The 207,284-nt window shown below is 44.6% G+C and overlaps 3 protein-coding genes across 6 annotated transcripts; all 3 read left to right on the top strand.

Moving 5' to 3' along the window:
• The first annotated feature begins 4,788 nt into the window (after positions 1-4,788).
• SNRPA1 (small nuclear ribonucleoprotein polypeptide A') lies at positions 4,789-13,665 on the top strand. Its single transcript, XM_073304304.1, has 9 exons — positions 4,789-4,975; positions 6,566-6,713; positions 7,328-7,406; positions 10,043-10,089; positions 10,806-10,908; positions 11,490-11,569; positions 12,127-12,202; positions 12,603-12,696; positions 13,389-13,665. Exons 1-9 carry the CDS (start codon positions 4,894-4,896, stop codon positions 13,445-13,447), a joined length of 768 nt encoding a protein of 255 aa, XP_073160405.1. The 5' UTR covers positions 4,789-4,893; the 3' UTR covers positions 13,448-13,665.
• Positions 13,666-15,228: 1,563 nt separating this feature from the next.
• Positions 15,229-23,838, top strand: SELENOS (selenoprotein S). Of its 2 annotated transcripts, none has more exons than XM_073304306.1 (6): positions 15,229-15,419; positions 15,737-15,871; positions 17,523-17,629; positions 19,273-19,362; positions 19,474-19,549; positions 22,926-23,838. In XM_073304306.1, exons 1-6 carry the CDS (start codon positions 15,341-15,343, stop codon positions 23,006-23,008), a joined length of 570 nt encoding a protein of 189 aa, XP_073160407.1. In that variant the 5' UTR covers positions 15,229-15,340; the 3' UTR covers positions 23,009-23,838. The 2 variants fall into 2 exon arrangements, with proteins under 2 accessions (XP_073160407.1, XP_073160406.1); XM_073304305.1 differs by having other exon boundaries at positions 15,230-15,419; positions 19,474-19,552.
• A 651-nt stretch (positions 23,839-24,489) lies between these two features.
• Positions 24,490-138,916, top strand: CHSY1 (chondroitin sulfate synthase 1). 3 transcript variants are annotated; one of them, XM_073304301.1, is made up of 5 exons: positions 24,490-24,759; positions 30,181-30,357; positions 30,819-30,912; positions 53,119-53,614; positions 135,571-138,916. In XM_073304301.1, exons 4-5 carry the CDS (start codon positions 53,249-53,251, stop codon positions 137,161-137,163), a joined length of 1,959 nt encoding a protein of 652 aa, XP_073160402.1. In that variant the 5' UTR covers positions 24,490-24,759; positions 30,181-30,357; positions 30,819-30,912; positions 53,119-53,248; the 3' UTR covers positions 137,164-138,916. The 3 variants fall into 3 exon arrangements, with proteins under 3 accessions (XP_073160402.1, XP_073160404.1, XP_073160401.1); XM_073304303.1 differs by lacking the exons at positions 24,490-24,759; positions 30,181-30,357 and having other exon boundaries at positions 30,507-30,912; XM_073304300.1 differs by lacking the exons at positions 24,490-24,759; positions 30,181-30,357; positions 30,819-30,912 and adding an exon at positions 40,590-41,027.
• The last annotated feature ends 68,368 nt before the right edge of the window (positions 138,917-207,284 follow it).

Genomic DNA, 207,284 nt, shown 5'->3' with positions numbered 1-207,284 from the left:
AAGTTATATGGGATGTAAATGAGGAAAAACTTTGGCATGGGGGGCAGGGTGTATGGCTCTTTTTCCCTCCCACAGGAATCATGCTTGTAAAGTCATAAATTTCAGCTTATTTATCCAAGTGATTGCAATAGTTTACTCAGAGCTATTAAGGCCTCTCAGCCACTGGTATGCTCAAAGAATCAGAGTGGCTCTGTCCTCAAGAGAAATGAGTATTTAGGAAATTTCTTAAAGCACATTTCTTTCTGGTCTCTTGCCACTAGTGACACATCTATAACAGCTCATTTCTGGACATCTTTAAAGCAGCCCTAACCCATCCTTTGCCTGTTGGTGGTAAGGTTGTATTCACAGCCACCTGTACATTAAAACATTCTTCCGTACAAATGTTTTGACTGTACAAAGCAGCAGTTGTGAAAGTTTAAAACCACAGCTACAACTCAAAAGCACTCACTGTGCCACCTTTCCATGGGTCTATGGTCAATAGCAGTTCTTAAAATAGCAATGTATGGTTCTAGCTAATGCATACAACTATCCCATGAAAGGAAAATATGGATAAGTTGTATTCACCTTCTTCAAAGGAAGGACCTGACCCCTAAGGTACTTGAACACAATCTCTTTAGCAAGGAGTGCTTAGTTATTGCCCCAACTTGACTTCAGGACAGCACTGTCTATATCATTACATGATTGCATTGAGCAGTTATTCTTGTGGTATTAATTCTCTTCCTGCTTGTGAGTATCCCTCTCACTCCTAACTTATCTGACTCGAAACAAGTCAGATAACTTATGTGCCTCTCCTTACTGAATTACTGTATGTTGTGATATGTTGTGCTGATTAAGGTCTTTTATAATGCAACCCAGGTACCACCTGACTGCCGCCTGCTTCCCAACAGTGGTCCACACCCCACAGTGTGAGAATGACTCTTACAAATCAGTAACAATGTATTGCAGAGAAATTCTGTCCACAGCCTAAATTTCACTCCTGGTGTGATGTTGCCCAAATATCTCAAAGGAACCGGGGCAGCAATAACACACAATACAGTGTGCCATTAAACTACTTGCCTTGGGTGCCTGAAGAGTTATAAGATCTTTTGGGTTACACAAATCCAGCCATTGGCTAAGAAGTCCTTACCTCTTACAGTTACTGCACTAGAGTTCGGTGCATCTAGAAATCAATTTCTTTCTACCCATTTTTACTCAGGAAGTCCACGTGGTGGTTGTGGTTGTATTACTTTTACGAGGCCATAGGAACTGTGGATTCCAGATATTTGGCCATCTCACCATTTTATGTACATACAAGTGAACTAGGGTGACCAGACATCCCAATAGTAGGGGCTTTGTCTCCTATAGGCATCTATTTCTTCCCCCGCTCCCCTGATTTTTCATGTTTGCTATCTGGTCAAAAGTGAACTGACTCTCGATCAGATCTGACAGTTGTGCTGTCAGTTTGACTCCCGTTGAAATCTGTGAGAACTGAGTCTGTGGAACTGAGCTCCTCTGCCACAAACACCTTCCAGTCTAAGCGGAGGCACAGCGGTACCCTCTAATCAGGGTGAACTGACTGATGGCATTACCTCATGTGGCACTCTCAATGAAAAGTGCCTACTTGTATGATGGCACAGTAACTGAAACTGGCCTGTTCCACCTGATCACTTCTGCACCCTCAGATGTGTGTTGATGTTTATTAGCTATAAGAATAAAGGGGCAAATTTTCTGTACCTGTCCACTCTCTTTGTGCTCCCCAAGCGGCAGAAAGGAAGTAGAGAATGATCACAAACACTCAGCAGGCACAGAGCTGGCAGAGCCCCCTCTGCTGGCTCCCCCCTTGCATCCCCTAGCGCATGGGGTATAACAAGGAGGGGCTAGAGAAGGACAGTGGCTAGAGTGTGATGCTCTGTGCAATTCCCATTTGGCAGATTGTTCCTTGGGAGCCACCAGTTTGTTAGAGTAGCCCCCAGACTCTACGCTGAGCACAGGGCCAGGGCCAGGCAGCAAATGAGGGGGCTGATCCAGCTCCCAGACTGGACCCACGTCCCTGCTGTGCCCAGTAGAGAACCTGCCCCATCAAGTCTTGCTGCACCAAAGCTGTGTGGCCCCATTTACAACTTAGTTAAATGTTTCCAGAACCTTGAAACTAGGCGAACAGCCAACGAGCTAATCACGGGTCAATTTTCATTTTAAAAAGCAAATGCTGGTTAGTTCCCTGCATGAAAGTGGAAGAAAAGGGGTGACCGTTAAGAAGTGCATTGCAGCATGGACACAAAGGGAGAATGTCCCAGTGCTGCCGGCAGCATGTTTCCAGCTTAGCTCTCAAGGCCTGCAAAAGCAGCTGGTGGTAGAAAGGCCAAGGTAACCTTAGCAAATACCAGAGCAGGAAGGTGTTTATGGGGACTGATGTTCAACAGCAACTTCTGGTGCTGCGTTTGAACTAAAAAAGAGCAAGCATTAGCACTTGTAATTGGAGGTGGCGGGAGCAGTTGCTGAACTGATGGTTCATGTATGTTCACGCTGTGAGGACAGGTGTGGAATCTGTTCAGATCCAGCTGTGTCCAAAGGAAAGCAACCTTTCTAGCTAGGATGCCACCAGGCATTTGTACATAGAAAGTTCTCTCACCCTTCTTTACTTTACTTTCAAAAGTGGGGTAGAACAAGGTGTTATGCAGCCCAGCACTCTATAGTCTCATACACACAGCTTTGCCAATGCACCCTAATCCTCATCTGCAGACATCTCAACTATCCTAGTCCTGGGTCACCACCCTAGTCTGGTTTCAGAGTAACAGCCGTGTTAGTCTGTATTCGCAAAAAGAAAAGGAGTACTTGTGGCACCTTAGAGACTAACCAATTTATTTGAGCATGAGCTTTCGTGAGCTACAGCTCACTTCAGCAACACGCTTCGCTCTTCACCTGATGTCTAATGCTAGTGCACCACCATGTGGGGCTCCGTGGAAAGTCAGTTTGACAAGATAAAAATATTTTTGCAACGGAAAACTCCAGGCTTCCAACTGTCATCTCCTGCTTTCACTGTTACAGTGCCAGTCAGAGACCTCTTGACTTCATTTGATCCCAGGAAAGACCATGTGTCAAAGGGGAGGGGGAGGGGAGACGACTTCCCACATACTTTTTTTTTGCATTTTGAAAGCACTTTGCATACAAGAAACTCAACACAGTTTGAAAATTGATGCATTACCTAGTCTCATAAATTCACACATTTTTAAGGCTAAAAGGCACCATTGTGAACTGAGCTGCCAAACATGGCCAGAGATTTTCACCTAATGATTCCTGCAGCAAGCCTATAAGTTAAAATCATTTTAGGCAGATTTCCAATCTTGATTTAAAGACTGCATGTGATAGAGAACTGACTATATCCCTAGGTAAATTGTTCCAGTGGTTAATTACCCAAAAATGTGTGCCTTATTTCTAACCTGAATTAGCTGAGATTCAGCTTCCAACATTCAATCTCATTGAGCCTTTGTCTGCTAGACTGAAGAGCTGTGTACTATCAGAAAGCTTTCCCCTATGTAGGTACTTATAACTCATAATCAAGTAACCTCCTAAGTTTTAAGAACAGGAGTACTTGTGGCACCTTAGAGACTAACACGGCTCCCACTCTAAAACCTCCTAAGTTTTAGTTTGCTAAACTAAATAGATTGAACTCGTTTGGGTTCTCACTATAAGGCACATTTTCCAGAATTTGGCTCATTCTTGTAGCTGTTTTCAGAACCCTTTCCAATTTGTTTTCTTCCATTTTAAAATGTAGACATCAGAACTGGACGCTATTCCCAGGGTGAACAGGTATGCCACAAGCAGTGGTAATAACACCTCCCTATTTGTATGGTATGTTTTCTTGCTTATACATCCGGGGATCACATTTGCTTGTTTAACCACCACATCTCAATGCTAGTTCAGGGTCAGTTGGTTCTCGACCATGATGCTCAAGTACTTTTCTACATCACTGTTTTCCAAAATACATTAACCCTGTGTAAAGGAATGTTCCTCCCATTCCTTTCTTGCAGCTTAGAAACTAAATCATGGGAAGGATAAGGCCAAACTTTTCAAAAGTAGTCATTGAATTTCTGTCTCAATTTTTGTATTTCACTCAACCCCTCTGCTAATTGGGCCCACGCTTTCTCGGGTTGGACACCTAAAACTAAGGCACGCAGTCCCAGGGGCCACCGTTGAAAATTCGTCTGCCCATAACTTAGCCAAGTGCACACAGCAAAGCCTTGCAACAGAGTCAGGAGTAGAACCCAGACCTTCTTGGCCCCGCTTCTGCAATTTAACCATAAGCAATGCTTTCACCCTTCCCCAGCGATGGGACACACCCCAACATGGTTTCAGTGGGTTTCCAGCATTGTGTGACTTGAAATTATAGTCAAGAGCTTACCCCTCCTTACCCCTATTGTTAATAATTACAGCACCTCGCACCTGCCCACCACATGGCCCCCATTGCCCCGGTCCCTATGGGGTCTATGGAGGAAGGAGGTGCTGCCCCAGTCCCTATGGCTGGAGGGGGAGGAGCAGCCCCTATCCCTATAGGGTCTACATGGGGAGGAGGGGTCTGGCCCCAAAAGAGAATGGGGGGGAGCTGCTCCTGTCCTATGGGAGGATGGGGAGTTGGCCCTAGAGGGTCTATAGGAGGAGCTGCCCCTATGGGGGAGAAGGGCAGCTGGGCCTAGTCAGGGCTTGTGACTCCTTGGTGAAGGGCGGGGGAAGCTGCCCCCGTTGCTAGGGCGTTGGGAGGCGGGGTGCAGCAGCGGGCGCTCGAAGGCTCGGCGCTCGACCCGGGCCTGCCGGCTCGGGGGCTCGGCGCTCGGCCCGCCGGGGTAGTGTCCTGCGCGGCGCGGCGCGGCGCTCTAGGCCCCGCGGGAGTCGGGAGCGGCGTGGGTAGCGCGCGGCAGGATGGTGAAGCTGACGGCGGAGCTGATCGAGCAGGCGGCTCAGTACACGAACGCCGTGCGGGACCGGGAGCTGGATCTGCGCGGTGAGGCCCGGCCGGGGGCCGGCAGGCCCCGACCTCGGAGCCGCGCGCCTGGGGCGAAGCGAGGCCTTGCTCGGCGACCGGGGGCTCTGTGTTCGTTCGTTCGTGTGTGTGTGTGTAGGGGCTCGGGCCGGGGGAGGGGTTGAGGTGGGGAGGGTTCGGGCCGGGGGGGGGGAAGAGGTGGGGAAGGTTGTGTGGGGGGGGGGGAAGAGGTGGGGGAGGGTTCGGGCCGGGGGGGGGGGAGAGGTGGGGAAGGTTGTGGGGGGGGGAGGGTTCGGGCCGGGGGGGGGGAAGGGGAAGAGGTGGGGAAGGTTGTGGGAGGGGAAGGGGAAGAGGTGGGGAGGGGTCGGGCCGGGGGGGGGGAAGAGGTGAGGAAGGTTGGGGGGGGGAGGGGTCGGGCCGGGGGGGGGGGAAGAGGTGAGGAAGGTTGTGGGGGGGGAGGGGTCGGGCCGGGGGGGGGGGGAAAGAGGTGGGGAAGGTTGTGGGGGGGGGAGGGGTCGGGCCGGGGGGGGGGAAGAGGTGGGGAAGGTTGTGGGAGGGGGAGGGGTCGGGCCGGGGGGGGGGAAGAGGTGGGGAAGGTTGTGGGGGGGGGAGGGGTCGGGCCGGGGGGGGGGGGAAGAGGTGGGGAAGGTTGTGGGGGGGAGGGGTCGGGCCGGGGGGGGGGGGAAGAGGTGGGGAAGGTTGTGGGGGGGGAGGGGTCGGGCGGGGGGGGGGGAAGAGGTGAGGAAGGTTGTGGGGGGGAGGGGTCGGGCCGGGGGGGGGGGAGGGGTCGGGCCGGGGGGGGGGGAAGAGGTGGGGAAGGTTGTGGGGGGGAGGGGTCGGGCCGGGGGGGGGGGGGGAAGAGGTGGGGAAGGTTGTGGGGGGGGGAGGGGTCGGGCCGGGGGGGGGGGGGGAAGAGGTGAGGAAGGTTGTGGGGGGGAGGGGTCGGGCCGGGGGGGGGGGGAAGAGGTGAGGAAGGTTGTGGGGGGGAGGGGTCGGGCCGGGGGGGGGGGGGAAGAGGTGAGGAAGGTTGTGGGGGGGAGGGGTCGGGCCGGGGGGGGGGGGGAAGAGGTGAGGAAGGTTGTGGGGGGGAGGGTTCGGGCCGGGGGGGGAGAGAGGTGAGGAAGGTTGTGGGGGGGGAGGGTTCGGGCCGGGGGGGGGGGAAGAGGTGAGGAAGGTTGTGGGGGGGGAGAGGTGAGGAAGGTTGTGGGGGGGAGGGTTCGGGCCGGGGGGGGGAAGAGGTGAGGAAGGTTGTGGGGGGGGAGGGTTCGGGCCGGGGGGGGGAAGAGGTGAGGAAGGTTGTGGGGGGGAGAGGGTTCGGGGGGGGGGAAGGTTGTGGGGGGGGAGGATTCGGGGGGGGGAAGAGGTGAGGAAGGTTGTGGGGGGGGAGGGTTCGGGCGGGGGGGGGAAGAGGTGAGGAAGGTTGTGGGGGAGGGGTTCGGGCCGGGGGACGGAATAGGGGAGCCTCACTCCAGTTGTGTGCACTTTGGGGGGGGTGATGTTGTTCGCGGTTTCTTGCCTGGGTACCCTGCATTCCTTGTTGAACCTGCTGCTTTCACCCCCCCACCCCCCATACTAACTCCATCTAACCCGGGTCTGATGCTTTCCCCCCAGGGTACAAAATCCCCGTCATTGAGAACCTGGGCGCCACCTTGGACCAGTTTGATGCCATCGATTTCTCTGACAATGAGATCCGCAAGTTGGACGGGTTCCCTCTGCTGAAGAGGCTGAAAACGTTACTCATGAATAACAACAGGATATGGTATGGGGCTGTGGTGCTGCAGCATGGGATAGATTGGGGGTGTGCATGGAAGGAGTCCTGGGGTGCAGCCAGTTTTCAGTATTGGCTTTTCCTTGTATCATTGGAGTGGTGCAATTTACAAATGGCCAATGATTATTTTAATGGAGGAACGCAGCATGTTGCAATATGGAGCAGCATCGTAGCCTGCTTCATTTTCAGTGGGCTTTACATGTGCTGATGCTCATAACTCCTGGGTCAGATCAATAAGTATTCTCCTCCTTTTATGGTCAGGAAAACTAAGGCATGGAGTTTGTGGTTTGCTCAAAGCCACAGATACTCAGTAGCTTTTGTTTACCATTCCTGTGCTCAGACCAGTGAAAAATGTAAATCATGTTCACAAAGTTTGGGGCATTGGTAAGTGGGGCACAAAATGGATGTGATCAGAGGTAATTTACAGTAGCAAATAAAGAACCAAGCTGTTTTACTTGAAACAGGGTGAATGATTCCAAAACCAGGTGATCCCTTGTACATGTATTGCATTGAAGGGTTAAAATGTGTGTGCATGTTTTTATTATTAAAATTTATTACCAACCTAAATCAGATTTTGATAATTTTTTTAAAAATATTAATTTTAGTCGGATAGGTGAGGGACTCGAACAGGCCTTACCCAACCTCCAGGAGATCATTCTTACCAATAATAGCATTGTGGAGCTGGTAAGTTACTAATAAAAAAATAGATCAAACCAGTTTGAATTATGCACATATTTGTATATGTTGTTGTTGTTACATGGCTTTGTTTAAAGCAGTTTTATTTGCCTTTCATGTATTAATCCCAGATTATCTTTTCTCAAGAGGATAATTTTTGACATGCAGTGAAGCATAAGATGTTACTGATAGAGGGCTTTTCTAGGAAAGGTATAACACAGTAACATGTGAATAGAACTATTCAAATGCATAAAAGTTGAGTGTGTGCGGGATTGTTTATGGGACTGTAGCCTTCATTAGAATGTACCTTTTGAAGTTGGATATTGTGCTATTTTTATTACAAAAAGGTCAGACTTTTCTTTAATTTTCCAGTTTGATTAGGCTTATGCCTCTTTTACACTCTTCCGATGTAAAATGGGCATGGAATATTAAAGGAGAATAGAAAAGGAGTACTTGTGGCACCTTAGAGACTAACCAATTTATTTGAGCATGAGCTTTCGTGAGCTACAGCTCACTTCATCCGATGAAGTGAGCTGTAGCTCACGAAAGCTCATGCTCAAATAAATTGGTTAGTCTCTAAGGTGCCACAAGTACTCCTTTTCTTTTTGCGAATACAGACTAACACGGCTGTTACTCTGAAAGGAGAATAGGAAACTTTCACAAGGATCACTTAATTGCTTTGAAATTAAACAACTCCAGATCTAAACAGACTCAAAGAAACAAAGTCTTGTGAATTAAAAAAACCTGAAACACTCAATGTAAAAACTTTTTTGTTTCATAGTTGTATTATAGCCGTTTAGGAATCATATGCAATATTTTTTCCTAGTTTCTATGTTTGCATTACATGCTTGTGAATGCTAACAGTATTATTATATACCCTCTTAAGGCTAAATTTTGTCTGAGACTATTGCACAGGCATAAATAAGGGCAGATTTTAGTCCTTGGTATGGGGCTTGAGATTTTAAGTCCTTGATGGCATGGTTAGGCCTTGCCTACACTACAAAGTTTTGTTGCCGAAAGTTATGCCACTTTAATTAAAACTGCTGTTGCATGTCCACACTATGCTCCTTGTGTCGGCGGAGTGCATCAACACTAGCAGCTCTTGCATCCATACAGAGAGCAAGTGCACTGTGGTAGCTGGCCGCAGGGTGCTATGGGAAGGGTTTGCAAAGCTGCCATGGGGCAGGTACAGCGTCACATGATGCAGGTTTCTCAATCCCATTGTTCCATGGGCATCCCAGTAGATTGTCAGCTGCGTTTCAACTGAAGGGGGCTGGAGAGTGGTGTGCCTTGGGCCGGGGAGACAGCAGGCTGACCAGCCAATCCTGGGGGAGGGGGAACCCCCCTCCCACATCAGCCCTCGACTCTGCTCCTCACAGCAATCTCTCTGAAGCAGCCTATGGTTTTGTGATTCCCTCCAAGTTCTCCCGCAGCCTCCTTAGCTGCAGGGAGCAGCATCCTGAGCAGCTCTGTGACCTGAGGAATGTCAAAGCAGCACGGCAGTCAGTCCTTCCACTCCCCACAGCAGCAGTCTGCCTGCCACTGTGTTACTAGTGTAGAACAGAAGCATTCCAAGTTAATGACACAGAGCAGCACAGCTCAGATGGCAGATACTTCCTGGAGCTTTGAAAGGGGAGGAGAGCATGCCTGCAGGGTAGCAAAGATCAAAACAGTCATGGCAGGCATTGTGGGATATTGGTGGAAGCCAGTTGTGTGGACAAAACAAACAGCAGTGTCTGCACTGACGCTTTATTGCTTTAACTTTGTCGTAAAAAGCTTTATGCCTCTCGGCGAGGTGGTTTTATTTTGTCAGCAAAACAGACTTTTGCCGCCAAAAGTAGCTTTGTAGTGTGTAACCTCCCTTGCTTTGTTGGCAAAAGGCAGATTTTTGCCAACAACACTTCATAGTGTAGACAAGGCCTTATCTGCTTAAGCCTTATCTCAATGTGCTAATGGCCTAAGACTAAAATTTGTTTTACCTCTTCTTCCTTTTTTTCTTTTTCCCCTGTTATTTTGAAGGTATTTTATCCTAATGATATTCAGAATATTTAAGAGCAATTCTTTCTTGAATGAAGGTTTATATACTGAGTAATTCAGATATTGTTAAGTACTTTGTTTACATTTCTAGAAAAAATATTTTCAGATCATTGTAATAAATTACTTTCATTTCATTTTCACTTTTTAAAAAAAAGTTTGAAATGAACATGATCTTTATCCTTTGTTATAGTCTGATATCCTTTACAGTAGTCGCATACTACCAACCATTTTTACTTACCTGCTATTTATATGAGTGCTTGGATACGCTAGGGGCTAATGATAGTCCATTACAAGTTTTGGACTCCTGTTAAGTTAGAACATAAGAATGGCCATACTGAGTCAGACCAAAGGTCTGTCCAGCCCAGTATCCTGTCTTCCGACAGTGGCTAATACCAAGGGCTTCAGAGGGAATGAACAGAACAGATAATCAAGTGATCCATCCCCTGTGGCCCATTCCCAGCTTCTGGCAAACAGAGGCATGGGACACCATCCCTGCCCATCCTGGCTAATAGCCATTGATGGACCTATCCTCCATGAACTTATCTAGTTCTTTTTTGAACCATGTTATAGTCTGTTTTAAGATTACTTATTGTAGTCCCATTATTCAGGGTGAACTGGATCCTTTGGCAACAATTAAATCACTGACTTACCTGAGGTACGTAATCTTAATGTGTATAAACAGATCTTTTTAATGTACAGTTATACTTGCTTTTAAAAAAAATCTTTCATATTATTTTACGCTTACTATTAGCCACTGGCTTAGTTCTTTGTTTTGAAATGGCTGGTTTTTCCATTGGACCCAGACGTGTGTTAAATAATGAATCAATAAACAAAAGGCTACAAAAAATACATAATTTTTAATGGGTGAAATTCTTCAGTTACCAACAAGTCTGCCAAAGTAAATAGGAATTAGCCACTGTTTACATTAAGTGCTGTGTAAGCATACAACTGTCTCTATTGTATATTTTACCTTCTCAGAATTACGTTGAGATCTATTGTTACAAAATACTTCAGTTTAAATCTAAATCACATGCTGTTCAGCAGAGGGAATTGCATCAAGCCAGGAGATCAATAAGAGATCATGAGCCAGAATCGGGGGTGGGGGGAGGAAATGTTCAGATTTTTGTTTGTTGTAGAAATATGATGAACAATTAGAGTTGTTTGTGTTTTCGTTTTCATTTCCATAGTAAAATTCACTAAGATGGTAAACTAGACTCTAAGAACAAACTTTCACTCTTTTTCATAGAGATGAAGAGCAGCGTTGTTACTGCATTTATTTAGTGTGCAGCCTTAAAGTTTAGCGTGCAACTTCTTTAAAAGAAGCAGTCTCTTGTATTCAGAATTTCTTTAAAATCTTTCTTTACTTCATAGTATTTTAAGGAACCCTGTAACAAATAAGAAGCATTACAGATTGTATGTAATCCACAAAGTCCCACAAATCAGAGTGTTGGATTTCCAGAAAGTGAAATTAAAAGTAAGTGGCATTTTTCCTAGCCTCTCTGTAATTAGGATCTTTTAGTTAGACATTTGTTCTTGTTTTGTTTTATTTGAAAATTTAATGGTGGTGCAATTTGTGCCCTCCCCCCCTTACCCACCAGTGTTTGTAAGCTACATTTACATCAATACTGGTGTCTAATGAAATACATACTTTGGGGCAGCTTTTACTTCACCAGTTCGCTGTTTCAATAGCTTAATTCAGTAGCTTAAACCACCAGTGTTTAAGTACAGTTTGGATCTTCTTTGTCCTTTTTAGTGTTCTGAGTACAGCAGCAGATCTTTAGTGAAAGAAATAGGAAATCTTAACATAAACCTCCACTCCATCTGAGGACAAAAAGGTGGGGAAGAATTTCCTCTGGGAAGTGTCTGAGACTGCCATACTCAGAGTTTAAGCCTTTTAACTTATTGTCAAAATGCCTCTAAATCTAGTGTTGAGACACCGGTCTTCACTGATCCAAGAAGTCTTCAGCCTATTGGTTTTTCAAGGAAAGAAGCTATGCAAAATGCACATGATGTCCCTATTGAAATTAACTTTGTGTGTGTGTGGTATCGCTGTAGGAGCGTCAGGAGGCAGAGAAAATGTTCAAGGGCAAACGGGGTGCACAGCTTGCAAAGGATATTGCCAAGAGAACAAAAACGTAAGATAAAGAGAACCAATTTAAACTGGCATTTGCCTTCAGAAACACCACCTGGGTTTCCCTGTGTGGCAGTGGAGAGTAAATTGAAATGCCACTTGTTAACAGGATGTCTTAATATCTCTGGTGGTGTCTCACCAGATATGCTGGCTCCAAACATCCTACTCTTGGATGGTGGTGAATACCATTGCTCAAAACCACTTTTTTTTAAAAAAGGTGACTTCTCATTACAGTCTACGTGGCAGAACTCAACTGTTCAGCAACATCCAAGTTAATGGCTTAAATCCAATGCATAATCTTCTTAATGTAGAAGGCCTGCTTCTCTTCATGAGCAGATAAAAGGGTGGGAGGTGGGGAAGCAAGTAAAAGGGTGGGAGGTGGGGAAGCTGACCTGCTGGTGTTTCTGAAGGAGGCAGTTCTTCATTGTATCAGTTTGTTAACAAAGATAAGATACTACACTTGATTGAATGCAATACTTCCGAAGTTTTAACTTTGGAAGTAAGAGAAGCAGATGTCATTCATAGGGATGTTAATGATATGCCTTTTATTTTTCTTTCAAGTTTCAATCCAGGTGCTGGTTTGCCGACTGACAAAAAGAAAGCTGGGCCCTCCACAGGAGATGTTGAAGCAATTAAGGTAACATTTTTAGGACATGATGTACAGGGAAAAACGAAGTAGGGAAACTACCCCGGATCAGAAATTTAGTGATGTTAGGTGCCCCCCTTACTGGTAACGGCATTCTTACTTTCCAAAGTAACAGAGGAAAAATGCGTTCTGATCACTTACATACTATACCTTTTGGGTTTCTTGTTGCAGAAATCTGAGGTTTTATTGGACTTCCTTTGCGTCGCTTTCTTGATCTTAGCGACATCTTGTTCTGAGTTTAGACTTGACCACAGAGTAGGCCAACATACTGTAACTCTCTCTACAGTAAAATTTTAGTTGTCTTGAAGCAGATGTTCTTTAAATATTAATCGCAGCAGCTTGTTAACATGTTGAATGAGTATTGATCAGCTTGTTGGTCTTCCCCTTCTAGAATGCCATAGCAAATGCTACAACTCTGGCTGAAGTGGAGAGACTCAAGGGTTTGCTGCAGTCTGGTCAGATACCTGGCAGAGAACGAAAAACAGGTAATTGTATACTTTTGTTACTCTTCTGGTTTGTTACAGAGTGATTGAGTAATATAAACAGCATGAATCAAAAACATAACTTTTTAAAACTTTGCCTGGAACTTGATATGATCTCAATCAGTGGGTTGAGGTGGATGGGTTATGTTGTTGGAGATGGTTAAAGAATTGGTGTCATCAATCGGTCTGATTCTATTTCCAAAAAGTTAAAAGGATGGAACAAGGGAGTGGATATTTCATGCTGCATAAATCAGGAAAGATGAACTTTTAGACACTGTGAAAGGATGCAGGAATCTTAATCAAAGTGAAAATGTAACACTTGTGCAGTATAGTTGAATTTGACTAAAATCATTTGGGCGAAATTTGACAACCTCAAAGACAAAAGCTTAATTTTCTGGGTCAGTTTGCTGACCCTAAAGATACCAGGTATTCTGACCTTTTTAGACAGTAGAAGACCTAGACTATGGGGAGTTTCTCAGTGGGAATAAAGCAAGCTGCATATCAGACTAGGCAGTGACAAGGTCAGATGTTACCATGGGTATAACTCAAAACTGTGCAGTAAAATAATTGAACCAATAACTGTAGGTGAATGTGAGAATCTTCAAATCATTACCCCCCTTTTCAGATAGGGTATAAGAGATTAGTCTGTAAAGTCTTAACAGGTATTAAATAATTCTGATGTATCCATTTTGTAGGACCAACAGAGGAAGTTGAAGAGGAGATGGAAGAAGACACAGTTCCCAATGGATCTTAAATGGTATCGTCAGGTGATCTGAAGAATATGTACTATTGTATCCTTGTTTATGAATACATTTCCAGTGTTGTCATAGAGTTAAGTTAATAACATTACCACTTTTACAAAATGGATTTTTGTTAGCTTGGGGCTTTTTTTGAAGTCCGATTAGTGTGTGTGAAATTTCCATTGTAAATTTTATACTGTACATGAAGTCCAATAAAACAGCATTTCCTCTCTGCAGGCGTTATTGTGACAATTTTATTCTCTGTGGGCCTAAAATCGATTTAGTATCCTCTTCTTCCTTAGGTTTCTCCTAGATGCATTCTCTTTCCCCAGTGGCCTTTTCTTTAACTCACCCTTGATATTTAGTTACTGGTGAAGTCTTCATAGGATTTAAACTGTCGGTTATTAAAATATGAATATAAATATTGACACAACAGTGGGGAAAGCAAAAAATAAATTACCCATGGTCTATATTCAGTCACCATATGCCTGAAGCATGCCTTTACAAGGTCTGAGTCAGCTGGACTTCTAAAGACTAGGATGCTGAGTGATGTGACATGCTTATGCAGCAATGCTCATGGTTGCAGGCTCTTCCCATTGCAAGCCAAACCAATGAAGCAGTACACTGTCTGTCTCCCTGGGTGTAATGAACTAATGAAAAAGAAAAATGACAGATGTGCCTTGGAGCAGCCTGATTCAGGGCAGGGGGGTGGGGGCCTACGTATGAGTGAGCATGTTCCAGTGATGCATAAAGTTTTTAAAAACACTGATCTGCTATTTGGAGCTCTGTTGAAGGACAAGCAGTAGTGAGTCCTAAAATGACATGCAGCTGTACAAAGAGCATCTGGGGAGCGGAAGCAGGAAGCTAGGATAAATGTAAGCAGAGAATCTAGAAGCCGCTGCAACTGGGGACCCTATCCAGGAAATGAACAGCAGTCAGCTGGGGACCCTATCCAGGAAATGAACAGCAGTCAGCTGTCTGAGAAGATCTGCAGCCAGCAAAGGAGGTAAGAGATGAAGAGTAGGGAGACTTGTTCTTAAAAGCTGATGCTAGTGTGAAGGAGGCTTGATGTGAGGGCTAGGTGTAACCAGTGCCAAGTCATGGCGGTAGAAGGGGTGTAAAAGCGTAGGTAACAAGGGCTGGCAGCTCATACAGCGAGGGAGGCACTGGCAAATGCAGAGGGAGTTGGAGAGAGGAATAAATGCTCAGTTCTTCCAGGCCAGTAACAGCTCTGGGCAGGCCCTGTTCCTGCAAGTCACAGGCTGTAGGCAGGGAGCTATTCACAGCCATTAGACACAGGGAGGCAGGATCTTCCGAAGTCCAGGACTTGGGCATGCCTTAGAGACGGGGTCTTGGGACCCGTGGGGGCCTCCACCCCCTGCAACCCCTGTGGCAGCTACACCCATCACTCCTGGCAGGGGCAGGGGCAGCTGGAATCCAGGGGAGGATCCTAGGGCAGTCCAGGGAACCTCAGGATTGGTAGATCTGGGCTTCTCAGACTCAGAGCACCTCTAACCTTTGATTGGTCTAGGGCTACCCTCGCTGCGCTTCCTGATTTCTCATCATTGGTCTGAACATCTAACACCCCCCTTCTGATTGGTTTAAGTTTTGGCCTCTTCCTCTATCGCTTGATTGGCCGCAGCTTCGATACCTCTTCTTTTGATTGGTCTCCGCCTCCTTTTTTTTTTTTTTTTAATACTAACCACCGTCCCCTGATCTTTCCTATATCGCGATTGGCCGTCAGCAGCCGCGCTGCTTTCTGATTGGCGGAGCCTCCCCAGGCCCTGGCTACGTGTCGCCTGGCCCGGGGAAGAGCGCCGGGGGCGGTACCTGCTCCCGGACGTGGCGGTCAGGCGGGCTGGCCCCGTGAATCCGGCTCGCTGTGAGGGGAGGCCGCGGCCGGCGGGATGGAGCTGGGCGGGGGGGCGCCGGGTCCCGGCAGGCCCGTGCTGGAGCAGGAGGGGATCCAGGTCCTGCAGCAGTCGGGTGAGCGGCCGGGGCCCTGGGCTGGGCCGGGGGCGGGCTCGGGGGGTAACGCCCGCCCCGAGGCGGTTGGGGGGGGGGGTCTGGGGGGGCAGGGTCGCTCGTGAGGGGGCCTGGGCTCTGGGGCTAAGCGCCGACCTGGGGGCTGCCCCCCCCCAGCGTGTAGCCTGCCATGGCCCGTGGGGGGGGGGAGGGGGTGACAGGCCCCACAGGAGTGCGGGGGGATGAGCCCCCGCGGATCCTCTTCCCCGGCAGCAAGTGGGAATCCAGGCCCAGCCTTGACACCTCTGGCTTGACGCGTCCCTCTCCTCTTTCCCCAGTGGGCTGGCTGCTGGCCAGCTACGGCTGGTACATCCTCTTCGGCTGCGTCGCTGTCTACCTCGTTGTCCAGAAGTTGGCTGAAAAGATGAGAGCCCAGAGGAGGAACCGACCCAATGCAGCCGGGGCACCACTTGGTTTGTAAATCTCCGTTGGCTCTGGGGTGGCACGTTCGCTTGCCCTGGTTTAGATCCGTGGTTTAGATCCTTTACGGTGGGTCCTTGGGCGTAATACCTTGGAAGGCTTCCCAAAGTCACGGTTATTGGTAGAAGGTCAGATGTGGAGAGCTTTGTTAAACGCCAGTATGTGACAACATTCCTGCTGTAAGGATCTTATGAACTAACACAGACGTGATACCCAGGGCAACTTTTCAGGCAGCAAAGGTGCAGAGCCCTCACTGGCGAGGAGGTCAGTGGGGGAAGGCTTAGTGAAAGATGTGGCGTTGAAGACTGGGAAGGCTTTGCCAAAGATGGAGGGTGGCCTGAAAGGAGAAGGGAGAAATAAAGGAAGCAGTGAAAAGAGGTGCTGCAGGATAGCATAGGGTTTGGGGATAATGCGTCTTGACTATGATATTGAAAGCAACGCGTTCTGTATAGTGACTTATATGATACCGTGGTGCCAAAATACTTCAGGGTTCATCACCACGGAAGTTGAGCACCCTATAGAATTGCCAGAGAAACTGCAAGATGTTTTTGTTATGCTTTGCAAACCCTCCTGATTAGTATTTGCCTGTCACTTCCTCCTTCTTATTATCCCTTAGCGCCACCCACTTCATAGGTCATGTTTGTGCAAGCTGCCTACGGTGTATGGTATCTTATCTCTTGAACTGTGCCACTAGGTTGTAAATTGTACACAGTCCAGGCTTTGTTTCAGTTTGAAACCACCTATTGCCTTCCCTTTACATGCTGGCTTTCTTTCATCGGGATAACTGGATGTCACTGTGCAATGAAACTCCACAGGAATCTTTTTTTCTAAAAATCGTGTTCCATTGTTGCAGGCTGCAATGGAAATACTAAGTCATGGGAAAAAATGACATGCCAAAAGCCCAGTATTTTACACAACTACTGCTGAAACTTCTCTATCCAAACAATTATTTATTCATGAATTAATACATATCAACATACAACTCATGCATAGAAAATATGAAACTTCCTTGTATTAATAAGTAGAAAACGCTGAGTAAAATATCTGAGGTTTTTTGGGGTTTTCTGGGGGGAAGTCAACCTTTTCCCCTGTGACACTTACAAAAGGCAGCAGGGAGAGAGGTGGATACAATAGGTGGCCTGTATCAGGCTGTCTGCTTTCTCCTTGGAGAGGAAGGTGTATAATATCTTCATAAATCATGTCTCTGATAGAGCATGTTGGATCTTCCACTTTATTGTTATGATGAGACAAGTAGGAGCAATTGGAGAAGGAATGGGAGGGAGTCTGGGCTGGTTTGTTAATGATTCCTAATAGAAAAAGTTCTGTAGGTAGATGAAAGTGGATTCCCTGCAGGAGTATGGGTAGGTAGTTCTGAAATAATTCTTACCAACCAGTTTCAAACACTAGAATGGCAACTTTAAATTGTTGATGGGTGGGTTAACTGTAATGGGTTAATGATAATTCCAAAAATTCTAAATGTGATCAGCAGTTGGATCAGTATATAAGTTATTGGAAAAGATTAGTTAGAAAGTAAGCTTCAGCTACAGTTTCTTCCAGAGCAACTATAGAGCTGTATGGTTACACTTCTGTATCAAGATTCTTTGAAGATGATCGTTTTGCCAACTTTTTTTCATGATCTCATAGAACCTGATGTGGTGGTGAGACAGCAGGAAGCTCTGGCAGCAGCTCGCTTCAGGATGCAAGAGGAGTTGAATGAACAAGCTGAAAAATACAAAGAAAAGCAAAGACAGGTAATGTGAGGGCCAGGAGGACATTTATTTAACTTCTTAATTCGCAGTCCAGTTTTTGTGTGTGTGGTGGGTGGTTTTTGGGTTGTGTGTTTTTTTTTTTTTTTTTTTTTTTTTTTGGTACAGAATAGGTTTATACCTGACCAAATTGTAGAAGATCTGTGAACTCCTGGATTTCTTCCATATTCTGTTTGGAACAGAAGGCTTGGAAGATTACCCAAGGCTTAAGGGTCAAATGATGAAGACTGATGTATTCCATTTCTATTACTTCAAAGACTTTTGGCATAAGGAGAATAATTGTCTTAAGCCCAAATGCCGAAGTGCTTGCTTGAGTTGAAGCTTTGATGATCAGTCAAAATGATTAGATCCTGCTAACATGCAGGAAATTCATTCATGCTGGACTGTTTCCACTATTTGTTCTACTCCTTCCTGAAGTAACTGACCTAGTTAATACTTTTTTCTCCTAAAACATACAATAAGAGAAAACTCTATAGGCCTGATTCTTGAAAAAGTCAGACTTGGACTGTGATTGTGCATGCAAACCTGGGTTATGTGTATGCAAAAGGATTCTTCACTGGCTATATTAGCATGCCAGTTAACCACACAATTACACATGGAATTTGTATGCTCAATAGCAGACTTAATTTTTCAGGAAATTGAGTGCCAGTACAACTCCACGAGGCCTTAAAAAGCTGTAGAGTGCAACTTGCACTAATGAGGAATACCACATAATTCAGTGATACTGTCTCCTCTAGGTAACAGCATGGGAAAGCTAATAATCAGAATAGCAGTAATGAACCTCACTAATCCTAGTTCACTTTATTTTCTCCCCGCAGTCAATAGAGATGGTAATATCTCTTCATAAGTAATCTTCAAGTGTCGGAGTCCCTATCAGTGTAGTTAGACTTTAGCTACCAGGATTTCTTCAAATATCAAATGGAAAACTGTGTTCAGGAGGAGAATAGCCATCTTTGAGGAAATCTAACCCAGTGCATTTAGACTGAGAAAGCCTTGCTTTCTTTGACTCTGGGCAAACTAATATACCTCTTTTTCTTTCCCATCCTTAAGAATAAAGGAGTCTGATGTGTTAACCATTAGCCTGTACTGCCTATTCGATAAATTACTTTAAGAAAGATTCTGGTAGCATTTTCATATGCTGATAATTATGTTTATTCCATGTGAAAATATGCTTTATTCTGCTTTTCAGCGTTTCATTTGAACAATGTTTTCTTCCACCAAAAGCCTCTGATATTTTAAATGCCTTCATATCCATGATTTGTAAAGATTTGCTTTCAAGAAGACTTTTTTTTATATATATACTAAAATCTAGTTAGCTCTTTACTTAACATTTAATTTTATTATTTCAATTTGTCTCAGCACATGGAAAAGAGGTGCAGCTATGATTTAAAGTCATATTCTTTCCCATCCCTGTGCAGTGTGGTTGGAAAGACTTAGATATTACTTCTTTAGCTAAGGCAAGGAAAAGTAGGAATTGTATCAGTTTTGTTTGTGTGTTTGGTTTATGATTTTTTTTCTATGCTAAAATGGCAGCACTTTAGCTGTTGGCTTTTTGGGAGTTGTTACAATTAATTATACCGTCAAACAGTGTTACAAATTCTTCTATTTCCGCCCCCACCCCTGCCCAGCTTGAAGAAGAGAAGAGAAGGCAAAAGATAGCAATATGGGAAAGCATGCAAGAAGGAAAAAGCTATAAAGGAAATCTGAAACTGAACCAGGTAACTTTACTCTTCTTAAACTTCACATGTTGCAGCAAATATCTTTAGTTAGATAACTAGCTGAAAACTACAAGTTGACAAGCTCTAAATAATTTTCATTTGTCTGAACAGCAAGAAATAGAATCCACTGCTTCTGCGTCATCAACAGTCCCGAAGCCTAAACCTAACAAAAAGCCTTTGCGAGGAGGTAGTAAGTATGAAACCTGGGTGTCTGTCAGTTATGGAAAATGAAATACTTATTCGGCTAGCTAGATGGTTATTTTATATGTGGGTGATTTTGTGTCTCTTTGTTGAGACAGAGGGTACCCTTGATTCTCGATACAGCTCATGTCTTGTTGGAGGAGTCTTATATTTGAGTACTGTAGTCAGTACAAAGTCAGTTCAACTTTTGTAGCCACGTTCTGCTAAATGTTACAGAGAAAAATCTCTGGGCCTGTTTGTTTCTGCTGTGGGGAAACCTGACAGTATTACAGCCCCTTGAGAAAACGTTTTAGCATGACTCAGAGATCCAGTAACTCCTCACTTAACCTTGTCCCAGTTAACATTGTTCCGCTGTTGCTGATCTATTAGGGAACAAGCTTGTTTAAAATTGTGCAATGCTCCCTAATAACATTGTTTGTTTGGCAGCTGCTTGCTTTGTCCATTGCTTGCAGGATTCTCTGGACGAACAGCCCCTCCTTGTGGGGATTAGAACCTGAGGGGACTAGCAGCTTCCCCTCCGCCCCCCGCCCCCCATCAGCTTCCCTAAATTCCCTGTAAGGTATGTGGCTTGGCAGCTGCCCAGCAGCAGTTCAGGTGCCGCCCTCCCCCAGCTGCAGCTTCCCTAAATTCCCTGTAAGGTATGTGGCTTGGCAGCTGCCCAGCAGCAGTTCAGGTGCCGCCCTCCCCCAGCTGCTCCTGACCTGCCCTCTGCCTTGGAGCTGCTCCCGGGAGCTTCCTGCTTGCGGTGGGAGGAGAGACTGATATCAGGATGTCCCGCTGCTCCTTCCCCCTGCTCCGTACCCCCTCTCCACAAAGCGGAGGAGGAGACAGAGCTTGGCCAGGGGAGGCTTGCTGGAAGCTGTTGCTTCCTGTCTGACCTGGCTGATCTGCTTAAAAGGGCAACGTACTTGAAGTGGGGTCAGCGTACTTAAAGGGGCAGTGCACGTCTCTCTCTCTCTCTCTTTCATGCACCCGTCCGCACTTTGGAAAGTCAGCACTTGTGCAGCCGTGCCTGTGCCTTCAGGAGGAGGGAGTGAAGTGGTGCCCTCCAGCTGGATAGCGTGGGCTTATCAGCATGTTCAGTTTTTGCAGGGAAGTGTTCGCAGCTATTGCCCTGACTGCATCTGTTGTGTTTCCTCCCTCCTGCCTCAGTCCATGCTGCCTTGTAGAGTGTGAGGCTACATTAACAACAGCGTATTAACCCTTGAGGGCTCAGCCGAGTGCTAGTTCATCATTTAGCAGCAAGGCATTCCCTGGGAAATATCCCACTATCTGACTTCACCACCTCAACCAAGCTTTACAATCATTCATTGCTGCGTACAATATTAAACTGTTTGTTTAAAATTGTTTAAAACTTCTACTGTATGTGTACATAATGTCTTCTGTCTGGTGAAAAAAATTTCCCTGGAACCTAACACCACCACATTAATTCTTATGGGGAAATTGGATTTGCTTAACATCATTTCACATAAAGTCGCATTTTTCAGGAACATAACTACAGCGTTAAGTGAGGAGTTACTGTACTGTCTCCTGATCTTAGAAAATGTAGATTTTGATTAACTTTTTTTTTTTTGGTAACTTCTTTTGGTCTGGGTAAATAAAAGGAGCCCCACAGCATGCTGTCTGGTCTCTGTGTGTATCTCCGAGCCCTGTTTTTTTAGATACGTCTTTTCTGCATTTTGTTTTATTTTACACAAATGTAAGTGTAATTTTAGTTTCATGCAGCATTTCATTTGCCTCACTGCTCAGATGCCACAGTGATTGAACCATGATATCAGTACTATAGATAAAAGCCACACAGCCAGTCTCCCCCCCCCCCCGCCCCATGTACAATGCACCTACTTTCCCTAATAATAAAGCCCAATTTGGGACCAATATTCTAATTGGTATTGCCATTAGTGATTGTCCAGATGATCCTACCAATGAATGTACCAAAGTAGAAGGAATACACCTTGAGGGTACAGCAGTGAATAGGTTACAATAGCTGCACAAAGAACCTTGTCGCATCTTTAATATGTTTAGTCAATAGTTCATTTTACTATTGAGTTGAAAATCCTACTTGAATGTGAGATTGACTGCCATCAATGCCAAACACGTTGTATGTATCACCTTAACTGATCACTCTTGTTATAGTGTGTATGGTAACACCCATTGTTTCATGTTCTCTGTGTATAAAAAATCGTTCTACTGTGTTTTCCACTGCATGCATCCGATGAAGTGAGCTGTAGCTCACGAAAGCTTATGCTCAAATAAATTGGTTAGTCTCTAAGGTGCCACAAGTACTCCTGTTCTTTTTGCAGATACAGACTAACATGGCTGCTACTCTGGACCGTTGTATGTTGTTTATCATCAGCATACTCTAGTAGTCTGTTACCACGGAATGCCGAGCATTAAAACTGTTATGAACAGGAAATGAGAGAATAACAAAGAATGGGCTGCAGCTAAGCTAAGAAATGTCATAACATCAGTTGGTTCCTTCAGTCATTTCCCTCTCCTGCCACCTATCCTAGCTTCATCCCAGGCAGAATCCATGTTTAAATGACAGATTATGGAATTAGATGGCTGTATTCTGCTCATGAGGTAAACAAGGGTCAGTTGAAGAATCCTGCAGGCTGAATAAAATTCTGAAAACAGAACTTTTAGTTGTTCAGTGAACAAGATAACTTCTGTAATGATGGGGAAAGTCGTGGAGGTTTGAATGGAATAGGTTAATATTGAAAACTGCTCAGTCAGTATAGCAGAGAGTAGTAATCTGTCTGCTGATCGTGTATGGACAAAATAATTAGACAAGAGACATTTGCAAGTTTATATCTTTCCCAAGTGTACCCTTGTAAAAGGTGACTGAATCTGGTGTTTATCACATTGGGAAATCCAACTAAAAATCAGTGTCTGTCTGGTTTATCTTATGAAACGAGAAAAGTAAAATTGCCAAAGCCATGGGGATGAGAGGCCTGCACTTCTCTAACACCAGTAGCATGTCAGAAGTTTACTTCAATGAGGTTACAGAGTTTAACCTCATGGCAAAAAAATGGAGCTTAATGATCTGCAATAATGAATGAGCAGTGCTATGTCTGTGATGCAGACTTTGTTATGTACAGTGTTATCACTGCAAACTGCACATCTCCCTTGTGCATTTTGGAAGTCCTGTGGGTCTTCTGCCACTTAATTTCTCTGTTGGAGTGGGCCAAACTTGTGAAATATGAGTGCTGTACTGTGATATGTAACCTCTTAAAATTGCCAGACTTCAGTTATTGATGACATGGACTGTTGGATTGTGTTACGAAATAAATCCCCTCCTGACTGGGGTTTACCTCTAACTCTCAATTGTCCATGTTTTTACTATCCTTCCTCTGTCGTTGCAGGTTATAATCCTTTGTCTGGAGAAGGCGGTGGAACCTGTGCTTGGAGACCAGGTCGCAGAGGAGGTCCATCTTCAAGTGGATGAGGCTAACCTTACTGGTGTCTAATGACACTAGCAGGCCTAATCTGACCCACTAGTCAACTGCCTGTAGCTTGCATGTCACAGTGACTCTTTTGGGGCTTGGTTTAGTACAGGTGTAGACTTAGAAACAAATGTACATGACACACAGATTTTAATGTGACAGCTAAAAGCCCTGACACATTATCTCACACAGGAAAATGGTTTATCCTTTTTTAACAGACTGAAGACTATACAGGGAACAGAATGTCAATCAACAGTTGTCTTTTGGTTATCTAAAGAAGAAGCATGGTCTATGGCTAAAGCATGTGACTTAGTCACGAAGTCTGGCTTCTATGCCTGGCTGGTCAGGAGACTGCCTGTGTGACCTGAGGCAAGTTCCTTAATGATCTGTGCCTCAGTTTACCCATCTGTAAAATGGGGATGTTACCTTCCTCATGGGGCGGGGGTGGTGCACAAAGGCATATGGGTGACAAAGACCTGTGAGAATAGGGCTTGCCTGTATGATATTTCCATTCTTGGGGGCACTTCAACAAGTCTGACTTAATATTTCTGCTGGTTACTAAGTGCTAAATCTTTCACTGGGTGATTTAGAGCATGGCTCCAAGGGCTCAGATGTCATGGGTTTAGTACAAAAGGCCAATTATTATAGATGAGTCTCTGTGACAAGCTGCATTGAATGATGTTGTCCTTATAAATGGTAAACAAACCAGTGAGGATCACGGATACTAGACAGTAGATGCGGGTTTCTTGCTATCTTTTTTTTTATTTCAACAGTTTTGTAAAACAAAACACTGTAAATATTGAATACCATTGGAAATAAATTGTAAACTTAGTATTTGCAATACTGTGGTTTTTACAGCATCTTTTTACATAGGAGGTACCTGTTCTAGTTCAATAAATGTGACTAAAGCAAGATACTTCCTGGATTGTGTGGTTACGTTTTTTGACTACTAATTCAGCATTAATGCTTGGCCTGACATTTTGATGGCGTCCCTCAGTGATTTTTTTTTAACCCTTCTAATTTTCATTGGTGGCTATTTCAATGCCGAATGTCCGTTTTCTAATAAATAAATAAATCTCCTTCAGGCTGAGACCAAAATGCGGAAAATATCAGGCTAGAAACTAAAAGCTTTGGACAGTTACAAATGTTGGAAAATGGGGTAAAACAGATCCTCAGCAATTGAATCTTGTCCAGCCTTTACAATTGGAGAGCTTATGCTGAAAAACATATGGCAAGGGACTTGTGCTTTCAAATGGTTGGAGACGGTCAGTAGCTCTTTCCAGGCTGTAGTCAATGATCTCTGGCTTTTTGGGGTGGTGGAAATATCTTGGGCTGGTTAACTTGAAAACTAACAGACCTTCAAACAGAAGAACAATAATTTATAACTTCTGTGGCTGTGATCCTACAGTGTGATCCATTCATGGTGACCCCTGTGCTGATGACATCAGTGGGAACCTGCATGAGTCTAGTAGGTCCCCAGGCAGGATCAGGTCCTTCATCTGGAGGCCACTAGAGTAATTTCCTGTGTACCATCTTGCTTCTCTTCACCAGAGGCACTGCAGAAATCTTCCAACATGGGCTGGTGGCCTGGCGGTCTTTCATGCTGAATAGCTCAGCTGGATACAGAAGCCTGTCCTGTACCCTGCTGTCGGTCTATGCTGTGTGAAGGGTCCGGAACATTTGTGCTGAAAAGAGTCGACAGTTTGCAAATGAGTTTAACTCCAGCCTGTGTAAATTCTACATGCTCTAAACAGTAAGTGAATAAAGAGTATAGGCTCTTCATCCTTCTTTTTTGGCATATATTCAGCTGTGTGGGTGGACACAGTGTTGATCTAAAGGCAGCTGATTTATAAGTGTCACCCCCTCTTCAGTACTTTTATCAGAAACCTGGGTGGCTTTGGCTAGTCCTTCTTTGTGGATCTTGCAAGATAAAGCATGAAAAGTTCCCATCAAAGGCATATGGCAAGTATCCACACGGCTCTGGTCTCTTTATTTTGAGTTCGTATGTACAGTGTCCTATTTCACTAAACTAGCTTAAAGCCCCTTGCAAAATTGTGCTTCTAAACACACACTTGGAGACTCTTCACTGCTATTTCTGCACGGATATTCCATTTTATGAGTTCACAAATCTTTATAGCGACTACCCCCTACATCTTATGTTCCCAACTTTCAACCGCTGACCATAAATGGACTATTTCAGCCAAGTGTCATTTAATCTTATGAGCTCTAAAGTCCCTAGTCAGAATCTCCCAATGTAGTCTTCTCCTGTTACTTATGTCATTTTGATTTTAACTTGTAAGGGATATATCTAAATGCATTCAGAATGTGCAATGAGAAGGCTGTTAATATACTATCAAAACCATCTTTTCATTTCCTGGCCTCTGTGTGCTTAGATTCATACTCTCAAACGTCCCTGAGTACGTGTGTGCTATGTACTGTAGTGTGAGGCATTTCACTTCTTGGGGCTTTCATTGTTGAATAAAGCAAAGGAAAACGGGAGGCCAGGAAAAGCTCCATTAGTAGATTTTGAAGATCACCTATCATGGGAGTGAATGGGGTGGCAGGGCTGTCTTCAGGCCCCTGTGGTTGAGCATGAGTGTTCCCTAAGGCTGGGTTAACTGGGCAGCAGCATGGGCTTCACGCTGGGATGCTATCTTCACCATAGAAAGCGATGTTTAATTTTGAATGAAAGGTGCAAAATGCCCCAAATGACAAAGATTCTAAAGAGGCAGAATCAAAGGTGAGTGGGGGAGTAGTTCCTTTGCACTCACCTTGTTCCCAGACTCCCAATTTGTTTGTTTGTTTTAAAGGTAGCTTTTTTCCTTAAAAGATCTTTACTGAGTTATATGGATCTTTATTAGGTGCGCCCTGCTCCCTCTGTCAGGACTTCCTTGTTCAGGCCAGGCAGTGGGAATGTGTGTTTCACTGAGCTCCCTGATCATTAGAGCTGGGCAAATGATTATCTTTTGGATGGGGCAGAGAAGATTTGCTTCCATGTCTCCTCCCTTCCAGCCAAGTGCCTTAATCACCAAGCTGAAGGGGAGCTCACTCTGGCACAGTGAATATTTATACAAAATGGAACAGCTTCAACAGGCATGCCTGAGAGTAGCTCACCCTAGAATACCCTTAGCCCAGTGGTCAGGATGCTCACAGGAAAGCTGAATTCAAGTCCCTGCTCCAGAGTGGGGATTCAACCCTGGCTTTCCTGCATCCCAACAAATGCCCTCATCATTGGTTAGAAGGGGAAATGTACCCTCTCACTCTCTCTTTTCTGAAGCTGGCCCAGTCAAAACTAATTGGGTCAAATTCACAAGCAGTTTTCAGGGGTGATCGGAGATGTTCTTTTCTGACAAACTATAAATGTTTTGCCCAGTTCTACTAGTCATGTCAATTTTTGTTCCTTCTTTAGCAACTTAAGAGATGCCCACTGAGGATGGAGTGAGTTTATTTAGTGACTGGTAACTTTCAAAACAAACCAAAACCAAAAAAACCCACCTTAATCCTCAGGTCTGTGAAACATGCCAAAATTGAGTCTTCTTGAATCAGTCATTTTAGAGTTAATAATGAGCGAGTTAAAAATCCTACTCCCTGTTCTCCCCTGCCCCCCCCCCCCCCGGCTTTATATTTGTTTTTGGCTTGCAATTACTCAAACAGCTGGAAGCTTTTTCCCTCAGACATCTAAAAAGCAGATCAATTCTGGACTGAAAACAAATATGGAAAGTTTTAGCCCAGAGGGAGAGTTATCCAGAACTACAAGTGAGTGAAAATGGGGTTATAACGGAACTGTGGAGTGCCACGCTCCTATTTAAGACAATGTCAAAATTCCAACAAACGGCAATGATACAGGATTGTACCCTACACTCGTTGCCTTCAGCAAACACACCAGTGTTCTCTGGCTTAAAAGCTTATTGCTTAATAACTGCTGTAATTGCACTGTTGTGCATTTACTGGAGATATTTCTCTGGCAGAGATTATACTGTAAAACATTAAGACTGATACTTACTTTGCTAGAACAATACAGAGTTTCTAGTTAACACAAATACTGTTTAAACCTCCAAGCATAAGACACCTTTGGGGTAGAATTTCAAAGACGTAAAGGAGTTAAGTTTGTGCCTTTGAAAATCTCTTTCCAAGGTGTTAGGTGCCTTCGCCCTGATCTACACGTTGGGGGGGGGGGGGGGAGGAAGGGTCAACCTAAGATACGCAACTTCAGCTACGTGAATAGCGTAGCTGAAGTCGGCGTATCTTAGGTCGACTTACCTGGCCGTGAGGACAGCGGCGAGTCAACCGCTGCCGCTCCCCCGTCAACTCCACTTCCGCCTCTCACGAGCTGGAGTTCTGGAGTCAACGGGGAGCATGTTTGGGGATCGATTTATCGCGTCTAGATGAGATGCGATAAATCGATTCCCCGATAGATCGATCATTACCCGCCAATCCGGGTAGATAGATTGATCACTACCCACCGATACCTGCCCTTAGAAATACAGCTAGACTTGAAAGATATCAGTTTCAACTAAACTTTCATTGGGAAGGTTTCTCAGGCCAAGGATGGAATTGCTGGTTAAAACAGGACAAAGAAACCCATTCCAGAGCGGTCAAGCCATTAGGGCATGTTGGGAAGACCCAGGTTCAAGTCTCTGATAGGCCACGGACTTGAGCCTGGTTTGCCCACTTCCTATCTGAGTGCCCTAACCCCCAGGATATTGGCTGCTCTCTCACATGGGGATGCTTTGTTTTGGGATTCTTTGCAGAACTATTTGAAAGATCTTGGTTTCATTCCACATTATAATAGAATGAAATGCAGAAACCTCAAACAAATTTTGCATACCTGACTTCTTGTTTTCCAGCCAGCCCTCCACATAAGTAGCTTACCTCTTGCGGTAAAACAAGTTCTGCTGCATTTTCTAGAGTTTTGTCTGGTGTAATTTTGAAGTTCTCGGTGATCTGAGGCTTTCAGTGCTTCCCTTGGTAGATTAGTGTACGGTCTAGTTGATTTTAACCTTAGCCAGTTTTCTGTGATACTCATACGACGTATTCTGTTTCCTGGGAAGAGAACTCCTAGCACTAGTTGGAGCTCATAGTGAAGGGGCTAGCCAGGGGTCAGAAGGAGGGGGAAAGTACTCTATTGAGTTCCACTGAAAGCTAAGCTTTATGCTCTCACGATCTCAAAATACTACTCCTGGAGGATTGTGCAGAGCTCTACAATGGACGAAATCTTCCTCTGTGTAGGAGATCTGCACAAGGCCTCAGCATGGTTTAAGTGGGACCTAATTAGTAGTACATACCCATAGGAGCCCAGCCCCAGGTTTATGTCTACACTGCAGCAGGAAGTGAGCCTCCCAGCGTGGGTAGAACGACTCATGCTCGCTGGGCTCAAGCAAAGCACTTAAAACAGCAGCGCAGACGGTGTGGCTTGAGCTGCAGCTCGGGCTCTCAAGCCCACGTGACCCCTGGATCTGAGCTCAGGTGCCCTGCTAATGTGAGTCTTTCTACCCAGTCTGGGAAGCTCGCTCTCAGCTGTGGTGTAGACGTGTCCTATGCAGAAGGATTTCACCGAATACAATAGTCTCTCTACTTCCCTGCATGTTTTATTAGCAATGAAATGCTTAAGAGGGTTGACTTTTAAATCATTGCTTGGCTTTTTAGTCAACTTCTCCTGGAGATCAATGAGGCATTTCCCACCTGGGTTGTTTCAGGCTGGCTGCACATGACAGCATCATAGAATCATAGAATATCAGGGTTGGAAGGGACCTCAGGAGGTCATCTAGTCCAATCCCCTGCTCGAAGCAGGACCAACACCAACTAAATCATCCCAGCCAAGGCTTTGTCAAGCCTGACCTTAAAAACTTCTAAGGAAGGAGATTCCACCACCTCCCTAGGGAACCCATTCCAGTGCTTCACCATCCTCCTAGTGAAATAGTGTTTCCTGATATCCAACCTTGATCTCCCCCGCTGCAACTTGAGACCATTGCTCCTTGCTCTGTCATCTGCCACCACTGAAAACAGCCCAGCTCCATCCTCTTTGGAACCCCCCTTCAGGTAGATGAAGGCTGCTATCAAATCCCCCCTCACTCTTCTCTTTTGCACACTAAATAAGCCCAGTTCCCTCAGCCTCTCCTCGTAAGTCATGTGCCCCAGCCCCCTAATCATTTTCACTGCCCTCTGCTGGACCCTCTCCAATTTGTCCCCATCCCTTCTGTAGTGGGGGGCCCAAAACTGGATGCAGTACTTCAGATGTGGCCTCACCAGTGCCGAATAGAGAGGAATCAATCTGCTGGCAATGCTCCCACTAATGCAGCCCAATATGCCTTCTTGGCAACAAGGGCACACTGTTGACTCATATCCAGCTTCTCATCCACTGTAACTCCCAGGGTCCTTTTCTGCAGAACTGCCGCTTAGCCAGTCGGTCCCCTCATCAGTCGTCATCCCATTGAATGGTGAAGATGTTGGCTTTGTCTGTGTTAGGAAGTAGCTCCATTTTTGCAGTCGGTTTAGCTGAGGCAGTGCTGTGCAGTTTGTCCTTATCTGCACTTACCACAGTCAGCACCGCTACTGGTGAACAGATCACTGTTAAGCCCTTTCGGAAATGGGGCTGTTTTCAAGTGTAAAAATAGCCTGTTTGCAACCAGATGAGCTGGGGACTTGACTTTCTTTAGAAGAAAAGCTTAGATTTGGGAGTGTGACATGCAATGGAAAAGTACCCTATCGCTGGCTTGGTGTGACCTGACCCACATCCACTTCTGTGGGTGGTGCAGTGCAAGCTTCCAACTAGAGAACTCAGCTGTCCCACACTTGACCACCCCACCACACCTACCGCTTGAGAGTCCCACTCATGAACAGAATGCTTTTGTAACCTGATCAAGGCCCAGATCCTCCAAGGGTAGGAGGTGCCTAACTCCTACTGATTTCAGTACCTTTGAAGATCAGGGCTCAGTGGTCTAGATTAAGGCCCTGCTCAATTCACTCCCCGTGGGGACCTACAGGTGGGTTTAAACCTCTGGTTCCTAGCCTCTTCCTGCAAGCACCTGCCATGATGGATTGACAGGTAGGCAGCCCCTATTCGGACTCCTTTTACCATGCCCCCCTCCATCCATGCTCTCTTTTCCTGTGCATTTTTAACATCTGCCTCTGTTTTCCCTCCCTGTTTGTGTCTTGTGGTGACTGCTAACTGCAGGGCACACTGCATGGATTGAGGCCTCCTTTGGTAGCTTTGAGAGGCTGAGTTGCTGAGCTTTACGAGAGCAAAAAGAAGCCTGGGCACTTGGCAGCTGCCTATGCATGTTGCCCAGCGTGTGGGAGTTCCTTGTGTGGCTGGATGCATTAGGGGCTGCTGCTGGAACATGGATTGATGGTGAGTGGTTTTCAGGAGGCCACCAACTGCTTCCTGTAGCTGTAGGAGCTACACTTGGCCTGGGAAGGTGAATCAAGCCTAGGGTCAAAGCTGCTTGCTCCTATTCTCTATCCCACAGCAAAGCCTAAGTAGTCTGGGATTCCCCTACGGGAGAGCCTGCTCCCTGTGTTGGGAAATACCGTTGTAAACCCAGATCCCCAACAGTAAAATGTTAATGGTTTTTATAAGTTGTATTGTGGCAGCAGCCAAAAGGGCTCTCTGAGGTTATGTTGACAGTGGAAATGTTTTACTGCCTTGTGACGTTCTGAAGCTTTGTTTCTGAGACCGCAAATCCTTCTGAAACAGACTGATGCCTGCCCCAGGGGTAAGTTTGAAGGAAAGGTTTAAAAGGAACAGGTTGCTATCAGTTGACTCAAGCTAAGTCCGCTTCACCTCCATTGCTTCCCCTTCTTTCACTACAGACCCCTCTCTTTAGTGATCTCACTCATCGCCATTCCACGAGGACACGGTGCAGATTCCGATTGGCTGCTGACATTTTATGGCGAAAATGAAATGGTTAGTTTTGTGGGGTGTGAAATGTTTTGAGGGCAAATTCTGAGAATTTTCTGTTTCCCTTTTTAAAAGGGAGTGGAGGGGAAATCAGGAACTTGATCTTTGAGAGGTCACTTTGTAAATGTGCTTCCTGTTTTTAGGGCTCTCCTACTGTACGTATGAAAACTAGAGGATGCTGTCAGTGGGAAACATTATTATTTTTTTTATTAGTAGTAGTAACAAAACCTGCATTAAAAGCTGTGACCTGACCATCTTGCTGCTCTAAGTATCTTCTCCTGTAAATCCAGTAATGGCTTTTGTGTTTAACCAGACGTACAAACGCTGTTTGCCTTACTGCTTAGGTATAAAACACCCCAGACACTGTGTCCCCAGCTGTCACTTCTAAAATATATATTTTCCAGACACTTCCAAAAGTTAAATGAGGCTGTTCTGAGAGAAGGATAGCAAAATGTATGAAACAAAGTTTCCTTCTGTGACTGCAAGGTCTGAATCGTTGTAGTGATTAAATGCAGCAGCAGTCTCGTCTTTTCCTGCAGGAAGCCCATGGAGCCCCTGCTGCATTACTACGTTAGACCATAAGAGAGCAGCATTGTTCCAGGTTTATGCCTCAGGCCTAACGTATATCACCCCTGTGATTCAAATGAAAGGAGAAGCTGGGTTTGATCAGTGTCAGGACCAGGGAAGGCTGAGGAGAAGAGCAGTGAGTGTTGGAAGTCTGGAGGGAGCAGCAGGGTTTCTGCATCACCCAGGAAAACACAGCGGTGCTGGAAATACTGTGACACAGACAAGTATTACGAGTTGCCCCGCTAGATTTTTCTAACTTGACTCTGTTACCCTGAATATGTGAAGTGTGCTCATTTTCCAGGGCCGGAAGAGTTTTAAAGACTTGGGTTTGAACACTGGTTACCAAAGAACTGTAACAATTAGGTTCCTAGAGCAGTTAAAAACTACTCTCTTTCTTTAACTCCATCATTTTAAAAAATAGTAACAAATTTATAAGGCACCATTACATTATTTAAGTATATATAATATGCTTATCACAGGGTTTTCCACAGGATAAGCGAAAAGAGCAAAATTACCAGCCAATAATGTGTACCAAACAAGTTAGCCTTTCTCTGTCAATCATATAGCAGATGCGCTTTCCCTGTGGCTGTCCCACAAACTCCACTCATCCCAAAAGAATGAAATCTCTCTGCTTTATCCATGTACATAAAATATATACAAAGCCTCATTATCGTTCAGGATAATGTTGACCTGCAGCTTGACAACTAGACGTGGATTTAAATTGTGCGTTTGGTCCTAACAAGTGCTCAGTTTTCTACTTGTATCTTTGCTGCTGATGTTTGGGAGAGTGAATGTCCTATTCTGAATGTTCTATACTAGTAGCAATAAGTTGAAGGAGCAAGGACATGTACTTCTCGCAAATCTTGGAAAGTTATCTAAGTTTTCTTTGCAACGATTTCACAAAATCCACATACAGAGTGGAAGGAAAAAGAGTGTGTATCTGTAGTTGTGGGTTTACATAACTATAGTAAAAATGTAATGTGCTTTTTTTTTTTTTCAGTGTCAACTAATATAAGATGCAAATGTTAACTAATGTTTATTTGGGTGGCTGCTGTATGAAGTGCGATCATGCAGCATGACCCATTCCCTTCCAATGCCAAGTAATTGTCAGTGTAAACCAAACTATTGTGGTCTGGGTGCAGTATAGTGTGGTGGCAGGAAGGACTAAATTGGAGTTAGTCTGACATCTTGCCTTATGCAGTGCTGTTGTAGTCGTGTTGCCTTCCTTTATCTTTGTTATGGGCAAGAAATCCTATGGGCGTCAATGATTTTAGGCAAGAATCAAGGGTTATAATGAGGTTAAATTATGCATGCAGGGCTTTTCTTAAACTACCAAGGATCAAGTCTGGGATCGTTCCACAGATGATGGTTGGTAATGTGTAATACACTTTATGGCAGTGGATGGGCAACCTGCGGCCCACATATGGCCCATGAGGGTAATCTGATTGCGGGCCATGAGACATTTTTGCACGGCCCCCCGCAGCTTCCAGTGGCTGCGGTTCGCCCACCACTGCTTTATGGTGTCTCCAATATCCTAGTGCTATTTCCAAGAGCATTAGTGTGTCCAGTATCCCATAACCTCCCTGTATATAGAAGTGGCTATTTTTACATTTAAACAGAACCTTTCATCCTCAGAGATACCAAAGTTCTCCATGAACTACAAACATACTTCACTACTGAAATGCAGCTACCTCTGCAGTAGCGTAGTGCATTGCACAATGACGAAAGGGAGCCAAAACTTTGGTGAGGGTAGTGTCAGGGCAAATGTATTGTACCCAAGTGTGCTTTGGAGCCCATACTGTTCACAAAGAACAGCGAGGACATTTGTTTTACCTGATAGGCCTCTGCACAGTGAACGTCATGCTATCTGTCGAAGGATGGAAGGCCCCGGTCAGCCCAGTTGCGATTTGAAGCTTAGTTTAATTGACAGCTAAAAGATTTAGCATTTTGTCTAGTAGTGTGTGACTAATATTCTCACACATCAGCCTCTGCTCCTAGTTATGTGAGTGACATGGAATAAATAATGTGAATTTTGAATCTGAATCCTTCCTGTGCGGTTAGATGCCATTCCTGTCTATGCTGGGCCGTGCGGCATGTCCTCTCTCTTGTGAATTACAGGGCTTCAGTTCCATTGGGGGCTTTGGTAATGTCATAAACTGTGAGAGTAAAGCTTACCTCTGCAGAGTCAGGCAATGGAATTGCCGCCTTCTAATTCAGAAAAGGTGCTTGCTTTATTTTCTTGTGTATACAGCGATCCCGCCACAATAAAATCTAGCCAAGAATGCCCTATCTCAGTGATTCTGACCCTTTCCAGACTACTGTATCCCTTTCAGGAGTCTGATTTGTCTCATGTACCCCAAGTTTCACCTCACTTAAAAACTACTTGGTTACAAAACCAGACATAAAAATACAAAAGTCACAGCTCACCATTACTGAAACATTCCTGACGTTCTAATTTTGTCTGTATGGAATTTTAGTTTGTACTGATTTCGCTAGTGCTTTTTATGTAGCCTGTTGTAAAACTAGGCAAATATCTAGATGAGTTGATGTACCCCTGGATGACCTTTGTGTACCTTCAGGGGTACACATCTCTGGTTGAGAACCACTGCCCTATCTGACATAAGAAAGGGTGGAATAAACGTAAATCAAACTCTACTTGTTTTAATCCCTGTATTCCTGTTCTCCTGCCGTCTTATAAACTTCATCCTCTCTACATCTGTTGTAAAGTCAAATAGATTTGACGTTTTTATGAGGAGTTTTTTTCCTCTCTGAGAAGAAGCCAGTTGACAACATGTCAGCCCCAGCCCTGTCTTTCATTGCCTTTTATCCGTGCTAACTGCCTTTTCCTTTCAGAAGATTCTTGTGACTCAAAAGCCTGCTGGCTTTCCCTTGAATCAGGAGATTTTTTAATGCCGATTTGGAGCCTGGTTAGAGTGCTCCTATTCCTGCCATTATATATAGACGACCTGCCACACCTCACTTATTTTGAAGGGCGTTGTCCCTCCCTTTGAGTTAATTTTAAGTCAGTGTTCTAAAGTTTCTCTCAAAGGATTTTGCCATGTGTTTTAGGGTCTGATGACACAGTTTTTACACAGGCAAAAAGAAATACCCACCCCACCCCACCCCACCCACCACCTGGCTTCAATGGAGTTATTTGAAGAACCATTGAATAAACGCTCAGAAATTTCACTTATTTTGACCAGCACAGTCTGGAGCGAGGCCTTTCTAACTCTCTGCTAGACTTTTTATAATGTCAAAGAAATCGAGGTTTCTGTTCCCCCTTTCAGGCCAAAATGGATAAGAATGTATCCTAACCCCTTGTAAGTGATTAATCCTCTACTAGAAATAATGTCAAATACTGCAAAATGTAATAAAAAGGAATTAACTTATTTTTTTAACCATTTGGAAAGAAGTGATACCACAGCAGATTAAAGGATTTTATTGTCCTAAACAGTGGGTTCAGATTATTTCACTAGAGATAGCTGTCAGTACATGCTGGGTCCCATGCCATGTATCAAGAGAAGAGACTCCAGACAAAAGCTCTTCTTAGGAACTGATATTGTAATAGTAAGCAATGCTTTCACCCTATCCAGAAGGGAGTCATTCTTTCACTTGAACAAACAGATTTCTTTTGATCTGTCTAGGATGGAAAGGTTTCTCTTTTGCAAGCAAAGGGGTCTTGCACAGCATTTTGGGGGAAAAAAATAAAAAAAGGAAAAGTTCAACCTCTTTCTGAGAGGAAACCGCCAATCCGCCTCTTGCTTCAAACTTGTAAAGCTGCTGGGGAATTGTCTGCTTGCTTTATATGGTCTGATCCAGTGCCCATTTAAGTTAATGGAGGGATTCTTACTGACTTCAGTGGGTGCTGGATCAGGCCCTACATAAACTCTTTCCTCTGGTTCCTGTGCCAGACTTGTATCCTATTGTCTTTCATGGGCCTGCATGCTAATGTAGGAGGCATAATCTCACATACTTTTTTCCTGCCCCCTGGCTGACTTTGCTGTCCGGATGCTTCTCACTTTCTCTCTTTTCCTCAGGTTTCAGAGTGGTAGCCATGTTAGTTTCTATCAGCAAAAACAACAAGGAGTCCTTGTGGCACCTTAGAGACTAACAAATTTATGCTTATGCCCAAATAAATTTGTTAGTCTCCAAGGTGCCACAACGACTCCTTGTTGTTTTTTCTCTTTTCCTCAACTGCTTTCCTTTTCTTTCGATGCCAGCCTGGAGTTCTCTCATTCCTGTAATGTTTTTTTTCTTTCTTCTCTCTCTTTCTCCTGTCTTTTGCCCCTGGACTTGTAAACTCAGTTGGAATGAATTAATTGCATCGCTTCCATGTGTAGGGGTAGCCCAAGAGAGAATAATGTCTTCTCTCCTTCCTTTTGCTCACTCGCTTCCTTATGTTTCCACGTTGGATTTACATTTACCCGTGAATTCAAGTTTGCTTCAAAATCTCTTGTCATGAGTGTAAATCCTGGTAACCCCTAGTATTTTGTTTGCTTGTGTATTATGTACAGCCAGTTGTTACAGGGTAGTTTTCTGCAATAACCGTGTCAAACCTTATTGAATTAAGTTTCACTTTATATATCATTGTGGGCCAGGGATTGTATGTCATTCCATGGGGGAGGAGGACCTCAGCTGTCTAGGAACTAAAAACAGTAGGGGGTGTTTAGGTAGGTAGATTCATTCAGGTTGTTGTAACACCTCCAGAGAGAAACCACCACCTGGAGAGGCTCGCATATACTGGTTCAGACAGGATTCTCTAGAGAACCAACAGACAAAGAAAGGACTTTTGGATAAACAGCCTTCTTTCTGACCCAGAAAATGGATAGTACCTTTTGTCCAAAGGGAGGACCGCAGTCCTTAGGGAAGGGTTGGAAAGAGTGAGCCTCTCCAGGATCCTTGTGAAGATTGGGGGGAGGGAATATGTTTTCTCTGTAATGCTTTCACCTTACAAGTAAATGTGCTTGCTTATAAATGGCTGTGTGGTAACGTATACCTATGAGCAATTATTCTGTTTATAGCCTCTGAGAAGGTGAAGCTGGACTGCTTAGGCTGTCTGACTTGGTAGCGAATTCACAGTATAGGCCATCAGATGCCATCCGATGAAGTGAGCTGTAGCTCACGAAAGCTTATGCTCAAATAAATTGGTTAGTCTCTAAGGTGCCACAAGTACTCCTTTTCTTTTTGCGAATACAGACTAACACGGCTGCTACTCTGAAACCTTTCTCCTTATGTTATGCACGTTTTTTTCTATGTTGTTTAGGAGGAAATCTTACTAGTGTCCCCTCAGATTAACAATTTTTGATCTTAATAAGGACTAGGAAAATGGCCAGTTGTGGGTAATTTTTTTTAATGAATAAATAAATACAATTTTCTTTATGTTTTATTCCTGCTCCTGATTGGCTTCCCTTTCACATGTTTCTTGTGCCTTTGGATTGTGAACTCCTTGGCACAGGCACTAATCTCACTACGTGTTTGGAAAGCAACTAGCTCCTAGCACATTGTGGTTGGCACCATAACATACATTTAAAAAACAGTCATGGGAAAGCCTGGCATTTAAAGATGCAAACTTGTTCTGGAAATGGCAGAAACCACACAGCAATAAGGGCAGGATCAATGGGCTGCAGCAGATATGTTGCAGTAAAAGGAAATGCTGTATTAATGCCATGCCATGTCTTTGCAACTGCAGGGTATCTTGGGGCCATAGCAATCTAATCCAGGCTAAAAAACTTTTATGAGTTAAATGGAGACAGAGTGTAGGAAAGCGGTGCAGGCACAGAAAAGCCTGGCTAAGGCTACGTCTAGACTAGGGAATTTTACCAAACAATTTACATGGGCTCATCTGTACCAGTGTTGACACCCATTGTAGATCTAATAAAGAAATGGGCCCAATGGGTCCAGTAGGTTTAAAAAGTATGGTGGAAAATATTGAAGGACACTTGTCTACATTAGGTGTGTTTTTCCCAAACAGTAGGTCCTGCCCCACCAGTGGGCTGTAGGAAGTTTCTAGAGGGGTTGCCACATCCAGGGGCAGGTTAACCCATCACTGGACTCTAACCTAGGCTAACATATACTTCTACCATGTTTGGGCCAAACCTGAGTAGAGCTGCGACCCAATGCCTGGAATAGGAAGCTGGACCCAGCCCCTCGGGCAGAAGCTGCCACGGCAGGAGGTGTCTGGGGCAGGCTTGCTCCCCAACCCTACCCGCACTGGGGCTTCCCCTCTGAATTGAGCTGGGATTAGGGTTGCAGCACCTCCATGGAGGGTGCATGCATGTAATGGTGAGTTTCAAAAAAAGACAAAATGTAGTTGATGGGTCACCTTAGTAAAATGTTTAGGAACCACTGCACTAATTATCCCCACTGGTGCTCAAGCCAGTGGCGCTAAACCAATGATAGTACACCAGTGTATTATATTAAGGAAAAAGAAAAGGAGTACTTGTGGCACCTTAGCCGAACAAATTTATTTGAGCATAAGCTTTCGTGAGCTACAGCTCACTTCATCGGACGCATTCAGTGGAAAATACAGTGGGGAGATTTATATACATAGAGAACATGAAACAATGGGTGTTACCATACACACTATAAGAGAGTGATCACTTAAGGTGAGCTATTACATTCAGGGGACACCATCATAGGGCCTAATCACATCAGCCACACTATCAGATGCTCGTTCACCTGCACATCCACCAATGTGATATATGCCATCATGTGCCAGCAATGCCCCTCTGCCATGTACATTGGTCAAACTGGACAGTCTCTACGTAAAAGAATAAATGGACACAAATCAGATGTCAAGAATCATAACATTCAAAAACCAGTCGGAGAACACTTCAGTCTCTTTGGTCACTTGATTACATACCTAAAAGTGGCAATTCTTCAACAAAAAAACTTCAAAAACAGACTCCAAGGAGAGACTGCTGACTTGGAATTAATTTGAAAACTGGATACAATTAACTTAGTCTTGAATAGAGACTGGGAGTGGATGGGTCATTACACAAAGTAAAACTATTTCCCCTTGTTTATTCCCGTCCCCCCCCCCCCCCCCCCCCCCCCCCCCCCCCCCCTCCCCCCCCCCCCCCCCCCCACCCCCCCCCCCCCCCCCCCCCCCCCCTTCCTCAGAGGTCCTTGTCAACTGCTGGAAATGGCCCACCTTGGTTATCACTACAAAAGGTTTCACCTCCCCCTGCTCTCCTGCTGGTAATAGCACACCTTAAGTGATCACTCTCTTACAGTGTGTATGGTAACACCCATTGTTTCATGTTCTCTATGTATATAAATCTCCCCACTGTATTTTCCATTGAATGCATCCGATGAAGTGAGCTGTAGCTCACGAAAGCTTATGCTCAAATAAATTTGTTAGTCTAAGGTGCCACAAGTACTCCTTTTCTTTTTGCAAATACAGACTAACACGGCTGCTACTCTGAAACCTGTATTAAGGAAAACTCCAGTTCAGCTCTAGCCTTGTGAATGCTAGTGCATTTTTTTACTATTGATCTCTTTGGGCCTTTGCAAATCTACAGAGTGTGATAATCAATGTCTGTCACTACCTATGGACTAGTTTATCCAATTAAAATCAAAAGGCATCGGAGGCTCTAGGGAACCAGTTTGGAGCTAGATTTGAAGTCCCTAAACACAAAGCAAGGGATGCTGAGTTTTTCTGATTTGTAAGGTCCTAGGAATCCACAAAACTTGCATTACCCCAGGACACAGACAATCTGATGAGCTAGAGGAATGGTTTAACCTGTCTCCCTTGGCAGAACACCACCAAGGGGCCTGGGACCAATACACCCACCCTATTTTTATGACCCCTTCTCTCTCATTCCAGCTCCCCCCTCATGCCCAGACTGGAATTTTTATTTCTTCCTTTCTCATTCACAGACCAGATTCACTCTTTTTCCATCCCTCTCCTGTCTTTCCTTCTGCCACATCACCTTTTCCCTGTCTGCCCCATGCCCTTCCCCCTTCCTCTATCCCCTGCTGTCTCATCCCCCTCCCCCTCCACTCCGCAGTCCCTCTTTTCCTGACACCCCTTCAGTACCCCTTCCCTCCTCGCCTCTCCCCCATCACCCCTTTTGGTTTCCCCTTCCCCTCCGTCACCCCCTCTGCCCCCTCCCCCACAGGCCATTCCCCCATTGCCCCATCTCCCCTTTCCCCTCCCTGCCACCCCCTATGCCCCCTCCCCATAGGCCTTCTCCTTCTCCCCCCTTCCCCTCCCCCATCACCCCCTCCTTGGTCTCCCCTTCCCCTCCCTGCCACCCGCTCCCCCACTGACCCATCCCCCATCTCCCCCTTCCCCTCCCTGCCACCCCCTCTGTCCTCTCCCCATCAGCCTTCCCCTCCCCCATCACCCACTTTCCGGTCTCCCTCTCCCCCCCCCCCCCCCCGGTCGCCCCTCTCTAGCAGCCGCGCGCACAGCGCTGCCCTGAGAGCGAGCCAATGGGGACGGGGGGACGGCAGGCGAGCGGGGCCAAAGGCTGCGGGCCGGGCCGGGGCGCGCTGTGCGTGGGGCGGGCTGGGCAGGGGCCGCGCGCGCCTCCTCCCCGCGCCCCTCCCCCCCCTCCTCCCCCCCGCGCCATGGCGAGCTGAGCCGGGGGACGCGCCGCGGCGGCTGCACCAGCACCACGGGCAGGGCCGGGCCGGGCCGGGCCAGCGGGCGGGCAGCGCTAGCGGCGGCCGGGCCGGGCCGAGCCGAGCCGAGCGCGTCTCCGCCGGGGAAGGGGAGGAGGGTCCCATGGCTGCCGCCCTCAGGCGGGGGCTGCGCTTCCCCGCCCCGGGGGGGCCCGGGCTGGCCGGCTAGGGCAGGCAGCCGCGGGGCCGGGCCGCGAGCAGGGCAGAGCGGAGTCCGGGCTCCCCGGGAGCAGGGGGCGCCGGGACGGGGGGCGGCCCTGGTGCTGGGGGGCGCGGGGCTGGGGCAGCGGAGGCGGGCCGGGCTTGGCTGGCAGTTGGGGTGCAGGGAGGTGGGGGTTTTTTTGGGGGGGGGATAGGCTGTAGGGAGAGCTCCCTTCGGGGGGCTGCGGCTGGAGGCGGGGGGGGGGGCGGGGCGGTGGGAGTGCAGGGGGGCGGGGCGGCCTGGGCGGGGGGAGCTGCCGCCGGGGTGCGGGGCTGAGGGGGCGGTCTCGGGGCAGGAGCAGGGCAGGGGCACCCCCTGGCAGAAGCCGGGGCGTCGGCGCTCCGTGGAGCGGGCCAGGGGCGCGGTGTATTTTGGGGGGCCAGCGTGTGTCGGGCAGCGAGTGGGGAATGGCTGGCAGAAGCCGCCGCTCCTGGCTCAGCGTGTTGCTAGGACTCATCCTGGGCTTCATCCTGGCCTCAAGACTCATCCTGCCCCGCGCCGCGGAGCTGAAGAAAGCGGGACACCGGCGGAAGGCGAGCCCGGAGGGCTGCCGGCTGCAGCAGGGCGGGGGGCTGCTGCGCAGGGACTCCCGGGGGACGCTGCTCTGGCCCCAGGACCCCGCAGAGCGCCAGGACGACATCCCGCCGGCCAGCAACTTCCTCTTCGTGGGGGTCATGACAGCCCAGAAATACCTGCAGAGCCGGGCGGTGGCTGCCTACAGGTGAGGGCTGCAGCCCTGCCTTGTGCTCCTCCAGCATTGTATGGGGCAGTGTCTCTCCCCCCCCCCTTGCACCCCTTCTCTGTCCTCCCCCTCCACCAGTGGATGGGGTAGGGTCCTCGCTTGTGCATCCCCACTGTGTCCTCCATCACAGGGTCTTCCCCCGGGCACCCCTTCTCTGTCCTCCCCCTCCATCACAGAGTCTCCCTCTTGCGCACCCCTTGTCTGTCCTTTCCCTCAGGCAGTGCATGTGGTAGGGTCTACCTCTCGCACACCTCTTCTCTGTCCTTCCTGTCTCGCAATGCGTGCGGCAGGATCCCCCCTGTGAACCCCTTTTCTATCCTTCCCTTCCAGTAGTGCATGGGGTAGGGTCCTCCCTTGTGCACCCTCTCTTTGTCTTTCCCTCCCCCAGCAGTGTGTGGGGTAGGGTCTTTCCTTCCGCCTCCCGGGGCCCTTCTGTTCTGTGTTCTCATATCCTCCCCCACATGCTTGGGGCATGCTGTCCTTGTTCTGGCTGACCCTATTCTTATGCTGCTCTAGGCATAGGGCAGCCCTCCCGTTCACCATGACTTCTTTGGCATATCTAGCTCCTCATCAGTGAAGAAGGTAGTCACTGGAGTAGGGGTGGGTACAGGGGGAGGGAAATATGTATGGGGATTTGCTTTATGCCCCCTTTTCCTTTGCATGTTAGCCTACATCTATTAAGTGGATAAAGTCCCTATAGGGGGTGTGCAGAGAGGAGAGTGTCTGTGAGGGGGAATGTGCTTTATAGTCCTCTCCCTTATCTGGGTTCCTTTGTATGTGCAGCTTCCCATCTGTTAAATGGATAAAGTCACTAGCCTTGCAGGGGAAGGGGGAGATCTTGCTTTATTATTCCCCTCTAGACATCTCTAACCTACTGCACAGATTCAGGGGGTTTTGCTGTTAACCAGCTGCTTTGTATTCTGACAGATGGGATCTATAAGTATCTAGAGTCTCTTCAGCAATCTTGACTTGCTGTGTATTTGAAGGCGTTTTTTGTAACGGCATTACATGCCTGTGGGTGACTCTGTCCATATTATCAACATCAATGGGGCTTATAAAAAGAGCCTCCATATAGATCAACCTGGAGGAAATCTTGAAATATGCATTCTGAGCTGCTGCTGGGTTTCTCACTAAGTAGGAAGACATCTGCACTGTACAGACACCAGTGTCTGACTTACACATTGCTCTGCCTTGATACCTGTTAAGCCTCAAAATGCCAGTTAAAAGTTGCTTCAGGTGCTACACCTCCACGCTAATCTTCTGTGGTTCTTACAATCACATTTTCCTATTATTAAAATAGCTTTCCTCTCCCCTGGTGCTGTCTGGCAGGCCCACACAAACAGCAGGAGAAATCGACAAAGGCACTATGTGTTTTTGGGCAGTTTCACTTGTTCCTAAAGTAGTGTCAAATGGATCAGAGGAAATTGAAAAAATACAAATTTTTCAGTTGTAGCCATTTTTGTTGCTACTTGCAACAGTAGCAGGCAAATTCAGACAATGAGACCTTTTCCTCACAGGTTCTGACCCTTTAAGATTTAGGAGTTAACTAACTCTTGTTTGAGAGAACCCCTGAACAAAATTGAGGGCTACTTTGGAAATGTAAGTTTGAGTTTGTTATAGAGCTTTCACCTTAAGGTTTTTCTTGGTTCTGGTTTGTTTGACTAGTTGCAATAAGTTCACACTTTAAAAGAAGGAAATGCTCTTGCATCAGAATTAAACCGTCTACTCTGAGAATGATCAGTCTGATAACTGATTAGACCTCCACAAATATGTCAATACTCAGGTCTATTCAGTTGCACTTTTCACGGGCATCCCTTATCCTTCATTAGGATATGCTCAGCTAACACTTTTGCACTGAACTCTGTTTGTTGTTAAGATCTCTGGCACAGAAGTTTTTAGCAAAAACTAGTTTGAGATTGGAAGCTCTTCTTAAACCATATCTCATTTGAAAATAGGAGGGGGAAGTGAGTAACATGAAGAACAATGCTGTGGTGAGATCTGAACATTCGTGTGTGTGTGTGTGTGTGTGAATGAACTTAAACCTCTGTGTTCATTTCAAAATTGCCAGGGTCAGTCTGACAGTACTGTAATTTCCTTCTGTTGAAACTTGATGAATACTCCCACTAGACCACTCCTTTGTGTCTTGTTTTAAGGGACATTATCTGGTAACTGTAACCCCAATTTACTGTTTAAATGAGGCTTAGCATACTGTAGCTTCTAACATTTTAATATTGGTGGAAATGTTTTTTATTGAACTTTTGTTTAAAAAACAAAACAAAAAAACATTCGCCACGGGCATGTTTAAACCAAATTTGTAGCATTGTGTGGGTGAAGTGTTCTGAATCTTTTCCATAAAAAGACCCCATATTACAATAGAAAAATAGTTTTGGGACCACCTCTGTTCCCATGTAGCCATGAACAAAGTGATCTCCAGGTTGAGAACATGGACAAAGTAAGTAGAAGGCATAAATGGTAAAACACGGATTGTTTAATGTTCTTCAATTTTGATACTAACACAGGGAAGGAGATCTCTTAAACATATTTTAATTTGCAGTGTTCTCTGATTAGATTACGTTCTTCAGGGCAGGGGTCCTCTTTTATCTAGGCATAACAATGTAGCCTGATCCATAAAGGGGACTCTGATATGCTACTGTAATACAGACAATAGTTGGAACATAATAACAGATTTCATCACCAATCGCTGTCTATTAGAGCAGTCATCCCTTTGGCAAGAGTAGTCCCTGTGGTTCTAGAGAGTCTCTACTCTGCTGATGTGTCCTAGACAAAATGTGCTTGGTGCTTCAAACTTAAGCTAAAGGCAGATCTTGGAACGTCATGCCCCAAGGTCTGCTTCTGTAAGAGATCTGTAGTTAAGACCTAGCAACCTAACTTGGATGTTATAGTTTTTAATCTTTTATGCAGATGTATCTTAAACAAATTTCTGTATTTTGTATGTTAAAAATATTTGGCCTGTTTGATCAATAGGCTAATGAAACTGAGTAAATAAGTGCTTTTCAGTGTTAGCAGAAATGGGAGCATCTGATTATAATGCCATAAAATGCCTTAAAGTGGAAGGGGATATTTAACACAAGGAATTGGTTAACTGGGCTCTTCAACATAGTAGCTCTGCTAGCTCAAACCTAGTTGGGTTGGGAATTTTGGAGAGGGAGGCGGTCATGAGAGATCTGTGGAAGATGTTCAAAGAGATGTTGGCATATGCAGCATTTACACGTTTGTAGTTACTAATATAGGACCTGAATCTGCATCCATTACACTGGGTAGTAGCCATGCAGGTAATCCTATTGACTTCAGTTGTCCTGCTACTTATGTGGGTCAGGCTTGCAGAACTTGATCCATAGGGTAAATGTGCGGGAGAGATGCACACTAACAGATGTTGGGTAAAGGTGGAGAGAAGAGAAAAGCCTTCAGCGAGCAAGATAATGCGCAGCCTGGAAGAGGAACTGGGTAGTCCCCCCAAAATTGGTAGCTTTTTTGAGAGATTCAGTAGTCACCAAATGGGCAAGATCTGAGAGCTGTTACCATTGTGAGGAGCCTAAAAGCATTTTTCACCCTGCTGTGCATTTTAAAAAAAAAAAAAAGTCCCAGAGATAAGAACACACTTTCCTTTGGCTAAAAGAAACCTTAGATGGCTTATGATTGCCATGGTACGCTCCACTAGACCATTAAGATTATTAAATTGACACAGCATCACAGTAAGATAAATTGATGGTTGCCGCAAGGAAAGTGGGGAAGCCCTTGTCAAGGAATTCTGGTATTACCATCTTAAGAGTTGCAGAGACTGGCTAATATGATTTCAATAGTTGTGAAGGAGCCAAAGGTGCAGGGAGCTGAAAATCTCCAAACTATTTTAGCTCTAAGGCTTCAGTTGAAAAAAGTGGTTGCAAATATTTACCAGGGACCAAAGAACAAAATGTACACTGTCCCTTGCTGCTGTTAATCCACTTATGGTTAGGAAGAACTTGAGCAGTGCACTTCCTGAAAAGCTTTGTCAGTTATTTCAGTGAGTTGCTAGTAGGAGAAGTGGGCCTATTGAATTTTCAGAAGCTCTAAATAGTGCTCTGGTAGCATAAGAGGCAGAGTGTAGTAGGCATTTGCTTTAAACTGTTATTCCATCTGACAAACAGATTAGCAGAAACTGTGTCTTAGAAGGCCACTAAAATACAACATAGGAAACAGATTTGATCACCCTAGCTGTGACCATGTAAATCAGGGAAGAGGTTGGAAAGTCAGAAAGAGTATAGGTATAGGGACTGACTAACAAAGGCATGAGGCCAAGAAAAAGGATGCCAATAAATGTTAACTTCCCGCCACTCAACCATTATCCTGAAGGGTTCACAGAAGAGAGAAAATCCACCAGTAGACTAAGTACCAGAGGATTCCAAAGTCTGTTGTTAGTAGAAGGTCTGGACAAAGATGTCTTGTAAATGGAATAGCAGCAATAGTCAATTTTGCCAAACACCAGACCCACTCATTTATTTTGCACATCAATTCTATTGACTAGGAAATTTGGAGAGTAGTTAACTTTTAACACAATTAATGTGTAGGAGGCATCAAACTTTGAGAACCAAGCTGAATGTTACTTTTCTCTACACTGAACTATGTAATTGAGGAACAAAAAACAGAGATATGGTCATTAAAGGACCATGAAAGAGAGATGCCATTCTGCTTATGGATAATGTAGTGCAGTACCTCATGCCCAAACTTGCCTCTTTCAAACGTTGCGTGGAAGATTCTAAGGTAAGGCACTTATTCAAGAGACTGCATTTTGAACACATTGTCATTCTGTTGTTATATCTTATAGGAAATAGATTGCTGAGAAAGCTAAATACTGCTTAGAAAAGCTGCAACAAAGGCAGCCAAAAGGATTTGGGGTCTAAGAGTGTAGTGTGTCTTCTGTGCCTGAGCCCAGGGCTGTCCATTGCAAGAGTAAAATACAGGCTCTTTATCTGCAGGCCCCGGAATCTAGTCTACTGGTTGGTATTCCTCTTATTGGGTCCTTTTAGGGCAACTAGTTAGATACTGTGGTGGGCGGTGGAGTATACACTTTTTATATTTGGAAAAATGTCATTTGCTTCCAATTCAGATTATGTTAAGTGAATCCGGATACGTGTTTTAATCAAAATAATTGGAATGAGAAAGAAAATATCAATGCAGACAATAAAAGTTCTTTTTATGGTCTGATCATATGCCATAGTGCGGGTATAAGACTTCTGGGAGGACATTAATATTTATTACAGTGACCCAAAATCTGCAATATACTCTACAGAACAAATAATATATTTTGGGAGCAACCACCTGTTATACTTCTGAGGTAAAGAGGAGACCTAGGCACTGGCTTTCCCACCTAAAATTGATTGAAGGAGCACTTTTATGTAAATTATAGGCACACTTGTACATTTACCCAGATGCTATAAATTGCACCTGCATATACTTGTAGGTGCAGAATTGGAGGCTGAACTCCAACCCTTCTGGAAATGAGGGCCCTAGATTAGCTTTTCTTAGCTTTGGAAGGGGAGAATTTAAGGAGTACAGCAGACCATTCAGGCTCTCTGGCAGCTTTCTGCAGGATAGCATGGCTGGTAGCTTTAAAAAGAAATTTCCTATCAAGATATAAACTCCTAGAGATCTTCTCTGGTAAGGGGGGAGACAGAATTGTATGTGGTGGTCAAGATCAATAGTTTGCACTTTGTTGATGTAAATAACCCTATCAATACCAGTGTAAAATTCTTCAGTGCTGAAGTGGATCAGCATATAAATATCTTTAAATTTTAAAAACCCTTACACTAGTGGCACCACAGATACTTAGTACCAGAGCCACATCTGCTACCAATGCTGCTTTTTCAGCATGACATTCATAGGTGAGTTAAGCTGATTTCTTACTTAGAAGTAAGGCACTCAGTGGAGAGAACTAGTCCATCATTTAGAAACAGTTGCTCAGAACTAGTCTTAATTCAAGGCTCCATGGTGTATTCAAGAAATCATTTTCCCAGCTTCATTAACTTGCTGAGGCATTGACAAATTGTTTTCTTTGGCATAATTATACAATGCAAGTGTTTCTCAAAACTCTAAATGGCTTCCTTGGTCTCTTGCAAGTGAAGTTCCCAGCAGAATCAGGCAAAAATGGGATACTTTTTTTCTTTAATCCTCTTTGATTTGGGACAACTCTCTGTGAAATAAATATTCTAGGTTATTGTGCTTTTTTATGAGTTCACTAGAGATAATGAAGCAAGAATTTGTTTTGGAAACTGAAGATGAGGAAAAATTCCAGATCTAGGACATGCCAAGTCCCTACTGCTAAGTGCATACATTATTACTAACACCACCATAACTGTATTAATGGTTTCTTTTTAGGAAGTATTTAATTCCTGGTTATAGTAGTTGTTGACTTTGTAGCCCTAACGTGTTTTTGTATACACCTTAGTTTGTGTCTTCAAAAGATTATATGCACTTGGTTTACACTGATTTAATTTTTAACAGCTTTCTGTGGAGAACCCTTGTACCTGACCAGCTGTACTAATCATGTGACTTTCACACAATTGGCTATATATGCGTGCAAAGGAAAGTTTCATCTGACTCAAAGAAGTAATGACTTTAAGACAGCTAGCCTTAATGCACTATATTAAGTGTCTTCATTCTAAAGGAAGATTGCTCAACTCTTTTGTTTAAATTATGACGTTGGTATTTCATGCTTCTGGATTGTCAGAATTGTGTGTGTCTTGCATGCTGTGTGAACTAGTATTTCTCAGTGTCATGCACATCTTCAACACTTCTCCCCAAAAAACCCAACAACCGTATGGACCTAATCCTTCAAATCTTGACTCATGTAGTATTCCTGTTCACATATGTAAAGATTCTACCTATGAGAGAGGGTTGGGCTCTAACAGAGCAGTTCTGTTTTATGGTTTTTGAATACTGATGTTCAGTAGCCACTAACGTTTTCTTGATCTGTCTTTGTACGGTGTCTAGTGTGTACCTGGCTGAGGCCTTTAGGGACTACTGCAGTACAGATGATTGATAATCCTGGTAACACCAACTTCGGCTACCTGGCTGTAGAAGCGTTGTGACCACATTTCCTTAACCAAAGGAGTCTGACTGGGGAACTGGAGGGTGGGGGCAGAGTATGGGCCTTCTCTGAAAGTATTCATTTTTTGGTTTTTATTACCAAGCTTCAGGCCTAGTTCTGCAAACCTTTTAATAAATAGTTCTCACTTATGTGAACAGTACAAGCGAAGCAAATGGGACTGCTCATGTGAGTAAATACTGTTCAGGCCATGGGAGGGGAAAGAGAACAAAGGCCCGTGACTGTGAAATCTTATGAGTTAGGACACTGCCTATAACTGAAGATCAGGCAAAAGAAATAAACCTAAGGATTCTAGACTGAATTGGAATAGTAGCTCTGAAATTGTTAAACTTGGTTTTACACTTATGACTTTACAAGTTGGCTCTTCAATGACTTAAAGTTAAGAGGCTTGAAGTAGCTTTGAACAAAATTCCATGTTTATAATAATTATTTTTGTCTTTTGATAGACAAATCTTTCAAATGTCAAATGATCAAATAAATTCAGGTTTGATTCTATTAGATGTAATAAACATGTATCCTGAACTCAAATTTTTCTGTTCCTGTACTTTCTGAATAAGTGGATGCATGAGAAAATAAGTTATGCATATCAAATGTCATCTGCCACTAATTCAGACAGTAAGAAGCAGCAGGTGTTGATGTTCTCCAGATGTTTTGGCCTCTGATGACTGACTTTTATTCAAAAGGCCTTAAGTGAGCTTCTATAAGTCACCTGTACCACAGTTCAAATGTGTGCTGAAAGCCACTGTTCTGAGTTAAGATGACTTACTCCTTATCTTAGAAATCACATTAATTTAGGAAATGATTAAGGTATACTCCAACTGTAGTTCTACCAAAAATATTATCTAGGGCAACTGGCTTTGGGCCAAGGGATGTTCTGCAGTTTGAACACTTAAAAACTCTATCTTAGAGTTTTACTGATGCATGCCGCTGTTCCACCTCAAGCGACGAGGAGCTATTCCCTACCAGTACACACATAAGTGTTGATATGAAAGAACTTGAACTGGGAGGGCTGAGAGCACCTCCAAACATGGGAAATAACAGACACAGCATTGCTTTACATAGCTGAGTACTCTTCTAAAACATCTGGACTGTGGAGGATCATTAGCTAGGAGCTATAAAGTGCAGAGAACATCCTGCGCTGTCCATAGTTCATCAATTAGAGATTGCTGACTTTTCATGGTGCAGGGAGTGAGCTGGAAAATTATTGGCTTCCTTAAAGGAAAAAGACAATAAACTGAAGAAGTTATAAGGACCTCATCTTGCCACTTTATTAAATGAATCTGTCTGGGAAGTGGCTTGGTTCAGTATAAAAGCAGCATTGGGAACAGATAACAACGGATGCTTTTGATAATTGTGATTCCCAACAGCTTTTGTTCTACAATTCTACATTTAAATTTGTCACAGTGCACTTTTTGACTAATGTTGGTCAAAAGGCTTCTTCACTTGGTTTTTAAATTTAAATTTATGCTGGGATATTTCACTCATAAACCACCAGATATTAGCATACAAAAAACTATGTATGGTCTGCTTTCATTTTACTTAAAAGGGAGTAGAGGATCAATCTAAATGTGGTTACCAAAAATTTAACAAAGAAACTCACTAGTTCCTGAAAACTTAAGATGTGGGTGTTTGCTTAAAACTATCTGATTTTCCCCACTTCAATCGAATGGTTTCATAAACTGTAGCTTATGCATCAACGACTATGGGTATGTCTACAGGGGCAAAGAAAAATTCACGGCTGGCCCGTGCCAGCTGACTTGGGCTCGTGGGGCTTGGACTGCGGGGCTATTTCATTGCTATGTAGACTTCATAGACTTCTGGGCTTAGGCTGGAGCCTCTGCTCTAGGATCCTGCGAGGTGAGAGGCTCCCAGAGCCCAGGCTCCAGCCCAAGCCTGGAAACCAACACAGCAATGAAACAACCCGCAACCTGAGCCCTGTGAGCCTGTGTCAGATGGCATGGACCAGCTGCAGATTTTTCTTTGCTGTGTAGACATACCCTAAAGATCTGATTCAGCTCTGACTGAAGTCATTGGGATTCTTTCCATTGATTTCAACTGGATGTTAATTTCCTAAAATACACTGGACACTTGACTAATAAATCCAGATTTAAATAAGTGTATCCTTTTAAAGGATTGTGGCTTTTTAAAATTAAAATTTTTGTGATGAGCAGACATCAAATACCATTTTATTTCTAAATGGAACTTTTTGTTTAATTTACCTGAATATTTTTAAATGAGGTCTCAAAGCCCTGGTCTACGCTTGGTGGGGGGATGGATCTAATTAGGCAACGTACTTAGACCTACTCACCATGGCGTCTTCACTTCGGTGAGTCAACTGCTGCCGCTCCCCCGTCGATTCTGCCTCCACCTCTCATGTCAGTGGAGTATGGGAGTCGATGGGAGAGTGCTCGGGGGTTGATTTATCATGTCTAAACTAGACCCGATAAATCGATTCCCCACTGGATCAATTGCTGCCTGCCGATCTGGTGGGTAGTGTAGACATAACCCTCGTGGCTAATGCTGTAGATTTCGGATCGTTTAAATGATCCAAACACATCCTACTCTTTGTAATCTAAAAAATAGTGGTTGGAAGCACCTGGTATAAGTAGAACTGATACGTTTAAGGAACACTATTCTTTTTCACACCTCAAGAATGTTTTCATGGCTGATTCTGAATGCAGATTATGGTCTGAACAAAGCTGACAAACATAACTAGAAAGTAACTCCTATAGAAGGAACGATTGTCCAGTTACTGATTAAAACTGCATTCCATGTCTTTCTACACAGAATACTCTTTCCTCTTTGTGAGCAGCAATTGCATTAAACAAATCCCAGTGATCTAAAAGTCATAAGTTTCTAAGAGCAAGGATGTAAAACGTTTAATAGCTGTATAACTTAAAATGTGTCTAGAGAGTCTTTGCTTGACTGTGACTCTAAAGAGGAGTCCTCCTAAGCGTAAAGAGGCCAGCTGCCTATGTACATAAGCGCTAGGCAGGCTTTGCTAGAGGTTGCTGGTGAAGGCTGAAGACCGATGCTATGTCTTTACACAGCTCTACACAAATGAGGGCTCCTGGCTGGAAGAGTGGCTGATATTCCATAGGCCCTGCCTATATTGCTGATCCCATTTCCTCTCCCAGCTCCATGTCTCCTAAGACATCACCTTTATGCTTGGAACAGCCTGCCATTTCTTGTCCACAAATACCCATTCCTATTTAAGCCCCACTTCTTTCCTAAACTCTTTAGGGGAGCATGGGTCTGTCATCTTCTGGGAGCTGATCCACATCAGAAGTAGGAGATCCATAAATGTCTTAAGTGACTTAGGAGTGCTAGTTCTATTGAAAGCCATTTTAAGTGTCTTTGTCCTGTTTGAAAATCCCATCCTTTAATTCTTTAGCTGAAGTGGTAGAGTATCATGGTTTTAGCTCTGCGGGGTCCTAGGTTCAAACCCTGCTGTCAACCCAAGTAGTGGCTGTTAACTTTTTAACTTCCATTTCAATTGTCCTTTCTCTTCCTTTTGGTTTCTTTTGCTGTGTTTCTGAACTAGATGCTGAGCTTGTGGGGTCATGGAACACTTAATATCAGAACTTTGAGTAGGGCTTAAAAAAAATCTGCATTCCCATTCTCCAGAGACTGATACAAAATGTGGCTGTGAGGGGTAATACCATGGTAAGAAGAGAAGTCCATCTGTTAGGATTCTACTGTGCTGCTATTCGTGCCCCATTCTTTGGGGCTGCTTTTCCATAAGCCTCCAGCTGGTAGGGGGCAGATGAGTTTGAGGTGACCTTTCCTGTTTCTTTCCCTGCATATTGGGTTGCTGCATGGAAGAAAGATCTCTTCCTCCATCAGAGCCTACCTATTCAATCTGCCAGCTCCTGGGTGGAAAACACCACTACTCTACCCATCTGTCCTAGAGTCTTTCCTTCTGTGGGGTACAGACTTTTCATAAGTTGTTGCAAAAAAATGGTCATCTGTTCATTCTGCACCTCTGAAACTATAGATTAACCTAGGCACCAGTGGACAGAAGTAGGGACTGAAAAATGTGCAGGGAAACTTTTCATCTACACAAAATTAGCTTCAAACTGTTGTCATCTGCACAAACTTGAAAATACATTCTTAGTAATTAAAAGAAACTTATTTTCCTAAATTTTGCAAAAACTTTCGGGAGGGGGGGGGAGGAAAGTAGTAGCTTAAACAAAGTCAGTATCTAGGAGGTCCCAAATATTGTTCTTCCCTCTGCATCTGACTGGTATTCATACTTTACAGTTATATAGTCCTTTGTAAGGACTCTAGATGGTACTTTCAAGGGCACTCAGCATTAGCCTAACACAGTTCCCTTTGACTTCAATGGGAGTCTTATGCCCAATGTCAGTGGGGACAGAGTTAGGCTAACACTGAGCACTTTCTGAAAATTCCACATTTAGTTTTGGAGGAGCTTGATTGTTAGCCCATCTTGAAACTAGAAACTTAGGCTCAGAAGCATGTCATGTTGGAATAGCTTGGATGTCGTATATCAAACTTCATTGCACCCCTCTGACAACAAAAATAACTACATGACACACCCATACCCTGTGTGCCTGAGGGCTTCAGTCCTAGGCAGCAGGGCCTTAGCCTGAGCCCTGCTGCCCAGGGTGGAAGCCCATGGGCTTCGGCATCAGCCTCTGGTGGTGGGGCTTGAGCTTTAGCCCTGGGCCCCACTGAGTCTTAATGCCAGCCCTGGTGACCCCATTAAAGCAGGATAGCAACCCACATTGGAGTTGCAACTCACAGTTTGAGAACTGCTGTCTTTTATATGGTTCTTACCACTGTACGTGATTATTGCTTTTATGGAAGGAAGACTGCATTTCAAGAGAATTTAAAAGGGAGGAAATTCTTAAAACAAATGGTCCTCCTGAGTCACTTTTTCCTGTATGTTTGACTTGTACTGTGATGTGCTCTGTCTATAAACTTAACTTTGTATTTTCATTCTAGAACCTGGTCCAAAACCATTCCTGGCAAGGTTGAATTCTTCTCCAGTGAGGGTTCGGACACCTCTGTTCCAATCCCAATAGTGCCGCTACAAGGCGTGGATGACTCCTACCCACCCCAGAAGAAATCCTTTATGATGCTCAAGTACATGCATGACAACTACTTGGACAATTACGAATGGTTTATGAGAGCAGATGATGATGTTTACATTAAGGGGGACAGACTGGAGAGCTTCCTTAGGAGTTTGAACAGCAGTGAACCCCTCTTCCTTGGACAGACTGGGCTTGGCACCACCGAAGAGATGGGGAAACTGGCCTTGGAACCTGGTGAGAACTTCTGCATGGGAGGACCTGGTGTGATCATGAGCCGGGAGGTGCTGCGCAGAATGGTGCCTCACATTGGAGAGTGCTTGCAAGAGATGTACACCACTCATGAGGATGTGGAAGTGGGAAGATGTGTGCGGAGATTTGCAGGAGTGCAGTGTGTCTGGTCTTATGAGGTAAGAACATGAACACAAGAAATGAGGCATGTGGGGGCGAAAGGTGTGATGTTTTGTACAGGATAATAGCATGTCCCAAATACAAGCAAATGGGATATGGCCTACCTGACATCTAATTTTGTATAATATAAATTTAAAATCGGTTAAAGTAGTTCTGGATATTGCACCTGTCCCAGAGTTCCCCTGCTTTTCTTTCTAGCTTTACAATAAAATTGTCCTATCGCTCTTGAAAATAGTTTTTCTCCTTCCTGTCATCCTGTGAAACCCCCACACGAATGGATATGTGACTGCACGGAGAAAAATGTCTCCTAAATGAACCAAACTGGGGGAAATCTGGTAACTAGTCTACCCTTTCAGTTACACTACTCTTGGATGTTAATTTGTTACTATATATATATATATATATATATATATATATATATAGTAACAAATTATTTTTTAAAAAGTCTTCAGGTAGAGGTGTGACATGTAAGCTGAGTGTCTCATAGTTTTACCATCCCTGTGCTATGAGGTAAGAATATTCATCACCCCCGTTTTACAAATAGAAACTTGAGGGGAAAGCTAAATCAAAGTGGTGTCTTTCTTTCTGTCTTGTTTTAGTTTATCAAATGGGGCTCAGCATTCACAAGCCCATATGAATTTAATAGGGAGCTGCAGGTGCTCACCACCTCTGAAATTAGGTCCCTGAGTGATTTGCTGACTGTCAGAGCCATGAGTGGGAGTTCTTGGTTTCTAGTTTGTGCTTAACCAACTTGTCTGTGAGATCAGTATTGAAAACTAATGGAAAACCAGACTGCTTACCAGTGTTGGAGCACACAAGGCCTATAGACCTGTGAAATAATTACATGTATCTGTCTTAGTCTTTCACCCAACATATACCTATTGCCAGACAAATATTTAATCTCTCCAGCATTTAACATTGTCACACTGCATACAGTTCTGAGTCTGCAGATAATTAAACATGAAACTGCCTACAGGGAAGTGTCTACAGCTCAGGTATGGTTCTGTTACTTGTTGGATATTTGCTGATTCCTGCTGTTGGACTTGTGGGTGAAGACTGGCCTTCAGAGGGGCTTATCCTCCTCCTCCCTTCCCCCCACCTGTACTGACAGCCACTGATATCTGCCCAAAGAGATCTGATTGCAGCTTCAGGATCTCAAAAACCCCACAACCTGCTGTTTACAATGCTGTTTATTATTTACACTTTGTTATCCTCATGGACAATTCAGATCCATACAGTTCTCTAGGCTTTGAAGTTTGGTTGTAAATGTTGCAGAAGAATAATTCTGTTCAGCTGCTTACATTGGAGTTTTTAAAAAAAAAATACAGTGGAATCACTTCCATCAATCTGTAGTTCTGTAAAAGCCTGTCCCTACAGAATCTAAATATGTGGCCAAACATGAGTTCAGTTCTCTTTAAAGGGACACCAAGTTAATCACACTTGGAAAGAACACTGAAGATTACTTCCGATAAAAGGTCAAAGGAAGATTGCTTTACACTCATGTTTTTGTTCCAAGGGCTTACTCTTTGTTTCTGGCAGCTCTGTGTATAGTTTCCCCTAACTGTGAGCTCTCACGTAGGAAAAGGGGGAGGTTTTTTTAAAAAAAGAAAATTGTAAAACCACAGAAATTGACAGAGGGACTTGAGTCAGAGATAGTACCTGAAGCTGTTACTAACTAATTGACTTGGAAGCTATTATTAACTAAGTGACTTGGTTTCATTTTGACAGCAAGTCAGTTTAAATTTTTGAAATAGTTACTGATTTGCTTCTCCTGAGAAGTTACCATTTAGTGCCTTGTGGGCCCAATTGGAGCTCAGTGGAGTCAATGGGCATTGGATCAGGTCCTTGAGATGGAGAGAGCTTTTCAACTGCATTCATCTTGGCACGTGTAGATGTTTTATATATAAAAAATGAAATCTGGACACCGGCGAAGATGAGCTCTGGAATGGCAGTGGTGCTGTCACTTCTTCTATATTTCTAGACCTGAAATGATTTACTAGTGTGGTAGGTGCTTTACAGAGAAAGGATCAAACCACTTTTTTCTTAGTTCTCCTGTTTAAAATAGTTATTGGGCCTAGAGCAGACGATTGTAACAACTTCCATGTAAATAGCTACATCAGGTATCACTTGAAACTATTAAACGCTCAAATCCTGGTCCCATTGAAACAAATAGCAAAACAGCCATTGATTTCAGTAGGACCAAAATTTGGCCTGAAATCTTGAATCATTTTTAGAGCTGTCACACTTTGAGGAGGTAAGAGAAACAAAAAAAAGTGAGTGACATGTAGCAGAACTAGATTGCTAATAATGCTGAGGAAAAGCAAAATGCTTGAGCATTTTTAAGCTATTCAGAATGTTGTCTTCTCTCAGATGTGGTGGATTGTCTAAAATTAGTATGTGTGGAGGGGGAAAATAGCAAAAACTCTTAAAAATTACCCCTGCAGTGTGAGTGAGAATGTAAGGTTTAGTGTTCCCTGGGAGAGAGGGAGAAGGAGGAATAGCTGGGTAGCAGTTTCAATTATGAAACCACATTACTGCTTTAGGGAGTAGCTGCACTTTCATTTCACTGAGGGCTTTTTAATTTAAAAACTGTCATAATTTGGTCTTTGATCTGATTACCTCAGTGCCCAGACAACTGAATTAAATGTGCCTAGGGAATGTTATGTAAAATAAAACAATGGCTCTGTTAAGCAATGCAACTGTCTTAACCAGCTGTGTTAGGAAAGGTTAGTGTTTAAACAACATTTTCCATGTCTTAACTGTATTAATGAGTGTCAAGCAAGAGATCACTACGGCTAAAATGCAATGCATTGTATTGCAACAGACTTTGGGTGGAAGGAAGTTTTATTCCATCCCCTGTCTTCTTGGAGTATTAGTATTGCATTCTTTAGGATACCTCAGATTAGTTCCCTCTTTACAGTTCTTGCAGGGCTTAGCAAATTAGACTCTAATTGCTTTAAAAAAAAAAAAAAAGTTCCTTGCTTATAACTTCCATTTAGAAGAGTTCCAAAGAGCTTTAATGGCCCAAATCTTGAAGCCCCTATTCATGTGAGTAATTTCACTGATGTCAGTAGGGGCTGCTTGCATGAGCAAGTGTTTACCAGTACTTTGCCATACATTTGTGGAACATCGTTGGGGAAAACTCTGCTAGGCCCTGTATCTTCCCCCCTCTACTCTCCATTGCTGTTACCCTTATTGACACCCTGGGGGTCACATGTATTTTGATAACTGCAACCACCTCTTCTCGCTCTCCCTTTTAACTCCAGCCACCACCAAAACAGTCATCTTCTGACCTGACCATTAGACACCCCTCTACTGCTGCATCAAAGCTCTGTCCCAGCCTACATGTCTGGTCCTTGATCCTCGTGTTCCTCCTGTACCTTCTGCTTGATCAAAGATATCAGCCTCAAAACCCATCTTGTTTCATTCTTGTATTTGGTGCTGACTTCTGTGCTGCCTCTTACTCATGAAGTGTACTCCACTAAGCTATCAACCTTATTCATTACAAATCTCATGTAAACTCACTACTTCCATGATGCCCACAAGACAAGTTGTGAATAAACTTTGTTGGCCTGAATGCTTGGGTGTGTGTGAGGGGGAGATAGCACTGTCCGTTGTTCCCCTCTCTGGGTTTTATCCTTTCTCTGGTGTGTCTGAGGTTGTAAAATCTCTTTTTATCAGTGATTGTTCCTTTTTTGTGTGTGTGGTGGAGTGCTGAACTTGTCATTTGTGCTTAACAAGTAACTATGAAATGCAGCCACCTCCTAGGGTCAATGGGAGTAACCACTCAACAATTAGAGCACAACACATTGCATGACAGCAGGGGGACAGGACAAATTATGCCAAGGATGAACAGGGCCATGGAATATCATATGTCCACAGAGAAACAGACAGGACCTAGGTTATAAGGTCTTTCTTTCAAAACCTGACACCCCTTCCCATCCCCAGCATAAAGTATGTGGAGCTTAATTTACCTACGTTGGGGAGGATAAAGGGCTGAGTTGATCCCATGAGGACTGGACCCCACAGTCCTAGAGAATCTAGGTATTTCAATCTTAAAGGGATGTTGCCAGGGCTGAGGAGAGAATGTTTGATATACCTGTGTTAAAATCTTCTCTTTCGCTATTAGTTTACTACTTTGCATTTGTCTCTGCTTGGAGAGTGAAGACTGGCTAGTTCAGTTTCTGCCTTAGTGCGACATTGTGCCAGTGTACCAATTTCAGTTGCTCATACTGAAGAAAGCTGGCTTCCGTTCTGATGCAAAGCTATTGCAGTGCCTTCCTTTTTTAAAGAAAATTCACTTTTCTATTTTGAGTTTCATTTATTTTGAGTTTCATTTTGAATCTTGTATTTTCTTTAGCAACATCTCACCCATGGGGTCATCTTTCAGTAGCAGGTGATGCATTTTTTTTTAGTTGCTCTTGCCATAAAAATACTATGTAAAGAGTTCCATTCCTGTTCACAGGAATCCTGATCACTTTTATCCAAGTTATTCATAAACTGCTGGTACAGGTGAGTCGCATCATATGCATATTTAACTTATGCGAATTCAACTATATGCGCTCGGCAAAAAAAAAAAAAGAAAAATAACAAGATACCTGTAAATGGCGTGGGCGATTCCACCCACCATTCCACTCAATGAGCGTATGCCCCAGTGTGAGCATGAGATGGGAGACGTGAATCTGCTGTTCCCTCAGTCGGTCTGGGTTCCCGCATGACTCTCATAGTGTGAGCATCTTGCTCTGCTGAGTGTGATTCTAGTGTTTAAAGATACTGTAAGTATTTTTCGTACAACATGGCCCCTAAACGCAAGCCAACTACTTCGTCTGGCGCTCAACTGAAGAAACAGCGATCTGTTCCAACGCTGGAGGAAAAACTGGCTGTGTTGGATTTATTGAGAGACGGTATGTCGGTCTCCAATGCAGCACGTAAATATGGTCGCAACGAATCTAGCATCCGTGCCATCAAGATTCGAAAGAGAAATTCATCAAGCCGTGGCATCAAGTGCTCCAATAATTGCTAAGGTGACAAGCCAGGTGCGTGATAAGACTTTAGTGAAGACTGAAAAGACATTAAATTTATGGCTGGAAGACATGAACCATAAACGTGTGCCTATCGATGGCAACACGTTGCAAGAAAAGGCTCTTCACGCTGTTCAAACCTCCCGCTGAAGAGGGACAGCCTTCTCATGAGAAGGAATTCAAAGCCAGCCAAGGTTGGCTTAACAGTTTTAGGAACCGCTTCAACCTCAAAAATGTGCAGACTACCTGTGAAGCTGCATCTGCCAATGAAGAGGCAGCAAAAGCCTACCGTGAACAATTAACCTTTTTCTTCTATGATTTTCTTTATCTTCCGGAACAAGTTTTTAATGCTGACGAGACTGGGCTCTTCTGGAAAAAAATGCCCAACCGCACTTAGACTTCAAAATCAGAAAGACAAGCCCCTGGCTTCAAAGCATCTAAAGACCGTGTGACTGTGGTGTTTTGTGGCAATGCGGTTGGGCATTTAATAAAGCCGGGCTTACTCTACAGGGCTGCAAATCCCCATGCCCTATAAGGCAAGAACAAAAATCTCCTGCCTGTGTTCTGGCAATCAAATAACAAGGCTTGGGTGATGGCAACATTATTTTTGGATTGGTTCCACAAGTGTTCCATTCCGGAGGTCAAGTGGTACTTCAGAGAGAAAGGACTTGACTTGACTTTAAAGTGTTGCTGATCTTAGACAATGTTCCTGGCCACCCTGCGGCACTTCGGTTTGCTCATAATGATGTTGAAGTTGTCTTTCTCCCCCCCAATACCACCTCCAACCTCTTAAAACTGCTAATCACGCCTTGGTCAAGGCCACATACACGAGGCTTACGTTTTCTCTCAGATATGCAACACTATGGATGCTGATTCCAATCTTAATGTGATGGAGTGTATACTGTACTTTATGGGCGATTTAAGGGATTTTCAAGGGTAATTTTGACTATACGCGATTTTCGCCTTATGCACTGACTTTAGAACCTAACCCCACGTAAGATGCGACTCCACTGTAATTGGCAAAGCTGCAAGATATGCATCCAACTTTCTTCAGTTGTGTTATAAACCATTTGTGCCATTTTGCCCTCTCATAGTGTCAAACGCTTTTCTTTCCTCCTATTACAGTGATTGGTGCAGAATAAGAACCTAGACAGTGTTGTGCCCTGGTGAAAGTTTCTTACATGATTATTCTTTTGAAAACATTATTCTTTTGAAAACTGAAGTTTCCAGTAAAACTTTTCTATTTTAACTAGACCTGAAAAGTCATTTTAAAAAATGTATTGGTCCATGTGTCTTAATAGAAACTCCATTTCCAGGTTTACCTAGCAGTATCGGGTGGGGAGTGCTTTCCACACCAAAGCATCAAAATAGAAAACATATTTTCAAAACGTCTTTACGTGTGAGAGGTAATGTAAAGGAAGCCAGGGAGAGTCGAGTGCTTTATATTATTGTATTCTATTGTGGGTTGAGAAGAAGTTTGTCAGATTCACATAAGTCCAATTATGAATCCTTAGTGGAAAGGAAATGTTTGGAAGAAGGGGGAGTCTTACATTAGTATTTTTGTCTGGCCTTTTTCACTCAGATTTAAATGAGGATAATAGCTTCTCTGAAGTGCAGCTAACTGGAACAGGGTTTCCTTCTAAAACATTTGCATTGCATCAGATAGAGACGTAGGCATCCCCCCAAATGTTCCATTCCTGTATATAAGGCTCTCAAATGCGGGGGCAGGAGGAAAGTGTTTAGGGGCTCTAAAGTGGCCAGAAGTCAGAGAAATCCTGTGATGGTCAGGGAGGGAAGCAAGTACTGGCACAAATATACAACTGTTAGTGTGTGACTAGTCTCCAGTTCTGTGGGTTTCTCTCCTGAGAAGGAAACTTCTCCTTCACTGTGTCAAAAAGGTATTGGAGACTAACTGGCTGACTGACTGGCAGTGCTGACGGGCTTCATGTGGCCCACTTAGAGCTTGATCCTATGCTACATTAACTTCAAGGGCAGAGCTTCTATTGACTCTCTGATGCTGCACCATTAGCCACGATGAGATGATTTTATTGGAATATTCTGTACTTGCCTGTTTAGTCTAATAAATATTAAAATAGAGTTGTGAAGGCCTTTGAGAAGCAGGGTACAGCATGTGTCTTTGTTAACCTTGAGGACCAATGTAGCATCATGTCAGTTCTTGAATTTGTCATCTCCAACATTTTTCCACAATGCTGAGTATCCACGACTGCAGCTGAGGTCAGTATTTCTGGAAATCAGGCCTTCAGTATTGCTTTACATCAGTGTCTCTCTGACATGCAGTCCGTTCTGACATCAGGCCATGTACTACTTTAAAATAAACCTGTCCTTCAAAAAACGTGGGTAGCCGGGTTATAAATTGATGCCATCGGTGTACGTGTTGCCATGTGTACCCATGCACAAGGTGCCTAGATGAATCTGATGCAGACCATCCGTATGTATGCCATGATTAGTTTGGAGAGAACCTTGAATTACTGAAGACTTTTAAACTGTAACTTTGATGGCACTGTCATTGAAAGACTTCATGGAAGTCTGCTTTGTCTTTTTAAGAGCAATTCCATTTAGCATACAGGAGCTGAAGAATGGATTTCAAACACTGTGTGCGTGGCTGAGGAGAAACGAGTACCTTGCAGGAGAGACAATGGACAAGAATAGGTGGTGACCATATGTAGGCAGGGGCAGAATTGCGCAAGGCCTTGGAAATGAGTGCAAAAAAACTTGACCTTGATGCGGCAGGCAATAGGGAACCAGTGAAGAGCTTGTGGGGAGGTAGAGGGAGGTGAGCAGAGCATCATAACTCTAAAAACAGCACTTTCGGCAGATTGGTGAGGGGAGAAGCAGGGAGGTCAAAGCTGAGGAAGCTTCTCCGTAGATGCAGGAAGGCCACAGGGTGGACAAGGGTTTCAGCATTTGGAATGGGAGGTAACCTAGGATTCACATCTAAACTCTGTAACTTCTACATCATCTAAGTTACTTAAAAGAAAGCAAAATCTGACTGAAAACTCATAAGCCTTTTCTTAGTAACTTCTGCAGTCGCAGATCAGCAAAGCCTTAAAGCAGAAGTTTGAGGTTTGTAAAGTATTTTGATTGCTTTGCTGTTTGAACCCAGAGACCCTGGAGACAGCTCCATTTTGTGTATGTGCAGTTTTAGCACAAATTCTTCTTGACTCCTGGCCATGTTGTTGGGGGTGGGAGGAGGGAATTGTACGGTGTGCACTTGTATCTTACTTGTACGTTTGTTTTTGTTAGGGTTTGACCCAGTTTTCATGAGAATACAGAGGAGTCTGCTCTTAGATGACCTATAGTAATGTCTAAACTGACGGTTATAAAAATTTGAAAGTTGAACAATGAAATGTAGTCTCTGCTGATGCCAAGCATAAAAATAAAAGTACCTTAGGTCTTCCTTCAGTCTTCTGAAGTTCAGCCATTCTTTCATGAATTAGTATCAATGTAGTGTGAATGTGGGGAGCTATCAAGATTAGTCATTATCTTGAGTACAGTCAGCAAAGGCTTTATTGCTTCGCTGGATAAAAAACTTCAGTAGAATTTCCCCTCATCCCAGATTCCTAATTCAGACATGTACTTGTGGAGAGAAGTTGTGTGAAGACTTGAGAAACCATTGGAGAAGGGGGAAATTCTTCGAAAAGTGTCTTGATAGACTTGATAGAGTATCCACAATCAACTTGAAATCTAGTCCTTTTTTTGGATATTACACCTGCCCAAAGGATCCCTTGGGTCTTGCCAATCTTTATGGGTTGGCAGTACCACATTTCTTTTTTAAATGGCTGTCTCATTGTTTTGTGTTGGCTTTTCTCCCAAAGGGGAAACCCTATATAGTCAATTTCACTGCTTCACTGTCTAGGCAAACTTGTCAAATGCACAAAGCAGTTAAACTATAAAGAGAGATTACTACAACAAAGACTAGAATCTTAGGTGGTACTTATAGTAATAGGCACAGTGCTTTCAGGGTTGCTTTTTTAGTTGACTGTGTCCCTTTTAATGTCAAGTGAAAATGACCTTTTTAAAAAAAAAAAGTGAAGAGGGGGATCTGCTTTCAATCCCTCAATCTTTAAAAATAAGTCTTAAATTACTATTTATGTAGCACCAACAGTGTGCTGGGTTTGTCTGGACCTGTGCTACTGCTAGACTGTACCTGTAGTCCTGGGTGCTCCAAAACAATCAACTTTGTAAAAGCCGGTAGCACTAATCTGTTTCCAGGGCCTTTATTAATGCTGTTGGGAAGTCAGCATGGCAAAATTATATACAATAGATCTCTCCATCCTGATGTATCACTAAAACAGCTGCTTTCTAAGCAGCTCTCTTTGCTGGTCATGGTATGCTAGTGTATACAAAGGCTTTAGTAAACTGTCAGTTATATTTTGTTGATACAGCAGGATCGGTTCCTGGCATGTTGTATTCGTATCTTCCCAATTCGTATTCCTGATCTTTTTTTCATTCTTACCCGTACAGTATGCCTCCAACTGAGAGAAGAAAAGGGGAAAAAATACTGAGAAGAATTAAGTCTCTTAAAAAAATAAATCTCCTTCTGCTTCAACAGCTTCCTTTTATAAGGTCACTGTCTGTGGGATACAGACATCCATTAGTGCTGCAGTTTTTCCTTTTTGCTGACTTGGCTGGGATGAAACTTCATGTGCTGTGATGTGTTTAGATGTACAGCTGCAATTAATAATGGGAGCTGAATATCTTAACCCTCCCATATACACTGCACTAAAATGTTTCTGTATGGTAAGCTAGAACTTGGCTTTGGACTGCAGTGGAGGTTCCAGCCCTCTGGTAGATAAGTGGCTGTGAAACAGCAATCTGCAGCACCAGCTCCCTGTCACAAAAAGGAACACTTCTAACACTCTGCTGTGTACTACACTGTATAAGATCTCTACTCTTTTCTCTACATAATCTGCTGTCTACAGTTTGTACCGTCCATCGTATGGAGAACTAGTTGTTCAGGATGTGTCTAGCCTCATTTAGCAAGTTTCCTGCTGAAGAGTTGCTGTGAGTTGTGCCCTGAAGCCCTCTGATTTTGAAAATGGAACTTGGTTCTCTAGTGTACTGGGCTGCCACATATCCTTAATTGAGTCTTAAAAGGCTTTAAACACTTAGCACTAATTTCCTGTGTTTAAAAGCTTAGCTGGACTCCTGATGGTGTAAACTTTCATGGTTATCAGCTAGAGACATCTTAAATTTTTGCCAGAAATCCTCATTATCTAAAAGGTAGGCATTTTGTTCTTGCATACCTGGGACACCATGACCTTTAAGTGTCCTCAACTTCTCTGCAAGTGCTATTGGGAACTCTCAGAAACCTTGCTGTTAAATTTCATCTGGAAGAGGATTCACTGGTCCTGTTGCACTTAAAACTTAGTTCTACTTTATTTCTTGCTTTAAATTGGATTTCTGCTGGTATTACCACTTGAAGCAAACTGTCAAGAATTGCCTTCAGCTATGTTTGAGCAACTTCACATACAATAATAATGACACAAACTTGACTCTAGTTTTCATTTTCACCAACCGGAAATTTGAGAATCTGGTTAACTGGCAAGTTATGTTACAGATGGTGGTTGTGTTTTGTGGTGGTTTTTTTTTTAAATTTCATTAAACAAAAAATAGCCAAAGTTAGCTTAAATTCAGATATATTGATGATGCAAATGCCTTTTGCGTGTGTGTGTGCGCATGTGCATCAGAGGAGATCTACTCACTTAGGGTTTGTACACTACATTTAAGGTAGTGTTGGTGTTCTGGTTTTTGAATTAGAGTTGGAGAGGACATTCCACTATCATATTTAGACCCCAAGCCTCCATTTGGATCTGCTAGCAAAGGTTTCTCCAGCCGTGCCAGATCCTATTTGACTGTAGAATTGGGGCCTGAATGCTTTGCTACATGGGGAACTAGTTAGAAATGGCTAATCTAGAATAATTCCATGATAGATACTCATATTCCACACCAAGTGTCTTATTCAGACTTGGAATAAGTGGATTGAACTAATTTTGGAATAAGGCACTGTTGTTGTGGAATAACAGCATCCACACATGGCATTAATCAGGAATCACTACCTTATTCCAGATTTATTTCTGTGTGTAGACAAGCCTTTAGTCTGTGAAGTTGTCAGGGAAAGGGATAGTCTTCACGTATCTGCGAGAACACAGTTGGTGCTTAACAAATAGGTTGCAGATCTTAGTTAACTATTTTGAAGCTTAGCAGGCAGCATTTTCCTATTAAATAATATAGGAAGATGATAAATGTCCTAGTAAGAATCTTCTGAAATTTCAGAGGTGAGTTGTCTTCCTCCTGTGCAGTAAGAAGGGTGGGGAGACACACAACTGTGCAAATTCTGACTATTTGGAGTAGCTTTTCCCTTTATACCTTCAGAAATACTGAGAATATACGGCAAATGGATACTTCTCTCCATCCCAGTATGCCTGCATTGGCACTTGAAGTTGGTCTCAACATCTGTTCCAAAAGGCTGAATAAGTTGCTTCATGAATAATAGTGGGCAAGTTTTCATATACATAACTGTAAATCAGTGTGACTGGTTAGAACACTGTTCCAAGAATAAGTTAGTGCTAATGAAGGTACCAGCCCTTATAGGCCTTCAATTGGTTTAATTACTTGGCAGTAACTCCTTTATTTGAATTAAAACTAAATGTTTTGGCGGGTTATGTCACCACTGTATTATTGTGGAATGAAGGAGAGAGTGTTAGTTTGCCTCCACTGAACTGCCTCTGGATTCATAGTGCACTTCAGACAGCCCAGACTCTGCAGCAACATTGTCTGTCTTGGTGGTATAATGCAGAGTTCTCAGCCTTTCCAGGCTACTGTACCCCTTCCAGGAGTCTGATTTCTCTTGTGTACCCTCAAGTTTCACCTCACTTAAAAACTACTTGCTTACAAAATCAGACATAAAATACAAAAGTGTCATAGCAAACCATGTCTGAAACATTGCTTATTTTCTCATTTTTACCATAGAATTATGAAATAAATCAATTTGAATATAAATATTGTACTTCCATTTCAGTGTATAATATATAGAGCAGTATAAACAAGTCATTGTATGAAATTTTCGGTTGTAGTGGCTTTTTATGTAGCCTGCTATAAAACTAGGCAGATGTCTAGATGAGTTGATGTACCTTCTCTGTGTACCCCTAGGGGTACATGTATCCCTGGTTGAGAACCACTGGTATAATGTAAGTTCATTACTTATACAGTGACATTTGCTGGCTTGGGCACTTTAAGGATATGTAGGAAAACAAATTCCTGCCCCAAAGAGCTTACAACCCAAGATCCCTATCCTACCGTGGGGCCCAGAATTTAACAAGGCAGGGTGCTCTGGAAGTGAATCCTTTTTTCTGCACAAAAACTCCAGCTCTATTCCCTGTTTAATGTTACTACTTTAAAAAAAAAAAAAACTATATAGAACGTGAATTCCAGTATTAAATACGTGTTTACCACACTACGCACTCAAGGCCCCAGAAAATGCCTTGTTCCTCTTCAGTTGGCCCAAGGGTTTGGGTTTTTTTTTTGTTTTTTGTATCTGCTCAGTCATAAGTCTGCTTTGGTACCCCAAACCATTAGTACTGGCTGCCTTTTGAGATATGCAAACTCTGAGGCAGTGATATCCTGTAATACATTGGCACAGTTGGGATGGGACATGTGGGAGGGAGAGTACTCTGCTCCCCATTAGCATCCCCCCCTTTCTTGCTAAATCCAGCTTTTAAAAGTTGATATCTATATTTAGATCCATTAGAATGGATACATATCTATGTACAAAAGCTGAGGGCAATAAAGGGGAAAGTGATAAGAAGTGGGGCTGTTGGGGACAAGTAGTGGGGTAGGGAGGCAGAGGGAAGCATGGGGGGACAGTTAGATTGGGATGGAATGGGGCATTACAGGGGAGCATGGAAGGAGAGCAGCATTTGGGGTTAGGGCCAACAGGAGTTTTCTAAAAGACACCTACCTATCCACACTAGTAGAAAAACTACATTAGCTGACACAATTCTTTATCAGGTTTCCAAAATGGTGTCTTTTCTTTTGAAGTATGTATGTGGTGGGTGGGTTCTTGAGACCAGGGTTTCCTTTGCTTCTGTTAGCAGTGTACCATGCAGATTTTCATATGGTGCAAGAGATTGTGTTCAGTGGTTCATCAAGTGAATGTTAGAGGCAGAAGAGACCCTGTTTACTTGAGACCTACTGCTGCATGTTATTTTGTGATAGATGCTTGGTACGTTCCTTTACGATTGCTGTATTTGTATCCCTGAAGGGTGATCCTGTGCACACTACGGTTCTGCACTATGCACAGGGACTGTACGGGGTTCTGTCTTGAGCTACTTGGGTGACCCTTGCTCTATTCTCTGGTAGAAATGTTCTTCCAGTGTAGGGAGACAGAACAGCTTACCAGTTTTTACTAAGCTTCTTTAACTCACTTAAAATCCTTCAGTTGTCTCTACTGATCAGACTTCAGGCATATAGTGGACTTCTTTCACAACAGGGTGAGGAAATACTTTTCAGCTTACTTTTAGATGGGCTAATGCTGTGTGTTCAAGTAAGCTTGAAGGAGTCTAGTTTTAACCCTGACCGCCAAGAAAATTGGGGAAAATGATTCATTTGTACTTTGAGAGGAGTTGTAATCCTGTGTCTGGAATTTTATGAAGTGTTTCAGCAGCAAAGCGTTTTGCAACACCTTTTCCTCACTGCACCTCTGTGATAATTACAATGATCGTCCTCTTGCAAAGGGGTTTAAGTAACTAGCCCAAGGGCACAAAGGGAGGCTCTGTCAGGGCAAGAATTAGAGCACAGGAGGTCCTGACTCCTCCTCATATACTCAAATGACAGCGTCTTTTCTAGTTATTTCAATTAAAATTCCATAGTCAGGGCTGACACTAAGAGAAGCTTGAGCAGACATGTTCTTCCTCTTGCTCTAGGAAACCATGTGTTCTATGAGATCTCTCGGCATCCCTATGATTTAGGGTCCAGACTGCTAGTTGCAAGTTGGTTCCTCAACACAGTTAATGGTAGGATATCATGGCAAACTTGGTCTTCAGTCTAAACATTGTTATCTATCAAATCAAAAAAGCAACTCAGCGGCTCCAGTGAGCAAACTTGTGACATGAGGGGGCGAGGAACCAGCATCTTGTCAGTAGGAGAAGGGTATGAAGCGGGGGGGCAAGGATGAAATTTAAGGAACTGTTAACTAACACAAGTGGTGGAATGGAGTCCAAATAAAAAACATTGAGTTAAATCAGAGGTGGGCAAACTATGGCCATATCCGGCCTGAGGGACCGTCCTGCCTGGCCCTTGAGCTCCCAGCCGGGGAGGCTAGCCCCCGGCCCCTCCCCCGCAGTTCCCCCTTCCCCTGCAATCACGTCGCTGCGCGGGCAGCGCAGCAGCGTGTCTAGCTCCAGCCGGGCGGCGCGGCTCCCAGACATGCCGCTCTGAGCGGCATGGTAAGGGGGCAAGGGCCGGAGCTGGGGGGTTGAATAAGGGGCGGGGAGTCTCGGAGGGGGCAGTCAGGGGACAGGGAGCAGGGGGCGGTTGGATGGGGTGGTCAGGGGACGGGGAAGGTTGGGGGGTTGGATAAGTGTGGGAATCCCGGGGGGCCGGTCAGGGCAGTCAGGGAGCAGGGTGGGTTGGATGGGGGTGGGGTCTAGGGGGAGGGGGGTGGCGGCTAGGGGGAGGGGGCAGTTAGGAGACAAGGAGCAGGATAGAGATGGGAATAGAGTTGCTATAGAACCAAACCTCCTGGGAACTTTCTAAGGGTGAAACCTTCAGTCCTGCTTGTAGTAGCAAATTTACTAGAGCAGCTGCTCTGATGCTGTAGTCTGCTGAATGCTTGCTGGTTGGCTATTGCAGGATCTGCCTCCTTCCTGCATAACTGCTGCTTCAGGTGACCAGGCTTTTTGCTAAAAGGAAGAATCCGGTTGCTACGATGGCTCTTTTACAGCCATTTCACATATTAGCCTTTGCTAGAGGCCACAATTACTATAAGAAGGTGGAGAGCAGATATTTGCCAGCAGGAAAGGAGTTGCCCTCATCAAGGAACTTGGGCTGAGAGGGGGGGCTGCGAAAGGTGTGAACCTTTGATCCACAATGGCTCAGTTGCAGGCAGTCTCTTAGTATTGGGAGCTGAAGGTCAGGCAGAAGGGAGCTTGGGAAAGCAATATACGGTAAGATCAGGGGTATGCGTTGGGAAATCAGTCTGATTTTTAGAGTTAACTAAACTTGTACAAATGAGTTAGTGTACTCTGGAAAGGAGTACTTGTGGCACAAGTACTCCTTTTCTTTTTGAGAATACAGACTAACACGGCTGTTACTCTGAAACCTGTACTCTGGAAGTTATTACATGGTGCCAGCTTCCCTGGCATGTCGCAGATATAATCTGCAAAGCACCTACAGGAATCCACTAACCTTTCTACACCTGGATCATAGAATATCAGGGTTGGAAGGGACCTCAGGAGGTCATCTAGTCCAACCCCCTGCTCAAAGCAGGACCAATCCCCAATTTTTGCCCCAGATCCCTAAATGGCCCACTCAAGGATTGAACTCTCAACCCTGGTTTTAGCAGGCCAGTGCTCAAACCACTGAGCTATGCCTTCCCTCTAGGCCAGGACGAATACCTACCAATAAAGCATGTACTTTTAAAGTCCGCAATCTTGGTGCTGTCACAAAGCTCTGTCATGCACAAAAGTGACAAGACTCGAAATCAAATCGGAGGGAGTTGAATGATGCTGTGGATAACAGGATGACTGTCCTATTGAGGGGCCCCTGCCTTCATGGACAACTATGGTACACTGGGTCATAACCTATTGGTAGGTTTCACTGTTGCTAATTCAGGTTTTCACAGCGCATTGAAGCACTGAATGCAGGGCACTGCCATGAGAGGGTTAACAGGCTGGAAGATTTAAGTAAACATAGACGTAGTAATGGGGATTTACAGTTTATTAAGGCATAAGTATTTAGGAAAGTAGAAAGGAGGAAAGGAGCTGTAATTATAAGGTTTAATTTAAAACAAATTATAGCTATGCAGGTGGCTTGTTAATGAGTCATTGAAATCTTGCTTGCCCACCTTTTTATATGTAAGAAAAAAAAATGTATGCTGCCTGTATATTATGAATTTACCAATATTTAAAGCCTTATGTCCTTGTCACTGCTAATCTTACATTTCCTCCGCCTTCCCCCTCCCCCACACCCTTCTCTGTGTACAACACCATTCCTCTCCTGTCTCATCCTTATTTTCATTGTAAGCTGTTTGGAGCAGGAGACTATCTTTTAGTTGTGTGGGTTGTATAGTACTCAGCAAAAGAGAACCCCATTCGTGCCTTGGGCCTCTGGGGACTATTTTAATACAAATAATGAATAACTGTATTTCAACAAGTAAGTGCAAAAAAAAAATCCTCAACTGCCTCAGTTTCCCACAGTACTGGAAGTGCATGTTAACTGCATAACCAAAGGATGCTTGCTAGTGGCTTTAAGAACAAAAAAGTTGTCTACCATTTGTAATATCCAAGTTTACAAAAAGCTTTGTCCCTCAGAAGAAAAGGCTTTGAAAATGTGCATCACCTTAGTTTAAATAAATACCACTTACTTTCCCTCTTTTTAAAACAAACAAACAAACAAACAAAACCCCTTGTAATAACTGAAATGGGCAAGCAAGGTACAATTGTCCTTAAATCAAATGTGCACAAGAAACTCTCTTGAGCTACTGTAAACCTCGTATTGTAAGGAAACAAATGTATTTGTATTGAAGGAGTAACTCAGCCCAACTCCTCTTCATTTTGAGCATGGGGCATTAGTCCACCGTTCTGTACAGAGCAGCTTTAAATCCCCTTGCAATGAGAAGTTAATAGGTCCTTTTTCTTGAAAAGCAGTTCAGGAAACGTGGAGGAAAGAGTCAAACGACTGAGCACTATTTTAGTTGTTGGAGTAAGGAACTGCTTGGTTGGCACATGAAGAAAATGACTCTAAATGCTAGTCTTGGCATTGAGGTTTGCAGTCATCTGTTGATGGATGGGGTCTTCCTTGGTGTTGGAACAAAGGGTGGAGAAGTTGAAAGGGATGTATATATGCAAAGAAAATTGTATTACAGCAACTGTACAACTGGGCCTGTGGTAAGATGCTAGTATAGACCAGATCTGAGTGTTTTTACGGCCATGTCCTGAGTATCTGCTTGCGTCGGGGTCTTCTGATATAGAGGTAAGCCATCCCCACTGCCTCCCAAGACCTGTGTTCACTAGTGCTCACTGTCATTGCAACCATCCAAGCAGCTACAAGTGGTACATTTTCCCAGCATAGGCTAGGTCACGAAGAGAAGAGCGCCATCTCCTTCAGCAGAGCAGCTGACATTGCTGTGATGTAATGCAGGGGTTCTCAACCTTTTCCTTTCTGAGGTCCCCCGCAACGTGCTATAGAAACTCCACAGCCCACCTGTGCCACAACTGCTTTTCTGCATATAAAAGCCAGGCCCAGCTATAGGGGGTAGCAAGCAAGGCAATTGCCTGTGGCCCCAGAGCCCCACACCACAGGGGGCCCTGCAAAGCCAAGTTGGTCGGGCTTCGGCTTCAGCCCTGGGTGGCGGGGCTCAGAGTCCTGGGCTTTAGCCCATGCAGTGGGGCTTCAGCTTTCTGATCTGGGCCCCAGCAAGTCCAAGGCTGGCCCTGCTTGGCGGACCCCCTGAAACCTGCTTGTGGTCCCCTCAGGGGGTCCCGGACTCCTGCTTGAGAACCACTTAATAGGAGGGCCACTGCTGTCTGCGCTGGTTGTGAAAAATGATGTAACTGAGCAGTATGGGTTTTTTTAGATACATGCTGGTCATGTGTCAGATCCCACCTTGTAAGCAAAACACTGGGCGGGAGGTTGTGGTTCTTCGAAGGGTGGTCCCTAATTATATATATATATATATATATACGCGCACACACACCCCCACCAATGGACACTGCTACAAAAAATCAGACTCCGGCACAGGTGCACCAACATTTGAAATATATATGTATTCCAAACGTTGGTGCACATGTGCTGGAGTCTGGTTTTACATCGTGGTGTCCATTGACCTGCATGTGCATCATGCATTACTTCATGTCTCAGGTGAGGTTATATTAGGCAGTGTGGGTCGAAGCCTCTTCTGTTCCCTCTTACTGCCACATGGTTGGTATCAGAAGTGGAAGGATTGGGTCTCTGTACTGACTCTCTGGAACCAGGGACCGTCAGTGCATTTGCGCGGTGGCAAGTTCAAAACTGATAAAAGAAATACTCTTTTCATACAACACAGCCTATGGAACTTACTGCCATGGGATGTCACTGAGGCCAAGAACTCGGCAAGGTTCAATGGGGGATTGGTAACCTACATGGATAACAAGAATATCAAGAGTTGTTGTAACTAATGCCTAAGTGTTAGTTTTGTTTTTTGTTTTTGTTTTTGTTTAACAGTATATAGAACCTTGTGCCTCATAGCATAAGACCTGTAAGGGTTAATATTAGACCTTTGTGGGGGGCAAATTATCCCACATCTGCCTAATATGAGGTTTCTTGTACCTTCTCCTGAAGCATCACAGACTGGATACTGGACTAGATGGACCTATGTGACTTAAAACATTTTTGATCTCCCTTGAGTTCCTACCTGGTCGGCTGGTCTACATAAGCGGTTAGATAGTTCTATCCACCCTGTTATCCTAGCCTGCTGTGCATCATAATAGATGCTAAGAAGGGCTTGTAGGGCTTGATCCAACTCTGGTTGTAGTCCGTGAAGCCTCAGCTCATTTCTGTGAGACTCGGTTTGTCATACCTGTTCCTGGTAGTTGACACCTCAAACGGCTGTTGGCTTGTATGGGAAGTCCAACTGAAGGCGCTTTAGCAACAGTTCCTGTACTGTACTTTGCTTTCAGTCTGCTTTTACAATTCAGTTTCACTCAGATTTTAAAGTTAGAAGGAAGTAGTATGCTCCTCCAGCATGACCCGCTACTGAACATGACACCAGCCATAGAACATTTCACGGTAACTCCTGATTCAAGCCCATAACTTCTAGAAAGAGATCCCATTCTTGTTTTTTGGTGCTTTTTCTTTTCCTTGTAGAAAACACTGATAGAATTGCTTGTCTGGCACTTAAGAAACCTGAGCTGCTCTAGCCCGGTCAACAGTTTTGCAGGTGGAGAAACTCAAATGAGACGGAGAATAACTGAGCTTTACAGTGTGCCCTGAAGCTCAACAAACTTTGCCTTCTGCAGACCAATGAAGGAAGAGTTCCAGAATAGAGGTTGCTTTGTAGAAAATGCCTTGCTAGTGGTCATTTGACCTTTTCAGCTGGGGAGCTGTTACCAACTACAGCAGTGTTGCATGAAGAGTGAGGAAAGGGGAAAAATAACTTGTGACACTGACCCCTGGAGTAGGACATGTTAAACAGTTGGAGCTTATCTAAACTTTATTTCTGTCTATGCAATAATGGTGACTTCACAGATCTACAAGAGGCTCATATTAATAAAATAACTACCCTGCACAGACCCACGTCTAGGCCCTTTGGAGGAAGCAGTTTGGCAATACGTCAAGCTAACAGTAAAAAATAAGAGATTATAACACAGACCTACTCAAATTGAATGCATAACTGATGGCCACATGTATTCTGCTGTATCAAAGGTCAGGCAGACAGCTGAGTGCCATAGGGGCAAATTGTTAATGTAATCCAGCTAAAACAGTGGACAGTTCAGACTGTGCTGTAAACAGATACGGGTTGGGATGTGATTTTTAGCTAGCCGATTTTTGAGGAAACGTGAGACAAAGCAATCTTTGTTGGAGTCTGCTGCAGAATTCCTCACTACCAAACACTTTATCGTGTCAGTTAGTCTATGGTGGGTGATACATTACAGTAACAGATTTGTTACTGTGCAGAACTGCTGCTGTCTTTAGCTGGAGAAAACTGACCTTTGAGCGTTGCTTGAAAGGGTTTAATGCTAACCTTGCTAAGAAAGCCCTTTTATGGGAGAACCCTGAACTTTCAGCTGAGTGATACAGCCCTAGGATATGAGAGTTTATTGTTATACCTTGTAACCTACTGCAGAAACAACATGCTTAGGTGAATCTTCTGCGTCCCTGAACTTGCTCATGAACAGCAGCAGAGAGAAAAGCATCGAGTTTCTACCATGGAAAGTATTTCTTAAAGTTACAACCACCGAATAGCCTTTGAAATACTATTGTATGTATTATATAAAATGCTAGAACACGTGTATTAGTGTGTTTTCTACACTCTGTACAGGTTCTGGTGTTATCCAGCTGATAAACTTATCACAGTTGCAGTTTATCACTCCCTTTGGCCCACCCAACCTGCACTTTGTCTTTTAACATTCCAATACTACCAGACAGCTCTTGGAGGTAGGCTGGTTTTTTTGTTTGTTTGTTTTGTTTTGGGGGCGACAGGAGGAGGAAGGGGCAAGGGAGGATGTAAAATCAACCTATCAGAAAAGCTTCCTGCATCTGTCCTAAATGTGGAGTTTTTCCCCTCACAGTCCCCCCTGTCCAAGGCACAGGCTACACAAGATCCATTTGCTACCAGTAACAGATTTTACATACATAAAACCCACCACAACTTTAGAGTCTGGTCTTAAGTGCTGAAGAGCTAGAAAAGGGCTTTATCCCACTGCAAAAGGGAGAATTCCCAGCTGGCCAGCTAGCTATACATTGCTTGATTCTAGCCCTGCAAGGGCCCAAGAAATTGGGCTTTAAAGTCATGCCAGTTTTATGTACATAATAGCTATTTTAGGTCTCTCTTTGAAGTTTTTATGACTCCTTCCAAGCCCTACACAGTTGGAATCATGATGACTAAGGCTTTGCTGGCAGATGGATACAAGAAATAATTCCAATTTTAAAAAAAAAATTAAACATTCCATGAAGTTTTTCTGTAGCATAAGCTTATCCACACAAGGATCATGTGCTACGAAGATTTTGGGCAGAGGATCAGCTGGTGCAAGGCAGCATACCTCTGTCTGTTTGGCGCTATGCCCGTGTAGAGCAGCTGAGGCTCTGAGCCTTTATCAGGCCTCATTTGGGATGACCTGAATAGCTCATTTGTAGCTCTGCCATTACTGTGCAATGTGACCATCCTAAATTCATGCTGATAAAACATTTATACACCAATTTTGGGGGGGAGGGGCAGTAGGGTGACCAGGTGTCTGGTTTTTGAATGGAACACCCGGTCAAAAAGGGACCGCCGACCGGGCCATTAAAAGTCCGGTCAGCGGTGCTGCGGCGCTAAGGCAGGCTAGTGCCTCGGGGAAGGGGTGGGGCTAGAGTGTTCAGTTTTGTGCAACTAGAAAGTTGGCAACCCTAAGAGGCAGGGACTGTATTCCCTTTTATACCAATCTATTTCCCATTACGTATATGGTAGAGAAAGCTTAATTCAAATCTGCTGAGGCATAAGATGCTGTAGAAAGAGCAACAGAAGAATTTAGGGGTAAAACTTTTTAATATAAGGAAACCGTGAAAAATGATACTTTTTATGAGGTGAATGAATGAATGATAGACCCACCACTGATCAGCCTGGCCAGTGAGTGTTGGTATAGCTGGATGCAGAGTGTGAGAAATGGCACAGTGGGAGTCTTGAGTGATTGATCCAGCTGCAGTACACCTTACTCTGCTGCACCTAAAGCAGGGGTGGGCAAACTACGGCTGCGGGCCACATCCAGCCCGCGGGACCATCCTGCCCAGCCCCTGAGCTCCCGGCCAGGGAGGCTAGCCCCTGGCCCCTCCCCCGCTCTCCTGTCGTGGCACCGCTGCACGGGAAGCGCGGCTTGCGCCTGCCCACCTCCCAGGCTTTCGAATAAGCCAGTCCTGCCGCTCTGAGCGGCCTGGTAAGGGGGGAGGGCAGGACGTCCTGGGGGGCAGTCAGGGGACAGGGGGCGGTTGGATGGGGCAGAGGTTTGGGGGGGAGGGGGGCGGTCAGGAGCCGGAGCCGGGGGGGTTGAATGGGGGTGGGGTCCCAGTGGAGACAGGGAGCAGGGGGGGTTGGACTGGGGGGGGCAGTTAGAAGGCAGGGGGGATTGGATAGGCATGGGAGTCCTGGGGGGCCTGGAAAGGGGTCGGGGTAGTCAGGGGACAGGGAGTGGGGAGTGGATGGATAGGGTGTGGGGTCCCAGGAGGGGGCGGTCAGGGGACAAGGAACGGGGGGGTTGGATGTGTCGGGGGTTTTGAGGGGGAAAGTGGGAGGGGGCGGATAGAGGGCGGGGGCCAGGCTGTTTGTGGAGGCACAGCCTTCCCTACCCGGCCCTCCATACCGTTTCACAACCCCGATGTGGCCCTTGGGCCAAAACGTTTGCCCACTCCTGGCCTAAAGAGAAGAGAGTTCTGGACCATGGACCTACAGCCTAGAACTTGAGATATCTGTTGCAAAGATTCAGTTCTCTTTCCATCATAAGTTGTCCATAAGCATCATTAAGGCCAGATAGCGGGCCTGGGATCCACCCGTGAGCATGCAACCAAGTATGTATGCACACCTAGGGATCATCTGAACTCTAAAAAGTGGAGGCTAGAGTCTGAAGAAGAAACTCTGCAGTCTTAGAGTACTTATTCTGTTCATGTCCTGGGAGCAGAAAGGGCATTTGCTCTTTAACCAATTGTAAAACAATAAAAACCAGCAACTGAAAAATGGGACTCAAGTACTATTTGAAAAATACTAATAGCAGGATTGTTAGCATATATGTACCTTCGTTTTCAATAACAGGGCATTATTCTGAGATCTTTAGCATGACGTGCACAGTTGCAAGCCCCCTCTGTTAAACAGGAGTGATTAATTAACTTTGTTTTGCTTAGAAGTCAAATTAGCAATTAAATTAATCACTGAATGTTTCCTGCCAGAGAGAATAAAAGGGAAACTTCACCTTCTCTGGGCAAAATGTAGTTCCCAAGGAATTTGAGAAGCTAGTGAGCAAAACCGTTCCAAAAATGTGGCCGATCAGACATTCAGCCACCCGAAAAGGAAAGAGACAGGAAGTGAGACAGATTTAAAAAAAATACAGCTGAGTGGAGGAAATGACTCGTCCTTTGAGAAGAAATCTATATAAGGCACATAAGGCAGACTATTCTTTGTGGCTTTGAGTAATGGAAAAGAAAACATTAAAGAACAAGCAAAGAGCACCCTGTATATCTTACAGGGCAGCACCAAGTTAATGTTTTAGCCCTATCCATCTGAGATGGAAACCTGAACAGAATTTGGTTACTGCTGTTAGGACTTCTAATTTTTAAAAAGATATTAATCTCACAGTTGACTGAAAAACATTGTTTTTTAAAAAGCCAAATGTGTTTACAGAAAGTATGCAGTGTTGTAGCCATGTTGGTCCTAGGGTATTGAGAGACAAGGTGGGTGAGGTAATATCTTTTATTGGACCGACTTGCGTTGGTAAGAAAGACAAGCTCTTCTTCAGCTCTGTAAGCTTGTCTCTTTCACCGACACAAACTGATCCAGTGAAAGATATTGCCTCGCTCACCGTGTCTCTCTCCTAATGAAAAGTATCATTTACTGTGTGACTCGGATAATGGGATGCAGCTGCCTGTCTGAACCCAGGTCACACTGATAGCAAGTGAAAGTGGATGGTAACCAACAGTTATTTGGTGTCCTAAGTCAATAAGATGCTCTGCCCAGTTCAGAGGGAACAGTTCTTTACACCAACACTGGCACCTTCAGAGAAAGGGGTTGCATTGGCAAGGAGAATGACCCCAGGACTGAGCAGGGGTGATCTGAGGAGAGTTGTTCTGCACCTAGTCAGTGCATTCATGAAGAGATTCAGGTTCTGGTGCAGTCATTTGTCATGTTTTGGGGACAGAGTGCTCATTTAAAAGGAAGAATACGAACAGATGTTCCTCGCTTACAGCAGCTACCTCGTTTAAGGTACCCCAGTGTTAATCCCAAACTGGGGCACACCATCATGCTTTAAACAGGCACCAAGTGATAACCAGAGGTATCTTTCAGATGGTCTTGAACACAACACTTCAGGTGAAATTCATTTTCTGGGCACAGGCAGGTGCAAGGCGTATGTGCCTCTATTTGGATATATCAGGTGTGATTGCCCTTTTGCTGGACTTCTGCTCAGGGGGTGAATTTGAACAATGATGAGTTCTAAAGGGTTCTTGTCTAATTCTGGACTAGAGGCCAGATACCCAGCTGGGGCAGAGAACTGTTTTGTACAGTTAGGGGAGTCCAGCCATTCCCCAATGCCAAAGAAGCTGAGCACCAGGGATCATTACAATTCTGTGACCATGGCCCCTTTACCTCAGGTGTGCCCTGCACTTCCTGCAGGGAGGGGTGGCAAGGTGGCATAGAAACACTATGCCACCCAGGGTGGGCCTACACAGAAGGGCTGACTAAGCCAACTTTCTGCCAGTGGCATGGAGCGCAGCTGCCCTCATGCAGGAAGGATCTGAGGCATCTGTGCAAAGAACTAATAATTGCATGGAATCAAATCACCCTTGAATATGATTCTCAAAGACTGTTGCTACAATACAGTGAATTTGTTATAGACAAACTTTACCTAATTACTGCCTAAAAATGCCTTACATAGTAAATTGATTCACAGTGGTCGAGCATTTACCCACACAGAACATTTTACTGTCCATGCATTTTGCCCAGAGGTGGGGCGGAGCACTCCCCATTTTAAGGTTGCAAATGGCATTCACTGAGATATTTCAGCAGTAGAAAAAGACAGTATTTTAATTAAGCAATGTGGTTCATTAAACATAACTTATTGATCTGATTCTTTTAGAACTATGTACAACCTATTTCACCCAGGTAGAAAAATTAGACCTACTGGTAAACCTAAAATCCTGCAGTTTTTATATATATGTAAAATCTGTTACTGGTAGCAAATTGTTCTTTCTTACTGTGTGCCTTGGACAGCAGGAACTTTGAGGGGAAAACTCTTCCATCTGTCCCAAATGTGGAAACACTTATGGCTTGGTTTTACACCCTCCCCACCAGGGGTAGGGGTTTCCAATAGCTGTCTGGTATATTAGTATGTTTAAATTTAATAGCCAGAGTGCAGGGGAGGTGGACAAAGGGGAATGATAAATTGCAGATGTGATAAGTTTAGCACTGGGGTAACACCACCACACGGGGAGGGTGTAGAAAAATACAATAACATTTCAAAAGTCTGCTAGATAGTTGTAACTTGAAGAAATACTTTCCACTGTAGAAACTGGATGCTTTTAGGTCTACTGATGTTCATGAGTGAGTTCAGGGATGCGGAAGTCACCCAAGAATGTTGTTTTCCCCAGTAGGTTATGAGGTACGGCAAACACTATCTCATGCCAGCACTGGGTCTCTTACCTGAACATGGACCTGTGATTTTGAAAAGACTTGTTTGGTGGTTAAATTGGATACAGTTTGCAAATCTGTTAATTCCTTTGTCTGTGTTGGCTGCTTTGGCTTTAGTGGTTGGGTAGCTTCTGCTGTTTGACTACTGCACTCCACTGATAGCTTGCATTATTTATGCACTTCCAATTCAGAAGTGCTAATACAAGTATTAACAAAAGGTATTTTGAGCATGATAGTTAAGTTTAAAATGCCTCCTTTATAATAAGAAAGAAGTATCTCTAAAGGGAAACCTGAATGACTTTCATATAGCTACTCTGTACCAGTTAACCGGTGTTGGTATCTATATAATCTTTAATAAAAACCCGGTACAATATTTTATGCACTGTAGGTGCATAAATATCTCGTGTTAAATCCAGATCCATGTAAAGTATGCTGATGACATGCATAAATCACAAAATGCTGTCCTATTGAATGAAGTGGTTATGTCAAGATTAGTGGTCTCAGACTTGACCTGTAAAAGGAAAAAGCTGTAGAGTAACTACAATAAATGAACAAACTCCAAGAAAATGGGTAGCTCCAAAAGCATCCCCAGAAAAAGGACAGGTAGCCTAATGTGATTCTTTTTTGTATGACAGAAAAGTGTAAAATTGCTTCAGCCAAAATGCATGATCTTCAGCTTGCACCTCACTCGAAATCCGAAATGAGAGTACAAGATTCTCCTCTTCACTGTTCCCTTAAGTGTTTTATCTAACCTATTTTTATACACTTCAGAGGCCTCTTCTAGTAACTCGTTCCATTACCCACATAAGAAATATTTTTTCCTAACGTCCTAACCAAAATTTTTCCTTGTTTAGATTCAGGCTGTTTCTCCTTGGTACATCTGTCGACCATTCCTCTCTTCTAGATTGCTGTTTAAAATAGTTGTAAACAGTTACAGTATGTCATCTTCTGTCTCTTTTCTAAACTGTACATAGCAGATTACCTTAATCTTTCCTCCATCCCTCTTTTTTCTAAACACTTCGATAATTTTTGTTGCCTTCATAAAAAAATTTCCCCTAGTTTTCTTGGTTGTAACGGATGTGAAGATCAAAATTCTTTGCAGGGCTGAAGGAGTGGCTGTGTATATATGTAGTATTACTTCCCTGTAGCTATAAGTGATGCTACTATAAGCATATCTAGAATAGCAGACCTTTTTTTTTTTATTGCAGTACTATATGATGAACTGACATTTAAATTGCTTCAGTTTCCTGGATCACACTTTCTACCTTTTGTACATCACTTCTCCTTCTGTCCTTTGGTACATTCTCTGTGTTCAACAAATTGTCCAAAATATTTGAGTCTTTTTGTGAACTCTGGGACCAGACGATATACATCCATTGAGTTACATGGATGAACTCAGTTGAAATCTGTTTTAACTCTTCTCGTGAACCTTTTTGTTTTGACTCTACTAATTTTTCCTTTTTATAGGAAATGTAGGTGAATACTTTTACCACCTTGTCATTATCTTCAGTTTCCTTCTTTTCACTTATCAGCCTTTCTATAGAGCTTTCCGTCTCCAGAGGGATTTATAAAAACCTGCTTCCTTTGAACTCGCTGAGGTTTCATGTTGCAATTGTTTTTGTCTCCCTAGCCTTGTTCTTGCAAACTTTCACTCATATCCTGTATCCTTGCCTTGCTAACTTTCTTCCCCCACTATCCCTTCCCACTCAGGCTTTTATGTCTGGGATTTTTAATCATCCCTCTGAAACTTCTAAACTGCAATGTATGTCCAGGGTTAGTAGAACTCGAGTGAGCAGACCCTGGGTTTGTTAACCTGGAGCATCTACACGCATTACTCCAGGTTAGCAATTGTTGAACCCTGGGACCCAACCTGGGATTCCAGCATCTACACTGCATTATTCAGGCCCAAGTCCAGCTGCCCATATCCCAGACTTCCTAGCACCCTCCTAAAATGTGGTTACTCTAGCCCTTTGTTCATGATGCAGTGTGGGAAAACTTGGCTGTCCAGAGGACAAAGAAATTTGGCCTGTGGGATTGTGGGCTACTTCTGGTGGCCTCTATGCTGCACTCATGCTCTGAGACCGTTCCACTGGAAAGCAGTAGGACTTGAACCCCGAGTCCCAGCTTAACTCGGGCTCAGACCCTGGGTCCGAGACCTGGGTTAACGTGTGTGTGAATATATAGACAGAAGGGAGGTTAGGCTTGAGCCTGGCCTTACATTGCAGTCTGGACATACTCTAAATGTCTTGTGTCTTTTTCTGGTCTAGTCAAATTGCTTTGCTTCTCTTCTTGTGCTTCATATTCTGCTCTGATTTCACTTTTATATGCATCCCTTTTACCACTTCTTTCTTTCACCCATGGGATTCTGTCTGTTAATTTAATTTCCCACTGCCTGTCTACCCTCTTCTTTAATATATTAACATTAGATCTCTAGGTCATTACTTCCTGCAGGTCAGTATTTAATCATAAGTAGAATTAACATGACGATCAAACTTTTTTCAGTGAGAGCCCATATTGTTTCTAGTGAGGGTTATTTCTGAAGGGTTTGCTATATTAAAAGCATTTCCCTCTACTTAGGGAGGCTTCTTGAAAAGGGTAATTTATTGCCTTTTCTATTGGCATAAGGAGATGGTGCACAAAAGCTTAGCTCTTTCAAACTGAAGCTGAACGAATATTTGAGCACTTCGCAGCTTAGAATTATTGTTACATAAATCTTAAGTATCGGTACTTCAAAAATGTCAAAGATATAGGTTTTGTTTGTTTGGGGGTGGGAGGAAGATTGCCTAGAGGGATCAGACAGCATGACCCTCCTTTCTTAAGTAATGCTGAGGTCACTGCCAAATCACTGGATCCTGAGATTTTTGCCATTTACTTGCTGGGCTCTGGCAAACATTATCAGCAATGTTCTACTTGACTACACAAGCCCACAACAGCCCTTTGTGTGTGTGTTGTCCAATAGCCTTCATTAATATTGTGTTTCACACTTTTCTCCTTTTAGGTTGTGTCCTGGGAACCTTAATTCTCTTCAAGGAGACTTCCCTATTCAGGCTGAGATGTTAAATCTTGTGTGAAGTTCAACTTTCAGTTGGTGGCAGAGCAGAGCTGCTTTTAATTAAAACTCCTTGTTTCAATGTTTTTGGCATTTTTCCCCTCTCCTTAAATTTCCCCTGCTTTATACTAGTCTCCAAAGGGCAGTGCCGCAGTAAGGTAGTGTCTGAATATCATGCTGAGCCAAGAGTTTTGTGTAGTCTAATGGCTTAATATCCTTTCTTAAAGAGGTTTGCTTGGGGCTAGGCAAAGTGAAAGTGGATGGGGGGGCGAGGTAGAGACATGTCTGCTTTTTCTGGTGTTGCTAAAGATGTTTAGGAAAATATGTAAGGGGTTGTCATGGATCTAGAGGGGCATGCTTTGCCTCTGGCTTTTAGACAGCCTCTCTAGGAGGGTACCCCTTTTAGTGCTAGGCCCTGTGCCTCTGTTAGCCCAAGATTAGGACACCGACTTCAGTACCCCTGTCTCTTGCCATGGCTGTTCGAATGAGTTCAAAAGAGCTTCAGTTCCTGTTAGAGACTTCACCTTTCTGGGAAGCAACCCAACAGCCATTGTTTTGTAGCAAAACAGGACAGCCTTTTCAAAACAAGTCAGTGCTTTAGTTACCTGGAATATAGTGTTTAAAGATTCTTGGGTTAGAATGGAAAAGCAAAGCTTATGAGAGTCCATGTTGGCAGTATTATCTGCTCCCCTGGTCCAGAGCCTCCAGGATTTCATCCATATCTCTCTCTCGCCTTTGCTTAGTCGGCAGAGTTCTTATGCTCATGTTTTCACACCTCAGTCCTTTGTTTCCAGTTGCAGTCAGACTACTTTTGCATGTTCTTCTTCCCTTGGCTTTTCCCATTTATATGTTGACAGTTCTTGATTATTGTTCATTCCAGCCAAGACCTGCCTACTGGAGTCTTCTCCAGTTTCCTTTCCCAAGAAAGAAATTAACTCCTTTACACCCAGTAGGTAACAGTAAAATGTGAGTGGGAAAACTCTGTCAAATTTTTTTCATAAATTTCAGAAATTTTCGAACAGTCTTCACAGAACTGATAATGTTGGACTTCTCATTATTAAGGCTTTACTCCTCTATCATGCCCTCTCCCTATTGGTAGCGTCTGTTTTATTATGAGTTGATTTTTATATGCCAAACTGTGCTGTGTATATGAGATGTTTGGCTTTTATGAAAGCTGTGGTCCGTCAAGAGATCTGTATCAAGAGATTTGAGATGAGTGGACAAACAGATAGTGTTAAGAAATAAGAAATGATGAAGGGAAGTATTGAAAAAGTTGAAAAAAGCTGATGGCTTATGCATAAGTGATGGGCAAACAGGCTCCTTACTGAAGGATCTCTTGAATGTACAGACCAGCTTTTGTTTGATCAAGATGCGTGGAAAGATAAGGTAACTCTAGATACAGCCATTTGAGAAGAGTTTCTCAAGTGGTAGGGAACCTGAGAGCTGGAAAAATGACTACTGTCCTAGGAAGAATTCTTAATAAATAAGATACATGGATGGCAAGGGTCCCTGAGAAAAGGAAAGACCCCTCTGCTTCCTAGGATAGTGCGCTTACACAGACTTTGCCATGGTGGAAATATGACGGCTGCTTTCCTGACTAATATAGTGCTAAGCAAGCTGACACCTGTCCATCTCAACAGTAGTTGGGCATGTAACAGAGGGTCTCCAGAGCAACTTGACCTCAGAGATTGACCTGAGATGCAGCATGCTAGGAAGAGAGATGAGACTTGAACAGCCTGGAAAAAGTTAGAAACATTGACATTTTATTTCCTGATTTCAAATATTTGGGCCCACTGAGGCTGGAGGGCATGTGTGCATGGTTGGAAGGGGCATTCTGGTTCTATTTAAGACACTGTTAGGCTGTTGAATGGTTTCTGGGACAATTCACTGCAGTCCATCCCAAGCAGAAACAAGTAGTTGGATGACCTCCAGGGAGTAGTAACAAAGGTGGTTCTGCAATTAAGCCAGGCTTGGGCTTTCTGTCCAAGGTCCTAGACTGAATCATGCTTTTCCCACTAGTGCAGTCATCCTGAAGTCTGCGGGTGACAGACTGGTCTTCAAGTTCCGATACTATTACCAAATGGTTACGCTTTCTAAATGTCAGTGTAGCTGGAGAGAGAGACTCCATAGGGTATGTCTGCCCAGGGCTCATGGGGCTTGAGTCAGCTGATCTGTGTTAGTGAACACTTGAGTGTCTAAATTGTACTTTCACACTGTGTTAAGATTTTTGTAAGCTGTGCTTGAAACCAGGGCTCTGGCATCCACACTGCATTGTGCAGACCTGAGTCAAAGTAACCATATCCCAGAGTACCTAGGTCTCCCCTGCCGAAATGTGGTTTCTCTAGCCCTAGGACTGTGGTGCACCGAAGGGAAAACATTATTGCACACCCTCCATGTTACAGGAAGTTTGAAGCACCCTGCTTTGCAAAAAGTTTGATCTGTTCACTCTCCACCGCGAACCCAGGAGGCTCTCTGATAATGTGCTTGGAGATGGGTGATCAGAAGAGAATGGGTTAACGATGATCTGAGCTGCTGCCGTTCACAAAGGAGGGGAGCGGCTTCCATTTTCAATAGAGTGGATTATGGATTGTTTTGATAGAGAGGACTAAAGAAGTTGTCCCATGGAATTGTGGGATACTTCCAGCTCACCCCCAGGACCCAGCTCAAGCGGGGCTGCATCTGCGCTGCAAAGCAATAGGGCTCAGACCCTGGGTCCCGGCTTAACTCGAGCTCGGATCCTCTAGCCCTACAAGTCTGGGACCATGGGTCTGAGCCATTGGTTAGCAAATTGCAGTGTAAATGCAAGGGGGGTTGGCTTGAGCCAGGGCTCAAGCAGGGGCTTATGTTGCAGTGTACAGATACTCTTGAGCCCTTTCCCTCTGCCTCCCTATATTTTAGGTTGTGCTGTAGAAAGTGACTTTTTTGGTACAAATCCATTTTTGTTAATTGGCTACCCTTTTCTTTTGGTATGACTCTTCAGCTTGTTGAAGACCATCCTCCATCAGTGGCTCTCATTTACTGAGCCTTCAACATAAGTAAGAGTGAATTTCTTTCCTATTGTTTGGGGTCTAACATTTCTGTAGTAATGGTGTGTTATCCCGCACCACCTCAGTAAAGAATTACATGTCACTTAATGTCATATTGCAGAAGGTGTGGTGCTTTTCTGAGCTCTGATCTTGCTCAAACATCTTATCTCTACCTAGACCTGTAAATAGCTCTGAATAAAGTTGATAGCCATCCATCTCAGAGTAGCAGAATGTACTGTTTTGGTTTGTTTGAGCATTTTTGTATAAGAATATTTCTCTGCTTGCACTGTGTCTAAAGGATGTCTTAAAATACCATCTTCGCTTTGGGGATTTTTTTTTTTTTTTTGGTGAGGGGATTTAAGGGTAAGTTCCTCTTTGTTACCTACTTTCCATCTAGAATTGTAGCTCCTCAGCAGTATTTACGGTAACTGGAAGCGTTCAGCGAGTGGTGCTTTCCTTTTCTGCATCTCCAGAGCACAGAGATAAACATGTTTGTACTTGAATGTGACGACACCATGGAAAATAATTGTTGATCTGATTATCTCAACTGAGATGGAGTTTGACTTCTGTGCTTTATGGGTGATCATCTGCCCCGGGCTGCTAGGACTTCGGTGAAAGACTAAGTTCTTTGCAAAAACTTTCCATTCTGCAACCAGTCAGAGGATTAAAACAAGCCTGGACAGCAGACAAAAGGGCATATATCATTTTACATGTCAGACTTTTGACATGTGTGGACTTCCAAATAATTCTAAGATTACCTGTTCTCTGTGTCTAGATTTTATTTATTTATTTTTGTTGGTTGCTTGTTTAAACAGTATTTGCTTACAAAGTGCTTTTTTTCCCATGCAAAAATCTGCTTTTATCCTGAGAATTAGTACTATTGAATACTTTCTCAATTTTAAAAACCTGAAAGGAAAATTGGCTTTTACTAATGACTAGTTAGAACTGTGCAGTGGACAACTCGTTTTTCCCTCTTAAAAAGCAAGCATTCAGTAAAATCAGTAAATACCTATATGAAAGGTTAGGAAGAAATTGGAGTATGAGATATCATACCATGAAACAAACGTCAGTAGCATTAAGGAGCACTTTGTAAGACCTAGTATAATTGTTCACAATGAAGATGTGCTAACATGCTGCTCATTCCATAAATATTTCTTGTTCAGGAAAATGCATTGTTTACAACTATGGCTGAAAGTGGTAGGGTTGCTAAAGTTGGACTGGTATTTAACCTGTTGTGTACAAAATAACTTAAGAAGAAAGTGCAACTTTGGAATGTTGTGTTTTTCTGTTCCTGGAGATGACAGGGAACCATGGAAATAGTTCCAAGTAACCAGTGCAGAAACATTTTATTCCAGCGCTTCACACCAAAACTCTGAAAATTACTAAGCAGGTACCAAGCATAGTTGCTGCAAAAAGCAAGGGAAAAAATTAAAATGGACTAAGTGCAAGGTGGGGACGGTAGGAGGTAATACACTAGTTTATATAGTCAAAATCAATAGCATGGTTTTGAGTGTATCCTTTCCTTCAACCCACCCTTGGGGCCTGATCCTACAACCACTTGTTCATATGAGTAGTTCCATCAGTGTCAATGGGACTACATATGCAGGGTTGGGCATTGATGTGGCATCTGACCCCCATTTTAAGCCTAGACTCTGCAAAGAAAACTGGATCTGTCTACACTGCAATTAAAAACCCACGGCTGGCCCATGTCAGCTGACTCATGGGGCTTGGGCTATGGGTTTGTTTCACTGCAGTGTAGACTTCTGAGCTTGGGTTGCAGTCTGGGCTCTGGGACGCTTCCACTTCACAGGATCCTAGATCCGGGGTTCCAGCCTGAGCCTGGAAATCTGCACTGCAATGAAACAGCCCACCTCACGAGCCCAAATCAGCTGGCACAGGCCAGCCATGAGTATCTAATTACAGTGTAGATGTAGTGTAATGTCGTTTTCAGGTGTATACTTCACCTATTCTTTTCCATATATATCATCTTCAAAATACAGGGATTTTGGAAGCGAAGTAAATAAACATTGCCTTTAACTGCAGATTCTTCAGCAAATTTGCTGAATATAACCAGTGTTGAGATGCCTGACAAGATGTGAAGTTCTCACAGCTGTTGGGCAAACTTAACCTGCCTTATACAAACCTTTTAATTACACAGTTGGCTAAGAAGCCACGATAAAAAAGTGTCTTCTGGCAACTTCTGTTTTCCTCCTTTCTGGTTCTAGGAGTGTAATCTCGGGTCCTATCTACGCTAGAATAACTGGCAGTTTTTGACCGCTCCCCACGTGCACCCCTTGCTCCGCAAGTAGCATTGGAAGTTGTACCACTTCCATAGGCAGGGCATGCTTGTTACAATGGCTGTTGAACTCTGGCTGACCCTGTTTACATCAGCAGGACAACAGATTTGAGTCCTGCTTTGATGCAGAGGAGAGCAGTTTCCCTGACACCTGTCAAAATGTCTGTGCGGTACTGTAGACTGTTAATTATACCTCATGGTAAAAAGCTGTCACAAATTGTAAAGAAGGCCATGTCTACACTAAAGACCTTGCAGCAGCACGGCTGTACCAATGCAGCTATGCCGCTGTAAGATCTCCCGTGTAGCTGCTCTATGCCGATGGGGGAGAGCTCTCCTGTCGACATAACTAAACCATCCCCAACGAGAGGCAGTAGCTGTGTCCGTGGGAGTGCATCTCCCACCAACTTAGTGCTGTCCACACAGGGGCTTCTGTTGGTGTAACTTATGTCACTCAGCAGGGTGTTTTTTTCACACCCATGAGCAACATAAGTTTTAATGACAAAAGTGCTAGTGTAGACATACTTCAGGAAATAACCTAAAAGGTATCTTTCTGGCTACCTCAAGTATTCGTAAGAGCATGATATCTGTGTACCTTTTGTATAGGTACAACTAAATTGGAGTGAAGCCTGTTTTTAAAGGAGCTGGTGTTACCTTGACAGAGGGCTTCACACGTAACCTTGGCTTGCAGAGTGCGCCTACATTAAGTTCGTGTTCATGTAATTCTCCACTGGTGTCGCAGTAGGGGCTGTAGTGTAAGTGGGATTACAGATGCTCTTAACATCATGTTCTCTAATTGTAGTTAAACAACATGGTGGTTGTAGCTTAAAAAAAAGCCCAAGCTTGCTCTGCAGTAAAGCTTCCCTCTGTGGAACTTTGCTTTTGGTGAATTACAGACCTTTAATTTTTGTAGCGTAGGCATGTCAAAAAGTATTTGGGCTTCAATAGGAAAGAAGTAGCTTTGTACTTGAAACCTCAGTGGGTAGGGTTGTAGGAGTGTGTCATTATTCACTCTGACTAGTGTTTCCATCTAATGCCATAGTCTGGGAAACCTGTGCATGCATTTCTTGTGGCTTTCATCCAAAGAACTCCAAGCTCTTTACAAACCTCAGTGAACTGTGCCTCTCTTTCTCCCTCGGCGGTAGTGAAGTATTCTATTATCCTCATTTTAAGCGGTAGACTGAGGCACAGGGGTTAGGGAATGATACAGAAAGTCTCTGACTCTGGCAGAGTCTGAACTAAAACCTGAATTGGCTTTCCAGCCTTGTGTTTTAACTTTCCTCTCCACGTAACACTGCTAACAAATATGCTATAGATGTTAACTTAAATTCACACTTGGGATTATTTTTAGTATAAATTCTTTTTAAAAAAAAAAATTATTCAGTTCACTTAGAAGGCACATGACTGGGTGGTAGAACAGACTTCTCTTCAGGGTGTGTGTTCCTAAGTTAGAGCCCAAAGGTAGCTGAGACATCTGTTTTAAACACATTTGAGTTAACCACTTATTATGGAGCATAGGTTAAGATTTCAGTTGAATTCTAAACTCCGGAGTCCTTTTCAGTATTCTCCTAACAAATTCAAGGCTCCAGATCAAATAGTAACAAATTGTCCCTTCCCAGACTTTGGATTCATGTATTTCTTTTAAAAAAAAAAAATGCCATTTCAAAAATAGTTCTGTTTTCAGTTTTGGGGAGCTTTCTCTCAGGATTACGTCACTTTTCTGGGTCTCTCCAAGTGCCTGACAATAATGAGTCCCAGTAAAGATAGTCTTTGGTATCCATTTTCAGCATCCTTAGCTGTAACATGAATGATATTATACCTTTCAGAGGGGGTATGAATGGCATCCATGTACAACATGCCAGCAGGAGTCCAGTGAGGTTAAAACTATCCAAATTGTGTTTACCTTTGGTCAGATAGCATTCACCTTCAGAGAGGTTAATTCCTAGAGCTGGTTATTAGACTTGCTTTATGGATGGAATAATAATCTCATAAGACACCTTGCCTGTGATGGGACACACAACAAGCAGCGCATAATGCATATGGAGGATGTATGTTGTCAAACAAGTCTTTAGAGAACTCCAACTGCAGCCTGAGGGAGTGAATTTTCTTGGCTGTAGAGTTGGAAGCTGATATAGCTGTCTGACCAGATCAGTCCCTCTTCTGGAAACAGCATGGGAGTGTGGCCAGAAGGGTGGGTGGAATCTTGTGGTGTTTTCCATAGCGTTGGGCTCTGGTTTGTAACAGGTGTTCCTCTATCAGCTGATAAGCAGAACTAATCACTAGTCAGTTGATGTCCTTTCCCATTATCCTGCTGCTTGATCTACCCATCCCCAGTCTCTCCTCTGAGACAGGTTCCAGTAGAGTAGTGCCTCTGACTCCAGGAGGGCCTGTGATGTTTAGCCCGTAAAGGGATTTGGTCCAAGCTCTTTTGGGCCCCAGTAGCTCATCTGTCAAATTTGCCCGAAAGAGGGGAAGGAACGCTTGTACTCTTCCAGAGCTACCCCACCAACACACAACAGAAGAGAGGCCCTCAGACAGGGCATGTGCAGAAAGAGCTTCCTAAGCTGCTCTCTTTCCTCTGACCCCCACCACTGCTTTTCCTGGCCCAAACTTGGGAGGACAGAAGGGGTGCATGGGAAGGCCAAATATCCTCTCCTCGTGCCCTGCCAAATTGAATGTCAGGAAAAGATGATCACAGCTATGTAAACATGGTTGAGAATCTTTTGCATGAGTTGACTGTGTATTGGCATTTGTTAGGATTGCCTCACCAATCGTATGCCATACATGTAACTGTATAAATGTATGCTTGCTGGCTCTGATCATGAGCCAGTCTGCTAGTAGTTGGTGAAATACCTGTGCCTGGTAATATGCTTGCCACAGCACAGTGGCAACGAGCTGTTCTTGGTAGTGCATGGATCACAATAGCACATACACTTCCATGATCTTTCATTCCTGTCCTTTTAAAGTACAGTAAATGTACCCAAAGTGGCTTATTCAGAAAAAATCAATAAAAAGCCAGCTGAGGCTTCCACGTTGCATTGAACACACCCTGTGGTTCTAAGGTATTTCATTACATGCAGTCAGTCTATGCAACGTAGCAAACTGATCTCATACCCTGCAATCCCTGAATGCAGAATGGAAGGGGAAGTATAGAAGCAAGGAAATTCCAAGTTGAAACATAAACTGTATTGAAGTCAGATGCTTAACATTTAATTTCAAAGTAACTTTTTGTGCATTCATTTTTCCATTTTCGTAAGTTTTTTTTTTAAATATATTTGCATGCTCCTACATGTCACATATGGCTTGGCAAGCTTCCAGCCTCTCTCACTTTCCCTCTAAAATAACTACAAGTCAGAGAAGTGAAGTTTTCTCTTTTTGAAGGCTTCAAAGAATAAAACTGAAGCAGTCTGCATTTATTCTTACTCTTCCGTTGTTGGCATGAATGCTGTCTCACTGAGTGGCGGATGGCATTCCAACACATTAATAACCTCAGACTTGGGCACACATGAACTCAAACACATGCTCAATAATGATTGGGATTACACAATTTTGGGGTGGGGGAGTTGATGAAAGAGGTGAGATTGAATATTTTTTTATATCTGCCTTTGTTTTATATCTGTATTTTATGTGGGATTGTATTTACTCATGTATATTAAAATGACTGACTTGCAGAGCTTTTTACTGCACTTTTGTGTAATTGTTCAAAGGTATATTAACATTTTTTCAGAGCCCTCTAGATTAGACTTAAAAATCTTCTGTTAACAGAAAGTCTTTGGAGAGATTTCAGTTGTCCATATGACTTAGAAAATCTCGTCCACCAACATTTAAAAACTGGGGATACAGTAGTACAGAACATTGCATCAGCCTTTTAAAGTTTGGGTTATAGAAAACATATTTCATTTTGAATGGAACTGTTTCAGTTACTTATGCTTTATCATAATCAATAACCCCAGCTCTTATTCATGCAAAACCTTTTTTTATAAGCCTTTTCACTCTATATACAGCTAGCCATTGAAGACACCAAGTAGTTTATTTACTGTTAGAAACATGTTCCTGTTTTTGGAAACAGTGAACCTTGGGCTTTGCTAGCAACTCCTAATGTAAAGCTACAATAGTTTAACTTTCATACTTCGTAAAGCATCCTGCTCTAATAAATATCTGCTGCCAACAGACCTAATAATACATCTAGAGCAGATATTTTAATAAAACCTCTCTGTAAATACTGGGGAGGGGGCGGGAAGAGATGGCCCTTGCAGCATGTCTAAAGGCTTACAGATAAGGGCTACAGTTGAATTCTAGAGCTGAGAGAGCTTTCACAGAGAACTCCTTGCTGGCAACCTTCTCCTCTTGTCCAGCTCTAGTGCCTATGCTGATCCCATAGGTAGCCTAGAAACCTGTGTTCAGAAGAGTACTAATAGCCCCTGCTCAGAGTTGGCGTAATAAGGTTCTTTCTGCTATTCCTAACCGTGGTGCATTTGTGGCTGCGTGGGGAGCTTTGAACAGCCCCAGCCTGCATTACATTGTCTTGGCCTGTCAGTCATGAGAAATGCTGTGCTGATGTGTCACTGTGTATGTGGCTTCCCCTTCCCCTCCCCACCCCCAAAACAAGTAGATAATGTGAAACCTCTACGCTCCTATTCACTGGCTTCTTACTATTACCTGACAAATCACATTCTTAATCACAACTTCTGAAAAAAAAAACTGTACAGAATAAACCAAGCCTTTACTTTTTGGGTGGTGAGGCCATTAGTATTTTGTTAAGTTACGATTTTTAGTGGGGAACCCCTCCACATGCCTTGAGCCCAGTTGAGGCATAACCGCGTGTGTTTAAACATAAAGAGCCAGGTTTTCAGAAATGCTCAACCACTCCAGGTTTGGAGCTGGATTTTTCAAAAGAACTCCGCTCCCCCTTAGGCATCTAAGCAAAGTAGATTTTCCAAGAGTGCTATGCCACAGCAGTCTCCTAGAGCTCATTTTCAGTGCTGTTCTGGATGTTTTTGTAGTGTAAACAGGACTGATACTAATATGGTTCAGAAACCGTAGACTGGCCCTGAGAGTCTTGGCCTCACCCATGGCTGGTTGTCCTCAGCCTCGATGATGTCAGTGACTTTCAGGACTCATTAAAAATCTGGTGCTGCTGTCATGTGAATGCAGCGTTGCTTAGGTGCCCCTCTCTATTCTGTTTGTTATTCCTCTAGTGCAGTAACTACTTTTCACTTTAAAAGGGTTTGGGGTTTTTTGTTTTTGAGATGCTGGGTTTCAAAATTGTAAACTTTTTTGTCATGGAGAAATGAATATAGGTGTTCTGAGGAAGTGGCAAAGTTAATGGTTGCTAAAATGGGCAGATGTCTTACTCCTTCATATCAGACCTTGGATAGGGAGATTCCTATTGGTGCTATTAGTGACTCTTATCTCTGTTGCTGAGAAGGAAACATGCTATGAAGAGGTCTAGTTTTTCTGTTGCTAACTATAGCCTTCTGTCTCTAGCATACTTAGTGGGACAAAGGGTTTTAAATACTAGCAGCAGGTTTCTACCCCTTGCCCACTGCCTCCCCCAGTGCCAAAGACATTCCATGGCATTCTTTTATACATATTCACCATGGACAGTAATTTAAATGCCTTTATATCCAGATGAGTTTAAAACTTTTTCTGTCCCTGTACAAATATCTTCCAGTTATAAACATGGAAACAGGAAGACAAGGGCTAGGGATTTTAAGGGTTTTGTCTACCCAGGGAAGTTAGTGTACAGTAAGCTAGGCTGTGAATTTAAAGTGCACTTGTTACTCCTCACTAACTCCCCATGTGGACACTCTTACTACACACTAAGAACATCTTCAGGTGCTTCCAAAGTGTATTAAGGTAATGCGTACAAAGGCATTCTCAATGCGCAGTAAAGACTGTCCACGTGGGAAGTTAGTATAGAATAACTAGTGGGTTTCCCCCCATGTAGACAAGCCCAAAGGTGTCTAAGTGGTTTAGGCACCCAATGTCCATTGAAAGTCAAAGAAATTAGATGCCTTTGAATATCATAGCCAGGTTGCTACTTAAAGTTTCCCGGCTTTCAGGCCCTTTTGTAAGGGGAGCAGGAGAGCTGCATGATTTCCCCATATGGGGGCATGTGTCTCATAACACTTTCAATGATCTTTGTGATGTCAGATGCAGAAGAGGCATTGTGACAAGCTGTGTAGCTGGGAATTGGTTTGGAAATAATGCACTAGACAAAGATACTTTTTAAATGCAGGATGGCCTCTAGAACAAGGGTTGAAGCTGTTGGGTCCTTGTACAGTGTGGTGCTGAAGGCTTAAAATTCTTTTTGGAGAACAGATTTTAGAGGGAGCTATAATCTTGCAAAAAAAAATCAACTCTGATGCCAGTATATTTTGTATGGGTTTTTTAAATAAATTGGTGGATTACCACTGCCCATTTTTTTAGAATTTCATATAGCAGGAAAATAGTTCAGGTTAACCGAGAAATGGTCTGAGCAAAATCATTTGCATATTGGTTTAAAAATGGGACTAACATAGGGGAATAACTAATTTACTAAATATATAGGCTCAGATCTGACTCACCTCAAAATAGTCCTATAGATCTCATTCTACACGAACGTTCAGCTATGTTTCATCATCCTTGCTACAGAAAGAACAGTCTCTCTTCAAACTTCAGCTTCTGTGGTTGTTTGAGGTTTAACCAACTTCTGTTTAGAAGGTGGCATTTAGGCTCGCCATGAAGCAATGGCTTCTGAGGATGTCTCATATTTCTAATCTTTTTTTTTTTTTAATAAACACCATTTTAAATTATGGCTTAGCGCTTTCCCAGTTTAGGGATGCAAAAACAATGTGAAACTTTTCTCATTCAGAAGAGCCCTTTAGAGTCTGGAAACAAGCTGTCTTTCATTACCATCTCGTTATCACCTGGTCACTTGTGTGGATTGCTTTGGTGTTCTCTGTTGGCCCTGCTTGTGTCTTTGCAAAGTGAAGTGTAGGATGCATTAACATGTTGGAAATGTGTAAACAATCAAATAGACTTTTCCCAGACACTTTTTTTTTTAAAATGGGTTGTAAAGAAAGTGAGTCAAATTTGCGACCCACTGTACCAACCTGACAAGATCTCTTCAACAGGGCTCACAAATGATACCCTGGGAAATGTGTTGAGTGAAATTGGGGTCCTCAGTCCTTTACACTGTTCATCTTCATTATAAACAGCTCTTGACTAGTCATAGTGGCAAAGTTGTTTTTCAGAATTCTCTCCAAGCATGCTTTTAAATATTAATATAAGGATTAATTCCTATGGAAACGGCATGAAGGTCTTTCTTGGTAGTTATTAAACTTAACACCTTGTTTTTTTTTCTCCTCATGACCTTTGAACCTCTCTTTAATCCGTTTGACTAGAGCTGAAGGTTCATGCCAAGAAGACCCCACTGAGATGAGGAGGGGAAAGCAGTCTAGCCTGCGAGGCCCCTTCTAAAATCAGTGCTTGCCAATGTTGCATCAGGGATTTCAGCTGAAGACAAAGGAAGAATGATCTCTTGTGCTGTATGGGTATAACAGAATAAAATTCTGTGGTGGAGTAGCTACGTGGAGTTGCTAGCATAAGCTTACAAAACGCTACAAAAGAGATGTTTAGGCTTTGACAGAGGGAGCTTTTATTGGAAGGGGAGCGAGGATTGTGGTCGTTTGGTTTTCCCTTTCCTGTTACATTTCTGGTACAAGTTGCCTGATTTTTGTTTTTCTAATTTTGGTAAATTTAGAGCTATAAATTAAATAAATGCAAATTCAAATTTTCTGAATGTTCTGGAACAGCCATCTCTAAACATCCTCTACTGTTAATCTTGATGTTACGCACTCTTATAAAAAGTTTACATTAGTCCCAGCAGCTCATGGCTTTAACCCCTTTGTGACCAGGAGCTGGGGTCTCCCGACACAAAGCACTAATCTAAAATTGTTTAGAACTCTGATATGCTTGTACTCTAGGGAGCTGCATGGAGTGATACATGGCTCATATCCAACAGGCTTATGGAGTACAGTCTTAAGTTTCATGCAGTATATTTTATTTTGTTAGTTTGAAGAGGTTTGCTGGTATGAAAAGGGTGTATTACTCTCAATGAAAGAGAACAACGTATTCAAAGTATATAAACACCCCTTAAATATCCTTAAGACTGTTATGCTGTCTTTAAGTATTGATTTGAGAAAATCCTGATCGGAAGATACACTGTCCGTTGCCTACCTCTGTCCCTTAGTCTGAAAACTCTAATTGTTGCAGTGGCATTACTGTTATGAATTGCCTTCATGCTGCTATCTTCTTGTACTTTCTTTGTTCAAAGTATATTTAATTACAGTTGCTAGTCTACCGTGCCTGTCTTCTGATTTGCATTTGAACTTCAGACTTGTACTTTAGTTACTAGCTGTGAGACCAGACCTCCAAAGGCATCTATGCAGGTGGTCCATATGCCCATGTACAGCCTCAGTGAGATCAGTGGGATTTATGTACAAACATTAGGTCATGAATTCCTTAGTGGGACTGTCACTAAAATTTTGATTTACTATCTCCATGTATATAAATAAGGGCTGCTTTTACACAGGGAACAGTTAGTGAAGCTTACCTTAAACTGTGGCCTGTGTTCATGTTACCTGGTGAATGCGCTAAACATTTTAAAATGGTTATTCCAAAAGTAAGTCAATATAGTGCTTTTATGAAATTAGAGTTCAGTGTTGCCTACCGTTTATGCATATGCACATGCATTTTCTGTTGACTGAAAAGAAAACTGCACATGTGTCCAAAGGCAGAAATTGACGGCTTGTTGAAATATTTGAGATTCGGGGCTCTAGGCTGCAGATTGGACAGCATATTAAAAATTCTTAAGATTATATATGCTATCCATGTGCACTTAAAATCTATCATATTAAGTAAATAGTTTTCAAACTTGGCTTCCTGATACAGTATTCAGCCTAAATTTTCTTTTCTTAACATCACCTCATTACTGAGTTATTTGTGCCAAACAAAATTCCTCTCGTTCTTGGTGCTTTTACTTTTTAGATATATTTGTAGCCTCATGCGCCCACCTCAGTCATTAGATACTTAGCGAAGATATGAACACTTAAGTCTAGTCTCATCAATAGAAAAGTTGTATGCATGTTCTGTATGTAAAAACCATCATGTGATTAAATTTAACTGATTGTCAGGAAGTGGGTATTGTACAGAATAAACTAAAAAAATCCATCTGGTTTAGTTTTTTTAATTATTCGTATGCTAATAGAGCACTACTCTTGAAGTTTTACTAACATGAAGGCAATATTAAAAGTCTGACATAAATATGATTAATTGTGGGGACTTCCTTTTCTTTAAATACGATCAGGGTAACAAACCTTTTCAAAGTAACTTGAAGGGTTAGTTCTGTGACTTCCTTCTTCTTGATCTCATGTCCTGCTTTGAAGGTCTGGGTGGGCATCTTTCTCTTACAAACCTCTTAAACAGCTGTTCCTACAAGAGGCCATAAATTACTAGAAGGCATTCAGGCAATGAAAGGAGACATTTCAGCATCTAAATCCTAGTGTTGGACATGGGTATGATGAGAGATAATATTGTTTTTTTTATCTTCTTATAGTAGCATATAGCTACATGGTTATAGGGCTAGCTGTGCCTCTGATCCCTTTCTAGTCTCTGAGTGCACTCTCTCTGGTGTCAGGCCTCATGCCTTTACCTTTTATGGGGTAGCAAGTGTGATCCTCGCAACCTTGGACTGGTTTCTAGGCTGTGGTACACTGTATATCAACTGTGCTTCCTCAGCAGGTCTAACTGTGTTCAGTATCAACAGGTGTTTCCTTCAGGACCTTGTGACCCGTGATTAATACAGTGACCAGACAGCAGCCTTCTCAAACCAAAGTATTGTTCAATCTTAACAGTAGGAACAAACCATAACATTAAAAAAAAAAAAAATTGAAACAAGAAACTGTGTGCCCACACATGAGTCTTACCCAAGTTCCCCTTACAGTGGTGGCTGGTGGGGGTAGGCCTTGTTTCTTCAGATCCCCGTGAGTGTCCATCTGTTCCCTGTGAACAGCTCCCAAACAACTACTTCACTGCTTCCCAGAGACACTTGAACTGTTTATAGTCCTCTGGTTCCCAGCACTGGCAAAACAAGCTGTGTACCTTGTCTGGAGCTAAGGAGGTAGGATCTTCATTTAATAGCTCAGGCAAGGTCTCTTATGCTTCTCCTGAAATGTTTATATGGAACCATTGTCTCACCTTCCTGCTTGTTTCTCCAACAGCCCACAATTTAACCTAAACAAGCATTCATACAATAAACATTCTAATAACTGGGTCACATATAACAGTAGTAGTTTACTAGAGCTTCTCCATGCCCTCTGCAACAGAAACGTAACGAGTATAAACCTCTTCTTCAATACATTAATTCTCTATCTTCTGGACACTATGGAACTGCATCGATAGCAGTGCCATATATATTTTTAACCTGATCCATCTGGAATCTTGCTCTCTTCCTGTACTGGATGCTATCTCAGCAGAAGCTTAGACTGACACTGGTGAACAAGTGACCATGAGTAGCCAAGGATGTGTGTGGATTGAGCCTGGATTTTGTCAGAAAACTCTAGGGCTATGATCTACCAGGCCACAGCCTTCTCCCCCTCCATGAGGTTCAAAACCTCTCCTTTTTGAAAGATTAACTTCTTGTGATTTTTGTCAAGATCTGCTGAATTGGAATTCATTTGCAAATTGGATACAATTAATTTAGGCTTGAATAGAGACTGGGAGTGGCTAAGTCATTAAGCAAGGTAACCTATTTCCCCTTGTTTTTTCCTACCCCCCCCTCCACCCCCTTCCTCAGACGTTCTTGTTAAACCCTGGATTTGTGCTGGAAATGGCCCACCTTGATTATCATACACATTGTAAGGAGAGTGATCACTTTACATAAGCTATTACCAGCAGGAGAGTGGGGTGGGGGGAGAGAAAACCTTTTGTAGTGATAATCACCCATTTTTTCATGGTTTGTATGTATAAAAACATCTTCTGTATTTTCCACAGTATGCATCCGATGAAGTGAGCTGTAGCTCACAAAAGCTTATGCTCAAATAAATTGGTTAGTCTCTAAGGTGCCACAAGTACTCCTTTTCTTTTTGCGAATACAGACTAACACGGCTGTTACTCTGAAACTTGTCAAGATCTAGTTGGATAGAAATTTGAATTCAATTAAAAATGCACCAAAACAGCATTTTAAAATTTAGGGGTTTTAATTAATTAAAACCTCATCTTGGCTGTACTGGATATTCAAGAAAAACATTTTTGAAAACATATTTTGCATATAAAACTAACTAGTGTACTAAACAAATGAAGTATGACCTGTAGTTAGTGATTTGAACTGTTTCTGGTCACCATGTCCTTCAAGATTTTAGAACTAGTAGATCTCATCCTTTTACACTAGTTTTTATTTTTAGATTGAAAGAGGAAAACAATTTTTCCTGCTTTTTCAACTCCCAATTAATTTCTTAAGTTTGAATGTACTATTCAGAATGTACCGAACTATTTGAATAAACTGATATGAAGCAAATATTATCTCTGCGCCTGCAGAACAAGCTACTGATGTCAAAAAATGGCTGAGCACTTCAACAAACTCTGTTCCCAAGTGCCAGTGACTTCCACCAGTCCAGTGGTTTGACTTTCTTTAAAACATTTTCGAGTGTTTGCTCATGTCCATTCCATATTAGGCGTGTGTGCTTTCCACGTGCACCCGTGCCAAAAGTTTTTTCCCTCAGTGGTATCAGTAGGGGCCCGGCTATGGTGCCCCCTGGAGCAGCGTGCACATGCCATGGTATAAGTGGTGCTGCTGGCTCCCCCCACCCTCAGTTCCTTCTTGCTGCCAGTGACGGTGCTGGAAAGTCTGCTGCTTCGGCTAGCATTGCGTTTCATTCAGTGTTCCTTCTGAACGTTTCCTGTAAATTAGTTCTAAAATAGTTTCTAGTTAATAGTTTCCTTAGTGTTAGTTCTAGTTTAGTCGGTTCTGGATAGGACTCAGGGTAAGGACGGGGCATACCCCGGTCCCCAGGCTTTAAGCCCCGCAATCATTGTAAGCGGCCTATGCCCATCAGTGACCCGCACGCTAGTTGTTTGAGGTGTCGAGGCGAAGGACAGACAGGTGTCGCATCTGTAAATCCTTCAAACCCCAAACAAAAAGGGACATCCGTCTCAGGGCACTCCTGACCCCAGCACTGGAGATCCGACTTGGCCCCGAGCACCGCAGCATCAATGCAGAGCACCCCGCTGGCACCGTCTTCGAGCCACGGCACCGGCTTTGTCCTCATCATTGCTGGACAAAGCCATCACGGGTGCCCCTCACCCAGTTCCACGAGATGATGCTAAGGTTCATCAGGAACTATTGAAGAGGGTCACCTCCAACCTAGGACTCCAGGTGGAGGAGCTAGAGGAGCCATTGTACTCCCTATTTGACATCCTCTGCTCCATGGCACCTGCTAGGGTGGCTTTGTCCCTATACAAAGGGATTCAAAAACTAGTAATGCCCTGTGGGAAACCCCTCTTCCCTGCCTCCTCATTTCGAAAAGGGCTGAGTGAAAATACTTTGTACCAGCTCAAAGCCACGAGTATCTCTACACCCACCCGGCCCCAAACTCTCTTGCAGTTGAGGCAGTTAATCAAAGGGAAAGGCAATGGCATCCCGGGCCCATGCCCAAAAATAAAGACTCTAAGAGGCTGGATCTGTTTGGGCGAAAAATGTATTAATCTTCCAGCCTTCAACTGAGAGTGGCCAGCCACCAAGCCTTCCTGGGCCACTACAATTACAGCATGTGGCAGGCCATGGCCAAGTTTGAGGTTTTGCTTCCCGATGGGTCCAGGAAGGAATTCTGGGCCATCCTCGAGGAGGGCACTGCTGCGGCCAGGGCGGCTTCAGACGCGGCGGACTGCACAGGTGGCCCCATGGCCTCAGCCATCTCCATGCGGTGGGCCTCCTGGCTGCTCCTCTCTGGCCTGTCGACAGAGGCTCAGCAGTCAATGCAGGACCTCCCCTTCGATGGCCAGGCCATGTTTTCACAGCAGACGGACAGCAAGCTGCATGAACTAAAAGATTCCTGCACTACCCTGTAGGTACCCTGTAGGACTGTACATCCCTGGTCCAGTCTGTAAGCAGTTTAAACCACAGCCATCTCAGGGCCAAAGGAGACAACCCCAACAGGAGCCACCCCACAGGAAGAGATGGGGCTACAAGCACTGCCAGAGCTACCTGCCTCCACCAAACCAGGCTCAACCCGTACTAAGCAGGGGAACAAGCGTGCATTTTGAGGTTTAATTCAGTACTACAGGTATTTGCAAGACCTGACTTTATTGGTTAGGTCTGTCAGCCAATTCTGTTATGAAATTAATGGAGGGGCAAAGTGTATTTGGTTTAACTTTCTTAGTGTCATGGCCTTTAAGGTTCATTTTTAGAGTTTATGAGCATTGAGAGATGTCTGTCTTGCTTAGTTCTACAGATTGTCCAAAATACTGTAGTTTAGAAATGACCGCTGTACTACTCCCTTATGTCTAAAGGATGGCAGCCAGACTGAAAAAAGCATGCATCATACCACTGACTCTCACTGAGGGAAATCCAGGAGCTGTTGGCTGGAACAGCTGCTTGCCTTCCTTTTGAAGGAGACAAGAAGGGGGAAAAATGACTAATTTTGAGCAATAACGTGAGGTATTTGAAACACTGCATAGAACTGTTGTCGTCATTGTTTTTTTAATCAAACACTTGATTAGCAAATTTAGAATAACAGCACTTAAGAACTTCAGTTATATGAGTCATCCTAATTTCTAAGGGTTTTCATAACCTATATAAAGTATTATATACAGTAGAATTTAGCATAGAAATTTCAGTATCCTGAAAGGAGCAGAGGAAACTTACTCAAAGCTGAATGTCTACTCTTTTTTTAAGAAAAAATCTGATCTGTATTCTTTAATTGTACATGATGCATTTACATTATTTTCTTCAGACAGTGTCTGCCAAAGAAATTGTACAAAATGTGTAGAATCCTGTTTACTCACGGTACAAATTAATTATGCTAGAGATGTTGTCCAGTCCGGAAAGACTAAAATTAGACTTACCAGCCATGGCTTGGTTTGAGGCTATGCATTTGACAGTAGAAGCAGGGATGCTGAGCTGTCTTTGCTCGCTGCTGTACTCTGGCAAATATCTAAGAAACTGGACCCGTGGGGCAGAGTAGGCGGGATGGCACCCAGAGTCTCAAAGTGTGTGTATATGTGTAATATCTTGATGCTAGCATACAGGGCTTGACACTAGCATACAGGGCACTGGCAAAGATCACTCCACAGAAGCTGGGGTCCCATATATATTGCTGTCTTTGTTTTGGGGTTGCTTACTCTTTTCAAGATCAGGAGGCCAGATTTTAAACTCTGGTGTACTTGGATGTCTCCTTTCCTGGTTTCTTTAATCAATTTTGATCCCTTTGAAATACGGATAATGTAATAAAGAAGGGTGGTTGGTTGATCAGGTTCATATTTAAAATCCTTCCTCCCCCCTTTCCCAGGAGGGCAGGGCATTAAGAACGAAAAAGCAGGCTGCTGAGAGAAGTTCCTTTACTATAGAGAAGTGAGAAATGAATTGCTGATGAGGGAAAGCAAATGTTAAATGGGTAATCTATTGTCTGTTAGCCTCTGTGCCAATGTATCAGCACAGCATGGTAATTGTCAAGCTGTCCAGAGTGGCTCATGACCATGAGTGCCAATCTCAGGGCAGACTGTTAAGGAACAGGGCACAAATCCCAAACTGGTTGTGTATTCTATACTTAGATTCCACCAACCAAGTATCAGGCGTCAACTCCTCAGGCACTACAACAGCCTTAACACGGAGTTAGACAGTCCCCTTGGGTTCTCCGGTCTATCTTGACCCTTAGGCCAGCTTTCCTTTCTGATAGATGGTCCCTTACACACAAAATTGCAACAATATTCAGGTGACTGGTCCTTTGGGACTGGAAGTAACTTTCTGCAGGTCAGTTGTACCTTAGCTCTCTAACCAAAGACAATGCTTTTGTACCCAATCCTATAATAAACTAACTACAGATTTATTAACTAAGAAAAATAAGTAAGAGTTATTTACAAGATTAAGCGGGTAAACATACACACACCAATAAGTTAGTCTTAGGTTCCAAAAGGTGGTGATAGCAGCTGTATGCAAGTGCTATGTCTTTTAGGCCGAACCCTAACTAAGCAGCTTGGAGATCCCTTGCTTATGTTAGAAATACAGCCCTGTCTGAATTCCAAGCAGCATAGTGATACAGTTCCTTCTGGTCAGGCATTTTTATTCCCTTCCATCAGAGTTCAAATTGATGGAACAAGTATGGGCTCTGTCTCCTCTTCATAGGCGTGTGTGGATGGGAGGCAATCAACAAAGTCTTTGGCCTTTGATGTTTCACAATGGCTCGTTTGGTTTCATTAGACCTTCTTGTGTGCCGGACCAGCGCTTTACACTAATTAATGCTGCTTTCCTGTTCAAGTTACACAACTACAGAAATTTACAGTGCAAACGCTCAATATAACTTTATACTGTGGGCTACGGATGTTAAGTGAGGTCAATACATGCAGCATCCTGCAAGTATTTCATCAAGTCTAAATTCATTCTTAACAATTTAACATCTATTTTAACAATGCTAACACACAGATGAGCCACACTGCTCTCCAGCTATGCATTTGTCAGCCTTCAGTGAGACCTAGGGGCCTTGGAAGGAGCAGACACCTGGTCTGCCAGCATCACAGTAATATTGGCCATTTATAAGAAAAGGTGCAATGTGGACATCTCTTTGACTTGGCACAAGTGATCTTGGTACAGCAGGGCCTCCATACATAGGACTATAATATCATGAGCTAACCTAATCAAATGGGAATTGTTAACAGAGAGGCCAGGCCTGCACTATAGACTTTACATTGGTAGAACTACATCTTGCAGGGGTGTGGGGGAGCCCCCCTCTCCCCCGAGCAATGCAGTTATACTGACCTACCCCCCAGTGTAGACAGTACTGTGTGGACGGGAGTGCTTCTCCTGTCCACACAGCTACCATCTCTTGCAGAGGTGGACTAACTGCACTGACTGGGGAAGCTCTCCCATTGGCATAGTAGTGTCTTTCTTGGCTGAAGTTCTGTAGTGGTCCAGTTGCGCCATTGCAGCATTTTAAGTGTGGCTCTTCCCTCAGCATCATCTTTCTGGATTAGACCCTATGTGGGCCACAAAGCCCTGTTTATAAAGGGTTTTTCCCTCCCCACTACATACTTCGACTGGGAGACCATGGAAATGATGCCCTTTGGTGTGAGGATGTGCATTGTACTGCCCTTAAAATTATTTCACTCACGTTTTGGGGGCACAGTTCAGCCCCTGAGCAGTACCTAACTTTGTCATCTGTATCGTAGTTCATCAATGACTGCTAATTGTCCTCAAGACACTAAAAAAGGAGCAGTGTTCACAATGCTGGTAATAAAATCTGTGATTGTTGGTCCATTGCCCACAGTCTTGAGTCATCCAGGCTAGGAATTCTGGTGTTGTGGCATAAACTTGTGCAGTGCAAAATAATCATATGCAAAATTAAATATTCTTCTGGACTGATCTTTAGCCCGAAGCCAGTTAGGTCCAGGATGTCTCGGATGAAACTAGAATATTTTTTTTCACTATCTTCTGAGCACCAATCAGTCACAACAGGTATTACGTAAATAATAATTCCCATTCCTCACTATCTAAAAGGAGCATGTGGAAGTGCATTGCTGAATACATAATGTAAATTGGTAGACAGCTGAAGTAGGATAGCAGGGTATTTTTGCAGCCTTGATGATATGGAGACTTAGAACAAAACATAAAACCTGCATGTCAAATTCATTGTGTTTCAGCACATGTTGCTTCTGTAGGCTTGTGCTCCAGAAGGTTAAATCCTGGCTTTTTAACAGAGTAAATACATCTTCCACACCCACCAAAAAAAAAAAAAAGGCAGGTGACCAGTCTAGACAAAGTTGATGAAAGATTTCCCTCTTGACAGACACCCAACAAAAGCTAGAGACGAGGATGATTTCAGTGGGAGAGGTCAGTATTTATTTTTTCATTTTATTTTTATGTTTAGTACTGTAGCTAGTTGGCAACCCATTCAGAGCAGTCAGTAATATTTATTCTTCCTAAGCGAAAGCTTTACATGGGTGTAACTGTTTTTTGTTCCATTTATGGACTCTAAAATGTTCAATTTACTCAACTTTTTAACATTTAAATTGAACAATAGTTTTTGTTTTGTTTTTTAAATATACAATCATTCTAAAAGGGTGGCAACGTTTCTGGGGAGAACTTACACAAGTTTTGTCCCCAATAAACTAAAAGAGAACCAACTGAGGTGTCTTAACTTCTCTCAGCGCTGTTAATGCAATGATCTCATCTTCAGGGCATATTCCCTATGTAATCACCACCATCTTGCAGATATATCCTACCATTAGTCCTCCCTCCTTTTTACTGTGGTTAAACTGCTTGTAAAGAGGACACCCTCCCGCCGCCCCCCCACACACACACACAAAACCAAAAACATTTTATGAACAGGTGAAGAGGCATTATGTTTCTGTGTGGGGTTTTTTTTTTGTTTGTTTTTGTTTTTTAGAATAGCAAAAGCCATTAAAAAACAGATTGTCATGGGTCAAAAGTAGAAAGCCTTTAAGAGAGTTAATGGGTTTGATAGTCTACCAGGAATTAATGGGATTCCAAGATTCTCACAGTAGAGGAGATTAAAAAAATGAGGATTATTTAGTTTAGGGAGGTGATGAATTATGGATGACCCCGGTAGAAGGATATGAAATGATACACGGAATGGAAAGTTTCCTGTTTAGCCTTTCTAATCATACAAGAACAAAGGGACATTTTATAAATTTTAAAAAGGAACAAATTCAAAACTGCTAAGGGGAAATGCTCTTTTACTCAACATTTATTAACTTGGTGGGCCTTGCTTCTGCAAGATGCTATTGAGCCAAGGTGCTTAATTGTAAAAAAAAAAAAAAAAAAAAAAAAAAAAAAAAAAAGATTAAACATTATGTTAATAAGAACATTGATGGTTACACTCTCTAGGAAAAATATACACGGTGTAGGAAATAAGCCAACACCAAAAGGTTTTAGGACGACATTTTCTCCCTGTGCATGATACTGTATAATTGTCCTTTATGGGCAGTTTTTCACTTGCATTTGAATCCCTCTCGCACTGGCCACTGACAGAGACAAGATACAAGATTAGTGATCTGGTATGGTAACACCTTCCTTCAGTGTCATATCACAGAGCTGCTAATCTTCTGGGATACCAAGAGCCATAAAACAAGAGCAGTTCTTTGACATATGTGGAGGAATATAGAGGAGCACCAGAGATTGCCCAATTACAGGCATCCACTCTGGGTGAGAGTATGTGTACAGCAGATATGCTTGATCCTACTGTTTTACCTTCAAATATTTCAGTTAACTCTTTACTATCCCTAACCAAAATCAGGCTCTCCATGATCTGCGCCATGTGTACCTTTTGAGGGCCGAGTGCATGCTTATAAAACATTAGGCATGTCTGTTTGCTAATGTGTGTGCTCTTTCTTCACCTAAACAGAGGTAAGCATTTCAGTGATGCAGTCCATACAGACTGCACCTGACTATTTTACATTCAACCTGCTTCTTTCTTACAGCTGTTCCCAAGGTAGGAGAGGCTTTGTTTATTCATTGATTTTGTCAGTTAGCGTTCTACCGATAACTACTTGTGTCCCTTCAGTCAGTCATGCTCTCAAGACTGTTTAGAAAAACAGTGCATTTTCTTAATATGTTGTACTAGGTGGTGGTCTTCAAGATTTATGAAGCCATAATGCAGTGTACAAAAAATCTTCCCCCTTTCAAGAAGTAATGGACAGACAAGCTGTCAAGGTTTCTTCCCCACTCTGAACTCTGGGGTACAGATGTGGGGACCTGCATGAAAACCCCCTAAGCTTATTTTTACCAGCTTAGGTTAAAACTTCCCCAAGTTACAAGCTATTTTACCTTTTGCCCTTGTACTTTATTACTGCCACCACCAAGCGTCTAACCGATATATAACCGGGAAGGAGCCTGCTTGGAAACGTCTTTCCCGCAAAATCCTCCCAAAACCCTACACCCCCTTTCCTGGGGAAGGCTTGATAAAAATCCTCACCAATTTGCATAGGTGAACACAGACCCAAACCCTTGGATCTTAAGAACAATGAAAAAAACAATCAGGTTCTTAAAAGAAGAATTTTAATTGAAGAAAAAAAGTAAAAGAATCACCTCTGTAAAATCAGGATGGTAAATACCTTACAGGGTAATCAGATTCAAAACATAGAGAATCCCTCTAGGCAAAACCTTAAGTTACAAAAAGACACAAAAACAGGAATATACATTCCATTCAGCACAGCTATTTTATCAGCCATTTAAACAAAACAGAATCTAACGTACATCTAGCTAGATTACTTACTAAGTTCTAAGACTCCATTCCTTTTCTGTTCCTGGCAAAAGCATCACACAGACAGAGAGAACCTTTGTTTCCAACCCCTCCCCCCCAGCTTTGAATATATCTTGTCGTCTCATTGGTCATTTTGATCAGATGGCAGCGAGGTTATCCTAGCTTCTTAACCCTTTACAGGTGAAAGGGTTTTTCCTCTGGCCAGGAGGGATTTTAAAGGCATTTACCTTTCCCTTTATATTTATGACACAAGATCTGCTCAGTTTTGGAAGGTACCTTAACTTCCAGTTGTATCTTTCCTTTATGGTCTGACTTCCAGATGCTGGACTCCCTTTTGGTTCAATGGCCCAGCATTGGCATTATTATTACTACAGCAGAACCTCAGAGTTACAAACACCTTGGGAATGGAGGTTGTTCCTAATTCTGAAATGTTCGTAACTCTGAACAAAACATTATGGTTGTGCTTTCAAAAGTTTACAACTGAACATTGACTTAATAAAAATTTGAAACTTTACTATGCAGAAAGAAAATGCTGCTTTTAATCATCTTATTTTAAATGAAACAAGCACAGAAACGGTTTCCTTACTTTGTCAAATCTTTTTTTAAACTTTCCTTTCATTTTTTTAAGAGTTTGCATTTAATACAGTTCTGTTCTGTCACTTGTGTATGCAAGCTGTGGTGTTGCAGAATCAGTAAGATATATTAGATGTCAGCCCAAAAAGGGACACAGTTCTCCCAGTGCTTTCTCCAAGTGCACAGTCCCATTAGAATCAAGGGGGAAACTCCTGGGAGTCTAGGACTGATTGCTTAAGTAAGGTTTTTGCAGGATGTGGGGAAGGGGAGGAGGAGGAGAAGGCTAACTATTTCAGGTACTCTAGTTGAAATCCTAAAAATACTTGCAGATCATTTTTTAAATTCCTTTTTCTCTCTTACCCCTTGGATATCTCTGGGATATGCTATGTACTATTTGTGTAGTAGGATCTGTCATATTTCTTTGGAGCTCTTGCTTGGGTATTTCACTGCTCTTTATGTATAGAATACTGTGTGTGATCACATCTCCAGAACTGATTGCTGCAGCAAGCTAGGCCCATTTTTAAGAGAGGAAGTATTTGAGGAGAGAAAGTCCACCAATCCATCAGCAGATCTAACTACGTACAGTACAGATTGTCACAACATTAACAGAAACTAACACTTGAACGGAAGGAAATCTGAGCTGATGGATGTTTTAAATTATTCCCTTTTGTTGCAAGTACTAGAGAGCCAACTTGGAATAGCTGTGCAAATTACAAATCCTTCTTAATTTGTTTGACCTTTCCATTGATAAAGGAAAGGCACAAAAGCCATATAAATTGAAGCCATCTCCATTAATTTCAGTTTTCTTCCCGGGACATAGATTAGCTTGTTCTCTTGCATGTGTTGGCTGGAGGAGTTCTGGGCATGGTTTAATATTAGAAATTACTTACTTCTCAAATTCACTGTCAGGAATAAAGTTGAGCCTTTCCTTATGAAGGATTAACCTTCCAGACAGAGTGCTGGATTTCACCATCCTGCACTGAAAGATAAACCAGCTATGTGGTGGCTTTCAAACTCATCTCACCCTAAACTAAGCTTAAAGTCAAGCAGGCTTGGGCATTCTGTTAGCATTATTAATAAATGTGCATTTTTCCAGAGTCATTAGGAAAAATGATATAAACCTAAATCTGTCAGTTCCTAGGACATGCAGCTATTTAGGTGAATGATATAAACACCTGCCTGAGAGGGAGAGTGGGACTCATGTACAAGATTATACATATAACCCTGAGTGATTTCAAAAGCCTTTTTATGAACAAAGTGAATTGGCTTTTTCAATTTGTATTTTAAAAAAAAACAACCTAGATTAACTGACACATTTATACCTGTCTCATGAAATGTATTTTTCTTGCACATGGAAGCACCTCTTCTATCAAGTACAGTACAGTTCAGCTAGCATATTATATAACCAAGAAGTTTCTTGATACTCCAATGTTTCTTTTTTGGTTTTAAAGCGTTCTTCCAACTAATCAGTCTAGAAACCTGTGTTTTCCAGCAGTTTATCAGCCAGTCTTTACAGAATCCAGACAGCTCACTTTCATGTTGTAATAAAGGAAAAATATAATTGCCAGACGTCTACTTGAATAGATGGTTATTCTGGTACAAGTATGTATGTCACTTGCTTGGTCTGTGACTCACCAGTGGATAGAACAGGAATTTTTGGTGACTAGGAAGTGGAGTAAATTACTGGTTGTGATCTGATGATGTCTTATCCACAGCATAGTAAGCAAAAGGGATGAATTAGAGATGGGAATAGCAGCAATGTATTTTTGGGAGGGGGTGCAGGAAACCTCAAAGGATATGTTATACTATTGCCATTCTGATTACTTTTAAAAAGAACATAAAGATAAAATAAGAAAACCTCAATCCTAATGGCTTTGCCAGTAATAGAAATACATCATAGAACAAAAGGCTGCAGAGCTTTTTATATCTTGTGTTCAGTAAATTGAGTTGAAAAGGAATAGACAAGTGTGTTTTTAAAGTCCACACCTAAAGTCTGGGCCCTTATTTTTTGTATGGGTGGAGTACCTTTGTGGCATAATAGCCATGCTCATGTAAGCAAGTATGATGGCTTATGTCGGAAAGGGTATAATTAATGTAGAATTAATTAATCTTATCAAGAGGGTAATTTTTAAAAAAGCCTTTTAATTTATACTGCACTACCATGCTTAGATGTGCCTTCTGGTCACACCCATCCTAGTCCTGGAAGCCCTGAGGATCCTGGATATGGATTCACTTAACTTACACAACTGCTTTTCATCTTCACTAAATATAGAGCCATTAAATCATATAAATGGAAAGCTTATTCAAACTGTTCTAAGCCAGTGATGCTTTTTTAAATCCTGTAAATATGTTTGTCTGATTCTGGCACTTTAATTGTGATGCAAGGCTTTATATGTGTGTCATGTATATATTTTTTTAAAAAGTTGGCCAAGCCCATAGCAAGCCTTCCCCCATTCAGAACCAGCTGCTTTTCATTTATTTAGGCTCCTTTCACTCTGGGATGAGCCTTCCACAGATCTCTTTACAACTGATGCATTGTGTACATAAACCACTGGCAAATCTTCTTGCAGGAAGAAACAGTGTTGTCCAGAGTTGTCTCTCTCTGGGTGCTAACCAGGATGAATGTCAGTAACAGTTAAAATCAGATCTATTACATGATGAGAACTTGTATTTGTGCATTTCGCACTCTTAGTTGGAGAAGCCTGAAACTTTCTGTTGTTTTTCCACTTTGCACTTGGTGTTACTTGCTGTATTTCCAACAAAAACAAACACTGGAAAAAATTAAAAATCTAAATTGGCTGGTGTCATGTAACTACATACCTGGTGAAATAATCCGGTTGCATTTGTTTCCAGCAGGGACTAGGCACAAATTCTCCTTTGCACTCAGAAGTTCCTAACCTGTTGCCACTTCCTCCAGGCTTTCAACCATGCCTGTTACAGTCCAGGCCGTAGTGTATAAGCTCAGTCTCTGCTACTAGAGAGAAAGTAGAACTTCAGGTCTCTTGTTAGCCTGTTGTATCAAAAAGCCAGCAATATTCGAGGGTTATGGTTCCTATTTCTTGCCTTCATCTGGCACCTTGTCTGAATGCTGTTTCCAATAGGGGCCAACTCACCATGGCAAATCCCTGAGCAGAATTCCTGGATCCCACTTTGGGGGTGGTCAGCCTCTCACTAATCTCCATTTCAGTGCCCCAAACTCCTTATCCCAACAGATTAAAAGAAAGCTGTGTCACAGTTCTACTCCTCCAGCCCCTCATTCCTTCTGGAGATAAATCCTAACATTCTTCTCCATGCTTTTTCAAACCATGCCACCTCCATTAAGGAAACTGAGTAGGCTATACCAGTGCAACAATAAATTTTAAAATTAAACTAAATAAGTGGACACCTTCGAATCTGAGAAATGTAGGGTTAGAAGGGACCTGGAGAAGTTATCTATTCTAGCACCCTGCACTGAGGCTATTTCTACACTACAGCCTATGTTGACATAACTTGTATCGCTCAGGAGTGTGAATAAACCCCCCCCCCAGGGAAATAAGTTACATCGAAGTAAGCACTTGTGCACAGCGCTATGTCAGTGGGAGAACTGCTCCCGCCAACATAGCTTCTTCACGGAGGTGGGTTTTTATGCCGACAGAAGGGCTGTCTCCCATCAGCATAGAGCGTCTTCACCAGATGCGCTGCAGCGATGCAGCTGTAGCACTGTACCTATAGACGTGGCCTGAGGCAGGACCAAGTAAACTTAAATCATACCAACATGTATTTGTCTAGCCTGTTCTTAAAAACATCCAAGGATAGGGATTCCTCAACCTCCCTTGCTGACCTGTTCCGGTAGTTAACTACCATAAGGGGCCCCAAGCTATTTCCTGGCTCTGGAAGTAGCACTGTTAAGGCTGTGGCTATGCTAGAGAGCTTACAGAGGAGCACCTGCACCAATGCAGCTGTGTTGCTATAAGCTGTCTAGTGCAACCACTCTAAGCTGACGGGAGAAAACTCTCCCATCGACTTACTTAATCCACCCCCAATGAGGTGCAGCAGCTATGTTGGCGGGAGAAGCTTTCCCACTGACATCGTACTGTCTACACTGGCGCTTAGGTCGGTGTAACTTATTTTGCTCCGGGGGTGGCTTATTCACACCCCTGAGTGATATAAGTTATATCGACATAAGTGCAAGTCAAGCTAAATCATTCTTTATGCCCACTACTTGGGTGTTCTCTCAAGTGCTAGTCCTTTGTGGCTCAGGGTTGGAATGTTGCATCTAAATGGACTTTGAATACTTCCCCGTGCTTTGGGGGTATTTATAGCAAGTTCCTGCACGTAGATAGGAGTTGCATGTCTACATTGTTTGGGGTTTCAGCCCCAATCTTAGTTAAGCTGTCTTCAGCAAATGCTTGAAGCAAAAGTTTTTCCTTGAGGGGGAAAGAGGCAACATCAGGAGGAGGCTTCTGGTGTGTGATCTGACCTTGTTAGATTGCAAATGTCTTTGTAGCAAGGAGTGTCACTTTTTTGTTCTTACCGTGCCTGGTGCAGTAGGGCCTTATCCATGATTTGGACCCCTGGGCACTACCACAGTACAAATTGTAAGCAATTACATAACTGATGGATTGTGGAGCTATAGGCCTGTGATAACCATGTGGAATCAGTTTTGCACATACAAAGTGTGAGCTATTGTAAATGCAAACTAGATTAAAATATACACACTCCTGTTGCCAGGAAAAACTTCTTTTGAATAGTGCCTGTTTGCAAAACTAACTCTGTGAACGTGACAACTTTACTACAGAACTCGTGGTGATCTGTGTTGCAGCCTTCCTTCTGTTTCCCTCTCCCTGACGTTCTTTAAGAAAACATTACCATCCGTTGCTCCTTGCTACAGCATAAAACATGGCCACATAGGCAATATACACAGTGACAATTCTTTTGCACCCTGGGCACTAAAGTAATGTTGGTCTGTCTAAATATACCTTGTGAATTTACCATGATCAGTGGAAGTCAGTGTCAGAAGATCCTGTTCAGTTTCAAGTTGCTACAGTTCTTGTGTCAATTCGTTTGTCATCCGTAATCACAACCACTTGGGTAGCAAAGGCTAAATTCACCCTCAAAGCCTGTTATAAGGTGGAAGAGTAGCATGCTTCTAATGCTGATCCAAGTAAACAGCTCCGTACAGCAGTACTGCTCTAACTTGAGGTCCTATCAGTCTTTAAAATAGAATAAAACTTGGGTTTTGTGTTAGAGCTCTGCCGGCACACTCTTCAAATAAGGTAAATGCTAATCGTTTTGACTGCCTAAGCGGGCAGAGCAGCCAGTGTGCTGTCATCAGTAGCTTGAACAGCTTAGGCGCAAGAACCTGCTCTAATATTTTAAGAGGGGGAATATTTTCTTGGAGAAGAAAGGTGCTGGTAATCGGTTCTCAAATGGCAACAAGACTCCAGAAGTTATTAGCCTGGTCCCTATCTGAACCACTGATTTGGAGGTGAAAGGTTCTTTGCTCTCAGTCTTTCCAAAAGACATTCACATTTTTCATCAAGAGGTGTCTATGTCTTTATTGTTTGCATGTTAATTATTGTGCTGTAACTCTCTGTATATTTAGCGAAGAGAGCATCTTGTGCGATCTACTTCCTTCCTGCTGTTACGTATCATAGAGTTGATGTACTAAAGCATGCATTTTTGGCATTCTAGCTCTTTCGTTTTTAAACGGTTCAATCTCTGAAAACCGAAAGAGAAACTGTCTGCAGTCAAAGGAAGCACAGTATGTTGGGAGTGCTGTCAAACCCAGAATTTGTGCAGCTGCCAAAATGAGGTTCTATACTTTTATTGGGTGATATAAATGTTTAATTCATAGTGTATGTCTCAGAATAAATGTTACTCTGCCAAGTAATGAGGCTCCATCTTGCAATCAACACCTCGTATTCTGAGGTAGTTTCCTTGACTAGTTTTTATAGCTCTGTACGTTCAGAGTTTCTTAAGAAAAATAAGACTTTAGAGATAATGCACACAAAAACCATCTCATCCAACGTAGATCATTGAGTGTAAAACTTGCATTTAAACTGCTTCTTGAAGGCAACCTCCAGAATTAGAAGTATGGTTTATAGAGTTTTATAGAGCAGTAAAGTGCAATTTCTCTTTAGAGAGCAACAATCAGTATGCCAGGTATAGGCTCTTAACTTAAAACCTTGACATTTGTCCTTTATTTTCCCCTCTCTTGAGAGACTGCTGCTTATTTTCTGTATCCTGCACTGTGCCTTTTTTTTTTTTTTTTTTTTTTTTTTTTTGAGGAAAGTGTTAATTACTAAGCAAACAGCAACTACTGGATGTTGCTCTGACAGGCATAAACACTCCTAAGGTTTGTATTCCTGAGCCATTTCCATTTCTTGGTTTACCTGCGGGCGGGGGGGAAGGGGCAAGAGTTCTGAGCAACAAAATTACCACAAAAAAGTAGAGACTGCATCTTGTTATACTAGTTATCTAGGCAAAGCATAGTAAAACCGCAGCCATTGTAAATCAGGGTCTTCCCATATAACCTGTATAGCTTCAGTGTAAATCTCTTCCACTGGCCCAGGTTATTACAGATGTAAGACATCCCTTTTGTTATAATAATTTTTTTTGCAAACCATGCTTTAATTCATCAATGAATTTAATATTTCTAGCTTCCGTCAAAGTGGTTTTCCATCAGCATCTCCTATATCTCTGCCCTGCGATTATTTTTTCCAGATAATTAGTTGTATTAACAAATTAGTGCATTAATTTTCATGCACAACCACTCTGGAATGAGTTAGTTGTCTTTTCTTCTCCCTGCCTCCCAATACTGAAATTGCTGAAAATCCTGACTCAGTACACCATCAACTCCAACTTTTATACTTGGGTTCACCAGCATATCAAGGCCCTGTGCACAGTAGGATCAGAACAGTGCCGATTACCATCTTGTCCAAAACCAGTTGTTGTTAGGAAAGACAGGCAAAAGCCTTCTAAACAGTATAACTAGGGATCACTTCCCCCAAGAATTGTGCTGTAAACTATCCCCACAAATCGTCTATAGTATGGTTCCGTCACACTGTTTTTACATTGTTCGTGGACAAGAATCCTTGCTCCTCCTGGTGAGGGAAACCATGACAGAACCTTACTAGCACCACTCCTATTGAAACAGTTGTGTCTCTAGCAGTGTGCCTTAACTCTGGGAAACCAGAATGTTTGCACTGTGAGCTAATCTACTCCTTAAAGACATTAGATAATGTAATAAAATAGCTCAAAGGCACATTCTAATTAATTGCCGCATTTCATCATGCTTCTAAAATTTTTATCTCTTGCAAAGTAGAACTGTATTTTTAGTACAGTGCAATCTAAAATGTCTGGCCAAAAACCTGATATAGTACCTAAGAAAATGGAAATATTTCTTTAAATGTATTCCAGAGCTGTGGTTTTTCCTCAGGGTATTTAAACTCTTACGTTCTGACTACTTACTTTGGTGCAGTTTATGTATGACTTGGATTAAAAATTCATTTTACGGACAGTTGACTCTGATCTTTCCATGCTTCTTTTTAATAATGAAAAACAGAACTTAAATTTTCAATTTAGCATGATGTAAACGCCAATATATAGTGTCCAAGGAAAGAAAAATTATATTCTTTCATTTGCCACTGAGGTTTACAGATGTATTCTCCCTTCATGGTTATGACCAAAGATTCATGCTGTTGTAACCCTGACCACTTCCTCATTCAAATTTTTTGTTTCTCTTACTTCACATCTCCCTTCCCCACTTGTAATACAGACCTGGCTATCTTCCCCAATGCAGTGGATTTCACATTTTTTGGTCCTTAGTGTAAGAACTTTGGCCCAAGTTCTTTGCTGGTGTAACTGGTGCAGCTCCTCTGAAGCCAGTGGACCTAGTTCAGTTGACACAAGAGAAGAGCTTTGCCCTTCATATGCTACTTGTCTGAATGTAAACTCCTTGGGACAGGAGTCCTGTCTTCTTTAAAATAGCAAGCGCTCTGTGGACCGTTCATATTTCAGTATTGCTGCTGTTGGTAAGTCACCAATATACCCTTTTTTTTCCCCTTGCAAAGAAACACATGGTCCAGAATCTTCAAATTGCAACCTTCTAGAATTACACTATTGTCCCCTGCTGTTAGTTAAGTGTTTTTTTTTACTGCTTTTTAAATAATAATTTACCAATTTATCAATCACCTTTCACTGCACAATTTCCACATCCATATACCAACTTGTAACAGGGGCCTCTGCTAGTCTAGTTAATTTGCTTACAACAAAAATGAAACCAGCAGAATGGACTCTCTCTTGTTCAATTGCTGGCACCTCAAGATAGGGCTATTACCAAGCTCTGTCAGTGGGTCTCAAGTGGAAGTTATGTGGTGGGTAAAGATCACTTTGTTTACCTTCTAGGCATTTTTTTCTAAACAGGGTTTGAAGGTAGAGTCTGTGTGGAGTGAGTAGGGTAGTCTTGTTCCGGTTCCTGGTGGACATGGGGCTATACCACAATGGCACCTTTTCTTAAGTCTCTCAACAGAGAACTCCACAAATGGATGATTCAGGAAGGCTGGGCTACCATCGCATACCTAGGGCTTCATGGGCAGAAAGCTGGTGCTGGCACTATTTTGTGGCTCACTGCTCTGTGGAGAAGTGGTAAATTTCACAGGCTCTCATTAATCAGACACTCAACGTGCACTAAGTTGAAATTAAACAGTAAGATGAAATTCAATAAAGACCGATGCAAAGTACTACACTTGAGAAAGGAAAATCAAATGCACAACTACAAAATGGGGAATTATTGGCTAAATGATTTTACTGGTGAAAAGGATCTGAGAGTTATAGAGGGTCACAAATTGAATATGAAACAGCAATGTGGAGCAGTTGTGAAAAAGGGTAATATCATTGTGTGGTGTATCAACAAGATTGTTGTTTGTAAGACTCAGGAGGTAATTGTTCTGCTCTGCTCAGCACTGGTGAAGGCCCACCTGGAGTACTATATCCTGTTCTGGACTTTAGTCCAGAGGAGATCAACAAACATGATAAACCGTTTAGAAAAACCTGACCTATGGGGAAAGGTTATAAATACTGGGCATGTTTAGGCTTGATAAAAGAAGATTATGGGGGGACCTGATAAGTCTTCAAATACGTTAAGGCAGTGTTGGGCAACCTGCGGCCCATCAGGGTAATCCTCTGGCGGGCCACGAGGCAGTGTTTACATTGACCGTCCACAGGCATGGCCACCCGCAGCTCCCAGTGGCCGCGGTTTGCCGTTCCCAGCCAATGGGAGCTGCGGAAAACGGCGGCCAGCATGTCCCTGTGGCCTGTGCTGCTTCCTGCAGCTCCCATTGGCTGGGAATGGCAAACCGCGGCCACTGGGAGCTGCGGGTGGCCGTGCCTGTCGACAGTTCATGTAAACGCTGCCTTGTGGCCTGCCAGCGGATTACCCTGACAGGCCACAGGTTGCCTACCAGTGTGTTAAGGACTGTTATAAAGGGGAGAGTAATTACTTCTTGTCCTATCTTCAGTGGACATGGAGAACAATGGGCTTAATCTGCCGTAAGGGACAATTAGGTTAGATATTAAGAAGAACTTTTTTAACTCTAAGGGTAGTTAAGGTCTGGAATAGGCTTCCAGGGGAGGTTGTGGAATCCCAGTCATTCAAGGTTTGTAAGAACAAGCTGAACACGCACCAGTCGGGGATGGTCTAGGTGTTTACTTGGTCTGGCCTCAGTGCAGGGAGCTGGTCTAGATGACCTCTCAAGATCCCTACATTTCTATGATTTTATTTTTTTTTAATCCACTTTATGTAGTAACCCAATGGTGCACTGTAGGTTAGCAGTTCTGCCACTATAAATCTCATAGGAAATTGTCTCGTGAGGGAGATACCATGAAGGGAATGCTCTTGCTTTATACATAAACTTCACAGTACAAATACAGTAGTCGCATAATGTAAATCACATTCAGATATTCTGAATCTTGCTTCCATTTTCTAGTGCTGTAGGGAAGAGAGGCAGTACAGTGAGAGAAACATACCTCATCTGCTGAGATGTTAAACAGACAGCATTGGCGTTTCTTGTTTGAGTGGGTCGCCCAGCTGATCACTATGCCTTTGTATTAACTGACTAAGTTTATAGGGTTTATAAATGGGTGGGGAGGAAGACGATCAGGGTTGGTCAACTTCTCAGCCTCTTGGCTTTGACAATGTCACTTTAATTCCTGTTGCAAAATCCTGCTATGCCATATTTAGGAATTCCTAGGATTTTAGAATCCCACCTCCCAAATAGAAACCATACTTGAAAACTACCAAAGGTGATTAATTGCATGCTACCATATGTGAATGATGTATGTGCATTTGATTCCTCACCCATTGTAAGCAAGGCAAAGAAGTATCCTTTTTGAGTTCATGGATTTAGTGGAGTTTGTTTGTGATTCATTTAATGTGCTTCAGATTATTTTTGATGCTTATTTCCTAGGCTTCATTAAGCTTTGTGGTCTGACCATATTGTGGTGGTGCCTGCTAACAGTTTAGTAAAGACTAGTTTTAATATCCTGATATATTTCTTTAATATCCTGTAATACACTTTTCCAGTTCTTTTTGGATAATGCTAATACTAAACAGGCTGTTATGCACAAGAGCCCCCAAGCTACGTTTTAAGATTCACATAATGGACCCCATCTTTCTTCTTTACACAACACTGAATGCAGTTTGTCTGGAGTTTTTTTTTAGTACACACAGCACCATATGTGAGTGTGTGCTTTGCAAAAGCAGTGTAGAAAGAGACTGTTCCTGCCCTAGTCATTCTTTGGCATGTGTGTTGTGGGAAGAAGCAGTTAGCACATTTTTATCCCTTTTTTCTTCCTTCATACTTACGACTTCTGTGGGCTAAGGCCAGGTCTTCACGAGGAGCACCTGCCAGTGTAGGAGTACTTGGCCATTTATACTTTGCCATTTATACAACTACTCCACAGGTGTGCTTGCACAGCCTATTCTCCCCACAGACCCAGGTGATCCAATACCTCCTGTCTACTCCGGGCAGAAGTGTGTCTGTAGCATGTAGCCAGCATGGTAGGTTGGGCAGTTGCCCACAACAAGGGATTGCTGCTATGTGTGCTCGCCACACTGGGCAGTCTGGAAATGGCATTTCAAAAATACGTGGAGTTTTTAAAGAGGGTGTTGGCTTCTGGTGTCCATGACCCGTGGGAAGTGCAGGTCACAATTGTGACCAGTGTGGGACACTGTGGAAGGCTGCTGGAGGACAGTTAGAGTCAACGTAGGTCACCGGGTGTTGACACTCTCAGTGCATCAACCACAGTAGGCTGACTATGGCTCCATGCCATTCTGGGAGGTGGTATTACAGCATTGCCACGGCAGGGCACGTGCAGAGCGGGACCAGCAGACTTGTGTGTAGGTGTAAGCACAACTAGGTCCAAACAAGGTGGTTTACATAACCTAACGTTGTAGTGTAAATCAGGCCTAAGCCAATTGCTTTTGTTTTGGTATTAGACTATCTTCTATCATTAGACTCTTTACCAAGTAAAAGGTGGCACTCTGGATGGATTGCTGTGTGACATTGTGATGACTGCGCACTATGATGCTAAAGAATATTTATGACAAAGTGCATGGGAGTGAGAAGTCTGTGTTCCGTAAATCAAAAGAGAGGCATTCAGAGAGGCACAGTAATTTATTCACCCGCATGGATCAAAACGGTTCTGGGGCATGCACAGATGTCTTCCCAAAACAAATATCCCTTGGATATGTTGTTTTCTAAAGGCAATGGCAAATTCCTCTGGCCTTTAGCAACACACCAGACTGAAGAGGTCATCTGAAGAGACTGGTTCCTAGCATGTGTTTTGGGTGGCTGCTGGATTAGATTTTATTTTGTTCCGGTTTAAAAGGACTCAAAGCGAATTTTCTGCCGCTATTTCCAACAATGCTATGATAACAAAAAATTATAGATGCTCAGCAAGACCCAGGGTATGACGAGAAGGGCAGTATAAAACTTATGAAAATGTCATCTTCCTAGATGCTTTTGTGTATGCTTTAAAAGATTTAATTGACCAAAATAATGGTGTAATGAGAGGACTGAATACTGCAGTAAACTGACAGCAGAGGATTTGGCATTCCAAGTTAGGTGGTTCCTGACACTGCATTATCACCAGTTTTTTCTCATCCAGAGCTGCTTAATTGCTGAATAAACGCCTCTGAAGAACAGTAAGGAAGGGGTAGTGAAAAAAAGTAGTCATGCTCCATTTGTTCCACTGATACCCATGGTCTAAAGCCATTCCAAGCAACAGGTCAAACACTAAACATTCATAGATGGCTCACAGGAAGGCAAGGCATTGCGGTCATGTATGTGACACTATGAACACTATTCCATATCCTGATCCTTCTACTAATCAAACTGGCCACAATCCCTCCACCCTAAAAGCCAAGACTTTAACAGGGTTCAAAAAAAAAAGAACTAGATAAGTTCATGGAGGATAGGTCCATCAATGGCTATTAGCCAGGATGGGCAGCAATGGAGTCCCTAGCCTCTGTTTGCCAGAAGCTGGGAATTGGCCACAGGGGATGGATCACTTGATGATAACCTGTTCTGTTCATTCCCTCTGGCATTGGCCACTGTCAGAAGACAGGATACTGGGCTAGATGGACCTTTGGTCTGACCCAGTATGGCCGCTCTTACGTTCCTATGTAAAACACTCACACTGACATGAACCTGCCTCTTCGCTGACAAGAGCCTCATCCCATCTTCCAGTTGCTGACCCCTCCCCTCTTCTTCCTTCCTACCTTGGACTCAGCAGCAACCCTCCTAAAGGGTGACTCATGCCGAGCTGCCAGACCTGTGTGTGATGCACAAGAAGTAACTTGTCGTGCCCACCACCTCCCAAACTGGTAGAAAAGGGGGCAGGGAAAGCCAGGGTTTTTCACATTTCACTCTGCAAGTACACGTTTTTCTTTCTGCAGTTCTAGAGAGGCCTTATCCCTACAAAAGAAGGGAAACGCACTGTATTGGATGTGCATTCAGAGCCCCAGTATAAAGGCTATATGTGCTTCAAAATCTGCTATTGGGTACTGGAGCTACAAATGAATCCATTAAAAGCAGCCGATGTAGCAGCAACAGGCAGCTGAAATATCAGAATTCTGAAATGGTGACTGAGTTCTGAAGTCCCATCAGCAGAAGTGGGTTGCAAGAACCTGAACTATCTTCCAGTATAGAAGCGGAGTGAAAGAAACCATGGGGAGAAATCAGAAAGCTATTCACATGCAAGCAGCAGAAACATTCAAGAGAATTAAATCCATGCCTTGCTTGATTGACAAATTTTGTGAAGGATTTGATTGCCAAGGTTGAGGCAGTGTATTTCACTCTTTTAATAGTGGCTAATGAGTTTTCATTCAGTGTAATGAGAGCTATTGGTAACCACACTTCCTGCTTTTACTTAAAGCATTATAAAGTTTTAAAAGCAGCGCTGAAAATTTTAGTGCCAAAGCTAAATTATAGGCGGCATATATCTGTATAGCTTAAAAACACAAACGAGGAGGTGAGCCCCCCTCAGTCTGACACACTGCATGTATTACAACATGCTCTGTTACGTAGTGCCCCAGACTCATGCTGTTTGTTACTTGTCCAAACTATGCCAGAGAGCAAGCCTCCAGAAAAACCTCAGACCATATACAGTTAGTCAGCAACTCCATGTGAAATCTCTAACCATATTTGAACTAATGGGCTCACTTGGATACTGTGGGAGAGGGTGGGAATGCCAGTCTGTCTGACAGTTTATTTCAGTAATTAGAAAGTTGTTCCACCAATGGGATGACAATAAAAATCATAGCTGTGTAGGAAGACGCAGGCTCTCTTAAAGCTATAAACATATGCAAAATTTGGGAGGAATGGCGTGGGTTCTGACTTGTTTTCTCTGTGTGTACATATATACACACAAACAAATATACACAGCTTCTCAATTCCCATCATTTGGCTGGTGCGCACCTCCTGGATTTGTATCTCCTGTAAATCTATTAAAAGGAGTCTCTTTATTTTGCTTAGTAATCTACATGCACTTCTACCTCTCCTGAAAAGTGACCTAAATATACCATCTTAAAATTATTATTTTTTACACTTCAGAGACACCATTTACAAATATAGGTGAATTTTATAGCTAGAGCTCTTCATACTGGTCTTATGTAGCCTTTTTATAATAAATGCAAGAAAGTCAAATTACTTAAAGAATGATGACCCTACTATATAGGCAGCATTCCTCTACTAATCTCATTGACAAAGTATCCATATCCTTTTGTGACCTACCTACTACGTGCATCATCTGTGAGAGTCCAAGTTCTCTGGGGCACAGGCTGTGCCATCTTAGGGTTTTGTACAGCCACATATAACTTTGACACTATATAAATTTAATCCAGATGTTTCCCAATGATAAGAGAGAGGGTAGTTTATTGCATTCAGATTCAGCTACTATTGGACAGTCTTAAGGTATAGTCGAGGTTATTGGACAATGGAGAATCTGTCCTCCCTTCAGTCCTGTGTAGTAATGACATGACTGCACCCCGCCCCCACCCCCGAAATGCTTTCACAATCGTACCATTTAACTGTGGAAATGTACATCTGCAGTAACTGCATACCACGCAGTGCTCCTTACCATATAGGCTTTCAAAACTGTAGGTGCTCGAGCCAATGCTATCCAGTAAGAGTCTAATGAAGTAAGTAAGCATGTGGTTTCTCTGCATAGCACAAGAATTTGTGGCTGCTTTTTTGCTATTCTGAGCAATTATAAAACAGTGCTTCTGGCCAGAATCACATGTACCTTTGAAACGCACACTTTGAAACAATGCTGTGTTGCTTCAGTAAATACAGAAGGCTGTCATCTCACACTGTTCTCCTTGTGAAATTAGTTGGGGGTTAGTTCATGTCCTTGTGGACACATCACACAAGCCAGCGCTCGAATAGGCTTTATCACCATTCTTAGCAGTACTCAGTAAAAAACAAGATTGACTGTGCAGTGAGGGCTAATTTATGGTCATAGGCTGCTGAAGAAATATGCGACAGACAAAAATTACCCTTGTTCCATAAATGCTAAGTTTAATGTTGGACAATGGTACTGCAGTATATCACAGGGAGCTGGCTAATATGTCTTTCTTTATTTCACAGAGACTCTGATGTTCCTCTTTATTATTTGTTTTGTACCCAGAATGTTGCTGTACCTGATACACCATATTTCCCATTGGGCTATTTGTAATGTATCACATTAAGCAGATTCGCTGCTATAGTGTGATCTTTTTAAACGATTCTTTATCTTACCCCAATGGCTATGCTATGGTAAAAAGTAACAAGAGCATGTGAATGGAGGATTATTTTTTTCTTTGAGTATTATGGGGAGACACAGTAACTTGTAAATTGGCCTTTATGCGCCGTTAGGTGTCATTCAGTTGCTTTATTGCTAGGTGTGCATTGCAAAGTTTGTAGCTTCTTAGTGAACTAATAATAATCTTCCTTTCCTGTACCTGAGCATAAGTATTTCTAGTGGTCATTTTCCAGAGCTAAGAACACTTCTGTCCTGAATAGCTAAGGAAATCAGGCTGACACAGGAAGGCACTAGGCAAAACTAGGCCATTATTCTAATGGCCCAGGCTAATGAAGATTATAAACTTTACTTGACAAAATGTCACTAGCAGATTAGATTATGTACAGTGCAATTAAATGGGGTTTACAACAAAAACTGTAAAGGTTCATTGTGAGTGGCAAGCAAAATGAAGTGTGCCACTTTGAACTTATGCTTTATAGAATGAACTAGCATTTCAGTATGTGCTTGGTACTTTCAAATTTATGAAGGCACAGTCTTCAATCCCAAGAGTTTACCATTTTAGGAAGGAAAGCAACGCAAGGGTGACTAGAATGGAAAATATGCCATCAAAATACATATTCTTTTAAAAATGTGTCCTTTTACTATGCATTTTTATTAGCTGGCTTATTTCTTATAGGCACTGCGACAGAAGTGGATCTTGTGAAGGGGTTCGGAGGAGAGGGCAATGGCCACACACATCAGCTTGTGCAGGTTGGCATGAAAGAGGAGCACAGCTAGCTGTAGGAGAAGTAGACAGCCAAGTGTTGAATTTCCCAGGCCACCTGTCCAAAGTGTAAATGGCCAGCCCTCTGTAACCAGAGCCTTGACTGGCTAGAGAGCAGGCAGGAAATCCTATCCCTACTGCCAATTCTCTTCCCTTTGGAGGATGGGGATGCCATTCAAGAAGGGACTGGGTGGACTGCAGGACTGGCTAGGTGCTGCTGCTGCAGGACAGCAGGCTGAGAATCTGAGATTGGAGGTTGGGGAACAGGTTCAGGGAGCAGCCTTTCTGCGTCGCATGCAGGAATCTGCTAGAAGCCACTGGGAAGAAAGTGCCTTGCTCAGTGTCTAAGGAGCTGATGTTATGGCAGCACTTGTAACTGTGTGCTTCCTGATTTCTGGGTGAATTCCTGTCTCCCAAAAGGCTGTAGGAGGGTTCTCAGTCCAAAAACAATGGATGGGAGTCTGGAACTAACTACCAGCTAGGGTTGTCAACCCTGACTGAAGCCATTCCGGGAGATTTTCTTTTCCAACACAACATAATGTCATTTTCTTAAAATAGCCTATTAAAATCTCCTGGGATTGCTTTCAATAGTCACCTGGAGATTGATGCTGATTCCGGGAGACTCCAGGCCAATCCTGGAGGATTGGCAACCATTCGAGACCAGCATCACTGGCATAGTAGACAGTGTGAAAGAAGCACATGTGATTAAAGACAGGGAAGAGCTTTGATGTTGAGGACAGAAAGTTTGAATATGATGAAGTGAAAGTGTCAGACAGTAGAGGGAATCCAAGGGTGAGTGATGTGGCCGGCAAGGAATATTGTTTTAGCAGTTGTGTTTTGGGCTGGCATATCTGATCTATTTCAGGGCTGATACGTAATGATGGAGCTGGGAAATGCAGTTGCACCGGGAGTGGAAAACACCAACTTTTAATCAGTGCCCAGAATTGCTAAATAGTCCAGGACTGAAAGTGAAGAATAATAATGCACTAACCATTTGAACCTTTAAGGAGAAATCGGGTAAGTCAGCAGACTGTAACTACCCACAGGGACAGTTCGGTCAGACATCAAAGCCAACACGTGTTCCGGTAAAAAAAACGCTACCAGTATTGGATTGCTTTAACTGGTGATGAGTTTTTAGTATCCGTCCAAAAATGGCATCTCCCAGAGTTCATAAGCACTGCGTTGGGACACTAGTTCAATACTGACTTGATGCTACTCTCTGAAAGATGTCACAGAGCGATGCTGATGAGATTCCATAGGCAAATGTCTCATTTTTATTGGCTAGCCTTCACATTTCACCAGTGTTAAACTAGTTTACAATGGAAGACTCTAGCAAGCCATAGATACTGTGTCCCAGTCACTCCTTGTATTATTTCAGATGATGGTGAAGTTGATAGAACAAGCCCATTTTTGAAGTTACAAAAATGGATTAAATAAACTGTCATGCCAGGACACAATGTGTAGCTGCCTTAGCATCAGAGCAGATGCCTATTCATATGAAAGCATTTCATGTTGCTAGAGTAGATGATGCAAAAATATATACTATGTTACATCACTTGCTATGTCAGCTCCGGTGGTATAGAGGCAATGTCAGTTAAGGCAACCGTGAGGAGAACTGCTGCATCAGTATCATACAGACACTTTGCTGGTCCCATAATTGCAGAAATCTAATGTGCTCCAGATTCCTGGTGATTTTGACTAGGTGTTCTGGAATCAGCAGTGCATGTACACTGATACAGATACACCAGTAATAATCTCTAGTATAGACATCGTGCACCAGAGGTAAGTTGCAATGGTGCAGTCTCCATTTTGCACTGGTGTAGAACACCTACACTGGGGGTTTGCTTGAAAGATGCTGCACCAACGTAGCTACATTGGTGCAAAAATCCCTAATGTTAGGCAAGCTGCAAAGGCCACATCCTGCAGCTAGATCCATAAGGGCACACACACTACAGTCATAGTACAACTAATAATAATCCCCGGGTGGAGCCCTGTTGCAGGATCTAGCGCTTAAGAAAGACCTCAGGGTTTGACCCGTTTATTGCTACAGCTCTGTCAGTATCACTGGCCTCGATATACATACATATATGAGGTAGTGCGGGAACTATTAAGAAAAGGTTGTTTTATACTTCTGGTTTCAGAGTAACAGCCGTGTTAGTCTGTATTCGCAAAAAGAAAAGGAGTACTTGTGGCACCTTAGAGACTAACCAATTTATTTGAGCATAAGCTTTCGTGAGCTACAGCATCCGATGAAGTGAGCTGTAGCTCACGAAAGCTTATGCTCAGATAAATTGGTTAGTCTCTAAGGTGCCACAAGTACTCCTTTTCTTTTTTTTTTTTTTACTTCTGTGCTTTTTTCTTTGTAACTTTTTATTGATTTGATTTTAAGTACTTTAACGGCCTCAATTTATCATCTTTATATTTGTGAGCAATGATCCTTTCTGTTTGCTACCAAGTAGCCATAGTGTTCCCCTCTACCCCATCCCAAGTGGTGCAGAGTGCCTCTGTGGGGAGAGGATATTGCCATCCACAGGAGGTGGAAAATAACAGAAGAACTACTAGATGAGAAAACACCCTGTTTAAAATCCATATATAAGGTCAGTTTGGCAAACAAGGTCCATTCTATGGAGAATCCTATTTCTAAACCTTGGTGTGCTATTGCATCATTAAAATAAAAGATGGAAATTGATGCTACACCCCTTAAGATGTCTTCAGCTCACTGCTGCCAGCTATAATACAATGTATAGAGCTTTGTGTTTCCAAGAACTGCCCTACACTTCATCTGCGACCTAGAACAATAGATAACTCCTCTCTGGATTGCTTATCTGAGGCTTCTCCTGCAAAATCTTGGGGCTTTCTATGAAATAGAACAGATACAAACTTCCAGGCTGTTTGTGACTGTTCTTTTCATGGGGCTGCTGTCAGTGATGACAAAACCCAAGTTTGTTTGCATCTCAGCACCGTGGAAGCTAAGGGTGCGTCTACACTAGAAAGGTAAGTCAGCCTATATCAGGTTGACTTACAGCCACCACTGTAATTACTGCAGTGGTGCTTGTCCACGCTACCCATCTTGGGTCAGTGGTGCACACACCTACTCATCAGGGGTCCTTCCACTAAATCCTCACCAGGAGTGCTTCCATCAACCTAAGAGGGGAAGTGTGGGGAGCCGAGAGCCCAGGCTCTTGGCTCCCCACACTTCCATTGCACTCCCTGTCAGGAACCCGACTTCCCCACAGGCTCCCTACTGGCTGTACCCACATCTCCATTCTCTGCCTGGAAGAGTGGAGGAAGCCACCTGAGGCTTCTCCCCCTGCTCCCTGCCCAGTCCCTGCTGGGAGCCAGTCAGTCTTGTGAAATTGATATGGCTGCCAGGCTCCCAGCCGGAAGTGGGCGGAATCCAGCTGCCTGGGCTTCCAGCTAGAAGCTGGGTCCAGTCCCGCCGCCTCCCCCAGCTATTCAGGGGAGCAGGAGGTAGTTGGGCTCTAGCTGCCTGGCTTCCTTGTCAATTTCACAGCTCCTGCCATGAAATTGACAAGACAGCCACATAAGGAACACAGTGTCTACACAGACACTGTGTAGTAGGTCACTTACATTGGTGGGGGAAGGCTGTAGTGTAGACACTGACATAATTAGGTTGACCTAACTGCATAGTGTAGACCAGCCCTAAGAGGAACAATAAAATCCGACACAAAATATTTGGTAAGAAAGTAATTTGGTACAGTCCCTGCGTCTGGCCTTAAATGAACAAATCAGAAGTGAGTTACAACTAGTTCATTCCTATTTTGTCTGGATCAGTGAAGGCAGCCGCTCCTCGATTTGTGAAGGAAAGCTGAATCATTTTTCCCACAGGTCAATGTCAGAGCTCAAGTGAGACAGTGCATTTCCACTGGACTCCTAATCTGGAAATGCTCAAAATGAATTTTGAGCACACTTTCTCAAGTGAATGTGATATAAATTAGTCCTAGACAGCTATGATGCTGCACTTCTTTAGTAGCTGTAGGGTAGAACATTTAATAGCATTTATTGGCACACTCCTTGTTTTTGTTCCTATTAAGCCAGAAAGAATCCTTTTGGAAGCAGAATCCTAAATTACAGCCAAACCTTGTGAGGTTTGCATAACCAAATCTAATCTCTTCAAAAAGCCAGTTTTAAGGGTGGTTTGTTTGTTTTTTATTTTGTTTCTTTTATGATACAAAATACTTGCAGAGTAGAGTTCTGCTTTTTTGCTTTAAAAAATAAAATAACTGCAAAGAAGCAGCACTGAGGCTTTATAGAACTGGAGTGATGGCAGCTGTGTGGCTAGTATGTTATATGTTCCAAATGGGAGGACATTATTAAAACAAACCAAGCTATAATCTCCTCCTGAGAGATGCTTGTGAAGGCTCTTGTCTCGTCTTTTTTTTTTTTTTTTTTTTTTTTTTTTACCACTAAGCGTCCCAGTCTGTTTCCCATTACTGAATTTGGGGGCAGGGGTGAGAGGACCCTTCACTTTCCAACTGCAATGAACTGACTGGTTCCCTTGTCTAGATCACAGGAAAAGGTCATTGCAAAACAAAAAAAAGGTTTATTTTCCATCTTTTTCCTCCACTTCATAACCAGGAGATCTTAAATTATTATATTGTTTCTTTACATTCCTTTTTACTGTGGTCTGTTAGTAATGCTAATTCCATGATATTAGAGCAACCATTGGCAGACATATCACTCAAACGTTGGAGGCAGGAGGGAGAACTGCTGTTTGGACAAGTGACTATGTTGGGTGGTAGAAAGGAAAAGAGATGCAAATGTGGAGAGTATGATCCATTCAAAATTACTTCGTTTGGAGAAACTGGAAATGGGCGAATTCAGGACAGATTTTTAAGCTTCTGTGCTTATTGAGATGGAGCAAAAAGGTCAGTTGCTTAATGAAGTAGTTGTGTTGTAAGCTATTGTAAACTAAAGATTAAACTCAGATGCAGTCACTCTTGTAATTTACAGCTGGACTAGATGTTCCTTGGGAATTTGGTGACCTTGGATTTGCTGTACTTTAAAGTTGTCCGAGATGTTTGGCTTGCCTTTTAAAACACTCTGGAGAGAGAGGGAGCAGTAGCTTCATAGAGGTCAGCAATACACATGGCACTGTTGGAATGAAGATCCTGAGACAGCCTTAGCAGACTCTAGATGCTTAAATGGAACCACCAGCACTGTTCTTTGTAATATCCTAAAAAGAAGTTTATTTTGCCAGGCACAGCTCACTCTTTCTGAAGAGCAGGCTTAGAATTATTTAATACATATGTTCTGAGCCTAAAACGATTTTGTAGCACCCTTAATGTTCCTTTCCAAAACTGCATTAGATACCACATTTGAGATTTGTCCAACCAATATTTTCCCTTTTATTTAAAACAAACCTCATTAGAGTCGAGGGTAGTTAAACGTGCTTAAGTTGAAAAGGGTGGGCTGAGCACATGCTGAATTGGGGCCTGAATGTTTTGTTGGTCAGTTCAGAAGTTTAATATGAACATCTAGCGCTGTATATGACGCTTTCTGTACCTCTTCTTGTTGTGGCCAATAGAGAGGCTGTGTTTAAAGGGTGAGAGTGATGTGCGTAGGAAATCATGCTTTATCCTTTTCCCCTAAACACAGTAATATCCATTGTATGGCATATCTTTGAACACCCCAGCAATAGCTGTGTGGGGCTGCATGTGACACAATCCAATGTAAAACGCAAAACCCTGTATCAAGAGTCATTACGAAGAATCCTCAATGTCCCTTCACGCTCAAAGGTCTGTTATTTGAATCTCCTGAAAACTCCACACCTCCCTCTCCCCCCCACCCGATAAAGAAAAAAGAAAAGGAGTACTTGTGGCACCTTAGAGACTAACAAATTTATTCTTATTTATCGGATGCATCTGATGAAGTGAGCTGTAGCTCACGAAAGCTTATGCTCAAATAAATTGGTTAGTCTCTCAGGTGCCACAAGTACTCCTTTTCTTTTTGCGAATACAGACTAACATGGCTGCTACTCTGAAATCAATGATAAAGAAAAGACTTTTATCCTGTGGCCTCGTCTAAGTATTGAACATTTTACTAGCAGAACTGTGCAAAGAGGTTGGTTTTTTGTTGTTGTTGTTTGTTTTTTTTTGTTTTTTTTTTACTGACCTAGTTAAGGTGGCAAAACCATTAATGTAGATGCAATTTTACTGGCATAAGGTGCTTTATATCAGGATAGCTTATTTCACGTCGCTGAACTGGAATAACCTATCCTAATAGAAGCACTTTTATACCCATATGGCTGCACCTACACTGTGTGGGGGAGGAGGCTGCTGCTTTATGCTGGCGTAGTTAAAGCAATAAAACTATAGACAAGGCCTCTGTGTGGTTGTCTTAAGCACTTCCTTTCCTCTTGTGGAAGAGTACCTGCTGCCAAGATCAGATGCTCACCTGCTGTTGAACAAAGTTCTCCTGAGCTATGCAACATTAGCTATTATCCTAGGTTTTAATTAGTTAGGTTTTGTATTTAAAGTGCATCTTGGGTATTCATAAATATGCCATACAACATGAGCTGTCCAGAGCTGCTTTTCATGACATTTGTGGAGCTGTATTTTCTGCACTGTGGCAGTACAGTGTGGATCTGTGAGAGCATGTCCTGTGGGGCTATTATGTGGCTGCAGGCCAGTTTCTGTATATATTGGCCTTATTTTTTAAGTCCATTTTCTCCAATATACTCTCTTTTTTTGGCCTGCAAAAGACTTCTTCATTTAAAATGATCAACATAACACTCTTTCAGTTAGTCTTTTGGATCCAAGCCCATACTGCCCACAACAGCTGTACCACAGTTTAAACATTCAGTCTCTAACGTATTGGGAAACATTAGGGTGTTTTAAGGCTTCAACAGGTCTAGAGTAAATACTGATTAATAAAGAGTAGCTCCTTTTTGTGTCCCTGTATTTCCAGTACTCTGCATTAGAATAAAGCATGCTTAGAATATAATCCCCAAAATGAATAACCATGAAAGGTTCTTTTAAGTGTATTCCAAATGAGGAGTTTGGATACGTGTTTTACTAGCGAGGCTCTAGTAACCAATTTGTCGTGCAAAAGCTTGCACGTAATGTCCTGTAGAGAACTGTATGTTCCACAGATTGACCACCTTGCTATCATTTGATCTTTTCTTCTTGATTTCTGTCTACACATTTTGATGGTCACTAGGTTAAAAAACAAAAAAGTCAAAACTGTTTAGTGTTCCCAAATCCTCAAACACTGAAATGTGCAAATAGCAAACATGGCTGCAGTCCTTTTGGTAGCATGATCAAATGCTTTCAGATCAGGGCCCTTGCATATGCTAACCTTTAAACAAATATATAAATAGCTGGCATGGCATAATTGGTTCCAAGCATGGATAGTGTGCCCCAACATAGAATCATAGGGTTAGAAGGGACTGCGTCTAGTCTAACCCCCTGCCAAGATGCAGCATTTGTTGAGTCTAAATCATCCAAGACGGATGGCTCTCCAGCCTCCTTTTGAAAACCTCCAGGGAAGAAGCTTCCGTGACCTCCCCAGGCAAGTCTCTTCCATTGCCCTACTGTTCTTATAGTTAGGAAGTTTTTATCGTGAAATTTAATCTAAATCTGTTATGCTGTAGTTTGAATGCATTGCCTCTTGTCCTGCCCTTTGTAGCAGAAGAGAACAACTTTCCTCCATCTTTTTTTATGGCAGCCTTTCAAGTATCTGAAGATAGCTCCCATATCCCCTCTTAATCTCCTCTCTTACAAGCTAAACATACTCAGTTCCTTCAGCCTTTTATTCATATGGCTTGCATTCCATTCCTTAGATCATCTTTGTCACTCATCTCTACATCCTTTCTATACATTGGCATCCAAACTTGGACACCGTACTCCAGCTGAGGCCTAATCAGAATTGAGAAGTGATACTGAAACCTCCATGACTTGCATGCTATGCCTCTGTTAATGCAACTAAAATTGCATTTGCTGACTTATGTTGAAGCTGTGATCCACTACAACTCCCAGATCCTTCTCAGCACTGCTGCTGCTAAGTCAGTTTTCCCCCATTCTGCATGGCTATGGCAACTACTCTGGTAGTAGCTGTGATTGCTAACCACGGGTTGCCCTTGTTAGTGATCTAGGCTAAAACGTGGTGATTTTTTCTTTAATTGAGTCATCCCAAAGGTGAAGTGGGGGTGAGGCCTAACTATATAACTGATTCAGGTAGTCCTTTTCTTTCTAGCTGTGTGCAATAGGACATCCCGGAGTATGCTGCATTTATATGGTGCTTGAGCCCTTCTGTATGCTTGTCTCTGGAGCACTTTGTCCTTTGTGGAGGCACTGTGGGTTAACTGCTCAGTTTTTCCCAGAATGCACTGGCAGTATGGCAAGTGTGGATGCACAGAGATAACGTGGTTGAGTTGTGGAAAAAATGAGTTGCTAAATAGATGTCGTGCTCTCGCTCTCTCTCGCGCGCGCTCTCTCTCGCGCTCTCTCTCTCTCTCTCTCAGGATTAATGAGTGGTTTTAATAAATGGGTAATCGATTGTTAGTTCAGCTGGTCAATAAGCCGCATATAGCCACCTATGACACCTTCTGTTGGTGCATAACCACCTATAACAAACTACTTAAGTCTATAATATGCTTATAGCATCTATTAACCATTTATTAGCTCTTTGTAAAGCATTTTAAAATGGGATCTTAGGGCTTGTCTACACTACAGTGCTACAGCGACTTTTAAGCACCACGAAGCAATGAGTGAAGACACTACCTATGCCAACCAGAGAGCTTCTCCCATCGACATAGGTACTTTACCTCCCCAAGAGCAGGTAGCTGTGTCAATGGCAGAAGGCCTCTTAGCCAACATTGTGCTGTCTACACCAGCAGTTAGGCTGGGATAGCAGCGTCACTCGGGGGGTGTGGATTTTCCACACTCTGAGCAATGCAGTTTTACCAACATACATTGGTAGTGTAGACCAAGCCTGTATATCTAGTGTGACTCAGTATTATTTTTAAACATCCTTTACCATTGAAGTCAGTGGGAGCTTTGCTGTCAACTTCAATGAGTAGAGAATCAGGCCCACAGCGTACAAGGGGCCGCTTATGCTTATGAAGTACATGGGGAGTGGCTTGTCTGGGAGGGAGGAGACGTGAAGTTTTATAGGAAAAGCAATTAAAATATCCTTGCAAGCTATTCCTCTGAAAAACATGTTTATATACAAACTTTCTGGAAGCCTTGGTGTATCTGCATTCTAGCACTCCCTGATAGCTCAACTGCAGTGAGTGGTTTGTTAGAATTTCCACTTTGGGAGGGCCGGGTGGGAATTTAACATTTTCTGTTTAAATTGCATTGAGTTGAAACTTGAAACACCAGTCACGTCTACTTTTTTCTTTTCAAATCAGCTCTCCTAGAGGAGAAAGGGAAAAAACATATTTAATTGTCTGGGCTTTAACTACTAACATTTTATTCCTACTTAGAAAGCACCTATTGTAGTCCTTAAAATATACCAGTTACTTTCATTTCAGAAAGTTAGTTAATGGTCCATATCTTAATTTGCATTCAGATGTTTCATAAAATTTTTCCTACCGATCAGTGTTCTGTTAAAACTTTGTTGAGTAAAGTAATCTAAAAGTGCTTCTGCTTTTCATAGTTTCCTATTGTGGGTGTTTGAGTGCCCTGGTTTGGTATCTTAGAATAAATGCTCTCAGGTTGTATGGTCTTGATTATTTGTTTTTCTTTTTAAATCCAAAACAGAATTTGAAAATAAATGCTATTATCAGTGCTGTTTAAAAAACAAAACAAGAACCTGACACTAGCTACCTATTGAAACAATATAAAATATATATATCTTGCCTTCCAAAGTTCTGTGGAAATCTGTGCCTTCACTTGTATTCAGACAGTTGAAATCCACAGATAGATACTATGTGGTATTACGTCTAGTGCTATATATAGTACTATAAAAGACATGCCTGATGGAGACAGCCTAGAATTAAAGTACATGCTCTAACTCTGTGCTCTTGCAATGTTTTTGTTCATGCTATATAAATTCTCCATTGTAATAAATAGTGTGCTTACAAGATTGATTCTAAGTGGGTGCGACATGGGGTCACGGGGATCCCAGAGCTCTTAACAAAAACTGCAAGACTCTAGATATACTACAGTAACCCATTATTAGTAACAGAAACAACATACACATAATTTAAAAAGGGACGGAGGGCAGGATGGGAACCATGCTTCAAAGCTGGTTTCTTGAAGAAGGCCTCAGTCCTTTTAACTCTTACAGCTCCTACTCTGAGTTTCAGTCTGATTGAGTTCCACCCCTGTAACACTCCACTTCTATATCTGGGAGAGTTTCTATCATGCACTACTCCAAAAGGGTATGTATTTCTTGTCAGTTGACCTGTTTTTATGGCCTAGAGGCCCTAACCAAGTTCAGGTCCCCTTTGTGCTCGGAAATACACATACACCTTGTAAAAGACAGATTCTGTTCCAAAGGGCTTACAGTTTATATTGACAAAATGGAAGAATGACTTAACGTGGGGAAGATAGACTAGGAAAGAACAAATGTCTTGAAGGACAAAGAAATGGGAAGGAGAGGGAAAGAAATGGTGATTACTGCAATGTGGTCAGGGAAAAACGATAAGGGGTAGTAGTGCAAGTAATGTGCCCACTGCAAGTAATATGCAGCTATAGTTAATATAACATCGTTCTTAAATAGTGGGTCAGACCAAGCAAATCAGGTGCCGGTAAAGTGTGGTGGGCCACTTGCACTCCAAACACTCCTTATCTCTGCGTGCGTGCGTGCATCTCTTTATACTCCTCCACAACAATGGGCTGAATTTAGGACACAAAGCAATTAGAGACCCATGCGATGGGACTTCTAGCTGCTGTACATAGACATAACAGGATCACATAAGGATGGCGGCAGCTTTAACTGCCTTTCTTTTAGCATCTTTAAGATGGAGACTTCATTTCGTTATTTCTTATTATTTTATAATTTGCATTTAGCTCATTGCTTGAATGGGCTTTCATTCTTAGATTTGACATTTAGACTCATTCTGTCTTAAAATATCTCCGGCTATGTGTACGGTTGAATGGTTACAGCTGCACTACTGTGGCATTTCAGTGTAAACACTACCGTGACAGGAGGGTTTCTTCCACCGCTGTAGTTAATCCACCTGCCCGTGAGGTGCTTGCTAGGTTGACAGAAGAATTCTTCCCTCAACTAGCACTCTCGCCACTGGGGGTTAGGTCGGCTTAACTATGTCTCCCAGGAGTGTGGATTTTTCACTCCCCGAGAGACATAGCTATGCAGATGTAACTTCTCAGTGTAGACCAGTCTCAACCTGCCGCCTCATTATTTTGAAATAGAGCAATTCCCATTTTAAGAATGCTTATGTTCTACTGTATATGTACCTTATGTTTTATTTTATGAAACTTTTTGAAGGCACCTGTTATCATTTAAACTCTGTATTTTATTTGAGATACTTAATTTTTTTTAAAATGTGAACCACATCACCCGATACCACAGAGATTGAATCCTGATATGTGTAATGTGGTGCCCTCATGTTTACTAATGCAGAAATTAAACATAGAATTTAGCATCTTTGGTAAAAATGTTTAGTTTAGGTTTCACACTAGTATTGTCCAAGTTTAACTCTATTATTCTTTTTCTTTAGAAGAGTTTGGCTGTAAAGGAAAAGTTTAAAAGGACATGATAATGAAAACATAAGTTATTCTGAATACAATGTCCTTGCCTTTCCATATGTCATTTAAAAAAACAAACAAACAAAAACAGAAAAATGCTATTCATTTTATAACGTAGAGAATAAAAACACACTGACATATTTTATCTGATGTTGCTGTCTTAGACTAAAAATGAGTTTATGATCTACTTAGCACACAGTTGTTCAGATAAGGATATTTCTAGAGTAGGACATAATAATCCTAATCCTTGGTAGATGTTTCTTTCACCAGTTTATAATGAATAACCCTCTTAATTCCTTTGAGCAGCAGCTGGTATCCCTACAACCTGTGTCTAAAATGAGAACAGCTTATTCAGAAAGACTTTTGGTCATATAAGCACGGAGGCATTTTCATACAGTGGGGCTATGTGGGGTAACTGTCACAAATACACTACTGCTAAAATCTTAATGTTGCAAAAATAATAACTTAATATTTCTCTTTTTAGATGCAGCAGCTGTTTTATGAAAATTATGAGCAGAACAAAAAAGGCTACATCAAAGACCTTAGAAATAGCAAGATACACCGAGCTATAACACTGCATCCCAACAAGAACCCACCATACCAGTATAGACTTCATAGTTACATGCTGAGTCGCAAAATCGCAGAACTGCGTTACCGGACTATACAGTTGCACAGAGAAATTGTCCTGATGAGCAAATACAGCAATGCAGAAATACACAAAGATGACCTTCAGCTGGGGATACCACCTTCTTTTATGAGGTTCCAGCCACGCCTGCGTGAGGAGGTCTTGGAATGGGAGTTCCTTACGGGAAAATATCTCTATTCTGCAGCTGATGGACAGCCCCCTCGGAGAGGGATGGACTCATCGCAGCGTGAAGCATTGGATGACATTGTTATGCAGGTCATGGAAATGATCAATGCAAATGCTAAGACCAGAGGGCGGATCATTGATTTCAAGGAGATACAATATGGCTATCGCAGAGTTAATCCTATGTATGGAGCAGAGTATGTTCTTGACTTACTGCTTCTATACAAAAAACACAAGGGAAAGAAGATGACCGTGCCTGTCAGAAGGCATGCCTACTTACAGCAGACATTCAGCAAGATCCAGTTTATGGAGCATGAAGAGATAGATGCCAAGGAGCTGGCCAGCAAAATTAACCAAGATTCTGGATCCTTGTCTTTCCTGTCCAATTCACTGAAGATGTTTGTTCCATTCCAGCTCACTGGATCAAAAGCAGAGCGGAAGGAGCCCAAAGACAAGAAGATCAACATCTTGATTCCTCTGTCTGGACGGTTTGATATGTTTGCTAGGTTCATGGGGAATTTTGAGAAAACTTGCCTCATTCCCAGTCAGAACGTCAAGCTAGTCGTCCTGCTTTTCAATTCTGACTCAAACCCTGATAAGGCAAAGCAAGTTGAATTGATGAGAGATTACCGTATTAAGTACCCCAAGGCTGATATGCAGATCTTGCCAGTGTCTGGGGAATTCTCAAGGGCTCTGGCTCTTGAAGTTGGATCTTCTCAGTTTAAAAATGAGTCTTTGCTCTTCTTCTGTGATGTTGACCTAGTGTTTACCACAGAGTTTCTCCAGCGATGTAGAGCCAATACAGTTTTGGGCCAACAAATATACTTTCCAGTCATCTTTAGTCAGTATGATCCAAAGATAGTTTATAGAGGAAAAGTTCCCAGTGACAATCATTTTGCCTTCACCCAGAAAACAGGTTTCTGGAGGAACTATGGCTTTGGCATTACCTGTATTTACAAAGGTGATCTCCTTAGAGCAGGTGGCTTTGATGTCTCTATCCAAGGTTGGGGCCTTGAGGATGTGGACCTATTTAACAAAGTCATTCAAGCTGGCTTAAAGACTTTCCGGAGCCAAGAAATCGGAGTTGTTCACGTACATCATCCAGTCTTTTGTGACCCCAATCTGGATCCAAAACAATATAAAATGTGCTTGGGGTCCAAAGCTTCAACTTATGGGTCCACACAACAGTTGGCTGAACTGTGGCTTGAAAAAAATGACCCGAGCTTTGGGAAAAGCAGCAATACTAACGGCTCAGTGAGGACAGCCTAATGTCCAGCTGTGCTGGAGAAGACTTTTTTTAATTATCTAATTTATTTTTGGGAAATGTTTTGATAGTTCATTTTTAAAGACCACACAAGGATATATTTTAGAAATCGTGTTTTCCTACCAAGAACTCTTTTGAGAATGAGCTTTTTTGAACAAAACTGTGATTTGATATTTGCCTTTGAACAAAAATTTTGGCTGAGTATTATCTGGCAGATCTGCATAATTCTGGTGACTTGAAATAAGGTTTCCACATGAACAAAGGACCTCTTTTTTTTCTTTTTTAACCTTTTTTCATTGATGTCGTCTTTGCTAGGATTCTATAAATTGGAACCTGAACGTTCAAGCAAAATGGTAAAATACTGTACCTAACTGTTGTGTTGTGACTGTTACATTACGCAGATTCTACTCTTTTTAAATAGCCATAACGTTCAAATTGTGTTAGAACAATGCAAAACAGTGTGGCAATAGTTGGGTTATTAATTTCAGGAGTATTTCAATTGGTTGATTACTTCAACCAAAAATGTACTTTTACTTATTGTGGCCGAGCAACTTTTTGAAGGAGTGTGTGGAAAAGAAGCACAACCTTGTATCAGTTTAGTCCATATGTAAGTTTTGTCTGACATTTGGTCCATATGTGGATCTAACATTAAAAATTCCATGGTGGATTCTGTGTATTCTAAATTGTTCTCCTGTCTAGAACAGAGACTGCATGATGGTGAAATGCAAAATTGTAATGTGTGGGAGGGAGAAATGAGAATTTCTCACTGCAAAACAAGGTACAAAACTAAAAATCTGAAATCCCTAATGAGAACATTAGAAACTTGAATCTGATTGCATTCATTTTGTACAATCAGTTACAAGATGTTGATGGGAACAATTGTTACATTCTTTGATTACTAGTTTCTTTTGGTTTTCTGTATCTGATAGACCTTTAATTTATTTAATATCCATTGTTTTAGGTTCTTGCCCTTTTCTTGAATATCTGTTAGTCATTTATTTATATATCTATTAGGAATGTATTGCTTTTTCTCACTCTTAAGGTAGTGTACATCTTACTTACAGTAAACTGTGATCTCCAAAGATTTCTTTTGAAAGTATTTTTTATTCCAAATTCCTTTTAAAATTTTACTGAGTGACTGAAATAATCTTGGGAATTGTTTTGATGCTCTAAGATGAACTGGGGAGAGAAAATATTGAGTAGAAACAATATGACCCCTCTGAGTTATCACCTAGGAAAGGGTAAATAAACATACAAATAAAGTGCCTTAAAGTGAACAACAGGAAGGGGAACTCTTCTGCATCGAGATGGAGAACACTGATGGAAATTGCTGTTGAAGCAGATCATATCTTGAGCTCAGAAGTTAAAACTAAAGCCAGTGGAAAATATATTTTTCTATTGTACTCCAACACCACTTTGCCCTAGTTCCATTTCAGTAATCTAAAGACCTGCTCTATGGGAGGTGAAGGATAGTAAAAGAGAACAAAAGTCAGTACTTAGATTTGATGTACCACGGTTTAAGGGGCCTTTATGGAATAACTGCTTGAATATTCCAATAGGAAAATAATCAGTGGCTACACGTTTATGGAATGTGAATTGCATTTGCAACTAGCCTAGATTCAGTGTCATACAACTGTTGGTATTTTTTTGGTGACAGCCCCAAGGATGTAGATACTTATAATGGATTCAATGCATGGAAAGTGTTGAAAGACTTGGTCCTAAGATGCAATAAAGATTTTTATTTGCAATCCTCTCTCATCATGTTGTCTGCCTCAGTCCTCATCTTACATAGCAGGCCCAGTTTATGGTAAGTATTATAGCAAAGATTTTGGGAGTGAAATGAGCCTAACAATAAAGTACCATTTATGCACAAGTTCTTGCCATCTGTGCCAAATTTCAGGGGCAATAGCCCTGGGGAAAAGGTGTTTCACCCACTGCCACTACTACTGTTTACTGTCTTGAGATTTGTTAATGGAGATCTTTGAAGTCTGCCTCGTGAGGAGAGGGTTTATACTGCTTCAGCTGCTAATCAAGATGTCCGAAGCTACCCATAATTGTAAACAGAATGCACCCAATTACCAGGCTGAAGGACTCTGTAATATTTTGTATAGCCTATGCATGATAAAAGTTAAGACCCACTTTTCAGATATGTTGAGCACCTGTTCACTGCTACTTCTTCCATTTTGATCAGAACTCTCTCAATGGTGTTTTTTCTTAAACCCCCAACTCCTGGAGTCATGTGACTATGTAAAGTGGCTACTGATCTTTAGAAGCACTGCGAACCCACTGTTTCTGTTAGTTTCAATAGGAGCTATGTGTCTTGCATGCTTCTGGAAATTGGGCCTGAAGTGTCTCAGGGTGAGCAAATGAAATCGGTGACTGCTTCTGAAAATGTTGGTCTCGGTGTCTGGGATGAGAGGCACTATTTTGTGTTCTATAAATACAAGGTACCAAGGCCAATGCTTCCAGAAGTGACTAGTGACTTTGGGGATTGATTTTTTTGGGGCGCAGGGTGATCCAACTAGACACACCTCAGAGTATGTCTACATTGCAGCTGGGAGCGAGCCTCCCAGCCTGGGTAGACAAGCAGTCATAGAATCATAGAATATCAGGGTTGGAAGGGACCCCAGAAGGTCATCTAGTCCAACCCCCTGCTCAAAGCAGGACCAATTCCCAGTTAAATCATCCCAGCCAGGGCTTTGTCAAGCCTGACCTTAAAAACCTCTAAGGAAGGAGATTCTACCACCTCCCTAGGTAACGCATTCCAGTGTTTCACCACCCTCTTAGTGAAAAAGTTTTTCCTAATATCCAATCTAAACCTCCCCCACTGCAACTTGAGATCATTACTCCTAGTTCTGTCATCTGCTACCATTGAGAACAGTCTAGAGCCATCCTCTTTGGAACCCCCTTTCAGGTAGTTGAAAGCAGCTATCAAATCCCCCCTCATTCTTCTCTTCTGCAGGCTAAACAATCCCAGCTCCCTCAGCCTCTCCTCATAACTCATGTGTTCCAGTCCCCTAATCATTTTTGTTGCCCTTCGCTGGACTCTCTCCAATTTATCCACATCCTTCTTGAAGTGTGGGGCCCAAAACTGGACACAGTACTCCAGATGAGGCCTCACCAATGTCGAATAGAGGGGAACGATCACGTCCCTCGATCTGCTCGCTATGCCCCTACTTATACATCCCAAAATGCCATTGGCCTTCTTGGCAACAAGGGCACACTGCTGACTCATATCCAGCTTCTCGTCCACTGTCACCCCTAGGTCCTTTTCTGCAGAACTGCTGCCTAGCCATTCGGTCCCTAGTCTGTAGCTGTGCATTGGGTTCTTCCGTCCTAAGTGCAGGACCCTGCACTTATCCTTATTGAACCTCATCAGATTCCTTTTGGCCCAATCTTCCAATTGGTCTAGGTCCTTCTGTATCCTATTCCTCCCCTCCAGCGTATCTACCACTCCTCCCAGTTTAGTATCATCCGCAAATTTGCTGAGAGTGCAATCCACACCATCCTCCAGATCATTTATGAAGATATTGAATAAAACCGGCCCCAGGACCGACCCTTGGGGCACTCCACTTGATACCGGCTGCCAACTAGACATGGAGCCATTGATCACTACCCGTTGAGCCCGACAATTTAGCCAGCTTTCTACCCACCTTATAGTGCATTCATCCAGCCCATACTTCCTTAACTTGCTGACAAGAATACTATGGGAGACCGTGTCAAAAGCTTTGCTAAAGTCAAGAAACAATACATCCACTGCTTTCCCTTCATCCACAGAACCAGTAATCTCATCATAAAAGGCGATTAGATTAGTCAGGCATGACCTTCCCTTGGTGAATCCATGCTGGCTGTTCCTGATCACTTTCCTCTCATGCAAGTGCTTCAGGATTGATTCTTTGAGGACCTGCTCCATGATTTTTCCAGGGACTGAGGTGAGGCTGACTGGCCTGTAGTTCCCAGGATCTTCCTTCTTCCCTTTTTTAAAGATTGGCACTACATTAGCCTTTTTCCAGTCATCCGGGACTTCCCCGGTTCGCCACGAGTTTTCAAAGATAATGGCCAGTGGCTCTGCAATCACAGCCGCCAATTCCTTCAGCACTCTCGGATGCAACTCGTCCGGCCCCATGGACTTGTGCACGTCCAGCTTTTCTAAATAGTCCCTCACCGCCTCTATCTCCACAGAGGGCTGGCCATCTCTTCCGCATTTTGTGATGCCCAGCGCAGCAGTCTGGGAGCTGACCTTGTTAGTGAAAACAGAGGCAAAAAAAGCATTGAGTACATTAGCTTTTTCCACATCCTCTGTCACTAGGTTGCCTCCCTCATTCAGTAAGGGGCCCACACATTCCTTGGCTTTCTTCTTGTTGCCAACATACCTGAAGAAACCCTTCTTGTTACTCTTGACATCTCTGGCTAGCTGCAGCTCCAGGTGCGATTTGGCCCTCCTGATAACATTCCTACATGCCCGAGCAATATTTTTATACTCTTCCCTGGTCATATGTCCAACCTTCCACTTCTTGTAAGCTTCTTTTTTATGTTTAAGATCCGCTAGGATTTCACCATTAAGCCAAGTTGGTCGCCTGCCATATTTACTATTCTTTCGACTCATCGGGATGGTTTGTCCCTGTAACCTCAACAGGGATTCCTTGAAATACAGCCAGCTCTCCTGGACTCCTTTCCCCTTCAAGTTAGTCCCCCAGGGGATCCTGGCCATCCGTTCCCTGAGGGAGTCGAAGTCTGCTTTCCTGAAGTCCAGGGTCCGTATCCTGCTGCTTACCTTTGTTCCCTGCGTCAGGATCCTGAACTCAACCAACTCATGGTCACTGCCTCCCAGATTCCCATCCACTTTTGCTTCCCCCACTAATTCTACCCGGTTTGCGAGCAGCAGGTCAAGAAAAGCACCCCCCCTAGTTGGCTCCTCTAGCACTTGCGCCAGGAAATTGTCCCCTACGCTTTCCAAAAACTTCCTGGATTGTCTATGCACCGCTGTATTACTCTCCCAGCAGATATCAGGAAAATTAAAGTCACCCATGAGAATCAGGGCATGCGATCTAGTAGCTTCCGTGAGCTGCCGGAAGAAAGCCTCATCCACCTCATCCCCCTGGTCCGGTGGTCTATAGCAGACTCCCACCACTACATCACTCTTGTTGCACACACTTCTAAACTTAATCCAGAGACACTCAGGTTTTTCTGCAGTTTCGTACCGGAGCTCTGAGCAGTCATACTGCTCCCTTACATACAGTGCTACTCCCCCACCTTTTCTGCCCTGCCTGTCCTTCCTGAACAGTTTATAACCATCCATGACAGTACTCCAGTCATATGAGTTATCCCACCAAGTCTCTGTTATTCCGATCACGTCATAGTTCCTTGACATCACCAGGACCTCCAGTTCTCCCTGCTTGTTTCCAAGGCTTTGTGCATTTGTATATAAGCACTTGAGATAACCTGTTGATCGCCCCTCATTGCCAGTATGAGGCAGGAGCCCTCCCCTCACAGACATTCCTGCCTGTGCTTCCTCCCGGTATCCCGCTTTCCCACTTACCTCAGGGCTTTGGTCTCCTTCCCCCGGTGAACCTAGTTTAAAGCCCTCCTCACTAGGTTAGCCAGCCTGCTGGCAAAGATGCTCTTCCCTCTCTTCGTAAGATGGAGCCCGTCTCTACCCAGCACTCCTCCTTCATGGAACACCATCCCATGGTCAAAGAAACCAAAGCCTTCTCTCCGACACCATCTGCGTAGCCATTCGTTGACTTCCACGATTCGACGCTCCCTACCTAGGCCTTTTCCTTCCACGGGGAGGATGGATGAGAACACCACTTGCGCCTCCAACTCCTTTATTCTTCTTCCTAGAGCCACATAGTCCGCAGTGATCCGCTCAAGGTCATTCTTGGCAGTATCATTGGTGCCCACGTGGAGAAGCAGGAAGGGGTAGCGATCCGAGGGCTTGATGAGTCTTGGCAGTCTCTCCGTCACATCACGAATCTTAGCCCCTGGCAAGCAGCAGACTTCTCGGTTTTCCCGGTCAGGGCGGCAGATAGATGACTCAGTCCCCCGGAGGAGAGAGTCCCCGACCACCACCACCCGCCTTCTCCTCTTGGGGGTGGTGGTCGTGGAACCCCCAACCTCAGGACAGCGCATCTCATGCCTTCCAACCAGCGGAGTCTCCTTCTGCTTTCTCGCCCCAGACATATCATCTGGTCCACTCTCCGCAACGATACCTGTGGAGAGAACATGAAAGTAGATAAGATATTTTGATTTTTAGTACGGCTTCTGACACAGTCCCACTGACATTCTCAGAAGCATACTAGGGAAATATGGTCTAGATGAAATTACTATAAGGTGGGTGCACAACTGGTTGAAAGAAGGACAAGTGCAGAGTCCTGCATTTAGGATGGAAGAATCCCATGCACCGCTACAGACTAGGGACCGAATGGCTAGGCAGCAGTTCTTCAGAAAAGGACCTAGGGGTTACAGTGGACGAGAAGCTGGATATGAGTCAACAGTGTGCCCTTGTTGCCAAGAAGGCCAATGGCATTTTGGGATGTATAAGAAGGGGCATTGCCAGCAGATGGAGGGACGTGATCATTCCCCTCTGTTCAACATTGGTGAGGCCTCATCTGGAGTACTGTGTCCAGTTTTGGGCCCCACACTACAAGAAGGATGTGGAAAAATTGGAAAACGTCCAGCGGAGGGCAACAAAAATGATTAGGGGACTGGAACACATGACTTATGAGGAGAGGCTGAGGGAACTGCGATTGTTTAGTCTGCAGAAGAGAAGAATGAGGGGGGATTTGATAGCTGCTTTCAACTACCTGAAAGGGGGTTCCAGAGAGGATGGTTCTAGACTGTTCTCAGTGGTAGCTGATGACAGAACAAGGAGTAATGGTCTCAAGTTGCAGTGGGGGAGGTTTAGGTTGAATATTAGGAAAAACTTTTTCACTAGGAGGGTGGTGAAGCACTGGAATGCGTTACCTAGGGAGGTGGTGGAATCTCCTTCCTTAGAAGTTTTTAAGGTCAGGCTTGACAAAGCCCTGGCTGGGATGATTTAGTTGGGGATTGGTCCTGCTTTGAGCAGGGGGTTGGACTAGATGACCTCCTGAGGTCCCTTCCAACCCTGATATTCTATGATTTAAGAGTTGTTACCAATGTCAGACTGGGCGGATGTGTCTATTGGGGTCCTGCAGGATGGGTCTTGGGTCCATTATTAGTCAATATTTTCATTCATGACTTCGATAATGGTGTGGAGAGTATCTCTATACAATTTGTGGATAACTCCAAGCTGGGACAGGCACTTTGGAAGAAAGGATTAGGGTTCAGACAAATTGCAGAATTGGTCTGAAATCAACAGCATGAAATTCAATAAAGACAAGTGCAAAGGTACTACACTTAGGAAGGCAAAATCAGATGTCCTACAAACTGAGGAATAATTGGCTAGGTGATAGTACTGCTGTAAAGGATCAGGGGGTGCTAGTGGGTCAGAAATGGAGTATAAAAATAGAAAACTCAGTAGTAATAATAATAGGGAATTTCAACTGTCCCTGTACTAACTGGGTATGTGTCCCCTCAAGACAAAATGCAGAGAAAGTTTCTACACTCTATTAATGACCGCTTCTTGGAGCAGCTAGTCCTGGAAGCCACAAGGGGAGAGGCAATTCTTGATTTAGTCCTAAATTGAACACAGGATCCGGTCCAAGAAGTGAATATAGCTGAGCTGCTCAGTAATAGCAACCATAATATAATTACATTTAACATCCTTGGGGGGGCATAAAATATTAAAGAAGCCCACCACAGTAGCATTTAACTTCAGAAAGGGGAACTACACAAAAATGAGGAAGCTAGTTAAACGAAAATTAAACAGTCACAAGAAATGCCTACAAGCTGCATGAGAACTTTTAAAAAACCCCATAATAGAGGCTCAAATTAAATGTATATCCCAAATTTTAAAAAGGGGGGGACCAAACAAATGCCACCATTGCTAAACACAGTAAAAGAGGCAAAAAGATATCCTTTTAAAAATTGGAAGTCAAATCCTACAGAGGAAAATACAAGAGTATAAACTCTGGTAAGCCAAGTGTAAAAGTATAATTAGGCCGTCCAAAAAAGAATTTGAAGAGCAAAAGACAAACTAGCAGCAAAAAAAATTAAGAACATCAGAAGCAGAGAGCTTGCCAAACAATCAGGGGGCCACTGGATGATAGAAGTGCTAAAGGAGCGCTCAAGGAAGACTAGGCCATTGCGAAGACACTAAATTAATTCTTTCCCTCAGTCATCACTGCAGAGGATGTGAGGGAGATTCCCACACCTGAGCCATTCTTTTTAGGTGGCAAATCTGAAGAACTATCACAGATTGAGGTGGTGTCAAAAGAGGTGGGTTTGGAACAAATTGATAAACAGTAATAAGTCACTAGGACTAGCTGGGATTCACCCAAGAGTTCTGAAAACTCAAATATGAAATTGCAGATTTAACTGTGGTATGTAACCTATTGCTTAAATCAGCCTCTGTACCAGGTGACTGGAGGATAGCTAATGTAATATTTTATTTTTTTAAAGGGCTCCAGAGTCGAGATTTTTCTAAAAAGGACCCTGTGGGTTCTGTCTCCAGGTCTGCCACTGACCTTGGGCAAATCACCCCTGCGCCTCAGTTTCCCTTCCCCTCCCTTTATCTTCACAGAGCTCTTTGTGCAGAGACTGTCTCACCGGTTGTCTGTGAGGCCCCTGTTACAATGGGACCTTTAAACTGAGGCTTCTGAGTAATACAAAAAATAACTAACCTTATCTGTGGGTGAGCCTCTGGGGGAGTAGTATGTGGTCAAGGAGGGATGGGGCCCAGTCGTTATGGGATCTAGAGAGAGTTGTTACCTACAGGATTGCACTAGTCTGTTGGGCTATTTCATTTAGCACATCCTGTAAGTTTCCAACATGCCAGCCTGTGGAGGGGGTTATCTGTTATCCATGTCACCATCAAGTGTTGATTGGCCAGTAACCTCTGCAGGAGAAGATCAAAAGCTAACTTGATTATGCTGTATAAATACCTTCACGAGAGAAAATACCAAATACTGGAGAGCTCTCTATGCTAGCAGGGAGAGGTAGAACAAGAACTAGTGACTGGAAGCTAAAGCCAGACAAATTCAAATTAGAAATTACACACACCTATTTAGAGAGAAAAGGTGGGTGAGGTAATATTTTTTTATTGGACCAACTTCTCTTGGTGAAGGAAGCACGCTTTTGAGCTACACAGAGCTTAACCACTGGAGCTTAACCACAAACATCCAATGGAAGTGGTAGATTCTTCATCTCTTGATGTCTTCTGATCAAGACTGGATGCCTTTCGTGAAGATGCTTTAGCCAAACACAAATTATTGGGTGCAATACAAGGGAACAGAGTCAAATTCTCTGGCCTGTGATATCCAGGAAGGCAGACCAAATAATCTAATGGTCCCTTCTGGCCTTAAACTCTTATAAATCCATGAATCTAACTTTTTGCAATCCCTGCATACTCCCCAAGATCAATACAAGGAATTCTATGAATCTGTCAGTATCTTATTGCATTCTCTGGGGCAAATTCAGATTTGATGTTTTTTCCATTCACTTTGAAGAAGAACTACTCCATAGGCTGTTCTATTTTACTGTGCCTGCAGGAGCTTAATAGGCATCTGTGTGGCTCGGCTGTGGATCAACCTGATTCAGGAGCCAAATCTATCCGCTTACCTTTTTTTGCTTGGCTTGCTTTTAGAGCTATGCCTTTGTTTCTGCGCAGTTCTGTGGCAAACTACTGTTCTTCCACACCCATAAATGTAACCTAGCCCTCAGGGTGGTGTCCTAAAAACTGAACTTGTGACATTCCTTGGCCCAATTCTGCAAATCTTACTCTTGTAAGTGAAGATTTGCAGGCTTGGGCCCATAGAGAGGTCAATGGTCTATGAGGAGTTTTATGACGTCTGTCTTTTAGGACACTTTACTGTGTTTATCCCTCGCTCCCTGACCACCTCAGATGCTTTCCCACATGACAAAAGCCCTAAATCTCCCCTTCCCAGCTGCAACAATTTTCTTCCTTACCGCAACTTTTCCTCCACAACTTCTACAGAAGAGCTGTGTTGCCAGTTCAAAAATCTGGGTCACATTTATGGGTGGATTGGAAAAACTGAATTTACGTCAGAAAATAACAATACTGTGCTGGCTGCATGTTTCATGCTTTAATTAAATCTATTTTAATGGCTCAGAAGCTCCAGGAGTTGCAGAGTGCTGCTCTAAAGTGTCTCGGAAAACAGCAGTCTCTGAATTTATGTACAACTAAAATGGTACAACGAACTGTATAGCACCCCCTTGCAAGTTGACAGAAGACTTCCCTGGGAATCATGGACTAAAGTGAAGAAAAGAAAGTGTGAGGATGAGACTACAGAGAGTTTGCAAGTTAGGGTGAAACCTCAACAATTTCAGTGGGGCCGGGAGTTTTGCCATTGACCTCAATAGAGATAGGACTTCACCCTCAGTGTCTTCAAAAGGGTGAGGGGACCAGGTAGGACAGCACGAGTATGAGACTGGTAGAGAGGAGGCCTTGTGGTAGAAGGGGCTAAGGCTGAGGAAAGTCAGGGGAACAAATCCATGGTTAGCGTTCACAGCCAAGGATGGTCATTTTAACTTGGTTTTACAGAGGGCTGTGGAGGTAGAGGTAGTTTTGGACTGGAAGGTCGTGTTGGCTGGAGTCGTGGATTCCCAGGAGCACTGAGATCAGATAGAGGAAGGCTTGTGAAAGAGTGAAACAGATGGCGAAGGATGAATGCATGACTCAGAATTTAAGCAGAGGAAGGTTCAAGGACCGGATAAGTCGTGGCAACGGTCCAGAGGTGATGAAAGGAAGATGTAGGAAGGAGAAAGCTGGGGTCAAGGATGGCTCTGGGAATAAAATGAAGAGCATGTGTAGTTAAGAGATTTGAAAACCTCTTACCACAAAAAGAAAAGGAGTACTTGTGGCACCTTAGAGACTAACCAATTTATTTGAGCATGAGCTTTCGTGAGCTACAGCTCACTTCATCGGATGCATACTGTGGAAACTGCAGAAGACATTATATACACAGAGACCATGAAACAATACCTCCTCCCACCCCACTCTCCTGCTGGTAATAGCTTATCTAAAGTGATCATCGAGTTGGGCCATTTCCAGCACAAATCCAGGTTTTCTCACCCTCCGCCCCCCCCACACAAACTCACTGGGTGGGAGGAGGTATTGTTTCATGGTCTCTATGTGTATATAATGTCTTCTGCAGTTTCCACAGTATGCATCCGATGAAGTGAGCTGTAGCTCACGAAAGCTTATGCTCAAATAAATTGGTTAGTCTCTAAGGTGCCACAAGTACTCCTTTTCTTTTTGCGAATACAGACTAACACGGCTGTTACTCTGAAATCTTACCACAAAGAAGGACATGGAGGCAGGCTGTAATTCACCGACACTGAGGCGTCTCTCTGCTTTCATTTGTGTCTTTCAAAAGCCTTTAATGCTATTGACTTTTATGTGAAAAGGCTCATACAAAGAGCCCAGTCTAAACTCTATGAGTAATGCAATGGTAAAACAAACTTCCAAAGCAAACTCACTGTGATAGGGGATAAGATAAAACCTGTTTGCTTTATTAGTTTTGACTTCTCGCCCTGCCTTTAAGGGAAGAGGCGGTGAGAGAATGGGAAAGGAATTAAATCAGAGAAACCTTCATGGACCCTCCCTGTTTCTGAGAACTGGACCCCCACATATCCTCCAGTGTAGCCTGGTCTTTCATACCTGGCATAGGTGTATCTCCCATGAGCCGCCTTTGGGCAGTTATTCTCTTACTGTTGACATGGATGCAGACTTCCAGAGTTGGAGTATGGCTGCGGTAGCTGCCTTTATAAATGCGGCTCACTGTCCTTTCTTCCTCTCCTGTCTCTTCCAGCACTATTCGGTCCTGCAACAGGTGGGATTTTGCAGCTACGGAGCAGGCAGGATGTCCGATCCAGTCAGTCAGCATCCCATTGTTTCAAAGAATATACATTCCCCGAAAATACGAAGTCCGGGGGCACCTTAAAGACAAACAGACAAAATTTATTTAAAGACAAAATTTATTTGAGCCTAAGCTTTCAAGGGTAAAAAAACCCACTTCTTCGGGGGGGTTTTACCCACGAAACCTTATGCTGAAATAAATGTTAGTCTCTAAGGTGCCCCCGGACTCCTTGTTGTTTTTGTGGATACAGACTAACATGGCTACCCCCTGATACGTTCCCCAAATGACTATGAAATGTCAGTGGATCGCCTGGGCCAGGTGAATAGGGGGGTTCCCTTTATTTAGGGTAAAAACGTATCAATTGTGGTTATGGAGATTTACCACCCGGCAAGTGTGTGCAGTCAGACTCTCTCTCCTTCACAGGAGCTGCTTTCTGCCGGCTGTTTTCCAGCCTGGATGGCTGTCTGACACAAAATAAGGAGGTGTTTGTGTGTAAATCTGCCCTCTGAGGGCTCAGACGTGAGCCCAGCTGCACACCCACAGAGGGGGATGAAGGGGAAGCAGCTGCTGACAGGCAAGTGAGCTGTGCCCTCATCCTCCCGTGGAGGCAGGACCTTGGCTCATCCCCAACACGTGAACCTGCGCTGGCGAGCTGGTGCAGCGGGGGAAGTAAGATGGACCCGCTAAAGGCTGGCACAGGTTCTTCCCCACCCCAGCTGCGGAACAAAGTATCGCTCGCAGCAGAGTCTGCTTCAACTGACAGGTTTCAGAGTAACAGCCGTGTTAGTCCGATGAAGTGAGCTGTAGCTCACGAAAGCTCATGCTCAAATAAATTGGTTAGCCTCTAAGGTGCCACAAGTCCTCCTTTTCTTTTTGCTTCAACTGAAGCGCTCTCCGGCTTTATTCCGAGAACACAGCACAGCACCTGGGGAGCTGGGCCGCTGTAGCGTGGAGCAGACACTGACTGGCACTCGCTGAGTTCAGGTGGGCAACAGCCCACGGGCGATAAACTAGACTAATTCAACGACCAGCCCTGCACAGGCTGCATGCGTTCCTTGCAACCCCACCCTCCAGGAGTCAGGAGGGAAAGTCAAATCACTCGTTCCTCTCCTGCTCTTGGGGCAGGGCAGAGATGTGCTTCCCCTTCTCCAGAATGGGGGGTAGGGTCCGACCCAGCCCAGGGTCCAATCCAACACGAAGAGGTTCCTGCCCCTCCCAAGTGAGCCTTGGGATTCCTCACCCGCTGGTTCCCTGATCCCTCGCCCTTCGGTGGAGGATGCGTGACTGGTTTTGCTGCTGATTGTTTGCTGTTCACTCACCTCTGAAAAGCCCAGAGCTTCAGCTTGAACCAGACAAACTGTTGCCATCTGTCTTTTGCCTTCTGCTTTCCCACAACACCCCTTCCAGCCAAGCTCCGGACACTCTTCATTCTTAATGTAAATTCATGTTCCCTTTTAATAAAACTCACCTCCTGGAGAGTTTCTTTTAGATGGCCCTGCTCCCTCCACCCTCCCAAGCAGGGATCCGGTTATAAACGTAGAACTTCACAGCTTGCGAGGATCGGCCAGGGGAAAACAGAATCCTTTCTTTTGCGTTCACCTCCGGAATAAAGCAAACAGTCTCCGAATGAATTGGGAGCAAGATGGCAAAGGGCGCAATGGCTGCCTTCTACACCAGGTCTTATGGGCAGCGTGACTGGATGGATAAATCCTGCATGGTAAAGAACCTGGGCCAAATTCTCTTCTCTTATGCCGCTGTAACCCAGAGCGATTTAAGGGGTGCTGGAGAACTTGACCCACTGGGAATGACTGCTCTGGGAAATGCTGCGGAGAGAGCTGTAGTTGTGGTGGGGAGGGAGAGGAGTCATTTTGCTGGCAGAAGTTTTTCTTAAATACATGGCTGGCGTAGGCTATGCGAGAAGGTTTTACTGGTAAAATTTCTGCCAGTGTTGCTGTGGCTTTAGTGTCCATTCACACGTGGCTGCATTTCAGGGCCATGATATCAGAAACATTCGGGGGGGGGGGACTGGGAGCAAAGTTGTTAGCATCTAGAACATTATAGATAATTATCATATATCCTGCAAAGTCTGCGGAGGCAGAAAGTGGAGCACAGAGACACATGAAAAGTTGAGGGTTTGGGGGAGAGCAAACAAATGTCTGGAGGGGGCAACTGCCCCCCTGACCGCACTGCAAATGATGCCCCTGCTGCCTTTGTTGGTGCAGCGTGTCCTCGCAACAACAGGTTGCACTGGGCCAAAGACTCACAGCCCTGTGGGTAGGCCTCTGTGTCCCCCTCACCACTGTTCTGCGGGTTGCTGCCTGGGAAATTTTTGAAGTGCATTGTGGAACGCTGGGGATTGAGTGTTTAGGGTCCACTTCCCATAATTCCCTCTGTTCCATCCCATAATCTTTTCTGTGCCACTTTTTAAAAATTCTCACAGGTCCCTCTAGTCCACATCGTCATCTCCTCTTTCCTCCTGCCAAATTCCAATCTTGCCGTCAACTCACTGGCAAAAGCATAGCTGCAGCACAGGTCAGGAGATCCGTCTTGTCTGCTTTGTGAACAGGGTGACTGATTCGTCTCTATTTGCAGAACCTCTGCCACCACCACTGTGGCCAGCCGGGCAGCCGAGAACGTGAGAACTGAGGAATGGAGGGCGACAGATGCTGCAGGCCTTCACTGACCAGATACGTGCAGTGGCGTGCTGGTTCTGGCCCGTGAAACGAGCACGGATCCTGATGCAAATACAGGCCCATCAGCAGTGGCTGCAGCACTTTTGGATGCAGAAGGCCACATTTCTGGAGCGGTGCGCCGAACCCACCGCAGTCCTCCAGTGGAGAAAAGGATAGTGATTGGAGTTGCAAGCTTCCCGAGTGAGGGTTGCTATCGGTTGGTGGGCAGGCATTTCAGTCCACTCATCCCCTACCTCTTTCCTGGAAAATCTGTGTTGAGGGCAGTCATCATCTGGGTACACAAGGCCATAAAACATATCCGGCTTCACAGCATTGTGACACTGGGAAACGGGCAGGATATAACAGATGGAATTGAGGAAATGGGCTTCCCTAACAGTGCTGGGGCGATAGACGGGATCCCGATTCTGATCCCACCCACCTGAGTACATAAACAGAACTAGGCAATTTTCCATGTTTGTGCGAGCCTACGTGGATCACCGGGGATGTTTCACTGATATTAACAATAGGTGGTTGGGGGAGGCGCATGAGGAATAGGGCTGTCTTTCAAAGGAAGAGCTTTTGTAAAGAAAAATTTTAAAAAATGGGAAAGAACAGATAGAGGCTACTGGAGTGAGCATCCCCATCATGCCTGCCACACCCCCCGCCTCTCCTGGGACCTCCGGTCCTTCGTCCTCCTGCTCCTGGGAGATATCCTGATCAGAACAGGCTGAAAAGAGAGGGACCCAGATGACATGGCCACCCCTACTGGCTCCAGCTGACTCCCCCACACCTCCTGGGATGACAGTTACCATCTGTGATACCACCTCCAAGGGGTTTTTCCTTCTAGAAGCCTTTCCAGCTAAAGGGAAAGAAAACCAAAAGTGATGGTAAAAAGAGAGCCTGATTTAATACTTAGATTAGAAATGTTTTAACTGTTTGTTTTTCCTTCTTTTCGGTGTGTTTAATAAAGCGTTAAAAAGATTTTTTTTATTATATGTTGGCCAGAGAGCTAAGCAGGGTATAGTCTGCGTATTCCAAGCCTCAGACCTGGTTTTACAGGGTTGAATATTACCGTAACTGGGTTATGGTAACACTTTAAGCCCATATATTCCATCTAAATTAATAAAAACGGATTCCACAGCACCGCACAGTAGCAGCCACTTTGGGTGGGGGGGGGCAGCACCAGATGTTTAGTTGCCCTCCTTTGTCTTCTGGTAGGACTGCTGTAGTTCCTTGCCCTTTGCTCGGCACATCCCTGTCATGCCCCAGCTTCTGCATCTCCATTGCAATGTGCAAATAAACGTCTTTATGCCTGTGGGAATTCTGCAGCTGGGCTTGCACCTCTGCTTTCCCCCACAGGCCGAGCAAATCCAAAACTTCTTTTCTGGACTAGGTAGTAGCAAGAGGCTTAGCTGCGGTTTTACCTGTGGCTTTACCTGAAGTTAAACCTGTGTTTAAAATTTTTTCTTTACAAAAGCTCTTCCTCTGAAAGACAGCCCTATTCCTCATGCGCCTCCCCCAACCACCTATTGTTAAACCTTGCAAAGGTGGACTAGCAGGAGGAGAGGCGTTTCCAAAACATACTCGGTATTGTGAAGTGGGGGGTGACCGCTGTGGAGCAGAATTCAAAAATTTGACCAGAGTGGTCAGTGCCACCATGGGGACACAGGCAATGTGGGATTGTTTCCGGAGGACGGTTTGTTTCAGTACACACAATGCAGGGTCTTCACAGGCATTACACTCCTTGGGGGGGTGGTTTAACTTGACTGACAGAACTTCAGGGTTTTGTTGGCAGGACTCAGAGTTGTGTGTGGATGCGTGCAAAGCTGTGCTGATAAGGCGTTTTACCAGTAAAACTTTGTCGTGTAGACCAGGCCTATGGATGCATCTGCATTGGTAGTTAAGCACAACTGCTTTTGGGTGTCCACGCTGAATTGGCTGATGGACTGCTGTTCTAAGCTGTGCTCAGTTGCACATGGAACTTATCCCCTGGTTTCTGGCATAGCTCCCAGCCGCGGTGTACGTTGGGGGATTTCGCAAGGCCTTCGGTACAGCGGGGGACAGCTGTAGGAGGACCAGTTAAACCATTTTAGATAGTTTGTGTCTGTACGGGCATTAAGCCAGTTCAGGCTGAAGCAGTACCGAGCCCTGCTGAAAGCAAGCCTAATTTGGCTGGCATGACGAATCGTTGGCAGAACGTTGGGAATGTTGCTCTGTGGGGTGGAGGGGGTGGAGAGTCGCTATGAGGATGCTATAGCTTGTTTGCAGCCTGTTACAGGTTTCCAGTGTGGACATCTTAGGGCACTTGCACTGGGTGCCCACACTGGTACGGGGGGAAGGTTTATGACACAACTTTGCTTAACTTGCCCAGCTCCTGTCTGCCCCGCACTATGTGGAAGTACTTGAGAAGCCTGAGGAGAAAGGAGCCTTTCCCACTCTGCAGGCAGAAGGGGAGGATATCTACCTACGGCTCTGGATGCTGACAGAGAGAACCTCCCTCGCCTGGATGCCAGTCTGTGCCCTACCACCACACGGTGACACAGCCGCTAAACAGTTTGGGACAGGGACTGTGGGTTTGCTCTGTTTGTACAGCGCCTAGCACAACAGGATCCTGCTCCATGGCTGCAGCTCCCAGGCACTGTGATTCGACAAATTTTAATAATAATAAGCTGCCAACTAGAGGCCTCGCTCATGCAGTTAGCCTGCTGGCATATGACCATGTGCCAGGGCCTTCTGACCTTAAAATCTAGGAGGAGATGCCATACTGGTTTTCAAAGGAGCAGGAAAGCATGCACCCGGCTGAAAGCTCCTCTCAGCCCGGAGTAAGCTTGTGCTGCTCCCTGCTGTGATCCGTCCGCTTTTCTCCTAGGGCAGGATATCATCCTCTGGGTCAGATCCCCATCTGGTGTGTAAATGCACTTAGTTTCATTGACTTCACAGGAGCTTATGCCGGTGTTCACCACTGTGCACCTTGTGGCTGTTGCTGGCTTTTCTCCAACTAGAAAGGCTTGTAGACATCAATGAGATTTACTTTCTCATGCCAGACTCCAAAGCCTGGCACCCTGGAAATACAGGGTCGGACCATTGCTCTGTCCAGACCAGGACCCTCCATCTAGCAAGGTCCGGCGAAGATGAACTCCCCAAATGCCACATCTAGTTTGTAGTGCAACACTAAGCATGGGCACAGAGAGAGAGAATTCTCTGGTAGAGTTTTCACTAGCCGGCCATCAGGCATGAACCCAAATTCCCTGCATGAAGTATACATGCTACTACAATGGAAGTTGTGTCCACGTTGCTCAGTACAAAAGCATTTATCATGATTCTGAAGTTGTTTTGCATAGGACCCTGGCTGGCGAATTCAGACAATTGATGAAGCAACAGCTGGAGGACAGAAATTGAATTAGCCAGCCCTTCATAATCCAAGAATATATCAAACCTACCTGACAAGAAGACAGACTATTCATTACTCACTTTGGTGCCAGCCACATTGAGTCCTCCTGTAGATGTTACTCAAGAGATTGGCAAATTCTCTGTAAGCACCGTAAAGTTAAACGATTCCCCAAAAAGATGGGAGTGAACTGCAGGATATGAAACACAGAGTATGTGGAACAGCATTTTTCGAGAAGACACCCATAAATTATTCCAGTGCATGGATGAGTAAATTCATGCCCCAAAGTTGGACCATTTCAAGAGATCATTTTGAAATATTCATCAGGAAATGCGTTATTTGGAGCACTAATAAGCGTCTGGCGGGGGATTAGAAAAATGACATCTGTGTTCAATAAGCACTTAACTGAACTGTGGGGGGTGGGAGAATCCTGGGTTTCCAAAGTACTCCAGCAGGATAGCACGGTGCGATTAGTAACATACAAGTCAGAAAAAAGTCTCCCATGAGCCACTCGTACTGCAGAATCATCCATACCTTCAGTGTATCACCAACCCCAAGCTTTCAAAAATGACTCAGGCTGCCCAAAATCGTGAGATTGGCCTAAAAATCGTGATTGTGAGGGGTTGTGTTGTTTTGTTTTAATGTGGAGTTTATTTGCCTGCTGGCTTTTGAACATTTAAGATTCCCATTTTCAAGCTTATCTCTGCAACCAGGATGGCTAGAAACTTACTTTTAGTTTTATTTGTTTGAAATGAAAGTGGAGGGTCTCGCGCTAGGGCTTTAAGAAAAGTAACAAAGATAGCAAGACTCAGGATGAGATTGCAGGAGCTGGCAATGCTGTACCGGGCACAGTAGCCTTCCGTTAACTCTGCCCTGGGTATCATGCCCATCACACCTTTCCCCACAGGGGCCTGACTTGGTACTCACCATATGGCCCATTGATTGTTTGCGGGCCTCAGCCGTGGCTCTGACAGGCCCTGTCCGTGGGTAATGCCAAGGGGCTGTGTGGAAGCTGCTTACGTGCACAGCCAGGCCTTTTGGGAAAGTGATTTGTGCTTGATTTCAGGGCCTCGGAGTGTGATTATGCGAACCTTTGACAGTCAGCGAGTATTATGGGGGGCTCAGTTGTCAGTCCCCTTGGGCAAATCCAGAAGTGGGGCAACTGGAGAGAATTTCTGCCAAACACTCAAATGGGAAAGAACGTGGCCTGGCAACTTCCATCCGTTGGTGAGGGACCAAGGCTCACCATCTACTAAGGGCCGCAGGGAGAGGGGCTGAAACTGGAGTGATGGGAGAGACTGGAAGAAATGAGAGGAAGGGGTTGGGGTTTCTTTCTTCTTTCATGCGACAAGGAGGCCTGAGAGTGCTAGGCCGAGCACAGGCCCTGGGCTCTGAGACTAGGAGTTTGTACAATGTCACTGGCCCATTTTATCCCTTTCTCTGGCACACAGCTCTCTAGTAGCATGGACAGTGGCTTCTAGCAACCCAGTCTCTCTCTCTCTCTCCGTCATCTTTGTTTCATGTTTCAGGAACACGCTTTGCAGGCTGTTCTGTGGAGATGATTGCCCAGATGTGGGAGCATTTGACCTGCAGATCCCTCTTCCCTCCAGAAGAGTGAAACTTGTGTCTCCTCCAGAGAAAACTCTAAGAGAAGCTTGTTATGTTGAGGACCCATTTCGAATCCAGCCCAAGTCCCCAGTGACTGAAATCTGTTACCACCTGATAGCTGCAGGGGGGTGCCCTGAGCATTGGAAATAGGGTGTGGCAGTTGCTAGACGTGGCCAGCGGCTGTTTCAGAAGCTATATGAGACATTTTCATTTAGGGGAGGCAGTCTGGCCACACGCCGTCACCGTTCGAGACCTGAGCCAACCGCAGCTCAGGAAGGAAAAGATTATAAACACACGAGTTAGCAGCAGTTTGACGCAGGGCCAACAGGTGTGTCCGCTGTGCGGGCGGGGTCTCTGTACCTGCACCACTTTGGTTAGAGGCTACAGAGTCCTATCGCCCTGGCCACTGGGGAAAGCCATCTACGACTAACCCAAGATCAGGAATGCTGCCAGCTGTAAGGATCCCAGCTGACAAGACTCTGCAGAGTTTGGGAAAGAATCGAGACGCTGCCCTGCTTGTCAAGCTCTGAGGAGTCCGGGTGACGCACGCTGCATGGGGTTCCTCTCTGAAAAATGATCAGAGGGGAATGTGTGTCCTGATTAGGAGTGACAGAAGGTCCCTAAAAGTGTGGGGGGGCACCAGTGCCCGAACTGTGGCCCTGCCCTTGCGCTGCCCCTAGCCCCCACCCCCACTCACTCTTCTCCGCCCCTCCCTTTGCTCACATTTGCTCCCATTGCTCACCCTTACAGCCAGTAAAAAGTGATGGGGCCATGGCCTCATGAACCTCTCCCCCCTCCCCCCGTTCCAGTGCCCTGGTCCTAATGTATAGAAATGTAAATGTTATCTTGCATTTAAATATATATAACAGCAACTAAGTGGGAAAGGCTATATAAGAATCAGTAGATTTAAAAATTATACAGAGGGTTTCCCAATATTGTGGACAGTGTTTTCATTCATACATTCTCAGGCCACAAGGGACCATTGGGATCATCTACTCTGACCTCCTGGATAACACAAACCAGAGAACTTTCCTGAACGAATTCCTTTTGAACCTGAAAAACATCCCCTCTGGATTTTAAAATTGGCCATGGACCACTCCCCCAGCCTCTGGTAAGTTGTTCCAATGGCCAGTTACCTGCTCTGTTAAAAGCTGTCACCACGTTTCTTGTTTGTCTGTGTATGAAATGTCTGTTTGCGAAGGAATTGTACACTGGTCTCTCTTTGACACTGACTGGGAACTGTTATTCGCTGCTACAGTCAGGGTTTTACATACAGCAGCCCTGAGGTTTGACTCTGTGATAGGCTTCCTGAAAAGCCAAACCTCTGCCTTTGCTTCAACAGAGAGTTAGGCTAAGATGCAGAGGGAAGAGGAGTTAAGCATGTTCTCACAGGGTCCCCTACCCTATTACACCTGCCTGTACTCTCTCCTTCTCTGCAGTCGAAATTTTACCCTCCTCGGTGCTGTAAGGAAACCTGGACAGCTCGCAGAGGCTCTGTCATTGAGTTGCAGCCTTTCTCCTCAATGCTGAGTGACAAATAGGGGCCTGGAAGGCGCCTCGCTCTCTTTGCCAGTCAGAGGCTTGGCTCTGGATACCAAGCATATGTCTGTCTTTTCTCCTGCGGCTGCTGCAACATTATTGGGTAAGGAGGAGGCGGAGTGCACCCAGCAGGGGAGGAACCGCTCTCTGGGACACGGGCAACATTTACCTTCTCGGACAAAACTTTGGCTTGTGCTGTTTACCTTCTTTTGCCATCTTTTCTTAAGTAAACTTGAGAGCAGTAAATTGTAAAGAGGCTGCTCTGTGTCTTATCACTCACTGTGGGTTGTATTCATCTCCCATGATCTGTGACCTCCTGACTGCATCAGCAGTTGGCAGTAGCAGAAGGTCCTAGATCATTATTCCTTCAGCGGTCCCAGGAGATTTTTCTTTTCTGCAGGAGTTTGATTGTGGAGAGCCACGCAAGACTGGCAAGTGTAAGCTTAGTAAATGACTCCATCCATTTTTCCTCATTGCCTCGGTGCCCTCTTCTACGGGAGCTTAAAATGGGCTCTTTCTTCAACTTTAAAAGCCAAATGCATTTTAAACAGGGTGCCAGGACCCACTCTAACTGACGAGAAATATTTCCTATATAGTACTGGTGTCTCCTTTTACAGATGGAAATTGAAAAGCCTCGGATTAGTCTTTTTTCTCTCCAAACCTTTAATTTGGTATCATTCACTCCCTCCTGGAGTGCAGCTAACATAAAATAGGAGCCAGTTAGCCTTTCCTGGTGCCCTTGGGAGCATGTTCCGTATAATTCACTGAGACAATGGCTTTGTTTTATGGAGAGCCGTCAAGGGTATGTTGTCCTCAGGAGCGTTTGTGCACATTCATTGCTCCGAGGGACGGACATCCCAACTGTAAAGCCCTGAACCTCACCTTGCCACATAGAGCCGATAAAGATTGTTCAACATTTTGGCAAAAATTGGAAATAAAAAAGAAGTTAAACAAAAATTTGGAGCAATTTTGCTCCCCCTTCCATGTTTTGCCCAGTGATTGGCAGTTTTCAGATATTTCAAAATGCAAATAATTTAAAATTTTTAAACTTTCCAATTACGGGGCGGGGGGGTATTATTTTTTTAAGTCACTGACTTATTTCCCTTTTTCTCTAGCCAGCTCTGCTGCCCCCATCATGAATCTTTTGCGACGGGCCCTCCCACAGCTGGGAATTGGAGATGAATACAGCCCTTGATGTTGAAATGACATCTCAGATTTGTCCTGACTACACTGGAAAGCTTTGTGTGGTTTTACTTTCCCATAGATGGCTGGTCGAGCTTCAAGGTTTTCTATGGGCCATAGAATCATAGAATCATAGAATATCAGGGTTGGAAGGGACCCCAGAAGGTCATCTAGTCCAACCCCCTGCTCAAAGCAGGACCAATTCCCAGTTAAATCATCCCAGCCAGGACTTTGTCAAGCCTGACCTTAAAAACCTCTAAGGAAGGAGATTCTACCACCTCCCTAGGTAACGCATTCCAGAGTTTCACCACCCTCTTAGTGAAAAAGTTTTTCCTAATATCCAATCTAAACCTCCCCCACTGCAACTTGAGACCATTACTCCTCGTTCTGTTATCTGCTACCATTGAGAACAGTCTAGAGCCATCCTCTTTGGAACCCCCTTTCAGGTAGTTGAAAGCAGCTATCAAATCCCCCCTCATTCTTCTCTTCTGCAGGCTAAACAATCCCAGCTCCCTCAGCCTCTCCTCATAACTCATGTGTTCCAGTCCCCTAATCATTTTTGTTGCTCTTCGCTGGCCAGGTAGAATACAAACTGATGACAGAGGATGAGCAGTCTGGATTGTGGGTATTTCCTAGCTGGTGGGGCCTACTGGTGAACAGATCAAATATCAGGGCTCCCTACGCAAAGGGTTAGTGTGATTCGGTGTGGCCCCCCGCACACAGGCAACGAGAGAGTTAATGTGAGTCTGAGGCCAGTTAACCCATATGCCTGCCCCTGGAGAGTGGGCCAGGCCTAGTTAAGGATGCAGCCCAGCTGGGGAAGGAGCTGCATGGTGACTTTAAAGAAAGGACGTCTGGAGCAGAAGGGGCCTGTGGACAGACAGGGAAGAGCTCGAGAATAGAGAGACCAGGGGAGTCAAGGAGGGAAGGACAGGGGGAGAGTTGGCCCTGGGAGTCAGCCTGAATAGCAAAGTCTGGCCAGAGGCCAGGGGAGACACAGAGCAGCCCCAGGGGTAGGGCTGCCCCTTATCCAGGTTTTACAGGATGGTCCCATTTTTAAGGTAGCAGCCCTGTGTCCAGTTATAAGGGCTCAGGGTCATCCCGGACATCTGGGTTTCTTGCACCTCAGAGGTGGCAACCCCACACTGGGATGGCGCACGCTCCAGAGCCCAGATAAAAGAGCAGGATCTGGACTCCCAGGGAGGAACGGAGCCGGGGATATTCAAAGGGAGGAAAGGTCAGGCCTGAGGTGGGCAGAAATGGGTTTTCACTTTTACTTTGGAATTTTGTTGGGGGATTCTAGGGGGATCCCTGCAAGAAGGGTGAACCTAGCAAAGCAGTGGGAGAGGCCTGCTGACAGGCCTGGGTGGTAGGAAGAAGTCCGAGGAGTTTGGTGGAGTGAACCTTGATTGTCTGTCCTGGGCTCCCTGGCCTGGAACACAGTGTAGAGGGCAGGCCTGGGTTCACCTACCAGCCACTTGTGAGGTGGCGCGAAGCCCCTGAGGCAGGAATATGGACTATGGCAAGCCTTGAGACAAGGGTGTATGGACCACTGGGCCCTGAATCAAAGACAGCAGACGTGACAGAAGGAGCGGACTCTTGGTTTAGTTGGACTTTGTTATCCTGGAAGGCGTGGGACTGAATGTGACCTGGCCGGAGAGCTGAGTCATGAGAAAAGGTGAACCAACGTAGAATCCGGGTGCCGTAGACAGGGGGCGCAGAGGAGGAGAGCCAGCTATGCCACGCCCAGGAGTGAGTCTACCCTTCCACAGTTAAATAATCGATGTTTATGGTATTCAGCTTTGGGATGCACAACTGCTGCTGGCCGTAGCATCCAGTTGGGAGGGATAGTAGCAATGGGGATGTTATTTATGAGGGGGGCAACGTGGTGTCATGACTAGAGCACCGGACTGGGACTCACGAGACCTGGGTCTATTCCCAGCTCTGGCATTGGCCTGCTGGGTGACCTTGGGCAAGTCATTGCACGTCCCCGTACCTCAGTTTCCCCATGTGTAAAAGAGGGATAATGATGCTGACCTCTTTTGTACAACAATTTGAGATCAACTGATGACAAGCCGCTAGAGAAGAGCGTAGAGAGACAAGGTGGGTGAGGAAATATCTGTTATGGGACCAATTGCTGTTGGTGAGAGACAAGCTTTTGAGCCAAGCAGAGCCCTTTGTCAGGTCTGGGAGCTGTGTGTGGCTTGAAAGCTTGTCTCTCACACCAATGGAAGTTGGTCCAATAACAGATGTTACCTCATCCACCTTGTCTCTCTAATATCCTGGGACTGGCATGACGACTGCACTGCATAGGCAAGAGCTTGGCATTATTATTTTATTTATTGTTTGTATTACGGTAGCACCTAGGAACCAAATGCCTGGACAAGGCCCCATTGCGCTTGGCACTTGCAATGATGATAATTCCATGTATTTATAAGGCACACACCACTGCAGTACCTGGTATTACTAAGGTGGTACATGTTTTATTCATCTCTCTGCTTCTTCTCTACGAGAATAGAAGGGTCTCTTTTTAAAGTTTTACTTTTATGGCACGTTCGATACAGATCAGACCTTACCCCTAATTATGTTGCTGCTGCAGAAGGGGAGGTTATGGGACATCAGAGTGGGTTGCAGAAGGGACTGTGCTCGGCACCGGAACAGCTTAGACAACAGCAAAACAAGTGCTGATTTATGCCAATCCTCAGCCATCGCCTCTCCACCTCAGGCCTTGATTCAGCAAAGCATCTATGCAGGCAGGCAAGGCCCACAGATTTCAGTAGCTTGCTGAATTAAGGTCGTAGATTTGTTGTTCTCCACCCTTTGCCTTCCTCGCAAAGCAGAATTATGTTGTGTAAGATCCTAAATAAAAAGAACATCAGAAATCTGGAGAGGCCATGGGGTTCCCCAGGCTGTGGCAGGTGTATAATATAGTATATCCTGTGGGGATGAAACATACTGTAGCGGGGCAATTACGCTGCTCCTGAAAAACAAGGAAAAAAGGTAGGCTGATTGGGAAGGCAGCCACGGCTGGGGCCACGCCCAAGTAGGAGACAGCTGGCCCTATAAAAGGGCTGTGAGCCAGGAGCTAGGTCAGTCTCTTTCTAGCTTTGTAGAGAGATGGGCCTAGCTGCCTGAAGGAGCAAAGGATACTGTGGACTGAGCAGTGCTGGGGAAGGGGCAGGCTGAGCTGGGGAGCTCAGGCCTGGCGACCTCCCAGGCTGCAGCCTGATGGGAAGGCCTGGAGAGGTACTGGGCTGCAGGGAAAGGCAGCAGGTCCAACTCCCCCTTGCCAATGATGAGTGGCCATGACACTGCAGTCTGCTCCAGTGAACAGGGGCTAGATGATGACTGGCAGTAGCCACTGAGATGAGGTGGGCTTAGAGGGTTGGGGGTTCCCCTGGGAGGGGAAACCCAGAGTAAGGGGGTACTGCTGGGGCAGAACTCCAGGGTAAGAGGCACTGGGGTCTGGGAGGGACACGGGGGCCTGAGGCAGGTGAGCCACCGGCCAGCAGAGTGCGCTCTGAGCTGGAATCGAGCTAATTCCCAGGACAACCAGCAGGAGGCGCCGCACTGGTGAGTCTCACTTTGCTACACATACCTTGAGCTGGTTAGGCTCTGGAAGATGTAGATGGAAAGAGGAATTAATTGGGAAAACATTCAGTGAATCCCATTATAAGCAGCAAAAGCTGGGGAAAATATAACTCAGATACTTAAACTTTTGAATCTGAATCAGCTTCTTCCTTTAAATCAACTAACTGGGGCTTCTTTTAGTCATTCATCAACATCTACTCCAGGAAGAAGGCTGTTTCCTTTCTCATCTGTAATGGAAATTCGACTCTGTAGAGACAAGCTGATAGGCGTAGGTGGAGATAAGGAGTTGGCTCAACTAAAAGTGATCACGGCCTCCTCTCCTTGGCTACTTAGCTGTTTATTTAAAAGCTCAGAGAATTCCACTTCATTTGACGTGACTTGAGTGTGGAGTTCCAGCTAATTGTTGCTGCTTCCTTCTGACGCTGGTGCTGCCTCCACCAAGGGGCTGCTTGTGTGAGTAAAGACGGTGATCAGTAAAGATTTTGAGACTGGGCTAAAATGCAGTCCCCTCTAGGGTGGAGCGCACAAGGCGAGGGTGAGACCGCCATCTACTCCTCACTGAAAGTGCCAGGGGACATACCTGGGTAGAGAGGAGTGCCCTTTGCCCGGGCCCCTGAGTTTTCATCCAAAAAAGTCCAATTCTGAAGCCGGAGATACTGGTCTCTGAGCTGGTCTCTGTCTTTAACTTGGTTTTAACCTTTTAATGGGCTCTAACTTGAGAGGTAGAGTGTGCCTGTGTGACACAGAGAAAGCATGTGCTTTGCTCGCCCCTGTGTGCGTGTAACTTTCTCGGGCGTGCCCTCTCAGGAGGAGCGTGTACACATGGCCTAACTTGGATTTAAAGAAGGGAGATAGGCCCTGAGCAAAGGCTGCTGGTTTGCATGCTTCTCTATCTCTTTGCAGGTTTCAGAGTAGCAGCCGCGTTAGTCTGTATTCGCAAAAAGAACAGGAGGACTTGTGGCACCTTAGAGACTAACCAATTTATTTGAGCATAAGCTTTCGTGAGCTACATCTCACTTCATCGGCTGCAATCTCTTTGCAGATTCTCTTTCTAAGTCATTTTCTCCATTGTTTGTTTGCTTGGGGGTGGTTTAGTGTGGGAGACCTTGACGCACGATGGAAGAAGCCTATGAAACCAATTTAACTGGGCTTCTGCAGCTGTTGGGCAGCTTTCCACAGGCCCTGGATGTAATGGTGAAATAAATAGATGGCACCGGAGAGATCCAGAAGCTTTGACACACTCAGCTCAGGGCAATGGGTCGAGCAAAATAACATTCCCATTCTCGCTCAGCAGATCAGACATCACCGGTGGCCATTCTCACCCCCATCAGCCATAAGAATATCAACGGGGACAAACTGCTAGTGAGGCATTGGTGGAATAATGTGCAGTGATGACATGGTTTTGTGTCCAAGCTCTGTGAGCCTTTCCAATGGGAATGTACGTTCTCAGTGGCCACAGACAAAGCTCAGGAGGTTGAATTGTTTATAAATCTAAAATTACTCGGCTTCACTTGCAAGATTATGGGCTGAGGATCCAAATTTGCTTGCCGCTAACTGAGAAAACATTAGTTTGTTTAGATGTGGCGATGGCTCCCCGGCCCCAGCCCCACTGGATCGTTCCAGGCGTTCCCTGCTCTGGTTTGTTGATTGCCAAGGATCTTAAATCATGGTCGCCGGCCCTGTTGTCACTGCAAAAGGGTGGCCGTTGTGTAGTCGCTTGCACTCTTCCCCCTGAGCCAGTGCCCCAGCATGACGTCGCAAGGCCACTTCGTTGGTGGAAGTAGCAGCTCTCAAGTCACATAAAACAAAAACCTGGCCACCGAGGGGCATCAGAGACCCCAGGCTGCTTTTCACACGCAAAAAGGAGATGTTCAGCACCCTCCCACCCCCGATGCACTGGCTAAATTCCCCCTCAGATACTGCTTAAAATACTCCCTTCAGCCTCTGGTGGTTAGGGTGTTCTTCACTTCAAGTTTGCACTGTTGTGTACTGTTTCTGTGCACTGTTAACCAGCGGACGTCTCTCACTCCAGAGTAGGCTGCATTTCAAGAGGGGTGCGAAATGGTCTGTGTATGCCTCCCAGATTTTTCTTTGCAGTGCCCCAGTGTTGTGATGCACGTGGGGTGGGCTAAGACAGGAGCAGGGCAGGCAGAGAGGAGGGGGGCTTGGGTACAGGTATTGATATAAGCACCTGGAGGGATAGATTTTTACACCTGGAATGTCCTTGGAACAAGCCAGCATTGTTCACTGTGCAAACTGACTTTCAGACCAGAGCTGTCAATTGGCCTGGTTTGAGCTCTTTTAATAAGCAGCTGTTAGTTCTTATTAAATTACACGTCCCCAGATGTGTGCTGCTTATCTAAGCACATTGTAATGAATTGGTACTGCAATGTGATTAACACGCTCACAAAATGCTCTTCTGTTGTTCTGCCCCTGAAATACTGACATCTGTGCCGGGCATTCCCCAGGGACTTTGCTAGTCGTTCCTCTGCGCTATGCCCTCGCTGTCACAGCAAAGGCACTTCAACCGATGAGCCCTTTCCCAGTTCCCTTTCTTTCTCAGACCTCTGCAGGTGCTGGTCTCTGTCTGGTCCTGGGAATGCGCACACAGCCATAAATCAAATTGCCCAAGGAAGGCTTTGGTCCTCAAGTCCAATGTCAAATTGAAAGCAGGATTTTTAAATGCCACTTATGTGAATCCAAAAGCGTCACTCTGTTTTTTTTCTCTGGGTGTAAAATTCAGCTCTCCCATGCAAAGAGCGTGGAGATTGTCCAGAGGCATGGGCTGCTGCCAGCTACACTGCACTAGCTCATGGGTGATAGACAAGTTTCCATTGAAAAAAATAGGATTTTTCCATTGTGTGGTTTATTTCGAGACTGAATCGCTCTGGCTACTCCTGGATCAGCCTCAGAGCATGAGTCTGATCCGAACGGTTCTTACTTAGACAAAGATCCTTTGAGATCGAGCGGCGTTTCAGGAAGGGATGCAGGGTTGGGCCCCGTAGGTGTCCAGAATGTTATGGGGCTGTGGGTTAGATGCTTAGAGAAATCGGTGGGACAGACAAAGCACAACACCCCAGAAATGTTCCCTGGCTGCCCACATGCGAAAGGACCCTACAGCCAGAGCGAACCTGGTTAGCCAGCCTCTTGTGATGTGATAACAATGACCGACTCCCAGCCATGGGCCTTTCCAGTCTTTCCTTTCTCCCTTCTAGCCTATCGCTGCTCAATGCAAGGTGGTGGGTCCTGATTCCCAGCCACAGTCTGACCCCTTTCTGCTTCCAGAGCAGTGTAATGGGCCCAGAAAGCAGCAGGATTCCCCCCAGCACAGGAGAACTCTCTGAGTGAGATATGGCAGATTATACCACCTCCCTCTTGCAGCCCCCGAGATGGGGAATGAGGGGACGGGGGGCTGTCAGAGACAAGGGAATAGTGTGATCAGTCGCTCTGCACTCTAGCTGTGCTGAGCTGCAAAGCCACAGCCTATAGGTAGCTGTGGGAAGCTGCCATAAATTAGTGATTGCTCTAATTGAGAGTGGGGGCCCTGATATAAAGACACCATAGGCCCCTCCCTTTTGGGCTGAGCTTCCCTGGAGATGCTCCAATCAGAATCTGGCCCATTATTGTCAGAAAAGGCAATCCTACTTTAAATGGCCCCATTGATGGGGTCCCATTGCTTCCCTTGGGTGTCATCTGCACTATGTTGACTGGTAATAGGTCTCACCGTTGGACAGAAAAGGGTGCTTGGAAGAGAAGTGCTCTGTCCCACGCAGTTTTCCCTGGGTACAGCGTCCTGCAGACATAGCCAGTGGGAGTCTTTGATCTTTATTTTATTTGAAGCTTTCTATTTATTTCTGGAAAGGGAAAAACCTGTTTTCACTCTTCTTTTCAGCTGCCCCTCCAGACAATGGCACAGGGGCTTGATCACTTAGAGCTGCCGCTTTCTCCCCAGGACCCAGAAGCTGTGTGTGAACAAAGAGCTGGACAAGGTGGCTATTTTCAAACCGAAACCATAAATATATTTGGAAAATTTTTACCAAAACGATCCATTTTCATTGGGTAATAACCCTCCTCCACCCCCTATGTGTTCATAGTAGGCCCGGGCAAACATCTTTCCTGCAGTATCAAGGATTTGAGATTGTAACAGGCCGACAGGGTCTGCCCAAGACACCCTTACCTTGTGAGTGGCGGTTGGGAATTAAGTGGGTTCTCATGGATATGAGGGAGGTTAGGTTGGGTGGGGTTGGGGGTAGGTTCTCTGGGTATTTAGTGTGTGGGCTGTGTCGTCCTGAGGGTGAAATGAAAAAGAGGGATGGGAAGGTTTGAGCTGAATTTCTTAATTTGTTTTTCATGAAGCCCAACCTCCAGTAGCCGGGGGCAAATTTGAACTTTGCACCCTGTGTTTGCGGAATACACTGGGAATAGTACCCACTAAGCCTAAATTAATTGTATCCAGTTTGCAAATTAATTCCAATTCACCAGTCTCTCGTTGGAGTCTGTTTTTGAAGTTTTTTTAGGCTTGAATAAAGACTGGGAGTGGATGTGTCATTACACAAAGTAACACTATTTCCCCATGTTTATTTCCCCCCTCCTACTGTTCCTCAGAAGTTCTTGTCAACTGCTGGAAATGGCCCACCTTGATTATCACTATAAAAGGTCCCGTCCCCGTCCCCCCGCTCTCCTGCTGGTAATATCTCACTTTAACTGATCACTCTCGTTACAGTGTGTATGGTAACACCCATTGTTTCATGTTCTCTGTGTATATAAATCTCCCCACTGTATTTTCCACAGCATGCATCCGATGAAGTGAGCTGTAGCTCACGAAAGCTTATGCTGAAATAAATTGGTTAGTCTCTAAGGTGCCACAAGTCCTCCTTTTCTTCGTTCAGCTCGGTGGTTTAGCAAAAGCACACTTGGGCCCTTCGCTTTTAAATCTCTGTGACCTGGTACCAGTAGAGCTTTAGACACACTCTAGCCCAGCGGTTCTCAAGCTTTTGTATTGCTAACCTCTTTCACAGGGCAAGCCTCTGAGTCCAACCCCCGCCCCCTATAAATTAAAAATACATTTTTTAATATTTAACACTATTATAAACGCTGGAGGCGAAGTGGGGTTTGGGGGGTGGAGGTTTACAGCTCATGACCCCCATGTAATAACCTTGTGACCCCCCCCCCCGAGGGGTCACAACCCCTGTGAATCACCATTGTTACTGGGCAGTGTAACTAATCAGCGCACACGAATGGCTTCCCACGGCTGGAAGCAAAAATTCTGACTCTGAAGGAGTGTAAAGGAACCTATTGTCAAGAAGAACTACAGACATATAAAGGAGCCTTGGACGTCTAATATTTTTCATATGGGGCAATCCCTAAGGGAGGAGGGGTAGGGAGAGGGAAAGCACTTTGAAGCCGTGGGGCAGAATGATACTCTACGTTATACCTTCATGCTTCATTCCGAAATTGTTCTGCTATAAGTGCCCCTTTATGGTTCTCTTGAGCCCTGGGATGAATGGGGCCCTGTAGCCTCGCTGTGCGGTCTGGGGCCTGCAGGTAGTGATTTATTTTCATTCTCACACGGTTAGCGAGGGCGGTAGGGGGTGGGGGTTGCAATGGGAGAACAATATTGGTCATGAATCAAGACTGGTTAAAGAAAACTGCAAAGCCAGTATAAAGAGAGATGTAGGATTCGGAGCCTCTCGGCAGTGTCATCTGGATTGAATAAGGAATGAGCCCACGTGACACACCAGCTATTGCAAAGTCACTAGCTGTGCTGGCCCGTCCTCTTGGTACAAATGACAAATATACAGGATGGCCTGAAGGAAGGTTTGAAACACTTGAACTGGGCTTCCCTGAACAACTTCCAAGTCCCTTTCACAAAGCCGGAGGGCTACCCCCTTGCATTCCGACAGCCAGGGGGCAGGGTTCAGCATCACTGTTCTGCCCTAGGTCTCTGCGAGATTGGAAGGACAATAGCCATTGAGATTTCGGGGGGAAATAGCTGTCTCGATTGCCCATTCCCTGCTTACCACAAAATTGCAAAGCCCTGCAAATATGTCACCGCGTATAGGTAAGTCGTTCATCAGAAGGTTTAGAGCTGAGAAATCTCCATGGAGCTTCCGGGATCTGCTAGTTTTCCAAAGCTTCTCGTTCATTTTTCTAGCCTGAGCAGATCCCTATGTTGCACTTTCAGAGCCAAGAGCCTATTTCGATTTCTGATTTTTTGGGGCGAGGGGGAGTTATATAATCCTCTGAATGTGCTGCGTAACGCTGGCCATGAAAATCTTCCCATTCTAAGCAGATGTAAAGCTAGGAGGACTTGGGAGTAGATACGCATATCAACTGTATGGTCTGCCACTGGGGGCCAATCCTGCAAGGTGCTGAGTGCCTTCTGCTCCCACTAAAGCAAACAGGAACTGAGGGCACTCAGCACACTTCAGGATTGGACCCTGGGCCCTCCCCTAATAACAATGAATTGCTTTCTAAGGAGCCAGAGAACCAGATCTAATGCCTGAAGAGAACCAGAAGCTTAAGGATCAAAAAGGTGTTCTGTAACTGAGGTTAGCAGTTATACACCATGTTTCTATACTTTCCTTTCTGTGGCAATATAAACATGACACGGCAGATCTTCCCATGGTGTGAACTGCCCTTGCTTCAGTGAAGTCAATTTGTACCAGTCAATCATAAGAACATAAGAACGGCCATACTGGGTCAGAGCAAAGGTCCATCTAGCCCAGTATCCTGTCTGCCGACAGTGGCCAATGCCAGGTGCCCCAGGGGGAACGAACAGAACAGGTGGCATCCACTTCTCAGCTTCCCTCCCCTGTAACGCTGTGATCACTCCTCTGAGCACGTCGGCTTTTACTACTGCAGGGAGGCCAGGCTTCCCTTAATGCACATCCATGGAGAGGAGCATTTCTGTCCAAACCTCTGGCCCGAGAGGGGAAAAACAACACTGCACTTTAACTGCTCCAAGTCAGACACCCTCACCCCAGTGTAGCTGTAGTGACATTAATAGAGTTATACTGGGAATGAATATGTCCTGCTGCCCCTCCCTCCCACTCTTCCTCCCGCCCCCCACTCCCGATCCCTGTGCTCCTAGCCAGAGTTCAGCACTCAATGCCTGATTTATTACATCTCCCCAGGTCTCATGAGTTTCAGCCTGATTCCTTCTTGATAACATTTCTACATTGAACAAAGAATCCCGTTTATAACTTGAACCAAGGAAGGAATAATGCCTAGCTCTTATCTAGCAGTTTTCAGCCATAGATGAAAATAACTCTGTTCCTTTGCATCCACCCAAGAATTTTAGGGTCCTTCTCTGAATCTCTGAACCCTTTACTGTTCACCTATCACTAATGCAAATCTGAGCTTTACACAACATTAGTGGAGAAGAAGGAAGGGTTGTGAGTTTCCCTGGGTTTCCTCTGTCCCCATGCTGCTCTTTAGCACAGAGTCTGTGGCCAGGCCCTTACAGACTTTTGACTTTATTGTTCCATAAAATATCCTGGATGATCCCAAAACATTTTACAAAATACATGTGGACACATGCAGAGGCAGGGCATTGAAATGCAGCCACTTCTGGGGGTGGAAGGCAGCAGTGACTAGCGCACAAGGCACTGAAGGGCAGGGATGTTTTTGCTTTCCAGAACTCTAGTTCAAAAACCTATTCTTATGGGACCTTTATGTCCCTAGAGAACCTCTGGGTTTAAAGTTTCTCATATGATAAACGGTGGGATCAATGTGCCCTAGAAGGTTCCAGGGCTCGGTGGGCCCTGCTGGGATGGGAGTGTGCTGTTTCAGGACATGCTTTGCTAGCTATTCCGCCCCTGGTGCTTATCCCACTTAGCCATCCACCATGCCTAGAAGCATCAGAGGAAGGGCCATGTTATAGAACACATAGAGGGAAGCAATTGCCTAACTTTTCTGTCTCTGGGATGTTTCTGTGATCAGCAGACCCAAACCTCCAACTGGAAGAGAAGAAGTCTCTCTTATTTTTCACCCTAAAAATAGCAAACAAGCTGGACATTGATGGTTCAGGCACAAGGACTGAACTTGTGACTGGCTGCGTTGGAAATAATTATATCCGAGGATCTCATGACAGCAAAGAAAGCCCTGGTCTCCTCTATACTTGCCTTGGTGATTTCCACACTATTTCAATGCCTTCTTCCCGGCCCTGTGCAACTCCCTTGCAAAGCTACACTTCAAAGTGCCTCGCATTACCTTTCTCCACCTTCTGCCCTGCTCTCCCTTATATGCTATGTGTACAAAGGGCCGCGTGCAAAGTCTATTGAAGTCTATGGAAAGCCAAATATCAACTCATTTGTCTATCGCCCTTTATAGAACCAGGCTAGCTCTAGTGACTACTAATCGGTTCAGCTTCTTCCCCAGGCTACTCTTGGCTCTGTATCTTTTTACCCATAGCAATGGCCTACTCCCAACCCCCCAGCTGGGAGCCTCTGGCAATGGCATTGTGTTAGAGCTCTGAAGCAAAGCAGTTCAGGTGACTAGTCACATGGGGAATGAGAGGAGCTGCATACTCCCACATTAGGACCTGAGTTTCATAGGGCGAGGCTGGTGCCCCACATGCATGGCAGTGCCTGCTTTCCCAGGTGGAGTTACTCTAATCATGTGCCTAAATGGGCTATGGGTCCCTTTTGCATGCCCGAAGGTCCAGTTTATGAAAATGTAGCCCATGCGATTCTCCCAGGGGTAGTCATTGATACATATAATGAAATAGCTAGACCCTTCCTTGACAGATCTCTGGCAGTGTCTTGCTGTTGGACCTCTCAGTTCATAAAGAGGTGAATTTAGAGGCTTCATGACATCTCAGGTGAGAAGAGGGGGCCCGTGAAAGCTTCACTTTTCCTAGTTTCCTGCATTTTTCTTTGATCTTCTTTGAAATCATTTTGGTCATTTCCTGCAGGCTGCTGGGAATTCTTTTCTGTGTATACATTTCAGGAGCAGAAGGCTGCTCTGTGAACACTTTACCATAAAGTCTCTCCATGCCTGTGAAGCTAGAGTGCACAGATGTACATATCGAGATCTTATATACAAGTTGGAATCATTATTAGCTCTCCTAGTAAATCCTCATCTGTAAAACATATGGTTTATATCTCTTCTAGCAGCAGAGCTCAATTATATGTTCTGCTAAACTTTCATGGTACGTTGTGGTTTTAAATGGGTGGTATTAGCAGAGAAATAATGAGTGGCCTTTTTTATTTGTATTATAGCCAAGCTTCTGAATCATCTGAGAAAGTCCATGAAAAGAATCGCTGTGTCCCTTCTTAAAACATGTTAATGTCATTCTTGCCATTTGATGATTCACTAGATGTACAGCGAGAGACAGAAAGCTCAGGGAAATGTTGACTAACTGTGCAGGTTATGTGGTTGTAGTGAGGGATCATTACTGTCTTCTCAGGTTTTGAAACTATTCCTATATTCCAAGCCTCATGCTCCTGATAAGATATAGGACTTTATGGTTAATAAACTACAAGGTCTACACGGATTTAGGAAAGCTAAAAGAACTAGAGTTACTCCACTAGAGTATTGCGTCCAGTTTTGGGCTTCCCACTACAGAAAGGATGTGGACAAATTGGAGAGAGTCCAGCAGAGGGCAACAAAAATGATTAGGGGGTTGGGGCACATGACTTATGAGGAGAGGCCGAGGGAACTGGGTTTATTTAGTCTGCAGAAGAGAAGAGTGAGGCGGGATTTGATAGCACCCTTCAACTACCTGAAGGGGCGTTCCAAAGAGGATGGAGCTGGGCTGCTCTCAGTGGTGGCAGATGACAGAACAAGGAGCAATGGTCTCAAGTTGCAGTGGGGGAGGTCTAGGTTGGATATTAAGAAACACTGTTTCACTAGGAGGGTGGTGAAGCACTGGAATGCGTTATCTAGGGAGGTGGTGGAATCTCCATCCTTAAAAGTTTTTAAGGCCTGGCTTGACAAAGCCCTTGCTGGGATGATTTAGTTGGGTTTGGTCCTGCTTTAAGCAGGGGGTTGGACTAGATGACCTCCTGAGGTGTCTTCCAACCCTAATCTTCTATGATTCTGTGATTCACTTGCAGATCTGTGGGCAGCATATAAAGATCAGGGAGAGAAGAAATCCTATGATTGAAGAAAGGCAGAGTTCAGTTATTCTCCTGCTGTTTTGTTAAATTTCATTTCTCAGATGGCTTGTCAGCAGCTCACTTCCTTAAAATAAAACCTGTTTGCAGCTCATCTGGTTTAAACAAAATGCAAATGATTGAGCAACATCAGCCAACAGTGCTGAAAGAACTGTCAGAATTATGAGTTAAATCCTGCTCCCAGTGTAAAGCTGGAGTCATTCTCCTGAATTTATTGGCAACTCCCTAGCATTTTACCTGTGTTCCTGAGAGCAGAACCGAGCTCAACAGAACCAGGAAAGGAAAAGATCTGATGCTCTGGAAATGAAGTTTTTCTTGTAACCCTTTCAGATGAGAATGGCCAACTTCCTGCGAAAGGACTCCAATACTTTACTGCTTGCAGTTTCAGAAGCAGCATTGTAAAACTGTGCTCTGCTGTGCCCTACATGAAGATTTGATTATCTTCAGCTGTGTCTCTGCAGAATAGGGTAAAACTCTTCACTAACCCACACACGCACTGGAACCGGTGGTATCCATTGTGTTCCTGAAGGGAGAGGAAATGGACAGGCGAACAGAAGGCTGCAACTTTTAGAAGTAGGTAATTGCAATAATTCCAAAAATTGCTTGGCAACTTATATATACAACCAGGAGCCTTTAATTATTAATCTCTCTCTCACACAAGCGCTCACAAAATGTAGCTTACACAACCATGGTGATTATTTTCTAAAAGATCCATCGCTGCTTCATAGTTTAAATTCTATTTGGAAACAATTTGCTGTAATAATAATGAACCTGATACTGCTAGCTGACCCTGGCATCCCAGCAGAACAGAGCCGTGGGCCTTAACGGTTTTAGTTGTGGAGAGATGTTTCCTATGGCCCAGATTCTGATTTCCATTCTACTGGTGTAAATCCAGGACAGCGCCACTGAAGTCAAACGAGTTCTTCCAGATTTACTCTGGTCTAGCTGAGATCAGAACCTGATTCAGAGGAAATGTCCCTCCACAAGTAGGACAGCTGAAATTCATGGTCCTGATCCTGTGAGCTGATCCATTTGGAGGCTGGGGGTTGCCTACAGGGATAAGAATCTTACAATTTGCATGATGGCACTGCTCAGTCCCAAGCACACCAGAAAAGCTGGCCCAGTGCTCTATTGAAAATGCTGTACTATATTTTTAGCAAAATATTTAACCTTTTTTGTAGTCTGCCACACCTTCAAAAAATCCATCTACTCTAATCTGTCCCAATGGCAGGTAAAAGGGTTTCTCTGTTTTTTTTTTTTTTTTTTTGCTTTGGAATATTCCTATTCATTGCTATTGAATGTTGAATCTGACGTATTTGAAAGCCCTGAAGCCCGAGAGCAGGGAGCTCGCTATTGACACCTGCTGGTGAATAGAGAAAAGAGGCCACAGCTGCTTGATAGCTTCAGATGGACCCTGGGCTCCAGAGGGGAGGAATCTATCTGTTGGCCAGGACGGCGAAATGAGTGGATGGGCCAGGTGTCATTTGCATTGCAGTTATGTGATTGTTTGAGTCATATGGATTAAAACGCCATTAAGTTTTGAGTTTGGGGTAATAAATGCTGTTGTCTATGTTGGGAAATAAAAGGACAAGAGAGCTTCTCCCCAGGCACAGTTGATGTGGGGGGTCACCCTGACCATGACTATGGGCTGGCAGCGTTGGATAATGGTACCTAGGCAAAACATGAGCCAGCAGAGAGTGGAGAGACTACTAGTGGCTTATATTATTGCATAACCCTTGCTGAAGGCACAGCACAGAGGAAACCTCCAGACAGAAGATGGCTTTGAGGGGGTGGACGGAGTGGTGCTGAAGGCACCGGCTGACCTGGGGTGGTAGACAGTGTAGAGGTGGCACTGAGATGGCTTGGGGCTGTAGCCACAGAGAGCAACAGCCCACCTGAGGGACTCCAGTGGGAACCCTCTACTCAGCAATCCAAGCTGAAATCACTGGAGCAGCCCAGGGAGCTCTGTCCTTAGGGGCTGGAGACTGACCTGACCAAAATTTTGGACTCCATCAACCCTGGACAAAGAGACTGTGAGGGGGAGCCGGACAGGAGGTACATGGCTAGAACACATTAGCCACTCAGGCTTGTTAATTGCTGGCTTTCCTCAGTCTATTCAGTTGTGGTCCCCCCCCCACCCCCGGAAAGTTCTTTGTTTTAAAGCCCCAGACTCCATGCTTGTGAGTGGAGAAGTATTGTCTATCGCAGTGGCCTGGGGAAGGGGAGGCTATATATAGTTTTCCAGGTTTCTGGATTGGGGCTGGAGCTGGAGGCATTTAAGTCTTCAGAAGGAACCTCTAGGAAATTGGACCCAGCCCTTTTTGCTCCTGACAATACTTGCCCAAAAGGTTAGAAAGGACACACATGGTTTTGTATAACAAAGGAGACAGTATCCTAATAACAGGACCTGTACAGGACTTCATCCACTCCTGCGTCAGCCGTGAAAGCAACTCCTTGTTTGAGGTCACAGTGCAGTAGATTATGACTTTATATGAATTTAAAAATCCAGCCGGAACTGTTGTGAAACACCGAACAATAAAGATCTGGAGGTAAATGTCTTCGGTACTAATCAAATAAATAAAGTAAAAAAATGAGGGAAATAAAACATGAAAACGGTTTGTCGTAGGCAGAAATGTTACAAATGGAATAGTTTCTAAATGCACTTGGCTATTTTCCAGGAGACATCAGCCATTAAGCATGAGTGTTGGGAGGGAGAGGGGAGCAAACAGATTTATTAAAGCCTGTCTGAATTTTGCTTTGTGAACATGTTGTTAATATCAATTGTCTGCTGATTTTCTTTATTTAATTATTTTTAATTTTCATGAAGTTTTGTTAGAAATTAGGAGTGAAGCAATGCCCAGGACTAAAAATCCTCCTTGATTAGAGAAAACGTCTTGGTTGTTTAAAATAAAAGAATTGGGTTGAATGCTTTACTTTAAACCAACAGAAATCAGTGAAAATTCAGATGTGAGTTGAATGCTCAGATTCAACCCCTCTGCTGTCCCCACACCCTCCCCTCTGCTTTTACCTAGGACGCAGGGCTTTCATTGCAGTCTTCAAAACCATATTTGTTGAAATATCTATGTGTACTTATGGCAGGGTGAGCTAAGGACAGCCTGGCAGCCTAAAATCCGAATTTCCTGTCCTTTAAAGTTAGTCTTTAAAAGTTAATTTCCTTTGTCTATTTGATAGCAGAATACAAATCAGAAATTTGTCCTTTGTTTTGTTTTTTAAGCACATAGCATTGGGCCTGTTCCTGTTCCCTCTGAAGCCAATGAGAGTTTTATCATTGATGTCAATAGACTCAGTCCCATTTCCCATAACCTTCAGTGCACTCTTAACGCCATCTTAACTGATGAGTTCCAGTTCCAGGTGTGATGGTCTTACAGGGCCTGATCCTGTTCCTAATAGTCAGTGGGGGGAAACTCCTCCTGATTTCAATGGTGCAGGATTGTTTAGTGTCCACCAAGTTCCAGTTCAGGTATAAAAGCTGAGTTTTGAGGATTTGCGGAAAAGAACAGCCAGGAGGTTCAATCAGGTTTTCATATTGTGGCAGAATTGGCGTTCTCTGCCACTCTGGAGGGAAGATGCTAGTGACAAAATCCTGTTAGGAAACTCAGAGATTCCTAGGCCAGAAGGGACCATTGTGATCATATAGTCTGACCTCCTGTATCACACAGGCCATAGAACTTCATCAAGATAATTCCTAAAGCAGATCTTTTAGAAAAACATCCAATCTGGATTTACAAATTGTCAGCGAAGGAGAATCCACCATGACCCTCGGTAAATTGTTCCAATGATTAATTACTTGCACTGTTAAAAATTTGCATCTTATTTCCAGTCTGAATGTCTAGCTTCAACTTCCAGCCGTTGGATCATGTTAGACCTTTCTCTGCTAGATTGAAGAGTCCTTTATTAAATATTAGTTCCTTGTAGACAGTGAGCAAGTTTCCCCTCAACCTTCTCTTTGTTAGATCAATCTATTTAGCTTCTCTCTCTAAAGCAGGGTTTGTCATCCTTTAACTATTTTCAAGGCTCTTCTCTGAACCCACTCCAATTGATCAACATCTTTCCTGAATTTTGGACACCAGAACTGGACTATTACAACAGTGGTTGCATCGGTGCCAAATACAAAGATGCAATAACTCATTATGCTGTTTGGGTTTGTTTTTTTTCCTGCATGTGGTTTGGTTTTTGTTAAAACACTCAGGACTTAGGGTTGTGTGAAGCAGTTTTGCTTTAATGGCTCAAGACTGGGCTATTTTTTTAATTATCAGCATGCATTTGACACTTCCTGGCTTTTCAGAAGTCTTATGTGTTCATAATATAGTGACCCTGCATTGGAATGGGGGGAAGGAGACCTGCCACTGACTTCCTGTGTGACATTAACCAAGTCACGTTGTCTCTCCACACCTTACGTTCCCCTCCAGTAAAACGAGGATATTGCTATTCACCCTCCTTTGTCATCCACTTTCAGAGATCGGAATGAGAACCACTATGGAGGAGCTGAAGTATCACTCTATTGATTTGGCTTAGGTCAGAAAGTGTATTTCAAAATACTTCGCCTGGTGGGGAATATCTCCAAAGCAGCAGGGATGTAAACTGTGACATGAAGCTTTTTAGCTTGGGTCTATAGTGACTTCAGATATTGCCACCTTGACCGGCATCTCCTTGGTAGCTTTAGCAGGGAGGCCATGGGATGGCTCAACACAGAGATTGAATCACCCTTCAGCGTCTTTTACTGGCATTTAGCTCACAGTAGAGTTGCTTTTTCTCATGGGATAAAGCCCAAGACAGGGTGGTCCAGCAGCTGGTGTATTATTTGTTGTTTCCATTGAGTCAGCATTGATCTGTATCAGACTGTGCAGTGTTCCAGTTGGGGAGAAGAAGCAGAAGGTTTGTCTTTTCTGCAGGCTATGTGCTGCCTTCTCCCCCTCCGGCGTCTGCAGATTCCATCATGCTGCTAACTGAACGCACCGCACATGGGGGAATGTTTGGATTTAAAATAAACTTTTGCAGGTCAGGAGCATTTGGCAGCTGTTTTGCCTGCTGGAGGATCTGCGATCTGTCCTTTCTGAGCAGGCTTTCAGTGAGTTTCAAGTCACCACGAAATTGTGCTGGCCTGGCGTGTCGCTTCCTTTCTTCTCCTCTCTGCACTGGCTCAGTCAACGGAGTGGGCTGTATTGCTTGGAGTCATAAACAGTAGCTGTTCCTCATGTGCTCATATTTGCTATGCATGACCCCTTGTGTTCCCAAAAGGTTTTTATATCGAGCAGCTGAATATGGTTTTCTATTAATTGCATATGGAGAAGGGAAAACATAAGTGCAGTTTTCTTCATACTTACCTTCTTCATGAGACAGACAGGCAGAACTTTGGTACCATCACTCGAGGCACATGGATATTTAGCGCGGAGTAGAGAGATGTATGTGAGGGAAAGGAGAGCTGGGAAGAATGAGGGAGAAATTTAATTAAACAACATCCTATCTTGCAAAATTGCCAGATTATGAGGATGTATTACAGACGTGTCAAGAGGTCCAGCCAAAAGAAAGAGTCTATTGTGCCGGGTGCAGTGCAAACACATAATGAGAGAACTTGAAATCTAAGTAGATGGGAGAAGGAGGGGAAAGTGACGTTCAATTTCACTCATCAGAGCAGGAACAGAACCCAGATCTCCCTCTCTAGCTCAAGCTGCTGACTCATGAAAATTTTGAACCTATTTCCAGTGCAGTAATTATTCTGCCTACCTCTCCTGTGTGGCCTCTGCCCTCTTTCTTCATAGAATATCAGGGTTGGAAGGGACCTCAGGAGGTCATCTAGTCCAACCCCCTGCTCAAAGCAGGGCCAATCCCCAATTTTTGCCCCGATCCCTAAATGGTCCCCTCAAGGATTGAATTTACAACCCTTGGTTTAGCAGGCCAATGCTCAAACCACTGAGCTATGCCTCCCCCCCCCCCCCCCCATCATTTGTTACTAGGAAACTGGTCCCTCATTTCTTAACAACTCACTTTCTCTTCCCCCTCTGAAGCTCCAGTCCTGCACTGGTGCTGCCCTACTCCTTTCCTGACAAGCCAGTTGGGATCTCACAGACAGTGATTGTTTCATTCGGGGGCAGAAGCAGGAAGAACAGATGGAGGCCGAAGAAAGCTGCCACTAAAGCCTGCTTTCAAATTGTCCCTATTCATAAAGAAGTAGGAGAGAGAAATACAGGAAATAAATGAAAAAGGAGAATTGATTTCTCTCTCTAAATGCAAGTGGCTTCAACATGTGAGACAGGCCTGTTATATACTCTCCCTGAGGACCTCTGTTTAGCCATAGGCCATGTTAGCCAGGCTTGATTCACATTAGCCTTTGTTTAGCTCCAGCAAGGTTTCTGGCCCTGTATAGTACCTGAAGAGCAAGAGATCACCTGGCCAGATATGCTGCAATCTAAGGCTCCAACTTTTGTGTGTGGACAGGGACATCCAAGGAGTGGGCTCACCTGGTTCCCCATTGCTTGTGTGTGGGGGTGCGTGGCCTCAGCCACTACTCACTGCTGGTCACAAGAGCTGCCAGATCAGACTTCAAAATAGATACAGGGAAGATGGCATGCAGGGGGGACCCAGAGCTGCATGGGTTAATGTCTTACAGGTACATATTCAAGGATTGGCACTGTTCCTTCTACTCCACGCTCAAATGCACTTTCCTTGGACAAGCTTTTTTTGAAATGGAAACCAAACCAAACAAGTTTTGAATTTGATTTTTAAAATGTACCTTCAAGCAGGGAAGTCAGGAAATTCACTGCCAAGGCTTGCTCTTTAGACAAACTTTTTCTCCCGGGTATGACAGCTGAGGGGGCATGTCAAATTACCCCCTGTTCACCTGGTAGCAAAGGGGTCAAGTGGGGATGGCATTGCTGACTTTCCTAATATTGGAGTGACAAGGTGGGTGAGGTAATGTCTTTTATTGGACCAACTTCTGTTGGTGAGAGAAACAAGCTTTTGAACTGTTCTTCAGGCCTAGGAAAGGTACTCAGTGTTACAGCTAAATCCAGAACAAGGTCAACAGGTAGAGAATATTATGAACTACTTATGCTAAACTAAGGGACCATTCAAGGTGAAGTGGCCCATTCACACCCTTGTAGTAAGACCATGATTTTTAGTGTCCAGCAAAGTTAGGAATTTAAGCTCCCAGGCTCATCTTCTGAAAGTGTTGTGCAGGTTTCCTTTGAGGAGGAGGAGTGATAGGTCAGAGCCAGAGTGATTGCTTTATGAAAAGTGTTCCCCCACGGCTTCTGTGGTGTTTTTGTCTTTTAGTATTTTCCAGTGTGAGTTCATTCGAGAGCATAGTGATTGTCTGAGGTACACCCCATGTTGTGATAGGCACCTGTAAGATCTATGGATCTGGAAAGATGTGTCGGGGCGGGGGGTGTTGATCATTGCAGCAGTGGAGATGTTTGCTGGTTTTGCATCTGTTGTTCTGGCAGGGTGCCGCTTTGAGTTGGGCTGGCCTGGTCTGTGGTCCTGACGTTGATCAGTTTCCCCCTGAGCCAGGATATTCCTGATGAAGTGAGCTGTAGCTCACAAAAGCTTATGCTCAAATAAATTGGTTAGTCTCTAAGGTGCCACAAGTCCTCCTTTTCTTTTTCCCATCACACAGTCTTGCAGGGCTGCATTCTCTTGCTCTCCCCTCTGGTGATTAGCAGGTCAGGCATTTTGCATTTGCTGCTTTGCATTTATTTGGCTTTCTTCACAAAAAACGGGAAAACCTAGTGGAGAAAGAGAGCTGCCTGCCTGGTAACTGGTGTCACTCTGCTGCAGACAGCAATGACTTAAGAATACAAATGACTCCAGCAAGGTAGACATGATTGCTTCTAAATCAAGACTTCCTAGCAAGCTCATTTGCAAGGCATGGCTCTGAGGAGAAGGCTTTTCTTGTGTGTACTTTCAATCAGCACAGAAGCCATTTCCCCTCTGTCAGAGGACATGAACGTGAGAATGTATCATGCTTTCTGGGCATATTGGCTGAGGACTTTGCACTCTCTCCTCCCAAAGCTAGTATCTCTGAAGGTTATGTTATCTGTAACAAGCATACAATACCCCTCCACATGGCACCTTGAGAAACTACAGAGAACAGAGCAGATAAACACAGAGTCAACTGGCAATCATAGACTGGAAGAAATTGATAGGCAGGAAAGGTGGCTCAAGTTGAAACATTTGGATTCAAATTTGTACATGAACATCCCCCAAATTTTTGGATTTGTATCCAGTTTGAAACCATTCTAAAAATTGTGGCCAGCTGCAACATTCAAATCTGGATCAGAATTTCCCCTAAGTTTGGGGGTGTGGGATCCAAGTTTGGGTTCACTTGGAACTAGGAAGGAGCCTGGTATCTGCCCCAAAGACCCTAAAACTATCTTGGACAAAGAGACTTTGAATTCCCCAAAAGGGGAAAGACTCGGCTGTGAATAGTTAGAGCATTTTAATCAGTCTCATTTTTACTGGTCAAATGTAATTCTTTATGGTATCCTGAGTGGAGGGGTAACTTGGAACCACTCACAGGAGGGGCACTTAATGTAGTGCAAATTAGGAGACAAAAGCCAGCACGTAACTAAATACAACGTATTTCACAGATCACCATTACTGGATCGTTCAGATTTGTTCCTTTTGAAAAATATATGAATTATGGAGTTTTCAAACTTTGAACAGGAGTGAAAATAAATCTGCCACTTGTTTGAGACTGTTCATCAAGAACAGTTTAATGCTTAAACTCCTTCATACACCCGAATGCAACATATCCAAGGCTAACCTAATACAACAGTGGTACTATTGTCCTGTGAGACACACAGTGATGGAGGAGGTGAAAGCAGAAAGGTTATAAATAAAATTCAGTTTCCTCTTTGCCCCTCCCCTTCCCGATTTATTACATCCCAGGAAAGGGGGAAGGAGATTTGCCCTGGAAATGGAGAGAAGTAGTGGTGGCTCTTTTCAGCAGCTAAAGGCATCCTCACAATCCCCTGTGTTGTGATTACCAGAGGCTTTCCTGTTAGCTATCTGCTCTGCTTGGATCCAGATGGAGAAACAAAGCTTGTAAACAAAGAGCTGTCATGGGTCTTTAAGCAGATTGGGGGAAGGGAAGGGAGGGGGGAAAGCTGCTTTCTGGGAAGGCTGCAGATCTTTGTGTTTTCAGTGAGCCCCTTTGAGTGAGTAGCTTCCTGTCAGCCTTTACTCTGTGAGCGAACCAGCCACTTCTATCCCTTATTAGCTAAATAATCAGGCAGTGTTAGGCCATCCCAATGACATCAGCCCTGCAAGCGAAGTGAGTGTGTATAAATAAATGAAAAGGAAGCCAAACGGCTGTCCTGCTTATCCAGACTTAGCCAGGAGCATAGTAGCCAGCTGGACTCCTGCTCGTGGACCGTCCCCTAAGATGGCATTAGCAGCGCTGTTGGCATGGAATCAGCAGGCCGATAAGCTGATCAGCGGGGAAGTGGGTCCCACAGTGGGTGGGAGTAGTAGGCAGAAGTTCTTGCCTTTATATCTGAGCTCGGTAAGATGCTTTGTCTTTTTACCTCCCCCTGGGTGGCCTCTCCAGGCCTATTATCTTCATGCCCCATAGGAATGGCACTCTGCGCCTCTGTACCGCCTTTCTCCAGGAGGTCAGGGCACACCACATCAACTAGCTAATAGTAAAACTTACAGCGTCCTTCATCTGAGGCTCTCAAAGCACCCTGCAAAAATGAATGAGCTCAGCCATTCTGAGAAGTGTTGTTATCCCCAAAAGAGCAATGGAGAAACTGAGGCACAGAGGTTAAGTGGCTTGACTGAGGTCACACAGGAAGCCCGGTTGGGAGTCACGAGCATCTGAGTCTCAGTAGTATCTTTCCTGTCTCCATAAAGCCTCACAACACATCTGTGGGGTGGCTGAGAGAGAGAGAGGAATCCCATCACTGAAATGCAGCCACCTCTGGTGTGAAACATGGCAAAAAATTGAGAAATATTAAGAAATATCATATCCCATTGAAATAGCAAGGGGCAGGGGTGTTAGAAAAGTGGGGTGGAATCACCTCAGCTGGAATTTGGCAAGGATGCAGGGCTAGCCCCTCTAGCTGTGATGGGAACGGTGCACAAGGGTATTAAATGACTGAGTGACTACAGCCCTGCTTTTTGCATCTCCTCTGTGTAGCTCCAGCAGCACAGCACCCCCTGATGGCACACTGAAGCATTTGCTCATTGCTGATTTAGTGCCATGTAAGGACTCGCCAGCTGTCCTTCCGATAGCACCTTGCAGATTCCCCATCCAAGTACTGAGCCAGAGACCTATGAGGGTCGGAGCACAGTGCGGTAAGATTGCAGGCCCTCAAGATTTGCATCCTACGCTACAAGTTACGCACTCCATTGGATTCATTTTCAGAGGCAGTAGTAGCTGGGCCTGGGAGTGAGGTGACCTTGCAGCTTGGTCTGGCTCCAGCAGAGGCTCCTACCCCCTGTGGGAGGGAGATGTCACTACTGATGGAAAGTGGGCCTATAGAGAAGTCTCAGGGTAAACAACCCCATTCAGCGCCGTGGTTGGTACACATGGTACCACTCAAGCACAGGGCTCAACGAAACCGCCTCCAACCCCACCCCAAGGCACAGAGATGTGCCCAAGGTCAGCGGTGGAACCAGGAATAGATCCTAGGACTCCCAGTGCAGTAGACCATGCTGGCGCTCAAAAAGGGCCAATTTTTGTCCTCCGTTTTGAGCCTCAGATACTAGGGCGGTTATCCTTATAATTATTATCTGTATTGCTGTGGTGGCTCGGGTCCATAGACTTCTCCCAGGTGCTGTACGCTCAAAACACGTGTGTTTGCCCATGGTGGTGATCATGTTTGATACTATAAATTGGTACTTCCGAAGGTGATCGATTCCTCCACTCGGATATTGCCACATACTTCTAATGTCATGGAATCTTCCGATTTACCAAACCCTATAAGAATGGCAAGGGAAACATTTTTCATGTGAATTAACTTCCTCTCGCTGTGTTTTGGACCCAAGTGACAGCAGTACCACAAAAGGGCCTGAGAACCAGAAAGGGAAATTCATGCTAAACAAAAGAGGAAGTGTCCAAGCTGGCTTCATCATCCGAGCTGATTAAAAGGCAAAAAGTAAACCCCATAAATGGGGAAAAGCCAGTGAAATGTTTATTCTTTCTGTTTTGGTAACCTAACAAATTGCTAGTAACAAAGGCAGAAGTGCCAACCCCACAGGTTCAAAAATCATGAATCAGACTCCCCGGATCACGCGATTGGCTTAAAAGCCACGAGATTTGTAACAAGCAATGAGTTTGGGCTTTTTTTTTCTTTTTTTTTTCTTTTTTTTTTTTTTTGGTTCAGTGTTCCTTTCGAAATGGTGAACTGTTCTGTCAAGAGTTAAGGAAAGCATGGATCTGGCTTAGGATTTCCCATAAAGGAGCAGAGCGAGGTTGCTTTCCAAGGCCTTGAGCTCGTCAGTCATTTGGAGTGGCAGATTTCCACTGACCTGTGAGGACTGGGGCGGAACCAGGAAGTTACGAGGAGAACAGTTCGACTCCTAAAATATTTAAGATACAAATTGTCAGGGGGTGGGGGTGGGGGAGGAGAGCCAGATGCAAACATTGTCTTTCCAGCTGTGGCTGAGGGAGTAATTTCTTCCCTTGCATCCAGCAGAAATTAGACTTAAATGGAAAAAATATTAATACCATGTTTCATTATGAGCTGATCTCAGCACCGTCCGAGAGCAGAAGACTGATGTATTACCAGTTTGTGCTGGCCCAGGCCCCATACCACAACGACTGTAGTGGTTAGGCTGGCACCCTGCCAAAGGTTAGCTCTTTATATACTGTCCTAAGGAACATGCCACAGAAAAATTGGCCCATTAAGGGTTCTGGAAATAAAGCCGTTTTTATTTTCTAATCATGCTGAAAGGTTACAAAATATAATTGGAGTTGCTATTCTCCCTTGTCCTGTTTCTGATACTGAGTTTATAAAGGAGCCTTTGTCTTCGCAAAGAGTTCAAAGTCAGCACTCTACAAGGAAAAGTATTAGCAATTAAAAGTTGGAGACTCGCAGTTTTACAGCCACTGGCTGTCAGAGGGAAAATATGTTACAAATCAAATTTTCTGCAAAGGCACAAAAAATATAGAGGGCAGAACTGCTCAAGCTCCCTTTAATGGCTTTTCATGGGAGTAGGTTCATATACGTGTTTAACACGCGCCCGCAATGAGAGGGCCTGGCACTTTTCAAAACCAAATCAGACCTATAGCATGAAGTCATTCGGTTACCACCAAAGATTAGGATTCAGCAGTCCTAGAACTTTATTCTGGAGCCACCCCAGGTGCTGGACTGATCCCAAACTAAACTTGGTCTTGATTGGACACAGAACCTGGCTGGTAGATCTGTGTGAAGTAAAAATGGGTGGTGCAGATTGGTTGTTGTCCCACAGACAACAGGGGCTGTCTCAACAAACGCACATATTAAGCCTCTTTTGTTTAAATCCCCCAGACCACATAGGGCTGAGCAAAGCAGGATGTCCTGCCCGATAACTGCCAGATATGTCAATTGCTAGACCATACCATTTTCATCCTTACTTCCACTCATGCACTTCATGTGCAGTGCTGCTTCAAAGATGAGCGCTCATTATTAGTCCTATTAAGAGGGATCAAGCTTCCCTATCAACTGTTTAGATTAGGACACAGTGAAGCTCTGTCTATGCTAGGAAAACATTTCTGCATCTCTGAGCAGGATCAGTAGATCCGATGAAGTGAGCTGTAGCTCACGAAAGCTCATGCTCAAATAAATTGGTTAGTCTCTAAGGTGCCACAAGTACTCCTTTTCTTTTTGCGAATACAGACTAACACGGCTGTTACTCTGAAACCTGTCACAGCTGACATGCTATGTCTTCTACCACTGCCATGGCTGGCGCAGAGAAACACCTCCGATCTTCCCAGCACAGATGTAAAACCTATAGACTTAGTGCAACCCCTTCCCAGTGAATGCTGTAGGCTCAGCTTTAAGATAGAGAAGGAAACTCAGGCAAAGCCACAGAGCACAGCCGCATTGGCTTGCGCACCACCTACCGTGCTGTCTTTAGAAACAGCATCCACAGGATTTACAAGGTGCTAATGTGGAGAGGACGGTTTGGCTTGCATCTCTCATCTGAGATGTTTTCCGGATTTCGATGGTTTCCTTGCTGTCATAACGCCACATGAAACCTGAGTGTGGGAATGAAAAGCCCGGGCTGGTTCTGATTAATTTAAAAGGAACCCCTCCCCCTCAATTTTGTATTAATTTTTGAAAGAAAAGCAGGATCACCCTGAACTGGGAGGAGATTCTTATCATGAACTGGGCTATAAACGCCTCCCGGGGGAAAGCATTATCGCTGGTACTAACCTCCCTGGGGTAGTGCAGAAAGTTGCCCCCCTGCAGCAGGAAAACTTTGAGAGGATCCCAGCACACTTGGAATGGGGCAGCTGTCTTATACCATATATATAGTGCCAACTTGGGTGTACAATGAATGGGTCCAATAGATTGCACGGGCTGCACTCCAGCTACATTTTTGGCTCGACCAGTGAGATTGGGCAGGTGCCTTGGAGGGCAGAACCTGACCCCAAGTACCGTAAAGATTGCGCCCGCCAAACTAACTGCTGGGAGTTTCCATATTCAAAGCTGAGTCTGAGACCTGCATTCTTCTGCTCCTTTGTATTTTTACAAGGCAGGGAAGTCAACAAATAAAATAAACAGAAAAGGCTTGTGGTTAAGGGCTGGCTGAAGACAGGAAAGGAACAGACCGAGCGGGTTATTTTTAAAGGAGAATCAACCCACCCTCTAATTTTTGCACCCACAATTAATGAGTACATTTAAGGGAGGAGGCAAAGGTTAGTGTGTCACTGCTATCTATCTGATTCTTGAGTGCCGTCCGGTAGAAGTCTAAATTCCGACGTTTGTGACTGCAATTCCAAGTTTGGGCTGAGGTGTTTTGTTTTGTTTTTAAATATGAGCCCTGTGTATCACGTCACTACCAAGCTGGATTACCAGAGCATCAGGATGATCATCGCCATTTACCTATTAAAGTTAATTCCCAGCTATCTCCTATAGAGAGCTGCCTCATTATATCGTGGCCGTGAAGTTGGCTAAATCAGAGGTAGCTGGTCATTTCCAGTTGTCTGTTGCTCCACTGATCAATCTTAGGAGATGTTTGACATTTCCAAGTTGTCAGAATTGAATGGCTTGTCTGCCAGGTCCATTGTTGAATTATCACTCACCTTATGCTGAAAATAATCTGACATCCATCTGCCCCAGCTGGCTCAAGCCAGGCATCCTGAATCACGGGGCCTTTGTTTGCGCCTGCTGCATACCTGGCCAGAGCAATCAAAGGCTCCTGCAAATCAAGGATGGCAATAAAAGCTTGATGAAAGAGTCATTTCATGAAATGTGCATAAGACTAGTTAGAAACACAATAACAATTTTCTAATGTGCATTTGCAGAATAATTCGCTTGGAAAAAAATGTAAACCCCCCCCCAAGCATTTGGGGGTCAGCCAAGGTCATTTGCCATTGATTCCACTCTTCAAAAGATCCACCTTCAACCACAGATGAGTTTTGTTTTTCCCAGGTGAGGGCCTGAAGTTCAGACTCTTAGAAAGATACAGTTATGGGTAGAGCCCTACCAAATTCAAGGTCCATTTGGATAAATTTCACGGTCATAGGATTTTTTAAATCTTACATTTTACGGTTTCAGATATTTAAATCTGAAATTTCACGTGCTGCAACTGTGGGGGTCCCAATCCAAAAATGACTCCTGGGGTGGGGATGCAAGGCTATTATGGGGGGGTCATGGTATTGGCACCCTGACTTCTGCCCTGGTGCTGCTGGTGGCTCTGTCCTCGCAGCTGGGATCCCGGCCAGCAGCCGCTGCTCTCCAGCCGCCCAGCTCTGAAGGCAGAACAGAAGTAAGTGTGGCAATGCCGTGACCAACCCCCTAGAACAGCCAGATGGCATGGGGGAGACCAGATTTCACGGTCCGGGATGCGTTTTTCATGGCCATGAATTTGGTAGGGCTCTAGTTATGGGCCTTCTGTGCACATGCACTGTGGGACATGCTCATGCAACTTGTGATTTGAACACTCTTGTGTCTCTAGGCCTTTAGCCGTGCGTGTTCGCTGAAGGGGGTTTTTGTGTCCACACCTGCCATGCCTGTGGAAAATAGCCATTTAAATGCATGCCTGCTAGTGCAGCGTATGTATCTACCTACTTGTCCTTGTGTCCTGTGTTCTGCTCTGTTGCACCTCTGCGGACTCCTCCATCTACAGCTATTTTGTGTATAGTGCAGAATCGAATACACACCCCGGGCCTGACTCTCTGTTGCCCTACAGCTTGTTATAGTCAGTTACACCAGCGCAAAATGCTACCCTAGCGTTTTATATTCACTCTGCATGGATGTAGATGACTGTACCAGTGGGAGGGGGACTGACAGTTCCACAATGAGCTCTGGCAGACAGTCTTTTTTGTTGTTTGCTTAATATAAAATGAAGGTCATTTAACTGGAAGGGTCTGTTTGCTCTGTTCATGCAGATAAAAAATATACCAACCCAGGGCCTGAAAATCAGGCCTTAATGTGAATTGATTTTAACCTAGCGTTCAATTACAGCTAGCATGTTGGTCTGTGATGTGCAGATTTTAAATATCAAATGGTGCTTGAATTCACCCTTTAATGTCTTTCCTGAAAGCAGCTGGCTCAAATGGCACTGAACTCCCTTTGGTACAGGATCAGAGACCTGAGCCTGCTCCCACTGGCTCCAATCGGAACAATATTTGGCCCTTAACGTGTGGCTGTAGACCGCTAACAGAGTAAATGTAAAGGATGCTGCTGCTTGTCCCTTGATGCTTCCTTATAGGTCTGCAGTAGATTGGGGGTGGGACCATAACTGGACCAAATGTTGGGCCTTATATTAGCAAGTCGCTGGGCCAGATGCGATTTCATTTATTTAGATTTATGCAAATATTTTAAAAAGGGGCATCTAGTCACACGCACTGAAGGTGCCTTGACAATACACCCCAAAGTATACTAAGTGCAATAAAACACACACCTTCAGGAGACAGTCAACAGAACAGCTCCAATACCCCCTCCATCAGTTCCCCACTGTACATCTCTCTTCTTCCTTTAGTGGGTAATCACTGGGATTGCTCTCGTGAGTAAGAAGTGCAGGATCGGGTTCTTTGGGACGCTTGGCACCATATTTCTCTCTATGACTCTTTATAACATCTTGTGTGAGAGAGGGAAATGGGGATGGGCCTGAATTGAAACTCCAGCCCCACTCTCCCCTGAACTTTGGGAAAGTTTGAGGCATAAACCTTCTGCCTTCATTCATTTCTTCCTTATCAGCTGAATAGCAATGGGGAATGGCACACAACACAGGTTGGCGAAGTGCCAACAGCAGTGAAGGACCCAATTTGTAACAGTACCATAGAGGAAGTTGCAGTGTTGTAAACTCTTGCGATTTTGTTACAAGTCTCCTGCTATTTGATGTTTGCCCTGAAAGCTGCTGCTCTGTGAGTCAATTGCGCGGGGCCTGAGTCTTGCTTTCAATGCTTGGGGTTGGTGGCAGTGGTGTTCACCCTTTTCCCAGTGCAGAGCCCATTCCAGAGCCCTCAGTGATCAGCGTGCGTGTTAGAGGCTTTGTTCTATTCATCATGCTGACGGCGTGCCGCAGACCTTGACGCCTCTCGGGGAGTCCGTAAGCACATCTTAATTCTTTTCTCACATTTGTTCCAAGGGTGATCTTTAAAACAACTTTGTTCCTCCCAAAGGGCCGGCTCTGACTGATGCTCAGCTCAGCACTTGGGCAAAGCGAGGGTAGTTGCACAGAGCAAAGTATGCCCAGCAGGTGCAAGCAGGGCAGATATAGGGAGAAATCTAGAGAAATTAGAAATTAGAGCAGCAGGAAGGTGTTTTTTCCAGTGCGGGGGGGACATACATGTGCTCGCTCTGCTCGAGCTAATGCCTAAACATAGCAGTGTGGCCCTGGTGGCTTGGGCTTGGTACCCAGAGGGGTGAGGCAGGATTTTACCCAGGTGGCTCAGCCTGTGCGGTTCAGACCAGCCATCTGGGTACAGTCCTGCCTCACCCCTCCGGGTACATAGCCCAAGCCACCAGCTATGCCGCCAGAGCCACACTGCTATGTTTAGGCGTTAGCTCGAGCATTGCTAGCCCATGTATGTCTAATTCCCAGCGCGGGTACACCCAGCTACTGTGTAGTCAGACCCTTAGGAAATCCTTTCCAGCTGTACATACTTCCCCAGCTCAGTTCAGCTGGTTGGGGCAGGCAATGCTCATCTGCCCATCAACAGGGCCTCCACCACATTGATAATACTTTACACTGTTCTGACACCTTCCCCATGAGAATCTCCGAGGGCTTCGCTAACTTGAGGAGCCCTGGGAGGCAGGGGAATATCATTATCTTTGTTTTACAAATGGGGAGGGTGGGGCACCAGGAGAGTTGGGTGATTTCCCTTCCACCCAAGCTGCAAACAGCAGCTGACTCCTAGTTCTGTGCTTTTGCAACAGGACCATTCTCAGATCATAACCTGCCCCCCAACCCCTGAGTTTGGCCAAGTATAATTAAATACCCTGGGCCTGATTCTCCAGGCTGCTCAGGCCAGGCTGCGCTGACCTAGTGACACAAAGCAGCCTTAGACCCACAATGGATCTGGTATCTTGAGGCTCTTTGTCTGCCTTGGGGAATGCATGGGTGGCACAGTGCCACTGTTGAAGCTCCTAACCGAGTTGCTCTCAACCTTTCCAGACTGCTGTGCCCCTTCCAGGCGTCTGATTTGTCTCATGTACCCCAAGTTTCACCTCACTTGAAAACTACTTGCTTACAAACTCAGACCTAAAAATACAGACGTGTCACAGCACGCCGTTACTGAAACATCGCTGACGTTCTCATTTTTACCATATCATTCTAAAATAAATCGATGGGAATATAAATAGTGTCCTTACATTTCAGTGGACAGGAGATAGAGCAGTATAAAATTTTACTTTATAGTGACTTCGCTAGGGCTTTTTTATGTAGCCTGTTGTAAAACTAGGCAAATATCTAGATGAGTTGATGTGCCCCCTGGAAGACCTCTGCGTACCCCCAGGCTACACGTACTCCTAGTTGAGAACCACTGTCCTAACTCAACCATCCACCTGGCCATAAGTCCTGGGGAGATGGCTGGAGGGAAAGGGGTCTGATCTGGGACACCTCTGCCTCTAGCTGATCTCTGGACTCCTGTGGCATGGTTGGCAGCCAGTGTAATTTAGAGCAGAGCAGCCCTCAAGCTATTCTACCGGATGTCAGGGTCCAGGCCAGCACGGAATCAGGTTTAAGGCCACATTGGCCCTGGCTGCTGCTGAGCACAGTTGTCTGGTGTGGTGGATCTGGCCCCCTCTTTCTATTATCTAAGTACATTGTGATTCTGTTCCATGGCCTCAACAGGGAGCTTTGCTGGTAGAAATGGGCTAGCACGCCCTGTTCATCCAAGATCGGAGTGTGCCAAGGTCACGAAGGAAAACTGATTCCATGGTGCCATCTCAGTCCCTTCCCCGCTCTCAGGCCACAGCCAGTGCCCACATTATTGCCTGCGTCTGCTCTGGGGAGGCCCAGGAACCGAACAGCCACTTCTGCAGCTGGCTAGGGCTGGTGCATTGTAGCAGAGCAGGATGTGGGGGCAAAGGCAATTGCACAGCATCTGCTGGGTTCCGCCCCATGCAAGAGGATCCCTTCCCCACGTAATCCAGGGCTCTAAAATAATGAGCAAAGCCACTGTGTAAAACTGTCACTTGACTGAGATTCCAAACTCTTTGGGGCAGGGGCTTGGTGGTCTGCCTTGTTGCTAAATAGGCTCAGAAGGATTCGATTTTTATTGGTAACTGGCAGTAAACACTGATTTCACGGAACGCACACAGGCTGAAGAAAAAATATTTCCATTGATGATGACTGAAATTTATAGATAGGCAAAGTTTGAAAAATGCCACTTGAGAAATGATTAGTGTTTGATTTAAGGATACTTCCGTTGTAGATTTTGACATGTGAAGTTGACAATTTGTATATTAATGATTATAGAGTTTTAAACTTTTTGAATCTCAATGTCTCCGGTCATTAAATAATTATTGTCTGACCCCCCACCCCCAATAATTTCTCCCATCTGTGTGTGATGCATGGCGAGAAAGGGTTAAATAGCCCACAAACTAAATAACCCTCAAAAACCATGTGGGGAGATAATATTTGTGGTTTTGTGTATTTACATATGTATGAGTAGGGTGGACAATGTAATTAACAGTTCCTGTCTGTGCTGTATTCTGATATCATTTCAATGAATTGTAAACACAGGATATCTCGGTATTCATGTACTGCGAATGGTGAAGGAAAAAGCAAATGGCCTTATGTTAATTCGTATAGCTAAGCACCGGTGATGGACCTCCTTCAAAGCCATCCAAATTACCTTTTGTTCCCTGAGGAGCTCCCAACTTGTCAACGAGGACATGAAATTATATAAAAGATCCTTGGGTCCTGATTCTGTCCTCTCAGATCTGCTTAAGCTTCTTCAGGGGAAGTTTGAGTCTCAAGATTGAGGTCTCAGTTATGCTGGTACGCCCTGAATGTGATATTTGGACATTGGACTATTAACTAGGAACTATTTCTGAAAGAACTCTGCAACCTCAAAGCTCACCATCTCTGCTATGAATCTGCGCCTAAATGAATAGAACTCATGTCTGTATGTATATTGATCTTTTAACCAGACTCTCTCTCTTTTGTTTTTAATAAATTTTAGTTTAGTTAGTAAGAATTGGCTGTGGTGTGTATTTGGGTAAGATCTGAAACATTGATTAACCTGGGAGGTGACGTGTCCGATCCTTTGGGATTGGTAGAACCTTTTCTTTTATATGATGAAATAAGATTTAAAGAAATTTTCACCATATTTGATGTGGGTACCTGGATGGAGGCCTGAGGCTGGATCACTTGAAGGGAACTGTGTTGTTTGGACTTCTGAGTAACCAGTAAGGTAATAAAGAAGCTGTTTTATGCTGGCTTGGTAAATCTAAGCATTGGAATATCCACCAGCTTTATGGGGACTGTCTGCCCCATTCTTTGCAGTTCACCTTAATTGAGTGACCACAGCTGGTTCCCCACGAGGACTCCGGTCACACTGTGAAAATGTAAATTGAAAAAAAGCTTAAAACCCATAATTTTGTGCACCTGTGAACACCTCAATTGATCATCTAAGAAAAATGCTTAAAATAAGACTTGATATTTTCTGTCAAAATGATAAAAAAAAAAACAGAAATGCACCATGCTTATGGTGCTGTATAGATAACAAAGTGGTAGTCATTGTGAGCAGCTGCCTTTTGAGCAGTGCCGGAGAGTCCAGTAATATTTTGCCAGCAAAGGTTAGTTCCAGGAACGCTACTTGACTTTCCTATAGAACAGAACAAGATAGTCAAAGTCCTACAGTATTTAAAGGGAAATGATAATGTTTCCATAGGGTTGTTTCCCCCCCACCTATCCTACAGAATTGAATACAGAATTCTATCCCTGCTTTAGAACTGGCCTATACAATTCTATAGATTTTTTGGAAAGTTTGTCATTTTCTATTCATTCTACAGGCTAATTTTTTTTTCTATAAAGCCTTATTAAGTTTCTATAGAAATCGTATCGGTTCTATTAACGTCTATGGGACTTTTCCTGAAGGGTCTAGTTGCTGCAGAGCAATTCTGCAAAAAATCATGGCCTTAGGAAGATGACACCAAAATCCTCTGACAGCTGCTCAAGGGTGCGTGGAGTCTTCCATTTAACTCAGGTGCCATATGCGCAGCGCATGTGACCATGTCAGAAAAGCAATTTAAACACAAATCCAGACAGCACCACTCCTACACCCCCCCCAACCCACACATTCTGTCGCTTGATTCAGTGCTGCTACGCCCTGTCTTATGACTGACATGGTACTCGTTATCTACTGACAGCTAGAGTAGGGATGAAACAGAGATTCCCATTAATTATAGCAATGAGGCAGCCAGGTGGCTTAGCCCAGGTCCTGTTACAACAGGTCTGATTGCTGAACTGTGCTGTCTTGATGCCGGAAGAACAGGTTCACACATGCATGGACACAGACTGCGATAAAGAATGATAAAGGTCACCAGGAGGAGTGGAAGGGGAATGGGGCGCTAAAGCCACAAAGCTAGCAGGGTGCCATAGCAGCTGCACAATGTTGTCGGACGCTGTACGTGGGAGAAACTGGCTGATTCCCAGCGACAAAGCCCATTCGAATGCTTTTAATGTGGGCCTAGGTGTGCATGTCCGTCCATCAGGAGCAGAGCAGGGGGGCCCCAACTCCGCAAACAGCAAGGTCTCTCATCCCCCATCCTTTTGTGCACTGAATGAAAGACACTGTAGAAAAATATACATTGCACTAGTTGCTAAATAAATAGGGATCCTCATCAAAATGTAAATGCAAGTGATTGTGGGTGGCAAGGCCAGGGGACTTAAATAAACTAGTTTATTTACAAAGGTGAGAGGGATGCAGTCTAAAACAACTGCGTGTTGCACAATTTTGCAATGAAAAGGCCCTATTGTGTGCAGTGGCTTTTAATAAGAATGGGTTTATTTCTAAGGCAGCTGTGGGTGGCAATTCTTTCTCATGGAAATGCTCTCCAGGTCTTTTTCTGCTTCACTGTAGCACACAGGATTTTTTTTACAGCAATAGTCACTTTTCCCCCACCTTCCATTTGAGGATCCCAAAGCACTTCACAGTTCATTGATCGTGAAGCCTCGTCATGCCTCTGAAGTAGCCCAGTGTGAGCCTCGTTTTATAGGGGGAAACTGAGGCACAGAGCGGTGGTGTGACTTGTCTAAGGTCAGGCGCTGCATCCATGGCAGTGCCAGGAACAGAACTGTGGAGGCCAACCTCCCAGCCCCCTGCTTTAACCATGGGATCAGTAGCCCGTGACATCGCTTGTCTAGTGAGCAAGGAGTTGTTAACATTCTAGTTATGGCAGTCCAGATTTTGAAACAAGAAGAGCCCAGGCACTAGTGTGGGGTGAATGAAGAATGTATGGGGTGCTCACTGCTAGCACTGGGAAATGCTCACCTGTGGCATTGGAACATTACTTACAGAGGGCCTGAGTCTGTTCTCACACCAATTTTACACTGGTGTCATTCCCACTGGCTTCAGCGGAGTGAGCATTCCCGGTGTCTCCAGCAATCTGAACATGCCCTGAGCTCCCTTCGCCACTGTGGTTTGTTTTGCAAGGTTTACAGAAGTGCAAACCAGCCAGTCCTCTAATCAAGACCTTACAGCCTATTGGAGGTGGCAAAGAACACATGAATCGGCTACCGCCTGCATCTCCCTACCTGTTTCCAGATGTCACTCTAGGAAGGCATTTGGGCAGGAGGGATAGCTCAGTGGTTTGAGCATTGGCCTGCTAAACCCAGGGTGGTGAGTTCAATCCTTGAGGGGGCCATTTAGGGAGCTGGGGCAAAAATTGGGGATTGGTTCTGCTTTGAGCAGGGGGTTGGACTCGATGACCTCCTGAGGTCCCTTCCAACCCTGATATTCTATGATTCTAGGAAGGCAGCCTCTGTTTCCTAGTTACTAGGCCTTTCTGCTTTCCCACCTTTGCCCTGAATTCTTCTGGGATGTCAGACTGTGCTCAGCAAAAGGAGCTCCCCCAGCTGTTTAACTCTGGGTCTAGCACAATGCCAAATGAGTGGTTTTCTAATGACCACTCTTCTCGAATCAAATCCCGTGGGTATGTCGTGTTGTCTTTTTTGCAGCAAAATTTCCTCAGGGCTGAATGCCGTGTGTAGCCAAAGCAGTGCCCTCACTAAAAAGGAAAGCCTGTGTCTCTGTAGGAGCAGCCTGTTACAATAAAATCTCATTACAGTCCTTCGCACAGGCGAAACTGAGTTTCCATTAGCACACATTATTTTCCCATTAAAATATTGCACTCTATTACTGAGCAAACATGCGAGCTCCAAGGAACGGGGCTAGAAGAATGGCAGCGTTAAGCAATTACGTAACAGGGAATCGTCCCAAGCAAAGCTACTTGAGCCATTCCCCATGGAACACACACTCAGCAGCCCAGACTAAATATGAATGGTAAATTATAAAATACTTGTTGCCGATAAGTACCAGTTCCTTGTTTTACAGGTGGGGGAAACTGAGGCAACGAGGCTATGTGACCCACCCAATCACTAACACATTTATTTTATTAACCTGAATGACCCATAAATCTGCAGGGCCAGGCTATGATCTCAGTTACACGGGGTAAAACTGGAGTAACTCCATTGACGTTGAGGCTCAGATTCTCAAGGTTATTTAGGTGCTTAACTGCCATCAATTTAAATAGGAGTTAGCACCGAAATACCTTGAGGGGTCTGGGCCCGAGAGTCTGCAGCTTCCATTGTTGGAAGAGAATCCATGCCAGAGGGTCAGGCTTGGGTAAGGGTGCCAGGAGCCGCAGCTGATCAGCCATCTCAGGATTTGACCCTGGAGAGGGAGAGGACTCGTCTGGCGTGACAGATGATGGGGTATTACTAGGAGTGATGGGGAGAGACACAAAATTGAGACTGAACATCAGTGCAATCCCTCTGACACTGCATTAGCCTGGGGAATGATCTGCCCAGGGCAGTGGAGGAATTCCCGTTCCTAGGGATTTTTCACACTAGGGAGTACAAAAGTCTTTACGGAGCAGCTGTGACCACTATTGCAATCATATGCACTGTCTTTGGGGGCCACGTTGTATTAAACCTCTGAACGGTTTGTGTGGCCTTCTACCCGGAGAGGGCTCCCACAGGAACTAACAACAGGGTGGTGGGATTACAGTGAGCCCAAAAGGCCAGCCCAGCTGCTGGAAATAGCCAGAACCCAGCTGCATTCCAGCCACACCCTGGCCCCTCTCCCCATCAGCTACATCTCCTTCGGCAAGTGGATGAAAGGGGTAGAAGTGGCATTGAGGCCTCTAGCAGCTTTCTGAGGAAATCCTTGGGCCAAGGACATTCAAACTCTCCACCTGTGAGACTGAACCCCCTGCCCAGCACAGAAATGGTGCTGATGGACGGCCTGGGATATGAAGCAAACCAGTGTACGGCTGCCGCTACCTGTCTTTCTGGCTTGTGACACCATTCAGATGCTGGCGACTCACGCGGCAGGCTGCTGGACTAAACAGGGCAGTGCTCAGGTGACTTCGTTAATGCCTGAAGAACAGATCCCTGAGGCTTGTCCAGCTGCTCCCCATCGCCTAGCGCTCTACTGTACGGATGCCCACAAGGCTCAGCTGGTTCCCTCATTCCTCCATAATGACGTGAGGCTGTTCAGGGAGGCGGTGAGAGGCCACAGGCTCATGAGCCACCAATATGCAAGTGGCACCCGACTGTACGTTTCCTCTTCCACTGACGCTGCTTCTGTTTTCTTCCCAGCAGTTGGATGAAACCAGCAGCTGGATGAAGCTCAGCCCACGTGATATAAGTAGGGAATTGGGAAACACTTGGAAGAGCTTGCAAATGTGCTGACCTCACCAGCGATTGAAGGCATCAGATCAGTGTCTCCTAGTGGTGCCTAAGAGATTTCCCTTCCCATGGGTAATGTGGATGGCCACAGAGAGAAAATACTATTTCTCACCTCTGACTCACTGGGAAGACTCTGCCCTTTCGTGTCAGATGAGGACCTCCCCGGAGGTCCATGCTTTCATCTCCTCCTGGACAGGCTGCTACAACTCCTCCTGCTTCAGGCTGAATGAAGTCCATGCAGCATCAAGATACACGCTCTGCTTCACAAACACCACTGGCTCCCCATGCACTTTGGTACAGAATTCAAAGTCTTGATCCTACTGTGCAAAACCCTTATCAGACTGGGACCTGGCTCCAGCCCTGAGGGTCTCGCCCTCCGTGACCCTCATGCACGTCTACATTTCACAAGTGTGACCAAGCAGGAGAGACCCAGATGGAGCTGCTCGGCAGCTGGAGGCAGAGTGTTCCCAGCAGCGAAAGTCTGGGTATGGAATGCCTTGCTGATGCCAAGCGTGACAACATGCAGATGGCAATGTGTAGGCCATGCATTTCCCATTAGTTGTCTTTTCCCAGGAATGTCACCCAAGCAATGAAATAATAAACTTTAAAAAAACCCTGAATGTAGAAACTCCCACACAGCTGATCCCAGGGCCACAGAGCGACAGCAATGTTCGTTCCAGCTTCGCTTGTTTGGTGCTGTGATATTGAGGTGAATGGGCACATTAGAAACACCATGGAGAGCATTCTTCTCCATTAAAACCAGCCAGGACAACCACAGAGGGAGAGGAATTGGCCATTAACCCTTTGCGTGCTACAAATGCTCATGTTTTCTGGCGACACAGTGAAGTGTGCTTAACCTTTCCTTGTGCCCTCCAGGTAGGGGATCTGGGTTTTGGTCCTGCCTCAACCACTGCCCTGCTGTGTGACCTTGGTCAAGTCCCTTTCCTTCTGTCTCGTCTCCCACCCCTCTTAAATTATAAGCTCTTTGGGGGAAGAGCCTGTTGCTTATTATGAACATCACTCCATGCAAGGGGACTCTGAGCTGAGTCGTGGCTGAGTCCCCATAACACAAATGGATAATAGCAGTGTCTCAAGGAGGGTTTGAAGACATGCAGGGAGCAGGGCTCATTACTGTGGGATGAGATTATAAAGGCTGCAAATGTTCACACTGAATGCAGTTCTTGTTTCCATTCGGGCGTCGTGCTTTAGCATGAAATTCCATTTTTTCAGGCATTAGTGCGAAATCAATAATCTTAATGAATGCTGGATGTGGAGGGAGACTTCCTAGGAAAGATTTTTCAGTTCCAATCCTGCTTGACCTGTGAGAAATAACAATGGGCTTTTGAGTACAATCAATCTCTTGCAAAGGAAATAATAGCACATAATGAACGACTGATTCAGGTGTGTAGGAATAGCTTCCAAATAGACCCAGACTCAAAAAGGGCCTGATTGCTGAAAAGCCTGTATTCATATTAGTACATTTTGTACATGTGCCTCAGCAGGATTCTCTGCTAGTGTAAACTGGAACCGCTCCATTGCTGGCCATGTAGCTATATCCATTTGCACCAGCTGAGGACCTGGCCTGGCTGCTGAGAACCTCTAGTGAGAAAAGAGGGTGCTGACCAGGTCCCAGGGAAATCCTTACTTTCCTGACTACATACAGGGGTCTTTCACTTTGAGCTGCATTGATAGCAGGGAGAAGACTTTGATTTCCCATCTCTCCTCATGCAATGCACCTGTGGCAAGGCAGCAGCCCTTTCGCCCAGCACAACGCAAGTATTAGCCACGAGTCTGGGCCTTCCATTTGTTTCCATCTAGCACAGAGCCAACAGTGCTCCCCCATGACATCCTATATGCATGCATAATTCCGTCCATGACTTTCCCATGCAAATTCCAATGTTAGTACGCAGCCTCCAGAATGGAGCACAAAAGGGCCTCTTGCTGTCACCAAAAAAATTCACGGAACTGTTTTGGTTCTCATTAGGTCTCCTTGATGCTAGCGCAAGCCTATTAACTCTCTAACCAAAAGCTCTTGTTAAAACATCTGCAACTGATAGAATCTCAGAGAAAGCGACACAGCAAGGATCAGTGGTGGGCAACTCCCAGGAGTGAACTAATGAGCTGATTCAAGTGCTCAGCTGCCAAACTGCACATTTCATAGCTGGTGGGAAGCGGACAGTGCCAAGTTGCAGCTGCAGGAAAACCTGTGGCTTCAAAGGAGAGCCACGTAGAAAGAATTGTCACAGAACGAGGGACTGGCATGAGTGGGAGACAAGATGGGGCAGCTGGGGGGAACCTCCCCAAGACAGGAAGATAAAACCATGCCTGCTGAACGGCTTTGTTTGAATTTTGAGGGCAAGGCCCTGTGTATCACTGTGTGTTGTAACCGGTGTGAGTGCCTACATCAGTAACAGAGATGGGATGGGACACTGAACTGGGGCTCAGGAGACCTGGATCCAATCCCAGCATGGCCAGAGCTGTGTGACTTCAGGCCAGTCCCTTCATCTATCCCAGGGCTCGGTTCCCTCGTTGTAAAATGAAGATAATATTTTCCTGTCTGCAGAGGTGTTTGGATAAACTCCATTAATGAGTACGAGACTCTCACACGCCAGGAAGGGGCGGGCCATGTAAACAGGTAGCTAGACCCTGCACGGCGGGATCGTTCGGTGGGAATATTAGGGCTTGTCTATACTACTGACACAGTAATGGCACAACTCCCACACTGGCGCTGTAGTGCCGTAGTGTAGACGCTTCAGGTTTCCCATCACTGTGGTTGATCCACCTCTCCAAGTGGCGGGAGCTTGCTCCACAGCCGAATTCTTCCATGGGCCTAGCCACGTCCACACCGTGCATTAGGTCAGTTTAACTACAGTGCTTAGGAGTGTGACTTTCTCACATCCAGAGCGCCGTAGCTAGGTCAATCTAAATGTAAAGTGTGCAGCAGGCCTTTTTACTGGTGATAAGGAGCAAGGTTCTGCGCAGATAAATTTGCCTGGTTGGGATTGGAGAAACTCTGAATACAGTTAAATTACCCTTTCTCTTCCTTTCTCAATAGACAAAGTGTGGATTATGAGATGACTGATAAGACTCTCATAGCATAATCCCGGGAGCAGTATTCCAGCATGTCAACATCAAAGCCACAGTAATGACGCTAAATTGTTGGATTACTGGACAATGGAAAAGGCAGCACAGACTTTAATCATCAGAATGCAGAAATAGGAGTGAAATGCAGTTGGTACAACAGACTGGGGAACCCTAAATACTTCTGCTGTTCCTTCCCATCTGCAAATAATTCTGGAAGTACATGCTGCATTTAAGCCCTTTATTTCAACCAAGCACCGTAGCTTGTTCATCCCATAGTCAAGGAAGCAGCTGATATAGTAGAAACTAAAGGCGCATTTGACAGTTTAGAGCCAGATTCTGAACTTGGTTACCTGGGGTAAATCCAGAGAAACTCCGCTCAAGTCAACAGAGTTAATCCCAGCACAAAACTGTGCAAGCCAGCTCAGAAACAGGCCTCTCAGGGCTAAACAGCTGCCAAAGAAATGCTCCGGGGGCTGGGTAAGTCAGTGAATAAATATACATTAATTAAATAAACCTCTTGCTTAACCCTTTTGCAGGCTGATGCTTCGGGATACAGACCAATGGGGTTTGCATTGGCAGATCCAACAGCTCTCGCTTTGGGGACGGCTTTTCTTCTTGGCCTGACTGAAAGCCTGGCGTGCTCGTCGCATCAAAAGAGTAAATAAATGAGGTGTTTGGAGCCCCGGTGTCAGCTCGACAGTCTCAGTGCCGTCTTTCCGGAAGCTTCTTCTTCCCCCTCCCCCATCTGTGCTTCTGCTTTCCTGCTGCTAACACCATGTTTAAGGCCCCACAGTCCCATCTGTTCATTTCTAGCGCTGATCCCCTCTAATTTAGGCACCTCTCTCTATTAGCAGTCCCAATTTGTCATCAGGCACCATCTGAAAAGGTTATTAGCCCTTGTGGCCTTGCATGGAAACGTGACCGCTCCCCTTTAAAACAGGGGTCGCTGTCAGTGGCACTGATTGGAGTGAATGTGTGTGCCTGGCAGGCCTGGGCCGTGACCTCTCGGACTATGGCTAACAAGCCCCTTGCTCCCGGGCGCTGGGTGGTTTGATAAGGGCCCATTCCTGCACCCCTCACTCTCTGGGACCACGCATGCGCGTAAGAGCTGCTCACATGAGTCGGGCTTTGCAGACTTGGGCCCTCTGGTTACGTTGCATGTGATAAGTCATGAAATTGGGTCGTGCCCTGGAGGCAGTGTTCCTTTGCCTGCCTGCTTTGGCAGCTGAGCAGCAGGCCAGGCCAGGCACAAAAGGCCTTCAATTTGTAGGTTTCGGTGAGTCACCCTCTCTCTTTTTGAGGGCGAGTTATCTAGGGACAGAGGTAGCCTCCCTGATTCATACTCCAGGGGCAGCTGCCTGTCCCTCCCTGCACCGTGTGTGCTTGTGTTTAAAAAGAAAAGCCACTGAGCCAGTGGGCCCCAAACTTTTCAGGGTCGTGCCCCCCGCCACTTACCCTGTCCGTGCCCCCCCTTCCCTCAGAGCCGGGGCCGGGAGTGGGGCTGCAGCTCCATGGGGGTGGGGGGCAAGGGTAAGGGGGCAGAGGCTGGGGCTGCAGCTGGAGGCGGGGCCGTGGCCAGGGGCTAAGGCTAGGGGACAGGGCCAGGACCCGGGCCAGCACATGTGCGCTGCGGTCAGAGGCCAAGGCTGGGGCAGGGCAGTGCAGAGCTGAGAGTGGAGTGGGGCTGGGTGGTGCTCCGTCCCTTCCCCCTCCCGCCCCCCTGTGCAGGGGTGCTGGCACAATTTTTATAATGGGGGTGCTGAGAGCCATTGAACCAAACTATAAACTCTGTAAATAATGAAATCCACTTCAAGCCGGGGGTGCTGCAGCACCGTAGCATGGGCAGAGGGTGAACACCCCCCCACCCTTTGGGGAGGCTAGCCCATCCCCCCTTCTGCCCCCCCCCATTGACCAGCACCCTGAACACCTCTTCCCCCCCCCCCCCCCGCGGCCAGAGGAGCCCCAGCCTGCCGGCCTGCCTCAACCCCAGTGCCGCCCTGGGTCGCCTCTGGCCTTAACTCAGGGCTGCCAGCTGGAGCTAAGTCCCCCCCACCCCCCCACAGCTTCAGGTACAGGGGCAGGAAGGGCAGGGCCTCGGGGTGGAACATGGGCAGGGCCACAACCCGGGTCAGGGGAGGCTTAGCCTGCTATGATACCCACCATCCATGCTCAGCACCCCTGGGGCCAGCACCAATGCCCCTGTTGGGGCTCACCCAGGCCTCACTGCAGCCCCCCCCGGCCCCAAATGTTGTTCCACACCCCCTTAGGGGAGCACACCCCACAGTTTGAGGCCCTCTGCACTAAGCAAACCCTCCTGGAGGGACAATTGCAAACTGATTAGGCTGAAATGACTGGCTCCCGGAAAGGGTAGCTAATACATGCCCCCCGCCCGCCACACAACCCGGTTGCATTATTGTTTCTCTTGGTGGGGACGGTGCTTTACAAACCAACAGCCCTGCTGGCAGTCTGAGCCTGTTCCTGCATCTAGAGTGACCACATCACAGCAGTAAAATATCGGGACACATTGGCCGTGCCCACAGTCCACCCCTGCTCCTCCCAGCTCCCCCCCCCCCCACTGTGCCCCAGGTCCTGACCCGTCCCCGGGGCCTTCCTCACCCCCTGGCCTGCTGCTGGTTTGCCACGTCCCTCCTCAGTCCCCCACACCCCGCTCATCACTTCCCCAACCTACCACTCTCCTCCTCACGCCCCCCGCCAGCCTGCCCACTCGCCGCTCGTCTCCTCACCCCTCCTGTCCCTCGCTGTTCCCCTCATCACCCCCCCCCACTTGCCTCCTTACCTGCATATCGGGACAAATGGGGTCCTGATCGTACATCGGTCGGGACGCAGGACAAAGGGTTAAATATCGGGACAGTCCCGTTTTTATCGGGACAGCTGGTCACCCTAACCGCATAGCACTTACACAACGAAGCCCACTGAGTTAAACTATGTCTACACTGCAGAAGGGAGGGGTGGGCGAGGCGGGGGTCAGCGAGCCGTGACACTGCAGCAACTTGGCTTTGAACTTGGCTTAGCGCCGGTTGAAACCCCAGGCTCCGGGCTAGGCTTTGTTACCCTGAGCGAAAAGCCAACAGCTGGAGTCAAGGCCAAGCTGGGAGTCGGGGGCTGAATGGGAGTGGCTAAGCCAAGTTCAAAGCCGAGTTGGTTGCGCTGTGTGGCTTGTTTAACCTGTGTTTGCTAACGTGGATGACCACACAGCTTGTTGCTTTGCTTTCCTGGGCCATGTAGCCATAGCTTGCGACATGGCAGAGCAAGGGGAAGCAGAGAAACTGCCAGCCTGTGACCGGCTTGGCCTTAGGCAAGAGCTGGGGCTTATCTCAGGCTCAGTAACAGCTGCAGCCCCTGCCATTGGGCCTGCCTCCCCGCAGCATGCCAGCCTGTCGAGCAGGCCTCAAGGGGAGGAGGTCGTGCTGGGGGGGGGGGGGGGGTACCATCAAATGCAGGGGCGCTTCGCTGGGTATTCTGCCTCCTGGCGCTCCCCCATGGTGCCCCACTGCCCCCAACTGCCTCCACAGAGCCCAACCAGCTCCACACAGCCCACGTAGTCAGCACTCCCGTGTGGCAAAGGGCCCACGTAGCCCGCTCTTTGCCAAACCACCTCTCCTGAGACGCTTGTCAGAGGCGTGGGCGCCGCCAGAATGGCTCTGCTTTCCAGCCATCTCCTGATGCCGGAACAGCCCCTTAGGGCCATTGCAGCCGAGCACAAGCGAGCGGAGCTGTGTGTGTGTGTGGGGAGGGGGGAGAGGGGGGGACGACGACGACGACGACACACACAGATAGCCAGAAAGCTCCAGCTGCAGGGACACGAAGGGGACATACACCTGGGGACCGGGAATGAAATCCTGGCCCCGTTCACCCGAGGGGGTGTTGCTTTAGATGTCAACACATTGTGACAATTCTATTGTTTAACTGAGTTTGTGTACGCAGTTTTTAATTGCACTGTCCTTTGCAATGCTGGTCCTCTGAGGAGTCGAGCTGAGACGGATTATTAAAGGGGCGCCTGCCACGTCTCCGCTGGCACTAGGCCACTGAATTAACTGGAGCTGTGGATTTTCTTGGCTTTGTGGCTGGTGTGTCACATCTTTGATGTGTGCTGGGCGGACAGCGGTGGGATTAATATGGCCACAGAATTGAGGCAATGCCATATGCCAGTGTAGGCGCTTGGTGGTGAATTTCAGTTGTGCTTTTATTTTCACTCAGGTGCTGGCTGTACCCAGCCCTTCCTGGACGTTGCCAGCGCTCGATAATAAATGGTGATGACTTCTGCAGCTCTCACCAAGTGCGGTATAATGGCTAATACTGTACGGATCAGATTACCGAGAGCAGAGCGTCTGCACAAGTTTGTGCCCTAAGAAAAAAAAAGCTCACTAAGCACAAAGATCCTTAGCCGACTGGAGTCACTGAACATGCTCAGTAGCTGCTCTGCAAGCTCTTAATATCTCATCTACACACTCTTCTTTTATGGCAAAATTCACCCCTGTGCAAAGCTCCCACCCTAAACCCATGCACCGCTCTAAGGCCTCGCACTAGAGTGCAAATGGGGCTAAACATTGGGCAGGTCCTCTGTGCAGGGGTGAATTTCACCCAATTTCTCTTTGGGGAGGAAATGCTTCTCCAGCTTTCTGTGGTTCAGCTAATGAGGTGGCAAATAGGGGCCCAAGTGTGTGGATAGAATCTGCTCAGACCTGCACAAAGAGGGCCAGACGCCTAACCCCGTTAAATTTTGTTAGAATTTAAAATGTAACCGAACTGCCAAGCTGAAAATGGTCGGGCCAAGGATTAGCTAGGTATGGAAACGAACAATGAACGCCTTAAGACGAGGCAGGCAGGGCTGTATAGGAACCCAGGGAGAGTTAGGGAAAAGTTGACCTACTCAAATCATTGTGCTGTCCGGACACTGAGGAAAGAGCAGCAGGGAAGCGGCTCTCCCCTTGTGCACTGCTCAGTACCTGCCTCAACACACTGGGGCTAGCTGCAGGCGCGGGGGGCTACGGTACAGGTCTGAATGGGGCTTACTTTGCGATCTGGATTTATTTCGTCTGGAACAAAATAGAACCCTCCCGTTGTCCGAATCTCCTTGAAGCTCGCGCGCCCTCTAGTGCCCAGATGGGGGAAAACACCCAAACCTCATTCAAAACCAAGGGCTGGTCTACACTTACAAGTTAGGTCAACGTAGCTATGTCAGCAGGCGTGTGAAACACCCCCCCCTGAGCGCCCCAGCTATGGCCAGGTAAGAGTGTAGACGCAACTATGGCCATGGACGAATGCTTCCGCCTGGTGTTGCCACACACTGATGGCAAAACCCCATCTGTCAGCGTAGGCCTCCTCTAAGGTACTGGGTAATGCCAGCGTAGCGGCGGAAGCCCAGCTATGCTGGGAGAGTCTCCCTAGTGTTGCCATACCCTGAGCTAGCAGATGTTTTCTCCTTCTTGCTGGTAACAGGGACAAAGCTGCAACAGTGAGCGATGTACACGCATTTATGATTAACAAAAACAACCACCTTTGCCGGGCAGCGATGCCAATGCTGACAGACTAAGGGCTTACCTACAGTCCGAGTTATTCAGGCACAGCTGTTGCCCTTGAAACGCACTCCCTACCTTCAGCCAAACTGACTTTCAAGTGACGACAAGCCCCTAGTTAACAATCAAATCAGCTGCTTCACTCCGACTAGAAATGCAGGCCCCCGGTAAGATCTTAATGCAGTAGGAGACTCAGTATAGAAAGTTTGAGCCAGCTCCTCAGCTGCTGTAAATTAATGTCACACCACTGACATCACCTCTCTATTCCCCTCATCCACAGCCAGCTGGCCACCAGGCCGATACCCTGACATTACAGTAGCCTGAGGACCACTCCAATGCACGTGGCTTGCCAAGGACTGGAGATTAAAGGGGTGCAGGGAAACCATCGCCAGTCCCTGGTCACGGTCCCTGTGTCAGGGGCCAGGTACAAACTGTTCTTATGGCGCTATGTGATGAGGAGCCGTTGGTTACTAGTTGCCAGGTCACTTGTGCAGAGACCACAGAGCAAAGCAACCTGAGCGCAGGGGAGAACCTGGGCCTAGATTTTTTTTACACCAGTAAATCAGACCTGCTGCCTGACCTGGGAGCAGAGCTGGATTACCCGATAGGCAGACTAAGCACGTGCTTAGGGCACCAGCAAAGCAGAAGGCACCAAAAAAATTTTTTTTTAATTTGATATTTCAAAAAAAGCATCGAAGTAGTCATCATGGGAAAAATCAGAACTTCGTTAGACTTCCTTACACTCCACTACACCCTGTTCCCCTGTTTTTCTGTTCTCTTTTTATTACTTATCCCCCTAAACCAGGGGGCCAGCCTACTAACGTAGATCGAAATAATGTGAGGAAATCAGATCCTGTCATTAGCTGAACGTGGTCTGCCTTTCCAGGGATCAAATAAC

The sequence above is a fragment of the Lepidochelys kempii genome, chromosome 10, assembly GCF_965140265.1.
Source record: "Lepidochelys kempii isolate rLepKem1 chromosome 10, rLepKem1.hap2, whole genome shotgun sequence".
In the NCBI taxonomy this organism is placed as follows: domain Eukaryota; kingdom Metazoa; phylum Chordata; order Testudines; family Cheloniidae; genus Lepidochelys; species Lepidochelys kempii.
This window is presented reverse-complemented; position numbering and strand designations above follow the sequence as displayed.

Bases quoted from the DNA above. Each gene is read 5' to 3' on its own strand.
- SNRPA1 (XM_073304304.1), top strand. From the start codon at position 4,894: ATGGTGAAGCTGACGGCGGAGCTGATCGAGCAGGCGGCTCAGTACACG. The intron at 10,909-11,489 runs GTAAGTGGCATT...GTATCGCTGTAG, and splicing joins TCCAGAAAGTGAAATTAAAA to GAGCGTCAGGAGGCAGAGAA. The intron at 12,697-13,388 runs GTAATTGTATAC...TCCATTTTGTAG, and splicing joins TGGCAGAGAACGAAAAACAG to GACCAACAGAGGAAGTTGAA.
- SELENOS (XM_073304305.1), top strand. From the start codon at position 15,341: ATGGAGCTGGGCGGGGGGGCGCCGGGTCCCGGCAGGCCCGTGCTGGAG. The intron at 15,420-15,736 runs GTGAGCGGCCGG...CTCTTTCCCCAG, and splicing joins CCAGGTCCTGCAGCAGTCGG to TGGGCTGGCTGCTGGCCAGC. The intron at 15,872-17,522 runs GTTTGTAAATCT...ATGATCTCATAG, and splicing joins TGCAGCCGGGGCACCACTTG to AACCTGATGTGGTGGTGAGA.
- CHSY1 (XM_073304300.1), top strand. From the start codon at position 40,714: ATGGCTGGCAGAAGCCGCCGCTCCTGGCTCAGCGTGTTGCTAGGACTC. The intron at 41,028-53,118 runs GTGAGGGCTGCA...TTTTCATTCTAG, and splicing joins CGGGCGGTGGCTGCCTACAG to AACCTGGTCCAAAACCATTC. The intron at 53,615-135,570 runs GTAAGAACATGA...TTCTCTTTTTAG, and splicing joins AGTGTGTCTGGTCTTATGAG to ATGCAGCAGCTGTTTTATGA.